Source organism: Chanodichthys erythropterus, chromosome 16, assembly GCF_024489055.1.
Source record: "Chanodichthys erythropterus isolate Z2021 chromosome 16, ASM2448905v1, whole genome shotgun sequence".
In the NCBI taxonomy this organism is placed as follows: domain Eukaryota; kingdom Metazoa; phylum Chordata; class Actinopteri; order Cypriniformes; family Xenocyprididae; genus Chanodichthys; species Chanodichthys erythropterus.
Genome location: NC_090236.1, coordinates 2495314 through 2783671, shown reverse-complemented (window position 1 = coordinate 2783671; position 288358 = coordinate 2495314). Strand labels below are relative to the sequence as shown.

The 288358-nt window shown below is 36.8% G+C and overlaps 4 protein-coding genes across 11 annotated transcripts in view; 3 read left to right on the top strand and 1 right to left on the bottom strand.

Moving 5' to 3' along the window:
* Positions 1-14876, bottom strand: part of LOC137002690 (guanylate-binding protein 6-like) — a 33623-nt gene extending 18747 nt beyond the window's left edge. For both annotated transcript variants that reach the window (XM_067362511.1, XM_067362514.1), the window contains exon 1: positions 13504-14876. In XM_067362511.1, the coding sequence (XP_067218612.1) occupies positions 13504-13573 (70 nt within the window). In that variant the 5' untranslated portion in view covers positions 13574-14876. The remainder of the gene's footprint in view (positions 1-13503) is intronic.
* Positions 2888-36458, top strand: helz2b (helicase with zinc finger 2b). Of its 4 annotated transcripts, XM_067362501.1 has the most exons (19): positions 2888-3013; positions 6718-7305; positions 14997-15104; positions 15217-15737; positions 19179-19829; positions 20285-21077; positions 21382-21457; positions 21636-25725; positions 25889-25974; positions 27200-27337; positions 28412-28567; positions 28651-28795; positions 28921-29031; positions 29245-29437; positions 34223-34357; positions 34437-34658; positions 34914-35073; positions 35352-35519; positions 35690-36458. In XM_067362501.1, exons 2-19 carry the CDS (start codon positions 6808-6810, stop codon positions 35800-35802), a joined length of 8364 nt encoding a protein of 2787 aa, XP_067218602.1. In that variant the 5' UTR covers positions 2888-3013; positions 6718-6807; the 3' UTR covers positions 35803-36458. The 4 variants fall into 4 exon arrangements, 3 of the variants coding, with proteins under 3 accessions (XP_067218602.1, XP_067218603.1, XP_067218604.1); XM_067362502.1 differs by lacking the exon at positions 34223-34357; XR_010891905.1 differs by lacking the exons at positions 34437-34658; positions 34914-35073; positions 35352-35519; positions 35690-36458 and adding an exon at positions 29850-29925.
* A 40622-nt stretch (positions 36459-77080) lies between these two features.
* On the top strand, positions 77081-200930 carry LOC137002666 (adhesion G protein-coupled receptor L2-like). Of its 4 annotated transcripts, XM_067362469.1 has the most exons (22): positions 77081-77587; positions 99630-99833; positions 117658-117871; positions 120021-120130; positions 124422-125222; positions 139433-139714; positions 144303-144406; positions 146119-146304; positions 151379-151417; positions 158027-158210; positions 167366-167488; positions 167957-168162; positions 169215-169391; positions 172602-172811; positions 174144-174364; positions 175041-175107; positions 183360-183451; positions 185861-186029; positions 186779-186907; positions 189720-189816; positions 193583-193696; positions 199477-200930. In XM_067362469.1, the coding sequence occupies exons 2-22, from the start codon at positions 99758-99760 to the stop codon at positions 200367-200369; spliced, it is 4494 nt and encodes a 1497-aa protein (XP_067218570.1). In that variant the 5' UTR covers positions 77081-77587; positions 99630-99757; the 3' UTR covers positions 200370-200930. The 4 variants fall into 4 exon arrangements, with proteins under 4 accessions (XP_067218570.1, XP_067218567.1, XP_067218568.1 ...); XM_067362466.1 differs by lacking the exon at positions 151379-151417; XM_067362467.1 differs by lacking the exons at positions 151379-151417; positions 193583-193696.
* A 19347-nt stretch (positions 200931-220277) lies between these two features.
* On the top strand, positions 220278-252186 carry prkacbb (protein kinase, cAMP-dependent, catalytic, beta b). Its single transcript, XM_067362722.1, has 10 exons — positions 220278-220688; positions 233554-233615; positions 236812-236940; positions 237260-237358; positions 238704-238786; positions 239605-239731; positions 242943-243038; positions 243126-243248; positions 243324-243488; positions 248924-252186. The coding sequence occupies exons 1-10, from the start codon at positions 220643-220645 to the stop codon at positions 249047-249049; spliced, it is 1056 nt and encodes a 351-aa protein (XP_067218823.1). The 5' UTR covers positions 220278-220642; the 3' UTR covers positions 249050-252186.
* The last annotated feature ends 36172 nt before the right edge of the window (positions 252187-288358 follow it).

The window sequence follows — 288358 nt, the reverse complement described above, 5'->3', positions numbered from 1 at the left end:
TTTAATAAAATATAATCGCTGGGACATATAATTGAGCCAAAAACTGAAGAAACACCCATGTTTAGTTTAGTTGTATGAATGGATTTTATTTGACTTAAAAAAAAAAAAACGTTTAGAAATAATTATCTTTTGAAAGAAGTAGCCAATAACACATCATGGTATTTCAAACTTTAATGAAAACTATATACCTGTTCAAATATGGATCAAACTGTACATGTGTGGAAAACAAAAAGTGCTGTAAATAATACTGGCAGCAGGGAGCAGCACAGGGCTGCTTCCTAGAACTGCACATATTATCCAGTTAGTCCACTGCAGAAGAATGACACTACTGTATATGTAACGTGCTTGAAGGCAGGAGTTACAGGTTCAAAGTCATTTAATCTAATAAATCCAATACAGACAGATAGGCAGGCAGTGTAAACACTAAACTATATGGTGACCAGACAAGGAGCAACGTAAATAGTGACACAGAAGATTAACTCAAATGACGAAGGACATACAGCGTAAGCGTTTTGAAGAATGCAGAAAGCGGAAATACTTTCAAGGTGATATTTTGTGTTTATAAAGCATATAGTTGTATTTTTTCCGAAAATGACCAATCGTTTTGCTAGATAAGACCCTTATTCCTCATCTGGTATCGTTTAAAGCCCTTTGAAGCTGCACTGAAACTGTAATTTTGACCTTCAACCGTCTGGAGGCCACTGAAGTCCATTATAAGGAGAATAATCCTGGAATGTTTTCATCAAAAACCTTAATTTCTTTTTGACTGACAAAAGAAAGACATGAACATCTTGGATGATATGGTGCTCCAAGGCCTGTTTGAAGGTCCAGGGGTGTCCAAAGTTGGTCTTGGAGGGCCACTGTTTTGCAGTGTTTAGCTCCAGCTTGCCTCAACAAACCTGCCTGGAAGTTTTTAGTATGCCTAAGACCTTGATTAGTTGGTTCAGGTGTGTTTAATTGGGGTTGGAGCTAAACTCTGCAGGACTGTGGCCCTCCAGGAGCAGGATTGGACAACCCTGGCTTAGAATATCCCTGCGTTCCATTCAGAAGGGCGCATCCCTATGCCCTAATCCCTTCAAAGGGGTTACCCTCTGGAGTGAGAGCTTCGAATGGATGAAGGGTGTAGGGGTCAACAAAACTCTTCTTTTGGAACGCACTTCAGTGTCCTCTTAACGAGACAATCAAAGAGGAGTAGATTGTGCAAGCTGCGCCCTTTCTTTAATGTTAGTTTATTTATTTATTTATTTTAGGTTTATCGCACCATGTATATTGTGTCTATGTATTTTAAACATTTGAATGGACTAATAAAGGGAGCTGTAAAGTATTTTTGTTTAAGTACAATATCGTTTTGACCATATTACATACCAAATCTAATCATATAAATATTACATAGTATAGAAAAATACTATCTATACATTTATAGGTAAAATCGAACTTCTAACCTCCTGTACCCATTCTGTGTCGTCGAACATGGGGGCCCGAAGTGTCCATTCATTCCGAAGGGCCCTTTGAAGTGGCTAGTTTTGAGCACTTCGGTTTGGAACGACCCTTCAATAATGGCGGCCATGATTATTTTCACTCCAAAGTGCCCTTCAGAGGGCGATATATCCCGTTTGGAATGCACCGTATAAAAGATCATAGAAGAATGTGGCTCAAAGTCATTCATAGGTTGCCACCTACTGGTGTAACTGTTAAATATACAGGTAGGGTCACTGAACTAACTAGTGACAATTTCTTTTGAGATATTTGAGATAGATGAATGGATTTGGATATGTGATGGAATTTTTCAAATTCAAAATTTGAATGTTTATTTTCGATAACAAAAGGAAATGTGTAAAAGGAAGTCTTTTGGAAAAAATGGAACTTGTGATTTCATTAGTTCCTATTTTTTGCTTTGAAAAATGTGCTTATGTTGCAATAAAGAAATATGGCCCACGCATTGTCAAGAAAAGGTCAAAAGGGTATTTTAAAAAGACCAGGCGTTCAGCTGCGAATTGGGATAGTGATAGCTTATGGGACACTGTTTTGTATTATATGTATTGTATTAACAATGGGAAGTTGCCCATTGTATTAGTAACTGGAGGTTGCCCAAGTGAAATAGTCAGATTTAGTTCTGTACCAAGTATTTTTGTATTGTGTATCGAGAATTTCCTCGTCTGAAGAAAAAAAAAAGTCAAGTCTAGTCAAGTCTTCTAGTCCAAATGCAAAAGTAAAAAGAACAATCATAAATTACTTATATCACATTAATAATGTGATTTAGTCTGCAAAACATCCATCATATGTAGCATGGCATTCCAATATTCTACTTTTGCTGTTGCACTTCATAAATGTGTTTTTCATTGGAGCATCTTTGATCTGGTTGTTTTCATTGTACAATGGTTATGTAACTTTCTGAGTTTTTTTCTTTTTTTCCACTTCTATTACATTCAAATTCATCTTTAAAATCATCTTTGACTTATCTGATATGGTACATTTTAATTAGAAATACAGTATATGAGCAGAATTAAGAAACTAAGCTGTTTTGTTTCATTAATCAGCATTGTTTGGGGATATCACGTCTGAATATATTCTTCAACCTGTATTTTCTATCAGAAACCTTTTAATTTGTAATGTTATAAAGTGAAATGTTATAAGAATATATTTTAAAAATAAATTAATTGCGCATGCGCCACCATTAAAAAGAAAGCAAGAAGATATAGTAAAACAATTGTGGCAAGAGTCTGGGGATGCGCCAAAAAGAAAAGAAAAAAAGAAAGAAAAGGAGGAGAACACCTGTGAATGAGGTCATTGGTGTATATAAAAATGGAAGTCTGTAGTTATGCCAAAAAAAAAAAGAAAAAAAAAGAAGGACGTGACCAAGAACATCGTCACCCCTTACTGCCTCCCAGGAAAACGAAACTTAAGCGGCTGAGGGTTAGCCCACTATAGAGGATCATTAAGTTTGGTTTGTGTGCACTTGATTGAGATGGTTTCGAGTGCAGGTGACCGCACGTTTCCCTCTGAAATGTAAAAGGTGGGTTCAAAAGTTAATTAAACTGCTTTATTGTGTGGAAAATGTGTTGTTCCGCATCACGCTTTCCGCTTCTACAATAGACTCCGTCAGGCGTCTAATTACAGAGCGCGCTGTTCTTGTTTTTATTTTTCATTAGCGCATTATAAATCAATATTTTAGTGTTCGCAAATATATCGCTGTCTTTAATTAGGCTACTTCGTTAGAAATACGTATAGGTTTAAGTGCTTTTTCATTTACTCTGGTGTATTTCAAAGCCAATTTTCATTATAGTGCAATATTGTCGTATTCTTGCATCGGCCGTTGGGTGCGACGCGGCAACTGTAAGTGTAACCTATAGCCTAATTTACAACAGAAATTTACAACAAGGCCCTTTACAATATTCATAATAATACAAAGTTACTCTCGTTGCCATTTTGTCGTAATGGTCATACAAGCATTTTCCACCTGACGTTTGACAGCAGGGGGAGGATCATTAGCCTATACTATAGTAGGCTAAATGAAAATAAATCTGCTGTCTACTTGTAAGATTAACATTTAAAATATCACAATTAAATAACAAAGAATGTTTCAGACAGAACATTTCAAAATGTACCTGTACATTTTTCTTTGTGCAAACCTGGGTAAACACACATAGGAAATAATGAATATTCACCCATAAACTCTAAATGGTATGAATGTGTGGAATGTGATGTGGGGGAAGATATGGGGCCATTCTTTGGCTTTAAAGTGATAAACTGTTTATTTAAATGGCATATGAGAGTTCAAAAGCTGTTAAACTGGTAACATTTCCTGCCACCCCAAAACCTGCATACTTATGACATGAGGGCATATGACAGTACTACAGCTGTTGGGCACTGTTAAAACAACAACTCATTTATTCTAGGCAACTAGTCTGAAGCAACCTCATAAAAAAAGGCTTCCAGGAACAGCCGCTGTGCTTTGATACCTGAACTCTGTGTACCACAAGATAAATATGCAATTAAATGAATCCTTATGTATATATGCACATTTTATGTAATGCATTTGTGTAATATTTACCAAGGCACTTTACATAGTTTTCATTATATTGACATTACATATTGACCTAAAATAATAATTTCATGATCTGAAGCCAGGCTTCAGGTTAAAAAGGTTTGTCGTTGACTAACATTAATCTGAAAGCCACTTAACCCAAAACCTGTTCTGTGGCAGTTCACATGGAGTTAATATCCCTTTCACACATTTAAATCTGGTTGCTAGGTGTTTTGAGCAATTGTCAAATAGGAAAATAAGTCTTTTGTTTTGTCTTCTGTTTATGATAAGCTCGACCTTGTATTGTACACCCCAGCTTTTCTTTCTCACATAATCTCAATAACAACAGCTCTGGCCAGCAATTACATAATGCTTGTCTTTCTACAATTTAATCTTTGCTTAGTACCAGTAAATTAAAAGTATAAATATATAAAATGTGCAGTATTTAAAAAAATGTTGGTATGTGACCAGACCACAGTTTTATGCACACATTTGCATACAGTATATCAAATGTGAGATCACAACTTTAGTTTTTGTTTTAATGTGATACTGTAAAACATTTTCAGCTAGTTAAACTTGAAAGTTCACCTGCTGCCTTAAAAATGTGAGTTAACTCAACTTGAAGATAATCTTTGTTTCAACTCACGAATAGTCAAGACAATGCATTATTTTAAGTTAAAAATTAAACTTAAAGGAATACATTGTCTTGACTATTTGTGAGTTGAAACAAAGATTATCCTCAAGTTGAGTTAACTTCTGTTTAGTTGAGTTAACTCACATTTTTAAGGCAGCAGGTGAACTTTCAAGTTTAACTAGCTGAAATGTTTTACAGACTGTTTTATCAAAATGTTATTTAACAAAATTTTCAAAAAAGCACAATTTATTTAAATTTGTATTTTTTTTGGTCAGGGGCAGATCTACCGGGGTGGCAACTGCCACCCTAAGAAAAAGCTTTGCCACCCCATCTGCCACCCCAAAATAATCACAGAATAAAATATGTAGTAAGCAGTGTAGTCAAAACTTCAATGTGATGACCTAAAAAAGACAGCATAACACAAAATAATGTCAAGAAAACGCATCTTTTTCCATTTGTTTGTGAATCAGGAAATTACTGCTTCTTGGCTAACTCAGAAGTCCTGTGAGAAATAGCCTAATCCCCATCCCATCCGAATATGTCTGAGATTCATTTTCGTAACTGTTTGGTGAGCTGATTCCTCGCCCGCTCCACTTTCATCATGGATAAAGGTCTATTTGTGATAGTCAACTTTCTTTGTAGCCATTTGTTATGTGTACTGTATTTTTGCAGAACTGAGAAATGACTGCTTAGGGATATAGTCTTGTTTCAGAAGACCAGTACACTGCTATAGTACTGTATATACTGTAATGAAATTTGGCCAAATGTGCAGAGGATGCTGAATTTGCTTTTACTGCAATTGACAGTATACTGTATTGTGGTGCATACCAAGTTCACACTTATTTTTCTCATGCTCAATTTATAATAGTAAAATGAAAGAAAAAAAAAATCCTTTAAAAGTTAATTGCTGTATTTTACTGTATCTGCATCTGTAAATGTATTTTAGTATAGTGGAGTAGCTGCAAAATAATTCCTGAATTACAATAAGATAAGATTTTTGTTACAGTATGATCTCTCTAGTTTTCACTGGGCAGTGCAGTAGTCTGTGTATTTGTTACGTTTGTGTGTCATCCGATGCCAAAAATTTGATTTTGTCAGACAAGAATATGTCTTTGACTAGAACATTTTATTTTGACCTGGAAGTTTGAGGTTTGTATAGTTTTGAGATTGTGTTTATAGTTGTGAGAAAATGTTGAATTGTTTCATGAATTGTGCATTAGCAATTAAGAAAAACAATAACTAGACTGAAAGGTTTGAAAACAAATTTATGCTGGCTTGTCATAAAGCCAACTTAAAGACTTGTTTAAAAAAAGTAAAAACTTTGGTCAGTTAGGACAGAATATAGATGTTCTGGGTGATTGCTAAAGTGTTGCTAGGTGGTTGCTAGGAGATTCTGGGTGGTTGCTAGGTCAGACTCATTTAGAATCTGTTGATGTTTTTCATATAGTGCCTTTACTTGGTGTCATGATGGATATTGAAATCTTGTTATTTATTTTTAATTTTACACAGTATATAGATGACTACTTTGTGGTAATGCAATATTTGTGAACACAATTGTGTATGTCAGGACATAAATCTCCAAAAACTATGCATGGGCGCTTGCTTGGGTGTGGCCAACCCTCATAGACCTCATGCCACCCCTTTGCCACCCTATAAATAATTTTCTAGATCCGCCCCTGTTTTTGGTCCTTTTTGAGATAAAATGAATACATTTAAAAATTAAAATGAAAAATTACCCATAAAATAGTTCAAAAGCTTGTTATCAGCAGAATCATTTTAAGAAGCAACATCTGAAATAAAGGATATATACCTTTTATAAATCGTGAGACACGGAAAGTTTGTTATCCCATCAAGCAAAGTCACAGTTCATAATTCATTTTTTATACTTCCCTGTAGCTGTTCAAAGGTCTAAATATAGTAATTGTTTTCAGTGAGTGTTTTATGCTCTTTTGAATGGTATTTGCATACTCTCTCTCTCTCTCTCTCTCTCTCTCTCTCTCTCTCTCTCTCTCATGTGAATACAAGTCATCTGATGAGTTCTTCTCTTTCCTCATCTTAGGTTGAATTTCCAGCAGTATTTGAAGCTATGGGTGCCAGCTGAAGGTGTTCATGTCAGACTTTACATGTGTTATGGCTTGAATCTGTAGATATGTCTAAGGTACAGTCTAGAGATGCTCAGCTGCAGGGGTTCATGCAGATGTATGAGCTGAGAACTGCTTGTAATGCCTGCACTCATAAACACTCTCGCATTTCCTACGTCATCATTGAAACGCCTCACCATTGCTCTCACAATTTGCTGCTTGTCAGAGCAAAGGTCAGAGGTCGCAAATGGAGCCCTGTGTTCTCTCGTCCCTCTAACCCACAACCTAGTCGATATGAAGTTTGTTGGCATTTCAAGGAGGATGTCGGGTGCTCTGTGCATCGTGACCGTTGCACCTTTGCCAGTAGTCAAGAAGAAGCTGCGGTGTGGAACTTGCAAAAACACACAAACCTTGACCACAGGAGTTTCATTCATCTGATCACTCAAAGAGAACGAAAGGCTGAACAGAGCAGGCAAAGAGATGGTCAGTCGAGCTCTCATGAGCTTTCCTCATACCAGGAGAAACTACTGGAAGAGTACAGACACAGCAGCAATGAGATTCTTATCGTGAGTACAGTGAAATCCTGCACAAGATTGCAAATCTGCACTACTCTGTTCATGTAACTTTAATGATATCTTCAAAAGTATTTGAAACTATGTAAATTAAAGGGAAAGTTAACACACACACACACATACATACACACACACACACAAAAGTTAAACCAATATTATCCTCAGCTGACTGACTGTTTCGGTAACCCCAGACGTTTAAAGGGTTTGTTCACCCAAAAATGAAAATAATGTCATTTATTACTCACCCTCATGCCGTTCCACACCCGTAAGACCTTCGTTCATCTTCAGAACACAAATTAAGATATTTTTGTTGAAATCCGATGGCTTAGTGAGGCCTACATAGCCAGCAATGACATTTCCTCTCTCAAGATCCATAAAGGTACTAAAAACATTTTTAAAGCAGTTCATGTGAGTACAGTGGTTCAATATTAATATTATAAAGCGACGAGAATATTGTGGGTGTGCCATAACAATAATGACTATAATGATGGCCGATTTCAAAGCACTGCTTCGTTATGAATCAGCGGTTCGGAGCGCCAAAGTCACGTGATTTCAGCAGTTTGGCGGTTTAACACGTGATCTGAATCATGATTTGACACAAAATATTCATAACGCTCTGCATTTTTGAGGGCCTATACATGCTCGTAAACTCACAAAACTTTGCACACGTGTCAGAAGTGGTGAAAATTTACATCTTATTTGGGTTCCTGAATTAGGGGTGGCAAACTCGATAGCTCCACCAACAAAATTTTAAATAAGAGCCCTTTGCGCTATGATTCACGTACAGGTATGAAATTCCGCAGACACATGTAACAGCCCAATACCTACATAGTCTCTTGGAACAAAATCTGAAAACCAACAGAAAGTGGGATATTTTTAATTATCTTCAAAAATTTTGCCATTTCCAGACATTTTTCTAAAAAAGATCAACATCATGTTTGGTCAGTCTAATCTTAAGGCCTTAGTGATATTAAATTGCGAAGATCTTGAGTTTTCGTTGAATGCCTGACAAAATCTGATGTTTTGCCATGAAAGAGGAAGCTGTTTTAAGTCAGGCATACAATGTCTAACCTGCCCCAAACTTCACATGTTTGATAAGAGTCCTGGCCTGAAGACATCTACATGCAAATATTCAATTAGTCATGGCGCCACCTAATGGCAACAGGAAATGGCATGCTTTAAGGCACCAAGCCGACGTTGACGAACTAGTGGCGACGAAAGCAGACTGGGGGGTTGGCTCATGTTGGCAGCGCTTGGGTCCAAAGTTGCCCAGACACACTAAACCGGTGCTCAACAGCCGACGGGCAAGTAGCACATCCGTTCTGTGCCTGCGCAAGATGAAATGCCTTTCTGTACCAGCAGGTGGCAGTAGCTGAACAGCCAATCAGAATGATCAGATGGCAAACATGTTAGAAAACATATTTGCCATCTAACATACAAAACATGTTAGAAAAACGTTAAATCATGCAACACTTGGCTAAGTGCTAATGTATGCAATTTATGCCACAAAACAGGAAGTTGTTGTAACTCAGGCATACAAATGTCCAATCTGCCCCAAACTTCACATGTTTGATAATAGTCCTGGCCTGTTTGATAATAGTCCTGACCTGAAGACATCAACATGGCAACATTGAGTTATAGTCAAAGTGCCACCTGCTGGCAGCAGGAACTGTGGTGCATCCAAATGACTTTGCCATATTTCTCTTCTATTTATCCACTTAAATAAATATTGCCCACTGTTCACCGTTATCCTAAAGCCAACGGGTGGCCATGAGCCTAGGTGCGAGAGCCTAGGTGCCCTTTAATCGCTGTTTGCAGTTTTAATTATCATTAAAACTGAATTCAGTTATTGCAGTAATGCATGTTGTAATTCATACTTGAAGCCTGAGGGTGCCCTCGTGCAGAAAGTACAATGTAGACTTATAAAATCAATAAAAAAGTTTAAAATCAACTCTAACTTTGGCCAAAGTGTTCGGAACATTTAGTATTCAAAAGCATATAAATGTTTCATTATAAATATGTTTAATTAGAAATTTTCGGTAACCCTTTTTTTTTTTTTTTTTTTTTTTTTTTTTATTTATTTTTTTTTTCTTCAGTCATTCAAACATAACAACATACACAAACGAAATTATTATCATACAACAATGACTAAAGGGGTTTAAGCTGAAGTGAAAACACTTATTAATGCCTAACCCTATTTACACCAAGATTTAAATGCCCAACATTTGGCAACAATAATCAGAAAACAGCAAAATGGAAAAGAAAAAATAAATAAATAATTCAAGAATATTACCAGCTCTATATGAACAGCTCATACGGATAACACATTAATAAGATGTTTTTCAAATGTAAGCCATTTCTAATAACATGACACAAAACACCTTATTAATTTCCCTCTAAACATTCCCTTACCCTTATACTGCCATGAATCATTGTTATACACTTGCCTCCTTCTTGTTTAAAAATATTTAAACTAAACTAAACAATATCATTCCAATGCAATTTAACTACCAATCACATTCGATTTGTAAATTTTTTTGAACACCATTATTGATGTAGATTGTTTTAATGTATCATCCAGGCTATTCCATAAATTTACTCCTCGAACTGAGAAACACCTCCCTCTGATATTGGTCCTGACCTTATTTTTTTGATAGACCCCAGTTCCTCTCAAATTATATCGAGTCTCTCTAGGCTTGAACCTCTCCTGAATACAGACTGGGAGCTTGAGATTGTGAACCTTATACATCATTGTGGCTGTGCTGAGATCAACTAAATCCTGTAATTTCAAAGCATTTAATTGAATAAACAATGGATTAGTTGGGGCGTAATAATCAACTCTATTAATAATTCTAATAGCTTTCTTCTGCAATATGAAGATAGGTTTAATAATAGATTTATAATTATTCCCCCATATCTCCACACAATAATTTAGGTACGGAAGAATGAGCGAATTATATAATAAATTTAGTGAATTTTGATTAATACATGACTTAATTTTACACATTATACCAATAATTTTAGATATTTTTGTCTTTAGATAATTTATATGAAATTTCCAGTTGAGTTTGTCATCAATATAAATACCCAAAAATTTTGTGTTCCACACTCTCTCAATGTCAATATGATTAATTTTAATTTTTATTGATTCCTCAATTTTTCTATTACCAAAAATAATATATTTAGTTTTATTCAAATTCATTGATAATTTATTGTAATCAAACCAAGTTTTTAATTTGGAAAGCTCTTTTTCCACGGTCTCCAAAAGAAACTCCAAATTTTGTCCAGAGCCGTAGAGACTAGTATCATCAGCGAACAAGATACAATGTAAGTTTGTCAGGACCTTTGGAAGGTCATTTATGTACATTATAAACAGCTTTGGCCCCAGTATAGAGCCCTGTGGAACTCCATGCGTTATGTTTGTTCTTTCAGAGTCATAATTGTTGATATGTACATATTGATCTCTACCACTGAGATAGTCTCTCAACCAATCATGGGCAATACCTCTGATACCATATCGTTCTAATTTAGCCAACAGCAAATTATGATCAATGGTATCAAATGCCTTGCTCAAGTCGATAAAAACACCGACAGTGTACTCTCCATTATCAATCGCTGTGGATATTTCCTCAACCAGTTCAATGACTGCCATTGAGGTTGCTCTGTTTGACCTGAAACCAAATTGATAATCTGAAATAAGGTTGAATTTATTAAGAAAATCATCAAGTCTTATAACATATAACTTTTCTAAAATTTTTGAAAATTGTGAAAGTAGTGAAATTGGCCTATAGTTTGTAAATTGATGTTTATCTCCACATTTAAAAATGGGTACTACCTTGGCCGTTTTCATTTAGACGGGAAAATGCCCGTAAGAAAAGACTGATTACAAATATATGTGAGTGGAGTTGCAATGCTATGTATAACTTCTTTTACTAAAATCGTATCAAATTCAAAACAATCTGTTGACCTCTTATTCTTAAGTTTACTCACAATTTGAATAATTTCATTTTCATCCACACTCCTCAAGAACAAAGAGTTCACATTTCCTTTAATAATGTTTTTGTCTATTTCCTTTACATCTGATGGTTGAGAGATTTCATTGGCTAGAGTGGGTCCAACATTTACAAAAAAATTATTGAACGCCATTGATATTTCCTTATTACCGTTTAAAATGTGGCCGTCTTTCACAAAGTGATTTGGATAATCATTTTTGTTGGTTCGCTTCTTGATAATACTATTTAGTACTTTCCAAGTAGTGTGGATGTTATTTTTGTACTGATCCAAAATATTATGATAATAGAATCGTCTGTTTGATCTTATTATATTAATTAACTTATTTTTATACAATTTATATTTATCCTCTGCTTCTTTGGTTCTATGTTTTATAAATAATTTGTAAAGGTATTTTTTCTTTTTGCAAGCATTAGCTATGCCCTTTGTTATCCATGGTTTCTCTAGGTTAGTTCTGTCTTTTATAGAGTATTCCTTTAGTGGGCAATGTTTATCATAAAGACTTAATAATGTAGTCAAAAAGGTGTCATAAGCCTTATCAGGGTCAAAGGTGGCATAGACTTTGTCCCATGTCTGATTTAACAAATCAGTTTTAAGGCAGTCATGGTTTCAGGGTTCTATGATGTATAATTTTAATTTGATCTACTTTAAAAACAGTAGCCTTATGAAGGAGTTTGTGAAAAATACTGAACACAGGAAGATGATCAGTAATATCGTTTATGAGCAATCCAGCAGTTATTTGGGTTTCAAGTCTGTTCGTAAATATATTATCTATTAATGTAGCTGTATTGGCTGTAATTCTTGTGGGTTTAGTGATAAGTGGAAATAGATTATTACTATACATTGTTGTGATGAAATCACTAGTTTTCATATTATTATGGGGATTTAAAAGATTTATATTAAAATCACCACACACAATATGCATCTTATTAAGGTTACCAAACAAATTGTCAACATTTTTATTAAATAAATCTAAACATGATCCTGGTGTTCTATAGAGACAGCTAACAATAATATTTTTAGATTTTAGAAACTGCGATTTCAACAGATAAACACTCTAGAACTCCCTCAATGGTGATTGACAGACTATCAACAATTTTACAGCTCAGATCATTATCCACATATAATGCGGCCACCCCTTTTTTATTAATCCTATTCTTAGTAAAGAGCTCATATCCCTCCAATTCCACTTCACAAGCCTTGTCCACATCCAACCAAGTTTCCGAAACAGCAATAACACTAAATTTATTAATTTTACTAAGGTATTCTTTGATATCTTCAAAGTTTTTGTACAGGCTTCTGCTATTGAAATGAATTAAGCTAAAAGCTCCTCCCATATTAATATTATTGCATTGCTCTTCAGTATAATACTCACATTCATTTATTATATTATTATAGAAATTATTATCTGGATCTATATCTTCCCCAAATTCATTTGTTTTATAATTTGAAAAATCATGCACAATTAAGTTACTATGTTCAATCAGTTCACTTTTATAAGAACTATCAATATTTTCTAACTCATGTTCATCTATGTCTCTATTAACTACTGACAAATCATAATCAAACTCAGTCATATTATTTTAGAATTGTTCTAACTCTTTTAGGCATTACCTTGTGTACAACCACACACAAACATACAGTCACCTCACAAAAACTCCCTAGACCCCCTGTACTCCCAAATCTCCACAATGCAGTCCACATTTGATATAACATTTTAAACCTAATATTTAATCTTTTCCCAATTGTCAAATTATAATTGATCCCAATGTCCAACATAAGGCGGGTCTCCATCCACAGTGAAGATAATTTTATAACAATCATCCTCCATCCAACGTAGAGTGAGCCCATCATCCAGTTCATCCGCGCATAATCATCATAAAATAAGCCTATAATCCACAGTCCAGCACACGGAAAGTTTATACAACAAAAGGTCAACATAAAATGGGCCTATAATAATCCATTCTCCAGCTCGCTGAAAGTTTGTCTGCGCGTTTTCATAGTCCACATAGCTCCAACAGAAAGCAAAGAGACCCATCTGAAACCGGACTAAATGAAACGAACGTAATCTTCTCATCCATAGCGTAAAGTAATAATCATCAAAACATGCGTCAGGAATGTCCTTTTTTTTATGTTCAGTCAACATTATCTAAACTGATCAAGGTCTTTAAGTTGTCTTACCAGTATTACCCTGGCTTGTTCCGGAGTAGAGCCCTTTAGCTGAATGAAGATCTTGCAATTTCTCGTCCATGTCGCTTTTATCTTGTCATTTCTTCTCAGCATGCGGGCTTCTCGGGCGATCTCAGCATTTCTTTTTGTGAGGTGCTCGTTTAAATAAACATTTGTTCCTTTCAACTTCCTTCCTTGACGCAGTAAATCAATTTTGTATTTCCGATTTACAAAACTCAAGATAATTGCTGGCTGTTTTGTATCTTTCCTTGGCAGGGTGTGACACACAGCGATGTTGTTCGCGTCTAGATGTATATCTTTTCCCATCAGAAATGTAACAACTTGTCTCTCCAGTGACTGTACATCCTCGATGTCAGCAACCACACTTACATTTCTCCCCACTGCGGCCGCTTTGGCATATGAGCGGGGTTTGACGCTCAAACCTGTGATGATAACGTCTTCCATCCGCGTGTACTGTTCAAGCTGATCTATCCTCATTTCAAGCTCATTAATGGTTTGGTCTTTTTCTTTTATCAAGTCTCTCAATTGTTTCACCTCATCGAAAAGTCCCATCAGCTTCGTCAGCTGGTGGGTCACTTTGAACAACTCCTCAGTCAAATGATTGAGCGACTTACGAATATCCTGCATCTCGTTCTCCATCTCTGCTTTACTGGTTGTTTTCTTTGGTGGCATAGCCACGTTTTCCCGTACTGTTTCAATTTCCTTACGTATGCGTTGTATAAATAAAATTAGTTTTTATCAAGTAAAAATACAGCACTTTCACAGGGCGCCGCCATGTTGGTGTCACATGATCCGTCAATCTCCAACCCTTCAGTATGGGGAACAAATATTCACTATTAATTACAACTTTTGCTTCAATCAACTCTTAATTAACTGCTCATTATTAGTTACTAAGGTAGTTTTTGTAGCATTTAAGTAATATGCATGCTAATAATCAACTAGTTAAATGAGAAGTGAACTCTAAAATAAAGTGTTAGCAAATTTTCTTTCACAGAAACATTTACAAAGACTGCAAGTGTACGATGCCTATATTTTTTAAAGGCTTAGTTCACCCAAAAATGTGTCATTACATACCCTCATGCCATCCCAAACCCGTAAGACCTTTTTTCATCTTTGGAACACAAATTAAGATATTTTTGATGTAATCCGAGGGTTTCTGATCTACCCATAGGCAGCAACGTCATTGCACCGTTTGAGTTTAGACATGAGGGTGAGTACTTGTTGACAGAAAATTATAAAAGTTGTGTAGTGCATTCCTCCATTAGTCACTAAATATGCTGACATTGATGATGTTTGTTCTCAAAATGATTTTGAAGAAAATCATAATATACCAAGAATCAAACATATAAGAGCCATATAATCGAGAAATTAAACATTTTTTTGTGTATTTATGTTAACTTTTATGTTAGCAGTTAATTATTTTAATTAACTACTAACTTGAAATGTAACAAAATGCACATCTACGAAACGTGTGTATTTTGCAGATCTCTGAGCAGGTGGACGATGTGTGTGTTACACACGATAAGGATCTCTGTTTAGACTGTTTACAAAAAGACAGTGACATCAGATGGAAATTCACAATCACTACTGAGGTCAGAAAAAACAAACTAACCTGTATCATCTTACATCCAATTAATAGCCTTATTGCACATTAGCTACTGATAACCTTCTTTGTCTTGTGTGTGTGCATGTGTGTTTGTGTAGAGGTCCTTGGCTCATGTGGCTCTACTGAAAGTGGAAAATGATGCTGTTTTCTCATTGAGTGACAGTTTACAGAACACCGTCCCCCCAATTACACACACTGCAGGCCATCATCTTCGCTCCTCTGACTCCACCTACCAGCTGAGTGTGTCTTTCCTGTCGTTCCGCCCTGGTGTGTACGAGCAATGGTTGGTGTTTGACTTCGACATGCGACCAGTTCTGCTCAGGAAACTGAAGGTGAGAGTCGGTCAGCAGTTCCATGTCCAGTCAGAGGAGGCAGAAGAGAATGAATGTGCCGAGAATCTTTCGGATGAGCGCTGGAACAGAGGAAACAGGGTTATTGTGCCCTTCTTTGCCAGAAAGGAGGATGACCAGTTGCTTAGTACATACAAACCACCACAGATGAACCTACAGTTCAATCTCCATGCAGATCACAGTTCCCCACTTCACCGAGACAACTACAGAGAGAGAGCTCACCATTTTCTGTTCAGAGAGGAAATTGCAGAGGAGAAGCTCATTAGCAGGTACAAATAGCTTAGAGAAATAGTATATGCTATTTATATATACCATGGCATATAATACCATATATGGTGTAAATTTTCATTTTTACTGTGCTTATATGAATGTGTGAATTCCCCCCCAAAACAGTTAAGTGCAAACCATACCCCACTGCTGATTTCATTGGTCAACCATCACATAATAGTCATCTGTCACATAGTTTTTCATAGATTCAGTTAGAGTTCATGTAAGTCAAAGTCAAAGTATCTTTATGTAATACATAGATAAAATAAATGGAAAAGTGGATAAACAGGTTTGGGTTGGAGTTCACACTGAACAGGTGGATTCTATTATAATGATTGGTTCTTTAATTTAAGGAAAGTGCCACTAATATGGTTATAGAGATCCAACATGTAATTGTAAACAGTATTAAGTGCTGATCTAAGTCCAGGTCCAACCTTTTTTTTTAAAGTCTACAGGCCACACCATCATTAAGGGAGTATAATTTTTCTAATGTCATTTTATTAGCCACACCTATCAGACATAGGTTCTTATGGTTTGCAAACAGATGAGTCACAGACTTTGGCTTAGTGTGGGTCACATGGCAACAGTGTTTTACCACAAATAAATGAATCAGCGATTTTACTCGAATAGAATTTCTACTACTAAAATAGTGTATTTTATTTATCACATGCCCCTAACTATGAAATTTAAACTCATACTGGAATCAGAGGCATTCCATGTTATCATAGTCTGATAGGCAGGTATAATCACTGAATATAAATGTCACTGAAAGCAAACTGAATGCAAAGATTAAAGGCATTCCTTTCTAACAAGTTAATTGTGGTTTCAATGAATGGATGAAACTTGGGCAGGACAGTTTCAAAAATTAACAAGTGCTGTTGTTATGCATAACTAAGACAGTGTAGTAGTAAAAGATGAACATATTGGATGAATGGGTTGGTGTTAAGGTACAAACTGAATAGGTGGACTGTATTATGAATACTCTCATTCATTTGATTTGTCTCAGTGTCAGTACTAGTGTCACTCTTTTGAACAGCCAAAACACTACACCACAAAACAGGACACTAACTACTGTTTGTTAAATAATTAAGAGATTAAAGCAGACATATTGTTTAGCCACTATTACATTACACCAGTGGTCAGCAATAAGCGGCCTGCGGGCCAAAACTGGCCCGCCAGCAATAATATCTGGCCCACGCCCGCACACACACACACACACACACAGACACACACAAAACTTAAACCAACATTATCCACCGGTGACTCTGACCGTTTTGGTAACCTCAGAACACAAATTAAGATATTTTTGTTGAAATCCGATGGCTCAGTGAGGCCTGCATAGCCAGCAATGACATTTCCTCTCTCAAGATCCATAAAGGTACTAAAAGCATATTTACATCGGTTCATGTGAGTACAGTGGTTCAATATTAATATTATAAAGCGACGAGAATATTTCAGGTGAGCCAAAAAAATAGTGACTATAATGATGGCCGATTTCAAAGCACTGCTTCAGGAAGCTTCGGAGCGTTATGAATCAGCGTGTCGAATCAGCGGTTCGGAGCGCCAAAGTCACGTGATTTCAGCAGTTTGGTGGTTTGACACGCGATCTGAATCATGATTCGACACAAAAGATTCATAACGCTCTGCATTTTTGAGGGCCTAAACATGCACGAAAACTCAAGAAAGTCTACAAGTCAGAAGTGCACACGCGTCTTTGACTCAATAGCGCAACCTACAAAATTTCAATTAAGTGCCCTTCACACTACAGCAATAAGCGGCCTGCGGGCCAAAACTGGCCCGCCAGCAATAATATCTGGCCCACGCCCGCAGCCAGATTATTTTGATAGGGGCTGGTTCTTCGTTGCAGATAAGACACACCGGCTTTGCATTTACAAAACCAGGTAGGATGAATGCACATATGCCCTATTTTCGCTGTCAACTTTCCTTTGATAGTGCCATTTTCTCTCACCAGCTAGCTTAAAGGTGCTAAAGAGGATGTTTTGTTTTATACATTTTTGCAATATTACTTGAAACTGTCTTTAGTAACTGATAAAAGACTATTCATTAGGTGCACTGAAAGTAATAATATTAATATACATCATCTGTGCACGAGGTAGGGCCTTAAAAACATCAGCCAATTGGCCCTCTGGCTTGTCAATCACTGCCGTGACGTTCCTTGTGAGAGACGTGCGCGGCTGTGCGCTCCAGTAACTTTCCACACTCCACAGGCGCTGCATGCAATGTTTTTGTCAGGAGACAGGAGTAACAACTGCAGATTATGAGTTACCTGCGGTGAGTCCGACATAATGAATCCAAAAAATACGACACAGCGAATGTGTTCCAATACTCGTGCACGAGTTTTGGGAGGCGTTCCATTGAAATTTCAAAAACTCAGTAACAGTCTTTGGATCCTCAGTCGACGAAAAAATCTTCTCTATCACCTTTAAATGTTAACATCACACTGTACATGACGTAATAGCGTACCTCCAGCACGCAAACAATAAAAAAAAAATGCAGTTTAGTACGTGAGAATGCCAAGGAATAATTGTGTAAAAGCAGGCTACATCAAATAATTTTTTACAATAAGTTAGGCTCCACTGTGTAACAACAAGCAAGTTAAAATGATAGACATTTATTATTCACAATATGAATTGAGGAAATAAAACATAGTTCGTTAAGAGCATGACTCAAACATGCCATTAATGGGCTTATTCAAGTCCTCTTATTTTTGAGGTATTTTTATCCATTCCGAATCTCCGTGTGTTTTAGCAAGGCGGTCTGTGTTGCAAGTTGGTGAATGAAGACACTTGCCAGGTCACTACTCTGCTTTATTAATTTATTTAGTGTAAAACCCGGACACCACCACACAAGCGTGGCTTTTTGTTAATGACTGTCCTACTACAGGATTTAATACAGAGTAACTGTGCTCACTACTAATTACAAAAGACACTGAAACAGTCCGTCACAGGCAATTCGAGTTGGATTATTATTTTTTTTTCATCAATTATCCTTTGACTATGATCTGGCCCGCGAACTAGTGGCGAAACATTTTTTTGGCCCGATGCCAAACTTATTTGCCAACCCCTGCATTACACTATAATTGTAATTCTTTTCTGACATTTTTTTTACATAGATGTCTATGGCTTGCCAGATTACTACATGGTAAAAGGTAGTAAAATTTGGCATACTAGTCAGTCTGAAAAGACATCTGAACAAATAATCCTTTCATAAACTGTTCAATATTCACCCAAATTTCAAACCACATGAAAGTATAAATAGTTTAATGATAGGATACACCATATTTCTGTAGCATACTGTGTTTTGGTCAATATTAGTTTTTTTTTTAATTTATCATTATTGAGAATGCTGCTTATATATATATATATATATACACACACAGTTGATCACGTTTTCTCCCCCCCCCCTTCCCTCCAAACTTGCAGATTAAATGTTTGTAGCAGTGTGTCTCTCACTGACCAGCTGGGTGATGGCATATTACGGATTTTCGCTGCACCAGGGAAACTCTTTGCCACTCTGAAGGTGTTTTGCTCGCTCACACCAGACTCTCCTGAAGGGGTGATGCTTAAACGAGGGGTGCAGATGGCTTTGGTGGATTGCATACAAGCAAAAGCCAGTGTGTCAGTAGAGCATAGAAACCAAGTGTATGAGGCATTGGTGCTCAAACAGGCTGCCGGCGAGGGTCACATCGGTCTTCAGCTGTCTGCAAAGTGTGTGTCTGAGCTACAGCTGAGGAAAGAAACCAGGTGTGAAATGGAGGTTCAGTTTCAGCTGAACAGACTGTCGTTCTGTCAGATGCACCAGGCTATTGATTACCTACCAGACTTGCACAACGTTTTACCTGACCTCAGTAACTGTTGTGTCCCTGTGAACATAACCAAACAGCCTGAATTGAACAACAAACAGCAAATCGCTTTGAACTTCATCCTTGGCAAGTGCGAGGAAAACAAAGTGGCTCCACCCTTGCTGATATACGGGCCATTTGGCACCGGGAAGACACTCTGTCTCGCCTCAGCAGCCAAAACGCTGGCCTTTCGTTCTCAAAACAAAGTGCTCATCTGTACATATACTAATAGGTAAGTTATAAATAAAGGATAATGCCATTTCAGTCAGTCATTAGCACAAAATAAACCCTACAGAGGGATCAGGATCATGCATCAACCAAAGTTTTTTTTTTTTTTTAGTATTTGAGACATTAAATTTTGAGTTATATATTTGTTTTAAAATAAAATGTTAATTTTACTTTAATTTTTATTATGTGAGAATAAAGAAACTGAAAAGTAATACTAGACATACAAAAATTATTTAGTGGTCATTATACAAAAATATTTGACCACAAAGCTCATCAATCAGAACTCATTATTCAGAAGAATGGTGTAATAAAGTTACTTTCATGTCCATAAAATGCAATATTATCAATACCAGTTATTTAAAACAAGAAAAAGAACAGATAGGAAGTAAATCTGCATTCAGTGAATATATAAGCTCCTGTCCATTTAAGAAGTCTAATTTTAAGTTTTGTTCCTTATAGCTCTGCAGATTTATATGTCAGAGAACACTTCCACCCATACATTACAAATGGACACCCAAACCTCAAACTACTCAGGATAAAGGCAAACAAGGGTGGTGCCTCCATCAAGGCAACTGATGACATTACCCTGAAATACTGTCTCTGCTCTCCAGATAGACAGTCCTTTATCCTCCCAGCACGTTCTGATCTAGAGTCACACCGCATCATTATAACCACCACATCGATGGCACGGCATCTCCGTGAGTTAAAGCTTCCTGAAGGTTTCTTTAGTCATATCCTGATTGATGAAGCATCTCAGATGCTGGAGGCTGAAGCACTCATGGCTCTGGGATTAGCAGACAAACACACTCGAGTGGTTTTAGCAGGGGACCACATGCAGATGGCTCCAAAACTTTTCTCTGTAACCGATGACAAACGATCAGAACACACCCTGCTCAATCGTCTCTTCCACTACTACCAGGACGAGAGCAGCAATATTGCCAAGAAAAGCAGAGTCATCTTTAATGAGAACTACCGTTCCACCACAGAAATAGTGGACTTTGTATCCACTTACTTCTATGGGAGTGATGGCATCAAGGCCAAAGGGGATGTCCCACCCCACCCGAGGCTACACCCCCTGATCTTTCAGCATGTCAGAGGAGAATGCCGTCTGAATTCCACCTCCATGTCCTGGTTCAATCTTGCTGAGGCCAACAGTGTGGTAAACATGGTGCTAAGGCTTCTGACTGACTGGCCAATGGAATGGGGTGTTAGAGAGCCAACGCAGATCTGTGTTCTTAGTGAAGGCCGACAGGTACTTTAGTGATACAAAGCATTTATCACTCTGACATATGATAAAAAAATTTGTAATGCTATACCATACAAGTATTGCATGGTGACTTGCTCTATGAATGATAAATATAACTTTTAATATTATTCAAGCATTTGAAAAAAGTTACATTTCCAAATAATGATAATGTAGTTTTTAGTATAGTGCTCAAATTACATTACCATCACAAATGTGATATTCACATATCAGAAATGATACTAAAGTCACAAAAATACAAACCACACTTCTGTTCCAGAATTTTTACCTGCTTTACCTTTTGATTTTTCAGGTTGAGCTAATCAGAATTCATCTCCGTCAGAAAGGGGTTTATGGAGTGTCTGTTCAGAATTTAGCAAACATTCAAGGTACTGGGGGGTCATCATTGTCTACTGGAGCTCAGGGAACTTGTTTGATTAATCAAGAAAAAAAACTCACATTTTATTTTATTTACAATTTGTGTCAATATGTATATCCATTTTAAAAATATTTATTATTACTATATTTAAATTACAACCTATACCCATTAAAATTCTGTGTCCGTAGGGAAGCAGTTCAGGGTCATCATCATAACAACAGTTCAGACAAGAGACAGACTTCTTCAATCAGAGTCAAGCTGCCCAGAGTTTTTTGATGACATTCGAGCACTAAACACTGCTTTGACCAGAGCCCAATCAATGGTGGTTGTAGTTGGAGATGCTGGTGCTCTTTGTTGTTTTGGAAAGTGTTCAAAAATCTGGAGGTTCTACATAGAACGTTGCATCAGGAAGGGCAGCACCATACCAGATCATTTCACCACCGATGTTCTACAACAGGAAGTATTGGAAATTTCAAAATTTCAGAAGACAGAAAAGGTAGAAATGGCTGAGAGTGATGTACCTTCCCAGGCTGAAACTGATACTATACTGAAAGAGATGGAAGACTATGAAAGTGATGAACAGGACTCAGATGAAGAGAATGAACAAAGGAGGCCTTTATTCTCTACCTCTGAAATGGAAAACCTCTTGGAGTTGGTCAGGAAACATCCTGCTATCTATAAGCATGGGGAATTGGTGATGAAAGGATACCAATCAGCTTATGTAATACCTTACGACAACCCATCTGTACAAATTCATATTGAAGGGAGGAAAAACATTGGCATGTCTTTCCCTGGTGATGAAGTTGTGGTTGAGACCAGACAACATGATGCTGACCATCTTACTGGGAGGGTTTTAGGTTGTACAAACAGACTACAAACATCCTCTGAATTTGTGTGTATATTAGAGGCTGAAAATTACTACAGACGAACACAAGACACTGACAAATATTTGGTGCCAAAAATGATGATACCCCTCAACCACAACACTACCAAAATACGTATCTTGGTAAAGAAAGAGACTCGCAATTGTATTCCAATATACAAGTTTGTCAATGGCAATTGGACAATAACAAGAAATTTTCGTGTGGATGAACAAACAAAACTGAACTATGTATTTGTTGTTCAGATTTTGGACTGGAAAGCACACTGTTCCTTTCCGCTAGGCAAAGTTACAGACATTCTACCAGTTGGGACATCTTTAGAGGAGGGACTTCATATTTTAAAATCAGAGTTCAAACTAATGTCTCCTCCTCTGATGCAAAAGGATGCATTTTCAGAGATGAAGACCGATGGAATTGATGACAAAAAAAGAAGAGACTTCAGAGGTTTACAAACCTTCACTGTTGATCCACCCATGGCTGGAGATTTGGATGATGCCATTAGTGTTAAAGATCTAGGAAGCTGCTTTGAAATAGGGGTTCATGTTGCAGATGTGGCTAGTTTCGTGTCTAAGGACAGCTCACTTGATAGCTTTGCAAAAGAGATGGGAGCAACTTTTTATGGCCCAGGAAAAGAACCTTCATTCATGTTCCCAAAACATCTGGCCACCACCTTTTGGAGTCTTCTCCCAGGCGAAGATCGTAAAGCCATTTCATTAATTGTTAAAGTGGAAAAGCAATCAGGGATTATCACAAGAAAGACCTTTGATCTCTCTCTGGTCAATTCTAAAAAGAAGCTAACCTACAAGAAGGCTGAGGATATAATAAGTCAGTGCAATGATGAGCTGAGATTTGATACTTTGGAGGACTGTGTCAGGGTGGCTTACCGTTTTGCCAGAAGCCAACGCAAAGCACGACTTAAAGAAGACTGGAACTATGCCCAACCTGATAAACAACGGATGCCAGGGGAGAGAGAAGCAAATCTAATGATTGAAGAGTTAAACATAATGTTTAACCACGAAGTGTCAAAATTTCTGACAGAGCACACAAACACTAAACTCTGCACTCCTCTGAGGTGTCAGGCTCGTCCTGATGCAGATCGATTACAAATGATCAGTGATCAACATATGGAACTCATTCCTTTATCGTCACACCTGACATTTCATATCAACAAAAATCGAGAGGACCTGAATAACACAATCACCTTCACTGTTTATTCTCCAGGTTCTAGTGATGTCCACTCTGACAATAATCCTAACCCTGATGATAACCTCAGCACTTTATCAAGCCATTTACAAGATGCCATTTCTGTCAGTCACTCTGAATATCATTTTGAAATTGGAGTACACAAAGCAGATTTTTTTAGCTATGTGTCTGGGGACAATATTCAGAACTTGGGTGCACAATCAGACACGTGGAGTCTTATTCCAGGCAAAAAGCGTCGTGCCATCTCTTTAATTTTGAAAGTGGAAAAGACAAATGGCAAACTAGTAGGGCAAACGTTGGTGCTTTCCTGCATAAAGTCAAACAGGGCATTGTCCTACAGTGAGACTGACAACATCATCAACCAGCCAGGTAAAAAAGAGATGAAGACTGATACAATAGAAGGCTGCATCCTTGTGGCTTGTTGTTTTGCACTTAATCACAGGAAACAAAGACTCTCTGGACAAGTGGACTCTTCCAATCCTGCTGATCTTGGATCATCAGAAGACAGCAAGTGCAGTTTAATGATGGAGGAGCTGAAGTTGATGTTTAAAAGAGCTTGTGAACAGCTGATTGATCAAGAAACCCTGCTTCCGAACACCTTAGTGACAGCTTCGCCTGAACTGGTGAGGAAACTGAAGAAAGACAAGGAGGAATGTGAGCCCCTACAAGCACTGGATAATCATCTGGATTCAAAAAGTGTGCAGAACAATGGCAGTTTCACCATTCTGACATCTGTGTGGAAAAAGATTGAATCAGCAGCTTTGAAAGGTGACTTTTACAAAATGGCTGACCTCATTTCTACAGATGACATTCATCCACAGTTGGTTCCAGCAGTTGTTCAGTTAAAGGCCAGTATCCAAAAAGCTTTTTTCATTCGTTCTCGGTCATGCAAAGACGCTTTACTTGGGCACTATTCGTTGAATCTGGACTCATACACACATTCATCCTCACCCATTCGCCGGTACATAGATGTGGTTCTTCAGAGGCTCATGCATTCAGTTCTCAATGATCGTCCTGTTGAGTATTCGCAGACAGACATTGATCTGTTGTGTGACAAGTGTAAACAAGGAGAAATGAGGGCACAGCAGTATGAGAGTAAAGCAGAGTCACTTAATCTGGCAGTCAGTCTACAAAAACAAAGCACATACAAAATGGCTTTTGTCACCGTTGTTCGACATGACAGCGAAAGTTTCAAATTATCATTTCCGTTTGATAAAGGAACTTTCCCGGACAGGCTTCCTGTTAAGTACAGAAATTTACAGCTTGAGGATCAACCGTTATTTTGCAAAAAACAAGTGAAACTGACTTGGAAAAAACGGATATATTCACTGAGCATGACGCAGAGCCCACTGCAGAACTTGAGATTCTGTTCAGAGATACAGCAAAGCACCTGGCACGCCATTGTTGAGGCAGTGAGAGACGAACAATGGGAAGAGGCAAAGTCCCTCATACTGGCAGCAGATGTGAACGATCACAGTGAGATCAATGAAGTGCATACATCTCGATTTGATCCTGATAACACTTTTATGTCAGAAGATGATCATTACACTGACTTCAAACTCTATTTGCAAGTTGGAGACACTGTCCAGGTCCAGCTGACCTCAGAACAGGAGAGGGGCTACTGGGCGCCATCTGTACAATTATTGAGTCTGAGTTCAAGCTTTGAGATCTGTGTGGAACACACTGATAAACCTATAAAGTGCTTTTCCAAACTTGCAAACCACCGATCCAAAGGTCACTATAAGGATGTAGAGGAGTATGTGCAGATATGGAAGCCCCTCTGCGAAATGGAGTCTGCTGCGACTGCTGTGGATGACAGTGATTGTGTAGTGATAGAGAATGTGCAGATAGCTTGGATGAAATCCTTTGATGATTCCAAACTCTCTGGAAATTTCTCACTGCCTGTAGAATATGTCAAAAAATGGGCAATTGAATTTGACCTGGCCAAGTGTTTCCTCTGTATCCGAAAGAGAGTTTTGAAGGAGACCCAAGCAAATAAGACAGAGCTGGATCCAGACTACTTTACTTGGGTGGCCCATGGTGTGACAACTCAGTGTTTAGATCCTCCAGAGATCAGTGTGAATAAGTCCAAAATTATTCACTTTAGCATAAAAAATACATCCATGATCATTCCAAAATTCAAGCGGGATGCCACATTCACAGTGGAGGTGATCCCAAAACTCATTCCAGACATGTAAGCATGTACACATCACATCACAACCATATTATATTTCAGTACACTACAACTAAGACCATCATAAATCAGTTCATAAATATATTTTGTTCAGTGCATACAGGCAAAGTCATGACAATGAGTTGCAATGATGTTTGATTTTTTTTCTGCTTGATTTATCCAGACGGAAGGAAAGTGCAGTGAATAATTTAACAGCAGCTAATGGGCTCGTTAAGAACATTGCGCTAAGACACCGAATTGGGAAAGAAAGTATGCATTACATTCATAACATGTCATATGTTGAGAGAATGTTTTTTAAATACACAAAATGTGGTTCTGTGATTTCGAAAGGTATTACAAAAGTAAAAAACATTGGAAAAAAATAACTTTTGGCAGCATTTTTTAAACACTTTTTTGTTCTTTGCACATGAAATGCAAAGTGTGATTTCTATTGTGAATTGAAACACAGCTTAATAAAAGCAAAAGAAGCATCACAAAGAAAAGGAAAAAAAATAGCCAAAATTAAGCTCAAAGGGCCCTATCATACACCCGGCACAATGCGACACCAGGCACAACTCAAGTGTTTCACCCCGACACATTCATTTCTATGTTCAGCACCATTTGCTTAAATAGCAAATGCACTCATGCACATCTGTTCGCCCATGGGTGTGCTGGTCTGAAGACAGACAGGCGCATTGTTGGCGTGTTGCTATTTTGAGGCAACTGAAAACGACTGCACGATTGACCAAGAAAAACCTGGTCTAAAGTCAATGGCGCAGTTTTTTTTTAAATTTTTTGTTATTTAAAGGGCGCGTTAGTAATATGCACCTATAGGTGGGTGCACAACATGCGTACACTCTGCTTGTTACACACGGACACGCAGCACCACACAAACATTTTTTAATTTTAAAAATAAAAAGATTCCTTTCTGGAGAAGCATTCAGTCTTTGGTGCAAGCACAACAGGCTTTTAAAGGGAATGGGAGATGAGACTGATTGGTTTATTGCACGCAATGCCCAAAACACACCCATGACTCATTAAGTGACAAGGTATAACCCCTTTGGACCATGCTCCTGGTGTGCTGACCGTTTTTTTCCATCGTTAAACTGCCAAAAGTGGATTCGGACACACCTTAAGTGCACATGCACCATGCGCTTCAGACCATGTCCTTAGATCGTTAAAATAGGGCCTAAAGTGTTGCAAAAGAATTGCTGCCAAAAATCAGTTGCAGAGAAAACTACAGCATATTCATTTTCATTTCAGAAGAAATATTTAAATTTTATACTTGTTTTGTTTTATTTACTTATATAATATACCTACACAGGGTGTTGGTGTCTTGTTTAATTTTCTGATTTCTTTTTAATTCTTCATTGAACACCACATTGAACCCAAGTCATTATGTGAGCTTAAAATGATATATTTGCACTTTATATGTTAAACATGTACTGTACATGTACTTTAGTTCATTGGTTGTTTTGGCTCTATCAATCCACAGGCTCTGAGCCAGCTGTATTACCATTTGTGCTTATGAGAGAGGAACCACCAGCAGGTCTGCCTCGACTGAATGAAAGCCAGTTTAAAGCTTTGGCGCGAGCTCTAAACGGCAAATTCACTCTCATTCAAGGGCCTCCAGGTTAAACATTCTGAGCATATACAGTTTTTTGTTTAGCCTTCAAGGCTAATTTACACTGCAACAGAAACATTTGTCAGGTTTTGTTTGATAAGTGTGTTTCCTCGTATGCTGGTGTTGGTCAGAATGTTTTGTTTTGTTTTTGTTTTTTTTGTAGATTGAATGTTCAATCCCCATTTGTTGGGTTGCGGAATGTCTGAGAAGTGATGTACTGTAATATGTTGATTGTCAGTGTCGATTGGCATCTGTGTGTGTGTGTAGTGTTAATTGCCCTTAAATGACAGACAAACTCAGTTAAAGGGTTAGTTCACCAAAAAATGAAAATTATGTAATTTATTACTCACCCTCATGTAGTTCTACACCTGTAAGACCTTCGTTCATCTTCAAAACACAAGATATTTTTTTTATAAAATCCGATGGCTCAGTGAGGCCTCTATTGCCAGCAAGACAATTAACACTTTCAGACAGAAAGGTACTAAAACATATTTAAAACAGTTAATGCGAGTACAGTGGTTCAACCTTAATATTATAAAGCGACGAGAATACTTTTTGTGCGCCAAAATAACAAAATAAAGATTTTTTTTAAACAATATCTAGTGATGGCTGATTTCAAAACACTGCATCATCGAAGCGTTACGAACCTTTTTTTCCGAATTGGTGGTTCGTCACGTGAACTATGTCGAAATGTCGAAACACTTATGATGTAACGGAGCCTCGTTTACTGAAGTCATGGGACTTTGGTGCTCCAAACCACTGATTCGAAACAAAAGATTCGAAGCTCCATGAAGCAGTGTTTTGAAATCAATATTGTTGAAAAGTCATTAATTTTTTTTTAGTATTCTCATTGCTTTCCAAGCAATCAGATTTTATCAAAAATATCTTAATTTGTGTTCCGAAGACAAATGAAGGTCTTACGGTTGTAGAACTACATGAGGTAATTAATGACAAAATTTTCATTTTTTGGGTGAACTAACCCTTTAAGTTTATCACAGTCACAGGGATTTTATCCTATTTTTTCTCAATGCTTCTTAATGGGACTTTTTCTTAATGGTTTTTCTGTATGTTTGCCCTTTATAGGAACAGGAAAAACAGTTGTAGGAGCATATATAGTGTACTGGTTGTCTCATCTGAACTCTAAAAATCTTTGGAAGCTAAAGGACCCAAAAGACAAAGAAAAGAGAGAGGTTATTCTTTACTGTGGACCCTCAAACAAGTCTGTGGATGTAGTTGCAGGTACGCCGATGTTTGTGTTCTAAGTAACTAGTATTCCTGTGAAGAAGAAACTTTTGTATTATGTGCTTGTGTTGTGTGTACAGAATACCTGCTCAAGTTTGGAGAGCAGCTGAAGCCATTACGTGTGTACAGCAGACAGATGGAGATGCAGGAGTATCCTTATCCCGGCAGCAACATCCAGTTATCTCACAAATCACTGCGCCAAGAGCAGTCTAAATCTGAGCTCAGGTACTGCCAATGAACCAAAAATTGCCTTAACATATTGTCACTCATCATCATGCTATTGCTTAAAAAAAATTAAAAAATAAACATTTTACCTTTACATAACTCAAACTTCACATTGCTGTTTCTAGGAAAATAACACTTCATCATAGAATTCGAGACAACTCTCACAACCCTCATTCTCAAGCAATAAAGGACTTTGATAAAAGAATTGATTCACTGACAGATGAAGAAGTAGAAGAGTACGTAGATGTTTTTGTTGTATTAATGCTGTTTGCTTCCACTTGAAAATGCTAAATGGTCATAAACAACTTGAAATACCAGTGGCTTAATTTCAATCGCCATCATCATCTAAATCCATCTAAAACACATCTCTGTATCTAAGAGTGTGTCTACAAGTTTGTAACTGTGTGTGAACGCATGTCTGCATGACAATAAATTGTGTGTATTCTCAGATATAAGAAGCTCCTAAATTCTGCACGTTTGTATGAACTGGAAAGGCATGATATTATTCTATGCACCTGCACGGCCGCCGCCTCCCCCAACCTCACCAAGACACTCAGTGCTCGTCAGATCCTCATCGATGAGTGCGCCATGGCAACAGAACCCCAGACGCTTGTCCCATTGGTCAGCTTCAAACCTGAGAAGGTCAGAGTGACTCTTGACCCATGTAACAAACAAGTCAAAACAATATAAAATGGAAATAAATTGAACAGAAATGTTAAGGAACTTGCTGTAAAGCACTAACCCAGCCTAATTCTTCAAAGCACTGAAACTTTGGAAGAAAGTTAAACTTAAGACACACTCTTTATAGCATACTAAAAGAATCCACAGGAAGCTGGACACAAAGAACTCCTTTTAGGTTTAATAATATTCCTGAGTAAATGATAGCAGAACCAGATGTTGAAAAATAATAAGCATTTTGTTCTACTGTTCTGATGCTCCCTGCCATGCTTGCTTAGCTTGTCACTTTGTTCCTGAATTGCTCTGCCCCAAAAACTACTGCTTGCATCTATATTTATGAATACTTTCTGTTTGCCAACATAAATGACGTTATCAGGATGGGTATTTTGGGTGAAGAATCCCCTCAATCCCTTCTATTGAACAGTGAGGGGGGACTCTGTTCAGAAATATTGGTAAGCTATTATATTAACAATTACATTCCTCAATATCTTTCTTGTTTTCTTTGCTAAAGGTCCAATGACACCAAGTACAAAAACTATAACAATAATGATAAAGATATAGTTTTAAAAATTGTTCTAAATATAAAAGAATAGCAGAGTCACAATTATAATGATAATGTCACACTGGCATCGTTGAAATCACTTTCAGAAAGATTTTTTCCAGCTGATGAACAATAAAAACATTGACAGCCAATCATAATCCCTCCTCCATTTTAAGAGCTAGAACATTTAAAGTGGCAGACAACAAACCTGCACCACATGCTTGGAATACAACGATCATTATTGTTCACTGGATGCTAATATAGTTATCATTGTGGTTATCTTGATAGTTATCGTTCTTGGTGTGATCGAGCCTTAAAGAGTTAATTCACCCAAAAAAGATATTATAAGAAAGTAATTAATTGCTCACCCTCATGTCGTTCCAAACCTGTAAGACCTTCATTCATCTTCGGAACCCATAAGGTACTTTTCCATTGCGTGGTACTACTCAGTTCGGTTTGGCTTGGCTCGCTTTACTCTACGGTTTGCTTTCCCATTGCAGTTAGTACTGCTTCAAAGTGGGTGGGATTATAGACTGATCATTAAAGGTGCCCTCTTTACTGCCATAGATCCACTCCTCATCTACCAACAAGTCTGTACCTCATCTACTGACCACGATACAGCCATTTCATTTTTCAAGTTGCGTACGATAGTCGCTTAAAGCAAGTCATTTTGCGAACAAATTATACTGCGGTGGCTGTTACTGACTATTTAAATCTAGCGGGTTTGGTGTCTCATGATCAAATCCAATGACACTGGTAGTGATGATTCTCTGATCAATCAGTGATCTGCAGTGTTTAAACTTCACATTTATCAAAGCCACTGGAAGGCAAGCCTGCAACCAGTGTTGCCAAGTCTGTGGTTGTCCCACGGAAATGGGCTACTATTACACTGTTGCCGCAAGTTGTTTTTCATGTCCGCGGGTTGAATCGACCCAAAATAACTCAATATTTAGTCCCTGGAATGCGTATTTTTCCAGGGGACCCCCCTGAAATGCGATTGGGCTAGTTTTGAGGAGCAATTTGGCGGATTTTGTTGTGAAAACCTGGCAACCCTGCCTGCAACCTTTAGCCAAAAATGCGTAATGGCTCCTCCAGGCGGTACGCAGGGAAGGAGACAAGAGGCTGTTTTTTGAATGGATGTCAATGGATGAGAGGCTTCATTATGCTGATTAAACAGCTTTTGTGGGGAAATGGCTAATCATTTAATTAATCAACAGTCTGTTCGCTAATCTTCAGCATGTTTTACACTAAACAATACTTTCGTTGAGAACTATATGTAGATTTTAGCTTGATAAAAATGAATTTTTTTAGAGAAGGCAGACTAGGCAATGTTGTGACAGGTAGGACTCATTTATGGCATTACCAACAGCAAATGTGCCGCATTACTGTTGAACAGATAGAACAATAGATGTTGTGTAAAAGCCACTGGAAGGCAACCTTTAGCCAAAAAAGCATAACGGCTAATGCTTAGGCTCCGGCTGTGGCTGTACACAGGGAAGGAGTGTTGAACAGCTGAGAGGTGCCACACGTGATTAAGTTAGCTGTTACGCTTTCTCCAATGGTAAGAGATAAAGACACTCTCATCTCTCTATAATATACAATCTCTGCATTTAGTATCTGTACGGCTTGTCTGGAACCTCAACCGAGGTGGTACTATTTAAGCGAGCCGTAACAAACCGTACCATGCAGTGGAAAAGTGCCAAAATGAAGATAATTTTAATGAAATCCGTGAGCCTTCTGGCCTCCAATTGCCTGCAACACAATTACCACTTTCAAGGCTCAGATCAAAGATAGATCAAAGACATCCTTAAAATAGTCTATGTGACTACAGTGGTTCAACCTTAATGTTATGAAGCAACCAGAATATATTTTGTGTTGCAAATAACAAACAAAAATAATTACTTTATTCAACAATTTCTTCTGCTCCATGTCAGTCGCCTATGCTGATCACATAGTAAACACAGTACAGCACTTCCAGATTCTTACCCAGAACACCAGCTCATCACACTTATGCGTCATGGTGCTCACGCAAACAGTGTCAGCAATACTGAGCCGGCTTTCGGACGTAGAACCCGGAAGCGCTGCACTGTGTTTACTACGTAATCAGCATAGGTAAAAAATATCTTAATTTGTGTTCTGAAGATGAACGAAGGTCTTACGGGTTTGGAAAGACAATTTTCATTTTGGGGTGAACTAACCCTTTAAGAGTGCCGCTTGAGCTGTTTGCATTTACTTTTCAGCTTTTTGGCTTTTTACAGTGCCTAGCAACTCTCTCTGTTCATGGGCATCTAAAATAAATCAATAACACAAATCAAACGATACAAAAATACATTAAAATAGTAATATTTATTGTTGAACACATTTGTCAGTGCTAAATATCCTCATTTATCTGTAATATAAATAAGATGCTAAAATTGCAGTGCAGTGATACTGTCATGCAGTGTAATAAATGACACTATGGTGTGACAGAATTTGCATTACATTGAATGACAAACACAGACTAGATTCATTTGAAAACACAGATTCATTCATAAATGAAACAGCCGTGTTTGCTCTGAGATGAAATAAAGCAATCTGACATTACATATCCTAAAACGATTGAATTGTTGTATAAAATCGATATTACATTTGCAAACTCTCTTTATAATAAAAAGCTGTCACTAATCTCAGTTCATCGCGATCTCACAAACTTCCCTTACAACTAATGAAGTTGTCTACACTGCACAATGTAACTCTTATTTACATTGTGTCTGTACTTTGTTAAAATTAGAGGATTCGCGAGCTTGCCTAACTCAGCACTGAACAAAATCAAGAGTTTTGAGCGGTGAGTGGATTTTAACTTAAACGACTGGCCATTGTGTCTCAAAAGTCTCCTTTTTTTTTCAGTACTTTAAAAATCAGTTAAACAGTCCCTTTAATATAATGCAGCCAACACTTATTTGAAAATGCCAAGAAAACAAATATATTTTTTAACTTGGTATTTTATGTTTAGATATAATGGTAAAATCAAAGACAGTTTTACACTCTGAAAAAGGTGATGTCTCAAAAAGGTGATGTCTCATCTTTGACACTTAAAGGTGCCGTAGTACGTCTTTTTACAAGATGTAATATAAGTCTAAGGTGTCCCCTGAATGTGTCTGTGAAGTTTCAGCTCAAAATACCCCATAGATGTTTTTTTATACATTTTTTTTAACTGCCTATTTCGGGGCATCATTAAATATGAGCCGATTCAGGCTGTGGCCCCTTTAGCGCCCACAGAGCTTGTGCTTGCCTGAAACAGTGCATAAACAAAGTTCACACAGCTAATATAACCCTCAAAATGGATCTTTACAAAGTGTTCATGAGGGTGTTCATGCAACATGTCTTATCGCGCAAGTATGGTATTTATTTGGATGTTTACATTTGATACTGAATGAATTTGATGGTGCTCCGTGGCTAAAGCTAACATTACACACTGGTGGAGAGATTTATAAAGAATGAAGTTGTGTTTATGAATTATACAGACTGCAAGTGTTTAAAAAATGAAAATAACGACAGTCTTGTCTCCGTGAATACAGTAAGAAACTATGGTAACTTTAACCACATTTAACAGTACATTAGCAACATGCTATCGAAACATTTAGAAAGACAATTTACAAATATCACTAAAAATATCATGATATCATGGATCATGTCAGTTATTATTACTCCATCTGCCATTTTTCGCTATTGTCGTTGCTTGCTTACCTAGTCTGATGATTCAGCTGTGCACAGATCCAGACGTTAATACTGGCTGCCCTTGCCTAATGCTTGAACATTAATTAATGCTGGCATATGCAAATATTGGGGTCATACATATTAATGATCCCGACTGTTACGTAACTGAACTCTTATTATTTAACTATGTCAAGATAAATTCAATTTTTAATTCTAGGGCACCTTTAAGCATTAGATTTTTCCTTTAAGATTTGTATTTATTGAGTACTTTTAATTTAATATAATATAGTAATGGATGAAATGTGACAGCAGATAGTGACTCAAGCCTGTTTTCTCCATGCAACAAACTTTTTCAGCTATGAATGGTTAACTAGCATAAGCAAAACTAGATAAGGCATCTACTTCTTTCTCCAATACTCTGGCCTTATTTGTCCATCAAACATTTTCATTCACAGCCTTCTGTGAAAGTTTTCTGATCCTTGTCACATAGTCTCATATACTCAATCTTGCAGGTTGTGCTGTTGGGGGATCACAAGCAGTTGCGTCCGATAGTGAAGAATGAGCATGCGCGGAGACTGGGCATGACACACTCTCTGTTTGAACGTTACATGGATAGAGCACTACTGCTTGACACCCAGTACAGAATGGTACACATATGTGCTTCACACACTTTATACGCTTACACACATTTATCACTGTTTATTACATTTATTACTCTTTCTTTAGCATGAAGAAATCTGCAAATTTCCATCAGAAGCATACTACCTTGGTAAGCTGAAAACTAAGGTGCCTGAACGAATCAGCATGCTACATGCTGAGATTGAGACAACAAGACAAAGCAAACACATTCTGTTTGGAGATATACGTGGAAAAGAGATCAGTTTGGTTGTTTCAACTGCACGGGGAAATGAAAACTCAAAAGCCAACTTTGAAGAGGTCGAGAAAGCTGTAAGTAAAATATAGCATGCAAACGAATAAACAAACATTTACACCTAATTATATGTAAATTCTACAAAGAATCCACTGCATGGTTGCAATTAACAAACTCACCTCACTACATACAATTTTTAAATTTACCAAACTTTAGCACTTTGGTAACACCTTAGTATGGGGAACAATTCTCACTTTTAACTAGTTAATGCCAGGTTCTGGTGCTAATGAGCTTGCACCCACACTAATCAAACTAAATTTGTTTTTACGCAGGTTGAGATTTGTGGTCAGCTGGTATCAGTGGGCCGTGTGAAGCAGGAGGAAATTGCCATTCTGTCACCATATAACGCACAGGTGTTCCAAATCAAAAAAAGACTGTCCAATGGCTCCCAAATGAAGAGAATCACTGTCACCACCATTACAAAGAGCCAAGGTGAAACTCTAAAATCATTTTCTCTCTTTAGATCTATGTTTCTTACTTTACTGTATAAACAGAAATGGAAGATAAAAATAAACTATTTCTTTCTCATAACAATGAGTTCTGATTTCTAAATAGATTAGCTAAATAGCTAGATTAATTATTTCATGTTGACTAAAGTAGTTAACTAATGAAACTTTATTGTAAAATGTTACCGTTTTTTCCCCCCTAAAAGAATCTCATGTTCTTATGTATACAAAAATCTGATGAGCATTATAATGATGTGACTGCAGGTAGTGAGTGGCGGTACGTGATTCTGTCGATGGTTCGCTCCTGTCCCAGCGACGAGATTGAATCTCTGCCTTCAAGGGAATGGCTCTCCAAACACATTGGCTTTGTGGGTGATGAAAACCAAATCAATGTTGGCATCACAAGAGCACAGGATGGGCTATGCATTTTGGGTAATCCCTACATTACATTCATCTAAGAATTATTTTAAATGATATATTCTTAACAAATTATTAAATGCATATCCCAGTATCTTAAATCACTATGATTTATACAAAAGAATTTAATTTTTTATATTGACTATTATAAGATACTAATATATTTTTTTAATTCTGTGCTGTAGGCAATCAGGAGGTACTGAACTGCAGCCCAGCGTGGAAGAAACTACTGAAACATTATTCAGGTCATGGCTGTGTGGTCTCTGCAGACCAGATAACAGTACACAGTGTCCGTTAAATCAGATTTTAAATTAAGTTGGATTGAGCTTGAATCTTTTTTACAATCAGTGTAAATACATATTTTTTAAGATTATATTTTTAATTATACATTCCAAATTTCTTGTATCATTCCACACCATTTTAAAATGGTTATATTAATGAACTAATGAACTATTCCTGATATTTTATATTAATTTAAAACAACAGCAGTTTAAGAGAAGACATTACACATATTTTACTACATCTAACTATACAATGTTACTATTAAATGATTGTATAAAAAAAAGGGGGAGCTGGGCAGGGGGGTATTTGCTTTGAATACATTTCCACAAAGACTTGCAGTGCTATGCTTAATCTACTGAGCTGTAATTTTGTTTGATTTTTTTTATGATAGTGGTGGCAATAAAAAGTCAGTTTACCACAGTCCAATTGTAGTAACTATTGTTGTAACAATAAGCGTAGCAACTATTTTTGTAACTCTTTTTCACATTTACTTTGACTTATATACAGAATTTGGCTTATATATTAATTAAAAGCTTTTATTTTGTACATGTATGTGAAATGGAGTTATTAAACGTTTACCTGCAAAATATATTAACCACTTGTACTAACATTGTCTGGTGTCAGATTCCAATGGGAAAAGGCACTTTTTTTGCCCCAAGTTTGCATGCCTGTAACCCAATAAGTATTAAAGATATCTTAATATCCTTTTAGATTCATTAGGTTCTTAACAAACTTTCCTGGACATGTTAATGTGGCTTCATAAGAAAAAAAAAAAAAAGAAAAAAAAAGGTAAGTTGTACACATTTTCAGTGGTCAAAAACCAAATGTGGGTCACTTTTTTTCTAAATTTCTAAAGAACAAATCATGTAAAATTTCTATCAGCTTAATTGCATAGAACATACAGTACCTATCTGAGTGCCATAAATATTCTTTTTCTAAAGCTATCATGCCTGCAACTCTAAAAGTATTCAAGATATCTTAATATCCTTCTAGATTCTTATAAACTTTTTTTTTTTATAAACTTCATTTTTAGTGCCCTATATTGTTCAGTCCCATAGATATTGAAACCCCAATGTGACTCCATGTTCAAATTATTGAATTTTATCCATTTTCAATGGTCAAAAACCAAATAACTTTTTAAACAGTGGATAGTTATTGTGTCTAAAGAAGAATGTCTGAAGAACAAATAACACTGAAATTAGAAATGTATCTAATTTCCCTCTATTTAAAAAACTGAATACAACACACCTCTCTGCCAAAAACATTTTTCTGAAGTTTTAATTCAAGAAGTGTTAAAGATATCTTAATGTCATTTTAGATTCTTGTTCTTATGAAACTTTTCTTTTGGAGTCTTTATTTCTAAGGCCTTATATGGTTCAATCTCATATATAGGGATGTCAATGCGTTAATGTATAGTTACAATGCTGCTTAACACTTGGTAGCTGTTAAAATGAACAAAATCCCATGTTTCAAATATCCCTAAAACTGATTCAAATATAGATTCTAATAATACATGTTTGAGAGCATGTTAAAGGTGCTAAAGAGGATGTTTTGTTTTATACATTTTTGCAATATTACTTGAAACTGTCTTTACTAACTGATAAAATGGTGCGTTCAAGTCTTCCTGGGAAGTTCGTATTTACGAGGTGGGAAATCGTGTGTACGACGGTAGGTGCGTTCAAGTCACTTTCGTCGGAGTATGATGGCGGTGTGCCTTCTCTAAATTAATTACACAAAATTACAACACTTCTGCTTCTAGAAAATGTAGAGCAAATAATGTACATTAGTTGTATGTTGCTTTTTTATGTTTTTTAATTAATTTATGAAGCTGTTGTAAACTTTATTGTTGCATATTACATTTTTATACTGTGATGCTATTGTATTTTTTGCTGGGAATCAGCTTACTTTGTTGTAAATAGAAAAGCCTGACAATTCACTGCTAAATACCTGTAATATTGTGGTATTTCGCCATGTTTCTGACTGACACGCCCCCAACTCGTACAGATCGGAGCTTAAAGAAAATTACGAGCTTCCCACTGGTATTTACGACATTGTGGTGGCATTCATGTCAGTTCTGCTCGTAAATACGATCTTTCCGACATGACTTGAACGCACCAAAAGACTATGAGAGAAAGAAGATAATATAACAATTATTATGCAAGTCAATTTTCTGATATTTTTTTTTTTCAGGCACATTTTACCAATTCCAAACCACATCAATCTTAACTACTATTAATTTTGTATTTAATCATTTATAAGTGATATATAATTGTTCATGAAGGCAAGTGTGCATAATTATTAGGCAGGTGTTTTTTTACAGGCAAAAGGAGCCAAAAAAGAGATTTCACTCAGACTGAAAAGTCAAAAATTATTAAATACCCATGGGAAGGATGCAGTACTAATGCAATACTAGACACTGCAGTTAAGGCATGACCATTGGACAGCAAAACACTCATTGGGTCAGCAGGGTCAGACCAAAACAGGTGCTCAAACTTTTTAGCTTGGAGCACCCCCTGAAGGGATTATCATCCTTCTGCGTACCCCCTCTCTTCCACTTTGACTGCAGTCACACCTTTACCATTAAGGGACAATATTTGCCCCTAAACTTATTTTCCAGTGCATATTTTTTACCTTTATGAATAACTTCATAAAATAAATAATGTTTTAAAGCTGCAGTCTGTAACTTTTTTTGGTTACAAATTATCCAAAATCAATTTTTGAGCAAGTACATAACCAGCCAGTGTTCAAAACGATCTCATTATCTTAGCTCGATTCACAACGGTAAGCTTGTAATAATGTTTTATAATAAGAGCGACATGGTGGATTTCCGCGGGAAATTTGAGCATGCAGCAGTTCCTCTGTGCATCATTACTTCACGTCCGTAAACAGAAAGGAAGGAGTCCAGGGGCATGTTCAAGCTCAAACCGGTGCGCAACGTTTTGCTACGTTTTCCGGGTTGAACAACATGTTTCCTGGAAACGGTGTGCAAAGGTGTGCAACAGGTTTGAGATACGTTTTCTCTTGTTTGGTGGGTGTGTCAGAAATGTCAGCCTAATCTGCGGCAAGATGTATATAAACCACGTGGTATTAAAGAGACAGCTCGCACAATGGGTATTAATGTAACAAAAATACTATACTTATATATTTTGCTATTGTATTGTGAAGTGACACTTTAAGAAACTTTTCTATACTCCTCTGATTATATAATAGTAAATATTACAATATCATAGCACAACAACAGTGATCAGTGATAATGATACTCACAATAAAAATAATATAGCCTAGATCATAACAGTCTCGGAGGTAAGAAGTGGATTATCCTTCACCTGAAATGTTTGTCTTTTCATGCTGAAATGTGCGACAAATGTTGGATCACAATAAGAATAAGTTTCCACAAATCTCTTCACTCGATTGGGATGTTCTCTTTTATTCTGGACGGCAAGGGCAGTGACTGTAACATTGAGCATATTATGTAGTATTAAACACGTATTTATACCGATTTAATCAGGCTCCGAAAATTCTTCAAAAAGAACACAAATAATGGCCTTCTTAGCTGCCATAGTTGCAACTCTTGCGTCATCAGAACAGGCTAATCGATTTTATCACATTAGGACGCAGCTGGTAGTAGATCATTTATAGCCTGTTCTCACAGCAGTTGAAGTAATGGACTACATGCACGGGTTACTTCCTGGTTTTCGTCAAGCCAGCTCGAGCACTTCCGGTGAACTGTTAGCTGTTCATTCTGTAGTCGTTAGAACAAAAGTGGCAGACATGTTACTTATTTGTTCAGATGATATTTTCCAGTGAAAATTCTTATATTGGTCATACTTTCAAGACGTAGAATCTGTGATTCTGAAATACAGTATCCACACCGGTGCGGTGACTGACAGCAAACATTAGATTCATCCGCGCTGACGAGCTGTGCCGATGCACAACGCACGCACAGATAATTGTTCCGCATATGACTGCAATCGCAGGTTTCAAAGATGGCGACAAAGAGGAAAAATCGCAGACTGCAGCTTTAAATAAAAAAAGTTCAATAGAGAAATATGCAATGATGGTAAATCGAAGTAAAACTTTTAAATATTAAACTACAACCGCCAGCAGGTGGCAGCAAGTCATTGTTTTTATGAGTGAGTCATCGAGTCATTCATTCAGTAACGAAACAAGTGGCTGTGAATGAATCATTGAATCATTGACTCTCACGATTCGAACTTGTAGTTCTGCTGTGGTTTTCATTAGAACTATCATTTCATTGCAAAATATAGTAAATACTGACAGTACTGTGTTTAAAATGCACGTTTTATTTGTTGACCTGTTGTATAATAATGTCACGTTTGCAGTCATGTTGATATTTGGGAACAATTACATTCTTGCTCGTTCGTTGTCATCATTAAATACAAGAACTCAATCGAAATTAATCCATTAGTGTCTATATTTGTTCTTCATGCGAGTAAGTGCTAAATCCCCGCTTTTACAAAGGTGCATTGTCGAGAACGACAGTAATTGAGCGCGAAGGCAGCAGACTGTACGCAATCTATCTGTATCTTGTGTGGATACAATCATTTTTGACTGCAAATGATGAGGTAATTTGATTAAATGTACTGGATTTGCGACATTTTGGCAGTTAGAAATAAGCACATGCTGGATTTTAATATTTTTTTAAGGTAGAATTAAATGAACTAACGTTACTCGGCATTTTGTCCGCGTACCCCCTATTGTCACCTCACGTACCCCCAGGTAATGTATCTTTTATCATACCTTGAGAAGTTCATTCATGTTTATTTCGTGCTGTAACTGGTATTAAAGCGGAGGAGTTGATCAGTTCATGTGCGCGTCAGGCTGCCGCTTCTCTTGAACTGTGTAGTGGGAACCAGAACCACTGCTCTATCTGTTGCTTTGGTCTTTGTCAACACCCGCTTGCACCACCTGCTGGTGAGCCGTAGCCTACTCTACTGCTATTCCTGCAGTTTCAAAGATGTGCAGTGTTGACTAATCTTCTGGATTTGAACCACTGAATTACTGGAAGCGAAATTGTAAAGTGAAATAAAATGAACCGAAAATTGCCTGTCAAATATTTATAGGTTGTATTTGTAAACAGACTGAATATTTTTGAAGTGAAGTCTGAAAGGCAAATGTGGATTATTGCATTTTTAATAATGAAAATGTTTTTGAAATGTTTTGAATAGAAATTGTAATGTTGTAGGCTGTAAAATGAAGCAAATGATGGATCGGATCCTATCATCTGTCTCTAGTGTCAGGAAGCATCAACGAACAGATTATCAGCAACTCAACTCAACTCAACTTTATCTCATAGCTTTCCTTAAGTTTTACTGCCACCTAGTGATAATACTCAGAATCACAATGATTCACCAAAAACAACAATTTGGGAAATATCATACTGAGTGAATAAGGTAGATTGGGACATAATGTGGATTACCGACTTCTTACCTGATTCACTTAAGTTGTCTCCTGTGTATTCCCAACACCTGAGATCTCCTCATATACCTCCAGCTTTAGTATGACTCTCCAATTGGCTTCCTATGTTTCCCTTATCTTTTCCCCACTCTACTGCTCACCTGTTCCAACTATCCATGGAGCGTGTACTCTCCAGTCTCCTCCACTCATCGTCTCATCCCAAGCTACCTGGTAAAAGTAAAGAATTTTGTTCTTCACTATTCATCAGTCATCAATAACTCTGAATTCGCTTTTACCTGCTTCACCTGTGCATTGAGATTTGTTACCTGCAGCATACAAGAAAATGACAAACGAAAGCCAGAGTTCAAGGATCTCCTCGCATTGAGAAACAAGCACGTTCTTGATCCAGTTTTTTGGAGAAATTCAAAGTCCAGCAGATAACCCAGGTGAAAAAAAGTACATTTCTATAATATAGGCTACTTAAAGTGCTCTGTTTTCGTGCACTAATTTTGTACTTAATATACTAAAAATTATTTTTTAGTACTACTTAAGATCATCTTAAGAACATCTAAGTGTACTCCACTTAGATGTTCTTAAGATGATCTTAAGTAGTAGTAAAGAAGAATTTTTAGTATATTAAGTACAAAATTAGTGCACGAAAATACTATGCTATTTTGAGACAGCATGAAATATGAACAAAAATGTGCTTTTAATATACTATCTCTGTATTTAGAAAATGTATTTAGATACTACTTATAGTACATTTGAAACCATAGTGTACTACAAGTGGTAGATAAATATATTTTCTAAATACAGAGATGTACTCAGTCTTTATTCTAAATACAGAGTGTACTTTTTTCCACCTGGGAATAGAAGAATTCCTATAACAAAACAACTTAAAAACTCAACATTAAAATGGCCAGCAGGGGGAGCAGTTTTGCCACAGCAGTCACTACAGAGACTGAACAATTCAGTAATTAAACTAAATTGAACTCCAAAGAAAGACCAATCAACGCTTTCTCAGTTGCTGTTAGGAAATGTCATGCATTTTGTGGTATAGACCACACAATGGAGATCTGTGACCCGTTCAAAAGGAAATCCAACAAAGAAATGGTGGAGTTCATGAAAGCCAATTGAATGTGCTTTGGGCTCTTGAGCAGCAATTGTCAAAGATGTTTGATAGGTCAGATTTCTAATACTACCAATCATCTTACAGTACTTCATATTGTTAGAAAGGAAAATAAAAAAAAATCTAATGAATCAAAAGTTTGCAAGTTTGAATCAAAAAAATCATCAAGTGTTTTAATTTTCCATGGATGCTGGAAGCCATGGCTAGTCTCACATAGCCAGACCTTCAGACTGATGGCAGAAGGTCTGGACTCAAGAGTGTCTGGACTCACCCAAGAGGACATCTGACTGACATGTAAGGCAACAAATCAGAGTTCACTTTGTTCCACGTCATGATTAGGGGCGTGAAAATGTGAAGTCGTTAACTGATAACAGACCGGTGTGCATCTAATAAATGATTCATTTAAGAACGCTGTGCAAGTTTACTGCAACAAATAAGCTGTGAACTTCACATACTTTTGAAAATCCAGCATTTAGCTGATCAAGCGCTCATTGTCCCAGTTGTAAACATGATGGTGTTTTTCTTCCACGAGGGGGTTTGGCGTCACAACATTTGTTACAAGGCAGGCCATTAAAGAACGCGACACACACGTCTCCCGGACATCCTGTAGAATTCAACCAACCAGATGACGACTTAGAAAATCCTTGTGTTTCCAAACATTTCAGGAGATATGGAGTGGTGTCAGGATGCAGGTTGAGGGATGAGGCAAGGGCTCAAGGACTGGCAACTGGACAAGACAGAACTAGGCAAGGTAAACAGGGAATAATAAATACGGTGCAAACAAGTCAAGTCAAGTCATGTCACCTTTATATAGCGCTTTTTACAATGCAGATTGTGTCAAAGCAGCTTTACAGTAATAACAGGTAAATAATATTGGCTACACAGTAGCTCTTAAAGAAAATGGTGACACCATCTCTTTTGACCAGCTTAAATAAATTCAGTATTGATTCATTCAGTTGTAAAAATCAATAGTTATTAATTTAGTTAAGTTGTCTATCAGCAATGGAGAAAACAGTGATGTCATCGTCCAGTTCAGTTCAGTTCGCATACAATGGTGTCAATGAAGGCAGATCAAAAACATTGTTGAATATAAAGTGTCCCCAACTAAGCAAGCCAAAGGCGACGGTGGCAAGGAACCCAAACTCCAACAGGTGACATCAGATGACAAACAGGTGATAAAAATGGAGAAAAAAACCTTGGAACAAACCAGTCAGGGGGCCAGTTCTCCTCTGACCAACAGCGAACAGTGCTTGATTATTCAGGCAGCTTTACAGGTCATAAATCCGATTGGAATTGCAACAGTCAAAATATTTAATCCAGTTCCATCTAGTTGAAGATCGTATTCATCACGCCGGTATGGGATGCTTTGTTGGGAATCTGTGTCACTGGCTGTCGTGTCGATGAGGCCTTCACAGGGAATGATCTAGTTGGCACAATCAGGCTGACACTTCAGGGCTGTGTTGTCATCGTGTCTAGGCGCGGGTCCTCCATCTGATCTGGATACGACCCAGATCCAGCTGACTACAGTAAACCTCGGGATAAATAGAGAGACTAATAAGCGTAGATGCCATTCTTCTTCTGATGCAACAAGTACATCTGGTGTTATAAGAAGTGTTCCCGGTTCCAGCTGACCTAATTAATGCAGTCTAACAATCCTTTAATAGATATGAAAACATAAATTGATAATGTGTTATGTGTATGTCAGGTTAAAGATGTGCGTTTTTAGTCTAGATTTAAACTGACAGAATGTTTCTGCTTCCCGAACAATGCTAGGAAGATTCCAGAGTTTAGGTGCCAAATAGGAGAAGGATCTACCACCTGCGGTTGATTTTGATATTCTAGGTATTATCAATTGGCCAGAATTCTAAGATCGCAATACAAACCCGATTCGAAATAAGTTGGGACACTGTACAAATTGTGAATAAAAACAGAATGCAATGATGTGGAACTTTCATATTTTATTCAGAATACAACATAGATGACATATTAAATGTTTAAACTGAGAAAATGTATAATTTTAAGGGAAAAATAAGTTGATTTTAAATTTCATGGTATCAAAAAACAAAAAAAAATGAATCCCGCACACTATCAACTTGCAAAACAATAAAAAAGACACTTTATTAGCAACGTTTCGATCGTAAGATCTTCATCAGGCATAAACATTGTATTCAAACTCCATTGTATTTAAAACATCATGAATCACAATGAATCATCAATATCCAATCAAGATCAGTGATTAAATAATCATTACCACCACATCACATTATTAACTCAACAATTATATAATAAAATAATATATATATAATAAATATAAAAGGAGTATTATTAATGATATATATCTAATGATCATATTTCATAACATCACATTAAACAATGCTTCATCATTCATACCCATAGGTGATAAAGTCTGAAGAGTAAAAATCCAGAACAATTCACGTCTCTGTAAGAGCAATTCAATATCGCCCCCTCTAGGTGGCACACTCACTTTTTCAATCCCACAGAAGCGTAAGGAAGAAATATCATGATTAAAGGATAGAAAATGGGCAGCGACTGGATAGTTAACATCTTTTCTTCTGATAGAACTTTTATGTTCACTGGTTCAAATTTCATGGTATCAACACATCTCAAAAAAGTTGGGACAAGGCCATGTTTACCACTGTGTGGCATCCCCTCTTCTTTTTATAACAGTCTGCAAACGTTTGGAGACTGAGGAGACAAGTTGCTCAAGTTTAGGAATAGGAATATTGTCCCATTCTTGTCTAATACAGGCTTCTAGTTGCTCAACTGTCTTAGGTCTTCTTTGTCGCATCTTCCTCTTTATGATGCGCCATATGTTTTCTATGGGTGAAAGATCTGGACTGCAGGCTGGCAATTTCAGTACCTGGATCCTTCGTCTACGCATCCATTATGTTGTAATTGATGCAGTATGTGGTCTGGCATTGTCATGTTGGAAAATGCAAGGTCTTCCCTGAAAGAGACGACGTCTGGATGGGAGCATATGTTGTTCTAGAACTTGGATATACCTTTCAGCATTGATGGTGCCTTTCCAGATGTGTAAGCTGCCCATGCCACACACACGCACAGGCACATGCAACCCCATAACATCAGAGATGCAGGCTTCTGAACTGAGCGCTGATAACAACTTGGGTTGTCCTTGTCCTCTTTAGTCCGGATGACATGGCGTCCCAGTTTTCCAAAAAGAACTTCAAATTTTGATTCGTCTGACCACAGAACAGTTTTCCACTTTGCCACAGTCCATTTTAAATGAGCTTTTGGCCAAGAGAAAACGCCTGTGCTTCTGGATCATGTTTAGATATGGCTTCTTTTTTGACCTATAGAGTTTTAGCCGGCAACGGCGAATGGCATGGTGGATTGTGTTCACCGACAATGTTTTCTGGAAGTATTCCTGAGCCCATGTTGTGATTTCCATTACAGTAGCATTCCTGTATGTTATGCAGTGCCGTCTAAGATCACGGGCATCCAGTATGGTTTTCCGGCCTTGACCCTTACGCACAGAGATTGTTCCAGATTCTCTGAATCTTTGGATGATATTATGCACTGTAGATGATGATAACTTCTAACTCTTTGCAATTTTTCTCTGAGAAACTCCTTTCTGATATTGCTCCACTATTTTTCGCCGCAGCATTGGGGGAATTGGTGATCCTCTGCCCATCTTGACTTCTGAGAGACACTGCCACTCTGAGAGGCTCTTTTTATACCCAATCATGTTGCCAATTGACCTAATAAGTTGCAAATTGGTCCTCCAGCTGTTCCTTATATGTACATTTAACTTTTCCAGCTTCTTATTGCTACCTGTCCCAACTTTTTTGGAATGTGTAGCTCTCATGAAATCCAAAATGAGCCAATATTTGGCATGACATTTCAAAATGTCTCACTTTCAACATTTGATATGTAATCTATATTCTATTGTGAATAAAATATAAGTTTATGAGATTTGTAAATTATTGCATTCCTTTTTTATTCACAATTTGTACAGTGTCCCAACTTTTTTGGAATCGGGTTTGTAGATGTGGAGGACTATAATGCGTTAAGAGCTCGCTCAGGTACTGGGGAGCTAAACCATTTAGTGCTTTGTAAGTAATTATCAAGATTTTAAAATCTATACAATGTTTAACAGGAAGCTAATGCAGTGTTGACAGAACTGGGCTAATATGGTCATATTTCCTGGTTCTAGTAAGAACTCTAGCTGCTGCATTTTGTACAAGTGTAGTTTACTTATCAAGCGAGCAGAACAACCACCCAGGAGAGCATTACAGTAATCTAGCCTTGAGGTCATGAAGGCATTAACTAACTGTTCCAAATTTGTCATACATGTCGTAATTTAGATATATTTTTAAGATGGAAGATTGTGGTTTTACAGATGCTAGAAATGTAGCTTTCAAATGAAAGATTGATATCAAAGAGCAAACCCAGGTTCTTAACTGACGACAAAGACTTAACAGAACAGCCATCAAGTGTTAGGCAGTATTCTAGGTTGTTACATAGAGAAGCATGGTTGTTACAAACACGGCATGTCGCAATCTGTGACGAAGCAGGAGGGAAATGAGCGCTCGATATCAGTGCTGTAAACCATGTCATAAAGCTTCTCGACATGAATCATTACGAGCACTGGCTTTGACTGTGATGGTCGCTGTTGCTGAGAATGAAGATAAAGATTTCCGGATAAAGGGCTGAATTTGGATCTGTTCCTTACAAACATATGGATTCTAAAGATATGGAGTACAGCAAACAAATAAAATGGATGTGATTTGTGAATTTATTTGGTGCTTTGGTGTATCTTATGGTTGTATTGTCAGTCGCTGCATAGGAGAAATTCACACAGCAAACAAACTATTACAAAATGGTTAAACAATTACAGAAATTTTTATTCATTTTAAGGTTTCAAAGTGTAGTCTCGTTTAACATTATGTAATCCCCCGAAACGAGTTTGCAGCATGAACAGAAATGTTATTTCATATTAAGTAGGCTAGATGAGTAAACTGCTTTGAATAAATTCAACTAAAAACATGTATTGAAATGACAATTGAATACAACAGATTTAAATCATTAAAGCCACGATTTTAATATCAATAAATGGGAATTCATATACATTCACACTTTACGTTAGATGATTTATGTTTTTTTTTTTTTGCTGTTAATACGTAAGTAGTTGTACGTTTTAGTGCTATAAATATGTCAGTGTTGTACGTTTTTGTGTGTATGAAAACTTAAGTAAATGTACGTGTGGTAGAACCACACTTAACATAAAAATACACATGTATTCTCATGTAATCACGTTGCATCAGCGTAACAGTGAAAACTAATGGCATGCTTCCTAATGATATCTCCCAAAGGTAGCATGTACAGAGTGAAAAGCACAATCCTAGTACTGAGCCTTGCGGTACTCCATATTGAACTTGTGATCACACGTGATATGACATCTCTTTGTTTACTACTACAAACTGATAACGGTCAGATAAGTATGATTTGAACCATGCTAATGCAATTCCACTAATAGCAACATCATTTTTTTAGTCAATTTAAAAGAATGTTGTGATCGATAGTGTCAAATGCAGCACTAAGATCCAGTAACACTAATAGAGAGATACAACCACGATCTGATGATAAGCAAATCATTTGTAGCCTAACTCTAATGAGAACAGTCTCAGTACTGTGGTACGGTGCAAATCCTGACTGGAAATCCTCACAGATACCATTTCTTTCTGAAAAGGAACATAGTTGTGATGATACTGCCTCCCTCGTTACAAGGCAGGTAACGAAGGAGGAAAGTGGGGCAAATTAACCAATAATTAGATGACAAGAATCAAGGGGTTACACAATAGACATGCGAGCACATGGCACAAAGAAACAGACATGATAAGCCATGTGCTCACACAAAACAAAACAAAAACACAAGTACATGGCCAGCGAAAACAATCACAAGCCATGTGCTCAAACAAACTAGACACGAACACACCGCTAATGAGAACACTCACAAGCTGCATTCACACAAAGCATAACATGTGGCTGAAAATGTGAAACAAGCATGAAAACATATGGCTGATGTAAACATGAACCCGACCTGTGCGCTCTTAACAGAACACATGGAGCATGATTGCCCGAACCCTGACACGGAACTGAAACCAAACTAGACCGAAGTGCCGGTATCTGAACATCACATTCCACACACAAAACAACTCGGTGGATGGGAGAGCGTACAGCCCGAGCGAACTCGGAACCACAAATTATATATTATAAGACATGAATAATGCCTTATAATTATTATGTTGTTGGTTGTTTATAAGGCATTATGCATGTATTATAATGCATTAAGAATACCTTTATAATGCATTATAAATACAGGCTTCATAGAAAGTGTTACCCTAAATTTTCCATGCATTATAATCATTCACAACTCATAATAATTACTTGAACAAACTCATTGTTTCTGCTTTAAACTAATACATTGTTAGCTAACTGCATGATTTCTATATGTACAATACATTACCTGGACAAAGTCACCTCTGATAACAGATCACTCTAAATTGTAATGCAGACACATGCATTTTCTGTACAGCTGCTTTGAAACGATGTATCGTGAAAAGCGCTATAGAAATAAATATAAACTAATTGAAAACTCAGATATAGAAGTAAAACATTAATTTAAAATCATTTGAGCAGCATTAAAAGGTTGTTTATTATAGAAATGTGTTTTTTTTTTAAATGTACAATCTTATTTTAAGTTGTTTATTCTTAAACTATACAATTTACAGAAATATAGGTATGTTAAGAAAGTTTTAAATTAAATTACTATGTGTAAAAGAATGGGTTTTTCTAAGCTAATAAGATATTAGCAAACTAAAATGACACGTTTAAAAGCTGAAGTGTCAGTTTTTAAAATTGGCCCTCAAAACATTTGCATATACACAATAAAATTGCTCCTTGCAATGGGATATGGGGAACAGCTGCAGGCCATGGAGATGGTGACCAAAACACAATAATTGTGAGTCAAATTTTTCTTGACACTGATCCTGTCTTGTATGGGGACTGTCCCAGAATGTGAGGCGTCCTTGGCAGCTTCTTCCTGTCGTTTTGTATCGTTACATGTCAGTGTGCTGTATAATTTTTTGGCACCCTCACGCCAAACCAGCACTCCCTGTATTGTTCGCGGTGACATAATCTATTTGTCAGCAGCCACCCCTCAGCCTTTTTGCAACATTTCATCCTGACATTGCTTACTAGGTAAATCCACAGAACATTCAGTTTTCATGTAAATACATCTGTCAATTGCGCAATTGTTGCAGGCAGTAAATACAAATACACAAAACACAACACGCCCAGCTAGCACTACTTAGACAAGTAAAAACAAAAACAAAATATGTAGCATAATGTAAGCAAGTTACTAAACCAAATAACCACAGCAAGGATGTCAAAAAAATACTATATCCAATTTACTGAGATTAGTGTCAAATCTTCTGTCAAGCTTGTTTGAAAGATAACAATGGTGAACTCTCACTATACTGAAAGAAACAATCCTCTTTTTAAGGTGCAATTTTGTGAAAGCAACAAACTTTGTCTTCCAAAATTGTTGGCATGATATATATATATATATATATATATATATATATATATATATATATATATATATATATATATATATATATATATATATAAACATCAATGTAGAAGAAACAGACATGCATAAAGAAAAATACTAAAGAAAAGGTGAGTTTAAAGTAAATATGAATGGGTTTGAACGAAGAATTTTATTAAAAATAGTTTTCAACAAAAAAAAAACAAAGTTAAATGTGAAGAACAACAACAACAACAAAACAATGTATATTTAGGTAATAGGGGCCTACATTTCTTTTAATGGTATCTATATTATAAGTAATTAAAAAAAAAAAAGCATGAAATTAAAAAGGCAAGTAATACCTTATTTTAATTTTAAGGTATAATTTATTGACTTTTATTGACCTATTGAATAGACCTTTCTTTTTCTTTCTTTCTTTCTTTCTTTCTTTCTTTCTTTCTTTCTTTCTTTCTTTGATTTGGTGTCACCCATATCCGTTTCCCCTACTTAATTTTTTCTTTTCTTTTCCTCTTTAGTTTTTATCAGTTCCAGGCTATTTATGAAATGGAATAAAAGCATTGTCAGTAAACACTGTAACAGCGGGCATAGTAGCCAGGATTAGGATGTATTTTATACATAGGCCCAGTGGTCAAAAGGTTGTTTTAGCTATTATAAATTATATAGCTACCCTTACACAAAGATTACATAATCTGTCTAATTATTATACAATTTTTTGTAAGTTTTATAAATTTAATTTTTAGCTATATATAATATATATTATATATGTTGGTTCCTGGTTCCTCTCCCATTTCCTGATCATAGCTTTATCTGCGGAGGTTAAATGAGGAGAATAAATAAAAAGGATACATAGGAATTATTCTTCTGATAATGTAGTCTTAATGAGAAACAGATTCACACTTTATGTTCACTCTCACTCTATCAAGGGTTTATAATGTACTCATTAACACCAAGCTCATTTTAAACAGAGTTTTTAATAGAAATAACTCTAAAGGTGAGACTTTTCAGTGCTACAAAGCTCTCACAGTGAAAGGTAAATACTTTACCATATAATGGTAAAGATATGGTGTAAATTTCTGAAAGGAACAATCTTCTTTCTCCCTCAGAATTGTCGTCTCTCAGTCCCTCAGTAGCTCAAGTTAAACTAAAATCTGTTTTTTTAAAAATAAAATAAATAAACACACTTAGCCTACATTTACCTAGCATAATTTAATGTAACCTTGACATTGATCTATCAATGAATCAATGTACTTTATGTCTGTTCCCTTTCGATATCACTCGTACTGCGTATGGGGAAAAGCTCCTTTTTTCCTTTGTGCTGAAGCCTTTTTCAATAGCGCAGTGTAACTGCACGTCCATTGGTTCAATCATGAAAACTTTTTGAACCAATGACGGCGCGGCGAAGCTGCGTGTCAAAAAGCCTGCCAAAACAGGTGGCTTATATAAGCAGGCATTTCGCCATAGGATTTCAGATCTCTCTCCTTCAGCGATGACTTCTCTTCGCTGGATTCCTGCTGAACACCTTTGCCGCTTGGAACGAGCTCTCTCTGCCGTCGAAGAGGCACTGCAGAGGACCAGCTGAGACCGCCGGCTGCAGCAGCGCCAGCGCCCTCGCAGACTGCCGCTCTCGAGCCGCCTGCTTCCCGCTTCTGGCCACCTCTCAGCATATTTCCGCAGTTTTCACGCCGCTGCTGAAAGAGCGTTTCCAGTGGTTCTCGCCGCTCTAAAAGAGCCCCACAAACGCCGTTTTCATGGCGGCGTTGTTACAAATGCCGCGCCACAGTTGTGGCACCTGCAGAGCCCCTCTGCAGCATGATGACGGCCACGGTGAGTGCGGCGGGTGCCTGGGTAAGCCCCACGCAGAGGCAGCGCTCACCGAAACTTCATGCCCGCACTGCGAGTGCATGAGTCTCGCCTCTCTGCGCTCATGGACCGCTTTCACTGAAGAAAGCGATCCACGATAAAATGGTCCCTACCCTCTCGCCCTCCCGTCTTCTTCCTCCCGCGAGCTGGCTAGGAAGAGACAGCGGGGTAGAGGGGTCCAGCGCCCGGACTTGGGAGAGCTCACGCCGGCCCAGCGCCAGCGTGCCTCTCCCTCTCCAATGAGAGAGCCATCCCTCGTCCTGTTTTCCTGCCCAGATCAGCATCCCTCGGATCAGAGGACAAGCCGATTGATGACTCCATGTCTCTTATGGCATCTGAAACAGAGAAATGGGCCGGCGACTCTGAACAAACCTGGGAGCAGATATGCTATCTCGGAGCAATGTCCCCTCAGACGAGTGGATGCTCCACCCCCAGACGGTTCACAGGATCTGGGAGATCTTCGGGAAGGCAGAAGTCGACCACTTCGCCTCAGAAGACAACTCTCACTGCCCAACTTATTTTTCAAAGGACTTGGATGCGCTGGCCTCCTCCTTTACCCCCAGGTCATCAGGCAAACCAGGGGAGAGAGACACAGAGTCCTCCTGGTGGCCCCAGTGTGGAGGAGCCAAGTCTGGTCCTCAGAGCTGTTCAGGCTTTCCACGGAAGCCCCATGGCCGATCCCCCTGAGACGGGACCTCCTCTCTCAGGCGAACAGGACAATCTGGCATCCTCAGCCAGAATTGTGGGCTCTGCACCTGTGGTCCCTCGATGAGAGCTTTTGAGCCTCCCCATATGTTTGCACACCATTTCTCAGACTAGAGCTCTGTCTATGAGACACCTGTATGCCCAGAAGTGGTCGGTCTTCGTTGACTGGTGCTCAGCACGCAACGTTGACCCTGTGGAGAGTGATGTATCTCAGATACTGTCTTTCCTCCAAGAGCTGTTGGACAAGGGCCTCACGCCCTCCACGCTGGTGTATGTAGCAGCTATTGCAGCGTTTCACACTCCCATTGCTGGCAAATCAGTGGGTCGAAACAGCCTCGTTTTGCGTTTCTTGAGAGGTTCTAGGTGGTTGAACCCCCCTCATCCTCTCACTGTTCCCACATGGTACCTCTCCACAGTCCTCGCAGCTCTCAAAGGACCTCCCTTCGAGCCGCTGCAGTCAGCTGACCTTCGGCTCCTGACACTTAAAACCGCTCTGCTACTAGCACTAGTATTGGTAAAGCGCGTTGGCGACCTGCAGGCCCTCTCCGTGAGAACTGCATGCCTTGAATTCGGGCCCAACGACTCTAAGGTCATTCTGAAACCTAGGCATGGCTACGTCCCTAAGGTGCTCTTGACTCCATTCAGAGCACACGTCATTTCCCTCTCAGCACTACCTCCTTCTTTGGATGAGTGAGAGGTGGAATTACTCTGCCCTGTCAGGTCATTGAGGACCTACATTGAGCGTGCCGTTCCGGCAATCTGACCAACTCTTTGTCTGCTTTGGCCGCCGCACCAAAAGGTCTCCGGTCTCAAAGCAACCGGATAAATCGCGTTGGATAGTCGACGCAATAGCTCTATGTTACTCCTCTATGGGCCTTAACTGCCCCATAAAAGTAAGAGCACATTCCACTAGAGGGATGGCCTCTTCGTGGGCCTGGTCTAGTGGTGTCTCTCTCAAAGACATCTGTGAGGTGGCCGGCTGGTCCTCGCCGTCCACTTTTTTTAGATTTTATAATTTGGACATCCCGACCTTGCATGCTCAGGTCCTCTCAGTATGATACGATGGCCTCTGTCGAGCTCTGTCATCATGCCACTGTTAGGGAGTGTCTCCCTCTACCAGTGTAACTAGGGTTTGATGGCCCTTGGCCCTCTCACTTATCCACTGGGCCCCTAGGCACCCAAGATACGTACAGTCGTTCCCTGCCGTGGCACGGCTCGGTTGAATTCGTTCCCCATACATAGTATGAGTGAAGTATTGAAAGGGAACGTACGAACGTAACCTCGGTTCCCTGAGATACGGAACGAGTACTGCATTCTATCCTGTGCCACGAGGCTGCGGCTTCAGTGTCGTCGCTTCAGTCAAATTACCTGAAATCCTATGGCGAAATGCCCGCTTATATAGCTATAAGCCCCGCCCGTTTTGGCTGGCTTTTTTGGCACGCTGCATCACCATAGTTTTACACAGCTTCACCGTGCCGTCATTGGTTCAAAAAGTTTTCATGATTGAACCAATCACAGTTATACTGCGCTATGGAAAAAGGCTACAACACAAAGGAAAAAATTAGCTTTTCCCCATATGCAGTACTAATTCCGTATCTCAGGGACCGGAGGTTACGTTCATAACCGAGTACGTTATTCTTTCTAATGTTACATCAGAAGAATGTCCTGAAACACAAAATTTACCTTCTGTTCTCTTCTGTCTACTATTCATTTTACTGATTGTCAAAATATGTGCACCTTTATTATGGCCGTTTTTGAAGAGCGCAAATCTCTGTGACTTGTGTGACCTGGTAGACAGCTTGTTGTAATACTGATATCCAACTGGACAATCACTTTATTTATACTTTATTAAACGTAAAGAATTTTAATTTTTCATTTGCATGGTAAGTTTTACATAATGTACATGACACTATATGAATCTAAAGAAGATGGTCAGGGGTGCTTTTATAGAGAGAGGATGCTTTTTTTTCAACAAAAGTGGATGCTATATCTCCTCGAATTCCCCTTAATTTGTGCACTGGTCTATTCAATATCAACCCCCTAGAGTCAGCTGTGGTGCTAGTGTGATCACTTACATTTTTTCCTGATGATGGTGAAAATAATTTAAAATATTCCGTCAATTTTTGTCATACAAAAACGAGTAATACATCACTTGAAACGGTAAATGTTTATTTTTATTTGTGTAAACTCACAATCATGACAAAACTTTTTGTAAATACAGAAAACAAAACGGGTGTGCTTTCTGCCATCTCAGTCTCTGTGAACTTCTTTCTGTCACAAATGAACCAAAACTCAGCAAATACTTACCACACAGGCAGTAACATATTAAGCAGGGAAAAGGAGAGGTTGGGTCCAAATGCAAGGAGAAATTTAATAAAACAAGAGATAATCCAAACATGAACAAGAAATCCAGAAACACAGGGAAAAACACATGCTACATCCTCACGAAGACAACAACTGACAAAACTGACTGAAAGACACACGGCTTATATAGACCGGGTTAACAAGATAATGATGCACAGGTGGATGTAATCACAATACTGAGTCCAGGCAAAGGTTTATGGGAAATGTAGTTTGTGATGCAATAGTAAAGGACTTGGGAGGAGTGCCCTCTGGTGGAGTTTAAGGACACTTCAGCTGGTGAATGTGACATAGCCCCCTACTTAAGAAGTGGATTCTAGACACTCCTAAAAACAAGAGGACCAGGAGGGTGGTGGAGTGGAGGCAGAACCAAGGGGTGGGATAAAGATCCAGGTTCATGTAATGGAAGAGGGCTTGGAGACTAATGCAGAGCAGGCAGTCAGGGTGGAGCAGGCTGAGCAGGTGGCCAGGGCGGCACAGGCATTGTAGATGGGCTTCAAGACCCCCATGTCGGAGCAGACAACCACCACAGCAGAGCAGATAGGATTGAAGACACCCACGGCGGAGAAGACGACCATGACAGCAGTGCAGATGGGCTTGAAGGCATCCTTTCCTTCGTCTCTGCTGGTCCCGCCCAGCTCCATCTCTCCTGCGTTTCTGCTGGTCCCACCCAACTCCATGTCTCCTGCATCTCCAGTGATTCCACCCAGGCTCCCTCTCCCACCTCCTCTTCCTAAGACATCCAGTTCTTCATCCCCATCTTCACTGGCTCCCTTCAGTCACTTGACTCCTCCTCTGACTCCACTCTGTTGCGGGGATCTGCCACCTTGGCAAGAGGATCCCCACGGTCTACTACCACCAGTGCTGTATCCTTAGCAGAGGGGTGCTGGACTGCCTTGGAAAAATTATCCACCACAGTCAAGATAACCAAATTGCCACTAGATGGGAATATGGGACCAACGATGGGAGGGAATAGGGAGGGGTTGGAGCAGATCAACAGGAAGCTTATTGGAAGATTTGCTCTGGGTACAGACCTCCCCAGCAGCCACAAACTGACAGACCTCCCCAGCCATAGAAGGACAAAAAAGGTTTCAAATAGATGCCGTTAATAGGTGGCAAGCAAGCTTAGATGAGTGGCCTGACTGAAGGACAAAGGAATGGATTATTTTAGGTTAAAACAAAGGTTCTCTGGGTATTCCTCAGGCACCCCAGCCACCTGAAGGGCCTCTCAGACCTGTGTCTCCATGTCCCAAATGACAGCCGCCATCACATGTTAAGGATGTATAATAGGTTCAGGAGTGAGGCTGTTGTCTTCGCCAACAAACTGGCAGGTCAGGGCATCTGGCTTGACATTTTTGAATCCTGCATGATAAGATAAAATAAATCTGAAGCACCCAAAGAACAATGCCCAGTGAGCCTGTCGAGAATTTAATCTCTTGGCTGAATGGATATACTCAAGATTTTTGTGAAATGTCCAGATCAAGAAGGGTTCTGCAGCCCCCTCTAACCAGTGGTGTCACTCCTCCAAAGACAACTTAGCGGCTGACCACAGGCAGGTAATGGGATCCTGGAAAACTGTCAGGAATGCTATTGGATGCTCTGGGTTTATGGATAATCTCAAAATCAAACTTCAGCAACTGAAGTGACCACTGAGCCAACCTTCCAGTGGGGTTTGGTCATGACATCAACCACTTCAGACTGTTGTGGTCAGAAAAAACTGTGACGTGAAGTCCCTCAGTGTATGGTCTAATACTCAAGTGCAAAAATTACCGCTAGGCACTCCTTCTTGGGGATAGAGTATGGCCATTCAGACTTGTGCAAAGCATGGCTGGCATAGGCCATCTACCTTCTCCATCCCTCTGCTTCCCTCTGCATTAGGCAGTTGTGGCCTAATGGAGTATGGGTTACCATATGGGTTACCATATTTGGCCTTCACATGTCACTATCAAAACACCACCCAGACCAACATCACACACATCTGTTTGAATGAAGAATAGAAGTGAAAACTGCGGAAACCTCACGATAGGCGCAGCTGTCAGTTTACTTTTGAGGAAATACATAGCATTTTGACAGTCTTGGAAAGTTGGTTCTTGTAAGTGCGAAAAGAGGTTCAGCATGTTGTGCATATTCGTGAATTAATCGTTGGTAGTAACTCCTCAGGCCCAAGAACTGTCTCACCTGCCTTGCATCATTAGGATACCATCTTTGGTGACTCAATAACCCAAGAAGGTAAGTTCCCTCCTTTAGAACTGACACATCTCCAACTTGATCGACAGACCAGAAGACTTGAGCCTTGCTCAAACATGGTGAGGTGACTACAATATTGTCCAGATACACTGTGCATGACTCGTATATAAGGCCCATCAGCACAGTATTCATGAGCCTCTGAAAAGCGTCTGGGGCATTGCACAGGCCGAAAGGTAGAACATGGAACTGGTACAACCTACGGTGAGAAATGAAAGCTGTCTTTGGCCTTGATGATTCCTTCATGGCCTCCTGCCAATAACCCCTGTCTAGATCAATTGTAGTGCAAAATTTCCTCTAGCTAAAAAAATGGGTATATTCTGAGAGTGGTTAAGAGTCTTTCACTTTTCACTGGAATTCTTTGGAACGATGAAAATTGGCATGGCCCATGGCCACAATGCTGGTTCAGTAATGGCCTCCACCAATGTCGATTTGCCGCTGAATCAACGTTATGGTAGGAAGCAAGTACGGTATGAAGCAAGAGGATAGGTCTGGCCAGTCCTGTGTCAATTTTGAGCTCAGCCAAGGATGTATGGCCTAGATGTCCGTCGAATAAATCAGCTAAAGATCTCAACAACTTAGCAAGTTTAATTTTTTGCCATCACTTAGAACTCACATCACAACTGTTGTGGCCAAACTAAAAGAACTGGACTTTAAGCCAAGCACACTGTGACTTGGCATCATTAAGTCACCTACTGGCACATTACCCAGAACAACTGTTCTGGAAGGAACCCAAATCATGACAGAAGATCTTATCATAAAACCCATGCCTAAGACGAGCAGCGTTGAAAGATTTTGCATGACTGCAAAATGATGGTAAGAGAGTTGGCCCATGAAACCAAACTGTTATCTAGGTAAAGGACACGCAGGCCAAGCTGTTGTTTTGAAAGCCCCTGCCGAAACAATTTTGAAATATCCGCTCGCATGGCCAAAACAGAAGCACCCGTATCCAGGGTAGCTTCAAATACCTGGCTGTGAAAATTGACCTAAACATGGAAAGGTGTGTTCCAGTAAGATGAGGATGTGAGGTTTTCCATATGACCAAGAGCAGGTAAGTGAGGCACAATTACTGTCTTGTGGGAGGATTGCCCTTCGAAAACATCTTCCGCCCTCTGATATTTCCTGACGTGGGCCTAACTGAGGTACCCGGGCCCGCAACCACTGTACGCGACGCTACTTGAGTGTTCCAAACTCAGCATCTCTATTGTCTGTTTAACCTGCCGACTGAGCACACATTTAGACTATTCTGGAGTCTACAGGATGGACAGTTGGGGGAAGTATACCCTGGTGACAAACACTTGAAACAATGAACTTCCTTTGCCACAGGAACTGACTGTGGGACTTGAGGTGCATAATGAACACACAGACCCAAGACTGCATGCAGCTCATGCGCATACAAGAGAAGGTCCATCACAGACATTACTGCAGTACCATAAAGTGCTACTCGGTATTTCTCCACAGCATGCTTAAATATTAGCTCGATTTGATCCAGCTGAGGAGGCATTCTCAATTTTTAAAATTCACTCAGCATGTGGGTGACAAATTTAGGCAAAGGTTTGCTGGCATCTGAACCCAGTCCAGGATACCTCTCATAATGCAATCCTGATTAGAGAATGGCAAAAAAAAAAAACCTAAACAGATCACAAGGGAGCTCAGGATATTAAACAACTTCTTCAGCTCCTTGGACAGAAAACAGGGGAGCTCATGTAACATCTGGGAATCAGTAAGGTCTAGTAAAGTCCTTTATATGTTGACAGACTGAAGCCAATCATCCAGACTCATCTTTCCTTCACCGACAAATATCAGAAGTTCAAGATGCAATTGATGGAGGACAGAGGCCAAAAACCTGGAAGTAACCCACAAATAAGCCCAATGCTGGTTGAGCCACCACAGGCACACATGATAAAAACTGACCTTGAATCTCCCACTGGAGCATGTCCTCGAGCATATGGGGTAGAAGCGGCTAAAAGGATAAGATGTTGGTCGTGACTCAAACAAGAACGATACCTTCATCTGGACTTGCAGTCAGTCATACTCTTTTGCAGGTTCAGCGAGTCACAGAGACACCGCTGCAGTACAGCGACCTCGTTCTGCAGGAGCTGAACCTAAGATCATAAGTCTCCATCCTCACACCGAGATGCGCTCTGTCTTGGCAAATAGTCAGAACATGTCAGTAAATCAAGTAGTTCACGATTTTCAGCCATCTTGTACATGTGTGGTATAACAGCAAATTGCAAAGATATCAACAGAAAAGCAAAACAAATAAATGCGAATGCAAAAAAATTACAATGAATCAATCAAGAAATAAGCAGAAAAAACAGTACATCAACCAGTATGTTTCCCTGAATAAATATGCATGTGCTCATGTATAGTCTCTGTGATAAAGAACTATTCACAATTTAACTCAGAGAAGATGCACAAAATACAGTACAAACTGAAATAAAGCCCAACAGATGGCGCATTTTCCCCGGGTTTAATAGAATGACTTAAGCGCCATCACACCTCCTAAATAATACTTACAAAAGTTTGGGATCAGTATGATTTTTGTTTATTTGTTTTATGAAAAAAAGATTCTATACTGTCCAATGCTGTACAACTGTACTCTATTAGTATATTTTAAACTTTTTCTTTTCTTTTCTGATGGCAAATCTCTATTTTCGGTAATTACTTCAATCTTCACTTTATCAGCAATGTTCAATTTGTGACATATAAAGAGGACAGGAAATAAGCAGTGTAGATTTACGGGTAAGGGTCGACTGTAATTACCATGGTTTATGAGAAAGTTTTTAAAAGAAAAAAAATGAAATTGAAAAAGAGAATTTGGTCCCTTTTTATATCATATGTACTTACATTTAAATTAATAATTTGATACAATGCACTTATTGTGTACATATCTTTTTATCTGTAATTATTTTCTGTAATTACATTTATAATTACATTGTTGACACATTCCTTACACCTTCACCCACCCTTAAAACTACCCATACCACCAAATCTGTCCCTAACCTTATCCGTATCCCACCTCAATAGCAGCAAAAGTGTTTTGCAATATAATATGAACACAATTAGTACTTATTTATGCAAGTAAATAGTAGTTAAAGCCACCTAATATAAAGTGGGACCGAGAATTTTTCTTGAACATTTCATAGCCACAGATCTTTATTCTGTTGCACAAATGTGACTAATGTGTAGTCCCTCTGCCCAATCCATGCATTCATTTTCAATCACTTTTCCTATGTAGGGTCTCAGATCTCACCTGTCTTGGGCCACGGCCAGTCCAACGCAGGGCTAACACACAGACACACACATTCACACTCTCACTCACACCTACAGACACACCTGAAGGAAACTAAAACTTCCAGGAAACAAAAAATTAGCATTAGAGTCTTTTTAGGCATATATTTATTCCTTTGACAACCTAAGTCCCCCAACTTTCTTTATGCCCCTCAAACCAAAACACAGTGCTGCAACATTTTGTATTTGGCAAATCAGACTAATCCTGTTGGTTGCATTCTAAATAAGGACAAAGAAAAAACATTAAAGTAAGGATTGGCTGGGCAACAATCAAGCTTTTGTTCCAACAGTTAGGAGCACAGCGATGAGTCCCGGGGTGGCAGCTACAACACAAGGAACGAATAGTGAACTTACAGATTCCAATGTCCTGAGCATTTTCCTTGGTGTAGGCCTACAGGTTTTCCAGTCCTCAGTCTCTGTCTGGCATCTTACCCTCAGCACATCCTGTGGGAGAAGAAGCCTGGTTTGAAGCTGAGGCTCTGCGGCCACATCAAACAATGGTTTTTTGTTGTAAACAAAGACAGGGCAGGCTGCCTGGGGCCTCCATCTCTCTCCCTTTCTGTCGGTCTCTTTTACTCCACACACCAGTCATTCCCCTTTTGCTCTCTTTTTCTCTGTATAGCTTCTAGCCCTCTGGATTGTGTCCAGCCTGCTTCCCCATATGCCACAAGTCTCAACTGTCTGTCTAACAAATTCACACTGGCTTTAACTTTTATTTGTATGCATAACCCCACAAACTTGTCAAACAAAGAGAAGTGTGTGGAGGTGGGGGAAATCAGGAGAGAGTGTAGCAAATGCATCAAAGGACTAAAACAAAATAAATCATATTTATTACATATTAAAGGGATACAGAGGCCAGTTGTATAATCTTTTAATATATAAATATATATAAAAGACTTCAGATGCAAAAGCCTCTAAATGACGTCTGAAATTTTCTTCTAAAATGAGCATTTTTATCAAGCTCTTATGTTTAGGTTCAGTAATTCCACTTTAATGGCAATTAATAGATAATTTTCATTGCCATTAAAGTGAAATAACTGAACATACTATCTTTTTGAATGGGTCATTGAATCATTGACTTGCAATTCAATAAAAAAATCATTCAAGAACAAAACACTACTGTGTTCAGCAGAGACACAAAAGTTCTGCTGTGACTCTGTTTGGAACTATTTTGGAGTAAAAACACAATATTGTGTCTATATTGTGGGCTTCATCACTTAATATTAGCTTAACCTCTTGACGTCCACTGACCTGACCTCATGTTTGATGTCACTTTGTTTACCATGGTAAATATTTTACTCTATAGAATACGGTTTAATAATATTAAGAATGATAACAACTTATTTTTACAGTATATTAATTCTGAAATTTGGAAAAACAAAGCTCCATTTGTCTTCTTCTGACCACAACTATGCTCAATCTCTAAAGGGTTTAAGAAAGACAACCATTTCAGTTCAAGCATGTCATGTTCCTGTTTTGGGCTCAAAAGGGGGATGTACATCAAGAGGTTAAACTTAGCCTATGTTTTAATTTATTATCTATTTATGAATTAATTATTTACTATTGGATAAAGTATAAAATAATGATGATCTTAAGGAGGACAAATGAGCATCCAGCTCAAGGCTGTGCCGGTAGATGGAAATGGTATTTTAAAACCGGACTGCCTGACCTAAAACCAGGCAGATGGCCACCGTATTTTACATTTTTATCTTAAACAGTTAGCAAATATTCCTGTAATGCGGCATTACTGCCTGGGGTCGACTTCTGTGAACAGTAAACCCTGCCTTCTTTTAATTAATTGACCATCTCGAAACGTTTAGACATTGACGATCGCTGTTAGACCACTGCACTGAGCCAGAGCATGCTAAATAGGTTAATGATTTTGAGTCATGTGGGCCATGTGGGCATTCGCCTGGGCCAGCGGAATTATATGTAAATGTACTATTATTCCTTCTTTATATATTTAAGTAGCAACGGGCCAACCCACATTGTCTAGCACAGTGGTTCTCAAACCTGTCCTGGAGTACCACCAGCCCTGCACACTTTGTATGTTTCCTTATATCTGAAGCCCCGGGTATACTTCAGCCGTCCACATTCGTGCACCGTCCGCATGACGCAATTTTCATCATGCGGATGCACGCAGCCCAAATTTCGAGACAGCAACAGTGCATGCGCAAGCAGGACAGAAGAGTCCACTAGGTGGCAATATGCACACAGTACCGCATTCTTCCATCTTAAAAATATATCTAAACTACGAAATATGCTCTCAATGAAAAATGCAGAACAGTTAGTTCATGCGTTCATGGCCTCAAGGCTAGATTACTGTAACGCTCTACTGGGTGGTTGTTCCTCCCGCTTGATAAATAAACTACAGCTCGTATAAAATGCAGCAGCTAGAGTTCTTACTAGAACTAGGAAGTATGACCATATTAGCCCAGTTCTGTCATCACTGCATTGGCTTCCTTTTAAACATCATATAGATTTTAAAATCTTGCTAATTACTTACAAAGCACTAAATGGTTTAGCTCCCCAGTACCTGAGCGAGCTCTTAATGCATTATAGTCCTTCACGTTTATTGTGATCTCAGAATTCAGGCCAGCTGATAATACCTAGAATATCAAAATCAACCGCAGGCAGTAGATCCTTCTCCTATTTGGCACCTAAACTCTGGAACAATCTTCCTAGCATTGTTCGGGATGCAGACACACTCTGTCAGTTTAAATCTAGACTAAAAACGCATCTCTTTAACCTGGCAAACACATAACACATTATCAATTTATATTTTCAAATCCGTTAAAGGATTATTAGGCTGCATAAATTAGGTCAGCCGGAACCAGGAACACTTCCTATAACACCAGATGTACTCATTACATCAGAAAAAGAATGGCATCTACGTTAATATTAGTTTTTCTGTTTATCCCGAGGTTTGCCGTAGTCAAACGGATCCGGGCCGTATCCAGCTGAGACCAAGGACCGGCACCATGACACGACCACAACGCAGCCCTGAAGTATCAGCAGAGATCGAGTCGACTAGATCATCCACTGTGAAGACATCATCAACACGACAGCCAGTGCCACAATTCCTCAACAAACCGTCCATATCGCGTGAATGAATACGATCCTCAACTGGATGGAACTCAAATAAATACTTTGATTGTTGCGATCCTATCAGACTTATGATAGCAACCTGAATCGTAACAAAGCACTGTTCGCCAGAGGAGAACTGGCCCCCCCCGACTAAGCCTGGTTTCTCCCAAGGTTTTTTTTCTCCATTTTAATACCTATTTGCCACTTGTTTGCCACCTGATGTCACCTGATGGAGTTTGGGTTCCTTGCTGCTGTCGCCTTTGGCTTGCTTCGTTGGGGACACCTGACATTTGACTTGACATTTGATATTCAACAGTATTCTTGACATTTATTCAACAGTGCTTCTGATCTGCCTACATTGACACTATTCTTTAAGAGCTGCTGTGCAGCCATAATTTATGTACAAGTTATCAATGTAAAGCTGCTTTGACACAATCTGCATTGTAAAAAGCGCTATATAAATAAAGGTGACTTGACAGTACTGAGCACAATGTGCAGTCGTCGAAGAAGAGTGTGTAAAGAACGATTCAAAAATAAGATGAGTAAACTCTAAAGCATGCCTTCTCAATCGTTTTTGATTCCTGAATTCTCTTGGTGTATCTTCTGAACAATGTTGCAATGGTGGCTGCACTATTTTTCTTCTCCGATCCCGCCCAGCGAATGTCCGGTTGTCTGGTAATAGTATAGAAAAATTGCACTGCACATGTGTCGAACTCTGTGATCTGGGCACATCCTTGGTTTAGTATACTTTGAAAGTATACTAAACATGTCCTGACACGTCCGGGCACAGAAAGTGAAGTATACCCGGGGCTTGACACACCCATTTCAGGTCTTGCGGTCTCTACTAATGAGCTCATTAGTTGAATCAGGTGTGATGGATGAGGGAGACATACAAAATGTCCAGGGCTGGTGGTACTCCAGGGCAGGTTTGACAACCACTGGTCTAGCGGCCCACCGGGAAAACTCCCGGTGCTCCAGATGGCCAGTTTGTCCCTGGTCATGTCATATGACCTGGCCAATGGTCTCTCCATATTTTAGGTCTTTATGAAAAAAGTTTTCCAGGATTATTTCCACTGCTTCATCCTACATCCTAGTATACATATAGATACAACAAAATGAAATCTGTTCATCATATAAAATGATCATATGTCTCTTCTAGTGATGTTCGGTTCTTGAACGAATCATTCTTTTGAGCCAGTTGAAACTGGTTCATAGGAAGTAACAGGTCAAGCTGGTTCACTAATCGAACTTTAGTTTCAGGTTGATGACACAAGACGCACAAGCCGAATTAACACGTCCAACTCAAAAAGAACCAGATGAGCCAGTTCATCCAACTATCGAAGTTTGCCGAGGATCATTGAGGAGTCTGATGAGTGAGTTGATGATACCATGCAAGCCTGAGGCACATACTGGAAATATGCTTATTATGACTACTGTTATTAAATACCATTTTATTAAAACCTGCAAAAACTTTTTTGTCGAGAGATAAATTTTACTATGGTTTATTATAAATGCAGATTATATATTAAGTTTTTAAGTGAAATCAATAAGTTTATTCTTTAGACATGTAGTTGTGAATCTTATCCAAGATGTAGGCTAATCAATATTTGTCAGTTGTATCCGACATAAAGGATCCGTGATACAAAGAAACTGTGACCACAAACTTATGTGAATGAAAGTGAATGAAAGGCAATATGCGTTCACATAAATAACTTTTTATTTGAATGTTTCAATATGTGTTGACACAAGTGAATTTGTTTGAACTGGAAAGTAAATAAACGCCTAGCAGGAATGACGCAGGTCGAAGCTTTACTCATGCGCAGTAGGGGGATGTAAGCGTTTTCATACGTTTCAGTGTGGATGAGCAACTTTTGGAAAACGTTTGAAAATGATAGTGTGGACGCGGAGCGTATTTAGACAAAACTCTGTTTTCAAATATATCCGGATTAGTGTAGACGTAGCCTCAGACTTTGCATCTATAGTCTCTTCAGAAGACTTGGATTGAACCACTAAAATTATGAGATGAGGCAAAGTGGATCTATTTGCAGCAATTTTACTTTATTACTACACCAGACAAAAAACAGAGCAAACTGTGGGAAAAAGTTACAAGGAGCAGGTGAATGAAATCAATCTAACAAAGGGTAACTATGACAATGAATTATAACATTCTTAGAAACCATGACAACAAGGAAGGAAACACAGGAAACAATACAAGTCCCTGAAAACTAAACAACTGCTCGCCACTCGGAGGCAGGAAACTGTTCATAGTGAGAGTGAGTGTGACTTGAAAGTGGAAAAAATCTCTGATGTCGAGGTGTATTGTGCATTTTTTCAACTATATTACACAGTGGAACAGCTGGAACACTATAACACTTTTGTGCCCTCATTGCCCACAACAGGCAGTGGGATGTGCTGTCGTACCATATTCAGTGCCATACATCAGTTTCCTCTTCTGAGCAGCATTGTCAGGAACAATGGTGTTTTCCTCAAGATGGTTTGTCACTTGGGTGAGGATCTTCACACTCTGGAAAGGGGTTGTACTATGGGCTTGGGCTTTACTTTGGGCTTTACAGCTGGCTCAGGCTCTCTACAAGGGGCTGAGGGAGAGCTGGCTGGTGTTCTGGCAGAGTGTCGCACAGATAAGGAGTGATAGAGAGTGGGATGGGGTGCTCCGGCATGCTTTAGCATGAAATGTTGACTTATGCCTTTTATCTGCTTCTGAGTCTCTAGGAAGCACTCTGTTTCAACGGCATCCCCAAAAAGGCTAACAGGGTTCACCAGGACATCCAAGATGTCCTTTTTCTCGGAGTCGTTCATGTTCATGAGATTTACGTTCAGCATGTCAAACCCCCCATACTAAAGATTGTGCTGTCACTTTGGTCACTCAGAGCCAAATCCATGGCACTGCAAAGCTACTTAATCAGCACTGGGTTCGGGCCAGGAAATAAGTGTCTGGTTTCTGAGGCCCAACTAGAGAAACCATGTATCCAATCAGCTGCGTGAAGGCTTGACAGAGGAAGACCACTCTAGGCCAAGTTTCTCTACCAGAACTCAAAGCAAGCAAAATCCATGGGGACAGGAGTATTGCCTGCTTTGCCGAGTATTGCTGCTCCACTGGGCCCACGCAGGAATTGTACTTCTTGAATAACATGATGAGTTGTCCTTGCCAGAGTGCTTCAGAGGAGCAGTGAAATGTTTGTCATACTCTGAAGTAGTTCAGATCAATGAAAAGGAAGTTGTAAAGGATTTTTTTTCTTCAGACAAAACACTGTCTTAAGGAGAAAGTTTCTAAAGCAATGTATCCTTATATTCAGGAGGTGCCACATTACATACTGGGTAGGCTCACCTCTTTTTTGTACTCTGAATGTCATTGGTCAGTGTACTTATGTATGGTTCAGTAAGGCTTCAGTATTTTCGGAGAAAGCCTATTGTGTCAGCTACTGACGCAAATGTTGAGTAAACCAAAGTCAAAAGAAAACCAAGAGTCAAGAATGTTATTAAAGAATTGGCTAATACAAAGAATCAATGATGGAAAGAACAGGTGATGGATTATCAATCAAAATAAACTAACATAGATTCCAGGTGTCTGTGATTAAAAATTACTCCAGAAAGAGTAAGCAGAGTGTGCTGGAAGAGGGGCTGTGACACCAACATAGTTGATGGTCAGTTAATTTACTCTGTGGACAGTAAACATGAAACACACCTTAAATTGTAGTGTGACACACATGCACAAAGTACTTAGCACATTAGGCACTAATAAAAAAAAATCCTTAGGAAAAAAAAATCCACTGGAGGCGAGTGTAGTTGGAACCCAAGTGCAGTTTATTAACAATATCCCAAAACAAGAACAAAAACAAAGACTTGACTTGAGGGCTATTTATACAAAGAGACTAATGACAAACAAGGAACACCTGTGAACAATCAAGACAAAGGACCAATGACAGGACAGAACTGAAATCACATGACAATGACAACCAATGAGAACATGACACATGAGACAGGGGAAGCACATGACATGATCACAAGAGGGCAATGGGAAATCACATGACAAAAGCACATGGCAAAAACAAGGAAAACAAACATAGCATAACAATAAAATTAACCAAAAAATGTGAACATGAAACAACATCAAAACAAGACATGACACAGTGCACAGGGCCCTAATTCACTTGTTATGTATCGATTAATGTTTCGAGTTTAAGCCTCTTCTCTGTTTGAGAATACCATCTCAACAGTCTTTGTGCATAATTCAAACTTTTAAGGGGATAGTTCACCCAAAAATGAAAATTATCCCATGATTTACTCACACTCAAGCCATCCTAGGTGAATATCTTCTTTCAGACTAACATGATCGGAGATATATTTAAATTATATCATGGATCTTCCAAGCTTTATAATGGTAGTGAATGGGGGGCGCAATTTTGAATCCCCCAAAAATTCATCCATCCATCTTGGAAATAATCCATATGGCTTCAGGGATTTAATAAAGGCCTTCTGAAGTGAAGATATAAAAATATCATATTTAAAATTTTATTAACTAAAGTAACTAGCTTCTGGCAGACAGTCGTACACATCAATTTGTGGCAGAAGAGTAATCCCTGACCCAAAAAGGAGTTTGAGTTTGTTACACAGCCCTTTTTGTTTGAACCGCGAGAGGCGTTAGGATTGAGGAGTTTACGATACTCTTACATCCTACGTCATACATTGCGTCAGTTGTTACTCTTGTGGCGCAAGTCGACTTGGGCAGTATGTGTACGATCGTCTGCCATAAGCTAGTTATTTTAGTTTATAAGGTTTATATTATATGGATAACCCATCTCTCCCTGGAGCTGTATAGACACATTTTTTGGGGGCTTCAAAATCGCGCCTCCCATTCACTACCATTATAAAACATGGAAGCCAGGATATTAAAATATATCTCTGAATTTACATTTTTGGGTGAACCAAAAATGTAACCCTTTTAAGCTAAGTGTAGCAAGGTTAGTTGTTCAGGGAATAATTAGACAGGAACCAGCGACTGTTCAACAACATTAATAATCAAATAAACAAACACAAAACAAAAGTAAAAGCGGCAGCCCCTCACAGATAACATACATATAAACAGAACATAATGTAAAGTCCAGGCCTGGTCCTCACTCGTCCTTCATTGTCTTCACTCCTCCTTTTATGCCTCTGAGCTCCTCCGTGAGATACGAGACTGGTGCGGTGCACAGGTGGCACTCATTATCAATCACACCACTTGCCATTCTCTCGGCCTCGTCCTTCTTACCACCTACTTCCATCGCCCCTCGCAGGCTGGTGGTACTCACCAGACTGCGCTCTACTCACACCACCACCCTGGCTGCAGCATCTGGGGTTAAGGACAGATGAGGCGAGAGAAAAGAAGACGGAAGCATCAGGAGCGACAAAGACGAGAAAGGGGAGAGAGGGAAAAAAATCTTGGTCTGGTTCCCCGACACACTGGCACATGGTCGTCAGCCAGCCGAAAGGCTCTCACTTGTGGTGCCATGCGACGGTACTGGACACTCAGCGGACGGCTCGATACTCCTCCGGCTCCTCTGCTATGGCGGCCCGGCAGCAAGCTCCCCGTTCCCTAGGTCTGCCTGCTCCCCCCTATCATGGTGGACGACAGCAGGCCTGGCATCTGGAGAATGGTAGCAACTTCTCCGTCCCCTTACGGATGGCAGCCACCCCACCTCGACCCAGGAACATGGCAGCAAGCTCTCTGTCCCACCTGGTCATCCATCACTCAAGCGATCTCTGCTCCTTCATGCTGCCCGACCTCCTCAGCACCACGATTCCCCTCAGCAGCGAGGGCACTCTGACAGCATGTCCCTCCTTCCTCTCGGGTTTCGCCACCAATGTACTAAGGTTAGTTGTTCAGGGAAGAAGGAGGCGGGAACCAGCGAACATTCAACATATTTAATAATCAAATAAACAAACACTAAGTGAAAGTTAATGCAGCAGCCCCTTACGGATGATTTTTTTGGTAGTAATACACCACACGGGTGTACGTTAACACATTTTGTGACATCACACTTAACGCCAGCATTAACCAGATGTTGCGATAGTCTTTTCTTCCCTATTGTGATGTATATCCAAGTGAAATGGCTTCTGGAACAAAAATAAATGCATGATTGGATGGTTGTGGTTTGCTATTGGTGGATCTCACGTGAGTAACAGGTAAACACATCATCAAAGAGAAGAGATGTCACTGCAAGATGGAGGGGAAGTTATTTTGAAAAAGATTGTGAATTATTCATAATAAAGTAATGTTCCATAAAAAATGGTCAATTTTGATTTCATATTGACTTTGAAAACAAGATAAAATCAGTAGAAATAAAAGAGGGTTCCAGTAGACACTAACTCAGAAGTCTTTTACACTGAACAGTAGAAGATATCTGGCTCATCAGATTTTGTTTAATTAGTGTTGAAATCAGCATAGCTGTTTTCAGTCTCTCATAGATTAATGAGCAGGCGGGTGAAGGAATGAGTCGACTTCAGCAGCAAAGAATGTGATTTAAAAAGTGGGTCATGAAAGATAGTTTGTGGGTGGAGTACATGGCATGTGCTTTGTGTTCCATTAAAAAGCACAGAAATGTGTTTCATCACAAAGTTTTGATGGAGAGTCATCTGCACAACATTGTTTTTTTAAACCCAACTAACCAATGAATGACTCATTTACAACAGATATATTTTGCCGCAGTTCTCCAGTGCTCTCTTATTAGTGGTGAAACACTTTCTGAAAAGTTCTCAGTTCTTTGTGATGTTTTCCCAACATAGAGAACAATGTCTAAAAGGGAAACACATGTGCAAAATATGGAGAGAGTACAAAGCAGAGGCTGGTGAGAAAATGAAACCCTGTGCATGTGAATGGAAAAATTTAAATATTTTCCTGCTGAAATTCTTCTTTAGATGTCATCAAAAGAGTTTTTTTTAGGCTACGCCTACTGACTTTTTATATGTACACCAGAAAGATAAAACAAATTAACTTTAATAATTTAAAATGTGCAATTTTTCTTTTCCAGAGAAGTGAACAAAAAACATATGGAACAATGATCATCAAGTGCAACACATATTTAGTTGTTGAATGCTATATGAAAACGTCCCTAACTACAGTAGTAAATGGCAATTCTAATTGCTATTTTTTAAATTGATATTCAATTTAGCTGTTTATAGACACCACAGGTGAAAACTACATATTAAAATATGTTTCATGCATGACAAAAATATGTGCAGTATAATCACAACAAAACATTTGAATCCTTTTTCTTATGTACATGAACTCGTCTCCCACGTCTCACCAGATTTGGCTTTTAAAAATGTGGATGGATGTAACCAATTGGCGAGATTTGCCACTTGCAGTCGAAAAAAAACTGAGAAAAACTGAGGCAAATCAGACATTTTCTGCTTCCTGCAGTGACGTTCATCACAGATTAAGTGGATTTGATTATATTTGTCAAATACACAGACATTTCAGAGGTTTTCATGTGCCATCATTAACACTTTTCATTGCATTATGTACAGATTAATTCAGCACCCATATGTACAAGAATGAAGTTAAACATATTAGCTTATACTATTTACAAATAAAGTGGGGTCTATATTTATTATCAGTTTTATATTGTTAAATATGACACAATATAACATTGATTACATGAAAAGAGTTTTTACTTTTATAAAAACATGGATTTGTGAGCATAAACTGAACCGAAAGAGTCAGAATTCGTCATCATTATCATTGTGAATCTGGCAAATTGCGAAACAGCTTTGTTTTCATCAGAGCTCGAACAGCAGCCCTGGAAAAGCTGCGCAGAATGAGCTGGCTGACTGCTCTTGAATCACTCTCGAGGTACTTTGACGGCATACGTCACAGTAGCTATGATTCAAGCACCTATTTTTATGCGCATTTTGGGATATCACATTAAAAACTGCTGGACGGAAATGCCAAGATGTGCATAGATTCTAAAAATGCGCATAAAAAAATGAGTCGGATACATTTTTTATGTGATAAGGAAACGCGCATAAACTACAATGGAAACACTTTTACCGATTAAATTCCTTGATGCACTTCAAAAAAGACGTGACTTTGTGGTGGGACGGCATATCTGGACCAACCAGTGGACAGATCTCTTTGCACAGCACCTGAAATGCTGTTTTGAAATGGCATAATTGCCATCTGAAGTTGGACAAAATTTCTAACCAACATGCACTGCTTCAAGTCAGATGTTGATTGGTCTGTGCAGCTCTGCATGAAGTCAAACACACCTAAGGACTTGTTGTCACACTGGGAACTCAGAAGAAAAAGGAAAACAGAACTGAGCTCACCAACAAAGTCATTCAAGGACAAGACCAGAAAGATCAACAAAGACAACACAAGGCATTAAATAGACATGGGTTAATGAGGGGAAACAGGAACAGAACAGCTACAAACTAAAAGTCCCCCAGAAAAGAGGATGAAGACATTAAAAACATTAAACATAAATAAACATTGCCGCTCCTGGCAGTCCAAAAGGCACAAAAGCATAGAACATATGTTCTTTCGAGAGGTGGCGGTGGAGAGCACTAGGGGGAGGGATGGAGGGCCAGGACCATGAGGTGTAAGTGGCCTTGGAGACCACAGTGGCAGCAACAGAGATGGAGACCACCATAGAGGAACTGGAGGGGAAGAGAGGGTGAAGGCTTGGGAGAGCAACTTTGTGCCTGCCTCCAAAAGGCGCTACTCATTCACTGACCATAGCTGGCAGGATTGAGGACCAGCATTCTGGATCATCTGCAGAGGGTTAGTTGCACTGGCTGGAAGGCCTTCCACTAAAGCATTACAGTAGTCCGGTCTTGAAATGACAAGAGCTTGGACAATGAGCTGCACTGCATACTCTAACACAGGGGGTCCCAAACCTGTTCCTGGAGATCTACCAGCCTGCAGAGTTCAGATACAACCTTAATCCAACACACTGTAATTATTAAGTGCTCCTGAAAATCTTAATTAGCTGGTCCAGGTGCGTTTGATAAGAGTTGGAGCTGAACTTTGCAGGATGGTTGATCTCCAGGGCCCGGTTTTTCAAAAGGTTTAATCCGGATAAAATTGATCCGGATTTAGTAATCCTTTTTTTTCCGATCTGTGATCACGTAATCCAGTTTACTTTTGGAGCAAGTTTTTTAAAGCAACATCGGATTGGATCAATCTGATCCGGATAGGAACTTTTCAGGATCACCAAATAAAAGGGACATGATGATAGAAAGAATATGGGTTTTGAATTAAATATATTTTTTGTTGGATATTTACAGCTGTTTCGGGATTGTTTTATGGCACCAAAATTTCTTTTTACTTTAGAGTAGGTTACCGAAAGGCTAAATATGTAGACTAATGTCTGTATTTAATTAATTGCTTTAACAGTTAAACAAATCAAGAGCAAGATAAAAATGTGTATGTATATTACATGGTAAAAATGTTGTATTTTTTGACTAGTTTTAAAGTTTTACTACATTTTCCTCCTGGAATCCACCTTGTAATCCTACCCCCTGTTGGGATCAGGGTAATCCTGTTTGTTTGGATCAAAGTGATCCAAATCCTACAAAAAAGTTCTGAAAAACCCAAACTAAAGGTTTGATCCGGATCAAAAGATTGGATTACGTGATCTAATCCGATTATGTAATCCATTTTTTTCTTTTGAAAAACACATTTTCAAGATTTGATCCAATCCGTTATCCAAAATCCTAGTGGATTACTTTTGAAAAACCGGGCCCTGGAAATAATAACAGGAAGTGTATAATTTTCCTGATGTTATAAAGCACGATTCCACATGATCGGGCCATATTGAAATGTGGGAGGAAAGTCATTTAGTCATCAAATACTACCTCCAGGTTCTTTACTCTCCAGGTTGTAGATCCCAGTGATGTAGGTCCCAGATGAACAGTGATGTTACGTTTGACTGACAGGTTTGCAGAGATTACAGGAGCTCTATCTGTGCAAGGTTGAGCTGTAGATGATGCTTTATTCAAGCTGAGATGTCTGGAAGACATGAGCTGACAGTCAGGTTGAAATGACACAAAGCTGCATATCATCTGCAGCGATGGTAGGAGAAGTCATGTGCCTTTATGATTAATCCCAGTGTAATTTGAGAAAAAAGAGGTCCAAGCACTGAACCTTGAAGTACCCCAGTGATTAGCTAATTTGACTCAGACACCTATACACATGAAACCTTGAAAGATTTAAATTTGAGGTAAGACTGAAGCCACTGTGATGACTGTCATGAAGGTTGGACAGAAGGATCTGTTGGTTTACAGTGTCAAAGGCAGAAGAAAGTAAGAACAAATGATCGGAAGTTCGCTCTTGCCAGCCAAACAGTTTTAGCAACAGACATCAGGGCGGTCTCTGTTGAGTGTCTGGTTTTAAAGCCTGACTGGTTGTTTTCAAATGGGCCATTCTCTGAGAGAAAGCAGAGTTGATTTGAACAAAACTCTTTCAAGAGTTTTTGACAGAGAAGGATGAAGAGAGACTGGTCTATAGTTTTCAACTGCTATATCAAAGAAGGCGAGTTTTACTGTTTACTTTTCATTGCAGAAACTGCGTTCAAGTAATTGTATGAAATGCATTTTTAATTTAAATCTGAACACAATGAAGAGCATTCTGTCTTAGTCCAAAAAGCACTGATAAATTCTATTTTTGATTGAAACATTCAGATTCAAACCTGATCAATTTTCCAGTTTTCCAGATGTTCTCACTGTAGGTAAACTGTAGTTGGATTCTTCTTTTTTTTCTTTCTTTTTTTTTGATACATTTATACATTTATTGTATATTCAATTATTTGATCTCTAAAAAAAGTACATGCATTTCATAGTTTGTTGCTGATTTATTAGCTGATTGAGTATTTTGCATTTTACGCTATTTCCAACGCATATAGTAAAAATTGAAAAAAAATGGAAACACTTTACAGTACAGTTCCATTTGTTAACATTAGTTAACTACATTACTTATCATTCTTATCAATACTTAAAAATACTTTGTATATTAATTAAAGGGGCGTATAAATCTTCGTTAATGTTAATTTCAACATTTACTTATAGATTGTCAAAATAAGTTATTTTATAATTATCTCTTAAAGTTGTATCTGTTCATATTATAATACAGCAGAGCAAACATAAACTAACAATGAACAGTTGTATTTTTCATAAATATTGTTAACAAATATTAATACTTTTTAGGGCTGCAACGATTAATTGCGATTAATCGTTTGCAAAATAAAAGTCTGTGTTTACATAATATATATGTTCTGTGTATAATAATTATGTATATATAAATACACACACATTCATGTATATATTTAAGAAAAATGTTATATTTATATATAAAATATTTATGTTTATATGTAATATAAAAAATATATAAATATATATATTTATAATACATGCATATATTTCTAAACTTTATACCTGTATGTGTGTGTATTTATATATACATCATTATTATACACAGAACACACACATATATATTATGTAAACACAGACTTTTATTTTGCAGCCCTAATACTTTTAAATGTAAACTACAACCATTGTATTATTCAGTGTTAGTTAAGGTTAGTTAATGCATAAACTAAAGTTAACTAATGTGAAAAAGTATTACAAAAGTTTTTTCAAACGTTCTAATTTTGCAACTTTGCATTACATTATAATGGATGCAACATTTTTTTTTTTAGATAATAAATAGTTTATAATACATAGATCAATTCATATATCATATATTTCTTCTTGTTTGTTCGACCTGCTTAAACTTTTTTTTTTTTTGCTCAAAAAACAATATGTGGCTGGTGGTAGAAACCTGTGGTATATTCAGCTATTTTTTATTATGTAAAATTATGCCTATTAATACATGAGAGTACACCACTAATCCACCCTTGTGAATCTGACCCAAATTCATAGCTTCCCTTGTGTGCTTCCTTTTCTTTTTTGAAATATTATTAATATTGACACCACATGAGATCCTATGACCTATGTTCTTATTCTTGGAATAAAAAAGAAAAAGATGGAAATTAATTTTTCTGAAGCAACGTGAAACTTGTTTTTGTATTTGTGTAAGCACATTGGCAGAGTGAGTTCTGGTTCAAATGAGAAAATCTGTCATTCTTTCAGATATATACTGGTGAGACAATGAAGAGTGTGTTTGAAACCAACCAGAAAGCTTAGTGGTGTGATAGGCTATAGGACAATTCTTTGCGCTGAAATACAGATCAAAATTGAAAGTTGTTCTTTTCACAATCACAATGAATCACAATGACAAAACACAGTCTGATATGTTTCAAAGAACCGACTATTGTTGCAGCACATATCATTTGTTCCCTTGGCTATCTTAGTTCCTCCTGGAAGCGGGCTGGGGCCCCCAGAGGTATTACTCAGGGGAGACACTACTGACACCACTGGGAACAAATGGCTGGACAAACATTTTTTGTTGGTTGAAGTGTTGAGATGACTGCATGGGGCTCAAGTTACCACTGAGTCTGCCTAATTCATTCATCCCTCCTGTTCCACTCTCCACTTCCTGCTGATCTGACTCTTCTCTAAACCTCATTCATCAGCCGAAAAGATCTTTCCTCAATGTCCTCCTTCATCTAAGAGAAATGATTCAGCTTGTTTTCCTGCTTGAATCGAAGGGTGAGTGGGATCAAAATGGCCAAACATGACCCAATAATTGGAGGTCAAACCAGATGTCACCTTATTTCACTGTAAAATGTTAAAATGTGCAGTTATTTTTTATAAAGAACTTTTGTAAATAATTTAACTGTAAAATAAGATACTTTGCCTTAATTAAAAATAAGTTTAACAACTATTTCTTCAAAAAGTTTTTTTTTATTAAATGTTTTAAAAACTTTTTTCCTTGGCAATAAGAACATTAAGGGAACATTCCATATTAAAATTCTTCAAACATTATGGAAATGTTACATTTGAATGTTCTCTGAACATTCTGAAACAAGTAACATTTCAAAACAAAAAAAAAGAAGAAAAAATCTCAATGAACAATTTATTTATGAACATTCATTAAAGTTACTGGAAGAATGTTTGTTTATAACTTTGCGAGAACCTTGCCAGAACGTTAGCTAATGTTCACTGTTAGCTGGGAAGACATGTTTTACTGTAGCTATGGTATGAAAAACAGCCCACAAAACTGTAATAGTTGTAATGAAAATAAATGAAAATAAAAAGTTCTCATTCTCATATGATTCATGAATCAACAAGTGTAGTTATGTGGTAAAATAATTGTAAAGTGATTACACAATTGTGATGTGTTTAATATTAGTTTGTGATGTAATAATCACACAATATCTATACAGATGTTCCAAAAGTATGTAATAATGTGCTCACACAGAATTTAGACAATAATATTAAACAAAAGTGTAGAATAGTGTGTGAGAGGAAGTCAGATTTTATATCACTATCACAAAGCAAAGTTTTGGCAGTGTTTGAACAGTTGTTGAGAAGAGAGACTTCCGTGAGGTTTATGGCCCCTTGAATGGGCATGACTCGCCAGGTGCTGCTCCGCTCCGTCTTCAGGTCTGTGTGAACTCCAGGTCGGGTTTTCCAGTGCGCCTCTGCAGTGAGACACTCAGCCGGCTCGACGCTCTAGCCGTCTTTCTGATCCTGGATCGAGACTCACTTTCCGCAGTACGAAACGAGTGGAATTTCCTTAAGTTGTTGTTGTTGTTTAAAAAAAAAATACATTCTTCCAATTAAGTGTGCGGCAAGTACCGTCTCGGTACTGCAAAACGGGGGTTTAGAAGTAAACCCGTCGGGCCACCACGACGACAGAAAGGCGCGTGGCTTTGATTTAAACGGACATTCATCGCGCTCTCCCCTAAACCGAGTGTTGCATGGAGCAGCACAACTCCAGCTGCTGAAAACGACGAAATGCTCATTTTAAATGAACACTCGGGGTTGGTTTTCCTCAGCATTCCATATTCGTAGGCCTAATGGGGTTATCTGGACTGCACGGATCTGCGATCTACCTGCGCGAATGCACTGGACGCGATGAAAGTCTTTGTGCGCTGATTTAGAGGTGACTTATAAACCCTCGTTTTATCTTGCGCCAATAGATCCGCTGGGACTATTCCTCAATCTGTGAGTATTATTCACCTTGCATATTTCCATTGTACGGTCACAGTGTGACTGAATGTCGTGTTTTTTATATCATGTCTACACATTTAGCGACTCCATTTGAGTCTTAAGATACTGGGACAACGAGCATCAAAACTGCAGTGTTTTTTTTTTTTAAACAAAACATCAGCAGGATGAAGATCTTGCTCAATACTTTTTAAAGATTTAATGTCTAAAGGGGTGAAAGCATGCAGGGTCGACTAATGGCGCGCGCATTGTTTTAGTAATATTGATAACACGGCAGTTTATCTTAGAAAGAAATGTTTTTTTTTTTTCTTTAAAAAGAAAAGGATGAGGGCCAGATGTGATTTTCATAGGAGACTATACATCATGCTTATCTGTCCTAGAATTATCTCTATAGGAGAAATATAGAGACCTGTGCAATAAAACAAAAAAATAAAGGGGCAAAACACTATGAGAGACTATGATGACTATAGTTTCTCAAACTATAGCTACAACAAACAAAAGCCCACTTTCATTCTGCATTGTGGTGTATATATATATTTATATATTCTATGCATTACACACACACACACACACACAATATATATATATATATATATATATATATATATATATATATATATATATTTATATATATATATATATATAATGCATATAATACATAGAATGTAGAAGCTTTAGTAAAATAAAATGAATACAGTAGTGAACTTTTTATTTAACAGAATGGCTTATTATGAGTAGTTTAGAGTGGGATATTTTGGGGTGAGCCCTTACTTGATAAAATGGGAATAGGAGTTTTTTTCAGTTGACTTTTGAAGGTCCGTGTGCTGCAGCTACATTAAGATCATTTTACTGCACATGCATTATTCACCATGTTATGAGCCACACGTCACAATAGCTCACGAGAGACAAACTCATGGATGAGCCTATAATTTGTCATTTGAATAAGAAGTCATAAAAATGGCATTAAAATTGTCAAATTTGGATTAGAAGGTGTTCACACTGGATGTGTTTTGTGTTCAAAAACAGTAAGAAGGAGCGCAGCAAGATAAACCTGAAAGCAGACTCTCGTGTCTGAACGTGACATGAGCAAAACGGTTAAAAAAAGAACGTTGGCTGAATGAACCCCATCCTCTTTAACCAACCGCATTTTACTTGAAATAATTCTGTAAGTATGTGGATAACATAAAACCTGCTGGTGTAGAAAAAGGACAAATGAAGGACTCATCCATGTGGAAACCCCATAGTTTACATTTTAAATGTATGTACAGTTTAAATGTATTTCAGATCTGTATTATGAGTCATTGTTTAGTGCTCATTCATTTGAATTCAGAGAGTGAACTCACATGAACAAATGCGCAGTTGTGGAGCGCTCCGTTTGTTGAGGAAGTGCCATCTCAGCTCACATCAACTGCCTCTGATTTCTGCCGCTTCATTTCCAAGCTTGCATTTACATAACAAAGTGGTTGAATCTCAATTGCGAAAAACTTGAGTCGCCACCATCCCCCTCCCAAAGTATGGCTGAACTGAGGCACACAGTTGTTCAGAGATCCTACTGATTTGCCATTTATACTAAAGTAGTACTTTCAGTCTGATCTTCTTTTTCATTGAGCCTTTTGTTTTCAGATACTAAAAGATTCAATTAAGTTAGTTATTTTTCAATTTTCCAAAAATCCCTAGATCCAGATCTCGATTGTCAAAAGATTTAGGATTTGTTTGACTTTGCAGTGATCTTAGAATGGTTTTAATTTAAGTTAAATAACTTTAAGAAATGTAATTTTATTGCGAATTTGTTGTTTTTGTTTTACAGCTGTTGTGATTTGCTCTTCTGTGCATATTAAATCTGATGGTTTGCAGTATGCCCATGGCTGATTGTACACATTGTTTCAAAGCAGCTTTACAAAAAAATGACGTCAGTATCTTCATACCTTAAATCGCCTTTAGCTAATTAGAGCTGGGCAATAATATAGTTTAAATTTTGCAACGATACAAGCAATCCAGCCGTATATCATAGTTTGTACAATAAAACAGTAAAGCCATCCATTACTGTTGTCCAAAAAGAAACTAAATGATAGATTTTTGAAGACTGCTAAATCCTTTATTAATTTTAGATAGTAATAGTAGTTGGTGGAAACTTTGGTGAGTTTTTTTCTAAGTGTAATTCTAAGGAGATAACAGTGATCTGATCAATTTTAACATTTTTAGACAATTTCAATAGCACCTAATTGATTCCCTATCACTTCACCATAATGATTAGGCTGTTGGTTTGATGATTTAATCATGGTCATGCACTGTAACACACATAATAAGTTGTGGCTAGGGTTGCAAAATTCGGTGAATTTTCAAAGCTGGAAACTTTCCATGGGAATTAAAGGGAATATATGGGAATTAATTGGAATATATGGGAATTAATGGGAATAAACAGGGAATTTGCAAAATTACAGGTTAGCCTATAACAGGGTACTTAAATGTAGTTTAAAAGAACATCTTGCAGCATAATTTTGGTTAAAACAACCATATTTTAATGCAATTTCAGTTGAATTTTTACCCTGCACATTCCTCAATCACAGTCACACAGCACACTACTTACTGCAGGGCTATTGAGGCCACACCCCCTGCATACACTGTGCATTCTCCCAGTCCATAACATGCACATTTGATCAAAAATACAGAAAAAAAAATATTGTGAAACATAACTACAATTTAAAATAATGGTTTTTCTATTTTGATATACATAAAAATATAATTTATTTCTGTGATCAAAGCTGAATTTTCAGCATAATTTCTTCAGTCTTCAGTGTCACACGATCCTTCAGAAATCATTCTAACATGCTAATTTGATACTGTTGTGCTGCTTAATGTTTTTTATAACCTGTGATACTTCTTTTTTTTTTAGGATTCTTTGATGAATAAAAATTTAAAGAAGAGCATTTATTTAAAATGGAAATCTTTTGTAACAATATACACTACCGTTCAAAATTTGGGGGTATTTTGAAAGATATTAATACTTTTATTCAGCAAGGATGTGTGAAATTTTTTAAAAAAAAAAAAAAAAAAAAAAAAAAAGAAAGAAAAGTGATACTAAAGTGATATTGTTAGAAAAGATTTCTATTTTGAATAAATTATTTTCTTTTTAACTTTTTATTAATCAGTGAATCTTGAATTGCACCATCCAATAATCCAGTATTACTGGTTCCAAGAAATATTCAACTGTGATAATAACTATCAAATCAGCATATTAGAATGATTTCTGAAGGATCATGTGACACTGAAATAAATAACACATAACAATTGCTGCAATAAAAATATATTTATTTTACATATGTACTAAATTAGAATTAATTGAATGCGAAAAATAACTTATTTTATATTATGACCAAACAAAATGTTTATATTTATTTTATATTTTATTTTTATATTTTATGTGATACTTTTTATGTAAATATTATACATTTATATACATTTCCCAAAATTTCCAATTAATTCCCATAAATTCCTGTTAAGTTTCCAAATTGGAATATTTCCATGGAAATAATGTTAAATATTTCCCATGGAAAGTTTCCGGAAATTACATTACACTGATGGTGTGAAACCAGTTACTTCCTGTATCTTTGAAACAATGCTGCTGTCAGAATCTTATCATGTGGGCTGTTCTTCAACACATTGCGCTTTGCCTTTGAGTGTCCCAAGTTTGAGTCCCGGTGGCTTGGGGTCCTTTTTCTGATCCCGACCACTTTCTCTCTCCCATTTCCTGTCAAATTCTTCTCCCTGTCCTGTTGAAGAATGCATATACATGCATACATTATTCTTTATTTGCTATATATATATATATATATATATATATTTATATTTATATTTATATTTATATTTATGTTGTGAATATGGCTGCACAGAAGAAAACGTCATTGAAGACAGCATTCCGCTATATCATATTACACCACTGGTTTCTTTTACCACTATTTACTGACTCCATCCACCAAAAGACTTTGTCTGTCGAAAGCAATAATGGCTCAAGAACTTGGGGCGAAAGGCAGAACGAGGTTAGTACTTGGAGTCGATGGAAAAAATGGTATGGAGCTGTGTGCAATGAGGAATGAAGCATCTGGAAAAGTTCAGTGATGTTTTGTACAGTGGGAGAATTCAGTTGTTGCGCCGACTACCTCATGCATAAGGAATGATGATAATTGTTTAATGTTTCTCATATTACACAGCACAATGGATGGATGTCATAATCTTTAGTATTATGAATTGAAAAAAGTGTGATTTCCTGACCTAACATGCCACTTGCCCATACCTTTAAGTAATTATCAGCTTCCTGAATTTGTCTTTGAATGTGTTTCACTCTTTAAAGTCAATGAATGGAGATTGATCTCCTGTAGTTTCCTAATATTCCCACAGAAATGATCTGGATTACTCAAGTGCTTGACATATCTTATTTCTGCTGTCCTAGAAAGTCTTGTGTTTTTCTTGCGTTACTTAGACTTCATGATGCATGTAAGCAAGCTGCCACTATCATGTGTTGTCATCCAAAAATCGTTTTAAAATGTGTTTTTATGGTTGGGTTACTATATAACACTACACATGGCTTACTGCACACACACAATTGCACTAAACCCCAGTATTACACAGTTTCTACATCAGTAACACATTATCTACGTTTTTTTTCTCTTTACTAAAATGTTGTAAATCATGCGACAAATTCCATATCCTGGAAGTATATGATAGAGCAAATGGCAGCCATGCAGAAGAAAGCCAGAACTTTATGCATTTGTCTTGCAGTACAGATATATGTTATGTCAGTGACAAAACAAATAGAAATGTGGACATAACCTAAAGCTTACAAGTTCAGATTGTCTTGACATGAGACATTTCCCTGTATTGGATTTATATTGCAATTTAATGCTCTTCTAAATGTAGATAAATATGACCATACTTTCCTATTACATTTAAGAGTTTTAATCTATAATTGGAATGTTGTACTTTCTCAAGTACATAAATAACAATGTAAATCTTTCCATATTAAAATACCTTTTATTTTCTTTTTTTCTTTTATTTCAGGACACAGCACACATTATAGAGAATATCAATAGCAAAAACACAAAAAACAAACAAACAAAAACAAAACAGATGGAGGTCAAGCATGGCCAATTTGTAAGTCTGTAAGTCATAGAAATAGCTAAATAACCAAAGACAGCATGAAAAGTTACCAGTAAGGACTGCCCGATGGCCCGGGGCCAGTGTGAACGATGCTCTGGACAGTAGACGGAACGGACACTTGCCCGATCGAGCCAGTGCTGTAGGTTGTGCATTATATATCGTCTATGATATCGGAATTATTTAACGATCTGATATTATCGAGAATGTCCCTCAATTTACAAAAAAACAAACAAAAACACACTCATTCAGTGCACACATGCATTACGTGACGTAGTCTAGTAGTTTAGACTAGTGCGTGTGCATATTTAGAGTCTAACGTACGCATTTTATGAACAATAACTTAATATCATCTGTTTCGCTGTATTTTGCCAACGAAAATAGTTCCAAAGTCCACAGAATTGTTTTGCGTCTCTGAGCAACACTTCCTGAATGAATCAGCCGCTTGAATGAATCGTTGATTCTCAATGATTTATAGGCCCATTTTCTTGTCTTTTACTTTTATAAATTTTTTGTTGTGGGGCCAGTGAAAATTTTGGCGGGGCAAGTAAAAATTTGAACCACTGGCCCAACCGGGCCAGTAGAAAAAATCCTTAGCGTTGAGCCCTGATTTGTGTAAACTCACAATAACAATAAAACGTTGTGCTTGTGTAAAAGAAAACAAACAGGATGCACTTTTTGCCATTTTGGTCTCCGTGAACTGGAGCGTGTCAAAAAAATGGCTTAAATGGAGGACTACTATTTGACTTGAAATATCTTTATTCGGGGACAGCCCTTATATAAAGTATATAATGCTTTACATGTGTATAGTATAAGTTGTGCTTAAAACACTTTACATTAGATGCTGTCAGTATGTTAACATCATACACTTCACTGGTGCTAAAACTGCACTTCATACAAATGTATGAATGATAATAAATCATTTTGGTGAAAAGAGTTTGGGGAATTACATAGAAACGTAAGTGTATATCCAAGCTTTCAGTTTGTTGGGTAATGTATTCTAACCTCACCTTTGTTCTCTTCTCTAATCTTGACATTTTAAGTAATGCACAAAGACGTGTGTTAGAACCTGTATTGCACACCTAGCATGAGTTGTAACTGCTGTGTTGGTGAACGGGATACATTAGTTCTCCATACAGCTTTTTAGAGAAGAGTCTTTTAATCACACCCTGTTGGAGCTGCCAAGATTGACGGATGGATATTTGTGAGACCCTTTGGGTTATGTATTAAGCGCTCTGTATTGGGGCAGCACATCCAGTTGGAGCTGTGGATAAGAGGGTTGATGAATGGTTAAAGGTCTTGTAGCTCCATCTATCAGGGGATTAGCATTGACCTGTGAGACCTCTCCATCGGCCCCTGGGCTCTACCACACAACAAATGGCTACATTAACATAGATGGAGACCACAGGCTCATCAGAGACTAGCGTGATAATGTATTTGTATACCTCTGTGGGAATTTCTAATTATTATTATTATTTTTATTATTTATTTATTTATTTTTGTAGCTGATAGGATGCACACGGTAGCTGGGAATGTTTCATCTGTTGTTTTTAAGTTAGGGCTGCCCCCAACTAGTAGTTCATTTAAGCCATTAGTTGACTAGCTGCACTTTTATGATCTTAATTGCTATAATGTTTGCTTAATAGTTTGTTTCAGGGCTTATATTATATGTAATATTGCTAACGTTGTTCTACATTGGAGAAATGAACTGAACTAGAGCTGCACGATTCTGGATAAATTGAGAATCGCAATATTTTTTGTTTTTTATTCATTTAAAATCGAGATCATGATTCTCCCACGATTCTGAATGGACATCTAAACAAAATAATGTAATTTACTACAGGTTATGACAAAATGTTAATTGCTGCAGTTTATTTAAAAAATAATTCATTTGAATTAATTATTTAAAAATAAATGGATTGAATAAATGATTCAATGACTCATTCATAAAGACTTCACTTGTTTCATTACTGGAGTTTTTATTTTAAATAATCTCTTGAAAGAATAATTTAATGACTTACATTTTTTAATAGTCACTTGTTGCCACCTACTGGTGAAAGAATGTAATTAATACAATCTTTATTTGAAGCATCAAATTACTTTCTAAAGGTAATTTATTCTCTTTTGATCACTACTGTAGACATCAGTGTTTATATCAGAACTATAAACTTTCATTCCAGTCCTTCTGTGTTTATAGACCTTTTTCAAACTTCCGTGTTTTTGGCTTCCGGAATGATCCACGCTGGGTAAAGTTTTTTCCGGTTACAGTGATAGATAGCCTCGATCAGAACCAGCTCGGGAATCAAAGTCATTTTACGAATTAAATGTCATGAAAATGTTTGAACTTTCTTGGTGAATTATTGGTGAGACTACAGAGCTCTCATTAAGAGCTAAATTTAATAAATAATTAGAAGTGATGGCCTTTAAACTGGTTATATTCTTTGTGTCTGTTTGGCTCGGCTGTGCATTATCGCACTTTATGTACTATAAAGACAGTGCCTGCGTCTAAACGTGCATACTAGCCATCCTGAATAGTAGTCTGTGACATTAGTAATATTTAATACTATTTAGGGTGGATAGTATGCACATTGGGATGTATAGAGTTTTTTTAGTGACGTGCTGGGGAAATGATTGGCAGCTCCCTTATCACGCAAGCCTGATCCTCTGATTCATAAAGCAGGACCGCTTGCACCCTGATATTTCTGTGTAATATATATATATATATATGTCATCTCTTACTCATATTTTCCTGTTGTCATCATCATAAAGTGTGTATTATGCACAGTATTATTGTGCTGTTGCAACATTAATGCAAAGACTGATAGTTGTGTACAGTGTGGTGTTGGAAATTAATTGTGTCTTACTAGTTTAATCATTTTAATCGATCAGGATATAACATATGCTTGAATGTGAATGTAAAATGTAAAACATTAAACTCACGTCAATATTGTGTATTTCACGACTTTATATCCCCCATTGAAGTATATATTGTGAGTTATTTTTTTTTATGAATAAATTATATAAATAATGTGCATCATACGTGATATGATCGGGGGAATTACTAAATGAGTAGCTGCGTAGCCTATACTGACTATAAATCCACCTGCCGTAAATTTGAGCAACGGTTTGAGTGGCCGTATAAGCTACAAACAAGTAGAAAATAATGTCTTTGTAGATTATACAACAGCAACTTGGAAAACAGACAAAACAGAAAAGGTAAGAAGCGATATTTGAGAAAAGAGCAATCTAATAGCCATAGACGCATAGCGGAACTAACTTTACCCCACATCACGTGATTTCCGATTCTTTTGAAAAAAGTCTATAGAGAGAAATGCATGTTAAGTTAAATATGCCATGCCATAAGCATAGTACTAATTTAGCTTCCACACTCTGCACGAACACTTGAATATGTGCCTAAAAAAGGCTACAACTGGTGTTTCAAATGATAAGGCTCTTTTATTGATATGCAAACATTTGGATTTCCTGCCTGACATAATTGGTACATGAACCAGCTGTTTTAAGGCAGGAACACACCAAGCCGACGGTCAGCCGTCGGGCAGTTTTTGTTCGTCGGCCGACTAAGTTTTCTCAGTGTGTTCCGCACCATCGGCTGAAGTTGGTCTTTGTTGGCTCTTTTTCGGCCGATTTGTCATGTTGAATCTGCGTCGGAACACGTCGGGCCATCTGATCATTCTGATTGGCTGTTCAGCTACTGCTACCTGCTGGTACGGAAAGGCATTTCATCTTACGCAGGCGCAGAACGGATGTGCTACTTGGTTGTCGGCTGTCGAGCGTTGGTTTGGTGTGTCAGGGCAACTTTGGACCCAGACGCTGCCGACGTGAGCCAACCCCGCAGTCTGCTTTCGTCGCCACTCGTTCGTCGGCTTGGTGTGTTCCTGCCTTAAACGATCTGTCCGTCACAGACTGCATGACTTTGCCAATTCCAGTGGAGTTTTTTGGTGGCTGACTAATTAAAATTTGGTCAACTAAGCCTCTTGTTGGCTAATGTTTGGTTCACTATTAGGGGGCAGCCCTAGTGTCAGTCAAGATGAAACTAGAGTCTGTTGTCTTCGCCATTTTCGCGACATTTTCTTGAAGAGGAAGGCAGCACATGTGGAATCAATTGATTTGTTAATGCATGGAGCACTATTTTATGACACTCTCTTGATGAACCTGTCTGGGGAAAAAAGGAAAAAAAAAAACCGTTTAAGCCCTTCTAAAAATATATTTTTTGCAGCATTTGTGCCTGGTATTTATTTTTCTCTGATAAAATACAGCCAACGGTGTTCTGTGTTTTATTGTGCCTTGATTTCTTTTTTTAAATCAAATATTTTCTTGACAGATGCAGAAAGCCACATAGCTGTGGTGTTTAATTCGTTCCCTCCCTCTTGATTGGCTCTGAATTGTTCCATTTTAAACAGGCTTGTGGAAAAAGAGGCATGACTGTCTTACTATAGATGCGTTGCTAAAGCGAGTCTGTGTTGATCAGCCAGGCGAGCAGTAGCATGATTGCTGATTGCTCAGGGTTTTAATTATGGAAATCATGAGCTCTTAAAAATGCTCAAAGCTATTTGCTAATGGTGCAAGTCATAAAAATGGTGTCGAATATTGTTGCACTACATTTACAGATGTTTAACGCTTGAGTTTGCTTGTGGTTGGAACCTTTAACATACTTGGAATTTTATAGGATTTTTATTGGATTTGGAATTTTTTTTTTAACACATTTATATTTTTACCAACATGTAAGACTGCTTCAAACATCTCTCAGGAAGGCTTTTTGTTGTCATTGTTGCAAGTATGGTACATTTTCTTAAAAATGTAGGCTGTGCACTTTATCACTGCCAACTATTTATCATTGTCACATTTTGTTAATGAAATTTTGAGGTTTGATTTTTATGTAGATTTTTTTTTTCTCCTCAGCTTGCATTGCTCAAGCTAAAAAAACTTGAATCAGCATACAGTTGTGAAAGGGGCACACACAAAAAAAGTTAAGCCTTTTTTCAAGATTTACACATTTCAATTAATAGTAAAATTCCATCAAATTGAATTGAATAATCCTTACATATAATTGAATTAAGAAATTTAAATAAAGAGCTTAAAAAATGTAGTATAAATCCTAAACTTAAATTTAAACATTTTCATGCTTTTGAATTTATGAATGTGAATCACATAAACTGGTCCATTTCCATTAAGATTTATACAAAATGTTTTATTAAGCTCTAGTTTTGTTTTACTCATTTAAAATTCTTAATTCATAGTATGCAAATTCAATTTGATGGAATTTTACTATTAATCGAAATGTGTAAATCTTGAAAAAAAGGCTTGGTTTTTTTGAGTGCAGGTGCTTGGGTTGATTTCACTTTGCAACTCTTCAGTTTTCATTAAGTTATTTGAATTAAGTCAAATTAATAAGTCTTGGTCACATTGATGTTCCTCTAGTTAGAAGGTGTGGTTTTAAACACTAAAAGAATGGACTACTACACTAAATATATGGATCTCTAGATTCAATTAGTCTGAATTCCATCTTGTCATCATGATCTTTTCCTGACCTGTCACAGACTATGCTAAGAACTAAATAGTTTTTTAGATAATGCAACTAATTATTGTGAATCATTGAACGATTTGTTTTAGAGTGGGACCTGGCATTTTTTTGTATCACTGTGTTGCCTTGTTCTCTATGCGGTAACTAAGGGATGGTACACAGACACAAGCAGGAATTATGTTCTGGGGGACAGAAGAGGGAAAAGGCTGGAGTGGAGGATTGGGGCAGAAAATGGATCCAGCGTCCAGCAGTCCCTTTTCTTTTGTTGTATTATCAAAAAAGTTGCTTTCATTCTTTCTATACAAAATACATGGATACAAAGCCAATGAAGCTAAAGCGACTGCAGATTTATTATGATTTTCCTTGCATTAATGAACAGAACATTGATAAAAGGTACAGTTGAAAGACTGGTGTCTTCATTATTCATGTGAAATGTCATGATTTAGTGCTTATTCATTCTTAGATGTTGAAAGTTTTTCACATCTTCATTCCATACCATGATTTGGTATTTAAGTTTAAATGTAAACATTTTTAGAGAAAACATCCACATAGATCCCCATGGCATTTTTGACAAAAATAATGTTTTAATAAATGCATGTGAGCGCAATGCCAAATTTATCAATAGAAGACTGAATTTTCTTCGGGAACTAGGGCCGTGCCCGACAACCGCAGCATCTTTGTGGCTGACTATCATTGGCAGCGATGTGATTATTTTGATAATCAATTAGTTGGCCGATTATTATTTTTCCCCCGATTTAATCAGATAAAAATCTTAATTCTATTTTTTAAAATGCCCAATATACTTCAAACAAATATGCCAATTGAATGTTATGAAAACATACAGTGCTTAGTTTATCAGACTACATGTCATAATAAAGAGATCACAAATATTTTAGAAACCAAAAATTTGTTTAAAACTAAAAATGTTATTGTCATTTATTAGTCAAATAACAAACTGAAACCGCTAAATAGTCATTAATAGTCAATAGTCAATAATAGTCAATAGTCAAATAGTCATTCGCACATATTATCCAAAAAATACTTAACAGTCTCTGTTGTTATTGACTGTAATTGGACATCTGAAAAAAAAAAAAACAACAACTATAAAGTGCTTTACATTTTTTTTCTTGTCTTTTTTGTAAAACAGTAAAAGTGAAAATTCATGGATAACAATAATTATATTTTAGCATTAGAAAACACTGCTGTGATTAAAGAGTTTACACATACTGGTGGATTAACCATTACAGAAACATGAAAAATGATTTTGGTAATGACTAATAGCCTCCTGATAGTTTAGGGCAGCTGTGGCACAAACCTTACATTGGGTGGCAGAGGTCTAAAAAAAAATTAAGCACTGTATATAGTGAATATATTAAAAATATATATTAAATCTCTGCATTAAAAATTAAGACAGTAATAAAGATGATAAAGAAAAACAAACTCTGTTAACCAACAGGCAAGATAAATGTTTTGCAGGAGCAGGGCCCCCCTTGCCCCTTTGATCGCGAAAGTGAAAAGTGAAAGTGCCCTTTGCCGTCACATCTCGCTGCCGCTGCGTTCCCATTTCTCTTCCCCCGGAACGCGATTTCTACCTAGGGAGACCTACAAGCAACCAAGCTTAAAATAAAGAATTATCATGTTTTGGGCAGCTTGGATCACATACCTTTCCTGCAGCAGCACTTTTGCCCATATAAATGTGTTATTCAGTGCTGTAATTTGACATGACTTGCAGACACAACTTAGACAAAATCAATAATAATCGATAATGAAAATCATCAACAACGATTTTCATTATCGATTATTATTGATTTTGTCCAATAGCTGTTGCAGCCCTAATTTTTATGTTATAGTTATTTATTTCCAATTAATAATTTGTCACCTTGGAGTTATAAAAATAAAAATATATAAAAATTTGACATTATTATTCACATATTCTTATTCTGTGACAACGTATTTACATTATGTGATGTTTATTGTTTAGGTGTGTATATTTTTGGACTTTTCATTTAGGAAAAAAAGGTTCTAGCTACAAAGTCAAACTCTTAATTTGATTCTATAAGGTTCTATCTGTGAGCCAATCAGCACTTTTTACACAAGAAGACCAATTAGCCAAGACTGTTCAAACTGTTCAAACTCAAATTTACACACCCAGAAGCCCTTATAGACTCATTTCAGCTTCCATTCTACCTACCTACACCTACAGTTCTAGCTTTTAAAACTACTAAGCTAAAACTTAAAACTATTTTAAACTTTCCAATCCATACTGATCTCTAGAGAAAAAGCAATTTTACCTGTCCCACTTTCTGTGGAATATTATTATTACAGTAGCTGCTTTGTCTAACTCTAAACCAAAATAAATTTAAACTGTTTCCTGCAATAATGTTTAATTACCCACCATATTTCTACCTAAAATGAACATCTGCACTGGACAAAATATTTATCACTGGCTTTTATGCTTAAGTTGAACAAGAAAATAATTATTTGTTCTAAAAAATATGAAGAAAAAAAAAAAAAGTCATAGAAAGCATTACATTTAACTTCCTCATACATGACACATTGTTACAACACTAATTTTATGTTTTAAAACAAATAGGTAAACCGTACAATGAATGTTTTGCAAGACAGAAAAGCAAATGCAAAAACTTGGAAGCTCAATATCTCAACTGCTCAGAATGCAGAATGCACAATTCCAAGGTGGTGAATTTTAGTGCTTCTACTGAAACTTATTTCAGTTTCTTGCCAAGAAAACATTTCTAATATTTCTTTTTTAACTAATATTTATAAATAATTTAAGCTTTATCAGTTAACATCCAGCCATTCCTGGAGGAGAGCAAATATTTTTATACTCCCCTGAACAGAACAGATACAATACAGATTCGATAGTTGTGCAAAAATGTAAATAACATAGCTTAATACAGTTGAAAAGATTACAGTGCCATAGCCAAAAATCAGTGACATCCATCAGCTAAAGTGGAGATGGTTATGGAGGTGTCAGTTTGTTTATGTAAGAATGATGAATGAATGTGATTGCATTTAAAGGGCCACTGCAACAATTGTCTAAACCGGATTGTTACACGTCAGATCAGGGTTGACTAATGTGGAATGTTAGAACTAATGTGATGCTTAATGTTTAAAACCAAATGTTTGTAGAGGTAGTCAACCCTGCACCCAGTACTCCTTCATTCCCAATCAGACCAGTTAATCAAGGTTTTACTTGACAGACAGTGTTGGCGCAGAGTTGGAAATTAAGTGTGCTGCTCTAAAGGAGCCATAAATAAACACTTAACACTCAAAGTAAACATGTAGCATAATTAGTTTAGTTATCAGTATATGATAATAATATAGCACAACTCTGAGAATAATTAAACAGAGCACCTGTTGTGAAACTTCATACACTCCAGATAACCATTTTTTTTTGTAGTTTGTGATTATAACATGACGGTAATTGGAAAAGCATGTCAAAAAACAATTAAGCAAAATGTTTGTGTAAATTAACCAATGGCATTAGTCAAATAAATTAAGGTGGGTTAATCGTTGGTTATCTACATCCATTGATCATAATCAGTGACAGCATGTGTTGGACACATTGATCAAAATCACATTAATATTTTGGATTCGTTAAGTGCTAATTTTAGAAATGCACAATTGACAAAGTGATCACAACAATGTTTCTCACATTTTTACATCTTAAATAGTCTGTTCTCTCGATGTGAGTCATTATTATACATGGCTTAACGTTTACTTTTTTCCAAAGGAGCATATGTGCTCCCAAGTTTAAATTTAAGAGTGCTTTAAAAACAAAACTTAAGTGGTGCAATGACCAAATGTGGGTGAATTTATCAAATGTGTGTTTTGTTAATAAAGGGAAATAGGAAGACATTTACAAGCAGAAGTACAGTAGTTTTTTCAATATTTCTGCTTCAAACTGTATTATGTAATTATATATTTATACACACACATACTGTAATAAACATGTTATTGTGCCAGCACTAGTCAAATTTATATATTGAATAATGTGTTAATATTCCTTCCTTCTTATGACAGGGCAGCACAGACATGAGATACAAGAGTTTACATTAAATTGAGTGTTAAATACAACCATCTACAACATATTACAAAATAAACATTAAGTAAACATCGTCATAATTCATCAACAGTGAGTCATAAGCAATCTAGTGTCATAAATGCACGGTATTCATTGATTACGGACTGCTTTGAATCCATGGCCCTGTAAAACGCACAACATTGCCACCTTTTTTCCTTAATGTGCAGCGCTTATTTATTTAATGAAATCATAGCCTTAATCACATTAATAATCACATGAGTTTGTATTGCTATTCCTGTTTTTTCATCCCAAAATTGAAGACATCTTAAAATAACTTGTTATACCTTTTTTATGACTTTAATTTTTTTAGACTTAAGAAACCATGTTAAATACATATATTAAATACACTTTATATTTACATTTTATAGCTACACACATCTTATATTTTTAGATGTGAGTGAAGCGCTTGCACTGTTGAGCCCTGTTATGACAGATGGATTAGTTTATTAAAATTGTACAGTCCATGATTGAAAGAGTAAGTATTCTCCAAAAATTAAAAATAAATCTGGTCTGGTCTTTTTATTTAGCTGCGTTTGAGCTTAATTTTGAATGCAGTTTTACGTCTCATTTGTGCCTGCTTCACTTGCTATGCATGTATGTATGCATTCTTTATTTTCTCCCATCTTGGGCCTGGCAATTGAAAATAAATTAACATTCCAGCTCTTTTATGTTCTCCTCCTTTAAGCCTGTCAAGAATACTTGGAGGTGAACCCTGAGAGGTCAAGCGACACTCACTAGTTGTCAATCTTCCTGGTTGACCCGCCCACCCTTTTCTCTTTCTTTTTCATTCTTTTCTTCCCCGTTCATTCAGTTCCTCCCTGTCTTAGAAACCGGGACTCTTGGGCATTCTTTCTGTGTTCGCCTTTCCAGCCTGAGACAGGAAGCTCTGGGATGAATGTCACATTCACAAACAGAGCCATATTTGAAGTCCTCCTGGCTACCATCTCTTCCCTACCTTTTCATTTTGAGAGTATTTCTTTAATAAAAAAAAAAAAAAAAATGTAAGTGGTCAAAAATCAAAAGGAAGTCCCACGCACAATCAGAGCATACAAAAGTATTACATTTTTTTATCACAACGTTTCGGTCCAATGACCTTCATTTGGCATATCCAGATAAACTATTCAAAGCAAAAAAATATAAAATCAATCAATTTAAAATGGACAATGAATCTAATTGCCGATCAGACTGAACCCCAGTTCAGCCCCTTAGAATTTAAGATTCCAAGAAATGTTGTATTATCAAGGGTTGGTGTCTTTATGAAGTTCTCAAATGGTTCATTTTATCCGAAATTTCCAGCATAGTTGAATACAGGGGCAAAATATGATTCGTGACATTGAATCAAACTGCTATTGTTGGTTTGTCTCATTTCATGTGCCGAAGTGAATTGCAGATCTCTCCTTCATGCACAGAAAAATCCTCAACAGCTCAGTCAGGAATGGCGCAAATCTGTCTAATGCTAATCACTTAATCCTTTTATTTCAAGTCAGAACAAATCCAGTCCAAAATCTGCCAAACAAAGTGGTGTTTATGGGGATGATAACAGTTGGCTCCTGCGATTAAGCCTCCAGACATAAAGCGAGCATGTTTCTCAGCGGTGTGAGGGTTTGCACACAATGATGACGGGAAGTAAAGCATGTTGAGCAGACAGTGCAAACCTTCACTCCACGCCTCTTGTCTGCCGGGATCAGCATCTCTGCAGTCTCTACAGGGTGTGGGATTTTTTTTTTTCAGCGGGTTATGGCTGTGGTTGCAGGTTATTCAAGAACTTGTAGATTCACTCTTTCTTTGGGATATTTGGAATCCCAATCTCATAATGTAGTGCACCGAATGATTTTCCTACCTGAATGTGTAGTCAGAGATAAGGCTGATTAACTTTATATGATTAAGCTTTGATTAGCCTAATTTAGTGAATTAACGACAAGTACAAATATTCAGCCTTAACCCCCTAGTAGGGCTCTTCTATGTCAGAAATCATAATCCGATTTTGGCTGTTATTGAAATTCTGATGATTTTAACACTATTAGTGGTGGGCGATATGATCAAACTCCTATTTCACAAGTAATTTTAGACATCAGTAAAATTTCACAATTATCAAGAGCATCTTTGATACTTCAACAAAAACAAATACTAGGTTTACTAGTGTAAATAAACTGTCCTCAAACAATTAACATTTAGCATGGAACAAAAGCTCACAGTTGGAAGGTGCAGTAGATGGAATGCAGCACAATAATTGTTTTACATTGATTGTTTTCATAATTAGTGGAAGCTGAAATCGAAAATAAATGTATTATTAACAGCCCTATGTTCTAGGTGTTTCAAAGTTTGCTGTGTTGTTATTTGGTGTTCAGTGTGCCCCTGCCAATTATTTAAAGGTGCCCTAGAATTGAAAATTAAATTTACCTCGGCTTAGTTAAATAATTAGAGTTCTGTACATGGAAATGACATACAGTGAGTGTCAAACACCATTGTTTCCTCCTCCTTATGTAAATTTGATTTGTGCAAAAAACCTCTGAAAAACAGGCAAATCTCAACATAAAACGGACTGTTATGCAACAGTTGGGATCATTAATATGTACGCCCCCAACTTTTGCATATACCAGCCCATGTTCAAGGCATTAGACAAGGGCAGGACATCTGGATGTGCACAGCTGAATGGACTTTATGCAGGTAAGCAAGTAGGGCTGCAACGATTAATCGCGATTAATCGTTTGCAAAATAAAAGTCTGTGTTTACGTAATATATATGTATGTGTTCTGTGTATAATAATTATATATATATAAATACACACGCATACAGGTATAAAGTTTAGAAATATATGCATGTATTATAAATATATATATTTATATATATTTTATATTACATATAAACATAAATATTTTATATATAAATATAACATTTTTCTTAAATATATACATGAATGTGTGTGTATTTATATATAAATGATTATTATACACAGAACACACACATATATATTACGTAAACACAGACTTTTATTTTGCAAACGATTAATCACGATTAATCGTTGCAGCCCTATAAGCAAGCAAGGGCAATAGCGAAAAATGGCAGATGGAGCAATAATAGCTGACATGATCTATGATATATTTTTAGTGACATTTGTAAATTGTCTTTCTAAATGTTTAGTTAGCATGCTGCTAATTTACTGTTAAATGTGGTTAAAGTTACCATTGTTTCTTACTGTATTCACGGAGACCAGAGCCATGTTGTTATTTTCATTTTTAAACGCTTGCAGTCTGTATAATTCATAAACAAAACTTCATTCTTTATAAATCTCTCCAACAGTGTGTAATGTTAGCTTTAGCCCCATTAGCCGCAGCATAGGCTACTATCAAACTCATTCAGAATCAAATGTAAACATCCAAACAAATACTATACTCGCATGATCTGATATGCTGCATGACGAACACTTTGTAAAGATCCATTTTGAGGGTTATATTAGCTGTGTGAACTTTGTTTATGCAATGTATTATAGAGTTATGAGCTTGGGGGCGGGAAGCGTGAGCATTTAAAGGGGAAACGTGCTGAATCGGTGCATTTTTAATTATGCCCCAAAATAGGCAGTTAAAAAATTAAATGATAAAAAAATCTATGGGGTATTTTGAGCTGAAACTTCAGACGTATTCAGGGGACACTTTAGACTTATATTACACCTTGTGAAAAAGGGTTCTAGGACACCTTTAACAATAAATGTGCTCGGACTGCATTGTGTTTGAGTGTTTGATTTTTAATACCACACACAAAAACATTTTTGCCATGTTAAAATGTCTGATCTTCAGTGCATCTTCAAAGGATTTCGTATAGCTGGATTCGTGATGATACATAAATTATATTTTGTCTGCTGTATGGAACGTTTTGTTCCAACTCTTTATTTCTCTTTTCACCAATGTTCGTAGATGCAAATGTTTTATATTTAGGTTCATTATAAAATCATTGCACTTGATGGCGGGGAAGGCTTTGATGAAGCACACTTCAAAGTGCAACATTCCACAGGATTCCTTACCTGCGATATAAATGCTGAGCCTGTGCATTATGGAAATTTTCTGAGAAAGATGAAAGTATTGTTTAGTTTGTGGGTGGGTGTTTGTGTGTGTGCACAGGCGCATATCAGTGGGAATGAATTTGTGGTCAAAGTGAGCGTGACATGTCATCTGTCTTCAACATTTGACATTGTGTCTTATAAGAATCTTGGGCTCCCCAAGGTCTGAGATATTACCTTTTGCCAATGCAGGAAAAGACCCTGAATGTGTTTTGTGACCATGAGATTTGCTGGAAAAAGCAAACGCATAACAAAGAGAGGTGATTTTAATAGTTTATCAACTGAACTTGTTGCCATAGTAATTATCTACCTCATGCAGGGTTAGTGGAGGGAATATGAGAAATTGGTCTGTAATCTTTATAAACCATGAAATTTAAATGTAGACTAGGTATGTGATGCAAATTTGTATCCTGTTTTAGTTGCAAATGTAGTCCAAGGGTGCTTTCACATTAGCACTTTTAGTGCGCACCCGGGTTTGATTGACGTCAGAGTTCGGTACTTTTGGTTGATGTGAACACTGTCTTCTGAACTCTGGTGCGCACCCACAAACCGTACCCTTAAAAAGGGTAGTCTGGGGTACAGTTCAAGTGAACTCCGGTATGGTGCCCTGCTGATATGAACACAAACGTACCAAACCACGGAAGTGAATCGCTATTAATGCCGTATTATTTCATAAAAAATGTGTTTGTGTGCTTTTCACTCACTTTCCCGATGAGCGTAATTGACGTGCTGCAAGCAGAGAGCTGTATGGCCGTGTGTCCACCGCTCTGCTGAAAACGCCTATCTGTGAGCGCTTGAGAGCGCTTCTGCAGCGCAGCATTTTTTTCCGTTGCGACGCTTTGTTGCTATGATACAGAATATCTGCGTCACTGTTACTTATAACTGATTTTGCAGGTAATTTGTTTCAGACTACAAATGTTCACACAATGTGGAATTACTTGCTATTACTTGTTCGGAGACCAGAAATAATAATTTCTCATCCATTTTGTTTCTGTTTGTTAATGTTGTGGTACAGCAAGAATGTGACAGTTGGTCGGAGTTGTATTTGTCCCGCCTCTCCTCCACTCTGATTGGACGGCTGGCTAATAAGTGACAGTGATGAGCGCAGCGTTTTACTTAAAGTTGAACATTCTTCAACTCGAGGCGACCAGTAAAAAACGCCGAGCTCGCAGCGCTTGAGCGCAAAAAGACGGTGATATATGGCTCAAAAACAAGCAAACAAACAAAAAAAATCAAATTAAGGAGAGAAACGTTATGCATTTTGCCGCCTTCTCCTGCGCCGTTGTTACTAAGCAACGGAGTAAACAACTGCTGGTTTGATGACGCAAACGAACCGCGGGTCGGAACCAAATAATATAATATGAACACAGTCCAGTGGGGGCAGGGGGAGGAGGGAGCAGTGGAACTTGGGTTTGGTCCAGGCAATTGAACCAAGTGTGAAAGCACCGTATTAGATGCCCTCTTTCGAGTTAATTTAAAACTTTCTACAATGTTACGACAGTTACAGACTGATACTTTTTTAGTAATAATTATGAACTGTAGTTCATAAACAGCACTGACTATGCTTTTCAATGTCGAGGCTGATATTTTTTTTTCATTTCTCTCTTGAAAATGTTCTGATTTATTTATTTTTTTGTCATTGTTCAGTAAAACTTAGAGACATACGGCTTCATTAGTTAATGTTAATTCATTATTACCAAACTGACAATAAAAAATATTTTTATTAAAACAATTAATAATCTTAATGTTAATGTTAATTTCTTAGTTAATGTTTAATAACATTAATAAAATCAAAAGAACTTTATTCAATGGACCTAAATTAAAACTTTATTAGAAAAAGAGTTCTTAAACCTTTTTATGCTATGACAACACTTTTTTTGCAACTTATTTCAATATCGTGATAATACCGTATATCGTGAGAAAAACTTCAGCAATTATCGCGACATGAAAATTTGATACTGTTCAGTGCTGCAGCATATTTAAACTGGTTGAATCATTCACTATCCTCCTTTTATAATGCACTTTATAGAAAATAGTAGATGTAAACAAGGAGGCTGGGTGCTTCACAGAGTACTTTATTGGACTGAAAAGCTGAAGTGCAGAATATCATCAAATTTGATTAGTAGTATCATATTGGTGGTATAGAATGAATGTAAATTTTGAATGCGTAAAAGAATTTTGTCATTGTTTAAGGTGTAGTTAAAAACAATTTTTAAATGTTGTGTAGAATTTTAATATTGACCATTTATTGTTTATTACCATTAACATGAAAATAATTATCAGCTTATCTCTATTGTCAAGAATTTTAAAGAGGATCCAGGATTCATCTTTCTTTAGTGTGTAATGTTACTTTTTCAGCATGAAAAAGGTCTGCAAAGTTCCAAAGCACAAAGTCCCTCCAAAGGGAGTTATTCTCTATATCAGTGCACACTGTTTCTGAACTCCCTCCATTTTAGTCTTTAGTTTTCTTTGGGGAATGAACACATCACAGTATTCCTCATTTAAATAATTCCCAGCCTAGGCATACGCAAATTAAGGGACGGGGCCTGGTTCAGCTAGTAGTGTGTTGAAAGTCACTGTTATGGCAAGGACACGCTCGAAGCACTTGACCAATCACAACATACTGGTCCAGCTGACCCATCGGAGCACATTGTGCTTTTCAGAAGGAGGGGCTTCATAGAGACTGGAACTAGACAGAGAGTTACTGACAGACTGGGAAGAGAGGAGCTGCAAAAATGTCAAATACGGGAAAAATTATTATTTTTTTTTTTTTATTCAAGCCCATATTACAAAAAAAAACAAAATACAAAACTTTACAAGACTTTGTAAAAGTGCATGGTATGTCCTCTTTAATAACACTGTTAAAGGTGCTAAAGAGGATGTTTTGTTTTATACATTTTTGCAATATTACTTGAAACTGTCTTTACTAACTGATAAAAGACTATTTATTAGGTGCACTGAAAGGAATAATATTAATATACATCATCTGTGCACGAGGTAGGGCCTTAAAAAATCAGCCAATCGTTTACGCGATCATCGCATAAACGATTGGCCCTCTGGCTCGTCAATCACTTCTGTGACATTCCTTGTGAGAGACGTGTGTGGATTGGCCCTCTGGCTTGTCAATCACTGCCGTGACGTTCCCCATTATCAAAAACTAATGTTTCTTTCTTTCATGTGCTTTTAGATGGAGAATGAATGGTGAAAGGAGGAGAACAACAGATTGCTGATGTCCACGTGACCTGCATACTGTCTAGATCTTCTTTACAATCTAAACTATTGTCCAGCATCTGGAGACGGACTTGAATAACCAAAATGGCTATGTCACTGTGGAAATGTCCCCTCGTGCATGGACTTCTGTTTACTGTGATTTGTTTACAATGTTCAGAAGGTAAGAGCATCTCTTTTGTGCAATGGTTTAAGGTTGTGAGTGTAGACCCTTAAAGGGTTAGTTCACCCAAAAATGAAAATTCTGTCATTAATGTCGTTCCACACCCGTAAGACTTTCGATCATCTTCGGAACACAAATGAAAATGTTTTTGATTCTCCATTGACTGCTTTTGTAACTTCCAATTTGACACTTCAAAAACTTTATAAAGAGATTGGAAAACTAATCCATATGAACTGAGCGGTTTAGTCCAAATTTTCTGAAGAGTATCGATCGATTTTTATGATGAAAAGATTTCATTTAGTCTTTTACTCGCATGTAAACATTGATCAGCTAACATAAGCAGAAACTCAACCAATGCTACACATGCTACACAATTTGAGCTTCCTCTTCCAGAATTTTCATTTTGGGGTAAACCAACCCTTTAATCATAAAGTGATTTTTTTTTTTTTTAAAGACGTCAGTGACTTTGGAACACTTTTCAAGCGCACTGTGTTGGTGTATTTGGGGTTAGTTTGAACATTTAAATTGTTCTGCTTTGATTCTGTGTATTTCATAGTGCAGCACAGTGTTGTCAAAAAGTTGATAGTGAAAATGTATAAATGTAATGCTACAAGTCTTATGGTAGTACAGAGTACAAACTCAATTCAGTACCTGCTTTCAAACTGGACTGATTGACTAGTCAACTAAATGAAACTGCTGCTGTTAGTCGACATTGGAAATACTAGTCAATTACATTAAATCTTTGCATATAACAACGGCAATGTGTGAATTACTGTCATGTTAGTGTTACAGTTTTATCTGATTACATTTTTTTACTGTAATGGGGGAAAAAGTACATTTGTAAAGTATGGTTGTATTAATGCATCAGGTTTGTATTTGCTTTACAGAAGAAAAAAGAAAGACCAGACAGGATGATACTCATTGCATAGTTGTCAAAGTCATAATGTTCCTAAAATAGACATCATTTATTTGTGCAAAACAATGTCTTGTTTTTCTTTTGATTTTGAGGTGACATTAATTATTTTTCTGATTTTGGCTTGTTACATTTCGCCTAGTTGATCCTCTTTCTCTCCATCATTTCCTGACTTATCTCTACCATACAGTACCATGAATAAAACTGGCAAAGCCAATAATGAAAAGCTGCAAAATCTAGTGTTTGTAGCTGAAAATTGACTGGATTTGTAGATTGGACAAACTTGAGTCAGAGAGAGTCTGTATGTAATAAAAACAGTTAACTGCACTGTTTGGCATATTGTCCAATGTTCTGAAACTTCTCATTCTCATAGTCCATTGTTTTGGTCTGTTTTGGATGAGTCTGATTAGGTTGAGGGCTGTTCGTTCCTCAACTATATAAACACCCATCTGTGAAATGCTTTCATGCTGGGCTTGTCTTTTGTTGAGTTTTAGCTTTTGGTAGCTCATGTCTGTCGGGTATATGAGACATGGCTTTCATGAATTAGCTCTGCTTTGCCATGGGGAAAGTGTCCACAAGCACACAGAAGATATGAGTTATCAATCTTACACCAGTCTTCCATGAACAAGAAAATCTGTATCTTGAGCCACAAAAGCTGGCCAGAAAGAATGCTCCTCAAAATATGTCTTTGCTTTTATGATCTGAATTTTGTCATAGTAAATAGTGCATTGATTCTCTACAAATGTCTGGCTTGTCACAGGGCTTCTAGTGAAGGCTTCACTGACTACTAACTACTACTCCTCTTGGCAATTGGATGATTTTTTTTCCTTCCTGAAGTTGATTTTTTTTTTTTTTTTTTTTTTCTTCCTTAAAATGCACCACTAAGATCAGCCAACACAATTTATTATGTTTTGATTTTAGTTTATCTTTTATAACTTTGAGAATTGCAAGATTTGGATCTGGAATTGGGAGTTTTTGTTTGTTTTTGTCTGTCGTGCATCATCTCCTAGCAACGAGGTGCATGTTTCTGCGTGAGTTTGTTTTGATCTGAATGACTTAAGAAAAACAAAAAGCTAAAAAAAACGGCTAACTTTTACAACATTTTCACACCATTAACCCCCAGCTGAGTGCTTGCTTGATTTGTCTGTTGAGTACTTGAGTAGACAAAATGGTGCAATTAAGATCTGTGTTTTTGCTACAGTAAAGAATATCCTTAAATGGGTCATAACATGAAAAATCATGTTTGCCTTGATGTTTTGACATATAAGAGGTCTTAGTACCATTAAAGCAGCCTTCAAGTGTCATGGCTTAAAACATCCTCGGTACAAAAAAAATCTATGTAACTAAGCTCCAAAAATGAGTAGGGTATTCCCTATTATTATTATTATTATTATTATTATTATTATTATTATTATTATTATTATTATTATTATTTGTATGTAACAGTTTATAATAGCATTCAATTGATAATTAAATTTAATTGATATGTTGTCCCAACCAACCCCTAACCCTAAACATAACTCTTGGTATCCCTCTTGAAATATTTAACCTAACGTATGAGTTTTAAATTCAGTTTCCTGGAAAGAAAGGTCTTATTTTTCAACATGGAAGTGACACCGAATCTACACCAGACGTGAGCAGCGTTACAAAAGACAATAGAACCCATTATAATCAGTGATGTTTTCCACACTGGATGCGACGTGACACGACAAATCTGTGACAGACTTAATGGGCAGTAAACAGTAAAACCGTTTGTGAGTATATTATTACGCAAATTAAAATAGAGATACTAGTTTGCAGTGTCGCCATAATTAACTGTTTGCACAACTAAAATAACTGTAGATGCCTGACTGGAAGCCTTACACATTCACGTTTCAAATGGTTGCACCCGCTCTAATGTTAAAAATAAGGTGGAAAGATAATAAAAAGGTAATTTCTGGGTCTGTTTTTCTCATCTGCTTGTTTTAGGTTTAATTCAGGTCTCCTCTGTCTGAGAAGAATTGTCTAGGTGGCACTGTCACAAAAAACTAAGTTCCTAGAACTGGAGCCTCCGGTATTGCAGGAATATTGTATTGCCAAAAATGACTCATTTGGTGTTCTTTTTTTATTTTTTAAAGGGATAGTTCACCCAAAAATGAGAATTTGATGTTTATCTGCTTACCCCCAGCGCATCCAAGATGTAGGTGACTTTGTTTCTTCAGTAGAACACAAAAGATGATTTTTTTAACTGCAACCGTTGCCATCTGTCAGTCAAATAATGCAAGTGAATGGGAACTCTATAAATAAAAGTCGAAAAAACATGCACAGACAGATCCAAATTAAACCCTGCGACTCATGACGACACATTGATGTCCTAAGACACAAAACAATCGGTTTGTGCGAGAAACCAAACAGTATTTATATCATTTTTTACCTCGAATACACCACAATGTCTTAGTGAGGTCTGATCGCGCTCTGACAACGGCAGTGATGTCTCGTGCATAGACTTCAATGAGTGCTAGACATCACTTCCGCTGTCAGAGCGCGATCAGATCTCACCAAGCGAGTGCTGAACGCATTTGGACATTGTGGTGTATTAGAGGTAAAAATGATATAAATACTGTTCGGTTTCTCGCACAAACAGATCGTTTGGTGTCTTAGGACATCAATGTGTCGTCACAAGCCGCAGGGTTTAATTTGGATTTGTCTATGCACATTTTTTCGACTCTTATTGTTCGAGTTCCCATTCATTCCCATTATTTGACTGACAGACGGCAACATTTGGAGTTAAAAATCATCATTTGTGTTCTACTGAAGAAACAAAGTCACCTACATCTTGTATGCGCTGGGGGTAAGCAGATAAACATCAAATTTTCATTTTTGGGTGAACTATACCTTTAAGTAAAGTAATATTAGCAACCAAAGACTCGTTATATTTTTTATGAAGGTTTAACTTGGTATTAATCAAATAAAATTGGTGAAATAATGGTCACTTAACAGTTTACTAGTTAATTATATGCATCACTATTATGCTTTTTTTAATATAATACTGTAGAAAGGGAAGGAGTTCATTTTGTTTAATAATGGTTTGTTCCAGTTAGTGATGGTGGGAAAATGTGTATTTAAGCCAGTTGTCATTAGAAGGGAAAGAGTAGCCTACTAGTGAATGGATTGTGTTTTGAGTGAAAAGAAACAAGGTTACTGCCAGTAGGGGCTAAAATAGTCACTTTTAAGTACACTTGCTACAGTGTCAGACAGTGTTTCATATCATTTTGAATGATTAGGGATCATTTTAAAAGTTTGTGCATAATTTGGGGTACTTATCGAACTGACTCAGTCTAACTACAGTAAGCCTGAACAATTAGTTTTAAAGCCTTCTCATTTCCTGGAACATGTCCAGTAATTGTAAATTCTACCTCTGTGTTATGAAGAGCCTTATTATAGATTACTTCTGTAATCCTTTGAGGATTATGAGTATATGCTTCATTATGATTCAGCTCTCTGCTGGGAAAACCCGCTTTACCTGTGATTGCCTGTGATGCAAGGTCAGTTGGTCTATTAATATAGATTTGAGCAATACATTAATCAGGATTACTTGTGATTAATTACACCTAACAATTAAATTTATAATTATAAAATTCAATACACATTGAATATCCAAGTATTCATCAATAGATTTTTTTTTTTTTTCAATTTCTGAGGTGAAAACCATCATTTTTAACATAAAGGTATAAACTGCTAATTATTAGACTGTTTTTGTTGACCATTTATTACCTTTTTTTAGAACATGAGCAATCTAATGGGCTTTTAATTTAAATAAACTTCACCATTGTCATACAAACCAATTACGAAAATATTTAGCATTGCCTTTATTTAGAGCAAAATAACTCCAAATGACATTTCTCTTTCTCTCCAAACAAAGTCTGTTTGAAGCATTCATTTTAATGCTAAATAAGTAGTAATGTCACTAGTTAAAACCACTTAGTAATATTTTCATGAGAGGATTGACTCAATACAACATAATTAAAGATATCAATACTTCTACATCTGCATCAGTCAGTATTTCTGAGCAGTAAATCTTTGTCCATGGAAGAAAATATTTGTTTCGAATGATTTTGTGGCTGAATGAACCTCCGTTTGAGATTGAGGCTGGCGTTGGTGTGGTTTTTATCTGTGCGCATATCTGCTGGAGAGAAAGATCAAGAGTTCCAGCAAACCAAGGTTGGACCTTAAACCCTGCAAGCACTCCTTTCTGCACAATGTATTATATCACTGTAAGTTTGAGCAAAATCCTTCCCTTATTTCTGAGGCCTGAATCATTACACACAATCAGTCATTCTCTGACAGTCCTGAGGAGAAAAAAGGCCTGCCATACTTTTATATTCCAATATGACAGACCACACAAAAAATGACTAAGGAGACACTGTCTTCTAAAATGACAAACTAGACAATTGCAAAAATTACAGAATTGCTCTAAGAAGTGCTTCAGGTTATTTAGCGCTTAGCTTCAGTTGAAATCAGTTTTCAGTCTAAAACGAACTAATTTTAAACCAGCCAATGTCACAAAACATCAGGTATATTTATAAAGAGTGGTTATTTGTAGGCGAGTACATTTGTCATTTCGATTTTGAGAGTTTCTTCACATTCATGAGAGGAAATGCTTTCCATCTAATCACTGCACTGCATTATGCATGGAATCCAGGGACCCAATAGGTTGGGGGATAACAGTTATTTAAAAATTATAATACAGCTGTGTATACAGCCAAAACGCCTTCTAGGCAAAAGTAGACCACATTTTTTCTGACAAAGAAAAAAAGTCCCACAATCAAATCTTATTAGATTTTCTTTTTCATAATAGTTGTTAGTATTATGATTAAAAAAGATGCTTGACAGTTTGTTGTCAAAAGGTCATAATTCAAAAAATAGAGCAAATGGTTTCTCTGGTCTCATTGTAATGTTTATTCATCCCTATAGTGAGTGTGTAACAGGTCTGTTGTGGATTAGATACAGTCTGGAACCCTGTTTTGTCTGTCAGGGTTTAGTTTTGCCCTTCAGTTCCTTTAGAAGGTCTACTACTGCACACATTGTTCATATTACTGTCATTTCCAGTGGTGGACCATATCTTTACTTTGTTACTGTACTTGACTGCAGATTTCAAGTATTATTCAGAGTATTTTGGAAAACTTTTAGTTAACTACATTCTAAAGTATGATACTTTTTACTTACTTTTAAAACATTATTACTCATTAGCTACGTTTACATGGGCACCTTTTGTTTCAATCGGAATTAATTCATTCTGATTGAATCAGAACGTAGTGTTTACATGATCGCTAAATAATGATGATCGGGTTGATGTGCGTTTGTCACAAGCTTCAAATTGGAATAGATTTTTTGACATGCACTCACTGGAGGAATATACAGAGCTGCCTGCTGTTTGTGCGTAGCCTACTAACCATTCTCCTACATTGCAGTGTTTTTTGTTTTTAAAGAGCCGACTTAATATTCGTGTCCTAATTAGGAGACAACGAGCACATGAACCTCTGTCCTATCTGTGTAGCTGGCATGTTAAACCCCCCCTCCTCTAATAAATATTTTGCAAAAGACTTGGTGAAATTGCAAAAATAATGAATAATACATTTTTAAAAAGTATCACTCCCCCATATGCGGCTGGTCAACCTCTAACTAGGGCTGCCCCCTAATAGTTGACTAACCGCTAGTCGACTAGAAGAGACTTGGTTGACCAAAATTTTATTAGACTTAGTCGCAGAAAAAAAAAAAAAATCCACAGGAAGTAGCAAAATCAGTCTGTGACGGACAAATCGTTAATGGAAGGAAATCCAAACATTTGCCTTTTATTCATCGACCTCAAATGTGGCTTATCACTTGAAACATGTAAGTATTAGCAACTCGGACTCAAGTCCGCTCGCTCTAATGTTAACCTAGATCAGCACTTCTCAAAGTCCGGATCCGGACCCGGAGGGAATTCAATCCGGACCCGCCTCCATTTTGTATTTCAACAGCAGTAACTGTGTGTAAGGGATTAAAAATCTGGATTTCTTACTTTGAAAAACGCATGTCAAAATCATTTGTTTAGTGTTTTATGTCTTTTTGGAGATGGTCCGAAATTAAAGCGAAGGCGAGATATTTAAAGTTTTCCTCCGTGATTCGGTTGCCATGACATCCAGTGAGCATATACTTTTGATGTAATTGGATGAGTCGCGCGACGCAGCGAGCGTTTGAATGGGTGTGGAGCAGTGGTTCTCAGCCTGCGCCCCGTAAATGCTGCCCACGATATGCCGACCACAATTAAAATTTAAATGAAAGTGAATTAAATAAATATAAATGAGCTATAATGCTTTATTTGTCATATAAAATAATTTTGGTGAGCATTTATTATTTTCAGACATCAGGCAACGTAGGCTAATGACGCAATCACTCAGTTAACGAAACAAACACAAGTGCGCGCTTTGGAAGAATTCAAACAGTAGTTAGGCTAATTTTGTAAATTTAAGCCTCAAAATGGTCAAATTTGTTATTAAAGGAGAAAAGATAAATGTGGAAGATAAAATGACACGACACAAGAAGAGTCGCAGCATCAGCAGCAAAGGTAAGAAGAATGGAAGAATCAGTTTGCTGTTAGGCCTAATGAGCGAGATGGGCAGCCTTCCTGTTTGCTCTGTAGTAAAGTACTTGACAAGCAAAACCTACAATTTCAGAAGACTGAACTGTGAATTCGATGTGTTTGTTTGATGTATTTTAAATCAATAAAATAACCGCATCAGCGCACCCGCGGCTGGATGAGCCCAACTCTGCGCGTGCTCGCGGATTCGATGCTGCGCGAGGGATTGCGACGTGACAGAATGCTTGATATCGTCAGAGATTGTAATTAGCCTACAGTGCGCTCAATGTTGTTTGTAAAAAGAGCTGAGTAACATTTGCTTAAGGCGTTTATGTGATTTGGTTTTTGGTTTGGTGACTATTGCGATGCTGTTGAAAAGAGTCATAAAGTCATACAGAATTAAATAGCAACTTAAAGTGATTGTATTATACAGTTTGTGTGTTCTTTGAGCATTACTGATTATTATTGTAAAGCTAATGTCAGTAAGTTAGTTTTTATTTGTTATTTATTGTGTGCAACATCTTAGTATAATAATAGTATTATCTGCTAATACCATAACATTAAATCTGATTGGTTTGCATTGGTGACGTCATATGCAAATTATATGCGGACCGTGAGACCTGCACTTGGACCATTGTGCGGACCACTGGGAAAAAAGTTTGAGAACCACTGACCTAGATAAATGTGCGATAGTTTCTCAACAAACTGTCCATACCGGCGTGATGAATACGATCCTCAACTGGACACGACCACAACGCAGCCCTGAAGTATCAGCAGAGATCGAGTCAACTAGATCATCCATTGTGAAGGCCTCATCGACATGACAGCCAGTTGCACAGTTCCTCAACAAACCGGCGTGATGAATACGATCCTCAACTGGATGGAAATGAAATAAATACTTTGATTGCTGCGATCCTATCAGACTTATGATAGCAACCTGAATCGTAACAAAGCACTGTTCGCCAGAGGAGAACTGGCCCCCCGACTAAGCCTGGTTTCTCCCAAGGTTTTTTTCTCCATTTTAACACCTATTTGCCACTTGTTTGCCACCTGATGTCACCTGATGGAGTTTGGGTTCCTTGCCGTTGTCGCCTTTGGCTTGCTAAGTTGGGGACACTTGACATTGGACTTGACATTTGATATTCAACAGTATTCAACATTCAACAGTGCTTCTGATCTCCCTGCATTGACACCATTCTTTAAGAGCTGTTGTGCAGCCAAAATTTGTACAAGTTATCAATGTAAAGCTGCTTTGACATAATCTAAATTGTAAAGAGCGCTATATAAATAATGGTGACTTGACTTGCGCTATTATTAGGCGCATATTCTAGTGTTTGTGTGGAAAGCGCGCTTACTGCATGACATGCAGGTGCTGATGCAGTCACTTGCATTTAACTTAAAATACACTGTCATTTTGGTCATACAGATAAGAGTACTGCAAACTGTAAAGGGTCCACTTTTATTTCTGTAAACTCAAAATAACAACAAAACGTGCTTTTAAAATAATGAAAACAATCAGGATGTGCATTCTGCCATCTTGGTCTGTGAACTTGAGCACGTCAAAAAAAATGAACCGAAAATCAGCGTATACTTGCCTCACAGAAATTAGAAATATATCTATAGAAAGCTTGAAATGTCTACTTTTAAATAAACCAATTCAAATGGAAAATAAATATCCTCAGATTATGTAATCCGTATGAAATGTGCATATAGGTGGGTCCACTACTATGGCGAGTCAGCATCGTTGACTTAATCTCTGCAGCCGAAAAGACTATTAGACAATAATTTATTAAAATGTTTAGACAGTCTCGTTCTGTTTTTTTTTTTTTTTTTTTTTTTTCACGACATACATAATCATTTCTTTTGCTGTTGCTCTGTGGCAAGCTTTATGTGCTGCGCTTGAGCGTTGATTAGTATTAGGCTATATATAGGCTATTAAAGGCTCATTATTATGATTTATGGCTTAATATACGCGCGATTAGTTGACTAATCGCTTAAATGAATGACTACTAGCCGACGAGGGCAGCCCTACCTCCAACATTCCAATTTAAATTTTCTTTATGATGGTTTTATTAATATTTCTAATTAGTTTTATTTTATATTTTTAATTAATTTTAGTTCAATTTTTTGTCATTTTATGTGCTTTTTGACTTTTTTAAAGAAAACATTATTTGTTTTATTTAATTTTTAGTTTTAATTTGAGTTCTATTTTCAAGGCAACATTTAGTTTGTTTTTCAACTAATATTTATATTTTTTCAGCTATATTTAAATTAACAATAATGTTTTTAATAGTTTGAGTTAACTATAATAACCCTGACCTCCAGCACAGATAGTCTCGACCCATATCATGCCACCGATGTGAGTCACTGTGTTGGGAGTTTTTGGATGCTGAAATAAGTAGATCAGTGTTTTTATGATGCCACAAAGTCACTGTGCATAGCGTTTAGTTGACTATAGCTTGTATTTGCCTTGTGGTGTATTTTGGCACAAGTACTTTTTCTAAAGGCAAGGATTCCTTGAACAACAGCAAAATTTAGTGGCCAAGATGCTTAGAAGAAACAAACCCTAAAAAGACAACCCCCCCCTCCCATCCATATGAATTCTTTCAGAAACTACAGTACAATACAGTAAGCCCTGTATATTGGATTATGGGCACTTAAGAACAGTTTGCACATTTTCCTTTTCTTCTGAAGACACTTGGTGGCCAGTAAAAGGGAACAAAATCACAAATAAGACAAGCAGGCTCAAGAAGTCCCTGCTGGGTCTACTGTGGGACCTCTCAAACTTTTCTAAAGATGACACCATCCTTTTTTCCTCTCCACCCATTTTTTTCTCTGAGAAATCCCCTGTGGAGACTGGAGTCTGGGACACAATGGAGGCTGGTCGAGGGGGAGTGTGTTGGATTTGCATGCAGCTGTTTGCTGTTCCTAAAGCTACAAAGGCCAATAAAATTTGCATTAATAGAGGGTGACAGGCATCACCCAATGCCCAGGAATCCTGCTGGAACCAGCCCTCGCACTCACTCGCTTGGTAGCTGCATTGGTTTTCTGCCCATATGGTAACTGAGCTGGGATCTTTCCTTGAGGAAAGCTGGAAAGGATTAAAAATGTTAACAAACGGCAAGCCAAGACATTTGGATGACTTAAACAGGTCAATGTTAGTTTGTTACTGGTTAGTCTAGATAACTGGAATGACGTGTTTGACATGTACAGTAGTAGTCTACTACCTTGAAATCTCAAAACAAAATGACTTGCCTTGTATAAAAGTTTTTTTTTTTTTTTTTTTATTGAGATAGTCTGAGGTGTATTGTAACATTATTTTTCAAGGATGTTGATAGTAGTGATTCAACCAAAAATATTAGTCCAAAATGGTTTTGGAGGACCAAAATGGCGACGTTTAATTTAAGCTCTTCTCCAATGCTGTGTTTTGACTGTCAATGTATATTTCATGCACACATGGATCAACTACAACAGGTAAATGTCAACTTTGTGGACATTTTTTTTAAAATCAGTCTTCATTATGATAAACAGATATCGATTCTTTAATCAAAAGGTCAGTCTTTTATTCTATGAGATTTTTAGTTGGTGTGTGAACAAAACTTCTAAACATTATTTGTACTGCCTACTGCCCAATAAGCTTTGTGCTTTGTTACTTTTGATATGAAACAGAAGTCTAAGCTTTCAAATTCTATCCACTTTATGATGAAATATGTGGTTTTTGCACTCTTTAATGTGGCATGACAGATCACTGTAGCATGTGAACCAATCATTTATTTCTCTTTACTTCTAGATATTATAACACAATATAAACATGAATGAACATCAGAAGGAATGCTGAAAGATACAGTACTTGTTGGTTAGCTAGAAAAAACACTAGAGAGGGGCATTTTTTTGGCTATTTGTTTGTGTACAACTTTTGAGTGTTTTGATGTATTAAACGGTTTTGATTAATTGATTATTAAAGTATATATATATATTTTTATTTTTTATTTTGGTGCATCATGTGTTGATAGATTTTTTTCTTTTTAAATAATTGAGATTGGTCCAACAGAAAATGGGGTTGTGCAAAAGCGCTACATTGTGTGACAAAATTGGCTACCACTGACTTGAGCCCCACAGCAAACTCCAGGAGGATGCATAAGAAAATGACTTTTCCAGCCACTGACCAGAATTCCTGATAAAATTCCATGTCAGCAAGAAGAATGAGATCACACCCAATTGCAATCCAGATAGAACTGTTGCCATGGGAGCATTCCATATAATATATCATTTATGACTTGGGATACCCACTTATAACATGGTTTAATTTAAAAGAAAGGGTGAGATAAAGAAGCACAAGCTTTGACAGGCTTGTTTAGGGCGACTGTTTCCGCTTTCCTCTCTGCCTACCCAGCTTAGATGTAAATCTTGACTGCTGCTGGCAGTTCTTTGCTGAGACAAAGGTGAGTTTGAAAAACTAGGCTGATTCTTGGAAATATATATTTACTCCAGAGAGCCGGTACAACATAAAGCAGACTTGTCTTACGGAAATTGAAACCATGCTTACTTTGCACTATTCTTCTGTACATGTTTTTCCAAAGAACATCAAAAGCTCATTATCAAAATGAAATAACTTTCTCTTTATTTGAAATGACGCATGTAGTCAAGGTCATGTGGGCTAACATTCAAATTCCGAAGGACAAAGTTATTGCCCTATGCTGTGTTAGTGACCCTAATGTTTGGAGTTCTTGATGGTTTTGTAAAGGGTTCAGTTCCAGTCTATTACTATTTTTAAGGAATATCACACAATTTCATTCATGTTTTAATCTAAACAGGTAATCTCTGTTGTGCAGCACTTTTTTGATCGCAAACAAAAACAAAAATGAAAGGAGTTCATTTGATTATATTTATTAAAAGCTTAATGAAATTGTTAAACTTTTTAATGCATTTGATTACCTGTTTTTTATAACAAATTTGTATTAAATCATAGAACACACTATCCAGAAAAATTGAAACAGACAGAACAGAATTTCTGAAAAAATAAAACTCATCTCATAAGGAACAGTTATTGTTCAAATAATAATAAATTGTTAACATTATATGAAGTGAAATGAATTAAAACAGAAGGAAAAAATTTTTTTTTGGCAAAGTCACAAGGGCCTAACTAACGCATTTTTGTGGCTGACTTTAATGCATATGCATTTGTAGGAGTTTCTCTTTCAGATGCAAAATTTATGGGAGGAGAGTATTTAAAGGAATCATGCAAGGTGATTTAATAAGGTTTGCGCTAGTCAATTTACTGGTATTTGCACCATTATTTAACGGCAAAAAAGCATGTCTTAAACCAGATGTTTATTTGCGCTGCTCTTTGTAGATTGAGTTGGTCATTATGGAAATGATCGGGCTGCGTCTGTGTTCATCAGTATTTCAAGTGCAGACATTTCCACTCCCATCTGTGCTTTTTTGGAATTGCTCACTTGCTAGCAAATGCAATGTAAAGAATGTATTGGGGTAATTAGTGTTTAGCTGCTAAGTGAGTTTTGCTAGTGCATGACTGAGCCATGAGCACACAGCATTATGAGAGAGTGTCATGTTTTTTTTTCCCCCTTCATGAAAGCAACAGTCTGAACGAGACTGAGGAACAGAGAGCAGAAAACAACTGACAGCTGGAGCTCTTGAGATGAAGTGTTACTGTGATCATTAAATTTCAATGTTGTAACATCTCTCTCACTTTGATCACAGCTCATGTGGTCCAGGTATATTTTTTTAAAAATGGTTAGTGTTTAAATTTGACTTTTTTTTTTAAATAGACATACACATGGACAACAGGATATTCTGGGGATGCACACAAAATTGTTCAATTCTGCCTATAGCCTCCTGGGTCCCACTGTCCACATATGAGGATATTATATTATAGTGAATTTCTCTGACACCATACATGTTACAGTTTTAAGTCTGGATGTCCTGAGAGCTTTTGAGAGATACCAAATGTTTGGAGGTTTCACCAGGGCAAATAATCAAATTTAGCTCACTTATTACATGACACTCTCTCATAATGCAGTGTGGAAATACTATTTTGTAAATATCATTTAAATCTTAATAAAGTTCAAATAGTTTATTATAAATCAATATCTCAGGAAAATGTTGTGGGGTTTCTAATCAAAATATGACCTTGTTACAAAACAGAAAAAAAATTAAATCAAAAGGGCATTGATTTCATGTCCACTGTAGAGGACATCAGGACTTAAATCATGTTTATCAGGCATTTTAGGTGAATAGGGAAAAAAATTACATATCAATACATACCATATTCCTAATAGATATTACTCTCATTGTTGCACTTATTTTTTCCATTACATATTGCTCCAGGAACACATTAATATGCAAATTAGATACAGTGTATAGATACATTGCATTTAATGGGAAAACCTATGTATGGCCATTTTACCCACATACTGCATAAAGTAAAATGGTATATCAATTATTTCCATATATATATTTTATAATATAGTTGACAATCATCTTTGAACAAAGTTTGCTTAAAAAAAAAATCCTGAAACCTAAAAAATGATTGGTGAATGGAAGAAAAAAAAATCTCATTGTTCTTGCCTTGTCGTTTCAAGTCATTTTATTTTTTAAACTGAATCCTGGTATCCATTTAAGGAAAGATAAGGGCAACATACAAAATGTGCAGTGCTGGGGGTCCTTCAGGACAGGTTTGGGAACCACTGTTCTAAACAATGTAATGGCATGAAATAAAAAAAAAAAAAAAAAAAAATCCTGAGTTTTAGGAGGATAGAGAGATACAGCTAAAAACCAGTCATAACTACTACAGTTTACTCAAGAAATATTTAATTTGTTAATTATATATATTTTAGGGCAAAAGTCCCTATCAAGTTATAAAAAAAAATGAGTTTGACAAATCACAGAAAATGGATGCCAACAGCCAATGAAGTTTTAGCAGCTAATAATTATTGGCCCAATCACCCATTTAGAACACAGTGAATTTACATTTGTCCACTTGTCCATGTTGTTCTGGTATCCACACCGGTTTTCCCCACACAATATTTAAATTACGGCTGCACAATTCACAAAAAAAAAAGAAAAAGGTTTTTGGATTGACTAGTCTTGCAATATGTCCATTACATAGCATTCTGTTTAGATCTCCTCTTGGTGTGTAAAAGTTTTCTATTTACAGTGTTTGTGCAGCATTGTAGCCAATGAATATCCACATGCAGAGAACTCTGAGCAAGATTTCACTAACTGCCTGGTGAGTGTGGATGGGATGTGAGTGAGAAATGGAAACCCTGGAGTGGATTAGGAACAGCACATGCAGTACTCTGCCTGCTAGAGTGGCATCTCAGCCTGTGAGGGCAAAGGGACAGTGGTTCCTGTGCAAAATACAATTCATGTGCCAGAATTTATGTTCTCTCATACCCTATTTTCCATTTCGCTTTCGTTTACTCACAAATATTTGAGTAGTATCACGAGTATTTGAGAAGATATGCAGTGAAAGCTTTGAACACTTTTATTTAAATGAACGTGCTGTGTGTTTTTTGTGTTTCTGGTTTCTTTGTTTTAGATTGAAGTATATAAGCAGAGTGTGTAATGGGATGAATATTGCATGTGGCACATTGACAAACAAATGACATTACTTGTATGCGACATAATTCACTTGGGACATCAGTACTTGCATTAGAAAAGAACACAAATCATGTATAATCTACAGACCTTCATGGAAAAAAACAAATCGTTCCTAAAAGACAAACCAATAAAATTTTGGTAGATGCTTTTTAAAAAGCATCTTTTTTTTGCACTGTGTAAATAGTTGTTAGATGCTATTTATACTTAGTAACAGATGCTATTTGCACCTCAGTTTATTGTAGTATATTATAATAAACAGGTATCAATAATAATAACACATTCAGAGTATATGTGTATATTAAAATCATAAATTTATACTTTCTTATTGGGACATTACTTCTCTCTGTTCCTACACCAACCCCTAACCCTACCTGATAAACACAATTCCCGCTACTAAATACCCGTTAAAATATTTCATTTTTATTTCAAATAAACACTTCTCTGAGTTGATATGCGATCGTAAAGAAGAGTTCTGAAAAAAGCTGGATTATCAGTTAATGTAAATAGCCTCTGCAAACAAGGTGTGCCAACCTATGATGGACCAGTTGACTCATATAATCCATTCGCAAGGTCCACACTGTACAAAACTTGATACGCAATGACGATGTGACATTCTGACTGTTTTGGGTGTGCCATTGGTGCTTGGCCCCATATGTTATTGCTTGCACCTGTGTGTAGGCACGTACAGTCTGTTCTCTCAAAGCGGGAGTCTATGGCAGTCCATTGAATTATATGCTAACAAGTTATGAAATTTGGCATGAACTCAGAGGACATTCTCACTGTAAAGCACAGCTAATTTGGAGTTTCTTTTTCAAACCCTATAGCAACAGTTTAAATTGCACAAAGTTTCTGCGTGCATTTTATAAACCCATGTGGTCTAGAAACAATATTGTACAGCATTAGAATTGCATGATTAAATTTTACTTTTTTTTTTTTTTTTTTTTTTTTTTTTTAAAGATCGCGATCTTGATTCAAACACCCGCATGATCTCATTCCTAAATTATGATTAGGTTATGTCTATTAACTTTTTTTTTTTTTTTTTTTTGCAAGTTTTTGCATGCATATTTTTTTTTTTAAGTAAATTTCATATATCAAATTAAGTAAACTAAGTTAAGTAAAATTAACAAAGAAAATAAGTCATTTTAACTTGGCCAGTAGCTAAAAGTTTAAGGTTCAAGGTTTCTGTGTGATACAAACGATATAACACTCAATTAAACCATAATTTAAAGTGTTTACTTAGAAACATCTAAGTAAATAATACTATAGATATTGTGTAGACACCATATCTACATATTAGAAGTAACATGGAACCTGAACACAGAGACCTCAATACTTGGTTCACAATACACAATGACGGTAACATTTGATTGATCTTTTTTGAATATGAATGTGACATTTTGAGTAGAAAATGAATCCAAATATCACAAAATGGCAAGTTACTAAACCTAACAACAAAAGAAATGATAAAACAGTGTATATACAGCTGGAAAACAGCGAAAAATCAACCTCATTAATTATTCAAGGACCAGTGTATGATGGGTATGATGTAGTTCACATATAAACACTGATGTCTACGGCAGCAATCAAAATAAAGTAAATCACTTTTTGAAGGGAACTTAATTCAATTGAAGACTTTATATTACATCGTTACACCAGTAAGTGGTATTTGTCATTGAAGATTCAAGAGATTCGTTCAGGAACACTGGTTCATCTAGTAATTTTGAATTGAAGTATTTATGAGTCAGTCATTGAATTATAAATTCAAACTGATCTTTTTTTTTTTTAAAAAAAAAAGAAAAAAAAAGAATTCTGATTAATTAAATTTTAAATTTACTGCAGCAATTATCCTAACATTTTGTCAGAACCTCTAGTACATGACATGTTATTTTGTTTAGTTGTCTGTTTAGAATCGTGGGAGAAATGTGTGATTCTCAAATTATCCTGAATCGTGCAGTTTTACGCAGCATTATGTAAATATCTCAAATATAGGATGCCAACAGAAAACACCTCTTTATATTTTGGTCAGTAATATCTACTCTTCCTCCCACACTTAACAAAGTTTCCTGCATCTTAGAGAAGTATGACTAACCATATGGACCATAACTCCTACATGCACTCAATATAATTATATCTTGTAGTATGATGGCCTTTTGAGAGGATTCAAAACAAACTTGTCATTTTTATACTGGGTAAATGCAAGGATGTTTTTATGCATTGATAACAATTAGAAAACATTTCTCTATTTTTGTTGACATTTTGTTGTCAGTTGGACCAAAAGACATATGCTGACCCATCTATTTCATATGGTACTCAGGGCATCATGCTGATGCAGTTTAAGAATATTGTTGGGACATTAACGCATGATACATGCTAAAAGTGCAGTGTGTATTTAGAAATGACACCAAGCCTAGTTATTACTTCATGCTAGTAAACGGCTGGCGGATCAGATATCAAAATAAGTGGACTTGTGGTTAAAATGAAAGCTATTTGCTATTTATATGACAACTGATAAATATCTAGTAGCTACTTAAGAATATCTAGTACTTAACACAATTCTTTGTGGTTAAGTGAAAGAAAAAATAATTTCATAGCATAAGTAAAAACAGTGTGTTCAGAGTGGCTTGGGCATTAAACCCAAAATCCTTTTTTTAACCAGCTCTAATCTCTAATATTCCTCTCTTTCTTTTTAGCTTTCAGTCGTGCAGCACTGCCGTTTGGTCTGGTGCGCAGAGAGCTGTCCTGTGAGGGCTACCCCATTGATCTCCGCTGCCCTGGAAGTGATGTCATCATGATTGAAACTGCCAACTACGGCCGCACAGACAACAAAATATGCGACGCTGACCCGTTCCAGATGGACAACATTAATTGCTACCTCCCGGATGCCTATAAAATCGTATCTCAAAGGTAAAGGTTTGTGTGCCAAGCATTGCCTGTAGTCCAAATGTGGATTCTATTTCCTTGTTTCCTATGCGGTTGTAGATACTGAAGTTTGCTGAGCGAATGTTTTTGTCATTGTTTCTTTTAGTGTTCTGTTGCTAGGTGATTACAGAAAGGCTCTACACTCTAAAAACACTGTAAAAAGATTTGGAAATAAAACAAGATTATTGGAGTGTTTTACAAGAAAATACCATTGCTGGTCTTTTTTACTTCAGAATTAAATTTTTAATTTTTATTTGTAATTATTCGCATTTCTGAGTGAAAATTGTTTCAAAGTAAATCCTACATATTTTTTATTCATTGACGTTACAGCATGTAAACTCAAGTTCAAGTTCCTTTGTTTTAACTGATTGTTCTACACAGTGTGTCCTAATCAGGCTTTTTGGACCTGTTATAAAGTAGACAAAGATAGTCAAAGGTCTGCCTTCATATTATATTATTTATAAATTATATTATATTACGTTATCATATTATATTTATATTATATTGTAAATAATTTTAGAAATATTAATATTTATTACATACAAATGTATATTATTATTTTTCACAGCGATTAAATTAGCATATGGGCTTATTTTATTTTAATGTTTATAATTATTTTAGTTTTTAATACAATAATAATATATTATATACCATTCGATTCAAAGTAAAAATAAAAAATAATGTATTAGGCTAACACTATCTGCGCATTGTTGTGCACTGTATAGTTTTGTCACCGCAATGAGGGATTCATCCCGCAAAGATTTTGCCAGCTCTGCTATTGGGATATCAGGGTTTAGAGAGAGAATAAAATGTTTTGTTTTTGAGATTGAAAATGCAGTATCCACCAAGTTAAAGTCAACATGAAACTGAAATTGTGATGGTCTATTCTTCCCTAAATGGCTTCTAGAACAAGAACAAATATAGGGCGGGGCTTGATTTTGTCCATGGGGAATTGATTAGATAGTTGGATGGTTGTAGTTTGCCATTGGTGGATTTCATGTGAGTGACAGGTTGCCCCGCCCTCGTCATCAGAGAAGAGATGTTGCTGCAAGAGGGAGGGGAAGTTATTTTCATTCAAGATTATGAGGCACATGCATTTAAAAGAATATTCATGTACACAGATGAATCATTTTTCTTTTTTTTTTTTGGGTGAACTGTCCATTTAATGCTATGTTGTTCTGCTGGTTAACTCAATGACTGAATGAGTAACATTGCCATGGTCAAAGTTAAACCTCTGACAGCCAAATCTTCAGTTTTCTGCAGCAATCATATAGACATGTTCATCTGATTTGATTGGTTAATGCAATCTTACCATTACCTATGAACCGCATCACAGAAAAGGAAATTCGTAGATTGTATTTATATTCAGTGCTGCTGGAGTCCTTTAGGGTTTTCTTCATTTTTTTATATTCCCTGTCAGAATAGCTTGCAGTTGGCCCGGAGTTAGAATTAATGAAATTTCTTATTTTCTTAATTTATTTTTTATTTTTTTCCTGCCCTTAGCCGAGCTGTCTGCTGGTTAACATCTAGGATGTGTAATCATGGCATGAATACAGCCCGCCTCAGTGTTGTAGAATGTGATGCAAAGAAGGTGCAATTAACATAAATAATAAAAGATGTCTTTATGCCGAGGCGAATATTCATAAGCTTGATGGACACACAACAGATACAAGGGTTTGGGATAAGGTCATGTAGGACCATGATGTGAAGTCGTATCTTCAAATCTCAGGAAAGGTGTGTTGTTTAATAAACCCTTGAGGCAGTTCATAACTATTTCAATATTTTGGTGAATTTGCGGTTAATTTGTATGAATTTGTACCATTTTGAATATTTTTATACAATCTGTTTATGCCCAACTCCAACTCAAACTGAATCTATTTACATCAAACTAAACAGAATGACTGAAACCTGACTTTTAATTAATCACCACAAAAATGCCATGGAGTTACGCACTCAAATGAGAAGTAATCATTCACACTTTATATTATTGTTACATTTTCTTTTAAAATAAATGGAGTAATCATAATTTTATTTACTGATAACATAATATACAGTAAACAGTGAGAATGGTAAACACCTCTCCGGGAAGTTTTGTCCATTAATTCTTCTCATTAATGCTTGTTTTTTTTTTTAGGTGTAACAATCGGACTCAATGTGTTGTCGTCACTGGCTCGGATGTCTTTCCTGATCCGTGTCCTGGGACATACAAGTATCTTGAGGTCCAGTATGAATGTGTGCCATACAGTAAGTTATCTTCTTACAAATATTCTGTAATACTCCACATGATATAATAATGAGTTTATCTTGTTTATTTTGAACTAATCCTTTAAGCCACATAGGTATGTTTTGATGGTGATTAAGTATAAGTAAGAATAGCACTTCACAAAATACTTCATGTAAATGTATTTATCAGGTATCAGGTTGAGTGCAGTTCTGTGTTGAATCCTAACATCATAGCTCTGTTCCAAAACATAGTGAGCTGCCCTGCTGTCTGCTACCTACATAGGTAGCATCCTAATTGAAAAGGATCTTTGTAAGTGATTTCACACTTTCTTCATTAATGGGCAGCAGCTCTATTAATAGTCACTGTTGATATCACCATGTTACCAAGCAAACAACATAATGATCTAATAATAAGTACATTAATAAAACCACAAACCAATTATAGGTGAAATACTGCATTTCTTTACTGTGTAGAATACAGGTGAATACATTATGTAGTCTTTATAAATGTAAATTTCCTGGATCTTGAATGAAATTTTTTGGTATAGCACATAGATTTAGACCAAATTTGGGCATTTTAGCTATAGTTGCACTCCTATGTTTCCATCAAAAATGATATTACAAATATTCAAATACATCAAATATTACAAATGCTCATAACAAATGTATGTGCTCAGTTGAGGCGGATTAATTTGTGACTTTGCCTCAACAGTGACATTGGATGTGACTGGATAATTGGACTAACCAGAATCTCAAATGTTGGTTTGGTGGTTCTGAAACGACCAAAGTCTGTCCTCAGAATGATTTGGTTTAATTCCCTCCCAGAAGTGTGTCACACAATTGCGTTCACACACAGCAGCATCCAAACACAAGATAACATGACAATGTTAATTGCGTTTCGTCTGCCGCTCTGAGACGCAAGTCATTTATAACGGAGAAAAAAAGAGCCACAGTTTCTTCCCTGATTGCAGCAACCTCCATTTTTATTACAGATATTTTGCTCCAATATCCCAGGAAGTGACTGTTTTATTTCTCTTTATTTTAATTTGCGCATAAGTTAAATTCACAACATTAGATGGAAACGTAGCTTATGAAGCCTTTAAATGCTGTGTATATACACTAGGAAGCTCATTAGGATTTGGAACAGAGCCACTGTCTGTTTCAGCATTTAACTTCGTGCCATTGTTTCTCTATCAGTGATTAAATGGAAATGTGTTTACTCTGTGTTTAATATTTTCAGCTTACCTTTTGGATTTCTACTTCTCTGTCCAGTTCTGCAGCTGTTAGCCCTGATGGCCATTGCATCTTTGGGGAATAACAAAATTCTCTTCTTTGTTGTCTCTTCTACAGATGCTTTGTTTCTTGTATTTGTCTCTCTATTGAAAGTCTTTACATTTGCAGATGGTTGTTTCAGGACCATATCCATTTCCTGTTTTGGCTCTGATTTTCTCAAAGAGCATATGTCTTCTGATGGAAGTTATGGAAGTTATATTTTACTTTTTCAACTTATTGGTTCAAGCCTTCCCCATGTTGATGGGCTTAATTTTACTTTTATTCATCAAAGATGCATTAAATTGATCCAAAGTGTCAGTAAATACATTTAGAATGTTAAAAAAGAATAACATAAAATAAACGCTGTATTTGAACTTTCTTTTAATCAAAGTATCCTGAAAAAAATGTTTCACTGTTTCCGCAGAAATATGAAACCGCACAACTTTGTTTTCAAAATTGATAATAATAAGAATAAATGTTTCTTGAGCAGCAAATCATTATATTAGAATGATTTCTGAAGGATCATGTGACACTAAAGACTGGAGTAATGATGCTGAAAATTCAACTGTGGATCACAGGAATACATTACATTTTAATATATATTCACATAGAAAACAGCTATTTGAAATTAATTTAAATATTAATGTTTTACTGCATTTTTGATCAAATAAATACAGACATGGTGAGCACAAGAGACTTCTTTCAACTGCATTAAAAATGTTACTGACCCCAAACTTTAGTTCACTTTTCTTGCCTGAGGTGCAAAGAAAACTTTTTTTTTTTTTACATTATACATTAAAAACCAAGCAGAAGACTGCTTACAATCCGAACTGTTTCTTTGGCAGTGGATTGAATGGATGAACTTTGCAGTAAGCAGTAATTGTGCAATGTCTAGCACACTCTTACTTCTCTTTCAAATAATTAGTTAAGACTTCTGCACTTACACTGTCACTTAAGTAATATTCATGATCCAAGCCTTCAAATTGTTCCTACGCCCCTGATTTTAAAATGTTGTAGTATCCGTTTCTTTTTCAGCATTCTTAGTCACTTTTTTGTAGTACTTAAATTGTCCAAAAATTCATTTTAATTTATATATTCATATTGAATTAATATAAGCTCATGTATATCAATTTATCTAGCATGTTTTTTTTTGTTTTTTTGTGGCAGTGTATGATTCATGTCAAAAAAAATTATGGAGTTGTTCAGTTGTAATATTATCTATTCTTAGATAATATCCATAACTTCTAATTTTACATCTTTTTTTAGTGTTTGAAAGAAAAGTTTGTGCGCTTTTCAAAATGCCCATTATTTGTCTGCCTCTTTATCTTGCAGTTTTTTTTTTCCTGCTCTCTTTACCACTCTAATAGCTTCTTTCTTTGTTGCTAGGTGTCCACTGATAGCAACATGATTAATTAAACCCTATTCTCGGTAACACAGGTGCAACACTAAAAGCGTTTTTCCCTAAACAGTTTTTTTTTCTGCATGTGCTGTATACATTTCCCCATTGGATGGTTTCTAATTTGACGTAAATGTATTGGCCTGTATATATAAATGTACTTTTTTATTTATTTATTTTTTTAAATTTTTTTAGGAGGGGGTGGGGTGGGGGGGTCCTCTTCTAATCTTTTCTCTCCCTTGACGCTCTTTTCATTCTCTTGTTTTTCCACGGCTCAAATAGAAGTGGAGCAAAAAGGTAAATGACTGCTCTGGCTCTCAGTCCTCAGCTCCTTGTTTTGTGTTGTATGGTTTCGAACCCTCCACACTGCTCCCCCCACCCCACCCCATCACCTACATGATATCAGGATGGACAAGATCTATCTAACCGAAGCCCAGAAAATGTTTTGTCGGAGGTTAAAATGCAATCAACTTTTTTATACACTGACATGGATATCTTCTATGGTCTAGATTCTATATTATCATCCATTTTCCAATTTGATGTCTGTAAGTTTTTAGACAATAAAATACTTTCCCATGTTTCGAGCCAACTATAAGTAAACTATAAGTGTTTGTCTATTGATTCCCTGCAAAGTGTAAACACTTTTGGGCTATCAACACATCTCTCTCTTTGTTTGAGTGTCCCGACCAACCCGCTTTGACTCAACCAGTGGTGAGATTAAGGTGGAACTGTTTTGTTTTTAAGACAGGGAAAACCAGTTTTGAAAACCTGTTTGGAAACACATTTTTTTGCCATTCTAGTGCCTCTAAAAGCACAAAAATCACACACTTCACTTCAAGGTAATATAGGCTCTTTGACATAATTGGTTTAATGTACAATGAACTCTGGCTTAATTTTATTTGGCTTTTTCCTTCGATGCCACGTGATATTGATGGAAGAGAGAGGCTAGTTACCTGTAGCCATCTGCATGTGATATGCTGTTCACCACAGACTTTGCATTTCTAACTGGTTCAACGCCCAGAGACGGGTGCGTTTGGCCTCACTCTCCTATTCGTTCCTCAGTGACGAGTGAAGACACTTCTGTTTGGCTGTCATCCTATCTGTCCTGAACAGCATTATCATCCAGTTCCCTTGACCTTTGTGTCCTTTCCTCTCGCCTCTCATGTGTCGTCGGTTCTTTCCTCAGACATAATCCATGTATGTGTGCTTACTTTCAAGGTGTGGCATTTGCAACAAATACGACAAACCCGCCCCATACTGTTGACGTAAAAGAATCATTGCTATTAACGTAGATATTCCAAAATGAATTTTATCTGTCCATTAGTGTGGTTTCTCTCATCTTTTTTCATTTACAGGGCTTTTTCCCTTTTGTCTGTTCTTCTCAGTTATACTTGTTTGCCAACAATCTCAGGGAGCAAGGCCACCTCAAACAGTCCATGCAGTTTCTCCCACTTAACCTCTCGTTTTCTTTTGACAATGCACACGCCACCAGATATGACACTGCTAAAATTATATTGTGGTACATTAGCCTCAAAAATCCTTACACATACACTGGACCCAAAGAATGCATAGAAGATCATTACATAGTGCATTACTAGTTCATTTTCTAACTGTAGTTCTTGCCTCTTGACCTTTTCCCCCCAGTTTTTATTTGCCCTGGGACTCTGAAAGCAGTAGGAGATCCAACCTTTGTCTTTGAGGCTGAACAGCAGTCTGGAGCTTGGTGCAAAGACCCCCTGCAGGCAGGGGACAAGATCTACTTCATGCCATGGACTCCGTACCGCACTGACACTCTCATAGAGTATGCCTCACTCGACGACTTGAGAAGTGGTCGACAGACAACTACCTACAAGCTTCCACACCGCGTTGACGGAACCGGGTTTGTGGCCTATGATGGGGCCATCTTCTTCAACAAGGAACGCACTCGAAATATTGTCAAGTTTGACTTGCGCACACGGATAAAGAGTGGGGAGGCCATAGTTGCCAATGCCAACTACCACGACACTTCACCGTATCGCTGGGGTGGGAAAACGGACATCGACTTGGCGGTTGACGAACGAGGACTGTGGGTTATCTACGCTACCGAGCAGAATAATGGACGTATCGTTCTCAGCCAACTCAATCCATATACTTTGCGCTTTGAGGCCACATGGGAGACCGTCTATGACAAACGCTCGGCCTCCAATGCCTTCATGGTGTGCGGCGTACTGCACGTGGTGCGTTCCACCTATGAGGAGAATGAAAGCGAGGCCAGTAAGAGCCAAATTGACTATGTGTATAACACCAAACTGGGGCAAGGGGAGTATATCAATATCCTCTTTCCTAACCAGTATCAGTACATCGCAGCTGTGGATTACAACCCCAGGGATAACCAGCTATATGTGTGGAATAATTTTTACATTCTACGATACGATCTTGAGTTTGGGCCGCCCGATCCAGGTGAAGGTAAGACTCATTATTGTCTCTGTTTTGTTTTGTTTTGTTTTGTTTTGTTTTGTGTGGTGGTCCAATTTTTATGTCTGCAGAGCATAGGCTGCTACGGATGATTTACTTTTGATTTTGAGTACTGTAATGATACAAGTGTGTGATGGTGGAGAGACCCCTGGAGAGAGTCCTCTAAACCAAAATGGCTCAAGTGCAGGGGATTATTTAATCATCGTCATGTGTGATTGTTGCAGTGACTGCTTGTAAAGGCCAATTATCATAGTGAGGCAAGCAGGACACTCAGTGACTTGAATCAAGTGGCTGATGAGACTTTGCAGGCCTATTCCCCTCTATTATGGCGTAACCCTGTAAACCTCACCCATAATTGCCATGTTTCGCCAAAATACGTCATATCTGAAGAGATTAACCCTACTTAACTAAGTTGAAAATTGTCTCAAATTGTTCCCATAGAATCTGATTAAGTTCTTAGAGAATAGGATTTTCAGTTCATTTAAACAGTCTCAATATCATGTGGTGTGTGGTAAAGGAAAATGCATAGTTTGTGCATGAATAGATGCATTTATCATTGGCTGCATAAAGGTTCAAGGAATGACGGCCATAACCATATTAACCTCACTGCCAGGCTTAGACCTGCACCTGCAGCATTTTTACAAATGTACACAGTATGCGATAAGCTTATGACCCTACTTAGGAAAATCTATAGTCTCAACTAGTTGCCATTGCTACAGGACTGGTTTCTCCAAAAGTGTTAAAGGGATAGCAATTGCATGGCCAAATACATGCATCTTGCTTACGACCAGGCTTGAGGAATGACTTGCCAGGGAAGAAATGATCAGTCATCAAGAGCCATTAAATGTGTTTGTGCGCCATTAAACAACACAGCAGTACCCATTCTCACTAGGCCTGTTTCTGTCTGCTCTTGTAGTCTGCTACCCCCCTCCTTAAATACTGCTTTAGTTACTAGATCATGTTTGTGACTGAGCCATCTGACCAATCAGAGCAGAGGAAGCTCTCAGAAAGGAGGAGTTTGGAGAGAAAAACACTTTCATTTTCTCATAATATCCATTGCAGCATAACCTCTTTTCTCACAGTGTCTGAAAAAATTTTGATCAAGGGTCCGGCTTGATCAAAACTTTTTCAGACACTGTGAGAAAATAGGTTATGCTGCAATGGATATTATGAGAAAATGAAAGTGTTTTTTGACCCTGGCTACATGTAAACCTATTATAGGAGACCCCCAAAACAAAATTAACGACCTTTAATATAGCATAAAAGGGACACTTTATCACAGTTTCAAACAGCAGCTTATGTTGACCTTTTGAAAATCACCCGTTATTAAAACAAAGACACCTTGAACTGCTGAGAGTCTGAAATCTAAAAGTGACAGAGACCATGCCAAAACAAGATCTGAACCACACCATCAGTTATGATATTTGCAGGCGCTGCCAAAAGTTTTTTTTATTTAATAATCCAAAATTTCTTCTGGAAAACTTGAGATTAAAACATGTCTACATATGTATGTCTTCGGTGTACAGTTGAAAAAGAAAATCTACTTAAATTACTACATTTAAGGTAATTAAGCAACCTTCTATGCACACCTTGGCAATAGAATCATTGGCAAGTACATTTTTTTTAGTTTACTCACCAGACTAATACATATATCCAAAAAATCAGCTTATCTTTGTAAAATTGCACAGCTTTTTACATTGAAGTTACTTTCATGTGATGGATTAATTAAGATGCATTCACGATCTAAAAACAAAATTACTACACTTTTAACATCAGTCATTCAAGCATTTTTTTTTACGATAGAACTTAATTCGAACTAATACGTGGTAACCATGTATGAATGAAAATGTATGAATGCACATTTTTTGACATTTTACAACAAAGAATATCATTTACATGTAGTGTCAATGTAGCGGCACTCTCAGCTGAGTGACTGCGAGCTGGGAGCCTTCACGCTACAGTTTACAGTGGGTCACATGCACTGTGCATCCTTTGAGATGAATTACAATAGTGGGCTTTAAAGACGAAGAGCAAAACACTGAAGCACTCAAGTGTTCAAAATGGGTGAAAAAACATCTGTGCCAAACTTATACTGTGACAAACTCATACTGTGACAAACTCAAACATTGGTGAGTGAAATCAATTTATTAACAATTTATTAGTCAATGTAGGGATGCACGATTGACAAAAATCATAATTGTTGATTATTCCCTTGAAATTGTAATTGCGATTATTAATTACAATTATCACGATTTACATAGAATGATGTATTGAATAGCTTTATACCATTGTTTGAAGCAACTGCATGCCATATTTTTGTATAAAAACAATCTGAAAACACAATTTTTATTATTTTTCTATAGCATTAAACCTCAAATGTCAACTATATATTGGTTTGGTTTCTTTTTTAAATAATAATGAAATAGTCAACATATGAATAGTATAATAGGGGCTTTCACGACCAGTGTTGTTCCCTGAAAACTAATGTTCCCCTAGGGCCTGAAGAGACGTAAACTCTGCTTGTTGTTGTGACTTTTATTTTGATGGCTTGGCAGATTTTTATTTTGACGCCGCTGAGAACAGTTCAGACAGAGCCTGAGCACACAATGCTTGCATTCTCCATCTTCAGTAGTTTACAATCTGTTTAACAGTCCTGTCTAATATGTTAATAGATAGAACTGTTATACAAAGAAAGTAGACCGTATATGAAACAGTATTAGCTTTTGCCGTGCTAATACATAATCATGTTTCGCTTGGAATGCTCAAAGTCAACCTGGATTGTCTTCTTAGCGTACGGTTCAGAGGTCCATCTATCACTGTTTTCCATGTTTGTAGAGTTAGTTTGTGGTCTAAATACATAGGCTGTGTACACAGCTTTTTAAAAATGGCAGGTGCTGGTGTTTCGTTGGTGTTCCACATATCAGCGTACACCTACGTCACCGGTAGCTGCTTTTGTGCTAGGTTAGACCTTATACATTCTGAAGTAGTCGTGATTCACCTCTCACAACGTGACATGCTCATAACACACCTCTTAAACATGCAGAATAATGGAAGTGGATATTTTTCCTTGTAATCGTGCTTTTGAACGATTACGAAATAGTGGCATCCTTAATCGTAATCGCGATTAGAAATTCAATTAGGAATTGTGCAGCCCTAAGCCAGTGGCTAAATAGACATTTAGTCGCCTAGCATGAAATTTTAGTCACACATGCGAGTGGTTTACTTGCATTGTAGAGCGTTAAGGTAGATTTTAAACAGGCTAGATTTGACCTGTCATGATTTAAATGTGCATGCATTATAAAAACCATGTATTCAGCATGAAATTTGAATTTGAAAATGAATCTGCTTTTGAACAAAGCAGGTGAATGAATGATTCAATGACTCACATTGACATGAATTGCATTTTTATTATTTTAGAATATCACCTGAGGTACACGTATAATGTTCATTAGTAAATACACCTAAATTACACTTCAAATGCAGCTTCTGATCTACCCTTGCAGTGCAAAGATGGCTTTTATTGATACTAATTTACTTTGATTGGTAACAGCCCTAAAGTGTCTTATTATTCTAATTGGATTAAATGTAAGAATTGATATAAAAGATGACTGATACATTTAATAAAGTTACAAACAGCCATAATAAAAGTAAAAAATGCCCCTGGTAATCATTTTAAGGGGTCAGAAATTGCCTTAATGGAAATGGAAATGTTAATTTCTGCCACCACTGTTGCTGTAAAACCAGAGCTTAAGCTAGAACATATGCTCTGTTGATGAAAATATGACAAAATCCTATTCACAATAGCAGCTTTACATCAGTGAGCTTGTGCTGAACATATACAAAACACTTGTTTATTACTTTTAAGATTTTAATTAAATACTTAATGTTAAATACACAGTATTTCAGTATTGATTGCACTAAAATATTTTTCAAAGAAAATGTAATGGTACATGTAGTGTCTCTAGCTAGAATGGAATCTGTGAGCGCAGAGATAAAATTAGTTGCTTGCATTAAAATTCACTGGGAAAGTGGTAAAACCCCATGGCATTACCTGCCGGCAAAGCATCTGTAGAATTTACACCATCCAGAACTGATGACGTGAGATGCATCTATGGGAGCGATTAAATCTCATTACCAGACTTTATGAGCTATGTATTACACCTCAACTGTGAGTTGGGTAATTACACGTTAGCTCAATTTCCATCCTTTGAAAGTGTACCAGGGACACTGTTATGCTCTTAAATCACTGTAACAACACCCTGAAATGCTACTGCAAGTCTTGGAGCAGAGTGTAAAATGGGTGGTGTTGTAATCCTCCTTTACAATTCTTATAATTCCATGAGAGGCGCAGACAGACATAAAACATATCTGATTTGTAAGGGAAAAGGGACCTTATATTAAGACGATTTCTGTTTCTCTTCCATTGTAGATAGATAGAAATCATCTTGCCATTTCACACAAATTAGTCAAATTATCTCTTGAAATATACTCTTTAGCTTTTCTATAGTTTTAAGGTGTCTTAACAAATGTGAATTTGAAATGCATCTGCATCTGTTCACACCAGGACTGATAAAAAAAAAATTGTTGGGTTTAATGAAGAACAAATGGACCTTATGGTATAACTAATTTGACATAACTTTTAATCTTCTCTGTCTTTTCTAAACCTGTGCTTCCCGTGTATTTTTTATTCATTTGGAAGGGGAATGTGGTGTTTTGGTTCAAGTGAGATGATTGAATCTACCTCTAGCCTATGTCTACGTCTGATATCATACGTTTTACCATGATAATGAGGTGCCCTGTGTGGTTTTACCTGTGGTTATCATGATTTACAAAGTATGATACTATGGAAGACAAATGTTTAATTTTAATGAGTCAGACTCAGTCAGAATATTTAAATTTTACCCTATAAAAAGGTCACAATTTTTTACAGATGTTACTCTTTTGTTAATAAAAATAAATTTACGTCTGCATGCCAACTCAAGCACCATTAATAGACCAAAAAAGACTCATACCACCAAGCATTAAAGAGAAAAAAATGAGCAAGTCAAAGCTTAGAACTGCAATTTTTCAAGTGTAAAAGATTAAAAACGTATTGGTATGAAGAATCAGCCACCATTGAATTGACATATATATATAAGTCATAAAATATAATTATCAAACCAGATTTGGAGCCAATAAGAGACTAAAATGTGGCTTTCAATGCCCAGTGTCCTCTGAGAGTATCCCATAAGAGTGCCTCTGTGTCTTTTGAGTTTCAACACAACACGCATTTTGTGCTTAATCGAGGCATTCGCAGCAAACAGAACTGAGAAGAAAAAAGAGAGTATTGTTCTATGCTTTTCTCCGCCTCCTCACTATTTGCCTCTGTTATTCATTCTCTTGCTTCACATACGGAGTTATATTCCTAGAGGCAGTGTCAGTCCCAAAGTTAATAAGCCACATTTTCACTCTCTTTGGTCTTTAGCACACATACATCAGAGTTTCTAAACAGAGTCTCTGACTCTGGCACCAATTTGTCTGTTGTTGTTTTTTTTAATGTGCCTGTAGCTATTCACAGGAACACACAAGTCAACCTGGTAATGTTGTTTGGTAATGGAGCGTTTGACACCTGTTAGTCTGTGGTGATTAGTGGAAATGTAATGCCCATGTGGGGTCTAAGACTTTAAACCTTTAAAGATTCTGTAAAACAGGTGTTTCTCTTTACAGGTTCACAGAAACAAAATGGCTTTAGGAAGTACTGCATGCTTTACTGCATTCTTTTGCAATTATTTTAATTTGTTTAATTGTATTGCACCTCTGAGAATACGCATGGTTTTTAAGCAGCTTTACAGAAATCCATGATGTAAATGTGTTTAACACCTTAAATGCCTAAATTTATGTGATTATTGGAGTAAATTGTGCTCTGTAGTTGTATGTGAAATTTATTAGCAATTTAGCTGAGAATTTTTTTAACATCAAATTGATTTTTCTTGCGTAGTGCATAATAAGATATACTTCAAGATAAAATCGAAGAACAAACTGGTTTGATGTCATTTATTGAGATGGATCTGACAGGCTCTACTACCCTTAGTATCCCAAGGGTTGGAGGTAATGTAGTTACACTATGAGATTGCTAGTGCTTTAGATGGTGTGTGCTGCTCTAGGTTAGTTACTAACTCTATTTTTTTTCCTAATTCTGTCAGAAACATTAGTTTAATGAAGTTTAATTGATGATCTTTCGTATCGCTTCAGTATTGCTGTTGCTCAAAACCAGGTTTAGGGATTTAAACCAAAAACTTTGGTTGCAACTTCTTTTTAACTGAAAACTAATGTACAGTGTTATAAAATATGCAAAGAGATTGGATGTATGACTTATGATTTAATTCTTATTCCTATGATTGTTAATGGTTATAGAACTTTGTTTGGCCCCACTTTATATTAGGTGTCTTTTACTACTATGTACTAACTTTTAAATTAATAATTTGATACAGTGCACTCATTGTGTACATGCACATTTTTACATTGTACTTTATTTGAAAAAAATACCTGCATGTAATTACATCTGTTATTCATTTCTGTAATTACATTTTTAATTGCACTATTGACACTTCCCTTACATCTTAACCCACACTTAAACCTACCCATTCCACCAAACTTGTCCCTCATTTTATTAGGGTATTCCACCTTTTATAGCAACAGTAGTATATGAACACAATTAGTACATTGTACTTATTTTTGGCGCAAGTACATAATAGTTAAGGGCACCTAATATAAAGTGGGACCCTTTGTTCCAATATGGACTAGACCCTGATAGTCAGATGTGAAGAGCCTTTTCCCTTAGATGACCTGATAAAGCCCCCATCTGTCTCAGTCACACATTACTGCTAGAGATGTCACGGAAGTTGACTCTCAGTCAACAATGGAAATAGTTATTTAGTCATTTAATCAATAGTAGAGCTGAAACCCTGCTGATGAATTTTCCCTTGATGATTCGTAGGAATGACATAGACTACAAAATGGCAGTCTAACTTACAACTGATGAAACCGTATAAATGCGAAATGTCTGAAATGGGACAAACCAATTCGGATATTTCAAACTAGGAGTGTTACGATATACGATAATCGATATTACGATAATCATGTTATTTAGAGTTAATAGCACACGTATGATAATATGACATGTAAATCCAGCATCAGTTATCCACCTTAACACTGGTTGCCACCTGTCATAAAACACAAGCAGACACATTGCGCAGCTGCTACAGTCATGTAAAAGCACAAGAACCCGCCGTTAACAATCGGTCCCTCGTGGACTGCGTGACTTTGCTACAAGTTTTGTTGATACAACAAACGCTTGCCACTTTTAAAAGCACTTCTGCGTTATTATCTTTTGTCAACTTAGTTTTGTTGGTCTTTTTGTTTTATTTTGATGCCACATAATTTTGTTAGACCTTGAGATAGAAATCTTGGAAGCACCAAGATCTGGCATTTACAATTTAGTGCTCCTAGACTGCACAAACACATGCTGATCTTAAGTCATGTTTTTGTGATGCAGTCAGCGTGTAATAAACCCACCTCCAAATGACAGCCACCAGAAAACTCCAGCTGGAGGAAACTTTGGACAAAGACTACAATTGCATTTGGCAACTCCTACTTGTTGCTTGAATAAAAAAAGAAAGAAAAGAAATTGAGACCATTTTGCCAGTTATATTTCTTAATGTTTTAGTCTGTAAAAGCTCCAGAGCAGTAATAAGCACAAGTCAACGTCAATTATGTGACAGATTTGTTTAGCAGTCTCGCCACTTTTCCTCTTGAAATCCCAATTTCTCAGCAGACCATTCAGGATTGCTCTTCACTCTGGGACTCATGTTATTCTTAATCGTTGTGAGCTGCTGAGTGGTCTCGCCTTTGATAGGCTATACGTCCTTGCGTTCTGCAGAGGGTGATTTCAGTGACACTGACTGAAATGACAGCTAATTGATGCTACTTTTCCTGAAAGCTCTGACGGACAATGCCTTGCGATTCCTTCTCCTGCCAGGCGGTGAAATTGCCTGGCATAATAAAAAGAAAATTGTAGAGGCACGATCCAGGAGATGTCAAAATGAAGCAACGAGGCGGACTCAGCCATTGACAAGCAGTTTACCTCTATTTATTTCTCACTCGTTCACTCTCTTTGTTTTCCACTTTGCCAAAGAAGAACATTTAAGGGGACACAAGGTGAATGCAGTTGCCACGAGGTTTAAGAATTGAATGGTTTTCATCTAGAAAGCATAGTGTCGATGTAGGGCTGGGCGTTATGACGGTATATATCGTGACCATTGTATGAAGTGTCTGTAGAGTATTTACATTACATTAGGGCTGTCAAGGATTACAATTTTTAATCTAATTAATTTCATGATGTGGTGATTAGTCATCTAATTAATCACAAATTTATCAGACATCAAATTTGGCTGAGAAATTACCACCAAAAGATAAAGTCATTGTTGTGTTAAATGAGAAAAGCATCAAATAGACATTACAAAAAGTAGCTTTAGAAAGAGATAGATATGTTTTTTTTTGATTCAACATAAAATGTATTACACATACATTTTTAGGCTTCACTGGCTATGAAGGTGAGTAAATGATGACAGAATTTTCATTTTTGGATGATCTATACCTTTAATGGGTTTTTTATTAATATGGAAATATAAAAAAATCGTAATGAAATGATGCTCTAAATAAGAAACGAAAACTGCCAGTGGGTGTATACGTGTATACGTGTGTGTGTGTGTGTGTATGTATGTTTGTATATATGATTGTGTATATATGGTAACTATATATATGTATGTATGTATGTATATATGTGTGTGTGAGCAAAGCTGATCGGATCAGTTTGATTAAAGATAAACCATTCAGATATAGCAAGCTTTTTGTCTGATGTAATTTATAATAATCAAACTTTTATTTATTTTTGCTTTTGGTATCAAAATTGGTATTGAACACTGGTAAATGTCACTGGTATTGTTATTGAGTGCTGAAATGTTGGTATTGTGACAACACTGCCTCTAAGTCAATGGTTACACAAACACACACTGAGTTGGCTTCCAAACTACCAATCTGGAACAATTCTGCATTTGTTTCTGCTATTTGCATTTGTTTCTGGTAACAAAATCAATTCATTGTGATCCAGATCTTCCCTGAACAGCCCAGTGTGCTAAAATAACCAAGATGAGGACTCAAGACTGCTACAACAAAGGGAAAATGTGTCCTGCTTGTGGCAGCATGAGACACTATTTGCTGTTTTTTAAGTAGTAGACGGCTTAATTAAATGGGTTCACAGTCAGTTAATTTGTTTAATGTGTTGACCATTCACTCACAATCAGCCACTTTTCATTTTCTAAAAAGAACCCACTCTTCAAGGGCTGAATTGCAATGTGCATAATATTCATTTTATATAGCACAGCAGATTAGGAAAAAAAGTATCCTGAATCTCATAGTACAGTGAAAACGTCAAAGGTACATAACAAAGACAGCATACTGTTTCAGGTGGAAATGAAAGCATTCGTTTCTAGTTTTATCTTTAAAGCTCAAAAATGTGTTTTGGCGTACCACCACTGGTGGGGTGGTTGTCACGCTGACCGGCACAGCCCTAAAAAAATAAAAATAATAATAATAATAATAATAATGTTGAACATTAATTACACTAACACTGAACATTTAATTTACATGTATTTAACTGAGCATTTAATTTACAAATTCATGTGTCTCACTTACTGTATGTGATCTCACTCTTTGACAAAAACACTAATCTTGGTTAAGGTATTTATCTTGAAAAAAGCATACATTAAATCAAACATAATAAGTAATTAATATTTCATTGGTTCTTACTTGTTTTTGCATGCGTTCATAATTTCTTTGTAAGAGCCTGGACAAAAATTATGTCTGTACAATTTGGCGTTGGGTTATCACATCTAAAATAATTGACTCCAAATACAAATACACAATATGCTTACAAAAATCTTTAACAAGTTTTTAATATTATTTGAATACAGAAGGTGAAGATGTCAACTTTCCTTGGCCGGACATCACTTAGGCCACTACTGTACCTCTGTTAAAAGGAAATATAGTTTAGTGATTCATGACCTTTAATGCTGTAGTGCGTTGATCTGTGCTGCCGCTTGAATTGAGGAGCTACAGCCATCTGTCATGCCATATTAAAGAGTGCCAAAACAACATTTGTTGTTTGAATTTGGTAATAAAATTGACAGAATTCAAAGTTGAGACTTCATATTAAAAGTAACAAAGCACAAAGTTTTTTGCCATTATTGGATGGCAGGCGCTAAGGGTGTGCCGATCGATAATAGCTTTATATACTAGCTTTATAGGAGGTCTTTATAAAGGCTGATCAGAAGAGCCGGTCAGATGGCACAAAACTTGAGATATTTTTCTAAGCGACATGCTAAAATGCTTAATGATAAAAAAAGAGTTAAATAAAACTGCTTTAAGCTGCGAAAGATTTACTGTTCCCTAAGCGGCTTTCTGTGCACTCTCTCCGAGACAGAGTGGACCACACAGACAGCTTAACCTAAATGGATAAATACACACAGAAATGTCAAAATGATGGTGAATATTTGCTTAAACTCCATTGGTTATGTCTTAAGTGAACATAAACAGTTGGGAAATAAGTATATGTCTCAGTTTATGTATATGTATGTATCATGAATGCATGGATCCAATATGTATATTGGATCCATGCATTCGGTCTTAAAGTGACAGCAGCCTAATATTCCTGCTGTCATCTGTATCATTAAAGGGTTAGTTCACCCAAAAATGAAAATTATTTCATTAATTACTCACCCTCATGTCCTTCCACACTCGTAAGACCTTCATCTTTGGAGCACAAATTAAGGTATTTTTGATAAAATTCGATGGCTCAGTGTGGCCTCCATTGACAGCAAGTTAATTTGCACTTTCAAACACCCTGAAAGGTACTAAAGACGTATTGAAAACAGTTCATGTGACTACAGTGGTTCAACCTTAATGTTATGAAGCGATGAGAATACTTTTTGTGTGCCAAAAAACTAAACAAAATGATGACTTTATTCAATAATATCTAGTGATGGGCGATCTCAAAACACTGCTTCATGAAGCTTCAAAGCTTTACAAATATTTTGTTTCGAATCAGTGGTTCGGAGCGTGTATCGAACTGCCAAAGTCACGTGACCCATTGAAATTTCGAAACACTTGTGATGTAACAAAGCCTCGTTTACTGTAATCACGTGAATTTGGTAGTTTGATACACACTCCGAACCACTGATTCGATACAAAAGATTTGAAGCTTCATAAAGCAGTGTTTTAAAATCGCTCATTAAAATCGAGAAATTAATATTGTGCCCACTCAGCTGACGTTTAACTGTTGTAGCTTATCCACATTGTGTCCTAGAAATAGACGCTGAACAAAGTCAAAACCTGTCATCAGAAGAACGCTAATTAAACGTCTGTTTCGGTCACTGATTTTGGCCCATTTCCGATAATAGCTATTTCGGCTGAATATTTTCTGTAGCCGATATTTTGATGCGTGCCTACTACTAAATGCCTGATTAGGCATCATTTATGCCATTTGGAATACAGAATATACTCTATACAAGAAACCTGCTGTCTTGACAGGTGGCCACTTTCAAATGAGTGTTCTCAGAACAGCATCGACGGTATGCGGCTGTGTGCGACTGCCTGTGAGCTGGAAAATGCACTTGCAAGTGTCTGTTTGATGCGAAACTAATGTAAACACAATCAGTTATGTCTTAAGGGATTGTAAACGAACACGACAAAACTAATGATGTGTCAGAATACATCATTAGTGCATTAGTGTGAATGCAGCCTATTAGAGTTGCCGCTGTCGACAATGTCATTAATAATAATCAAATGGCAATAATGCTGAGAAAAAAAAGTCACTGCTTTTGTGTGGAAAACACTTTGGTAACTTCTCCCTGTAGAATAAGTTTCTGAAAGCACTCTTCAAAACTCTCTTCTGTTTTGAAACTATTTTGTTAGTTGGAAATGTTAGAAATGGATTAAGTCTCAATATTTTTATTCTTATGTTTTTTTTTTTTTTTTACTCTACTGATGGTTAAAATATAGCATGACAGGCCGTGATAACCCAATCTGTCAAAGTGACAAATAATGATTATAGCCTAACCTTTGAGTGTTTTTATCAGAGCGATGTGAGTTTTGTCAAGTTTTTAATCATTTTGTTACTTTGAATGGAAGGGAAAGTGTGTGTGTGCAGAGGTTGCGTTACACATATTCATTATCCACAGTTTGACAAGCTGGGGTGTACATTTTCCATTTTGTTCATTTTTTTTTTTATCTGTCAGTAAATATTCTAAAGTTTCTTAGTTTTATTGTGACATGCACATCACAAGAGCTTTTGTTGCAAGAGCGCTTTTATTTTTATCAGTCCTGGCATTGTTTCAGGTTCTTGGTTTTGTGTTTTAGTGTCCCTTTTTGCGTTTTTTTACTGTGGGAGTATTGCTAAGTTTGAAAACACAAAAGACCAGAATTCAACTTTATTTGTTTCATCTGTCACAGTGATGGAAAGCACTTTAAATGATCTACCAATGCTCTTAATTCAGTAAAAAATAACCTTTTCTTTTAATGCTGACTGTGTCCTCACCCTTCTAAAATCCATTCAGTACAAAGCGATAAAGCTTTTGGATGTTTGGGATGACACACACACATAAGCACACAAGCAAAAAACTGAAACCTTGGTCTTAGAGGCCCGTGGGCAGTTTTGTTATTGTGACTGCATTAGAATGCTGCAAATAGAACGATGGCCACAAAAAGCGATTCGACTTCATTAACATTCCTCCTGGATCACAGTACAGCACACGGCTCTGAATCTACTGAATATCACAACATCCTGCAGAATTTCAGTTCCCGTGATGAAGGGTCATGAAACCCTAAAGCATATTTTTTGAAATCTTAATGGATATATATGTGTTGCACATTATCAAAAACAATATCACTTTCCTTTGCAAGTTATTCATTTTTTTTTGTCATGGCTTCACTAAAAAGCCCCTTCTAAGACAACTCGGCATCCAAAAATGTTTGTCCTTGTATCACAGAGAGAACAAGATGGTGCTGAGCTTCTTTATATGTGTGACGTGACATACACATGTGAAGGGGCGGGAATTAAGCGCCATCTGCCAATGAATTGGTGTGATTTTTCTGCAGTTGTCTCCCCTGGGTGACTAACATGAAAGGGAATATTTTGATCTGAGCACATTCGTATCTTGAGATATTGATGTTTACGACTTTCTTGCTGTAATTAGAAACCAATAGCCCGAAAATGTTAAACCAGTCATTGACTTTTGTTCATCAAAGCTTATATGGTGTGTTTATAATGGTTGGTAGTATTTTGTATCTTATGATAAAGGCGGCACTTGGGAATTTGCTTTCCTGCTGCAGTCATTTTTCTGGGGACAGAGATTAAAAGAGAAACAAGTTGAGCTTTGAAAGATAAAAAAAAAAAAAAAGTTATGTCTACACCTGGCAAGATACATTTTGGTCGATTCGATAACAAGTGGTCAGCTGATGCTTATTGCCATTTACATGTGGCAGTAACCAGTGTTGTTTTACTATCATTATTGAGTTTTTATTGTTGTTTTTTTTACTTTCATTTTAATTTAAGTTAAAGTTGTAGTAATTTTGTTGTGTGTTTGTCACTTTTATTATTTTTTTTTATTTGTCTATATAGTTTTTATTAGTTATTTCATTTAAATTTGTTTTGTTATTTTAGCAAAAGTAAACAACAATGAATGTTAAGCTAAATGAAAGTGAGAAATGTTGCTTAGGCAATTAGCTGAATTAAAATAGGTTTAACATATAAATATATCCCTGTACACAAAACTTATAAACACTACTTTAATAGGCATTATACAGAGATGGAAAAAAAAAAGTTTCATTTCATGATAAGGATAGATATCTCAAAATAGCTATGTTTTTTATTTATTTTATTTTTCTTATTAAAAGTATGTATTTTATTTATTTTTATATGTTTTTGTTTAACTATAAAAACCCTGGCAGTAACATGTATCAAATTTGTAGTGAGCGAATTGCAACGGAAGGGTCTATTCACTGCATACATCACAAACCATGTCAGTGTGTTAAAAATAAAATGAAAGAAAGAAAATAAAAGTCTTTCCTCTCTGCTCATACAAACGGACTCTCCCCTGTTCCCACAGTACCGACTGTCTCTGATGTCACGTCAACACTGCAGCCTGGAAGATCTACACCTCCTGTCATGATCACCACTACCACCATTGCCCACAGACCTGCGGCACACATGACCGTCACTCCCAACCCTGTTGCGGTGGAGCACCCTGATCCGCCGGCGGACCCCACCGCCGTCAGCCTCCCGCCCTCCAGCAAGCGCTTCTGTGACCGTACAGAGAGAAGAGGAATATCCTGGCCACAAGCACACAGAGGAGTGACAGTGGAACGTCCTTGTCCTAAAGGAACTCGAGGTATGTCTGCCATGAAACAGGCATTTGAATTATTTTTACAGTTAGTGTCAGGCATCTTGTTGTCAATTGTGTAGAAGTCGACACCTTTTTCCACTTGTGCTGGTATCAGACGTGGCGTTTCTTATTTGAATATTATCCAAGTCATGATGTCAGAATTATTGGCAAGATTTGCATTCCATATCTGAGTTAATAAGTAAATGTTGTACAATGACGTTTGTAATAGAAACGGTTTTCATAGCATAACTATTTTATACAAATTCCACCAGATATAGTCCTAACATTTTAAAATGTTGGAATCTTGGAATTAATACATTTTTCATGTGATACTGTTCGACTATTTGGCCAGGAGTAAAAACTGCAGTTATTAAATTCATAATTGTTAAAGATGACACTTAATCAGTTATTTTATGGATATCAAATAGGACAATGAACAAGATTTGTTTTAAAACTTTTCTATTCAAGCTCAGTTCAGATCTTGATATCACATCTCAGTTCAGTACAACATATCCAAAAAAAGGAAAAAGAGAGAGACAGAGAGAGAGAGAGAGAGAGAGAGAAACTTAAATCACAAAAAATTTAAGCCCCAGGAACATTTACCATTTACAACAATAGAAATGAGTGACACTTAAATAAATCGGCAAACAATTAGATTCAATATTGCCACAAAAAAATAAAATAAATAAATAAATATATATATATTTACTAATTTACTATTTAAAAAAAAAGGGGGGTGTGACAAGATCTCGTGAGATTAAATTGTGATGAGATACCCTGCATTTTGCATTTTGTAGTTGTAACCATCTCTCAGCTCTGTATCATGCTTTATCTTATTTGCACTTGCCTTATTTGCAGTTGAATATTAATTTTCATGGTAACACTTTACAATAAGGTTTTATTAGTTAACATTAGTTAACTGTAGTTACAAGAACCAAGGAAGAACAATACTTCTACGTCATTTATTAATCTTAGTTAATGTTAATTCAACATTTACTAATACATTATTAAAATCAAAAGTTGTATTTGTTAACACTAGTTAATGCACTGTGAACTATCATGAACTAACAATGAATGTCGATTTTTAATAATTAACATTAACAAAGATTAAATAAATAAATACTGTTGCAGACATTTATATGTATATGTATGTATATATATATATATATATATATATATATATATATATATGTATATGTGTGTGTGTGTAAAATGTTTATTGACATTAGTTAATGTATTAACCAACATCAACTAACAACGAGCAAAATATCTGCAACAGTACTTTTTTTATTTAATTTAATGTTAATATATATGTAAATAAATATTGCTAATGTTATATATATATATATATATATATATATATATATATATATATATATATATATATATATATATATATATATATATATATATATATATATATATATATATATATATATATTTATTAGGGGTGTAACGGTACACGTATTTGTACCGAACCGTTTCGGTACAGGGCTTTCGGTACGGTGCACGTGTGTACCGAAGCATTACATTGCAACCAATATTCACCACCAATAACCGCAATAAGCTCTGCGTTTTGTTACTTTCGATAAGAAACAAAGTATCATCCTTCAAATTCTGTCCACGAAATCATGAAGTTTAAACAGAAAATGCCATTTTGACGTGCTATGATGTGGGGTGACAGATCACTGTACAGGCGCCTCAGTTCAACCGGCAGCGCGGGCGCGGAGCGCAAGTGAATGTGTTCATCTCTTCCTCCTTAATACTAGTTACAGAATAAACATGAAAGAACATCTGAAGGTATGTTGCAAGATTCAGTACAACTTACTGAAACGGTCATATCTCTTGTAATCGCTCATTCAGTGTTTCAACGGTGGAAAGACATCAATGAAAGCGTCCGTATTCAACAATATGTCATGATGCATTTACCTCAGAAAAGCCATTCAGTGTTCACAGCTTGTTAGTTCGCTAGAGAAATGAACTCTTTCGCTTAATATATGCACTGTATTAGCCAATATAATAATTATTTTACTTATTAGGCTATTTAATGTATGTTTAAATAAATCTGATGTTAAAATAACAGCCACTGTGTAGAAATGATTATATTTCAACAACGAATTGGAGTAAAAACATTTAGAAGTAAAACTTCCTTAGGTGCAGCTTACAGGTTTGCATACAATTTGTTATTTGAGTGTTGATTATTTTATCTAAAAATAAAAAGCAATTGAATTTAGGCTAATAGTTTGGGCTTCTTTCAAGGTAGGGCTCCCTACATAGTTTATAGCATTAGCAGAGATAATTTTTTTTATCCTTAAGAAACTTTTAGTTTTAATTTAATTTAATATATTTAAAGACAAAAACACAATTTGTTCAGTAAACCTCTGTTTAATAATAAAAAAAAGCAATTTTATGTTTAGTTTTCTCTCCACCTGCTGTACCAAAAACTGTACCGAACCGTGACTTCAAAACCGAGGTACGTACCGAACCGTGAGTTTTGTGTACCGTTACACCCCTAATATATATATATATATATATATATATATATATATATATATATATATATATATATATATATATATATATATATATATATATATATATATATATATATATATATATATATATATATATATTCATGTACAGTTCTTACAGTGCTTGGGTATTGTCGTCTTTTTCTGCATATGCATATTCATACTCAGAAAGTAGAGCTGAAATGACATTCATTACAAGATGATTAGTTAAAACATTTCAAATACACTGCAGATTATTTTTCTAGTCATGTATTTCATCTTTGAGGATTTCTTAAAAATAGTGTGTGTAAAAATCTCGTCTCGTTCTCGTGAACTCAATCTTGTGTCTCGTCTCGTGAGCTACCTGTCTCGTCACACCCCTAACAAGCAATATTAAAATTTAAAGAACAGACATTAATTTGCTTACCGTGTCACTCGTTGAACTACTGGGCCCAGAAAAATAATTCAAAATATCAAAAAATATTATGCATGCAGCAGTGAAAACACAACATTTACAAAATAAATCTGCAACTCGAGTGCCTAAATAAATAAATAAATAACTCCCTGCACCAAAATCCTCCTCAAACTCAAACTCTACATATAATGCACTGAATTAACTATTAAACCCCAAGATTACCTCACTCCACCGAATTGGAAAAAGTTCCCTCGCAATACGCTCCATATACACGTGAACCACTCTCTCAAACACAACTTTCTTGATACTTTGCGAAATTCATGTTCCTCAAAATAAGAATTGCAAGCATCAAAAGTACAGAAAACCCCAGCTTTAAATGTAGCATTTTCAGTGCCGAGCGGGACTACAACAACCATCCAAAAGCACTCTCAACAAGTGTCTTTAAGAGAGAGAGAGTGACAAACACAATCACACTTCCGTAAAGGCGGGTATCACACACAGTTTCTGCGTGTACACCTATAGAATAGTATAGCATCCTTCATATTGCTGAAAAGTCTTTAGTTTTATCATATTTATAAAAGATAGATACGCTCTATCTATCTTTCCGAAAACAGCCGAGTGCCTGGAGGCGTGTCTTGTGCGCAGAGCTAAAGAGTGACGAGCACGTGCAACTTTTGTGTAGTGATCGCCTGCAAGCTATCAATGGTCAGCTAAACAAATGTATTTAAACACACACAATACACCGTCGCATTATCCCTGGATAACTTTTGAATCACTATAATGAATATAGCGTATAGTGAATGATGAATAATGAATTTATGAATTCACTAAATTCGTGTTGTTTACATTAAATGCACTTAGGCACCTATTGCCAACAAAACAGACATTTGAAGCAGTTTTACTCACCACCTGCGGTTCCGACTCATTTTCAAACAATTTGTATATCCAGCGTAGAACTGGGCCTTTTTTATGACACCATAAGAGCCGATCCTGAGGGCTCAAGCAGCCACGGAAAAACACAAGATATTCTCCATTCATTGTAACCAATAAAAAAGTGATTGCAACTATCAGTTTGCAACTGTCGTGAGCGCATCAATGTAATGCGTGAGCACAAATCTCTCAGCTCCACTGAACACTGGGTTCTTTCGGAAGCAAGGTTATCTTTCCTTCACAACCAAAAACACACTTCTTTGGTGACATTGTTGATTTCATGGTCTAAAAACAGTGACAAATCTTTCTTGCGCAAGTCCTGTGCAGGGCTGCCGATGACTTCTGTAAACCTGAACGAAGCATGTTGATGGGCGTGCTCTTGCTCACTCGCTCTGGTCGGCGTGCACGCGTGCTCTGTTCCGGGATAAGTGCCCGTACAAGTAACTCCGACATTTCTGATGTCACACAGGCACATACTCGGAAAAAAAGATCCAGAAATTTAAGAGGATTTGGAAGAGTATTTTTAGCACAGAAATACTTTGTGTTTTGAAACTTTGGCCATGTTTAGCATGAGAATCTAACTCTTTAACAGTGTAAATAAGTCAGAATGCATGAAATAGCCCCCCCCCAAGTACTAAATAGGAAAGAACTGACAACTGTCACAAAGATGGAGACCTCCAAACTAGTGCTGACCTTAAAATCACTGTTGAACTGATTTGCCCTTTCTGTGGTTCACCAGGAATCGCGTTGTTCCTCTGCACGGCTGTCGACGGCATCTGGAGTCCAAAAGGTCCTGATCTCAGCAACTGTACTTCACACTGGGTGACCCAGGTGGCACAGAAGGTGAGTCTAAAATAGCTGACTCAAACTTATTTGTATACCACTTTTTACATCACACATTATTTCATAATATCTCCATGCTTTATAGTTGTATTTAGTATATTATTGATAATATTTTGCGATGATACAAGCAATAAAGTAGTTAAGATTGCTATATTTTATTTATCACCTTAAGGCAGTATATTGTATGTACTGTAATGTTGGTTTGATAATGTTGGACATCCAACTTTATATAATATAGAGCTGTGTGATAATATAGTTACATTTATGCAACGATATAAACAATCAAGCAGTATATATATATATATATATATATATATATATATATATATATATATATATATATAAAATAGAGAAATGTAACATTTCTAAAATCAAATACATACTTTTTTTTTTATTTCCTCATACTTGCAAAAGTATGAATTGTTTATTATCCATTGACAAGGCTGTCAGAGGTGAAACAACACTTCTGTTTTTTGGGCAACAACGGGTTAAAGGTGCCCTAGAGTTGAAAATTGAATTTACCTTGGCATAGTTGAATAACAAGAGTTTAGTACATGGAAATTACATACAGTGAGTCTCAAACACCATTGTCTCCTCCTTCTTATGTAAATCTCATTTGTTTAAATGACCTCAGAAGAACAGGCAAATCTCAACATAACACTGACTGTTACGTAACAGTCGGGATCATAAATATGTACACCCCCAATATTTGTATATGCCAGCCCATGTTCAAGGCATTAGACAAGGCAGGCAGTATTAACGTCTGGAAGTACACAGCTGAATCATCAGACTAGGTAAGCAAGCAAGGACAACAGCAAAAAATGGCAGATGGATATCATGATATTTTTAGTGATATTTGTAAATTGTCTAAATGTTTCGCTAGCATGTTTCTAATGTACTGTTAAATCTGGTTAAAGCTATCGTTTATTACTATATTCACAGAGCCGTCACTATTTTCAAGTGTCATAAACACTTGCAGTCTGTATAATGCACAAACACATCTTCATTTTTTATAAATCTCTCCAGCAGTGTGTAATGTTAGCTTTAGCCATGGAGCACAATCAAACTCATAAAAACTCAAAAAAAAAAACATTCTAGGGCACCTTTAATATAACCAATTGTACATTGAAATGTTTGTGGTGAGGATCAGGTGTTCTACAGCAGTACAATACAGGAAAAATATCAGTGGATAGAGGGGAAGATAAGATAAATTTACAAAATATAATATGTTATAGGTAGATGCCATTAACAAGCCCAAGTATTCACTGAGCTGATGTACCAGAAAATTAGTATTAGGACTGGGTTGAAAATAATGTTTTCTCGATTTTAATTCTCATTTTGATGAACTGATATTGATTCTTAAATCCTAAGAATGGATGGATTTTTAGTCTGTGCTGTTTTCAGTTGATGTGGGAACATCTAACCTCTAACATAATAATGCAATGATAGTAATGCACTCACTGACAGGGTTACCTGTACAGTTTACAGCTTTAGGTCAAAAAGATTTTTTCCTTGAGAAAATTGATGTACTGTACCTGATATACAGTATATCTAAATTAATCAATATTGAATTGCAAGCTTGTGAATCAAAATTGTCAAATCATGAAATTTGTGCCAGTGCCTAGCCATAATTATTAATAGGATAACTGTCCATTCAGTTACATGGCTTTTTAACTCAATCGTTTTTTTTTCTGAACTTCTTACTACTCCAGATCCGCAGTGGTGAAAATGCTGCAAGTCTGGCCAATGAGTTGGCACGTCACACTCAGGGCCCTGTGTTTGCCGGGGACATTAGCTCATCTGTTCGGCTCATGGAGCAGCTTGTGGATATACTGGATGCACAACTGCAAGAGCTTAAACATGACGATAAAGATACGGCGGGACGTAGCTTCAACAAGGTACAGTACACTTCATGTCTGGCAAGAGAGTTTGTGCTTTCTGGTTGTGTGTGTTTTTTTTATGGGGTCACATGATTGAATTGAAAGTTTGAATAAGTCCTAAAAACCTCAACAGTTCTGGTTTGACAGTCTCTGTGGGAGATGCTTTTAACATGACAAATTCAGTTGCCAGGAAAAGTATGTTTACGTGAGGGGATGCCAGTCCCTATTGTTAGCTAAAGTGTCATTTCTTATCTTGAGTCAAGCTTTTATGGCATTACTACCATGGCTTATATTGCCACAAAAATTCCCAAGGCTGATTTATCCATCATTCACCGAGTCAACACAGAGAAGTTGCTTCTCTGTCATGAGGCTTGTGTCCCACCCAGACAATTTAATGACACAAAAATTTGTTTACGATTGACATCCATCCATCCAGAAAATAGAGCTCTATGAAATTTTATAGAGTATAAATATAAATAGAGCTCTATATAGATTTACAGAGTATAAATATAGAATATAGATTTTCTGAAACTCTGAAACTTTCACTCAGTTAAGACATCTCAGTATGAACCAGAGATGTTCACGAGTCTTTTATCTGGAGTCCGAGTCAAGTCTGGAGTCTTTTGTCATAATCAAATTCTATTTTTTATACTAGTTGTGTTATATAGACAAATTTATATGATCTTTCTATAATCTGTTTTATTTGACATTAAGGTCCTATGATGTAAGGGATAATGTACATCCAGTTTGTTACTTTATAATCATTACAATGTACAAAACAGTCATCCTGGTGACACGAGTAGTCGTTTTCAATATAGTCGCTAAACGGACACAAGATGGCGCCAGTGAGTCACGGTTTGTTATACAGCACTTTGTTATACAGCTTCGTTGTAATTGACGACAGTCATTATCAGAAAATATTAAACTTCGGAATGTTTAAGAATGTCAATATAAAACTCTACTCATGCTGATCGTGATATGTTAAAATATGAGCTTTAAGTAATAAATGGATTACCATCTCTTTCTATCTCTCTCTCTTATGGACACACATTAAGAAATAGAAAAGCTGCAAATAATGTGAAAAGATTGATAAAACGTAGTGCTAGGTTTAAAGTCTAGATTTGTTTGTTCATATTTTAACAGGCTGGCAATTCAAAAGAGCCATGCAGCTACACCACAGTATAATAGCTAGCTGTGTGAGTTAATGTGACTAACCTTTGTGGGTGCGATGTCTCATAAAATTTGATGATGTTGTTCCGGTGTCTTTAATTGTTTTCCCACATTCTGTGCATCTAGCTGATCTGACGTGATAATAAACCCAAACGAAAGTACATATGGCACGGTGGCTCCCGTCATGTTGCATGGGACTCTAATTATGACATTTCGGAGTTTACGCGCACGGACATACGTAATCAAATTCTATGACAAGAGTCCAATCTACCACGACACGTAAGAAAATATATGTGACGCAGATATTATAAAACCATTTAAACACAACACAAATTCTTTATTTATAATATCAGTAGGTAAGGGTAAAAGACTTTTTCGTTTTTAAAATATTCTGAGTCTTTTGTGCCGAATCGAGTCCGAGTCTGAAGTCTGTTAAAGTGCGACTCGAGTCCGAGTCTCTAACTCGAGTGCCCATCTCTGGTATGAACCTAAATATACAAACATAATATTGTCTGCAGAATTTGACAAGATCACATTATCAGAACTGTATGTTATCCACATTCATTGAATAGCTCTGTACTCTGTATGTCATGTAATTTGATACTTAAATGTGCTGTTTGTAATTTGTTTGACTGTACTAAAGCATAAAAATACCATATATTTGCAGAGATTTTAGAAACATGTACATGCAAACGAAGTTCAAATACTAATTTCTCTGAAAAACAATGCTACAGCTAGTTAGTCTACTTTGAAATGTGCATTCCGTGTCAAAATGTTTGTTTTTGTTATGGTTTGTTTGATTCTCGCACACTGCGAATTTACCCAATAGTATTTTGATACCCCGAAAACACAGCGTATTGAAGCCAGCAAACAAACTGGGTCTGAGATTGCGGATTCTACCCGATGTAAAAAGCCTCACTGTCCATCTAAAAAGCTTGATGACGTGGATACTTTGGCTGATCAACTTAGTGTAAGGCTTGTCACCTTCCATTGTCAGTAGCGCTTGTTCCTGTTGCATGGCCTCAATCTGGCAACCAGCGTAAGCGTGGAGTCCTAGTAGGAGGGAGCAGGAGAAACAACCCTCTCCAATATTTTGAATTTGGACTGCAGTACCCATTTCAACTCCTAGCTGTCAATATTACATTCTGAAACTTTCATTGAAGTGACATATGAAAGATCAGACTCTGAGCAAAACATTTTCCCCCTTGGGTTCTCACATGTGGAAATGTTGGGCAGCAGAGAGAAACAGAGGTGACAGTTAATTCAGCATCATTGCATCATCCTGGCCTGCAAAAACATCTTGGCCCAAGATTGCCACAAAAAAAACAAACAAAAAAGAAATACTACAACCACCAAAAAAAAAAAAAAAAAAAAAACTTCAAATTTGAAAATATATATTGTACACATTATATTCACTTTAATATATGAAGACTTCAGATGCAAAAGCTGCTAAACGCCACCTCTGTCAGAAATGCGAGAATGATATTGAGAACACATAGTTATGCGTTCAATCAAATACTTTTGCTTCAAATCTGCTAAATCCCAGAGTCAGCTCATTCAGAAATACCAGTTTGTTGGCAGAAACTGCTAAACGCGACTTTCTTTTGTCAGCAAAAGCCTCTAAGTCAACAGAAGAATCCAATCAGAAGACGCAAATCGAATCGTATGATTTTTAAAATGAATGATGTTGTGCGAATGAGTCGACTTTCAATTGCCAAGCTGCAAGTTTTTATCATGTTTTGTCCATAGTTATAGTGGCAATGACAGGATTAACATGAGTAGCAAGTACACACAACAGTGTTCCTTTTGCTGCTTTAAAACTGACAGATGTTTTCATATGTCTTGTTCCAAAGAGAGGTGGACTTAGAGGTTTTTGCAAAAGGTTTGTTAAAGGGGATCTATTATGCCCCTTTTCACAAGATGTAATATAAGTCTCTGGTGTCACCAGAATGTGTCTGTGAAATTTCAGCTAAAAATACCCCAGAGATCATTTATGATAGCTTGTCAAATTTGCCCCTATTTGGATGTGAGCAACATGCCATTTTTGTGTGTCCCTTTAAATTTATATGAGCTTCTTTCCAAAAGAACGTGGCGCTTTAACAGTTTGGTTGGTTGCTTAACAACAACAAAGCTGGAGAATCTCACACACAACCAAAATGACAATTGTCGGTTGTTCAGACTTACATTGTTCAAACTGGAGTCAGACACTGATGGAGAGATTCAGGAAGAAGTTACAACGTTTAGAATGCAACTGGACGTTTCTGAATGGTTAGTGGATAAATTTATGTAGTTGCTGTGGAGTTGATTCAGTTCATCGACTAGCATGTGCCGTCATGTTAATCTTTTGTGAAAAACCCATATGGGTGCCCACTATACATAGCATACCTGTTAGCCAAACAGAGTCATACACACCAGGCTAACGTTTATGATTGCTATCAAATGCTGTGAATGGTCTAATATTTTTTCCAAAATATCGCTTGAACAGAAGTGCTACTTTTTTAGCAATCGAGCTTGCCAGGGTCAACTTGCAGGCCATCCAAGCTAACGAGTGCTCTGTGCAGCCAACGACAAAGCAGTTAATATGCTTTTGTCTTGGCTTTAAGAACTGGTGCAAAAATGAGGCGCTGTGGGTGGAAACATGCAGATTAAGGGGTGGTAACATTATAATAAGATCCCCTTCCTATGTCACAAGAGGAGCTTATTTTTTCACATGCTTGCAGAGAAAAGCCTTGCCAAAACAAAGTTACTGGATTGTCATTTTTCATGTTTTCTGGTTTGGTAGATGCACCAGGGACGTAGCACTTAAACAAGTCAGATTTTCATGATATGCCCCTTTTAAATACCAGTGAATTGACTAAAGTGACATTCTTGAAAATAAGGCATTTCAATAACTGACTAATAACACTTTCATTGCCATTAAAGTGAAATTACAGAACCTAAACATTGAAGCCTGATAAAAACTGCTTATTTAAAAGAAAACATTTTAGACAGACTTAAAGATTTTTGCATTTGAACTCTATATTAGGGCTGTCAAACGATTAATCGCGATTAATCGCATACAAAATAAAAGTTTGAGTTTGCCTAATATATGTGGGTGTACTGTGTGTAATTACTAGGTATATATAAATACACATTCATGTATATATTTGAGAAATATTTAAGTATTTATTTATTTATATATTTTTATATAATTTATATTATTTATATATATATATATATATATATATATATATATATATATATATATATATATATATATATATATATATATTTTTTTTTTTTTTATTTTATTTATTTTTTTTTACATAACACATTTTTCTTAATTATATACATAAATTTTATTTATATATAAATTTTATATATATAATTTTATTTTGTATGTTATTAATCACGATTAATCGTTTGACAGCCCTTATTTATATATATATATATATATATATATATATATATATATATATATATATATATATATATATATATATATATATATATATATATATATATATATATATAAAATTATTTATTTATTTTTTTCTGTCATCCTTTGGCTAGCATTACTTTATATGATCACACTATTAATTCAAGTGCTATTAAACCATTCCAGCGTGATAATATGCAATAAAAGAATTCAAATCTGTACTGGCGCATTGTCTGTGAAGCGGCTCTCTGTGAACAAACACCCGAAATGCTTAGGAATGTGCATGTAAATATGCTTCATATTTTTAAATGGAAAAACAGTGGTCTTCATCTAAGAAAAAAAAAAAAAATTCACTGAAAACCAAGCTCATAGTTGAAGCAGTACCCATACATGAAATGGCTGGCTCTTATTTGTTCTGTTTCTGTTTCTCTTTTCCTCTCTCTCTTTCCCTCTCTCTCTCTGTATTGTTCCTAATCTCTCGTCTTTGTGTTTGGGGGAAAAAAGCGTCAAAAAAGAGAGAGGACTTGCAGGGCCTATACAAAGGTATATACAGACACACTCCCAGTATTCCTTTCACCTTCTCAGCTGCATGCAGCTTGTTTGTCTGTGTGTCTGGCTGGAAATCCATGTGTCTGTTGTCCTGCTGGCCCGTGTGAGTCTGTCTGATTACACGCAGCTCTCTTTTAAGGCAGTCTCGTCTTTTGTGTTGTTTTGTGTTGCTTTCCCTTCCTCCTCCTCACCGCTTTTCTTCCTTAACTTCACACTCTGTGCTTTTCTGTTCATACCTGAATGATTGGATTTCTTGCTGGTTTATACTCTTGTTCTTTGCCTGAGTAATTGACATCCCACAGTCATAATCGCTCTGGTCTGTCAGCTGATAGTGTGATCAAAGTGCAAATGTGGCCACTTCCTCACCCACACCTGAGTGCTTCACACACCACCGTTTCTTCCCTCTGCATTTCCTTGTAATCTTTTATGCATATCTCTCCTGTAGTTTCGTCATCCTGAATTACTTGTTTCAGTCAGTTATTCAAAGCTGCACTGTAAAAGAATAATGGCATATCACACACAATACATATATAGATATTCAAAACCCTTTTTTATTATTATTTTCTTTCTTTCCTGTGTTGATCTATTTCCTTTTGAAACAAGGTTGGACTGGGACATATTAGAAAAAGAAAACAAACAATAGGCTTTAGTTTATTTCATCCATTTACTCATTTGAGCTGATGTAGCCGATTGAGATATAGTCGGTTCACAGAATTGAACTGAATCAAATACTTACAGAGCTGCTGCAAACATCCACATTGCTATGATCACATGCTTTATTAAAGGGCACCTATTTTGCCCATTTTACAAGATGTAATTTAGGTCTCAGGTGTCCCCAGAATGTGTCTGAAGTTTCAGCTTAAAATGCCTCACAGATCATTTATAAATCCATGTTGTAAATACCCATTTCTGACCACAGTCAAAAAAGAGCTGTTTTCGTGCATGTGCCTTTAAATGCAAATGAGCTGCTGCGTGCCGCCCCCTCTCCATGATCACAGTTTCTGCCTCAATCTGATTCTCTGCCAAATACTAACAAGACATCTGCTTGGTTTTGATTATCATCTATATCGCGATCACTCTCACAGATAGCATAATTCTTTCATCGTTATTTAAATTTTATTATTTCTACACGTTTTAAATCAGTTTAAACTGCTAATGGATCGTTTTCTGAGCACACTTATCTGAAGCACGCACACACAGACAGCTGGCTGTCAGATGTCAAGTCTTGTGAGTAACTTCTTTCACATTTTTTGTCGTTTAAACTGTCAAATAAACACAAGGCTGTGTCAAAAACACACACAGTTCACATAAACACAGCCAGTTATATCTGTGAACACAAACAGCAGGTAATGTAACAGAAATCATATGTGTATATTAGATCTGTGGCACATTCCTTTCAAAAATAAAACTAATCCACTGCGTTCAGTGGCTTAGATGTCAGGAGTAAAAGAAGAATGTTATATTCACTCTTACATCCAGCAACAAAGCATTTCAATTACCAGACATTGTTGTCGCTACAGCTGCTCAAACGCGGAGAAAATGAAGGACGGTGTACAACTCGCTGAGGATAGAAACTACGGTAATGCAGGACTGTCAGTCAGTGGCCGTGGGCGTGGCCTGAGCAGTTTGACGTCACACTGCCCAGAGAATCAAAACGGCTTGCCTAAAGCCCTATTCGGACGGGATTAGTTTTACATGGGGAGGTGGGGGTAAAGTAATTATTACCAGAGCTTCTCTGTGATTTTAGTCCCGTCCGAATGTGCCATCTCGGTAATCATTACGGACAATGTCAGTAAAGATTTCGGCGACTTTTACCTTCTGTAAAAAGGTCCGGAAAAATTACCTCAGGTAATACTAAGCCCGTTCGAATAGACCCGCTGTAAATATGTACGGTAAAATTCTGTCATTTCCTGTTTAAAAGTAGTTTTCTGCGCATTTTTCAAGCATGGAAGCACTTGAAGAAACATTAATTTGTGTTGTAGGTGGTGGAACAAGTCTGTTGCAAGTATTTTCTACATACCATTCAGAGCAAAAAGAAGATCGAAAGCAATTGTCAGAGGCACAAAACTAATTTTATCTTTAGCTAAGTGCCTATTACCATCATAATCCAATCAGAATTTAATAAGTCATTTAACTGGATCTAACTGTTATATATAGTTTATATATTTAGATTATATGTGTTTGCGCACATGGTATGAGAAAGCAACATATACCCACATGATGACAGGGAGATGACGGCGGGGCGTAAATCGAGTTACCCCTCCCACTTCTGCTAGTTTTACTGAGATGTCTTGTCCCGTGCGAATTGGCCAATTAATATTACAGACGTCCTGAGGTAAAATTGCATTACTCCACATCCCCATGTAAAACTAATCCCGTCCGAATAGGGCTTAATAAAACCGCTTTGGTTTAATGGGGATTAAAAAAAAAGAAGTGGGTGGATTTTTATCATTGTAGGGGTAGTTGTTCACTCACTGCCAACACATATTTATTTACAAACACCATCTAAAAGTTGATTTTGCATAATAGGTTCCCTTTAACTGATCATTGTAGTTGCTTATTTTGCTATTGAGAGGAAAGCACAGAGAACATATTAACATATTCCTCTAAATGCTGCTTTCAGCAGTGTGAACAGCGTCACGATATTTGCAGTATAATGGAACAGTATACCGCTGCTCACGTATTTAGAATTTCTCTTTACCCCTAAGCGAAGAACGAAGAAGAACTTTGCTGTGAGTCAGGACCTTTACTGTGTTCTACTCTGCTCTTGATTGTCTTATAAAAACACCCAGCTACCGGATAGTGAGCTGGGTTTTGTGTGACATTGATCTGTAAATGCAGAAACGATGGTTAGATTGTGTTTACATTCCACTGAGATCCGATCACAATATGTCTTCGATTACCTGTACTAGGACACACAGATTGGATAACATTCTGATCACAAATGCTTTTACGCTTGTCTTTTCAATGTGTATGTGGACAACATCCGGATACTGGTCGCATGTTAATGCCAAGTTTAAACGAGCCCAGTGATTTTAGAGATTGAAAATCCTTCACAAACTTAACTGCAAAGTTACTTCTCGCTGTTATTTTTGTCTTTTGGTAATGCCGGATATCATCATAATTGGTAGCAGCGCATATGGCTATATGCCTTCTGCAGTGCGTCAACTCTGATATAAATGTTACAGCCCACAAGGCCACTCACACTTCAGACAGCCCACACAGTACTCCATCAATTGCTGTACATAATAACTTGCCAACCAGCAAGAAAAGGGCTGTGAATACTACTTGTGGCTTAGCAGATGCTTTTGACTTACTGTAGACTAATTGCAGGGGGAGTCTCGCTGGAGTGATTAGTGTTTAGTGTCCTACAATTACTCCATGTCATTCAAGGGCTCTGTGGTAATGAGATCCTCTCACAATCTCAACAGGTCACCCCGTCTGGGACCCAGTGCATGGGCTTTTGCAAGTCCTTTAGAAGTTCAGAGTGAAGTTAAAGGTGAAGTATGTAGTTATGCGACACTAGTGGCACCAAGTGGAATTACAAGAAGAAAACATATTTTGCAAAAGCTCCTTTCGTGCGTTGCGCCTCCCCCAACTCAAACATCACAAATACAGCTCTTGCGGGTGCTTGTGAAGGCATGTCTCAACAGGTAAAAGTAGGCTACTTTCAATAACAGGCCCAACATTTTAGGAATACTTTTAGCTGTGTAGCTACATGTCATGAGTATGCAGGCGAGTAGACTAACACTGTCTAAAGCGAACACAAGCAAGGCTGAGTAAACATTTGAACTTGTACATTTGTCTTTCTGGGGTGTGTTTCCTGAAAGCATCGTTAGCCAACTATCGTAGTCATAAGTCCCATTGAACTCTATTGGTAATGACGGAACTTGCGACCATAGTTCGGTTTGGGAAAATGCACCCCTGAATGGGTGCATGATGGTACTGTTATACAGTATTGAAGTTTCCATTGTAGTGCATAGCATTGCATTGCCATGTTCGCTTTGATGTGTTCATGATCTATTTAACCTTTGAAGGTCTACATGCAGCAGCTTGCACTTCTGTAACCGAAACTGTATGTCTTTTCCAATGTAACGTGTTAGTCATGGTCCTACAGTGACTAACACCCTCTGGCTCTGCCTGCTACTGTAGCCATGCCTCCAAACTCATGCTATTGGCTGAGCAGACATACTAAACCCAAAAATGGCATACTAGTAGTAGTCAATGAACAATAAACTGGGTTAAGAGAATGTATTTTAACATAAAATATCTTACATACATACTTCTCTTTATAATTGTAATAAAATTGTTTACACTTTCAATTTATATTTTGTAGATAATATTATACCATTTACGTTTAGCAACATAACATTTTCAAAATGTATAATGAAATTTAAAAAAATATATATTTTAAAAGATAAATAATAATTTTAACCCCCTTAAACATACATTTAGAATATTTCCTTGCAAATCGAAGTGAATAAAAGCTTAAGAGGAGAAATGGACAATGATTTCTAAAAACTACAGAGCTTTGATCATAAAACTAAGCATCAAATGTCACCTTACTAAGGCACATTATTGGCAGATACAGAGTAAGGACTGGTATTTATATAATTTTATGTAAATATCTGCTATAATGTTAGAAAGATCTCACTGATTTACATTACAAGTGTCAGAATTTCAACTTTTTTTTGTAAGTTTTAAATTGCATACTTTTTCTCCATTTGGGCCTCAATAAAATAGTTTTTTTTTTTTTTTTTACTCCTTCATATTCTAACTATATAGCCATGTGAAAACAAAAGTACACCCTCTTTGAATTCTATGGTTTTATGCATCAGGACATAATAAAAAAACAAAACAATCATTGTTTTTTGAACGTCTTAAAATTAAGTAAATACAACCCAGATGAACAACAACAAATGACATATTACACTGTCAATATTTAACAAAAAGTAGGCCAAAATGGAGATGTATGAAAATCTAAGTACTCCCTTCCTGCTTCCAAAGGAATTAAGAGGGTAAAGCCTCATTTCCACCAAAATTACCTTCTAACAATTTGGACATGGAACTTTTTCCCCAAGACCTGTTGCTGTCTGTGTTTCCATTGTGGTCTAATGTACAGTGAAGATTAGTCCGGTGACGTTCTGTATGACTGCGCATGACTTTCCAGTTCCCGCTGGATTTCGTCCTCCGCATATAAGCTTAATAAAGCCTGAACCTCGTCGGTCCAGTAGTAATTTTTAAACTCCATTGTTGATTCGAATAGCAAACAACTCGACTGCATGCAGAGCAACAGGCTTTTATAAAAGGTGGTTGAAATAAAATGCTGCATGGAGTCAATCAATCAAAATGATGCGTGAACTCAACCAATCAGCATGTTCAGTGCCCAAGTCCCACCCCCGAAAGTTCCTGAACTTTGAAAAAGTACTACCTAGAGAGCAGAGACTTTCTGAAGGGGAAATTTTTACCCGTAATTTCATTTAGACCCTGGTCCCTGCGGTTGAAACACACCGAGTACCACCCCAAAGCCCCTAGTTCCTGGGGAAAAGCGGCTTGGGTACTTCTAATCAAATGCCATTGATTAATTGATCATCAGCAAGTATTTAGTATTTCATACTATTGTCACACATGGCTTCTATATATTGTCTTTATTTTTGTTAAATAAATAATGAACATGATGAAGTGTTATGTCACATACCTAAAATTTAAGACCTGTTAACGGCCAGATGATTTTTTTATTATATACTGATACATCTTTTTCATATGACTGTATCATACTAAATGGAGCATAAAAGTCTGATGTTTCAAATATGATACATAACATAAAACATAATTTCTCTATTATTTCATACGTCAGAGTTTACAGGGCTAAAATCCTCCTTTAATCCCAGAAGCACTGCAGTATTGTTAGTCGCCTTGAGATTCGTTTATTGAATTGCATACTAATGATTTTTCTTGGATACAAATGAGAACATCCCATTTTCTGGAGCCTTTTCTATAATCTGCAAGCCACTTCCAGTCTGATCATGTTTTTACTTGACAGAAAGATTTTTGTGACAGCATTGCAGTTAGATCCTGTTACAGATAGGAAGAAATGCATTATTGATCCCCAACAGGGAATTTAATATCACAATCAAGCAGATCGTGTAGCAGTGAGTTGTTGCTGGGAGCAGAAGGGCTCCAGTTTGTGTGGGATACCCAAATGGACCCCTATGTCCAGTATGGATTCAGAGAAAAAAAGAGACCATGCAGAAACTGTTTGGAAATGACAAAAAATAGGTAATTTAATTGGATAAGAATGTTATTTTGGAACCTCAAATTATTTTTACAGTCCCAGTGATCTCTAATGAATGGTGGCATGAACACACACAACACATTAAATGTTGAGCCATGAAGTCAAACGGCATATTTTTGCACAAATTACACTACTTGTACAGTTTCAGAAAGTGTTTCATTTGCCATTATAGTTGTTTTTGCATGTCACAAGTCTCATTTGCTTCTGCTGTCCCCAGCGTATTCCATGTGCTGGATCCTTTTTTTTCCCAGGGAAAGTGTTGGAAAAATATCAACTGCCTGTCATTTCCCTTGTTTCCATGGTTACAGGCTATTGTGGACACGGTTGATAACCTCCTGAGGCCAGAAGCCCTTAAATCCTGGGAGGACATGAATTCCACAGAGCAAACACATGCCGCCACTATGTTACTAGATACCCTGGAGGAAGGAGCCTTTGTCCTTGCAGACAACCTGATAGAGCCCGCTGTCGTCAGAGTGCCCGCCGAGAACATCAGTAAGTCATTTCATCTGAGCCGGAATCTTTTGATTATAACTGATGAAGTTTCGATTTGAGCCACCTGTCACAACTGCCACTTAATGACTAATGGAGTCTTCCATGCGTAAGGGCTAATTATGAAAACCAAAGCAGAAGGAAATAGAATTGGCAAGAATGCTTGGAAGAGGTAGTAAGGTCAGTTCACACTAGTCCAACCAGTGCCAAAAAACTCCAAAAACTGAAACCAACTGCCAACACTGTACACATTTTTGGACAGGGCACTAGTGCTGTCAAAGATTTCATATGCCATTAAGCTCACATAAGAGAACACAGCATCATACTTAAGACAGTCTGAAGTTTAAAGAGGATTTATTAGAGGATTTATTATGTATTTTAAAGGTGCCATCGAATGTAAAATTGAATTTACCTTGGCGTAGTTGAATAACAAGAGTTCAGTACATGGAAATGACATTCAGTGATTTTCAAACTCCATTGTTTCCTCCTCCTTATGTAAATTTAATTTGTTTAAAAGACCTCCGAAGAACAGGTGTAACATAACACCAACTGTTACGTAACAGTCAGGGTGTACGCCCCCAATATTTGCATATGCCAGCCCATGTTCAAGGCAATACACAAGGGCAAAATGTCTGGATGAGCACAGCAGAATCATCAGACTAGGTAAGCAAGCAAGGACAATAGCGAAAAATGGCAGATGGAGCAATAATAACTGACATGATTCATGATAACATGATATTTTTAGTGATATTTGTAAATTGTCTTTCTAAATGTTTCGTTACCATGTTGCTAATGTACTGTTAAATGTGGTTAAAGTTACCATCGTTTCTTACTGTATTCACGGAGACAAGAGCCGTTGCTATTTTCATTTTTTAAACACTTGCAGTCTGTATAATGCATAAACACAACTTAATTCTTTATAAATCTCTCCAACAGTGTAGCATTAGCCGTTAGCCATGGAGCATAGCCTTAAACTCATTCAGAATCAATGTAAACATCAAAATAAACCCTGTACTTACGTGATTAGACATGCTGCATGATGAACACTTTGTAAAGATCCATTTTGAGGGTTATATTAGCTGTGTGAACTGTTTATGCTGTTCAAGGCAAGCGCGAGCTCCGTGGGCGGAGAGCACGAGAATTTAAAGGGGCCGCAGCATAAATCGCCTCATATGATGCCTCAAAATAGGCAGTTAAAGAAATTAATTTAAAAAAATCTATGTGGTATTTTGAGCTGAAACTTCACAGACACATTCAGGGGACACCTTAGACTTATATTACATCTTGTAAAAAAATGTTCGATGGCACCTTTAAAAACATAATCTCTATATAAGTGTGTACTGTTTCTGAACTCCCTGAAATGCCACCATTGTAGTCTTGAGTTTTCTTCTGGGAGCGAATACGTCACAATATTCCACATTTAAATAATTCCTGCCCAAGATGTGCAAAATAAAGGGGCGTGGCCTGTTGAGTTAGTTAGTAGTGTGTTGAAACTCACCGTTATGGTAAGAGGCGGGACATTTCCCAAACATGCTCAAAGCAGTTGACTAGTCACAACTAGTCAAGCTGACCAATCAGAGCACATTGTGCTTTTCAGAAGGAGGGGCTTCATAGAGACGCAGAGTGTTACTGACAGACTGAGAAGAGAGGAGCTGCAGCAATGTCAAATATGGGGAAAATAATTTTTTTTTTTTTTTTTTTTTTTTTACATTCAAGCATGAAAACCTGTTCTAGTAGAGCCTAAAAACAAAATCAACACTTTGAAAAAGGGCATAATAGATCTAAGTACTGTGTCAGTGTTTGGATGTAGAGATCGGTCTTGCATTGCAATCTGTCTTTTCTTTCAAGTTCTTATTTTACGAAACTTTGAACCCTTAATACTTTTGTGGTATAAATGCTTTGCCAGTCCAGTTGAGTTTAGCTGTTTTTCTATTACTTTGAATTATGACACTCACTACAAATGCTTTCAAATGAAAATTTGTATTTTGAACATTCAACAGATTTAAGTGCACATTCAAATACAAAAGCTGGCATATGGCAAGCAGTTGTTAGCACTGAAGAACAATTTAGAAAAAAAATATTTCTAGTTTCAGGGATCGGTCCACTGTGTAGGGCTAAAGCTGAACAGTGAGTAAACACCGGTACACTAAAGTGCTTTGCTAATGTGTTCATTAACTCATATGTTTTATCAAATTAATCTTATACACATAACGCAAACATACTATTGAACTAGCAAATTCACAAGTGAACTTGAATTAAGTTGTGTGCTAGTCAGAATGTGAACATCATGCTGTGAATTTTCCACATCAACACACTATTACAATAGTGTCCTCTGTGTAACATTTCAATGTTTTGTTAAATGTTTATGGATCAAAGACATTCAGATGTCTGCATCAATAGAAATTGTGATTTTATATACATTGAAAGCACATTAAAATGTCTACTTTTAAGGTTTCAAATAAGTTTTGGAAACATAAAATGTCAAAATGTGGGTTAATGTTCCATTGTCATTCAGTGTAACACTTATATTTATGTAAACATTTAAACAACATACTTATTCTGATATGTATGTATTAAAATATTTAAAAGAATAAGTGAGCATACTAAATTTTATTGCAATTTAAATGAGTAAAAAATTCTTGCTGACAAATGGGCAAAATCTAGGATAGTGGCAAAGTATAAAAATGTAAAATTATAAGTAATTAGCATTTAGGGTAAAAGTAATTAGTCTTTAATATGGCATGGATATATTTTTGGTTGTAAATATCCCTGACAAGATTGTTACACTGACATTTTAGATGGTGTCTTCTGTAAATCATGGTAAAAATGCATATTTAATTTTTGCTCCGGAAAAAAAAAAACTAATAAAACAGGACCCATTCTGATGCACTGGTAACACTTAAGTATAGGTCACACATATAAACTATTAACTACGACTTTTCCCTGAATAACCTCCTAATTTACTGCTTATTAATAGTTAGTAAGGTAGCTGTTAAGGTTAGGTATTGGGTAGGATTAAGAATGTAGAATAAGGCATTTATATGTGCTTAATAAGTACTAATAAATAGCCAATATTCTAGTAATATGCATTGTAATAAGCAACTAGTTAAAAGACCCCAATATTGGGCTGCGCAATATTGGAAAAACAAGTAACGTTGTGAGATTACCTTTTTCTGCAATCTGTATTTCTGTATTTTGCAATTTTCTGCAATTGCAAAGTAAAGAAATACAGAAATGTTCACCTGAGCGTTGTTCTAGGATGAGTGGGATGATTTTGTTGGGTAGTGCAAAAAAAAAAAATATATATATATATATATATATATATATATATATATATATATATATATATATATATATATATATATATATATATATTAAAAAAGCTATAAAAATATATTTTTTTTATATACCTGAAGACATTTTTAGTGCAATATTTGACACTAAAGACTGGAATAATGGCTGGTGAAAATCAGCTTTGATCACAGGAAGAAATTATTAAATTTTACAGTATATTCACAAAGAAAACAGTCATTTTAATTTACAATAATATTTCACAATATTGCTGTTTTTGCTGCATTTTGGATCAAATAAATGCACTCTTGTTGAGCAGAAGAGAATTCTTTAAACAAAATCTTACTGACCCCAAACGTTTGAATGGTACTGCACATTAATATATAAAATGTTTGAATATTTGGTTTAATTTAGCTCTTTCTTGTCAACTTAAATGTTATTTTCATCAACTGAAAAAGTGAAAATTAATATATGTTGAAATATTAACCAAACTAACAAGAGATATTCATCAAAAGTCAATTTAGGACTGAAACAACTTTAACAAATTAGAACAACAAATTAACACTGGAACTGGGAGGTTATGTTAGATTTTTCATTTCATACTTATTTGCACTTTAAAATAAATGCATTTTTCCCCTTTGCAATAAATAATAATATATAATATGGCGTTATTTTTAAAAAAATCTGGTGTTCACTGATCTTTTTCTATAACTGAAATAACGCCTTTGGTGTTTTTGAAATATTTATTTGAAAAAAAAAAAAAAAAAGAACTTTTCAGCCTTGTTGACAGCCCTGCTGCAATAAAAGTGTTGACATTGGTGGTAAAGGAAAACTTGAAAAACGGATAGTCTTTTTGTACATTGCTGCAGTGCGGATAGAACAGTTAAGTATCTGAAACAGGCATATTTAGGACCAGCTCCTCGGAGGTAAAGAAATCATATGGAGAGCAGCTACATGATTAATTATTCAGGCGACTAGCATATTAGACAGTATGCAAATCCAACATACTGCAGCAGCTAAATGTCTTCAGCAGGTCTTGCTGTGGCAGTTTCATGTACCCTGTTCAGCTCTCTGAGCATTTTGGGATAATTAGGTTTGTGTTCATGTATGTATTTAAACTATGCTTATCTGAGCACAAATGTTTTGTTACTGTCTTTATCTGCTTACTGTGGTCCTCTACAGCTGGAGAGCTTTATAACAATTTGTTATTCAGTCATTAAATGTTCTTGGCTCCTAAAATGCATTTTATTAAAGCATTTTGTTTCTTATGAAGCTTTTGATTTTGTACACGCTTGGATTAAGAAGGTAATTGCCGGATTAATGAATATGCTGTTCGTGTTGTATCAGGTGAAATTAAGCAAGGTCACAGTGAAGTGTGTTTCGGGCAGTTACAGGTTACAACTATGCATTTGCAGAGACTTTTAGATGACTGTAACCAACACTGCTTTTGTTACCACACACATCCATCTCTGCATATATCAGCTTTCCTGGCGAGTCTGTGGAATGAGCAGAAGAAACTAAGCAATACTACACGACACTAATGTCGTGCTGCTTAATTTAGCGAACCTTTCCCGGCAGATTCGATCTGGCCTCAAGAAATCATTGTGCTGATTGCTATTTACAGACACAGATATGAGAATCTACTGTGAATAATACAGGAATTTGAGGCTTTGACAGCTGTACAAGAGTTTACAGAGAATCTCATGTTGCTTTTGTCAGTTTGATTTCAGGCTGGATGTTGACCTTTCTTGAATTTGCTCACCAAGGTTTAGCATTCTTCACTAGTTTTAAAAATCTATTTCTAATCAGTTACTATCCTGCTCTGTATACTGTAATCTGGAATACATTATAAAATATGTGTACTTGTAATTAGATTGACATTTTAAAATACTCCCAATCAGAATACTAGCAGCTACTTTTTATTGATTACATATTATTCACACAAATAAAATATTAATAAATGTATTTATTCCCTCAAATTCTTCTTTTATCACTTTTAAATTTACCATTCTAAAAAAAAAAAAACTACCACTTGTATAAACCCAGGCTCATTGGAAAAATGTGCCTTTGTCGAAATTTATACAAAATATTTTGAACTTTTTGCATGTTTCAAAATGACGTCCAGTGAGTGGCACTAAAAGCATGTTAATTTTATCCGAAACAGATGAACATGTTCCTGGAAGTGTTTTTTTTTTTTTTTTTATGTTGGTTCTTGTACATATCCCGGGAGTTCAGAAATGAAATGTCCGTTGAGTTGTGGTCAGGGCAAGTTACCTTTATTTCTATAGCCATATACAGAATCTCACAGAAGTGAGTACACCCCTCACATTTTTGTAAATATTTTATTATATCTTTTCATGTGACAACACTGAAGAAATGACACTTTGCTACAGTGTAAAGTAGTTAGTGTACAGCTTGTATAACAGTGTAAATTTACTGTCCCCTCAAAATAACTCAACACACAGCCGTTAATGTCTAAACCACTGCCCACAAAAGTGAGTACACCCCTAAATGAAAATGTCCAAATCGGACTCCAATTGCATGGAGTTCACCAGAGCTTCACAGGTTGCCACTGTATTCCTCTTCCACTCCATGATGACATCACAGAGCTGGTGGATTTTAGAGACCTTGCGCTCCTCCACCTTCCATTTGAGGATGCCCCACAGATGCTCAATAGGATTTAGGTCTGGAGACATGCTTGGCCAGTCCATCACCTTTACCCTCAGCTTCTTTAGCAAGGCAGTGGTCATCTTGGAGGTGTGTTGGAGTAATAGCCTTTGTGCATTCAGTAATAGCCATCCAGTATTGAACTCGTGTATATTCTAGAAGCTGTCTTCAGCGCCGCATCCAGTGTAGAAAATATCACAGATTATAATGGGTTCTATTATCTTTTGACGCGTCGCCCCGCACCGCGCCGCTCGCGTCCAGTGTACACAACTCTTCATTTCCATATGCTGCACCACATGGCCAAAACGTGCACTTTTTTGCACGTTCCCAGGGGCGTGTTTTGAGGGTTTATGACGTCACCAACCCGTTGTAGTCCAAAACGGGTTGTTTTTGTAGGCAGTAAACTGCCGTAACTTTAAAAGACATTATCTCCGTTTGCATTGAACTTTCAGCACTGTAACTTTGCAGATACTGTTTATGCTCAACCAGCAACATTACACTCTAACTAAAGTTAAAAAAGTGAAATCGCATTTAACCACCCCTCTAACACCAAATTTAACACACCTGCTCCCCATTCACACCTGAGACCTTGTAAAACTAACGAGTCACATGAGACCGGGGAGAGAAAATGGCTAATTGGGCCCAGTTGGGACATTTTCACTTAGGGGTGTACTCACTTTTGTGGCCAGCGGTTTAGACATTAATGGCTGTGTGTTGTTATTTTGAGGGGACAGCAAATTTACACTGTTATACAAGCTGTAATTTCTTCAGTGTTGTCACATGAGAAGATATAATAAAATATTTATAAAAATGTGAGGGGTGTACTCATGTCTGTGAGATAATGTACCAATCACAACACACTGATCCAGCCGACCAATCAGAGAACATTGTACTTTTCAGAAGGAGGGGTTTCACAGAGACAGGAACTAAACCGAGTGTTACTGACAGACTGGGAAGAGAGGAGCTGCCACAATGTAAAATATGGGGAAAATAATGCGCTTTTGAACATTCAAGCATGAAATCCTATTCTAGTAGAGGCCAAAAACAAAATCAAGGGCAAAATAGGTCCTCTTTAAATTTTAGTGCTTAAAGTGCTTATAGGCATCAGGAGTAGAGTCCATAGAAAAATAAAAAAGATTGGGGTTGAGCTATTATCTTGAGTGCCTGTAAAAAGGGTGGATATTGTTCTGTTTGTAATATTCATGTATGCATTCATCACTGAAGTGCTGAAACCAAATTGGTTTAGCTCCGGTCTCAGCATGTGACAGCCTTTAACCATTCACATAGTAAGAATCCAAGCCAGGCCCCTGCAAGTGGAATTTATTAGTAATATGATCTCATTCATATAAGTCAGCTTTGTGCACTCATCTGTCATTTCACTATATAGGCCTTTCGATTATTGAAGACGCACCAACCCCCCAAACCTTGGCTCAAAGCTTTTTCACTCCCTTGATTTTCACCTCAAACTTGCATTTGTGTGCATGTTTTTTGTTGTTGTTTTAATGGGTCATGAATTTTTTGAGATGTGAACAGAGATGTGCACATCACTGAAAACACTAAAAGCACTCGTACATTTTATTAATAAGTGGAAATTGGTTATTTTTGCGGGTGTTTTTTTTTTCTTGCAATTTCATTCTAATGGGTTGAAAAGCAAAGTCGAATGTGAGGTAGAAGCGTGCTTTCGGAGTGTGTGACTGGCTGCAGGCACAAATCTACGTTAGCTGGCCCTGAGCTAATCTCTGCTTTTATTCATGAGAATAAACTCTTTTAACCCAACCACTGCACTGTATTATCGCATTACAGTGGAGAATTCAAACAACATGCGGAGCGTGCATGAGAGCGGTTTCTGTGCGGAACGCCTCAGTGAGTTTAACAACGCTCACCACGTGGATATTATAGATCAGATACAGACCGGAGCGTGCACGTTTCGAGTTTTTTATGGACATATTTCTTACACTCTAGTGCTCTAAACATGAACCAGCACCGTGTATGCACATATTTAATCACGTCTTCTTCAAATGAAATATTTGTGCAAATAAGGGCCGTACAGCCTTACGTCATGAACGTGATAACATGAAGGATTATTCTGATATACAGAAGAAAATGAAGTAGATGGAACATTCAAAGCATTGGCAAAAAAGTAACTGTTAAACTGATGTTTTTTTTGTTGTTGTTGTTTAGAGACTGTAGTGCTCTTAAATGTATTGAAAATATTATCTGACCTTTTAAATCCTCTTCTGCGTTTCTCCCTTGTTTTGGCAGTTTGTTGTTATATAGGGTTAGATTTTTAAAATGCATCAAGGTGCCCTCAACTCTGTTTTTTTTTTTTCTTCCCTCTCCCGTTGACATATTTAAATATTCATGTGTCTGTATAATGAGTGTGTTGCAGGTCTGTGTTTTATCGTTACACACACACACACTCTGCCACTCTTCCACAGCTTTACATGCCCATTCCTTGAGACTTTTTCCAACTCTGAGGTGTGAATGACAGGCTAAAACAGGGGCTTTCATGACACTTTAAATTTGTTCACGATTGTAACGTCTGATATCAGGATATTAGATAGTGTGAAAAGTCTTTCATCGTTTATACATTCCAAAATCATATCTTTGTTTTCTTCTGGTGTCAGAAAAAGAGAATGCCCTGGCTGCTCTTGTATATACTTTTGAAAGTGAATGAAGATGGGGTCTGTCAAGCCGTAGCTCTCAGATCTCTTGCTTTCACATCATAAGGGAAATGAATGTCAGAAATCAAAATACTCAAAGTGGTGGCTGTATAAAAAAAGGATGTGTCATCTTTCAGTTAAAGGTGCCAATTTTAGTAGAAGGTAATGAAGTAGCTTTTTTTTCCTTCTTACATTTAGGCACATGAGAAAATATTCTCTGCTTAATAGAGAATACACGTTTTTATTTTCTGCCTCTCGTTTTGAAAATTATGATGTGGTACAAATGCAGCTTTGCAGAGAATTAGTTGGCCGTGGCCTGAGGAGCATTCGGAAAACTTGAAACAAACACAGTTCTATTGCTTTCTTCTCAATTCAGTCTCTTATGTACACACTGTCTTGTTTTAATTAAATTACCTCACATAGACTTAATGAGTCCTTAATTTCCATCTGACAGAAGAATGTGAGAACTTCCAGAGCAGTTTATGCAACAGCAATTGTTTATCATTTTGTTTCAATCTGATTTATTTCTTCATTCAGTGTTGGACGTGTATGTGTTGAGCACTGACGGCCAAATTCAGGACTTCAGGTTTCCACAGAACAGCAAAAGAGGAGCCACAATTCACCTCTCAGCAAATATGGTCAAGCTAAACAGTAAAAACGGTAAATAAATGCAAGTTTATGGTGTTTTAAATGCTTGAATGAAGCTACTTCAGATGCTTAATGAAGTCAATGATTTTCCTGATCTGTAGGATGTAATATAGGCCATAAACACTCTGCACAAGTATTTAGTGCATTGCAAGTTAATGTTATACACATTTTTCATGCATTCTTGTGTTACCATGTCTGTAATAAACATCAGTACTCAAGGGTACCATTGCGTATCCTTCCACATGTTTTGTTGTTCTGGTTGCTAGCAAAAGATCTTACTTTTTCAACATTCTCTTTGATCTGTTATGACAGTAAAAGAGAAAGTCCAAAATAAGAAAGAAAATGTTATAGATATTTTGAGAAGGAAAATGAAACCCTAAAGCCATTTTACCCAAATTGTTTGAAAGAGAAGTTCTGTTTGTCAATTGCAATCCAACAAGAAATGACATAGTATCTTCTCTCATCGTTTATTTTCTCAAGGTATTGCCAAGTTGGTTTTTGTCCTTTATAAGCACTTGGGGCATTTCCTCAGTACGGAGAACGCCACGGTGAGACTGATGGGTGAGGGCGGAGTCAGAAACCACACCCTGACTGTCAACTCGCACATCCTCTCCGCCTCCATCAATAAAGAATCCAGCCGCGTGTTTGTGGCGGAACCAATCATCTTCACACTGGAGCATTTGGATGTAAGAAATCAAATAAAGACTGTTAGTCTTTTAATGTTATTTTTGTTAGTTTATTTTTTTTTCTTTCCCATAGGTATTGGTGCTTTATTTTGTCTGTTTGTGTGCATCAGAGTGTAAAAAGAAGAAAGATTTTAAAAATCTTTCACGTTTCAACTGCTAAATATTTGGAAACTGGTATTTGGCCTTATTGTTGTCATTTAAAATATGAGGCATGTTATTTTATATTGGCAAGTAATCCGTGCCCTCTGATTCTAAGATTTGAGTTAAGGTTATAGTTAAACCTTGAAAAACATTCTTAACTCTTTCCCCACCACTGACAAGATTTTCCGTCATTTATGACTTCCCCGTCATTGACGGGTTTTTCCGGCATTCCGTGTTTTCACTGTTATACGGAAGAGGGCGCTGTTACAGATCTTCTGAAATAGTACAGCATCTCCAGATCCAAAAACAAATAAAAAGAAGATCTCCGTAAACCAGGAGGAGCAGATAAACATTGCTTGCTTACGTTGTAAGCTAATGTGATCATCAAATTTTAAAACTGCATATAAATCAAAACTTCTTAACATTACTGAAGGAAATGTTGAGTTTATGAGTGTGAAGCTTTGGGGGTGTTGATGGATTCTATCTACTCCATCTATGTTTTTGTCATCATTCTGAATCCCATCCGGATGAAGTCTTTTTTTTTTTTTTTTTTTTTTTTTTTTACCCACATTCCAGTATTGATATAAAAAGAATGAAAAAAGTAGTTTTGTTTAAAAGCAGAGGCTCTGTTTTTTTGTTTTTTTTGATATATTGATTGTTTACATATTCATTCAACAAAATATTCTGGGGTGCATGGAAATTTGTGAATATGATCAAAAAATGCTGGTGCTGACTGGCAACTTAAAAATAAAATGCTGGTCGGGGAAAGTTAATAGAGATTGTTGATCAAGGAAAACATACTGTTTGGGTATAAAACATTGTGCCTTTGTTATTGGGAGGTTTAAATCTCAAAACCTTGCAGATGTCACCCATCACATGCAAATAAAATGACATGTTTCTTCATTTATCAGACTGAGAACTACTTCAACCCAAACTGCTCATTTTGGAACTATTCAGAGCGGAGCATGGTAGGATACTGGTCAACACAAGGCTGCAAACTCCTAGCAACAAACAAGACTCACACCACTTGTTCCTGCAGTCACCTGACTAACTTTGCAATCCTGATGGCCCATCGAGATGCACATGCGGTGAGTATCAATTGGTCCCAGACCTGCCCTGTGGTGGGGCATCTGGTAGAGGAAATCAATATGTAGTTCAGTTATGTACAGTAATTATAAGTCACCAGTGATTCCAGTGGTGCCCATTTTCTGCTTTCTCTATGCTTTTCATATAACCATGAGTCTGTTGAGTTTTCTTATCTCTCTACAACAAAACAAATGCATATAATGGAGCACTTTCTTAATAATAATATAATTCTTAGTTTACTTTGATGAATGAAGCTTTTGTGTCACTAGTAGGTTTCTGGGAACAATGCAGTTATATGTCAGTATGACATGAAAGCAGTAGCAATTGTCTGATAACACCAAACACTATATGATAGCGTAGTTATCATTTAAGCTGTAATGAATGTGGAAATTATGGATGTGGTGCAGCTGCATCTTAAATCACATCTACAGAAGTACATTAATGACAAAAGTCTTGTATACCGTAGTTGAAGTGAATTTATAAGGGAAAATATATTAAGTGAAAAAGATGTTTTGTTTTGTTTTGTTTTTTTAAACAAACTGAATTTAGGCAGCTCAGAATTTGTTGTCGAACTGCCAAAAACAAAATTGTCTGAAATGTTTTCAACTTAAATATTCACTTCTTAAATGCAAGCTGTGAAATAAAATGATAGATTTCAGCTCCCAGAAATGCAAGGAAAGCAGCTACTTGTAAATTGGTTAAGGTTTAGTTGTGTTGAACAAATCCAGCATTGAATTATGTTTCTTTTTATAACCTTTTGCTACCATTGTTCCATAGCACTATCTTTAAGTTCTTAGAAATTGCAGATGCAAAAAAGGTGGATAGATATTCCTTATATACCATATATTGTATTCAGTGCTTCTGAAAAAATCTTTGACAGTACTCACAAGATAGTCAAAGCTGTGCTGTAGGGTTGAGAATTGGAAATCATGCCAAATGAATCACATTATTTCCATAGTTTGAACAAATCCATCCAATAATTCAACCAATACCTATAGTGCTGGAGAAACCAATTAAAAGCTTCAGACAATGGTCTGATGTGAACCTAAACAACATGCATCTGAAACAAATGAGGGGGGATGTAATCCCTGGCCTCAAGCACATCGACATTACTGCTCACCCAGGAAAGACAGGGCAGAAACCCAAATTGGAGGCACCAAAGTTTCACCTTCCCTGTCTTTCTGGCCAATTACCTTCTACAAGGTCACCCTTTCACAGGTCAACAAGCTGGACAGTTTGATTAGCTCACACATGAGGAAGTGGCTTGGATTACCAAGATGTCTCAGCATGATGGGACTTTATGTAAACAGGGTAATTTCACTCCCAATTACTAGACTTACAGAGGAAAACAAATGTGCTAAAGTTAAATTAGACATATTTAGACGGTCCAGTGATATTGTTGTGGGAGAGCCCACTCCAATCCTATAATAACAGAAGGAAATGCAATCTAGCATTAGCAGTCCATGACACAAAATCAGCCCTTTTACACTGGGACATTGTTGGCTAGGTACAACACGAAAGAAGGCAAAAGGCAACACTAGCTGAATGTCAACAACTTGTGTTGGAGGACGTACACCATCAAGAAGTGACTAGGATCACTAAAGCCGTATCTTAAGCCAAGCAAGACTGCTGGATGAGATGGAAGGGCATTGAATTACCTGGAAAGACCTGTGGAATTCCACCTGTGGAGGAATATAGAATGAGTTTAGCAGATGTCCAGCAGACAAACAATAAAGGCATTCTTGGAGGCCACCAAGCGAGGCAGTCATTGGCTATGGCTGAAAAGGAGGAACAACACAAGGTCCAACAATTGAGCACTGTAAGAGACCAAAAAGTGGCTTGGGGACATACATCTGAGCTTGATCAGCCCACTGCTTGTTACTAGATGGCTCCTCTCAGTGTTAAGGCAGGAACACACCAAGCCGATGGTCGGCCGTTGGCCAGTTTTTCTTCGACTAAGTTTTCTCAGTGTGTTCTGCACCATCGGCTGAAGGTGGTCCTCGTCTGCTTTTTTCGGCCGATTCAAAATGTTGAATCGCCGTTGGAGCTTGTCGGTCCGTCGGGCCATCTGATCTTTCTGATTGGCTGTTCAGCTACTGCCACCTGCTGGTTCGGAAAGGCATTTCATCTCACGCAGGTGCAGAACTGATGTGCTATTTGGCCGTCGGCTGTTTAGCGTCGGTTTGGTGTGTCAGGCCAACTTTGAACACAGACACTGCCGACGTGAGCCAACCCCACAGTCTGCTTTCGTCGCCACTAGTTCGTCGGCGTCGGCTTGGTGTGTTCTGGCCTTTAATCTTTGTGTCATGGCAGTCGTGCATTTGGAGCAGTCATTAGCAATGGCTGAAAAGGAAGAACACCACTTGGACCAATAGCTGATTAGAACATTCCTCATTTAAATGAAATGCTGGTCTACAGGGATTGTTGCACCTAATCTTTACTAACTAATCAAAATGTGTCGGTTAAATAGTCAAGCAAAATTGTAATGATCTCGCTTTTTTTATGATCAATTTTCATCCTGATATAAACAGTCATAATTTAATGCAGTGTCATTGAAGAGACAAGCCAACTGAACATTCAAGAAATGACATTAGGTGTTTTCATGCAAACAGCCTTTTCAGTAAATATAACAGAATTGTTTTTTGTTTGGACGACATGTGAACAGAACCTGTTGTTAATATAAAATCATCTAAGACTTTTTTTATTTAAAAAAAAATCAAGCTATGCTATGTGAACAAAGACATAAGATGAATGATTTGAGCTCAATGTAAAAATGTCTTTAGCTTTTTTTAAATAAAGTTGTGTATTGAGCTGTGTATTGAGCTATGTATGAACAAAGATGTAAGATGGATGCTATAAGCACTAGGAGTTTTGAACGGTCTTATTTAAGACGCCTGCTGTCAAACCCTCACTCTATTCCAGATGTGAGCTTCCATTGTAATCAATGTAACTGTCTCCACTGGAACTGAATTTTGTTGCTGATGTGTGAATAGTAGAAATATATATAAAAGATGGAAGGTCATTGCATGGGTGACTAGCAGATGTGATACATTTACTGGAAAAGGTAATTTTTTTTGCATTTGAAACTGGGCCAGTTTTTCTAGTCTCTACACATTCGAAAACAAAAAGCCAATTCTCACTTATTATATTCTAACAAGTGAAGCATTAGAGAACATGGCATAACTGTTAATGCAATTTTTTTATTTTTCAAGGGTGAGGGGAGCATTCATGAGCTCCTGCTGACGGTTATCACACGGATGGGCATCGCTGTCTCGCTTGTCTGCCTTGCCATTAGCATTTTCACCTTCTGCTTCTTCCGTGGCCTGCAGAATGACCGCAACACCATCCACAAGAACCTCTGCATCAATCTCTTTATTGCAGAGCTTCTCTTTCTTGTAGGCATCAACATGACTGAACCTCCAGTGAGTATACTTCCTAAATTATAATACTGAAAATGTTTACTGTAAAGCTGCTTTGAAACAATATATTGTGAAAAGCACTATACAAATAAACTTTAACTGAATTGAATTTAATGTTTTTGTAGTATATCAGTTTCAACCCTAGTAAGCGGCAACATTTTTGACATAGGCACCCCCCCAACCCCCCTCAAGAGCCACCACAACCCACAGCGATATAATGTGGTTAAGTGAAATTCCTACTGGCAACCAACAGAATGGCAACTTGCCAAACTCTAGTCAGTGTGAGGACCTTAAAGGGTTAGTTCACCCAAAAATGAAATTCCTGTCACTCACCCTCATGTCGTTCCAAACCCGCAAGACCTTCGTTCATCTTCAGAACTCAAATTAAGACATTTTTGATGAAAACCAATTTTTATCTCCCATAGAAAGCAACAAAATTACTACATTCAAGGTTCAGAGAATAGTCAATTAAAATAGTCAACGTGACTACAGTGGTTCAACCTTAATGTAATGAAGCGACGAGAATACTTTTTGTGTGCAAAAACAAAACAAAAATAACGACTTTATTCCAAAAATGTTCCTCTTCCCTGCCAGTCTCCTACGCAGTTGGCACAGTGAACGCAGTGCAGAGCTTCCATGTTCTATGCTAGAACGCCAACTCTATATTGGCCGGCCCCTGTGTCAGCATCACACGCATGCGTCATGGTGCTCACGTTAACATCCTCGACCGATACTGACCGGGAAGAGGAACAATTGCTGAATAAAGTTTTTATTTTTGTTTTTGCACACAAAAAGTATTCTCTTTGCTTCATAACATTAAGGTTGAACCACTGTAGTCACGTTGACTACTATTGGAGATGATAAAAAACACTCAGATTTCATCAAAAATATCTTAATTTGTGTTCCGAAGATGAACAAAGGTCTTGCAGGTGTTGAACGGCACGAGGGTGAGTAATTAATGACAGAAATTTCATTTTTGTGTGAACTAACCATTTAAGACAGCATCACTTGAACTTAACAATTTGCTACCATCAAACTAGAATCAACAGTGAATATTATCCAAAGAAGTGAACTTAACATTCCCTTATCATGAGGTGCAGTATTTGACCAAGTAATTTGACCAATGAAGGAGTTTCAATGATGTTATTGACTATGAATAGAGTTTCAAATGGGTTAGGATGCTGACTTAGTAAGGTCGATTTCTCACAAGGGTTTGGAACAAATTTTTTTTTGATACAGATTAAAAAAGAGAGACATTAAAGATGCATTTTTGGTGAATAAAGTTCTTAAAAAACTGCTTTGAAGACTAAACTCCTCTAATTTCTTTCTGCGCAGATTATTTGCTCTGTGATTGCTGGACTTCTGCATTTCTTCTTTCTTGCCGCATTTTCCTGGATGTGTTTGGAGGGCGTTCAGTTGTTCCTCATGCTTGTGGAGGTCTTTGAGAGCGAATTCTCTAGACGAAAATACTATTACGCATCTGGCTACCTGTTCCCCTGTGTGGTGGTTGGCATTTCAGCAGCCATCGACTATAAGAGCTATGGGACGAGGAAAGCGTGAGTAATGTTCTTTGTTGATATAAAAATATTGAACTGTGCTTAAGGTCTTACAGTTTAAATGCAAATACAGACCTACATCGGTCTATTAATTACACAATTAGTCTCATTAGTAGAGACTTTGGTCCCACTTTATATTAGGTGTTTTTAACTACGATATACTTGCATTTAAATTATTTATTTGATACAATGCACTTATTGTGTACATACATGTTTTTACATTGTATTTATATTTTAAAAATGCCTTGCATGTAATTATATTAATAATTACACTGTTGACCCATCCCTTACACCTTGACCTACCCTTAAACCTACCCATACCACCAAACCTGTCGCTAAACTTACCCTTATCCACCTCAATACCAGCAAAAGTGTTTTGCTATACAATATGAACACAATAAGTACATTGTACTTATTTTTTGATGGAAGTACATAGTAGTTAAGGGCACCTAATATAAAGTGGGACCGAGACTTCAAAACCTGAATTGGTGCGGTCAGATAAGGGAGACGTTCAAAATGTTTACTGTTAGTGTGCCTCCAGAAACAGGGTTGGGAAATACTGATTTGGGAAAGTCATTCCATCCAATGAAAGTGGTTGTCACTCTCAAAACTTTGTAGTGTGTTCATGTAAGTAATTGCTTCTGTGGTGGTAATTTCTCTTTTTCCCTCTTTCTAGCTGTTGGTTGAGAGTTGATAATCATTTCATTTGGAGTTTCATCGGCCCTGTTACATTCATCATTATGGTAAGTTTTGCACATTTAACTTGACTACTTTTATTTAGGTGTTTAGAACTTCCACTAGAAAAGGTTACAAAACCATTGAAATTACTTAAGTGATGTTGTACTTCATTTTCACCAGTAAAGAGATATATTGGTGTTTTTTTGCATTGTGTTGAATTGTGAGATATGCATCATAATGTCTGTTTTTTTTTTTTGTTTGTTTTTGAGATATTTGATAATACCCAACCCTGATGTGTATGATGTGTTCCCATGTCTTGGTAACACATGCTGTTTTTCTGTAGTTCAGAAAGATAAGCTTTCTTTACATTGGGCAATAATTTATGCAGTTTTTTGTTGTTTTATTTTGATTGGTCAGTAATGTATACTGTCTTTCCATGGGTCAGTCGTCATTCATAGAGTGTTCTCCTATTTACTTTCCATATTCCTGGAGAATGACTCCAGACCTGAAGGTTAAAATGGAATTTCAGTTCTTGAAATTGGAAGTATAGAGAAATGATTGTATGGAAATACAGCTTTCTTTGAAATAAGTATTCAGACTTAATTCAGTTCCTCCTTTGACAGCGGTTATAGCCTCAAGTCTTTTTGGAAATGATGTGACAAGCATTGCACACCTGAATTTGGGGATTTTCTACCATTTGTTTTGGCAGATCATATTCAGCTTTGTCAGGTTGGCTGTGGACAATCAGTGGGCAGCCATGTTGAGTTCTCTCCAGAGATGTTCAAATGGATTCAAGTCCACTATATTCCCTAAGCCACTCTTGCATTGTCTTAGCTGTGTGATTAGGGTCATTGTCCTGTTAAAAGATATACCTTCAGCCCAGTCAGAGGTCCTGAGCGTTCCTCAGGTTTTCCTTAAGGATATCTCTGTATTTTGCTACATTTAGCTTCTATCCTGCCCCAGTCCCTGCCTCTGAAAGGCACCCCACAGCATGATACAACCAATTTCTTTGGTTTTCTCCAGATATGATGCTTGTAACTGAAATTCATCAGACCAGAGAATTGTTTCACATAGTCTGGTAGTCCTTTGGGTGCTTTTTTGGGGCAAATTTCAAGTGTGTGTATGGCCACTAAGATTGTAGTGATGGTTGTCCTTCTGCAAGTTTCTCCCATCTCCACACATGATCTCTGGAGCTAAACCAGAATAATCACTGAGTTCTTGGTCACTTCTCTTACCAAGGCCCTTCTCCTCTGTTTGTTTTGGCTGGGTGGCCAGCTCTAGGAAGAGTCCTGGTTGTTGCAAACTTCATCAATTTAAGATGGAACATTAATGCATATTTTTTGTAGCCTTCCCCAGATCATGACAGAATCCTGTTTCTCAGTTCTCCAGGCAGTTTCTTTAACCTCATGACTTTGGTATGCATTTTCAGCTGTTCAGCTATTGATAGCTAAAGTTGTTATCATACTGATATGAATTATGGCATCACAATGGGGATAGTTTTTCATAGTGTGAATGTGTTTTTTTTTTCTGCCCAAAGATAGATAAAAATATGACCCAAGCCATTTTCCAAAAAATAGATGCCATTAGATGCTGAGATAATGAAGTTTAAAGTCAGTACTGTTTAGTTTATATTTTACAATACTTTGAATGTGGCTTGTCAGAACAGGAAACTCACTTTGTGTGTGTCCTTAACTATGTACTTGCATTCAAGAATATATAGTGTTCATATTGTATTGCAAAACACTTGTGTTGCTATTAAGAGGTGGATATGGGAAAGGTTAGGGAAAGGTTTGGGTGTATGGGTAGGTTTAAGTTTGGTTTAAGGTGTAAAGTAATGCTCAGTGGTATAATTATAGATGTAATTACATGCAAGTGTTTAAAAAAACATGTATGAACAACATACATGCATTGTATCAAATTATAAATTTAAATGTTAAAAGTTAAATGCATCCCATGTACAGTACCTTCTGTGTCAGAGAGGTCACTTCCTGTAACCAGGAATTTAACACATGGGTGCATCACATATAAAGGTCATGTTTTACCCCAAAACTAGAGGTAGAAAGAAATTCTGGTAGGACCAATTCATAAATTGCATGTGACCTTTTTTTTTTATGTGGCACTTGTTAGTTTGTAATTCTCATTCATGATTTCTTACAAGGATGGTCATATTTCATCTCAAAACCAAAAGAGAAAAAAAATAAGAAATTATATTTTGCATAAAGCCTATTTTAGGACATTTATATTTAATTAAGCAGATCCTCTCTGTACTCTCACAACCCATGAATTACAAATATATATAGTACTTCAACAAACGCAGTTAGAAGAGTAACTTGTCCTCTTCAGGTCTCTGAACACAAGCTGGTTTATATTAAACTTGTGCTTGTTGGTCTATTTTGAGGAGTGGAAGGGTGAGATGGAGGAGGAGGCTGGGAGGCACAGAGGAGGGTTGAGGTGGTTCGGCTAGCCTGGCTTCCTCTTGTGCTGTGCCTGGCCTGCCTGGCTGTCTCGTCAGATCTGTGTCATCACTCCCAGCTGTGTTAAATGCATTCCTAGCCTCTCCACTCAAGCCGGAGCAAAGCAGCTCCTGGTGGCTCAGGAGCAAACACTCAACAGCACCATAATCAGTGATCTAAAGACCCACCCTCAAGCTCTCTCTCCATTAACCCTCACTTGTCTTTTTTTTTGTGTGTGTGTGTTTCTCTTACCGTTAGTAATTTCCTCTTCACCACAACTCTATTCATATTTACTGCTAAATGAAAAAGTCTAACTTACTGAATTACCGGGTTGTGGGAAATAGGGTTGGGTATCATTTGAATTTTAGCTATTCCGATTCTGATTCTGCTTATCGATTCCAAAACTTATTGATTCCCAGTTTCAACTCCAATATGGTAAAAAAAAAATGAAGTCAGACATTTAGATATCAAACATATTTATTCTTTCTTTCTGTAAAACATTCTGTTACAGCTGAATACCATGAACGAAAATCAGCAGCCTAAAGAACAAATAACTAATGAACTAGACTAACTAATATAAATTTCAAACATCATTAACCCTTAAATGCTTTTGTGACCCGGGACGTCATTCACTACCCTCCTCCTCGTTCATTTTTTAAAGTTGGACATCAACCTTCTTGGTATTCCTCAATCAATTCATTATAAAGAATATAACAAGAAAAAAAAATCATAAAATTATAAAAGAATGCCTATTTTTGTATTAATTTTTTGTAAAAAATTGTATAGGGTCGCAAACGACCCCAGGTGTGTATGAGTGTACATATATTTTTCTGCACAACAATAATTGAATCTTAGATGACGGAATAAGTGCGATTCACCTTTATTCCACAAGGTGGCAGTGTCTGATACACAATGCTGAAGTGACAACTCATTCAGACAGAAAACGAAATAATAATAACAACATGAAATGGCTCAGTGATTTACTGCAGAGTAAGTACTGAACGCAATGAAATATGACTGTAACTGTTACTGGATTGATCTGGTGAAGCTGTTAGTGATAGAAATATTGATTTTGAAGATGTTGAAAATGAAATAGTTTTGAGAATACGTTTGAGATCGCGAATGGGCTCATATTCGTGACCAGAAGCATAAAACTAGCCCATTATTTGCTGAATTTAACTGGGAAATGAGCTCTGACGAGGACAGTGATGATGGCATAAAACATCTGCTCAGAATGAGCCCTTTCAAGCTCCAAAAGGTTACAAAATACGATTTATTTTATTCTTCTGTAATTGTTACTCTAATATCAGAGGAGTTTTATATTTTCGCGACAGGTAGAGATCCTTCCATTTTAGATATAGTTCCGGGTCGATAAAGACCCGAATATGTAAGAATGATTGGCGAAACAGTCATGCATTTAAGGGTTAAAGACAACACAGTAATAAAATAAGAACAAATAAGCAAATTAGCAATAGCACAAATACAACTGAAAGTTCAGAAATTGAAATCAAGTGTAAAATAACTGCAGAGTATAGAACAATCCTTATTAAAGTTACAAAAGTTATTCAGTCAAAATCAGTGAGAGTGATTCTCTTTTTCTTTTCTTCTTTGATTAACAGTAATGGCACAGACGGCAGGAGGTTTATTAGGCTTCTGTCACTTTAAGACCAAATGCATGGATCCAATATACTGTTACACATGCATTTTCTTTCTCAACTGTTTATATTCACTTAAAACATACCTAACTGTGTTTACGAGGATATTTTGACATAATTTTGTGTGTATTTGTCCATTCAAGCACAAGATGAAGCCAAAGACAACTCGGTTCAGTATTTGTGCACTATATGAGAAGCAGCTTTTTGTGTGCATGCTCTGGATGTGCCCAGTACAGAATAAAGCGAATTGATTTCTCTTTCGTGTCTTCTTGCACTTGAATGGTTTGAAAACCACATTAAAATGCACACACAGTAAGCGGAATCGAATTTTTAACTTTATATCGAGTATCCGATTCCTGACCTTAAGTATCCGATTCCAGAATTGGAATCGATTTTCGATTCCCAACTCTAATAGGAAATTTGTTATACAACCACAGACTGTGTTGAATGTGAGGAGAGATAAAAACTGAAATGTGAAAAAGTGTTGAAATTTGTTGTTGCGTTGACCAATATTTACCGTTTACCAATCTCAAAAAAAAAAGTTATTTCTGTTATTTTGACAAGTACAAATATATTTGCTCTACAGCCTTTTTTAACCTCATTGGATGTGAATACAGTGGGTACGGAAAGTATTCAGACACCCTTAAATTTTTCACTCTTTGTTATATTGCAGCCATTTGCTAAAATCATTTAAATTCATTTTTTTCCCTCATTAATGTACACACAGCACCCCATATTAACAGAAAAACACAGAATTGTTGACATTTTTGCAGATTTATTAAAAAAGAAAAACTGAAATATCACACGGGCCTAAGTATTCAGACCCTTTGCTGTGACACTCATATATTTAACTCAGGTGCTGTCCATTTCTTCTGATCATCCATGAGATGGTTCTACACTCCACTTCATTTGAGTCCAGCTGTGTTTGATTATACTGATTGGACTTGATTAGGAAAGCCACACACCTGTCTATATAAGACCTTACAGCTCACAGTGCATGTCAGAGTAAATGAGAATTATGAGGTCAAAGGAACTGCCTGAAGAGCTCAGAGACAGAATTGTGGCAAGGCACCTTTTTTCAAGGTTACAAAAAAAATTCTGCTGCACTTAAGGTTCCTAAGTGCACAGTGGCCTCAATAATCCTTAAATGGAAGACATCTGGGATGACCAGAACCCTTCCTAGAGCTGGCCGTCCGGCCAAACTGAGCTATCGGGGGAGAAGAGCCTTGGTGAGAGAGGTAAAGAAGAACCCAAAGATCACTGTGGCTGAGCTCCAGAGATGCAGTCGAGAGATGGGAGAAAGTTGTAGGAAGTCAACCATCATGCTTTATGGCAAAGAGGCCCGACGGAAGCCTCTCCTCAGAGCAAGACACATGAAATCCTGCATGGAGTTTGTTAAAAAACACCTGAAGGACTCCTAGATGGTGAGAAATAAGATTCTCTGGTCTGATGAGACCAAGATAGAACTTTTTGGCCTTAATTCTAAGCGGTATGTGTGGAGAAAACCAGGCACTGCTCATCACCTGTCCAATACAGTCCCAACAGTGAAACATGGTGGTGGCAGCATCATGCTGTGGGGGTGTTTTTCAGCTGCAGGGACAAGACGACTGGTTGCAATCGAGGGAAAGATGAATGCGGCCAAGTACAGGGATATCCTGGACGAAAACCTTCTCAAGAGTGCTCAGGACCTCAGACTGGGCCGAAGGTTTACCTTCCAACAAGACAATGACCCTAAGTACACAGCTAAAACAACGGCTTCACAACAACTCTGTGACTGTTCTTGAATGGCCCAGCCAGAGCCCTGACTTAAACCCAATTGAGCATCTCTAGAGAGACCTAAAAATGTTTACCATCCAACCTGACAGAACTGGAGAGGATCTGCAAGGAGGAATTGCAGAGGATCCCCAAATCCAGGTGTGAAAAACTTGTTGCATCTTTCCCAAAAAGACTCATGGCTGTATTAGATCAAAGGGTGCTTCTACTAAATACTGAGCAAAGGGTCTGAATACTTAGGACCATGTGACATTTCAGTATTTCTTTTTTAATAAATCTGCAAAAATGTCAACAATTCTGTGTTTTTCTGTCAATATGGGGTGCTGTGTGTACATTGAGGAAAAAAAATGAACTTAAATAATTTTAGCAAATGGCTGCAATATAACAAAGAGTGAAAAATTTAAGGGGGTCTGAATACTTTCCGTACTCACTGTATAGGGATTCAAATAAAAGGGGAATAATCTAAATAAATTCCCTGCAAAAAAGACAGAGGGTGAAACGTTAATAAGGATTTGTTATGAGAAATGAAAGAATACATGTAGTTAAGTGAAATAAATCATGCAATATTGCTAAATTCGTGAAAAAGTGAGGTGAGCAGCTCTTAAAACAGAATACAAAGGCGACATATGGCTTAATCCTGTTGGCTCACATACCTCTCATTCCACACAAATGCAAATGTTTTCATATTCACAAAGTAAAATGTCCCAATATCCACATAAAGTAGAAACCTTCACATATGCAAAAAATGTGTTTGCTGTACCACCACTGGCACAGCCCTTCTGTATTTAAATAGAGCCGTGTAACTCTGTTTTGTTTCTGTATTTTATTTTGATGAATAGGTTAAGAAAGTTTCATAAAATATACAGTAAAAATCGAGTTTATTATAGATTGTATTAAATATATGTATATCATTATAGATGGATACATTTTTAGATATAGATGAATAGATTTCTTTTTCTTTCTTTGTTTCTTCTCTTCATTTCATCCAGTAATACTCTTTCTTTCCTTCTTTCTGTTTCTGAGCAGGGGTGATCCGCATTTGAAAGGCTCTGAAAAATTGAGTTGGATTCTTTGGTGTTTACATGTGGTTTGTGTTGATGATCGACAAAGCAAAGAATTTGGTGACTTTCTTTTCAAAGCGCATATTCTGTTTCTGTCTTTCTGTGCCTCCAAAAAAAAAAAAAAAACATAAAAAACAGATGTGTGTTTTTCTCTTGTATATAAAATTGTAATGTGCTCACTTATTTGTAATGTAGTTTTTTTCATTTTGGATTATAGTCAAACACAATATACCAAGTTAACAACATGTGCCTGTTACTAACCTATACAAATAGTCAGTACTTAAATGGAATGTTTCCCCAACTGTCCTTATATTATCGATATGTGACCCACATTTTGAAGTAAAATATGTAGATTTTCAACACTCCAGAAACTAAGGAGTTTTCCCACTAATTAAATGCCATTTTAGAGTCTTGTTTTTTTAAATTTGATGGAAAGGTAATTGTGTAGAGAGGTTCTAAAATCAGGATGATGATATTATATTTTAGGTTAGTTTTTGAAGTTAGGAAAGTCAAAAGATAGACACCACTACCTCTTTTAACAGAGCGTGCTCTCTTCCTGTTCCACATATTTAAAATAGATGATTCTTTTTTTTTTTTTTTTGGGTCTCATTTTTTTATTCCCCGTGTTTCTTTAAGAGGTCTTCTCTGGTCAGCCTGAATTACATTCCCATGTTCAGGGTGGTGAAGAAAAACACAAGCTCTTGCCAGCAAGCAGACATTTTCAGGGCCAGAGTTATGACTTACACTAGTCTGAGAAGGCGCCTACGCGCCGTTTGTCTGCGATAATCTTTAAGATCAAAATTAGGAACAAATGGTAGCACTATATTTTCCTGTTGGTAGTTTATGTCTTAAGAAATATGAACATTCTTACAAGCTTCTGTACTAACTTGAGTCACAGTCTCATTCAAGATCTATTTTAATTATAGTGTTAAGAATTGAACGCCTTTCCAAATGGCCTGTGCGTAATACCGTCTCATTCCAGGTTATAAGATATCTTGGAAACTCCCAGTAGGGTCCATCCATTCTTGCATTGTGACATTTTTGCAGATGCTGTCTACTTTATGAATTATTGAAGGCTATACTTCATAGTTCAGATCATAGTGTACTGCAGCCAACATAAACCACACTTTTATTTTTTAATGCAGTTGTTACATTCGACGAACAGCATAGTGAACACAGGACCCAAGAAAGATGTTCTACTATTCTTGTAGAACATGTAACTGTTACGTGGTGCTCTCCGGAAAAGTGCAGCTGCAAATATGAATATTAAATGTTTGACAAATATGCCATCTGAATGATGAATTGCAAAACGTGAGTTCCAAGAACTGTGGCAAAGCTGTGTGGTCTTCTCAACATGTTTTATCTTTTCCAACAGCTCAATCTCATCTTTCTGGCAGTGACTATGTACAAGATGGTAAAACACTCAATGTCTATGAAACCTGATTCCAGCAGGCTGGAGAGCATACGGTAAGATCAATCTTCAGCACTGTCGAACACATTTAGCAGCTTTGTTTTTAGCCCAGCTGTCTGCACAATTTCACATTTGGACATTTTCTTTCATCTTTAGTACTAAACTATTTTGTTGTCCCGACTTACCATCTTGATTGCTTTATTCAAAGTGGCAAGATCTTAAAATGATAACATTATGGTTGTATCTCCACAATCTTGCTTTGTGGCACTTGTGAGCAGTTTTCTGTGGTAAAGACTGCACATGAGGTAGAGGTTGCATCTGGAGCTGGACTGTAAATGCTCAGATGCAGCTAATTGGGGTTTATGGGAATAATTAGAGAAAGCATTAACTTTTCAAGCACCGTGTTATTAACTTATTCGTTCACTTCCTGCAATGTGATATCACAGTCTGACCTTCTCATAAACATTTTCCTTGGGAGCTACATGCATATTTCCAGATGGGCCTTACAATGGAATGATACGCAAGATGTTTTATTGGACCCAAAGTCATGATTACTTTTAAAAATGCAGCAGGAGACGGAGAGAAATCTCCACTTGTCATGTCCATTTTAAGGGATCATCCTTTCAGGACATTTGAGCCACAGAAATAGTTGTTGGAATCTATTGGGAACAAGTCCAGTGATATACTGCTGTCTTAGACTCTTATATCTGGGTGGTCTAATCGTAGGAGTGGGTTAAATTTATGCATTTATTTTCTATTTGCAAACAAAAGTAGTATTTTTTGTGTGTTCCGAGTAAAACTGAGCAAATAAATGCAATAGCCAATCAAAGGCAATTAAATTTCTCGCTCACAGAGAGGAAATAAGTTCAGTACCACTCAAATCGCAAGAGTTTTGCTCAGCATGAGCTCAATTGAGTTCTTCACTCTTGCAAATGCTCTCGTTAAAATCAACAAGATGTAAAAACAATGTAAATGAGATTAATCAATGCATAAAACAGCTGTAAACTAATTCAGAAACGCACACACAAAAAGCTTGCTGTGTGGCCTACATATGTGACCTGATCCAGCAAAATGAGTCACAGTGACCCAAATTTCAAAACTGAGTATCAATGAAAAGATGAGACAATAAGCTTTAAAATGATATCCTAGTCAAAGTCATACCTTGAATGGTTTTAAAGATATACCCATTTGAATTATGGCAGTCTGCCCTCTTTTTCCAATTGAAAACCTGAGAAAATCGCTTTTAAAGTTTTTTACCCGTTTTTTGTTGATATCTTTCAAAATCCATTACATTTAAAGGGATAAACTACTTATTTTACAGCTTAATTTGACCAAAGACATTTTTATATATATAAATGCTATTAAACCAGGCTGAAGCTCAAATTATTTTAAAGTATTTATTTGAATTAAGATTTTATAAGGTACTTTTACAAAGATTTACTAAAATCAAAAAGATTGAACAGAGGTGCTACATTTTTGCTTGAGAGAGAGGGTGTGTGTGTGTGTGTGTGTGTGCACGCGCGTGTGTGTGAGTGAGAGAGAGAGAGAGAGAGAGAAAGTGAGAGAGGCCATAGACAGACGTATCTCATAAACTAAATTTTCATCAAATGACAGAAAACACGGCTCTCCATCATTGAGTTTACACCGTTTACAGCAAAAGGCATGTATTTTGGCTAACTCGACATCTTGATCACTGCTAACTGATTCACAACTAGACATTGAGGAGATCTGCTAGCTTGTTTACACAGAGCGCGCGCTAGTCTGACAGAAGGATGGCTAGACCGATCGCGTAAAAATCAGCATTTATGTCAGTGTGTTTACATTCGTAAGCTTTTTGATTGGTTCTATATAACGTGTAACGCCATATTTGGAGAGCAGAGACGTTTCAAGGGATACCGAGAAATGCTCATAAGTGACGAGAGGAGTTCAATGTCAAATTTAATAGCCATTTAAATACCATTACTCAATTATCTGGACTACGAAACTTTGGGAGATTATTTTTGAAAGTCTGTTCTTTGAAATTAGCTTAAAAAAAAAAATCTATTTTTTCATTGTTTTTCCACATTATCAGCCCATATCTTAAAATAGAACGTTGCGACTTCCGACTCATTTCGCCAGAGCGGGTCACATACTGTATAAATAGGTACAAACAGAACTATTTGATTGGCTGATGTATCTAACAGTCTGAAATTAGATTGTAATCATTTGTCATGCTTTGCTTGTCAAGGAGGACTCCACTTTGATGGAGTCAGATGTTGTCAGTCTGTACACTGACAACATCTACAATTGTACAGAATCAAGATTAGAAAGAGATTGCAACTGCATAAGCAAACAGAGAAAAAAGAGAACTAAAGGGACAAAAATATGTGTTCTAATTTTTAGACCCGTTACACTGGCAGAGAAGCCTTGATATTGTTCACAAAAGCTACGGAATGTGTTTTAAACCATTATCCTGTCATTTTCAGGTCCTGGGTGTTTGGTGCTTTTGCATTGCTGTGTCTTCTTTGTCTGACGTGGTCGTTTGGCCTGTTTTTCTTGAACGACTCTTCAGTAATTATGGCATACCTCTTCACTATCTTCAACACCTTACAAGGGATGTTCATCTTCATCTTCCACTGTCTTCTGCAGAAGAAGGTAAACCCAAGTCCACCTGTGAAAAGCTACAGGAATTGGTTTTCATACACCACATTCTTCATTATTGAACGCTGCTGATTGTGTTAAATATTGATTCATAAAGCCATTTTCTGGCTGCAATGTTTATTTTGCGATTTTAATTAAACTAAAATCCTTTGAGATTGTTGTACTTTAAGTCAGTAGAAAATATGAAGGTTGTCTTTTTTTAAAGGCTTGTTTTAATAGGTTATATCCTTTATGTATTTACTTAAATAATCAAAAAGTTTATTTATTTCACTAATTTCATTCAAAAAGTGAAACTTGTATATTATATTCATTCATATATATATATATATATTATATTGTGTAATGAATGAATATAATATACAAGTTCACTTTTTGAATAGAATTAGTGAAATCAACTTTTTGATGATATTCTAATCATATGACCAGCACATGTATACTGTATATAATATGTGTGTGTGTGTGTGTGTGTGTGTGTGTGTGTGTGTGTGTGTGTGTGTGTGTGTGTGTGTGTGTGTGTGTGTGTGTGTGTGTGTGTGTGTGTGTGTTTTCCTCATATTTTGATGGTTTAATCAAACATGTGGGGTCGTTAAAAACAAATATACCCTTCCAGACATTACTTTTGGCCACTACTGTGCATTATGTATGTCTCCTACCCTTTACTTTGCTGTAAATAGTGTAATCTTTTTTGCTCGGGTCTTGGGTTTGGTTGTTAACTGACCTGATGTTGGATTCTGTTATCATAGGTGCGTAAGGAGTACAGCAAGTGTTTCCGGCAGTCTCAGTGCTGTAGTGCTCTTCCCTCTGAAGGACCCCACAGCGCTAACAAATCCTCGGCTTCCAGGTCCACAGCTCGATATTCATCTGCTACACAGGTACATCTATAACCTCTCTAGTTGTATCATATGTAAAACCAAACACAGTAAACCAGGCCACTGCCCTGCAGAGTTTAGGTCCAACCCTAATCAAAGACACCTTAGCAAGCTAATCAAGGTCTTCAGAGTTATAGGCAGCTAAGTTTGATCAGGGTTTGAGCTAAACTCTGCAAACATGTTCACTTCTCTGAAAATTATCCAATGATTCAAAGAGGCCATTTTATGCCCTTTGACAAAGTCTTGATTTTGTTTTTGTGCTCTTGTAGAACAGTTTTTCATTCTTTCTTTTTCTTTTTTTTTATTACTAGAACATTAAATTTCAATATACAATTGTACTATTGATATCCAAAATATCAAAGTTACTAATAATTCAACTGTGCAAACAAGTTAAGATCTGTACTATAGAATACAATATAAAACAGATGCAACACGGGGCAAAATGCGTTGACATTTAAGAAGAACGCTGTGCAAATTTACAAGTTTCATACATTTTGAATTTGGTGCGGCAGGGGGGAAGATGCATGAGGCACTAATTTGAATAATTTTAACATTTATTTATAGTATTTAGCTATCCTACCCTCTACAGACAGTGATGTGAAATGTTCACCACATTCAAACATTTCACACACTGGATTTAAACAGCTCGTCCTGTTACAGCAGTCACAAACAACTGACATTACTAATAATTATTATTATAACTTAGTTTTTTCAACGTCTGTCACTTAACATTTCATTTTGTGCTGGACACAAACAATTCAGTGAGTTGTTACCAGAAGGCTTGTCCTGAATGGATCATAAAATCAGTGCCTTGTTGACAGGAGAACAGCTGCAATTGTAATCAGTCCAATTCGTATTTGAGCCAGTTCATGAATCGGACATGGCTATCGTGTCTCAAAGCGGATGTCTATTTTTTCAGTTCCAAATATTGAGTAACTAAGTTTTTAAAGTAAAAAATTATGATATTATGATCTATGAAATAGACTCTGGTAAATTACAGATACTTCAAATTGTACTCAATTATAGTAACAGTGTAAACATACTTGGTTAGCGTCCACCACCGCCAGATACTTCCACAGAGTTCCAGTCTTCTTGAAGACATTGGCAAGATTTTGAAGAAAACTACGCACTGGCATTACATCAGTAATGCATAACTACAGGTTCATCCATCTAGTACTTACAGTTCAAAAAGGATGATTAATACAACTTTAAGCTCAAATAATAAATAGTTACTAAAGACTACATGTAGTGTATACTGTCTTGCCATACTTCCATTGTAAGTTCACTACTGTAACTGCATTTTTCTTAATTCAATTCACTTCAATTCACATGTATAATGCTTTTTACAGTACGGTATTAAAACTGGTTATATTGGGGTTAAAGACAATAACAAAATCCATATATACACAACTTGCTGCTTTGAAAGAAGTATTAGATAGAATGATTCACATTTCTATTTCCATAGCAACAATGCTTGTCATTATACTGTTTGACCCGTGTATTGTTTTTATAGATTTTGATTTATTTTTCTTTATAATGACCTTGTCAGTTGATGTGTAATTTATAGCAAGCCGACATGTTTGTGTAAATGAAATGCTATGACAGAATCAGAGCTGTTGGATTCACAACATGTGAATTCCTTCCTAAAGACATGAACATGAGTGGCTGGTCAACAGGGCGAAGAATAAAGTACACTTTACAGTTACCTACACAATGTGTGCAATTTTTACTACTACTAGCATGTATTCAAATGTCTGAAACCTAAAATAAACATTGTTGTTAAACACAGTTTTGTTTAAAAAAATGAATCGCAGGAATACATGAAGAGGTGGAAATATCATGCAATTACATTTTAATTAAACTGTCTTGCGGGCCACAAGAAATAGGATGGCGGCCCTTATGTTTGACATGGTTTGAAAGCAGTTTTACAGAAAATTCAAACATAATTTTCTCTTATAGTCGACATTATGCCACAAATTTTGTTGATAGAGCTTGACCTGCATTGAAACCACAACATTCCTTTAATAATGACTATTTCTTGATAAGTATTAAACAATAAGCAGAATATTGTTGTTTTCTCTTGCCCTGAATTGCATTGCAATTATTATGGGGGATCTTAAGCTGCAAAAGATGAAAATGTGTTGTTTAGACTTTTTCTTTTGCAGTCTTTATTCCACCTATAGTGTTAATAGCCCCTCGAACACTGAAGATGTGTTTGAAATCGCCTCATATACCCAACTTTACTATTCCCTTCATTACTCCACTAATATAGTCCACTTGAAGGATTGAATGAAAACGAGTGAGCGAATTTGGACACTGAGTGCGCCGGAAGGGCTGCTGGTTTTGCATAGTTTGTGCTTGCTGTTTAATAATCATTTGAAATTTGACAAACTGCCAGCTCCAGTAGTAATGAAAAGATTGTCATGGAAACTATGTATAAACATCAACTAAACAATTTAATAATTAAATGGAATTTACATTGTACCCACATTGAACCAGCAGTTTAGAAAATGGATAAATGGACAACTCAGCTGCAGGCTGGAAATCATTCAGCATGACCCTCACAGTACATTATGGGTATTTTCTAGCCGTCATCAGTTGTACACTCGTTATTGTGGTGCATTATGGGATTGAATGAGTGCATTCCATAACATTCACTGGTTTCGGACACCACTACAAATGTCAGTCCCCTCAAATAGTGCCCTGTTTAAGGCTAATGGGGGATGATTTCGGAGACAGCCTGAGACTGCAAAGCTGTCATTCTACATAAATATTAGCTTCAATAATCAGTGAACGTGTTTTTCTCTCGCCGCAGAGCCGCATCAGGAGGATGTGGAACGATACTGTGAGGAAACAGTCAGAGTCTTCCTTCATCTCCGGAGATATCAACAGCACTTCTACACTAAACCAAGGTGACAAAGACTTTCAAAATTGATTGGATAAAAAAATTAGTAAATTATCATAAGGCATCCTACTTGCTATATTCATATATGTACATTTTGTAGTTCTTCGACATCCTTTAAAAGTCGTGCCCACCTGACGTGCATAAATATCTGACTCCCTAAAACTCTCCCAGCCCAACTGACCTTGACTGCAGAAAGAAATCATTGTTTCCAAGTAGCCTCTCACAGCATTTGTAGATCAGCTTTGAAACATCAAAGTGAGAGAGAGAGAGAGAGAGAGAGAGAAACATAAAATATAATTTAGAGAGATATAATAATAGTTTTTCACCAAGTGTATCACAGAAAGAGTGGGCCAGTGCTCAGTAGTTACAACATCTCCATGCTTATCGGTCAAAATCTAACCCTTACGTGTATATTCTTAAACAGTTAACACTCTTTTGAAACCATTACTTTTGTCCTCCTTCACTAATCCCTCTGTCAGAAACAACATATTTTAATAAACAATAAAGGTAGAAAATCTGTTGTCAGTACATGCAATGGTTACACACATCTACACATGTCTGTATGTCAAAAACAAATGGCATCTTTTCATTATTTAAAAGTTGTCAGGAAATATATGCAACTCATAAAAGATTAACAAAATATCATGTATAAGCTGTAGCATTGATTGAATAAATATAAGAAAATATTTCTCTTGCATTGCAAGTATGCACAATTTATAGTAATTATCATACTAACAACATGTAACATGTAACAAGGATCATTAAGAAACAGTTTATTACAGTGTGATGATTTATATGCTAAAGTGAGAAAGTTAGCTGAATGTAATATAAAAATCGTTAATTATATATGAATGCTGATAAAATTATTTTATATAGGTCCACAGCGAGAACATAGCCATATTTAAAAGAAATAATAATAATAATAATAATAATAATCTTTCTCTAAATTTCTTCTTTATTAATTTAAAATGTAAAACTTTTTTGGTAAAACTTAAAGCCATTATGTATAAAGGTATTCTATTCATAATGTATTTTATAATGCATTATATCTTTTCATAAAAATGCATTATAATATTTGCTGATATTTGCTGACTCCTTGCATTAATCTTTCTAAAGCTGTAACAATGAATATATGAGTATTATAATATATTATACCTGTGGTTACAGGTATTTATAAGATCATACTATGCATTATATGTCATAAGTAACGCATTACTTTTATAATGCATTATACATAAAGACTTTAAGGAAAGTGTTACCACTTTTTTAATAAAATATTAATTTAATTACTATTATTTTATTACTGCTGCTTCAAGACAAAGCAGCAGTGAACAATGCTTGCAATTACCAATAATTTAAAAAGTGAACACTTGTATTAATATAAGTGAACACTTTCACGAGAAGTAATGAAGATATATTTGATTTACCGGTGTCCTTTTCTCTTGCTTTCTGTTTATTACCCATTCAATCTGAATACAAGTGTAGTTTTTCTTGCTGCTAAGTACACTGCAAAGTTTCTGGATTGACAACCATATTTAAATAAGTGATTGATTCAGAAACTGCAATGATTGACAGTGATGCCCAACGGATGAGACTGGTATTGGTACCGACTACTGAAATGTTGGTACTGTGACACCCCTAGTATGCACCATTATTAAGGAATATATTGGATTTGGTCTTTTAATTTCATTGTCTTAATACATTAGTACTAAGTACAAACCTGGTAAAAAAAATCACTGGTGGTCAATGGAGGAAAGCCTTGTTTGGCCTCAAGGTGGGCATTTATTTAAGGGTGTAATATCATGAGAAAACTATGAATAGTAGAATGTGGCTTAATTGGATATTTTATTGTTTCATTTTTGTTAAGTTTCTATCTACAGTGGGATCAGACAACACTATCAGTTACGTCTAGCTTGACCTGAATATTGAGTCCCAAGCTGAGCTGTGTGCAAATAGTTGCTGCTTTCTGAAATTCTCAGAATCGATCCAGAATCATTGGAGAGAGTTTTTTTTTTTTCTTTTTCTTTTTTTTCCTCCCACCCCTAGTATTTAGTGTCATCCACTTGATCCGATTGACGACAATACACCTGGTGTAAACAGGGCCTTAGATTTGCATGAAAGTTCATCTAGCCCCAGTGGTTTTCAAATGTTTTAGAGTGAAGTACCCCCTGAAGGAACTACCATCCTTCTGCGTACCCCCTCTCTTCCACTTAGACTGCAGTCACACCTTTTCCATTAAAGGTGCCCTAGATTCAAAAATTGAATTTACCTTGGCATAGTTGAATAAAAAGAGTTCAGTACATGGAAATGACATACAGTGAGTCTCAAACTCCATTGTTTCCTCCTCCTTATATAAATCTCATTTGTTTAAACGACCTCTGAAGAACAGGCGAATCTCAACATAACACAGACTGTTACGTAACGGTCGCGGTGTACGCCCCAATATTTGCATAATGCCAGCCCGTGATGTTCCCAACATTATAAAAGGCATTAGACAAGGGCAGAACGTCTGGAACTGCACACAGCCGAATCATCAGACTAGGTAAGCAAGCAAGTACAACAGCGAAAAATGGCAGATGGAGCAATAATAACTGACATAATACATGATAGCATGATATTTTTACTGATATTTGTAAATTGTCTTTCTAAAAGTTTCGTTAGCATGTTGCTAATGTACTGTTAAATGTGGTTAAAGTTACCATCGTTTCTTACTGTATTCACGGAGACAAGACTGTCATTATTTTCATTTTTTACACACTTGCAGTCTGTATAATTCATAAACACAACTTCATTCTTTATAAATCTCTCCACCAGTGTAGCAATAGCCGTTAGCCACGGAGGACAGCCTCAAATTCACTCAGAATAAAACTTTTAACATCCAAATAAATACTTTACTCACATAATTCGAAGCATGCATGCGGCATGCATGACGAACATCTTGTAAAGATCCATTTGAGGGTTATATTAGCTGTGTGAACTTTGTAAATGCGCTGTAATATAGTCGACAGCTCGTGTGGCAGGAGGCATGCGTCTTAAAGGGGCGGCGCCAAGTGTAAATCAGTGCATTGTTAATGGTGCCCCAAAATAGGCAGTTAAAAAAATTAATTTAAAAAAATCCATGGGTATTTTGAGCTGAAACTTCAGAGACACATTCAGGGGACACCTTAGACTTATATTACATCTTGTGAAATAACGTTCTTGGGCACCTTTAAGGGACAATATTTGCCCCCTAAATTGATTTTCCAGTGCGTATTTTTACCTTTATGAAAACATTTTTTATTTTATACTTCTGTGGATGCAGTCATTTTTGACTGCAAAAGATGAGGTAATTTGATTAAATGTAATGGATTTACAGCATTTTGCCAGTTAGAAATACATTTTAAGGTATGGTAGAATTAAACTAACTACTCAGTATTTTGTTTGCGTACCCCCTTTTGTCACCTCAAGTACCCCCAGGGGTACGCATACCCCAGTTTGAGAACCACTGATCTAGCCTAATACTTTTCAGATCAAGTGTTTTTGTAGCACTCCTAATTATAATCTAAAAATATTTTGCTGTAATTTGGCATGGTGAAAGTTGTTCACTTCTGTTCAAGTACAGCATTTGGTTGGTGGGCCGTTCACATATCTGAAATATGTGATTCTGAAATTCTCGGAACAACTTATCACTCTGTGGTTGTTATCTTACGTAATCCTGTTTTCTTCTGTTCTGCTTTCCTAATCCTCTCTGGTTCACAGTCATCCCTCTTATTGCTCCTCTCTTTATTCAACAGGAATGACGGGCAACTATCTTCTAACTAACCCTCTCCTCAGGCCTCACGACACTAACAACCGCTATAACAACCTTCTTGCCGAAACCATCGTCTGCAGCACACCTTCACCTCCAGGTGCTCTACAGGGCTGTTCTCATTCTGCCGTTTGGGAATATTGAGGTGGTGTGGGTTGGAGAAATACAGCGCTATTAACACACAACTGTCATTTGCAGAGGCTGTAACGAAATCACTGCGGCCGTTCTTCTTTAAAAACAATTGTTTTTCAGCTGCATGAATCCTTCGCTTTTTTATTACCATTACCTCCAATTTATTAGTTCACCCTTTTTGTTAATGATTTTGTTAACCGGGCAGTTCCTTGGGAAACAAGTCATCGTACCAAACTACACATAAAATATTATTTATTATAAAACTTTTTACTGTGATCATTTTTACAATGCCTTTTTTAACGCTAATAAGATTGCACTTCCAATTCCTTCTGAAGTCCTGCATGGCGTTGCATGTAATCTGTAACTTATACAGAGTGACAATTGGATTTGAACCATCTTTGTTCTACAAAGCGGGATATCTTTGGAAGCATGATATGTGAATCAGAGCCTGTTCTCTGTAGTGCTACTGTTAGTGAACATTATGAGAAGGATGTGCTGTCAAAGTATTCAGTGCAGACACACTTCAGATGCAGCTTTGATCGCTTCGGATCTAAACACAGTCAAAGAAAGCAATGCCATGCCTCTTTATGTAGTAGACTAATGGATGTGGTAAAAGGCTTCCTACATGTGTTAAACTATTGAACCACAGGTCACTTTGTTTTAGTAATCTTTCCTATTTAATATTGTATTATCAAAAAAAATGCATTTAATCATCATTTTAAGCCACTTTAAGTACAAAAACAAAGTGATGATCTACTGTAGCTTCAAAAGTCTAAGTAGACAGTATTGATTAAACTACACAAATATTGTAGATTTTTTACAAAACCAGATATTCTGTACTTTATGGTACAATATGCAAAATTCACAGCATATGATGAAATTGATCAACACTGCGAATGAATCTTTGGCAGACGAGTGCTGTTTATGGACATGTGGATAAATGTATTCACTCTGCTAATTAAATATACTAGTTTTATTTCTTTTTGTGAGTCTTTGTAGCCACGTCTCGGGGCTGACTGCAGCATGAACGCATTCCGCGATGCCTGAAACGGGAGGAGTGAACAAAAGAAACTCTTTAGTAATTGCATCTGAACAGCTCGCTCAGACCAGAGAAAGAACAATTTCCCAGAGACCTTCGCTCTTTACATTCCACTTAGGCAAACACCAGCAGCAGAAGAAAAGAATATCTGTGCCCATTGTAAACACTGAGTGCATGCAATATATTTCCGACACCGAACAATCAAAGATCTGGCCTGGCTTTTCTCCCAGAATTCCTGCTTTCCAGCTTGTCCAAATGCATTCTGTCTGCATCTGTTGGCCAGGCTCTCCAGACAGTACCAGTCTGGATTATACCCATCGCGAATGCATAAACAAATGCAAATAACCTTGGCTCAGATAATGTTTTATGCTTGTTTGCTTTATTTTTGTCCATCCTTTCTCCCCCTCGGTCCCGCTCTCCTCCCGTTCAACCCTTTGATGCCTGTTTCACACTCTAAAAAGAGACTCCTTATTTTGCAGCAGAACACAGATATATTTTTCACATCCCTGCTATCTTATATTATTTAAATTCATCCCGTGCTCTGCATGAAACCGAGCAGCAGTTTCTAAAATGTATGATTTTCTCCACTTTCTGTTCTATCACCACTTTATTTTTATTACTTAAGTGATACTGTTGATATTTTGTACTTCTCTGTAATTATGACTCGAGATGTTTATGCATTCATATAGGCCTAAACAAATTTTTTTTTTTATTAATTTTGTTTTAAAGATTGTTTGGCTAAAACTTACACCTGCCACATTCTGCATTCAGCCTTCTGATAGATTTACTTACTACTGAAGTCATCTCACAAATCATAAAAAAAAAAAATTAAGTTTTAAAAAATGCTCTTTTGTTTTACACATTCATATTTTATTAATGGCAATTCTATCATGGACATTTACTAGAATAATTTGAGCTGAATTAAAATATTGATCATATTTTGTTGATTATTTATGAGCTTGTTGGGTGCCATTAAAAATTCAATTATGACATATATTTTAAATTTCAATTCCTGTATTTGAATGTAATTCGAATTAGGAAGTAGGGAAAAAAACAAAACAACCTATTTCTCTGGATCATCTTTGAGATGTTTGTACACTTTGATTGGAGTAAATCTGTGGCAAATTCATTAAAGATTGGACAATTTATTAAAGTAAACACCTGTCTATATAAAGTTTAACAGCTGAAAATGCATATTAGAACAAAAACCAAGTCATGAGTTTGAAAGGACAGCCTGCAGAGTGGAGAAACAGGATTGTGTCGAGGCACAGGTCTAAGGAAATCTACAAATCTGTTTGGTGCATTGAAGGTTAACAAGAGCACAGCGGCCTCCATTATTCTTAAATGAAAGAAGTCTGGAACTGCCAGGATTCTTCTAAAAAAAAAAAGAGTAGGAAACAGGATGGAGAATTGTAATTCAGTTTTGAAGTGAATTCAAATGGAATGAAATTTAAAGAAATTCATCTCATTGCTCTGAGTTTTACTACTTTTTTCTTTATACATTTCAGTATAATTACCCCATAAACTAATATTAAGAAGTGTTTGAAATGCTTCAAATTAGAATATACGGTCCCACTTTATATTAAGTGACCTTAACTACTATGTACTTACATCAAAAAATACGTACAATGTACTTATTGGGTTCATATTGAATTGCAAAACACTTTTTCTGCTACTGAATTGGGATACGGGTAAGGTTAGGGACAGGTTTGGTGGTATGGGTAGGTTTAAGGGTAGAGGTAAGGTGTAAGGGATGGGTCAACAGTGTAATTATAAATGTAATTACAGAAATTAATTACAGATGTAATTACAGGTGTTTTTCAAATATACGTACAATGTAAAAACATGTATGTACACAATAAATGCATTGTATCAAATTATTAATTTAAATGTAAGTACATAGTATTAAGGCCACTTAATATAAAGTGGGACCGAATATACTTTATATACATTTCTTTAATAATAAATTAACTTTTTTTTTTTTATGGGCAAGGTTGTATTATTAGCACACTTGTGTGGTTATAATCACTAAAATGATAATCACTTTTTATAGCTGTTAATAGTTTTTAATCATGTTTAAACTTGATTTATGTCAGGAAACAGCAGGCTGTCATTGCAAAATTGCAAACTTTTTCCTAATTAACTTTTTTTATTATTTATATGAAAATAATAAATGATATTAATTTTATATGAATTTAAATGAATTTTTATTATTTATAAGAAAATAATATGGGCACAATCACAAATTACGTTATTAAATTACAATTCAACATCTTGTGGCGTCTGGCCAATAAAATTCAAATTCAAACTTGTGAATTAAAAAAGAGCCAATTCCTATTTGTTTATCAATTTTATTTCAAATCGTGAGTGAAATAAAATGTGTGGTAAATCTTGATGGGCTGAATTCAGACGTTTGTAATTTGCAAGCTTTTCTGCTTGATGATTTCTCACTTTCTGTCTTCGCTGCAATTTTCTAAAGAAGGCGTTATTTGACTCTTTCTTTTCGCACATGGGCAGTTCTCAGGTCAGCTAGCCTGAGCAGACACACATGATGTGAGTGTTTTCACCCTGCCTGCTGTTTGTAATCGGTGTGCTCTACAAACATGCTTCCATTCTGTTGTGTTCTATACAGACATTTACAGCATGTTTTGTGTCTATGCTTTTCGCTGTTGCATCTGGCATTCATTTACAATAATGACTCTTTTTGTGTTTTTGCAAGAGGTTCTTTGGCTGCCTTTTAACATTCTTTTTCTCTGTGCTGTACTGTTAAGGACATCAGTTTATGGAACATTGAACATTTTGTTTGAACAGTTTCCGTTTAGTGACATGCATCTATATTTGTTAAAAGAGGACCTATTATGCCCAAGTCTTGAATTGAGCATTTCCCAAAAGTATCGTAAGCCTAAGTTCGTAGGCTCCACGATCAACTTAAGGTGGTGATACACGGCAACTTTTTGAGCAACGTTGTCTGTCAGTGAGCGATGGTGCTTGGGCACTTTCCCATTGAGAATGGGCAACAAATTTCTATCTGGAAACTTTAGATCAAAATTTGTTTCCCATTCTCAATGGGAAAGTGTCCAAGCAACATCGCTCGGCGACATGGCCTGGCAACATTGTTAAAAAAGTTGCCCCGTGTATCATCACCTTTAGACTTACGATGCTTTTGGGAAATGCAGTCCTGTTTGATTCCTGTCTCTATGAAGCCCCTCCTTCTGAAAAGCACAGTGTGCTCTGATTGGTTGGCTGGACCAGTGTGTTGTGATTGGTCAAGCACTACAAGCGTGCTTGGGTAATGCCCTGCCCCTTACCATAACCATGAGTTTCAACACTACTAATTAACTCAACCAGGCCCCCGCCCCATTACTTTGCGCATACTTTGGGTGGGAATTATTTAAAGTTGCCATCGAATTGAAAATTGAATTTACCTTGGCATAGTTGAATAACAAGAGTTTAGTACATGGAAATGACATACAGTGAGTCTCAAACTCCATTGTTTCCTCCTCCTTATATAAATCTCATTTGTTTAAAAGACCTCAGAAGAACAGGCGAATCTCAACATAACACCGACTGTTACGTAACAGTCGGGGTGTACGCCCCCAATATTTGCATATGCCAGCCCATGTTCAAGGCATTACACAAGGTCAGCCAGTATTAATGTCTGGATGTGCACAGCTGAATCATCAGACTAGGTAAACAAGCAAGAACAATAGCAAAAAATGGCAGATGGAGCAATAATAACTGACCAGATTCATGATAACATGATATTTTTAGTGATATTTGTAAATTGTCTTTCTAAATGTTTCGTTAGCATGTTGCTAATGTACTGTTAAATGTGGTTAAAGTTACCATCGTTTCTTACTGTATTCATGGAGACAAGAGCCGTGACATTTTTATTTTTAAACACTTGCAGTCTGTATAATGCATAAACACAACTTCATTCTTTATAAATCTCTCCAACAGTGTAGGATTAGCCGTTAGCTACGGATCACTATCAAACTCATTCAGAATCAATGTAAACATCAAAATAAACACTGTACTTACGCGATTAGACATGCTGCATGACGAACACTTTGTAAAGATCCATTTTGAGGGTTGTATTAGCTGTTTGAACTTTGTTTATGCAGTGATAGAGTCGAGAGCTCAGGAGGGGGCGGAGAGCGCATGATTTAAAGGGGCCGCAGCATGAATCGGCGCATTTCTAATTATGCCTCAAAATAGGCAGTTAAAAAAATTTATTAAAAAAAAAGTATGGGGTATTTTGAGCTGCAACTTCACAGACACATTCAGGGGACACCTTAGACTTATATTACATCTTGTAAAAAAACGATCGATGGCACCTTTAAATGAGGAAAATTGTGACGTGTTCAATCCCAGAAGAAAGAATCAAGACTACAATGGAGGCGTTTCAGGAAGTTCAGAAACAGTGCGCACTGATATAGAGAATAACTCCCTTTGGAGTGACTTTGTGCTTTGGAACTTTGCAGACCTTTTCATGCTCAAACTGCAATGAAACATGGAACATGGAAAAAAGCATAATAGGTCCTCTTTAATTTATTATTTTAGTTTTTAATGTTATTTTTAGTTGGCATTTGGCATGTAATGAGTGGGATGAGAAATATCATGTCTTTAAATAGTGCAAATACCCAGTATTGTCTGTCATGCTACTTACTATTTGTTCATTTCACGGAATTTTTCGTTTTTCATTTCAGGCCAGCACTCCCTGACCAACAGCCGTGATGTCAGCACCATGGACACACTCCCTCTCAACGACAACTTCAACAACAGTTACTCCCTCCGAGAGGACGACTACGAAGACCCTGCATTGAGCTGCCCGACTACTGTGCACCTGGACGACGCTGCCTTTGAAAAGATGATCATCTCCGAGCTGGTTCACAACAACCTGAGACCTCGCAGGTTGCCGCAAAACCAAACCAGCTCAAAATGCCAACCGGGGTCCGACAGCCACAGGGACAGAGACCTGACTCCACAGGAAGCCTGCGTCGACGGAGGTGTCGGGAACAGAAGCGGGAATGAAGTCGACGTCATAGTTGCTGATGCCGACACCTCCGCTTTGCCGCCATCCGGCAGCCACCAGGCACTGGAGCTTCTTCTCCTTCACCCGAACGACCGGGTGACCCTCGAGGCTCCGCTTTTGCCCCAACGAACTCATTCGCTCCTTTACTCCACTCAAAAGGCATCTCAGCAGGCCATCAGGCTGCAGAAAGACAGCAGAGAGCCAGAAGAAGATGAGCAAAATGCAAGAGAGGAAGACAACGCGCCCTCGCCAAATAACAGAGACTCATTGTACACAAGCATGCCCAATCTCAGAGACTCTCAGTCCTCCTTACCTTCTGAATCCCCCGACCTGGTCAGTGGACAGGATGATGGTTCCCCTTGCTCATCAGCTCAAAGTGAAATTGAGGAACACTGCTACAAGAGCTTGCCCGACTTGGGAGATGGGACTCAAGCGCTTTCCTACTATCAGATTAGCCGTGGAGGCACTAGCGTGGGCTGCATTGGCCCCAGGCTCCCTGAGGGCTGCCTTCCACTAGAGAGCGAACCCACTAGCGATGGACAGATGCAGCTAATCACCAGCCTCTGAGCCAAGAATGTCAACTTTCGTCCGTTTTTTTCTTTTGCCTCACATTCTGTCTATTCAGCCACAAACGACAGGAAGAGAGGGACTAGTCAACGGCACAATGACTCTTTCTCACTTGTTTTTTAGTAACAGAACTGACGGTCTGGTCAAACTCGAGCAGAAAGTGTCAAGACTGGCATCATCTACATCTGCCAAAAGCTTTGTACAGTATACTGTAAAAAAGAAAAGAAAAAAGAAACATGCCAATGTCTGACTTTTTGTAGAACTTTGAAAACTCTCCCAGCCAGTTTGCAGGTGAATCTTCCCTTCTTGGAAATACAGAATGAATGGAGAGAGACTGTGATACAGAAAATTAAAAGAATATCCCAGACTCAGGCCTTATATTTTCTCTATTGCACAAATAACTGTTGTACGAATGACAACTAAAAATATATTTTGCAGTACCAAGTGTAAAGAAAGACAGTTCAACCCATAATCACCACATCTCCACTTGTGAATGATGTGTTCAGTTATGGATTTTACCATGAAAATTGTATTTTGCCAACGTATATGTACAAAAAAAAAAAAAAAAAGCTTCCTTATATTAATTTTTTTTTTTTTTTTTTTTTTTTTTTTTTAGCTTAATGGAAGCTGTGTCTTGCACAGATTTGGTATGAATTGGACTAATATGTAATTTCTTTTACTTAAAAAAAAAATGCTTTGACTTTGACAGGGATCAGTATTCATATGTGTCAGCGCAATGTCTTAAGAACATATCTCATTATTTGGCACTAAATAATTTATTGTATGAAGTATGGAAATAAAAAGGGTTGGAATGAAAGTGGGTATGATGTAACACTGTTGATATTCATTTCAGTCTTTTCTAAGACCCCATTACAAATGTACATTCAACTCTTGTTTGATATTGAATAAATGTGACAATTTTTTCTCGTTTGCAGATATATCAATTATTCAGTGTGGCATTAAACTAGCAAAATTATTATTTTTTTTTTTTATTTTTTTTTTTTTTATATAAGAAGTATGACAAATGAAAAAACTGCAGAGATTGCCTGATTACTTATTTGCAATATAAAAAATAATTTTGCTAGTTGTTTTTTGTTGTTGTTGTTGTTTTGTTTTTTAATCTATTAGCAAAACATCAAGTCAGCTTGAAACTCCATTCATAACCCATTTTACTACACAAATGTGATGTATTTCACAGGGGAAATACTTTTATTATACTTCTAGATCTGATTTGGAATAATTAGCTGGTGGCTGATTTGATGGCTGATTTTGCAGTCGCACTAGTAAAATTTTACTGTTTAAAAAAAAAAAAAAAAAAAAAAACGCCTTCCGTATTCAGCGTATGAAGAAAGTGTAAAACTGTTGAAGTTTAAAATGCTTGACACAAAAGTCTTTACTTCAAAGACCATTGTTATAAATATGAACATTGGCGGGGATTTCATTTCATAAATGAGGCCCAGATCTCTTGCATTTTCTATATTATAAAGACATTAACAAAAAAAAAAAAAAAAAAGACCTTCAGAAGACTAATAGACTAATAACTATAATAGTCTAATATATTATAATAATATATACATTATTATAATTATTAATTATTATAAATTATTTTAAATTCATATAATTTTGTTACATTGTGGACATAATTAACTAATTAACTCTTTCCTCTTAAGCATTTTATTTTTAAGTTGCCAGCCAGCGCCAACATTTTTGATCATATTCACAAAACTTTTATGGCTCTTAGAATATTTTGTTGTATGAATCCGTAAACAGTCAATATATCGAAAGGAAGGGGGAAAAAAATTCTAGCTTCATTCCTTCTTTTTTGAATGTTTGTAAGTTTATAAAAAGAATTAAAAATTCAAACAAAAAGCTTTAAAAAATCCTGTTTTTGTCAAAGACTTCATCCGGATGGGATTCAGAAAGATGATGATCAAAACAGATGGAGTAAAATGAAATGAGTGTTACAAGTCTGACTCTCTAATCATTAGACCACAACTGCCCTAATTGAGTCTATTAACTGGTATTATTTTGTCTTCATGGGTTTGACATTTCCTTCAGTAATGTTAAGCAGTTTTGATTTATATGCCGTTGAATGTTTAATGATCACGTTAGCTTACTTGTGCATAAGCAATGCTTGTGTCCACTCCTTATGGTTTATGCCATAGACTGTAAAAAAAAAAAAAAAAAGTCCGTAGTGTTCAAGACGTCACCCGTAGGTTTTTGAAGAGCATTTTTGAAACCTAAAGCCGGCTGTTGCCATCTTGGCAGCGTGTCATTACCGGATAACAGAAAATGGGCAAAGTGGTGGGACGTGGGTGGAGCTGAGGTGACATGACGGCAGCAGATAAATGGCTAGTGGTACTACAATCCATCTGTCACTCAAGTGACCACGCCCTTAATTATGCAGAACTTTAAGGCTTAATATAATTTAAACGGATGAGTTATAAAAAAGAACCCCATCAGAGTTGTCATGAAGGACAAAATTAGCTGTATAGACCTAAACCACAATTTGTACCAGGCTGTAAACATGTTTTTTTTTTTTTTTTTGCTGTTAAGTTGGGCATTTTAATATGGGACTCATTGAGATTCTGCTCTCTTTTGGAGCCAGTCGATGAACTGCAGTTTAAGTCACTTCCGTATTGGCTCCAAGAGAAAGGGGAGGAGGTTGCGGCTTGGTTTATGCAGATTTTCTTCTTCACTTGTTTTTGGATCTGGAGATGCTGTAGTATTTCAGAAGTTTCGTAACAGCGCCCCCTACTGTATAACTGAAAACGCAGATTACTGCAACAACTCGCCAATGGCGGAAAAACGTTTTGTCACAAATGAGGGAAAATGAGCACAAATGAGCGTCAGTGATGGGGAAAGACTTGAATCTTTGAAATTAATTCTTAATTTGTGGCTAAGATATCTTGTTTTCCGACATGTCATGTGCGAATTAAATTATTAATAACCCTTAGACCACAAAACTTTTCCATGGAAATATGTGAAAGCTTGACCAGTATATTGCAAGTGTACAGTCCTGTTGAACATGTGCATCACTGTGGCAGTAAAAAGGAATGAGTCTACGGTAACGATTGATTTCCCCTGAATTCCAAATAGAATTGTGCCAATTTACTGAGGCCCCATTTACACGAGTGCGTTTTCTTTTTTAAACGCATACGTTTTGCTATGGTTACTCCTGTTGTTTACACTACGCCTGCGTTGGGGCCTGAGTTTGTAAATGGGGCCTGAGAGGGATTAGTATAGCAACTCTTCACAGCACCTGGGATGCTAAGGGTAAAATTCTGAGAAAACGTATGACAAGCCATTTTGGATGGAGCTTCATCCCGGCTGTGGGAAGCTTGGAATATCAAATATCGAATACCAAAGCAGACAATAGCTTCCATCCATCTATTTTTATGTGCATTTTGGGATATCGAATAAAAAAAAACCTGGATGGAAATGCCAAGATGCGCATAAATTAAAAAAATGCACATAAAAACATAATGCACTTAAATGAGTCATATACTTTTTTATGCAATACGAAAATATGCGCATGAACTATAATGGAAAAACTTTTACCGAATAAATTCCTTGATGCGCATTAAAAAAGATTCGACTTTGCGATGGGATGGCATAACTGGACCAACCAGCAGACCGTTCTCCTTGCACAGCATATGAAATGCTGTTTTGGTCAGTCTGTAATCCCTGAGCAAAGTCTGTCATTAAAGTGGTTCGGTGTAATTACCTTCCAGAAGTGCCTCACATGATTGTGTTCACAAACACCAGGCATCTGAATGCAAGATAACATGACAGCGTTTATTGCGTTTCGCCTGCATGCTCTAAGGCACAAGTAATTTATTATATACGAAAATTATTATATACAGTCTACTTCAGCAACTTCCATTTTTTTAGTGGTATTTAGCGCCAGTTTATCAGGACTCACTGGAAGGAAACCGTGCTTTATTCGCAAATGTTTTATGTGATATTCCAAATTTGCACACAAGTTAAATTCGCAACTTTGGATGGAAACATAGCTAATATGTTGGCCTGGCATTTTGTTTGCGTGACATAATGACTTGTGCATGGATAACATTGCATTTATGAATGATTTGAGATCTTGTAAAGACAAGTGAGTGCTCAGTTGAGTGCTCACCTGTCTCCCATTTTGCTTTTCTCAAACTCTTACCAAATCCTCAACACCTGAAAATGCAGCCTTCATTCTTTAATCATGACTTCCTGATGCAAGAGCAAGTCTGCACCACAATTCAGATGACCTGAGACCTGCACTGCACAAATGGACAGCAGGTGATGGCTGCTCCAGAGAGCATGCAGTGCCAAATCTACTGGATGTGACTGGGTTTCCCTGATGATTTATGCAGACTGTCTCAGTACTGTCAGACTCTATCAGTATGTGAAATCACAACTGAGCAAAAACCTTAGAAAGCCAAGAACACAAACTGGATTATGTTCCACAGTACCCGTGTCAGGTACTGCAGACCAGATAACAACACACAAGCTTCTCCAGCATTTTAAGAACAAATCTGCCATGACAACTTTGACCCAAAGCAACCTCCTCTTAAGGCCGAGGTACACCAAGTTGACGGTCGGCTGTCGGGCAGTAACAGGCCGTTTTTGAGCGTCGTTAACAGGGCCGGATTATCATTATCATTACGGGCCCAGGGGCCTGTGCGCACTTGGGGCCCAAGCGAGGGGAAGAAAAAAAAATGTTGGTACACTCATTAAATGCAAATAGCAGGCTTGTTGGCAAACGCTATATACATTATCTTCCACCACCAATGTCTGGTTGGGTAGACTGTCCTCCTCCAAAAAATGATCAAATGGGTGTTTTTTTCAAGCACCTTATTACGACCTATATTTACGTTTTAAAGTCATGTGCCCTCTAGCTGGCGTAAAAGTAATGACAGTGTCGTGTTACGTCTGTCGTCATGAAATTACGTATGACCATCGTTACCAATCAAAATGCGTGTTCATTTAAATTCAGTGTATGGACTTTTTACACGGCCCCTTACCTGCCATTTCTCCTATTTCCTTTTAGAAAAATTCATCTTTTATTAACAACCACACCTACCCCAACCCTAAACCTACCCTTGGTGATTTATAGTGCATTTTCACTTTATGAGCACATGCGTTCCCTAGGATCGAACCCATGATTGCATGATTACATGATTACGTGGTCACATGATTGCATATTGTTGTATATTGCAATGCTCTACCAATTGAGCCACACAAAACCCAAAATATGACGCAGATAAAAGGGTACAATGCATTAAAATGAAAGAGTCCTGTTGTCAGTAGAGTACCTCAGGGATGATGTGTTTTTGTAGGCAAAACCCAGAAACGAGTTAGCATTTTAGGACTTCCGGATCCATTGCCCTAAAATCTACGAATAAAAATGTTTTTTGAATGGGTTTTTGCCAAATCGCCTGAAGTAAGGTCTGTGGTTAACAAAGCCTCTAAATATTTTCTCGTTTTGATCCATGACATAAAACACACCAGTTATAACAAGCTTGTGATTTTTTAAACCTATATAGAGGGTATGCATCGACGTCACTTTCCCGCAAAACCGCGCTCCCTCAGCTGGACTGAGTGGCAAAAGATACAGCTGCGTAACTGGATTAATAGGAGAAACGGCGATAACGTGAGTAAAGCTAACGAATTACTCTAAAGGTTGGACTCGAAAGTGTTTCTTACAACTTGTCAAATAAACCTAATCCATGGATATTGACATGCAGCCAGGAGTCGTGTTTCCTGACATTTATATGTGCCTGATTTGATGCCGCGGGGAAATACATAAAGCAAATTTGGCTGTGAATATATTATATAACTACAATATCGGTAGGTTTAAGTCTGCTTAATCCCTTATATCAATGTTATATCGTCATATTGTCCAGCCCTAAAACATATAACGTTAGTTTTATAGTATAGTTTTTGACAGTGTTGTTTATTTAAAATCACCCAATTATGCAGAATATAAGATGGAAAATATTTAACGGATGAGTCATCAACATAATATATAACAATACAATATATAAGGTATGATTTTACCTCAAAATCCAACAATTCGACACAAAATGATAACTGCAAATCCATGTTTCTCTGCTGGAGTCCAGCTGTTTCTGTGAATTGCAGTGATCCACTTGCTTCTTTTTCTGTTGCTTTCTCTAGTTTTTAAATATATACCTCAGGGTTTGTGTCAAATCTATTTGTACAGTCAGCTGCAAAGCTCTTTCCCGTTTTGAATGTGTTTTGTGTTTTTCGCGACATTCACGCTGAAAACCAATGCTGCTGCTCAGTCTTTTGCCACTCAGCGTGCGTGACCGCAGTCCTAACGGTCGACGGTGACGTCACGTGCATACCCTCTATTGTGTCTTAAAAAACGGCGTTTGCTAACAAATTGCTAAAAGGGACTACTTCCTTTGGCGGGGACTTTAGACACCATCGTGACAAACAGAACATTTGGACAACATGTTTTTTTAAAAAAGTTGTTTTTTAAATAAAGTTTGAGGAAGCTTGGTGCTGGTGACATTGATCCACGATCATGATGTGCTGTAGCGTACTGTTAGGTTTTTATATCTGACGACTTTATTTAGGCTTCAAAATGTATAAATGTTTGTGTTAACTTGTAAAGATTATCTTGATAGACAAAATGTGTAAGTGTCATAACCCTTTGTTATTTTTTGCGATTTTCCAAAAGTCTATGGGAAAAATGCATAGGCTTTCAATTGAGGGAACCTGTGCACCGCTAACTTCCGGGTTGGCCTACAAAAACACGTCATCCCTGAGGTACTCTATCCGCTTGTTAAGTCGTGACGTAAAGATCGAACGCCGTTTCCGGGTCCAAGCCTCGACTCGTTTCACTTGAAAATGCCATCGACGGCCGTTTATGAGCTCTATTTATTCATATTAAACATCAATCATTTAAAAAAGATAAACATTTTAAATACTTACAGTCTACACAACAGTCTCCGTGCTCACAGCGTCACAGACATTAATATTTTAATGATTTATAAAAGATGAATCATTGTCTGGCCATCTGGAATTTTGATGTGGAGATAAAGGTTGTAATTATATATTTCTTGTAGTATTACACCACATCGTGTATGTATATTAGCACCATTTGTTGTTTTCTTGTGCTAGAGCTCAGATAGAGCGTTAGGACCCGGAAGCGCTGCTGCGTGATTTCAGACTTAACAACCGGATAGGGGCGCAACTTTAGTAAACGCTCCTATGGGTCGTATTTCAAGGGAAGTGACAAACGACCTATATGGGCGTATTGGTTGGAAGACATGTTGGCTCGCACACCTGGCTTTGGATGCGATTGATACGAGTTCGAAACTGCTTTTTCTTAGGTGCAGGTCACTGTGCCCAGGGGGGCAATAGACTTGGAAATAGAATAGACTATATAATAGAATAGAAAATAGACTATTGATACCTGCTGATATAGACAGATTTTTACTTAGACACAGGCGCAGAACACACATACTTGTTGACAGTCGCCTTTAATCCTTTTGGTGTGTTCAAGCACAGCTTTTTGGCCGAGACACAGTCGATGAGATGCAACAACACAGTTGGCTTTCGTCACCTCTAGTTCTTATGTCGACTTGGTGGGTCCCAGGCTTTAGATAGTCCCTGCCCCTAAACTCAACATCCAATCAGAGTTTCCACTCTCACCGACAGCCCCGGGCAAAATGCCAACGACGTGAGCCCAACAAGAGCTGATGTGTGGAACACACCACAAAAACTAGCCCGACAGATGCTCACCTACAGCCTGACTTTGGCCAACGACCGACTTTTGGCTTGGTGTGTCATAGCCTAAAGGCCTGGTGAGGTCCTAAGAGGGTGACATGAAGTGGGAGCTAAGGTGTCTCTCTATCACCTACTTTAAAAGAAAGTACAAGACTTGTATCAGGACCTGGTTCCTAGAATATGTATCATGTAACTCAATGTCTTTCACGCCTTTGAGCGTCCTCAAAAAATAGTGTTACCTGCTGAACATCTATTGAAATGTGTTCAATTTTAATGTTACTTGGAAAAAATATCAGAATACTGCTGAATGGTGGCATACTATTTTTTAAACTACAAAGTGCAATTTTATGGAGTTGCTAATGATTCAATTAATGGAAACATCCATAAAACTTTTGTCTCAAGTGCGCAAAATACAACAACAATCCACCTGCATACACACTAACCAGATGAAACGCATAAAAGAGAGCCATAAACAAGCAGACAGCACCAGCACTCTTTTATCAGCATGTTTTTAAGACACAACACCAGGCTTAATGAAAGTCTTAAACACCTTCAAAAAGCTTTGCAGGGTTTCTATGCATATATATTGCCTCATTCTTACTCTGAAAAACAGCCCGTCTCATCCTATTTCTATGTAATTATCACCCTTCAGGTGGAGCAGATGGCAAATTAACCGCTGGATGCAAACTGCTGACAATGTTGTCGTCTTATCCATTTTGCATGATGACAGTGTTAGTGTTTTATGCACATCCTGATTACAAGAATTTTGACGGTGGGTGTTTTTTTTTTTCAGGGACTTAAAGTATGGAATGATTTCTGCAGAAGTTCTAAGGCTTCTGTTTGTTTGTTTGTTTGTTTGTTTGTGTGTGTGTGTGTGTGTGTGTGTGTGTGTGTGTGTGTGTGTGTGTGTGTGTGTGTGTGTGTGTGTGTGTGTGTGCGCGATATAATCAAGCTCCATCTTGAAATTTGCTGTTTGCATAAAGAAGGTTCATTAGTAGCACTTGTTATGCAGTACAAACTCATTGGTTATCATTTGGAGAGAGAGCTTTTCTTTTAAAAAAGTTCTTTTATTTTTGGGAAAGGGTATTTTCTTTTTTTCGTAAGGATTGCAATGTGTGTGTCTAAGTAAATTTATTCATTTTGTGAATGAGTGCACTGGGGGTTAAATTGGGCCGCATCGATCTGAGTGCTGTAACAGGCACAAACCTGTTGCAAGGCTTTATAGACAGTGTCCAGTTTTCTTCCTTACCCCTGGGGAGTATTATCGTGTCCAATTCACTTCATAAGTAGTTAGGGTAGAGTATTGAGCCAGTGAGAACTAGCATGGTGTTCCAGGTTCTCAGCCAGCTCTAAATCAAATCATTGTGTGGAGAATATGGTTTTGGAGTAAGGAGTTGTTTTATTTATCCATTTTGGGAAAAATGTGTGCATTTGTTGAGTGATATTTTTTAATGGTGAATATTATGTAATTAGAGTAGAGCGTTTTTTTTTCTATTAGAGATCATCAGAACTTGGTCAATGAAAAGTAGATAAAAATGATTTTAAACTTTTAAATTTTAACACATTTACACTATACAGTTTCAGCTACATATCAATCTGCTGTATCTTTTACAGTGTTGGGTATAATGTGTTGCAAAGTAAAGTCAAAAGTCGTTGCTAATGAGGATTCCTGTGCCCAAAACAAAAAGTCCTGTGCCCAGGTCAAAAAAGGTGTTCTCAACTGTGCTATTTTGAGACACCATGAATATAAACTAAAATGTTAGGATTAAAAAAAAAAAGTATTTAGTTACCACTTGTACCCTTTCATACACTTTTAAATATACTCATCAGACATAGAAAATAGATGTTACAATAGATACAAAATGTATTTATAATGTATTGCTCTCATGTACATTAAATAATTCATTTAAAATGTATTGTAACTATGTTAATATTCCCTTTATATGATGTAGTTAAGTATGTTAATGGTGTTTAAATTGTAATTAATACATTTCTCTAAAAAATGCTGGGTTAAAAACAACCCAAGTTGGGTAGAAAATGGACAAACCCAGCGATTGGGTTGTTTTAACCCAGCAGTTGGGTTAAATGTTTGCCCAACCTGCTGGGTAGTTTTACTTAACTCAACTATTGTTTAAAAATTACAATATTGCTTACTTAAAATGAACCCAAAATATCTTGAAAATTAACATTTATTAATATGTTTAATAAATGAACATTTTAATTTCATTTTAGATTCATTTTAAGTCAGCCATATAGTCATTTTCAAACAATAGTTGGGTTAAATAAAACTACCCAACAGTTGGGTTAAAACAACCCAATCGCTGGGTTTGTCCATTTTCAACCCAACTTGGGTTGTTTTTAACCCAGCATTTTTTAGAGTGTACTGTATTTTTCATGAAAATCCATTAAAATAGAACTTAGTGATAGTATATAAAAATCCACTAAAATTGTATTCAAAGCGTTCATAGCACACTTTTAAGCAATGCACTTTGTATATTTGGTTTACTTTATCTGACTTAAAATCACTCAAGTTTTAGTGTTAATTAGTGCATTTATATTAAGTGTACTTAAGCACCACAGCTGGGAAAATGTTAATTTAATTTAAATTTAGGATTACTATATAAAAGTCTACTAAGATTGAACTCATTTTTAAAACATTCAAAGTACATTTTTAAGAAATACACTAATAAAACTACAAATGTAAGTATTTTTTTAGTGCATTCGAGTATACTTTATTTTTACCTGGGTGGTTTAACCTCACCCAAACAAGCAAGAATAGATTTTTGTTCAGGATCAGGAGGGAGAGTAACTCCAGAACAGAAGAGAAAGTTTTATCAGTGTGGTGGAGGAGATGCCATACTTTTTGACTGTGGAGTCTCAGTCATTTTAGAAACATGATAATGAAGAAATCTTTGACAGACAAATGCATAGGAGTGATAAACACTGGCATTGGAATATTGGAACTTAGGACATTTGAGTGTTTAGAATCTCCACAACCATAGATGTGTGGATTAATACTGCCGTATAGGTTTGGAACAACAGTAAATAAAAGATTTTTTTGTTTTCGTGTTAACTATTTATTTAAGGTCTACAGTACATCTATCCGTCAGTCTGTCGAAAGATATTTAACTCTTCCAGCACCACTGTGCTATAAAGATGGAGTGTGTTATTTTAATGTAGGAGAGCAGCTGCAGCACTACCTGAGGGAGATAACATGAAGAATAACAACACTAGAGGTATCATTTAATATAGATGAACTGCTGATTTTCAAAAGCAGCAGGGCACATCTATTGCCATTCTCTATACCATTCATCTGACACCCATCAGAGACTTGTCACTGACACTTGATCCTTGGATTTTGTTAAGCCTTATGGATACATTGAGAAATGGATTTGTAGGGAAACTAATCAAAATTGTGATGTGTTGTCTGTGACACATTTGAAAGGGCAATGGTAAAACAAGATAAAGCAGCACTCAGGATATTATGGGTACAATAAATTTACCCTTATACAGAGACAATAATCTCAGTTCCCAAAAAAAAGATACACACCATGCTGAAATGGCAAGACATTGGCATTTCAATATTCTTATTTTTGAGGCTTCCATTGAGCATGATTAACCAATTTCCAGTAGACAACATGTAACAAGCCTGTGTGTGGGTTACAAAAAAAATAAAAAAGATCACAGAGTCAATAAGAAGAGACAGCAATGTGGGAATGTCTGCAAGACTGTATTCTAAAGGTCATTCTGGCCGATAAGTTGTTTGACCATTTCATGACATTCAGTATCGCCTTGGCCCTTCTTCTTTCACCCATCTTGGCACTTGGCAGTGGCAGTACTGAGTACTGAACTGATGACTTGCTTCATTGCAAAAACAGAGCTAAATGGAGATCACATTATTTGAGCTTGTCTCCAAAAGAGAGGACAGTTGGAGTCTTTCTCTGGTGAGAAAAAGCCGGAATTAAAGGGAGAGATATCCAAATCCAGTATAGATAAAGTGCTAAAAACAATCTCTCACTTTTACAGAAATACTGGGAAGGATTTTTGGGAAAAAAAAAAATCTCCTTCTGCAACTATCATAAATAGGATAGCTTCTGCTCTCTGGCATAGGCTGGTATGCATAACCCCCCCTGCTGGGCATTTTTGAAAATTGCAATCTGTTATTGTTAAAGGGATAGTTCACCCAAAAATGAAAATTTGATGTTTATCTGCTTATCCCCAGGGCATCCAAGATGTAGATGACTTTTTTTCTTCAGTCGAACGCAAATTATGATTTTTAACTGCAACCGCTGCCGTCTGTCAGTCAAATAATAGCAGTGATTGGGAACTTGAACAATAAGAGTCGAAAAAACTTCCATAGACAAATCCAAATTAAACCCTGCGGCTCGTGACGGCACATTGATGTCCTAAGACACGAAACGATCGGTTTGTGCGAGAAACCGAACAGTATTTATATAATTTTTTACCTCTAATACACCACTATGTCCAACTTCGTTCAGCTTCCGGCTAGTGAGGTCTGATCGCGCTCTGACAACGGAAGTGATGTCTCGCGCTCATTGAAATATATGGGCGAGACATCACTTCCGTCAACAGAACGCGTTTTTTGACCTCACTAACAGGAAGTTGAACGAAGTTGGACATAGTGGTGTATTAGAGGTAAAAATTATATAAATAATGTTTGGTTTCTCGCAACCGATCGTTTCGTGTCTTAGGACATCAATGTGTCGTCACGAGCCGCAGGTTTTTTTTGATTTGTCTAAGCAAGTTTTATTTACTGTTATAGTTGAAGTTCCCATCCACTGCTATTATTTGACTGACAGACGGCAGCGGTTGCAGTTAAAAATCATAATTTGCGTTCGAGAAAAAAAGTAACCTACATCTTGGATGCACTGGGGGTAAGCAGATAAACATCAAATTTTCATTTTTGGGTGAACTATCCCTTTAACTTCATTTGGGATTACTACATTGGGTGCCTCAAGGTGTGCTCTTTAGGAGGAAGCAAGGGGAGCAACCTTTCATCTTCAGTACATCCAAAGATACTTAACTGGAAAAGAAAATCAAAGCCCTTATGTATAATGCATTATAAAGCTATTCATAATGCACGTTATAATGCATTATATCTTTCCATAGATAATTGTAACCAAAGTTATAAAACATTATAATATTTACAGATTCGGAAATTGGTTGTTTGTCGTGTGTTTTAATGCATTGTACTTTCTAAAGATGTGTTCACTGAATAGATAAGTATTATAATGTATTATAACCATTTTTACAATTATTCATGAGACCATACAATGCATTTCGAACTGACATGAACAAACAACAAACAACTTTATTTTTATTAACTAATATTAAAATAGATTAATATTTTGCTGCAACAAATGCTTTGCTAATTGTTAGTTCATGTTAGTTGAATGAGAGCTTATTGTAAAGTGTTGCCGATTTTCCATATGCCTGTAAATACTAGTGTTTCTATATCCTAAATTAGAGACTGAATCCTCTCGCTCATTGCTGTGGCATTTGGAAGTGTGGAGAAATGTGTCTTCAGCACCTGTGATCAACCAGCAAATAAGGCTAGAGGGTGCCCTTGCACTCCTGAGCTCAGCAGCACCCCCAAATTTTCCAATATAAATCTGTGGTGAAATCTGAAAATACAGGGAAAAACACACTAAAGAAGTGGGTTTTGTACAGTGAGGTACTAATCTGACACACTCAGTTCATGATTCTTTAACCTAACAAGCTGTTGATCTGAATCAGGTGTGTTAAATAAGGGAGACATACAAAATGTGCAGATTGGTGGGTTCCCAGGACCAGGACTGGAGAAGACCATTCTCCAGGGCTTCTCAACCTTGATCAAACCCATCTTTCTATAACTTTCTAGTAATCCTGAAGAGCTTGATTCATTGACTTCACCTTGACTTGTGTTTGATTATGGTTGGAGCTAAACTCTGCAGGAAAGTGACGCTCAAGGGCCAGAGTTGAGAACCCCTGCCATAGTCAGATGTAGCCAGGAAGGTCAAACACCAGACTGAGCAGTGCGTGAATGAGAATACGTTGGCAGATGGATAAGACTCACACTGGGCAGAGCACTGGAGCTTAGTGAAGCAGACAGAAGAAGACTCTTCCTGAAGCAAAGTGCTAGAGAGAAGGCGAGTATCAGAAAAACGCTAGGAAAGGAAGCAGAGAATGAAAGAGAGAGTAATATTTCTAGTACCATTGATGAAAGTAATTTAATTTTCATGTCTATTTATTCCATCTTAGGTGGCACATGGAAACTAACAACAAGGAGCTAATGACATCTAGTGGTTAGACTGGACATATACTCTTTAATGAAATCCCCTTTTCTTTAGATGTGTACAAGTTAAAGGGTTAGTTCACCCAAAAATGTAATTCTGTCATTAATTACTTACCCACATGTCGAGCTTCGTTCATCTTCGGAACACAAATTAAGATATTTTTGATCAAATCCGATGGCTCAGTGAGGCCTCCATTGCCTGCAAGATAATTAACACTTTTAAGCACCCAGAAAGGTACTAAAAAACATATTTAAAACAGTTCATGTGAGTACAGTGGTTCAACCTTAATATTATAAAGCGACGAGATACTTTTTGTGCGCCAAAATAGTATATTGTATATTCAACAATATCTAGTGATGACCGATTTCAAAACACTGCTTAATGAAGCTTCGAAGCTTTACGAATCTTTTGTTTCGAATCGGTGGTTCGGAGTGCGTATCAAACTGCCAAAGTCACATGAACTATTGATATTTCGAAACACTTATGATGTAATGAAACCTCGTTTACTGAAATCACATGACTTTAGCGCTCCACATTCCAATACAATCTGTTTTATTCACAATTAAAAATTATTTTTACAGTGCAAATACCTTGCAAACATTGTAAAGATGATACAGAACCTTATGCATGTAACTGAATCTTTAGAAACATTTACATTCGCAGTCAGTCCCAGAAATTACTAATGTAACGCTGAGTGGAAGGTCCAAGAAAGATGAAGATGAATATAATATAATAAAAGGTTTATTAGATAAATACAAAGATAATAGCCAACATGGGAGACAGCATGTAAACGTGACACGAACAACCGTACATCGAATTGAACACAAGCAGGAACTTAAATACAAAGTGATGACGAACTAAATGATGATCAGTTGTAAAGATGAGTTGGTGTCCATGGCGACTGATGAGCAGTGCTGCCAATTTAGCGATTTTGTCGCTAGGTTTAGTGACTTCCCTGCCCCTTTTGATACTTTCTTTTAAAAGCCTAGCGACAAATCTAGCAACTTCTTGGACAAACCGTATCTAGATTCTGTGACTCGCCCACTGGTCTATATTACTATAGATCAGTGGACTCGCCAGTATGATGTCATCTAGCAACATTTAGTGACCAGTTTTAGCTACTTTCAACTGAAGGCAATTGGCAACACTGCTGATGAGTGGCGGGAAACTAGAACAAAGAAACGCGTGATGAATGAAAACAAACTGAAAGTCCATGATAACTAAAACAAACTGATAGTGACTGTGACATCTTGTTTTTATTTTTATTTTCATTGTGAATGCTCAAATATCTAAGTTCAGTTTAAATTACTATCCACAGGTTACGCCTATCAGGAAGATCTACTGTGCGTTTGGATCTTCTCAACACAGGTGAATGCATTTCTTCAGCTAGTTCCTTGTTTTGTGGGGCTGGTGATGTTTCAGATGTTTATGGTGATGCACCCAAGTCTGTGTTATTTGCAGATATATTCTCTGGCAATATCTCTTGTATTTTAAAAAGACTCCTTTGATTTCTCCTCAGGATTTGACCATCTTCAGTCCTGACCATGTAAGATCTCAGGTTAACTTCCTCCAGGACCCTGATCAAACACATCTTGACAAGCGAATCAAGGTCTTCAGGATTACTGGAAAGCTACAGGCAGGCGAGTTTGATCAGGGTTGGAGCTAAACTCTGCAGGAAAGTGGATCTCAAGGGCCAGAGTTGGCCAGCCTTACATTAAGATCTCAGCAGGTGTTCAGGATTACTACATGATACACTTGCACATTTTGCTAATAGCTCCCCTGGAAGCTTCCATACTCCACGTTGCTTGCCTCCTTGCAGTGCAATTCGAAAATTGAGATGTTCATCAAGATGGCTAACTTTGATCGGTTTCCAGGTCACAGGCTGGAGGACGGGGGAGCAAGGATCTCATTCTGTTGTTTAATGCTGAGGAGGACTCTACAAGCCTCTACAAGGACTGGAATAGGAAGGACAAACAGGGTGCTTCTCAATACTCTGAGTACTAAGGAGTCATGAGCAAGGATACACAGGTGTATCCTTCCCTCAAGGAAAGGAAACAATAATGCACAAATAAGAAATGAGAAGCACCCACAGCCTCACTAGGTTGCAGCATTCCACTTGAGAAGCACCCTAGCGGTGCATTCCAAACGGGATATATCGCCCTCCGAAGGGCACTTCGGAGTGAAAATAATCATGGCCGCCATATTGAAGGGTCGTTCCAAACCGAAGTGCTCAAAACTGGCCACTTCAAAGGGCCCTTCGGAATGAAGGATTTCGAAGGGAACAACTGATCGACACTTCGGGCCCCCATGATCCTTTGCACAGGGAAGTCTGACGTCACAGAATGGGTACAGGAGGCTCAGATCGATTCTAACTATAAAGGTATGTATAATATTTTTATGTACTACTGTAATATTTATACGAGTTAGATTTGGTACAAAATCATTATGGTCAAAACGACATTGTACTTCAACAAAAAAACTTTACAGCTCCCTTTATCAGTCCATTCAAATGTTTAAAATACATATATACAATATAGCCTACATGCCATAAACCTAAAATAAATAAATAAATAAACTAACGTTAAATAAAGGGTGCAGCTTGCACAATCTACTCCTCCTTGATTGTCTCGTTAAGATGACGCAGAAGTGTGTTCCAAAAAAAGAGTTTTTTTGACCCCTACACCCTTCATCCCTTCGAAGCTCTCACTCCGGAGGGTAAACCCTTTGAAGGGATTAGGGCATAGGGATGAGCCCTTCCGAATGGAACGCAGGGTAGGTCTTCACATGGAAACTGACAACAACACTTCTTCAGACGTATGGAGTATTTATAGCTTACAGATGAGTATGCTGCTATTGACATCTAGTGGTTAGACTACAAATATACTCTGTAATAAATCCTAAACTTTAGTACAAGAGCATGTAATGAAAATAAGTAAAAATAACAATAGCAAAAACAAGTCAAAACAATTAGAAGGCATGTAAGAGTTTTGGAAAAGCAAAAAGCTGTTTCTAGTGTGCAGCATTAATGATGTGCACAATCATGTGCTGAATTTGAGTTTAAAGTTGTTTCCTTCAGCACTCACAAATTCAACAGTTTCCTACATGTCATTAATCTTCTTAAGGCCCCCACACACTACAAAGTAATGGGGTTGATTTTGGGCCCAATTCTCCCCTTCTGACAATATAAAGTCCAGGTTATCTTGATGGCTCTGCAGATTATCTGATCAGATATTCCTGTGGTATGAGGTGTGTTAACAGTGATTGAATCTGCTTGGAACAACTCAAACCGTAAATTTATTTATTTATACAACAGTTCATTCTGTTTATCGAATCTGATCATAGGTCAAGGACTTCTGAAAGTAATGCATCCCTTATGGGTTTCATATTTGAAATATATGGGTTTAGTGTATTTAGATCACTCTGCTGTGGTTGTTTGTCATCTACAAACCACAAAGAGAGTCAAACTAGCTTGATCGGAGGCCTACTGCTATCAGTGTTGTTCAATTTTCTAAATAATTGGAAATGCTTATATAAACTGAAACTTTAAAAATGGGAAAAGGGCCATGAAAACTCTTTTGCAGTTGTGGCCTAATGGTTAAAGAGTCGGATTTGTAACCTGAAGGTCATAGGTTTGAGTCTCAGTACAGGCAGGAAATGTAGGTGGAAGGGGGGAAGAAACCGCGCTCTCTTCCACTCTCATTACCCACAACTAAGGTGTCCTGGAGCAAGGCACCTAACCCCCAATCACTCCCCAGGTGCCGCAGCAAAAATGGCTGCCCACTGCTTTGAGTGTGTGTTCACGGTGTGTGCACTTGGATGGGTGAAATGCAGAGCACAAATTCCAAATATAGGACACCATACTTGGTCACATGTCACGTCACTATTCACTATTTATATATACACTGAACAAAATTATAAATGCAACACTTTTGTTTTTGCCCCCATTTTTCATGAGCTGAACTCAAAGATCTAAGATAATTTTCAGAGAATTTGGCAGTACATCCAGCTGGCCTCATAACCGCAAACCACGTGTAACCACACCAGCCCAGGACCTCCACATCCATCATCTTCACCTCCAAGATGGTCTGAGACCAGCCACCCAGACAGCTGCTGCAACAATCAGTTTGCATTAGCAAAGAATTTCTGCACAAACTGTCAGAAACCGTCTCAGGTAAGCTCATCTGCATGCTCGTCGTTCTCATCGGGGTCTCGACCTGACTGCAGTTTGACGTTGTAACTGACTTGAGCAGGCAAATGCTCACATTCAATGGCGCCTGGCACTTTGGAGAGGTGTTCTCTTCACGGATGAATCCCGGTTTTCCCTGTACAGGGCAGACAGTGTGTATGGCGTTGTGTGGGTGAGCGGTGAACGGTGGGGTTATGGTATAGGCAGGCGTATGTTATGGACAACGGACACAGGTGCATTTTATTGATGGCATTTTGAATGCACAGGGATACCGTGACGAGATCCTGAGGCCCATTGTTGTGCAATTCATCCACGACCATCACCTCATGTTGCAGCCTGATAATGCACGGCCCCATGTTGTACACAATTCCTGGAAGCTGAAAACATCCCAGTTCTTGAGCATATTTGGGATGCTCTGGATCATCGTATACGACAGCGTGTTCCAGGTCCTGCCAATATCCAGCAACTTCGCACAGCCATTGAAGAGGAGTGGACCAACATTCCACAGGTCACAATCAACAACCTGATCAACCCTATGCGAAGGAGATGTGTTGCACTGCATGAGGCAAATGGTGGTCGGACCCTCCACCATTCGGACCCCCCAAATACAGTAAATCTTTGAGTTCAGCTCATGAAAAATGGGGGCAAAAACAAAAGCGTTGCGTTTATGTATCAGTACACTGGGATTAGTTACAGCACTCGGCCAGCAGCCTTTTTTTTTTTTTTTTCCTCCAGTCTGTGGCTTATACAGCCAACACCACATGGCTACACGTCTGATATTGCTCATATATTTAAAATATGAAACCCAGCATCCTAATTTATTTTTACGTACTACGGAAGAGGATTAGGGCCAAGCAATATTAAAAAAATAAAACCATCTCGAGAATAAAGTTGTTAAATTTCGAGAAAAAACTCGTTAAATTTTGAGAAAAGTCGAGATAAAATGTTGAGAATAAACTCATTAAATTATGAGGATAAAGTTATTAAATTACGAGAAAAAAGTCGTTAAATTATGAGAACAAATTCGTAATTTAACGAATTTGTTCTCGTAATTTAACGACTTTTTTTCCTCATAATTTAATGACTTTATTCTCAACATTTTATCTCGACTTTTTTCTCGAAATTTAACGACATTTTTCTCATCATGTAACGAATTTGTTCTCGTAATTTAACGATTTTTTTCTCGTAATTTAATGACTTTATTCTCAACATTTTATCTCGACTTTTTTCTCGAAATTGAACACGTTTTTTCTCGTAATTTAATGAGTTTATTCTCAACATTTTATCTCGACTTTTTTCTCGAAATTTAACAACTTTAATCTTGAGATGGTTTTTATTTTTTTATTATTGCTTGGCCCTAACCTCTTCCGTAATTTTTCAATACAGTCTAATAACTTTTATTTACTATTGCTATTATTATTGTAATTGAAGTAAAAACAAATGTTCACGAAGAATCAGTTGCAGAACCAGATGTGAAAACTGTGACTGTAACAATTCAGGCAGATTGCCACAACAAGCTTCTTCTTTTTTTTTTTTTTTTTAGATAAAACAACACCTCTGTGATTATTTTAGCAGTAGCTACTTGCAGCCATACTGTATCATTGTTTCTTTTCAACATTTTATTTTTAAGTTTTACCTGTTATTCATTTTTATTACATTTAGCCTTTTCACTGCCTAACTGTTATCACTTAATTTGACCCTCCAGCAGGTGGCAGTATCAATCCTCTTTCTGGTCGCAATCGCCATGTCTCTCCTACAGCAGAGGAAGATTTGGCTTAGTGGGTGAAGAACGCTGTGAGAAAGTCAAGAGACTCCGCGATCACCGTGGCGGAGACGAGAGGCTGCCATCTGCGGCAAGGAAGGAGAACCGCTGCCGAGGGATCTGTCCTGCAACCGATTTCTCTGTCTGTAGTTCGTCGTCCGTGTAAAGTGTTGGTCCATAAGATACGGCCCGAGGTGTCGAGTTCAGGGAAGCTTCCTCCAAGGACTCGCTGTCGTCTCGTCCGCGCTCACAGCTGAGAATCGCCCGTGTCTCCCGCACTATGGGAAACGCAGCAACTGCCAAGAAAGGCAATGAACTGGAGAGCGGTAAGAGGAGGAGCGTTTGATTCACCTGATATTAAGGGGTGCATTACTTTCAAAAGTCCTTGCGGTTCTTAGAATGTCAGTATTTATTTAACTTTGTAGCCAGGGCTAATGTTAGTTAGCTGCTTAGTGAGTGCAAATGTTAAGCAGGTCTGGAGAGGTGTGTGCGTTTCCAAACTGTTAATTTGTGATCATTCTGTGTTTACCGTAGCCAGCAAAAAGGGTTTTGTATTTAGATCGAGCTGCTATGCTTGTTTGTCATCTAGAAACCACAAAGTGAGTCAAACTAGCTTGATCGGAGGCCTAAGGCTATCAGTGGCGTTTATTTTTCTACGTGAATGGAAATGCTTGTATAAACTGAAACTTTAAAACTGGAAAGAGGGCCGTGCGAACGCTTTTGTTTTAATAACTTCTACTTTACGTATGCAATGGAGCAAAAAGGTTGGAGGCTAATAAGCTATTTGCTAGGTTAGAGAGAGGCCCAGACCTGCTGCTGCGCCTGTATCAGGAGAAACACTCGCTCAAACGCGATTTCTTATCGTTCACACATGTTTTCTGGATCTTTAGTTGCCATTAGATAATGTACATAAAAATGAACAGTTTGTCTAGTTGTGATGAACTGTGGAATCCGGGCTGCAGGATAAATATAATGTACACTGAGTGTCAGGTTGGGCCTATTAACAGCAGTCTACTGCCTCTAGTAAACAACATGAAGCCATTAAGTTAATTAAACGTCTGTTGTAGCTGGTGAGCATATAATAAACTCTAGGAAAACTAACTTAAACGAGTGGTTTCTTGCGGTGTTCGTTAATACATGTGAAGCTAATTGGCAATGGCTAGACTTTTACTGCATGGTTGCTACTTTTGAGTTTAGCTTGGAGTGAGAATTATGGAAGGGTAAATAATAATACAGTGTATTATTTCTCAAAACATTTGGTAACGAAACAATTTAATTAAGTGTAGTGACAACATGTTACAATGTTTACATGGTGCAATACCCTACTGCTTTTATTAGTGCTTGACACAAATTTCACAATTTCAATTTATAAGTTTGCGATACAATTCTGATCTTGATTCAATATCGATTCATTTGAATAAATATCAAGTACAATTACATGTTAATTTTTCTCAGGGAAACAATCTCTCAACTAATGCTGTAAACGTACAGGGAGCCTGTCAGCCGGTAGTATTATTAAAGATTAAAAGATCATTATAGGGATCATCATAGGGCTAAGCCCCCCTTCACACCGGGCCTGCTGGTTCAGACTGGTTCAATCAAGAGGTTGCAAGTCTTCATTCATTTAACCTATACCTTGTCAATGTGTGTGTTCGATTTCATGCGGTACTGCGCAGACCGAATAGCATATGACATCAAAATACTGCGAGAGCACCTCGAAAGAACAGCTTTTAATGGTTAATCGTGCAGCTCTAACACATAGGAACATCAAGCTGGATGTTAACAACAGTTAAAGACAAAATGTCTACGATTTTTGGATTAAAATATCCAAAAACCACTAATGTTTCCAGAGAAGCCAGCTGTTTTAACTAGTGTCACGGCCCCTGTCATTGTGTTACCTGTCAGTGTTTTTTTTACTTCAGTAGAAACCATGGAAACACCAAAGATGCTTTAATATATTACGTTTTATTAGGCAGGTGAGCAACTGTTTGGATACCTTTTAAAACAGACTAATCATTGTTATATAGCTGAACACTGTTAGTTGTACTCTTTTCTTTATTTACTGCGACTAACATCGAGGCATTATCAGCAGACTTCAAAATGTGCAAAGTACCTCCTATGGATCTAAAACCAATAATTAATTTCTATATTAATAACAAATGGCAAACAGAATGAGATTTATATTCCATGAACAAACTTCATGAAATCAGCCCCCATGTTGGAAGAAGTTTATATCAAATCTCAAACTGATTGTACAAGATTGTTTATACCCATTGCAGAATAGGCCATTCCAAGATGACACACAAGTTTTTAATACTAGGAAAAGATCCACCAAAATGTTCTTTCTGTCAAAAGTCTTCATCATTGAAGCATGTTTTATTAGATTGTGCTGGTTTTAACCCTGTGAGAAACCTTTTTTATTCAGTTAACTCTTTTAAAGAAGTTTTTAACAAAGTTAAACCAAATATAGTTTTAGAGTTTTTAGCAAAAATAAATTGAAAACACCTGATATAGTTTTACCATAATTTTTTCCCGCCATGAAAATAGCCACTGAAGCTGGTGTGGTGTTAAAAACAAACGAACTGTGACTATCATGTTTGTATCAGGAGTTCTATCGGATTGCTTTTCATCGGCTGTGGATTACATCAGATGACAACTCCCATGATTCCACACTCATTCATGGAATCACCAAGCTACACCTTTGTTATTGTTTTGAATAAACAACCTCTAAACCTCTACATGCTGTGCTTTTAAGGCAGGTTGCCTTAAAATATTACATAATATTACATGATTTACTTTGAAAACTTTACAATTTTCATAATTGTAAGTCATTAAATATATCTTAGAATTCAAAGATCTGTCTCTGTTCCTTCTGAAAAAAATAAATTAGGGCCCAGTTTCATAGACAGGGCTTTGACTAAGCCAGGATTAGGCCTTAGTTCAATTAGGATATTTAAGTAGCTTTTATATAAACTTACCCTAGAAAAAACATTGCTGGTGTGCATCTTGAAACAAAACACTTATGTCACTGATGTATTTTAAAATATGTCAGTGCAAGTTGCTTTCAGTTAAAAAAGCTCAAACATGCATTTTAGTTTAGGACTAGCCTAAGCCTTGTCTGTGAAATGGGGAAAATGCTTAAACTAGCCTCTAGCTGGTCTCCCTGCCTGGCTAGCCATCTGGTCTCTAAGCCTGACCAGCTGAAAAGTGCTTAAAAACCTCAACAGAGTATCTTATTTCATGTGTAAAATGATGAATAGGAGCAAAAATTACAGATTGCTTCTTTAAATCATTAAACATGTTGGTACAAACTGGTACGATCAGTATAAAAATTAAACCGGTTAAATATTTTATACCAGTTTTTAAGGGTGCTCTGATCAGGATTTATCAGGATCATGTTCTTGACGACAATGTATTGTAAGTAAAAAAATCAAGAGATGAGAAAGTATCATGACAACTCTTTATTTATTGGCAAGCAACATATTCCATTCCCTCTCTTAGAGGTGGTTAGGAACAGTTTAGAGCTTAACAAATATAGCATTCCTGTGAGATGAATAATAAAAACAACAAAGTAAACAACACTGCATAAAATTGAATCACTGTAAAAATGTAATATAGATTAATCCTACTAAAGAGCAATGAGTGATTTTTCTCTTTATCTTTTCTTGTTTGATTAACGTTAATGACACAGACGACAGCAGGAATATTAGGCTGCTGTCACTTTAAGACCGAATGCACGGATCCACTATACTGTTGCACGTGACTTGTTTCCCAACTGTTAATGTTCACTTAAGACATAACCAACTGTTTTTATGTGAATACTCACCAAGTTGGGCATTTCTGTGTGTATTTAACCATTTAGGCATGAACCAGAAGCTCGAAAGTTCACTTTGCTTCTCTGTGTTCCACTCCGTTTCGGAGCACGCACACAGAACGCTGCTTGGAGAACAGTATTTCTTTTGTGGCATGATGCAGTTTAATAACTGTTTTTTTTTTTGTTTGTTTGTTTGTTATCGAGCACATCCTACAGTTTAGCAAAAGTAGCCTGTATTTTACAACATGTATGTAGAACTTTCGCCTCTAGAGGTCGCCTATTCAAAACAAAGGCGTAGCTTGATTACGCTGAGTTTGAGCGTGGAATCTTGGGAGATGTTGTCTTCGCCTCACAGGTGGTGGAAAAGAATCTGGATGGGACTTGGGCAAAAATCATGTTAATGGATGAGATTATTATGTATTATGAAGCAGAGCGGGGCTAATAAAACATGTAATATTTTAAAGTGTCTTTAGTGTTTCCATGGTTTCTACAAAATAAAATCGGAAATCGAGGGTAACGCGGGTATGACGTCACTGATAGGTGACGCGCGGACAGTCGGACACATCCATGTCCTGGTTAAAAATTGCTTATTTCTCTGGATTTAAACATTCTTGGAAACATTTAGGATAACGTACACAAGTCAACAAAATATAACACTGTTCTAGTGGTTTTTGGATATTTTAATCCAATAATTCTACATATTGTGCCTTTTTTAAGTTTGGGCTTTTAGGGAGGAATGAAAGTGCACCGAAAAGAAAAGAAATGCACTAAAATATCACAGCCCTAGTTTCTTGCTGTCATTTATGTAGGGTTGCTGTCGTTGCAATGTCTCTGCAATCTTCAAAGAAGTTGCAAATATATTGTCCTTTTCAGACACCTGGTAGAACGGCCAGACCGGTAAATGTAGTGAAGCAATTTTAGCTGTGCATAGAAAAATTGTCTCATGAGTTTTGCGTCATCTGATCGTCTCTTCTGATTGGCCTTTATAGGGTCCACCTATAAAGCTATTATCAGCCGATAACGATCTGTATACGGTCAATCGAAGCACCTCTACAGTTTATCCTTTTAATCTGGTATACTTCCCCCTTTACTGGTATTATATGTGACCCTCTAGAAACATTAGAATAATAAAAAGACATTTCATGACCTCTTTAGAAAGTAGCAAAATGGGGCACACAAACATGTTTTGTGTGAATCGGCCCTCACTGTTTGGAGTGACATGAAGATGAGTAATGATAGCATTTTTATTTTTCATTCAGGTATTCTTTTAAAGGGATAGTTCACCCAAAAAATGAAAATTCACTGCCTTTCACTTTTATGTTGTTCCAAACCGACTTTTGTTCACCTTCGAAATTAAACCTGAGATTTCTATCCCATGCAGTCAAAGCTTTCACACATTTAAAAAGTAAAAAGAGACATAATCCATATGAATCTAACTGTTTAATCCAAGGCTTCTGAAGAGACATGATCACTTTCATGATGAACCCATGTATTTTTTTTACTTCACATATAAACAATGATCATGCACCTACATAGAGCACATCGAATATGGTAAACGGAAGCTCAACCAACCATACTTGATGTGTGAGAACAAAACTCATCGGTTCATGCAGAAGATCAAATGTTCTTGTGTGATTAAAAATCGGATATTAAAAACTTATTGTTGGAAAAAGTAGCTTGTAGCTAGAAAAGTTACATTGTTTTGAAAGCAATTGAGTTACTCTCAAAGCTACTCATGTAAGCGTTCAGTGCATCACCCTTCAGAGTCTTACGCTGGTATTGATTTAATTGTCAGTTTATTCTGTTTAAACTGTGCCCAGTGTTATCGTGAAATGAAAACCACTAAAAAGTGAGAGAAAACGGCACAGTATTAAAATTATATACACTTAACAGATATTCTATGATTATTTTACAGTTTTTGGTTTATTTCCAGACTATTAGTATATTTTGACAACTTTTAGGTGGACCAGTGCCTTCCTGGTCTTTATGTAGCTCCACCCCTGCAATACAACAAATTTTAGGACTGTGCTGCTGTGACCTTCCTAAATTAAGCAAGTTTGTAGATGTTTGTTTTTGGCCTAAACAGTGAAAAAAAACAGTCACTAAAGACAAATGAGTAGTGGTTTTTGTTTTGGGTCGCCGCCACAACAACATACCAGTGACCTGTAATCTTAGTACTATGAGAGCCTTCCAAGCCTTAGTACACTTAGCTGTGGTCACTGACGTGAACATCTTGTCATCTTCAGAGGATAAGAATAATTAGTAGATTTGAAAGGCTTGATACAATCAACTGCAATCAACACTGTTAGTTTAAGTGGCACACATCCTTAGCCTGAATGCACTGCTCAGTGTGATGGACCTGCATCTCCAAATGCAATGTGGTCTTCAGATTTGAAGGGCTAAAACCAGCATTTTTCACACTTTACATTAGGTGGCTTTAACTACTATGTGCTTGACTATTTGATACTATATAGGCTACTTATATCTGTTCTCCATTGTATCGAATTTAAAGTACTTGTGTTTAATTAACATTTGTAGATACACTGTTAACTTTACCCTTAACCATAAACCAAACCCTTACCCCACTTCTGACTCCTAACTGTAACATGGTTAGTTGTTCAGGGAAGGCGGCAGGAACACTTTAATAATCATTAAAACAAAATCATAAAATAAACAAACACAAAATGAAAGTAAAAGCGGCAGACCCTCTCGAACGACTGCTGCACACACATAAACAAAACATAACATAAATAGTCCAGGGGCCCGTTTCAATAAGGAGGTTCAACAAACTCTGAGTTAACTTGAACTCTGAGTTGTCTTGGATGCGAGATGGGAAACTCTGAGTTTTCTGTTTCAGAACAGCTGAATTGAGTTAGTTCAGTCAACTCTGAGTAAGTTGACTCTGAGTTAAGTGCATGCACCACGGCTATGAAAAGCCATTATCAATGGAGCGTCGATATTATGTTTCACCATGGCAACAGCTCCCAACAAAGAGACGTCCGCATAATTCCGAGTCAATGCAAGTTTAATTGTCACTGTTATAATATCAGAGGTGAAAACTGGCAGAATGGTAAGGTATTGAACTACTATTTATTTTCATGGTAACCAACATGCAAAAAAATGCATTTTGCATTTACTAAGTAGGCTAAAAGAAGCAGTTCTTTGAAATTAGTATGTGTAAATACTAATTATATGCCATTTATATTTTATAATAGCAGATACATACCCTACTATTTGCACCTCAGTATTGATGTACATTAACAGGATGCAATAATAACAGAGTGTAAATGATTTTATCATTATTAAACACTCGTTAGGCAATTTACTTCCACTTTTAGAACATTTCCTTCATTTTTATTGAAATAAATGCTTTTCTTATGTGATATGTGATGGGAAAAAGGAGAAGAGCGAGCTCGGCAAAAAGCTGATTCGAACCCAATCAATTGCGTCTCAAGTTAGTTCTCTGAACCCAACGGGAGTCATTCATCATGCGTGTTGTTTTTAACCTTGTGTGACATTGTGGGCGGACCTACTGTAAATTCACACTTAGTAATACTTCAAATAATCTTGTTTTCCGTTTGCATTAAGATTATTTTTATTACCACACTGGCAGATAATTTTAAGTAAAATGCACTTAATTTAGATCCCTCCCAGGAAACAAGACTAAATATCTTATATAATTTTCTTAAATAGAAAATCCATCTTGATTTAAGAATTTTTAAATATTTGTACTTGAAATAAGACTCAGCAAGAAAAGCATTTTTGCAGCATAAATGAATGAATGAGGTATTTAAACATCACTTGCGCTTTAAAAAGGGGAAGGAGACCAAAAGAAACTCTGTGTTTACCGAAAACCTGCTCGCGACCAGGTTAGGTTCACAGAGTAAGTTACCATGGTATCTGACTCTGAGTACAAGTTACCTCTTTTTCAGAAATGGGCTTGACTTACCCTGCTTTCTCGGGTTTGAGATTCCTCCCATTCTGAAACGGAAAACCCAGAGTTTCCCTGGGCCTTGTCCTTCATCGTCATCTCTCCCCCTTTTATGCTCCCAAAGCTCCTCCATGAGAAACTTGAGACCGGTGCGCAGGTGATGCTCATTACCACTTGAGCCACCGGCCTTGCCCCATTCTCACATCCCTTGGCTTCGTTCTGCTTGCCATACTCAGTAAGCGTGGGAATATTCTTGAACATGTAGTTACACAGTAAATCCATAGACTTGTAGTTATTTGATGTTAGTACATAGTAGTTAAGGCAACCTAATATAAAATGTAACTGGTAATTTTAATTTTAAAGGTTATAACACATTTTATACAACAGTTTGTTTCGGTCTTAACATCTGATTGGTCGAACAGTGTTCTGGAGTGTTGAGACTTTTCACTGTTTTTATCAATCTGCTTGTCCATGTTTGTGCTCTCCTGACAAGCTGTCAGTCTATGTAGTAGTATTGAGGATTTTCAGTGACTCTTTCTGCACGTTACATTGCTATGCTAGTTTGAAGGGGTCTTTATGAGGGAGTCATTGAATCATTTACTAAACTGAGCTGCATTTCCCAGAAGTATCGTAAGCCTAGTGTTGTAGTACTCGAGACCAGCCTTAAGACCATTTTTTGAAGGTACTAGTCTTGTCTTGGTCTCAGACTAACAGGACTTATTTCAAGACCACAACTCCAGGGATAACATTAACATTAATCTCAACATTATTTATGCATTTGTATTTGCCCCAATACAGATACAACTTCTGTTCCACATCTGCAGTTTAAAGATGAATTTTGTTAGTGATTTAAATTGATTGATAACAGCTCTATAAAGTGTCTTATTATTCTAAAAATAAGACATTTCTCAGGCAGTAAATGTGGATCTTTCAGATGAATTTGAGGAGTGCTAGTCTGGTCTTGGTCTTGATTTGGTCTCGACTTGCCTTGGTCTTGGTCTCAACCCCTCAAAGTCTTAGTCTTGTCTTGGTCTCGACACAAACACTGGTCTTGGTCTTGACTTGGTCTTTGTTTAGGTGGTCTTGACTACAACAATACAGTAAGCCTAAGTTGATCGTAGAGACCATTGGTGGCAATTGTTCTACGATCAACTTAGATTTACGATGCTTTTGGGAAATGCAGTCCTGATTTGTCCAAAACACTTGATTAATTTAGGAACAAAATAACAAATACCACTATAACAAAATACCACCGTACCAACTATTTTCATTTTCAACGCACAGCCTTGGAAAGTATACTTCATTTGACTGGTATGCATAGACAGGCATTTGACACATGTACAGTTTGGAGCAATGTCTCGCCACTAGTTACAACCCATGAAACAACTTTGTATTCTTTCATCCTAGAGTTGTACAATTGAGGGTACTTAATGACCTCTTCACACAATCTCTCGTCTATGTAGGTCTCCATTGTCGATGTAGCTTGCATGCATTCCAGTCTGTTCTGTTATGAAAAATGCAGTTTTTCTTTTACTACCTTGTGAATCGATGCCCCCAGGGCACAGTTGCCACCTTGTGGTTAAACTAATTAATGCAACAACAAACAAATAATAATAACTAAATGCGCATTTGCGACCTGCATGTACAAGTACGCACGGTTACAAAATTCCGGCAGATACCCTCGAATATTCACAAAAAGTAAACTATACTTTGGGCTTAAGTGGAAAAAGTCTAAAATGTAACTTTAGGTTGGTAACACTTTATTTTACAGTGTCCTTGTTAGACGTTCCATGTACATGGCAATAACTGTAAATGATCCATAATTACATGCAACTAACCCCAAAGCAAACCCTAATCCTAACCCTATAGAAAGAACATGTAGTTAATATTACTCAGTATTTAAGTCTATAATTACACTGCAACAAGGAGACCTTAAAATAAAGTGTACTCCTTTTTGTCTCTTGAATGTTGTATAAACCAATAAACTATTCCTTTAAGGAAGCAGTGTTATATGCCTGCATACATACAAAAAATAATCAGTATAAATAACTTTAACTTTTATATACCAAAACTGGGTTTCCACTCGTCCTGGAAAACCTTGAAAACCTGGAAAATTGATGACAAATTTTCCAGTCCTGGAAAACACATGGAAAATTATAGAAAATGTAAAATGTCCTGGAAAATCTTGTAGTTGTCCTGGAAAATTATTTTTTAAAAAGTTCTTGGGTTTTTCTTTAGTCGAGACCAAAAAGTTTATCACTGACCTAAAACAATCACCATTAGTTGCAGAAAGTGCAATGTTCATAAATGCTGTGTTTTGACACGTGAGAGTAGTATTTTTTTCAATGATGATATTTAGTCTTGTGTTGCCACTTGCAGCAGTTATTATTTTGTTATAGTATGTTATTAACTGCTTAAATGCATACTTTTTTGCTTAATTATTATGCAGGTTGATTTTCTAATCATATTTTTCCCAAGCACATTTTACCAATTCCAAACCAATCAATCTTAATAACTACTATTCATTTTGTATTTAGTCATGAAGGCTTGTTTTCTTTAACAGATAAAATGAGCCAAAAAGAGATTTATCTCAGACTGAAAAGTCAAAAATTATCAAATTCCCACAAGAAGGATGCAATACTAATGCAATACTAGAAATTGCTGTTAAGGCATGACCATTGGACAGCAAAATGCTCATTGGGTTAGCAGGGTCAGACAAAAACAGGTGGATAAGAAAAGACACGTTAACTGCAAAAGAATTAAGAATTAAGGTGAAGAATTAAGTGTGAAACCATCAGAAACCCTTTAGTCTTCAGCGCCACCATTTTCCAGAACTTCAACCTACCTGCGTTCTCCAGGAGTGCGAGGTATCAGGATCTCAGAGACTTAGATTAGGTAAAGAATCCTAAAAAATGTCCCCCATTTAAGAATCACATACTGAATAGTAGTAAAATACAAGACAGATTTTTTTATAGGCTTTATAGACAGACAGATTGAGAGTGACTCTTGAAGGACCAGCACCACATCCTCTTGTACCACTGTTTGAAGAATTTATCTTCCGGAATCTAGCTGTAAGGTGTTGGAGTTTATTTTTAGTCCATCTCTTACCTTGAAAAGTCCACCTTGCAAAGATAATGATCTTCCAAAACTTACTGCCAAAAAAATAGAAGTGTTCATCAGTAGTTAAGTAAAGACAATAAACGATGGAATCTTGTTTTTGCCACTGAATAATAAATTAATAATGTTAGCCTAATTGCAACTTTTTATCTCACAAGTCTAAATATTTTTCCTACAGTTGCGAGTTTACATAATTGTGATATAAGCTTGCAATTGCCAGGAAAAAAGTCAGAATTGCAAGTTTATATCACGCTATTTTGACCTTTTTTTTCTCGCAATTATTATTTTTTCTGGCATTTAACAGTTTATATCTTGCGATTCTTAATTTGTTTCTTAGAATTGTGAGACATAAACGTGCAATTGCCAGGAAAAAAAATCAGAATAGCAAGATGAAAAGTAAAAGTAAGTCGCAATTAAAAAAGTTAAAACTTCCCTAGTCATAATGTATGATTTAAGAGCTAATTAAAAACTGATTTTATAGTTAAGTCATGGCAATAAACCTTTCAAAGCGCAATGTATTACTTTAGGGCGTAATCCCAGTATTTTATTTCCATTGTTGTAAAATTGAAAATGTCCTGGAAAATGATCGCTGAAAAAGAGTGGGAACCCTGCAATATAATCAAAACGTTTAAAGTCCTCATAAGAAAGACAGTCATATTAATAGGTGCAAAACTGCCGATGTGCATACAGAATAATACATTTCAATAATCAGGGCACTCACGTTGATAAAAATTCTGTTCGTAATGAGTGGTGGTGGTGTTGTTATTTTAATCAGGGATTTTCAAGATATATTTATGTGAGAAGCTACACTGATTAGACACTTAAGATATTTTTTTATTTTTATTTTTTTTTTCAGAGAAGGTATATCTTATACGAGTGTTTTTGTCTTGCTGCACTGGCATTTTTTTTTTTTATTATTATTATTATTATTTTTATACATATTTTAAGTGTAAGCAAGTTAAAAAGTAAAAATCTGCCAGTGCAACAAGACAAAATGCATTTATGTTCAAGATAGTCTATGAAAAAAATTGTTGATGCTCAGCTAAATTTATGATTTTTAGATATATCTACTGGAACGTACAAAACTAAACAGGCACAGACTCTCCTTGCTCCATGTTCATTGTCAATATAAATCAAGCACTTCATTTAATTGTTTTAAAATTCATTACAGTTCAGTAGTTTGCAATTAAATTGTCCTTTTATAGTAGGTTGTTGGACCATCCTGGCACATCTCTGATTCTGTCGCAGACAAATTTGTCAAATATCAGTTCAAAAGTTTTTCTGCACAACATTTCCTTAAATTCTGTAAATCCTGAACTGTTCTAGTCTTTGTCTATAACTGTCTGTACCCATAAGCAGTCATACTTTACAAAATGGTTTGTTCCAGGCCATCACATACTTGCGAAGCAAGAACATACCATAAAAGGATGTGACAGTGAGAAGAATCCTCCTGCAGGCATCTGCGGTTGTAAAAAGTCTTCAAACAAAAACTATCTGTTAGAAAATAAGCACGCGTATGGTACAGTGCCCAAAACCGTTAACCGTTTTGTACACATTGCTCTTGAATGTTACGCTAAATTCTTGTGAACTATGATTAGCATCCTCAGATTGTCTCTAGTAGTCGTCTTATTCAGCAGAAGTGATAAACTTTTGACTGGACTTTTGTATCTACATTTGCTTTGTCTAGTTTCTTTAGACCTGTACTTTTGTCACGTCTAATCCATGTCTTGCACCGTCTAACTGATGTGATTGTTTGACAGAAATCTTTCTTTTGTATCTCTCTTTGTCTTTCTCTCCTTTTCTCTGTCTGATTCTTCATCATCCCATCCATGTGGGTGAATGTTCCTGAAAATCCTTGGTGATCTGTAGAGACTTTTGGTATGATCACGATTACATTAGGTTACCGCAGTGACGGAAAACATTTGCGTAAATTCTCTTGGCCAGTCTAAGAAAAGCCACAGTAAATGTAATGATTAGCTTTCTGATCATTTTTCTGTCACTGCGGTCAACTGAAGTCTGCTGTGTTGTTTTTGTTTTATGTGGGATTGTCTTAACTTACACTGTTGATGTCCTGTTCCTGTGTTAGTCAGTAACAAAATATATGCATGCTTCACAAGAACACCTTTTCACCATTGATGTCCATGGTTGCCATGCCTTGTGAGATTGCCTGATTTTGTTATAACTAGCTAGAAAAAATATTCCCTTGTTTTACTAATTGGTTGTCGACTTGAATATGAAGCATTTTTAAATGCCAATTAGTTAGTTGAATTAAGTTCCAGAAACAGTTTGCCTGATTGTACTGATTTTTTTTTTTTTCCCCTCCTTGCAGTCAAAGAGTTTCTAGCCAAAGCCAAAGAAGATTTCTTGAGAAAATGGGAATCACCACCACAGGTGAGTGTTTTTTTTAAGCCCCATTCACACAGCCAGCCACTAAAGCCTATTTATACTTTCACCTGGCACCGCACCATAACCCTCCACTGACTGTGTGTGCTCCTCCCCAAACGGATGAGGCATTTATGCTTGACATTGTAGTACTCTTTGAAATGACAGGGGGCGACTTGGAGTAATTTTTCTCTAAACCATCAAGAAGCAGGGGTGAGAAGTAAGGTACACATGTGACAATGTTTGTTTATTACACTTCACCAAACCAATGCTACAAAAGAACCAAAGAATCATGTAAAATACAGTAAACCTTGAGATTATTATTTGTGACATTAGAACAAAATGTATGGATATAAGAACACATGTATAAAACTAAATTAATTTAATTATTTAATTTCATGAACATTTTTATTAAACATGACCCTTTATTTTCATTAAAAAGGTTTATTTCTGCTATTGTAGGCTCATTTTGTAAATGTAAGAAATTAATTCGGACAAGTGCAAACTGGGTGCCTGTGAGATGCTGGTACAGATGTACCTGTTTGGCCAGAATTTGTGCAAAGTCGTGCATCTTCGGAATTGGAGCTGTGCGCAAAGTTACAAAAAATGCTGTGCACACCACCTCGCGAAATGGAGCATGACCCCACACACTGCGATGGCGTCATTTTTGCCATTCACACCTGAATGAGATCATGTTGCTTAAAGGTGCCATCGAATTGAAAATTGAATTTACCTCGGCATAGTTGAATAACAAGAGTTAAGTACATGGAAATGACATAAAGTGAGTCTCAAACTCCATTGTTTCCTCCTTATATAAATCTCATTTGTTTAAAAGACTTCCGAAGAACAGGCGAATCTCAACATAACACCAACTGTTACGTAACAGTCGGGGGGTACGCCCCAAATATTTGCATATGCCAGCCCATGATCGAGGCATTACACAAGGGCAGCCAGTATTAACGTCTGGATGTGCACAGCTGAATCATCAGACTAGGTAAGCAAGCAAGGACAACAGTGAAAAATGGCAGATGGAGCAGTAAAAACTGACATGATCCATGATAACATGATATTTTTAGTGATATTTGTAAATTGTCTTTCTAAATGTTTCGTTAGCATGTTGCTAATGTACTGTTAAATGTGGTTAAAGTTACCATCGTTTATTACTCCGTATTCACGGAGACAAGAGCCGTCGCTATTTTCATTATTAAACACTTGCAGTCTGTATAATTCATAAACGCAACTTCATTCTTTATAAATCTCTCCAACAGTGTAGCATTAGCCGTTAGCCATGCAGCACTATCAAACTCATTCAGAATCAAATGTAAACATCCAAATAAATACTATACTTCTGCAATTAGACATGCTGCATGACGAACAGTTTGTAAAGATCCATTTGAGGGTTATATTAGCTGTGTGAACTTTGTTTATGCAATGATAGAGTCGAGAGCTCGGGAGGGGGCAGAGAGCGCACGATTTAAAGGGGCCGCAGCATGAATCGGCACATTTCTAATTATGCCTCAAAATAGGTGGTTAAAAAATTTAAAAAAAAATCTATGGGGTATTTTGAGCTGGAACTTCACAGACACATTCAGGGGACACCTTAGACTTATATTACATCTTGTAAAAGAACATTCGATGGCACCTTTTAAAGGGGTGGTTAAGTGTTTTTTTTCTAGGCTTTATTGTGTTCTTGGGGCACAGTTTAACATGTCTTAATGCTTCATTTATTTGAAAACGCTGTATTTTTCATATATTTTACCTTTATTCTACATCTGTTTCCACTGTCATATGAACGGCTTGTTTGACTTCCTGCTTCTATGAAGCCACTCCTTCCGAAATACGCAATGTGCTTAGATTGGTTAGCAGGTTGGTAGCTGGCTCAGTGTATCGTGATTCGCTGAAGCGTCCGGAAACGACATGCCCCTTAGCATCCGTTGCTTCAGTCAAAATGTAAATAATAGCGTCTCTATTGCTGTATCAAATTGAGCCCGAATTAGACCCTGATGAAGAGGGTCAATTGCAATTGTGGCTTTTAAAGGACGTTTCTGAATGGTATTTAATTTTGTATTTGTGTGAAAGTGTTTAGATATGCTGTCACTGCTGTTTGTTAGCTTTCAATATACAGTTTTGTCCTGATTAAAGCTTTACTGTAGTCGAATAAATGACTGAGTAGTTGCATTTTTGTAAAGGTAGCTTTTAATTTATAGAATGAACAACTGTTTGTCTATGAACATAGAAGTTTGTTGGTGTTTGTAGAATTTAGCTAACTGGCTAGCGAAGCAAAAACGAGTTGCTCTTTGTATATGTCCTTGATGCAACCAAAAATAGCAACAGGACTATAAGTTTAAAAGACATGTACAATCAATAAAATGTACTTACAGTTTGAAGCCAATAAACAGCAGCTTCTGCTTTTAAAGTGGGAACTGCTCCATCTTTCAGTAATAGCCTTTGTGCATTCAGTAATAGCCATCCATCATTGAACTAGTGTAGATTCTGGAAGCTGTCTTCAGCGCCGCATCAGGTGTAGAAAATATCACAGATTATAATGGGTTCTATTATCTTTTGACGTGTCGCGCCGTGCCACGCCGCTCGCGTCGGGTGTACACAACTCTTCCGCTTCCACAAGCTGCGCCACATGGCCTCGCCCACTTTGTTGCGCATTCCCAGGGGCTTGTTTTGCAGGGTTTATGATGTAACCAACCCGTTGTAGTCCAAAACCGGTCGTGTTTGTAGGCATTTAACTTTAAAAAACATCTCCATTTGCATTGAACTTTCAGTGCTGTAACTTTGCAGATACTGTTTATGCTCAAGCAGCAACATCACACACTAACTAAAGTTTAAAAAAGTGAAATCGCATTTAACCACCCCTTTAAGCTTGGTTTATACTCGCTGCATCAAATAAGTGCTGTCCTGAACATAAGAGACTTCATTTAAAAACATTAAAAAAAACATTAAAAATCTTACCGATCCCAAACTATATATATATATTCATATTCAAGTATATGTGTATTAATGATGTGTTTTTATGTACATTTTTACTGGACAGCAAGACTAAATTTGCATTTTTTGGGGGGGCTGTGTGTCTACCTTTTATGAATATATTTTCTTCAATATTGTATTTACATATCAGAAGTTAATTTCTAATTATCTAATATGGCACTATTGAAGGACAGATTCTTTTAACTATTTGTTTTTGTCCCTATAGAGCACAACTGGCTTAGATGACTTTGACAGACTAAAGACATTGGGCACAGGATCCTTTGGGAGAGTTATGTTGGTTAAACACAAGGCTACAGATCAGTTCTATGCCATGAAAATTCTGGACAAACAAAAGGTTGGTTGTAGTACGCTGGTAACCAAAATCAATGTGTTTGATTTCTCTGTCAGTATTTGCACACCATAAAAATGTAATTTATTTAACAGTTCTTCAAAAACAAAAGTATCAATAATGCTTTTACAGTCTAATTATTTGTATCAATATGTAAGGGATAATAAAAAACTAGTTGTGCATTATGACATGATATATTTGATTGAAATTCAGTTAATCAGAATCGATGCTTCAGACAGACCATGCTCTAAATAAATACAGTACGAATGATGGTGTATGATTATCTGCTCAAGAATTCTTGTTTGTTTATATGTTTTTTTGCTAGGTGGTGAAGTTGAAACAAGTGGAGCATACACTAAATGAGAAGAAAATATTACAAGCAGTATCCTTCCCGTTCCTTGTCAGATTGGAATATGCCTTTAAGGTAGTTTACAGCACCTTCCTATAGCCATTTCATTAGCTTTGTGTAGTGATCAACTGATGTATCACCCCGAGCAGTTAAGCAGACAGTATTTGGCCAGTTCATCTGAATTTATTGTATTCTATTTGACCAAGAAAGTGGGTAACACTTAACAAGGTTTCATTAGTTAACTACTTTTAGTTAACATGAACTAAGAATGAGCAAGACTTCTACAGTATTTATTCATCTTTAAGATAATTTCAACATTTACTCATTTATTATTAAAATCAAAAGATGTATTTGTTAAGATTAGTTAATGCACAGTGAACTAACATGAACAAACCATGAACAACTGTTTTTTATTAACTAACATTAAAGGGTTAGTTCACCCAAAAATGAAATTTCTGTCATTAATTACTCACCCTCATGTCATTCCACATCCGCAAGACCTTTGATCATCTTCAGTACACAAATTAAGATATTTTTTGTTTTTTTTGGTTTTTTTTTAACTCTCATAGAAAACAACAAAATTACCACGTTCAAGGTCCAGAAAGGTAGTAAAGACATTGTAATTAATGACAGGTTATTAACAATTTATTTTTTGGGCGAACTAACCCTTTAACTAATGTTGACATGTTAACAAATGAGATCTTTTTGTGAAGTGTTACTATCCCCTGGTGCATTTTTCTAAAACTACACAATATTAAAAATAAATAAATATATAAAAATAAAATATTCTATAGAAGTGTTTATGTAATTCCAGCTATGGTGTACATACATTTAAAAAAAAAAATCTGTAATTTTCTTTATTTTTAAGTTAAAAAACAAATGTAAGCAACACTGTTCACATATATAAATTAGAGATTGTACTGTCTTGTAAGAAAAACATCAACAACAATCAGAATATAGCTTCAAAACAAGTAACAGATGGTAATGAGGAATAAAAATACAAGCAATTACTTATTACTATTATTGACAGCATAAACAGCAGCAGGTCTGATAGGCTGCATTCACTAATGCACAGATCTGTTCAGACATCAGATATTTTGTCCAATCCATATACAATCCCTTGTAACTGGCTGTTTACATCATAAAGGAATTTTGAAATGCAAGTGTATTTAAGCATCAGAGAATTGGCTTTTTGTCCCACTGCTAAATTTTAAACAGAATAACAAGAGTTAGCCAACATAGAATTATTATTATTTTTTAATTACTTTATTATCACAGTAATTTGAACATGGCCTTTGTTTAAAAAAAATAAATAAATAAATCAAATGCCAGCTAGAAATGGGTATTGTTTACTACCTCTACGCATCTCTAGTCTAGACTTGTGTGTCTCTCAATTTTAATTTCAGCTTTATTCTCATAGGACAACTCTAATTTGTATATGGTGATGGAGTATGTACCAGGAGGGGAGATGTTCTCACATCTTAGAAGAATCGGAAGGTTTAGGTGAGTGAAGACATGTTTAAGCTAACAAAGCCTTTTATTCATTTCTGCCAGATCAATTGAAGTTAAACTCCAGCTCAGGTTTATGAAGACAATGCCCATGTGTGATTAAATGATTGAATATTATTGTTATCAAAAGTATTACTCGGCTAATGTTGCAAAAGAATTACTAGTTTGTCAAGTTATTATTGTTTCAGGTGTTAGTGCTGGTTAATGTGCTTGCATTTTTTTTTTTTTAAATGTCAGAAATTCCCAAGAGTTGATCCTTTTTACAAAATGACTCATCCTGACAACATTCAAGTCACCAATAAACTCAACAAGTGTGTGCATGCTTTTCAAACAAAATGCTTAATGTTTGATCTTATAGGTTTAAATGTGTTTTTCATTGAAAACCTAAATGAAATGCAAGTAATTCTATGCCATTTGGGCTTGTTAATGTTATGTATATCATATGTCAGAAAGTGTTCACAATAATGATAATAAAAAAAAATCAGTGGTCGTTCCCAGGACCAATAATGATTCTATTCTATACGGAGCCCCTAGGGACATTATGGAGAGAAAAAAATAAATAAATTGGAGGAAAAATTGTCAATGCTTTTGCCTTCTCTCGCAAATGTTTTTCATTTCCCCAAGAAATTTTGCATTTGCAATTTTGCTATTGAACACTCTATTTACCAGTGTAACTGTTTGAGCTGATGTCATCTACACTTGCCAAGATCCAGGAATACCTTGCTTCAATGATTTGTATGTCTTATGTCTTACTGTCACTTAGATCTCCTTTTTTGTCTCTAATTCTTGGATGTGATTTCTCTGATCGATAGTGAACCACATGCACGGTTTTATGCTGCACAGATTGTCCTGACCTTTGAGTACCTCCACTCACTAGACCTCATCTACAGAGACCTGAAACCTGAAAACCTACTCATTGACCAGCATGGATATATACAGGTAACCCTTTGAAAATAAATGGATTTCGGCATTGATTCCTAATAAAATGTGTTCTGATTCTAATTTAACTCATAGTTATAGACAAACACATTCTAACTACGCACAGACTGTTGTACTTTTCACAATACATCGAGTCATTCACAGTGCTGGGTGGAAAAAGTAAGTGAACCCTTGAATAGTAACTTGTAAATCCTCCTTTAGCAGCAAAACTTTCATCAATGGTTTCCAGTAGCTGCTTATGAGACTTTTGACCAATTTTGGACATCCCTCCCCACAAATCTGTTTGAGTTTATCAATATTTCTGTTTATTAATATGTCAGCCTTCTTTAATTCATTCCACAACATCTGAAATGTAAGGACTCAAACATGCATTTTCTTCTCTTTTGGACATTCTTTAATGCTTTGGGTCATTGTCTTGTTGCACCCAACCTCTCTACAGTCACGAACTGTCGTCTTGTCATTCTCCTGTAAAGTGTCTTGATACTCTTTTTGAATTCATGACTCAGTGATTGCAATGTAACTAGACCTTGAGGCAGCAAAGCAGCACTAAATCATGAGGCTCCTCCTCCATGTTTCACAGTTTTGGTGTTGGTGTGCAGTGCCCTATTTCTTCTAAATTAAGAATTTTGTAAAACTTTTGTCTCAACTGTCTACTGAAAAATTTTCCCAGAAGCATTGTGGAACATCCATGGTTCACACAGTCTTTCTTAAAAGAACAGATTTGTCAGTAACTAGACTTTGTGCCTTTATTTAAAGGACCAGGAACATGGCAACCCACACTTCCAATCTCACCTCCTTAATTGACTCTGATTCGCTTTTGGAGCAGTCATAAAACAGAAGTCCACTTACTTTGTCCAGCCTACCCTGTTAATGATCACTCGGTGTCTTGAATAAAATGTTGAACTGTTGTGTGTTGTTAGTTAAGACTGATTGTGTTGGTCTTCAATTATGACTTGGATGAAGATTTTATGAGTAATCAGTGCAGAAATCCAAATATTTTTGATTCACAAACTTACTCTTACCACTGTAAAAGTGCAGACATTTTTAAAGTGAATGGTTACTTATAGGGCTCATGAGTCGTGACATGACTTTTCTTAGTGATGCTCCAATCTATTGGCTGATAATCACATTCTATGACGTGATCAGGAGTCATTAAATAGGCGTTCAGCACTTTCGTGTTCTACATCAGAACGCCGCCTCAGTATTGGCCGGCTCCTGCATCAGCATCAGCATCGCACGCATATGTTGTGCTTGCTCATGTGAACAGCCAATAATGCACACCGAGTTTTCTAATAATTCACTGGCCCGTCATCAATAATTCCTTATTTAATCCTCTGACACATTCTGGGACATCATTAATAATAAGCCATCCACTTATTACTAACACTGGGGTCGTCTGAAAGGTTTTCACATTGAAAATATAATTGTGCATCTGTCTGTTGTCCAGTGCAGACAGCGTAATTTATTGCACTGGGTCATAACCTCTTTAAATGTGCCAAGAATTGAAAATTAAATTTACTCTGGCATAGTTGAATAACAAGAGTTCAGTACATGGAAATGACACACAGTCTCAAACTCCATTGTTTCCTTCTTTTTGTGTAAATCTCATTTGTTTAAAAGACCTCTGAAGAACAGGTGAATCTCAACATAACACCTACTGTGGCGCATTAATATTACGCCCCCATCATTAATATGTACGCCCCCAAATTTTGCATATGCAAGCCCATGTTCAAGGCATTAGACAAGCCAGTATTAACGTCTGGATCTGTGCACAGCTGAATCATCAGACTTTATGCAGGTAAGCAAGCAGGGACAATAGCAAAAAATGGCAGATGGGGCAATAATAACTCACATGATAACATGATATTTTTAGTGATATTTGTAAATTGTATTTCTAAATGTTTCGTTAGCATGTTGCTAATGTACTGTTAAATGTGGTTAAAGTTACCATTGTTTCTTACTGTATTCACGGAGATCAGGGTCATGTCGTTATTTTCATTTTTAAACACTTGCAGTCTGTATAATTCATAAACACAACTTCATTCTTTATAAATCTTTCCAACAGTTTGTAATGTTAGCTTTAGCCCGTTAGCCACGGAGCACTACTAAACTCATTCAGAATCAAATGTAAACATCCAAATAAATACCATACTTACATAATCGGGTATGCTGCATGACGAACACTTTGTAAAGATCGATTTTGAGCTGTGTGAACTTTATGGAATGTATTATAGAGTCGCGAGCTTGGGGGCGGGGAGCATGAGCATTTAAAGGGGACAGGCGCTGGATCAGCGCATTTATGATTATGCCCCAAAATAGGCAGTTAAAAAAATGAATTAAAAAAATCGATCTTGTATTTTGAGCTGAAACTTCAGACACATTCAGGGGACACCTTAGACTTATATTACATATTGTGAAAAGGTGTTCTATGGCACCTTTAAAGTCCACTTTATTAGGTCCACTATTAAATGGGTCATTGACCCTGGTCTTCAGAACACCCTGTCAGGCATGGTGTATTATCCTGATTTAGGCATCATTTGAATTAAATTGGCCATTAATAATGCCCATGCTCAGCAATAATATTTAGGCAACTTGCGGCTTTCCAGTAATGCTCAAATCATAGTAATCAGGCCCCCTGAGTATATTGCCTGGCATGTTCCCCACCCCAGCTAAAAACAATATCCCCTGCCTGAGATGTCTGATGCAGACATATAGTTCATCTTCATAGACTCTCAAAACTTCTCCCACACCTGAGATTTTGCTTTCTCATCTGTAATGGTTGCAGTCAGTCATTCTTGATTGCCAGTGCCTCTCCATTGAATCAGGAGTACCATGATCTGACCATATCCTTCAGCCTTATGGCTTCCTTCACCACCAGTGCCCATCAATGCTTTAAATTCCTTAAATTTGATTTGAAAAACCCTGCAGATGGCCTGAATGTGTAATCAGAATTTGAAGAGCACAAGAATCACCATAATGGTGACAGCTATAGTAGTTCCTTTGCCTCGGCATCAGGTAAAGTGCTGACCCTGAATTGTGCTGCAAAACACACTGGAGGCGGTCATATTTAATCCTAACGGAAACTCATAAAACGGTGTCTGCTGAAAAAATGCTGTATAATTAAAAAAAAAAGCCATTCTGAGTTTGCTGTATTTGCCTGTTTTGTTATAAAATATTACTGAAATGTACTAAACTGTGGTTTCCCACACAGGTAACAGATTTTGGATTTGCAAAAAGAGTAAAAGGCAGAACTTGGACATTATGTGGAACTCCAGAATACCTGGCGCCAGAAATCATCCTCAGCAAGGTCTTCATCTGCAGTTTTTTTTTTTTTACATTCAGTTGAATCCAAATTTCCCACAGGTTATATCACTTATTTGTTGTTCAAATTTAGGGATACAACAAGGCTGTGGACTGGTGGGCACTTGGCGTTCTCATATATGAAATGGCTGCTGGATATCCCCCCTTTTTTGCAGACCAGCCCATTCAGATCTATGAGAAAATCGTGTCTGGAAAGGTATTGGCAGGAAATACATTTAAGCAATTAGATTTGTTTGAATATGCACTGAATCAAAATGAACATGTTTTGTAGGTACGATTCCCCTCACACTTCAGTTCCGATTTGAAAGATCTGTTGAGGAATCTGCTGCAGGTGGACCTGACTAAGCGCTATGGAAACCTAAGGAATGGTGTCAATGATATCAAAAACCACAAATGGTTTGCCACAACGGATTGGATAGCCATCTATGAGAGGAAGGTAAGATCCTCAGTCTTCAGTTACCTAGTTTGAGCCTTAGTTTACACACTCCATATTGAGTGTAGTGAGGTTTATTACAATATAAAATATCTGTATTCCATGTGAATATATTTTTAAAATATTAATTATTCCCGTGATGCAAAGCTGAATTTCTTGCATCATTAGTCCAGTCTTCAGTGTCACATGATGAATTATTGGTGATCAGTTATTATTAATGGTTTAATGTAGAAACCAGTTGTTCTGCTTCATGTTTTTGTGGAAACTGATACTTTTTTTTTTTCAGGTTTCTATAATGAATAAAAAATTAAAAAGAACAGCATTTATTCAAAATAAATATCCATATATTGACTACGACTTTTGCCTCAAACTCCTAATTTACTGCTTATTAAAGGGTTAGTTCACCCAAAAATGAAAATTTGGTAACACTTTACAATAAGGTTCCTTAGTTAAACATTAGTTAATGTATTAACTAACATGAACTAACCATGAGCAATACATTTGTTACTGTATTTACTAATCTTCGTTAGCATTGGTTAATGATAATACAGTTGTTCATTGTTTGTTCATGTTAGTTCACAGTGCATTAACTAATGTTAACAAGATTTTAATAATGTATTAGTAAATGTTGAAATTAACATTAACAAAGATTAATAAATGCTGTATAAGTGCCATTCATTATTACTTCATGTTAACTAATGTTGTTAATTAACGAACCTTATTGTACAGTGTTACCGAAAATGTTGTCTTATTACTTGCCCTCATGTCGTTCCACACCCGTATGACCTTCGTTCATTTTTGACAAAATCCAATGGCTCATGAGGATGCATTGAGAGCAAGTTATCATAGACTTTCAAATGCCCAGAAAGGAACTAAAAATATATTTAAAACAGTTCATCTGACTACAATGGTGCAACCTTAATGTTATGAAGCGACAAGAATACTTTTTGTGCACCAAAAAAAAAAAAAACGACTTTACTCAGCAATATCTAGCACTTGTCAATGAACTAAACACTACTTCATTAAGCTTCGAAGCTTTACGAATCTTTTGTTTCGAATCAGTGGTTTGGAGCACTGCCAAAGTCATATGAACCATTGAAATTTCAAAACACTCATGACGCAACGAAGCCTCATTTACTGAAATCACATGAGATTGTTTGATACACGCTCCAAACCACTGATTCAAAACAAAAGCTTTGTGAAGCTTCATGAAGCAGTGTTTAGTTCAGTGACGAGTGCTAGATATTGTTGAATAAAGTCGTTATTTAGTTTTTTTGGTGCACAAAAAGTATTCTCGTCACTTCATAACATTAAGGTTGAACCACTATAGTCACATGAACTGTTTTAAATATGTCTTTAGTACCTTTCTGGGTGTTTGAAAGTCTAAGTTAACTTGCTCTCAATGCAGCCTCACAAGCCATTGGATTTTATCAAAAATATCTTACAAATTGTGTTCCAAAGATGAACGAAGGTCTTTTGGGTGTGGAACGGCATGAGGGTGAGTAATTAATGACAGAATTTTCCTTTTTTGGGTGAACTAACCCTTTAATAGTTTGTAGAGTAGTTGTTAAAGGGTTAGTCCACCCAAAAATGAAAATAATGTCATTTATTACTTACCCTCATGCCATTCCACACGTGTAAGACATTCGTTCATCTTCGGAATGCAAATTAAGATATTTTAGTTGAAATCCGATGGCTCCATGAGGCCTGCATAGCCAGCAATGACATTTCCTCTCTCAAGACCCATAAAGGTACTAAAACCACATCTAAATCAGTTAATGTGGGTACAGTGGTTCAATATTAATTATTATAAAATGATGAGAATACTTTTGGTGCGCCAAAAAAACAAAACAAAATATAGCTGCGAGCAGCGATGGCGGGCCCAAGCCCGGTGGCACCGCCACCCCGGTGGCTTCAGGGCAACTGTGCACAGCGGGCAATAGGCACTTAAAACGGTTAAACATCAAAGGACTATGTCAAATTCACTCCACATTTACTGCACTACAAGGTGCCGTTATAGAGCCCCTCCTCCCTGCCCATTTTCAAAGGATTACATGTGCCAAGTTTTAACATTATTCTGATGAATTTTGAAGCAAATCAGGTAAAAATAAGAGGATGATCTCAATGTATGCTGAAAGTGACACATTTTCTGCTTCCAGTTGGTGGCGCTATGACTTTGAATCACAATAGTCAAATCCATGTGATCAGCCTTGTACAACGAAGACTAAGCCAAAGTTTCATCAAAATCAATTAATGTATGCAGAAGTTATAACACTTTGTTTCCCTTTTCTTGCCATAAATTCGTTGCCTCGCCACGGCCAAACCGTTTGAGATATCCAAAATCCGTTTGCAATTAAACAACTTCAATGTGTTAGCAACAAGTTAAAAAAAGCTTGGTGTAAATTGGATAAACCCTGTAGGAGTAGTAGTATAAAATTCATAGCCTGTTTTTTCAAAAAATTAACATTCAAACCAAAATAGCTGACTTCCTGTTGGTCGGAGCTAATGAATGTAAATTAGAAAATTGTCCGGCTTGATGAGAATAATATGTGTACCGAGTTTGGTGACTGTAGGAAAAACTAACCCCCCACTTTTGTCAAAAGGTGGCGCTACTGAGCCCCTCCACCACGCCCATTTCTATGGCTTTGTCCATGTCTACTGGTTGACAATATTGATGTGTGTGTCGAGTTTCATGCAATTTGAAGCATGTTAAGAGCCTCAAAAACACTCAAGAATATTATTACAGTTTGACCTGTTGCCATGGCAACAATATTTCAAATATCAAAAATCCTGTCATAGGTCTACATCTGCTGTGTATTGACATTACACTGATGAAGTTTGAAGCAAATCAGGTAAAAATAAGAGGGTGATCTCAAAGCATTTTAAAAGTGATACACTTCTTGCTGCCATTTGGTGGCGCTATAACTTTGACTCACAATAGTTACATCCATGTGATCAGACTACTACAACCAACACACTCCTGAAGTTTCATAAACATCAATCAATGTATGCAGAAGTTATAACACATTTCCTGTTTCCCTTTTCTCGCCATAAATTCGTTGCCTCGCCACGGCCAAACCGTTTGAGATATCCAAAATCCGTTTGCAATTAAACAACTTCAATGTGTTCGCAACAAGTTAAAAAAAGCTTGGTGTAAATTGGATAAACCCTGTAGGAGTAGTAGTATAAAATTCATAGCCTGTTTTTTCAAAAAATTAACATTCAAACCAAAATAGCTGACTTCCTGTTGGTCGGAGCTAATGAATGTAAATTAGAAAATTGTCCGGCTTGATGAGAATAATATGTGTACCGAGTTTGGTGACTGTAGGAAAAACTAACCCCCCCACTTTTGTCAAAAGGTGGCGCTACTGAGCCCCTCCACCACGCCCATTTCTATGGCTTTGTCCATGTCTACTGGTTGACAATATTGATGTGTGTGTCGAGTTTCATGCAATTTGAAGCATGTTAAGAGCCTCAAAAACACTCAAGAATATTATTACAGTTTGACCTGTTGCCATGGCAGCAATATTTCAAATATCAAAAATCCTGTCATAGGTCTACATCTGCTGTGTATTGACATTACACTGATGAAGTTTGAAGCAAATCAGGTAAAAATAAGAGGGTGATCTCAAAACATTTCAAAAAGTGATACACTTCCTGCTGCCAGTTGGTGGCGCTATAACTTTGACTCACAATAGTCACATCCATGTGATCAGACTCCTATAACGAACACACTCGTGAAGTTTCATAAAGATCAATATATGTATTAAGACGTTATAACACATTTCCTGTTTCCTTTTTCTCGCCATAAATTCGTTGCCTCGCCACGGCCAAACCGTTCAAGATATCAAAAATCCCCTGGCAATTTTTAATCATCAGTGTCTTGACTTCATGCTGACCGAGTTTGGTGGCGATCGGATTAATCGTCTAGGAGGAGTATATCAAATTCCAGAGCATGCGTTTTTCAAACAACCCTTAATAGCTGACTTCCTGTTGGCGTGGCGATTAACTTAGAGCGCGAAAGTTGTTCGGCCCGATGAGGTCTATATGTGTACCGAGTTTCATACTAATACGTGCAAGCATGTTTAATATATGGACCAAATTTTCAGACTTTTTTCAAGGGGGCGCTGTCGAGCCCCCCTGCCACGAACGGGTACCAGCCTCTCCGGCGTCCTAATGGCCGCGGATTCCAATGTGTGTGCCAATTTTCAAGAGTTTTTGAGCATGTTAAGGCCCCCAAAAAGCCCCGGAAGACGGAAAAAAAAAAAAAAATAATAATAATAATAATAATCCTTAGAAGAACAAGAGGGCCCTGCGCGAATTTTCGCTTGGGCCCTAATTACGACTTATATAGTGATGGCCGATTTCAAAACACTGCTTCATGAAGCTTCGGAGCGTTATGAATCAGCGTGTCGAATCAGCCGTTCAGAGCGCCGAAGTCACGTGATTTCAGCAGTTTGGCCGAATCATGATTCGACACGCTGATTCATAACGCCCCGAAGCTTCATGAAGCAGTGTTTTGAAATCAGTCATCACTATATAAGTCATTATTTTTTATTTATTTTTTTGGCGCACCAAAAGTATTCTCATCGCTTTATAATATTAATATTGAACCACTGTACTCACATGAACTGATTTAGATGTGTTTTTAGTACATTTATGGATCTTGAGAGAGGAAATGTCATTGCTGGCTATGGAGGCCTCATTGAGTCATCGGATTTCAACAAAAATATCTTAATTTGAGTTCTCAAGATGAACAAAGGTTTTATGGGTGTGGAACGGCATGAGGGTGAGTAATAAATGACATTATTTTCATTTTTGGGTGGACTAACCCTTTAAGTTTAGGTATTGGGTAGGATTAAAGGATGTGGAATGTGGTCATGCAGAATAAGGCATTAATATGTGCTTTATAAGAATGTATAAGAATGATTTCTGAAGGATCATGTAACACTTAAGACTGGACGAATGATGCTGAAAATTCAGCTTTGACATCACAGGTATAAATTACATTTTACAATATATATTGACATTGAAAACAGCTGTTTTAAATTATAATAATATTTCACAATATTACTGATTTTACTGTATTGAATGGCTTCAGAAGACTTGGAATATAGTGCAAGAACTTTTATGGTGCTTATTATGTGTTTTTGCCTTCTGTGGAGCTTAACAGTAACAACCAATGAGTACTCACGATATCGGATCTGACCGATACCTGATCTGGCAAAATTGCGTCTTTGAAAAACATTAAAGAAACGTAACTATTCCAAATTTTTGACCGGTAGTGTATAGTAAGAGAACTAAAATTGTTGCTTTATTATATTGAGAAAATTATTCAGTTATGCATATACAAAGGAGATTAGTGAACAGTTAATAGAGAAGTGCACAGGCATTATGGTAGACTTCTGATCACAACAATTTCTCCAATCATCCACCAGGTGGAGGCGCCATTCATACCAAAGTGCAGAGGTCCTGGAGACACGAGCAACTTTGACGACTATGAAGAGGAAGACATTCGTGTATCTCTTACAGAAAAATGCGCAAAGGAATTCTCAGAGTTTTAGTTATGGACACATCTAAGCTAGGCATATGCATATATACATATATTTACTTCTCTATATATGTGTATATATGCGTGTGCATTTGTGTGCGCGCATCACACGACACGTCAAATAAGGGTATCTTTGCACTCTAAAGACATGGGATGAGCAGAGAGCACATCACCCTTCAACTTCTTGTGTACTTCCTTCATTCCATCCGGCTTTAGAGAGGTCACCAGGTCACCAGGGTTCTCATGCTCTTAACCATATACACTGGCACATCTCTTACTCCTGTAATTCACTCTTTTCCTACTCCTTTTTTTTTTTTTTTTTTGCTTTGTTAAACAACCTCAGTTGTTTGACATTGTGTTCCCCGTTTGAAAGTTTTTTTGTTTTGTTTTTTGAAAGATGTGAAGATTTTAGAATGACATTTAAAATAGACGTGGGGGAGGAAAAAAACACAAAAAAGGCCAATTCAGCATTGTTACTTTTTTCATGGCAACGTCACACAGTGTTGTGATTGGAAAGGTAGGCGTTGCCTGAACATATTGGCATTTTTGGTGTTACACCTCGCTTTTATTTTCTTTTTACCTTAGACCAAAACAACTGACAACTTTTTGTTTTTTTTTTTGTTACTTGTGCATATCTGTTGAATTCAGAGTGGTTTTTCTTTTATTCGAACCACCTTGTGTGTTGAAAGCATGACCAAAACCATCATGTTGTGAATGGCAGAGGAGGAGGTCTTAACTCTTCAGATTTGCCTTAGAAAACTCGATATTACAGAGCCCACAGAATGATTGCATTACAAATGTTACAGTGATCTTTATCACAATGTTACAGTAAAGGTCCAGTCTCATGCATATACTGACAGATGTTGTTAGCAATATAAAATATATCTTATTTTACCACTTCTGTGCATTTTTATTCATTATGCAAAGGTTTTATTCTAAAATGTAAGAAAAACCTTAAAGATTGGTTCACTTTGATCATTTTAACTGCTGTTTATTATCTGATATTTAAAACTAAGAAAAACAGCAAATGCATTGGTCCAATCGCTGTAAGATGAATTAGATCAGGGATGGGTAGCTTCGATCCTGGAGTGCCGCTGTCCTGCAGAGTTTAGTTCAAACCCTGATTTAAAAACTCGCCAGCATGTAGCTTTCTAGTAATCCTGAAGACATTGATTCGCTTGTTCAGGTGTGTTTGATTGGTTTCGGAGCCGAACTCTGTAGAACAGTGTTCCTCCAAGAACGAAGCTGCCCATCCCTGAATTGGATCATCACAGTGAGGCACTTATCAGTTACACATCAGTTACTTGTTCACTTTTTGTCACTGTTTTTAATTTAATGTTGAAGCTGTTTTGCAAAGTTCTCTCTTAACTGAAAATTGTAAAACTGCCAAAACTCCATGTTCTCTCTTCCATTGTTGCTGTTGAACTTCTGTCGTATTTTTTCTTTTTCTTTTCTTATGACCGAATGTAGTGTTGAAACTTCTAGGTATGCATATTGTTTGAAAAGTTTGAATTTTGAGGTACATTCTCACAGACATATACTAAGAAACTGAATATGTTACAAAGAAAGAGAGAAAAAATAATCAGAGGCTAGTAAGCCTCTTCTCCTTTGTATCACATATAATCCAGTTATTGTTCAGCTCATACTGCGTATATGCATTATTTCTTATAAATGTTTTTATTTATACACATATTAGAGAGATGCTAATAAATTTTATTTTTAAGATTGGTTGTTCTTTTGAATGTGTACAAATGATCTTTATACTTGGACTAAATGCCTTTTAAAAATCACCTTTTCAACCTGCAAGAATTTAAACATTCTTTCAGACAGGCTGTTGTTAGTAAATAGCATTGTACTGTCGCAAAAGGTAGCAGCATTGTCGCTTAAATTGCAGTTCATTTAGCCACTACTAGCCTAAAGCCTGTTAGTGCTCATGCAAATACAGCTAGAGATTTCTGTCCCTCTATTGAAAGTCCATTCCCCTGAAACTACTCCATTTGAATCGACAAGTCTTCTGAAGAGATACGATTGTTTTTATTCACATATATATAAAGCACATAAAATATGGTAAACAGAAGGTCAAATATGCTTGCTTGATGGTTTTTGAGTTTAATCATTCCTTAATTTTAGTATTAAACAACATAATCCTTGTTTGCATTCATCAAAAATGTCCGATACTGAATGGCACAGAGAAAAGTGATTTCACAACAGCCCAGTAGGTGGCGATGTGGAATAATGTCTTTCTGGATGCACAAACCCTGGGTTTCTAACTCTGTTGACTGAACTAACTCCAGAATACATTTCTGGAGCAGATAACCATGAGTTAGCAATGTTTGTTTTATTATACCTAGAGTTCGTGCGACAGGAAGTTAACTATCTTTTATGGAACAATTACTGGTCAAACGTAATTCTACTTAAACTTTAATTGCTGCTGGCAATTGTTTTATACTGATGCTTTTTGATATTTGTTAACCCTGCAAAGCCTAATATATGAAATAATAGTCAGAAAAATCGAATGTGCTTTGTTTTATATTTGATGCTATGAGCCGTATAAAAACCTGATGTATGAAATATGAATATGGTGCTCATACTAGAGCAGGGAACAAAATTATTCAGAGGCCTACACTGAGCAAAAAATAAACAATTTGGTTCAGTTGCTGATATTTATATGGCCAAAAACATTTGATTAAAGTCTGAGAGCTTTTAATGTAAATCAATTTGATTTTTATAACTGTAAAAATAAAAGAATTAAGAAATAGAATAGTGAATAGAACAGGAAATTAACATCAGCGCAATTATTTCATTACATAATAGTAAATTTTTTTGGTGTTTTTTTTTTTTTTTTGTAGTTGTTTGACTATTTAATAAGTTGGGTGTTTGTATTTTTCTGATGTTGTATATTTTCTTTTGATTAAAAAATTAAAGGTATTTGAGAAATGGGGAAAGCATAAAAGAATTACAAAGCGACTTGCATATAGAGCACATGGTAACACTTTAGAATACTGATCCTTCATTAGTGAATAACTACACAGGAACAAATGATTAACGCATTATTAACACTCTAGTAACTACTATTAACTAACAAGAAACTCTGATTAATGAATTAATAAGTAATAGTGCTCCGTTGAAGGTGGTAGTTCACTATTAGCAATCAATAACTACAGTTTTTTTTTTTTTTTTTTTTTTTTTTCATACCTTCCAGAGAACTACTAAGAACTATGCATTATTCACATTAATTATGAACTTGTATAATGTATAATTAATACTAAAGTGAAGGTCATGGTAGACCACTAGGAATGACTGAAGTATTACCAAATCCTTCAGAAGGAATTACTAATTATTTGAATCAGTATTCTAAGTGAAAAACATGATAACTCTCTAGTAACTACTGTAGTCATTGTAAACTTGAGGTTTTTGTAAAGTATTGGATAGTAATAACTCGAGTTATTACATAATTCTAAAGGAGCTACTAATTATTTGGAACAGTATTCTAAAGTGTAGATCATGGTAACCCACTAGTAATTACCAAATATATCAGAAGGAATTACTGTACAAAACTGTACAAAAAGCCTTGGCGTCATTGAATTTCGTTCGAGTTGTGTGACAGTCAATCACTGTTTGTGGACACCATAGAAATGAATGAAAAGTGCTGTAAGCTGAACCCTAATGACTTAACCTGACTTATCTTATAAAACAGCATTTTTTTTTGGTGCAAAAAATAGATCAATCCAAAATTAATGTTTAAGAGCAAACATGTTGAAGATTAGCCAATTGGCTGTCAATTCATTGAATATACTGCTTTTGTTGGAAAATGCATTATTTATTCAGTGTAATGAAGCCTCTCCTCCATTGACATCCATTAAAAAAAAAAAAAAAAAACAGCCTCTTGTCTCCTTCCCTGCATGCAGAGTTAGCTGGCATTACACTTTTTTGCCAACCTCGAGAGCTTTGTTCAAAGTTTTGAAAAGATTAGTTTCCTCCATCACTACTAATTTCACCTTACAAGCACATGAATAGGCAAAGTGGGAAATCGATGAATTCTAGATGATACACAAGTCTGAAACATAACATAGAAGTAGCCTAAATGAATTATATTGCAAACAATAAACCAAAGTAACTACATCAGAATTCATAATGTTGAGAAATATTCATTTCTATCACTTATAAATTGCTTCACAATTGGTTGTGATACTAGCTGTAACCATTAAGACTTGCTGCTTGCTCACTGATCTCTATATAGAGATTTATATAAACAGTGTTTCATTTACCTCAGATAAGGGGTGTACTATTTTTTACACTATTTTAACGATGTCTTTACTACTTCTCTGGACCTTGAATGTGGTAATTTCATTGCTTTTTATGGGAGATAAAAACCTTGGATTTCATCAAAAATATCTTAATTTGTGTTCTGAAGATAAACGAAGGTCTTACAGTTTTGGAATGACATGAAGGTGAGTACTTAATTACAGAAATTTCATTTTTGGGTGAACTAACCCTTTAATGCTTTTGTGTTCCCCCAATAAACTTTGCATTCACTCTGACAACTTGAGTTCTTTGTGAATGAATGCAAAGTTTCTTGGGGGAATGCAAAATGAGAATGCTCAAGCATTACAATATATAATTGTTCTCCCTTTTCATTTTTTTTTTTTTTTTTTCTAACACCATGTCCCTTTAGTGCCTCCAGGGGTCTGTTTAAAGGAAACTGAAAATGAAAGGAGATGTTTGATTGTTTATGTTCTTTTCTTTCTCTTCAAATAAAACGTGACCACACTGACACTTCTACCTGTTGTTCATGTCTTAGCTAGCAGCCTATACACTTGGAAATTTAACCCTATCCAGGGCACTGGTAATCCAGATTTGGTAATTGTTTTGTTTTGAAAAACCGGCACAAAAGAAAGACAGATTACCTGATCTTGGATAGCAAAATTAAGATTTCCAAATTTAGATCATTCTGATCCAGATTAAAATTTTTTAACAGCTGGACCCTGGATTTAAAATCATGATCAAAAGAGTGAATAAAACATCCAATCTTTCTTTAAAAATATATATTTTATATATAAAATAAATAAGACAAGTTTATTTTATCAAAATAAGATTCTTGCATTTGTTAACATTTTATTTTGTCAGCTAAATTTGTCATTAATAAGCAGAAATCTGTACACTTGTCCCAACTGTCTGGACTTTTCTTGTAGACTTCTTGAAGTCTCCAAAGCTCCAAAAGGTGTCACGTTTGTAAAAGGCTCATTATGAAAATTTGACAAATTATTATTTTATTAAATTTGTCATATAGGTCTTTTTTTTCTCTCTCAAATTTGCATGAAATTTGGAGATAGATAGAGATAGATGTGAAATAAAGGTAACAAGAATTTTGATAATGTTATCATGCAGCAGATATGGGCCAACATATTTTTGAATATTGGCCAAATTGCCTTTTGTGAGTGCAATTTTTTTCTGTGTTTACATGACCAAAATGACAGCCTCTGAATGAAATGTGCAAGTTGCAACACAGTTTCACAACAATTTGTTTTGTTGCAGTCTCTTATGAATTCGTACCGTCATCATGATCTTCTCTCGCCCCACTGAGGTAGATTTAGATATGAGTTTAGGAATGATGGAGCTTTTCATGCAGTTGTACAATCAAATTGTACAAATTCTAATTCTGCTATAGACCCAAAAACCCCACAAACACACATCTGTCTGGACTGGAGGCGCTACACAACGTATACAACAAGAAATGACAAGACCCTCCTGACTAAAAGTTGATCAAAAATTGTTTGTTGTTTGGAAGATCAGCTGATATGGTTTTGGTTGTGTCCCAAAATGAATTCGGCCTGTATCTTGTTTTTCCAAACCTTGTCCATATGCACATTGGGACAGTTTGAGGACATCTGCCAAATTGCATCATCAGGTCATCTAAATGATCAGGGCTGCATTTCTCAAATCATTGTGAGCGACCATTGGTGCCAATGGTGCTACTTACTGTAGGCTTAATTGGTTCCAACTGTTCTATTATCTACTTACTGTAGGCTTCATCAGTACCAATGGTTCTCTACTTAGGCTAACGAATCATGATGCTTTTGAGAAACGCAGCCCAGCAATTATTTAAAACGATAGCCTATGTACTACCAAGTATACACTAGAGGGAGCCACATGATTAAAAATTCTGCAAACATAATGAAGGACTGCCTTTTTGTTGCCTGTAACATGGTACTATTTGCATATTTCCTTGGGTGCTGAATCTTTTCTTCATAAATGCACTAAATATTTTGTTTAATAAATTTTAATCTGCGGTGACATAACATAAAGGTTCATTTATGTACAAGTAAAATGCACCGAATGATGGAGAATAAAACATTGCGGTCAAAATAATGTCATACCGTCTGCGCCAATAGCCTTGTGGGCAGCTCGGGTGACTGGCGTCTGCCTTGCCAGGACTGAAGGGCGTCTGGAAGAAGGACATTGGTCAAACCATTGAAGAGAACGACTGGGCTGATGTATGTGATAATGTGTACCTTAAATGTACCTCCCTTGGGATCCTCAAGCTCAATTTCAAATTCTTTAATAGGAATTTGAACTACACTGAATAAATAAAATAAATAAATATTAAGATGATGTTTATCAATGCTACAGGCCTGTGTTGGCCTGAAATGTAATAAAGATAAAGGTACATTCATTCATTGTTTTTGATACTGTGACAATTTTTTTGCCATACTGAAAGAAAATACATAGTGTAATGGAAGATCTTCTTGGACTACTTTGACTCCAGTTTTGTATTTATTGAATCTTAATGTGAGCAGTCTTTTTAAAAAAAAGGCACAATACAGTTATTTGTTGTCCTGGTATATTTGGCTAAAAATGCATTTTGAAACTTTGTTCTGTATCACGGGCCCCATTTCTTAAAATGTGGACATCACAGATCGATATGTGGTTACCATTTGAAAAGTTAGCTACAACAAACATAAAAAATCAGACAAATTCTGGCTGATACGGTCTCCCCTTTGAGAATATATAAAGAAACTCCTTTAACATGCATACTAGACCATTTTTAATTTCTTTTCATTTCCTTGGATCTCCTATTTAAAGTCAATGTAACCTTTTTCTATCTGTGGTTGTTGTTTTATTTTATTTCAGTGAATTATGTGTTCATTTATTTATTTATTTTCCACTTCTTTCTGTCTTTAAACTTTCGTAAACCCTGTAACATGAATAGAACTTTGTTTAGTTGTGATACTGTTAATGTTGAGTACAAAAAATTACAAAAAACAAAATAGTTATAACAACAGCACAAAAAGTAAGAGAACAAAAAATGTATAACAACAATTGTACTGGGAAGGAAAGGAAAACAGCAGTAGAACTCCAGCAGTCACCCAACTTTTGTATTTGAACAAGAAGTTCAATTCTTCATCAAAAAGCAATGTAGTAAGTTCCAGCTAGTTAGTTTTCTTAGTTACTTTAGTTAGTTTAGTGATCCTGAAGAGCATGAACTAGTTCAGATGTGTTTGATTATGGTTGGAGCTAAACTCTGCTGGTTCATTTGTTAAAATTAATGTATTAACTAACATGAACTAACCATGAGCAATACAGTTGTTACTGTATTTGTTTATCTTTGTTAACATTAGTTAATAAAAATACAGCAGTTCATTGTTTGTTCACGTTACTTCACAGTGCATTAACTAACAAATACAACTCTTGATTTTAATAATGTATTAGTAAATATTGAAATTAACAAAAATTAATAAATGCTGTAGACGTGCAGTTAATTATTAGTTCATGTTAACTAACGTAGTTAACTAATGAACCTTACTGTAAAGTGTTACCAACAACATCAGTATTGCAAACCCATGTGACAGTTGTTGTTGTTTTTGCCTTATGCCTACCAACTCAGCATCATTGCCATATAATCGGATCTGAACAGCTGCGATACAGAGTGTGGACGTCAATAATTTTAGATCAGATTCCAAACAAATACACAAATATTCTGACTTGGACTTACAGTGTAAATGTAGCCTTTGAGACTCTTTTGAATTACAGTAGCAAAACAATCACCTACCAACCACCAGAACACCCTACACTGTAAAAAATGACCGTGATTTTAACAGTAAAAAACTGTAAAAATGCTGCGGTACTGTTAATTGGTTTACAGAAAGTTCCCATACTATATACAGTGAATAACTGTAATAGATCTAACGGTACATTTAATGTAATTTTACGGTAAAATACCGTTAAATTCACAATTTTCGGAAGTGAAAATAACAATTCATTGTAAAATTTACAGTGAAAAACCGTAAATTGACATTCCCACAATTCCCTACGTGACACTTCACATTTGATATATTTTCGTTGAAATAACTTTGTTTCTTCTTAGTTTTTCTCATTTTTTTCTAATCAGTTATGTACAATAGGGTTTTATGTTACACCTAATGTTGTTAAATTAATGTTTATTGCATTTTTAAAATGTTGTGTGTTACCATGATGGTGTTTAGTGTGTGTGTGAATGACACTGTGTTCACCTTCTATATATTAGTATTGTCCTTCTCAGCTTGTGGAAAAGCTGCTTGTGATGAACTTTGATTAATCATGTGACTCTCATCACCACTGTGTTTGTTGACTGTCAGTGTATTATAAACATATAATAGTACTTCATTAGGTTGGTAAATTAACATTAATATCAGTTAATGAAATATGTTATTCTTTTTCTTTTTTACGTTGCTACCATATTTTCTACGGTAAAATTCTGGCAACCACAGTTGCCATTTTTTACCGTAAATTTTACTGGGATTTTTTTTACAGTGTAGCACCTGTAAGATCTGGCAGGCGGATAAAAATCTAGTTTTAATTATTACCTCCACTCTTAAAATTACTAGAACACTGTGATTTAATAAATAATATTGTCAGATGTCAATCTTTCTTCATTTTTTTTTTTTTTTTTAAGACAAGATGGATTTCAAATGCAAGTCACAGTTGTCCATTTTTGTGGGCCCCTTAACAATTCTTCATTCCTTTCAAAAATACATTTGAAGGTTAGAGTAAAGAGGGTATTGGTGTGGCAGTGAAAAAAAAATACTGCTAGCACTATTTGCAATGCTAATGAGCATTCCCAAACTGAATGGACATTAAAAAAACGAAGCTGTCTGAGCTATTTTAACCCTCTGTTATTCAGCTTGCAGCTACAGCAGATCAAAGGATTTGCTCTGCTCAACACTCTCTCTCTTGCAAATGCCTCTTTTCTCTGTGCTCCAATTTCAAGAGTGGAATTCCCACATCCTGAAACAGTACATGTGTCTGCACATCTGTCTCTGGAAGACTCTGTTTGGAGTGTCTAGTTCAGGCAGAGGATGAACATCTAAACTAATTACTTTAAAATAAATGGAGCATGACTGTGATTCTGCCAAGAGTCAGTCAGGCATATAACATGACTAAAAGTGTATGTTTGTTCCAAAGCTGTGCAGCTCAACCCTGTTCCTGGAGTCTCACACTCCCAATTTTTGGTCTTGGAGTCTCTACTAATGAGCTACTGACCTGAATCAGTTGTGTTTGATTAGGTTTGAGAACCACTGTGTTAAAGCATTGCGTATGATATTCCTGTTTTTTTCCCTCCAGATTATTTTTTCTCATAGTAAATAAGGTAATGCTTTAGATTACAGCCTGCAACAAACTGCGTGAGGAAAACAAATTTACAGTGTACTTTTTGGTAATTATAGTGTACCTATGAAGTACATAGGTGTAGGTATTAGGGAACAATATGTTTAGTTTGGGGAATGAAAAGGGAACAACCAGAAAATTAACAAGTTATTTTACTGGAACTATTTTAGAAGGGGTACTTATTATTATGATAGGCAAAAATGTTACGTTTGGGAGCAATTTAGCGAGAACATACACTGCATACCTTTCTTGTTATAAAGGTGTACCAATACATATAGGCTTTTTTTTTTAAATTACGGGGCACATATCAGTGCATTTATGGGGGGAAGTTTGAAAGTGTGATTTTCTGTTTGAATTGATTAGCTGTTTTTAATTTAGGCTATGGCCTACTTTATTGTAATATGTTGGGTATTATTAGGGCCCGAGCACCGATGGTGTGAGGATCCAATTGTAATTGCTCAGTCAATTCTTCTTCTTCTTCTTCTCCAAAATGAATCACATTTTTGAGGGCCTAAACATGCTCGAAAACTCATTAAACTTTGCACACGCATCATATTGCACAACTGAGATATTTTGAGTTTTTTCTGCAAAATTTTTGCAGTTTTTGCTATTTCCAGACGTTGTACTTTAAAGGATTAGTCCACTTTCAAATAAAATTTTCCTGATAATTTACTCACTCCCATGTCATCCAAGATGTCCATGTCTTTCTTTCTTCAGTCGAAAAGAAATTAAGGTTTTTGATGAAAACATTCAAGGATTATTCTCCTTGTAGTGGACTTCAATGATCTCCAAATGGTTGAAGGTCAAATTACAGTTTCAATGCAGCTTCAAAGGGCTTTAAACAATACCAGAAGAGGAATAAGGGTCTTATCTAGTGAAACGATTGGTAATTTTCTAAAAAATACAAATGTATATGCTTTATAAACACAAATGATTGCCTTGCAAGTGCTTCCACCATTCTGCTTTCTGTATTCTTCAAAAAGCTTACGCTGTATGTCCTATGCCTTCCCTATTATACTTACGTAAAAAACAGAACAAGGCAGAGCCACAAGCTTGCGGGACTGATGTGGAGCAAGGGGCTCTACTGACCAAGGCAAAGCCAGTGGAATTGAGGGCAAAAGAGGAGCCAGAAGGAAGGAGGAGCCCAGTGGAGACAGAGGGAGGTGGAGTCATGGGCTGAGGTGGAGTCATGGGCTCGGAGGCCTGAAGCGCAGCCAGGGAAACCATGCCACAAGTTGCAGCCTAAGAGGATGGAACCCACAGGGAAGGGTGAGCCAAGAAGCTGGTTCTATTCATCTCCCTCAAAGATGAGGGAGATGAATAGAACCAGTGTAGGAGGTGGAGCCAGAGAACTGGACAGAGCCATCAGAGGGGACCAGGGAGCTGGATAGAACCAGCCGAGATGGAGTTAGGAGTATGGGCAGGACGAGCAGAGAAGGAAGGCCTCCGGATGGAACCGGATTATTGATACAGTCAGATGGAACTGGCAGAGGAGGAGAAACCTTGAGGGTGGAGACATGGGTGGGAACTGGATTCGTGGTCCACAAGTCAATAAGCCATTTCTTCTCTTCTGGCTCTGGGAAGTACTCTGCAGTGGGTGAAAACTCCTTGATGGCCCTAGGGGCAGGCTCTGGGATGGACATGGTGGCTGGCCCTGGCTCTGAGTGGGCTCTTTCTCGGGGTCTGTGGCAGGTGTGAGCTCTGTCTTTGGTCGCAGGGCTGATGGGATCTTCCTCCTCTGCCTCACAGGGGGATCCACACTGTAGTAGTACCCACTCAACATTCTCCATCTAAGACAGCTCATTGAGACCCGTATTAAAACTGTAAAAGACCTGTGTTTTCACTGTTATATGGTAACGAGCGCTATTACACACCTGAAGAAACAGTAGAGAATCTCCGGATAAAAAAAAAAAGAAAAAGAAAAGTTGAGCAAGTCAGTAAACATCAATGTTCAAAACTGTCTTCCAACATTACCCCGACTCGCAATGGTAAGCAGTGTTGGGGAAAGTTATTTTTAAAATTAATGCATTACAATATTGTGTTACTCCCTAAAAAAAGTAATTGTGTTACTTTTTATGAAAAGTAATGTGTTACATTACTTTTGCATTACTTTTTCTCACCTGTCCTGAGTTTTTTAATAATAAAAAAATTCTATTTTTTTGGCAAATATTTAGGCCCTTCTATACCAAATGTGAAATGAATAAGCCTCAGGCTGAAGGAAATGCATATTTAAACAAACCTTTCAGCTGTGCTGCCATTCTGGATTAAAGAAGAATACAGGAGAAGGAAGCTCAACACTCTTATTTCTAAATCTAATATTAAGTAATTTTTGCTTTTGTTGAATTGGATCATTGAAGGTCAGCAGCAAAGACATTGGTTAATAAAGTGAGATTAAAGAGATATAGTATATCCGTGTAACTTAATATAGTTGATTATTATAGGTCTGCGTAAAATTATATTGCATTTCAATGTTTTTATTCATTTTGAGGAATACTCAAAATGTTTTCGTGCAAATGAGATGATTAAATGCATGCTCACATTTAGTCTAGAATTACAATAACCATCATGTTTACACAGCGCACACAACACCTCTGCACTTTTCCCATTTTTCTCAACATGGGGACAGGAAAGCTGTCAGTCAATATATGTGAAAAATAAGTAACTTGCATTACTTATTTGAAAAAGTAACTTAGATATTTTATTGTAAATTGAAAAATAATGCATTACTTTAATAGTTATTTGAAAAAGTAATCTGATTACATCACTCAAGTTACTTGTAATGTATTACCACCAACACTGACAGTAAGGTTGTTATAAAAGTAGTTTATAAATTGAGATGTCCGGGGTTCCAATTTTGCGAGAAATGTCAGTTTGACATCATTTGTCTTTGCATGGTTACATGTCCATAAACAGAAAGAAGTGAGAAGAAAGAAGACCTAATATAGTGTTAAAACAAGAGTAAATATTGGCTTGAGATGTGGTGGCAGCTCCACTGTAGGGATTAAAGACTGACACAGAGATTACTTTTTTTCTGCTCATAAGACATTTTAGTGGCTTAATAGGTAGCTAGCTAATTTGCAATGTGTAATCTGTTCTGACTGAGCAATCGTTTTATCTAAACATCAGTAACATGATTTATTTTAAAACGTTTGTGTTTTTATTTGGTCAGAACAAAAGTGGCAGATATGTTACTTATTCAGATTCTGATTATATTTAGTGTCACTGTGTTTCTTGTGTTTCCTTTTAGTTTAGCCTTGGTTGTTTCCTAGGTAGTATATGTGGATCAATGAATATGCATATCAGTCCCGTCTCCACCCACTCAAACTAAGAGATGAACTTACATCAGTATCCTTACAAACGCTTTGAACAACTCAGAACGTCAGTGAAGAAAGGCATATAGTTCATCATAACATCAAAATATACATCATATACCCGCCATATTGCTAAATCTACACAATTTTTCTTATCAGCACAAAAATATACCAGGATAACTTCTCTTGAGACTCCCCTGCTAAGTCACTACTAATGATATGTTAAAACCCGTCGGCACATTGACGTGATTGGTTACAAGGTATTTTGTGATGTTACAGACACCAGCAATTTCAAACCGCGGGTTTGAGACTGTCTTGTTTTCACTGCAGTTTTAATGAGAAAATACTCAGTAATGGTGTTGACATGAATTTGGACATGGTTTGTCTTAAAGCATATTAAAAACACAACATATAAACAACATAAAAAACTTGTTTTGCACCACAGGGGGTCTTTAAAATATGTTAATGCCATTGTTTTGTCTCAAGAGGCACACCAGTAATGTTTTTTTCTAAGGCACGTTAAAGGTGCCCTAGAACCTGTTTTTACAAGATGTAATATAAGTCTAAGGTGTCCCCTGAATGTGTCTGTGAAATTTTAGCTCAAAATACCCCATAGATTTTTTTAATTAATTTTTTTAACAGCCTATTTTGGGGCATCATTAACTATGCACCGATTCAGGCTGTGGCCCCTTTAAATCGCGCGCTCCCTGCCCCCCGAGCTCTCGACTATAATACAGTGCATTTACAAAGTTCACACAGCTAATATAACCCTCAAATGAGTCTTTACAAGATGTTCGTCATGCATACTGCAAACATGCGTCAGATCATGTGAGTATGGTATTTATTTGGATGTTTACATTTGATTCTGAATGAGTTTGAGGCTGTGCTTCATGGCTAAAGCTAACATTACACACTGTTGGAGAGATTTATAAAGAATGAAGTTGTATTTATGCATTATACAGACTGCAAGTGTTTAAAAATGAAAATAGCAATGGCTCTCTTGTCTCCGTGAATACAGTCAGAAACGATGGTAACTTTAACCACATTTAACAGTACATTAGCAACATGCTAACAAAAGATTTATAAAAACAATTTACAAATATCACTAAAAATATCATGTTATCATGGATCATGTCAGTTATTGTTGCTCCATCTGCCATTTTTCGCTATTGTTCTTGCTTGCTTACCTCTAATGATTCAGCTGTGCACAGCAGCCCTTGTGTAATGCCTTGAACATGAGCTGGCATATGCAAATATTGGGGCCATACATATTAATGATCCTGACTGTTACGTAACAGTCGGTGTTATGTTGAGATTCGCCTGTTCTTCGGAGGTCTTTTAAACAAATGAGATTTACACAAGAAGGAGGAAACAATGGTGTTTGAGACTCACTGTATGTCATTTCCATGTACTGAACTCTTGTTATTCAACTGTGCCAAGGTAAATTCAATTTTTGATTCTAGGGCTTTAATAAAAGCTAACTCTCAGGGGTTGGTAGTCATGCTGGCGATACCACTTCGTTTTTTTTTCTTTCCAGTGCAACAGATACTCAAAATATGCCATAAATTTTGGACATACAAATAAGAGTTATATATCATTCAAATCTGTGCCGTAATTGAACTAAGGGCTAATCATGTCTTAATCTAAGCCATGTCCATGAAACCAGGCCTTAATTCATTTTCTGTTGGCAAATAGCTTGGTGGCTCAGTGATTTCTCTTTAGCCTCAGAGAGAAAGCTAATACCTTTTCAAAAAGAAGAAGAAGACGGAGAAGAAACTTACAAAAAGCAGCATCTCTGGTCTTCCCACTAATTGCTGTAATTGGCATAATATTCACAACTGGCTTGACTGTGAATTTCTACTCACATACTACATTATGGATGCACAGAATAAGACTACACTTGTTAAGTCCACTCTGTTTCAAGTGAGAATACCATCTTAATGGCTGTTTATGAGCACTATTCATTTATTGCACACCTTAAAAGTACTTTTTTAAAACTCACAATGTCCTTGTCCAATATTTTAATGATTCAAATATTTCATTAAAGAGATAAAGGTTATGATCATAAAAGTTTTTGGTAGTTCTAGTGTTTGGTAGTGTTTGCTTTTGTCATCTGACAGATTGTTTGGACTCTGTGAAACATTGCATGACATCAGACTTAACAAATGGAAATATGCTGCATGTGTCCCAGTTCAGAGGCTGCATCCTTCGAATGCTGTCCTTTGTTTCCTGGGCAATGAAAGATACAACAGATGGATGCTTCGTGACCTACCCTACCCCAGAATTCAATGCGCGCAAGTGACGACAATATTTTTTTTTTTGAGAGAGAGAGAGAGAGAGAGAAATTACCCAATGACACTTTTAAATGTAAGTATTGTTTTTCAATTTAGACTACTAGAATATCTAATGATACAAATTTAATAATAATAATAATATAAAATAAAAGCATTAAAGCAGTTCAAATCTTACCAAGATGCAATTTTAGTTTATAGTCTTTCCCTCAGTTTCACAGACAAGGCTTACGCTAGTCCTAGACTTAAATTCATGTTTAAACTGTTTTAACTGAAAGCAACTTGTTCTGACATATCTTAAAATATGTCACTGACATTGTTTTGTCTCAAGATGCACACCATATTTTTTTCTAGTGTACATTTATAAAAGCTCCTTAAATATCCTTATTGAACTACGGCCTACAGGGCTCGAAATTAACTTTTTTACTTGGTAGCAATGGTGCTCCCAACTTCAAAAAGTTAGGAGCACCAGTAAAAAGTTAGGAGCACCACAACTAAAAAGCCTTGTCATTCGCTTGTCCAAATAAAAAAAGTTGCTTGTCTGGAAAAAAATAGGATTTTTGTGTTGTAAATATAATTTATTCTGAAGCAATATTCTCATCAGTGTTCACTTAGCTTTGATATTTAAATCTGCATATTTGTGGTATTTACCCTGAGGGATTTTTTTTTTTTCTTCATTAAGGGGCTTTTCCCCCTAATCTTATTAAATGTTTCATCTTTCAATTTAAATTCTTAAATTTGATCAATAAATTAAATTAGAATAATAAAATACTATAGTTGTGCTGTTACCAGTCAAATTAAATAATTTATGCTGGAAAATTACAACTGCATTAAATAATGTTAAATAATATATATTTTTTCAAATATACAAATAAGAAATGTTGGAAAGAATGAAACTTTTAAACATGAAACTAAACCGCCAGTAGGTGGCAGCAGGTGACTGTCTTAATGAATGAGTCATTCAGTCATTCATTCAAACGATTCATTCAAAAGGATGATTCATTCATTAATGACAGTGTTGTTTATGAATGGGTCATTGATTCTTTGACTCAACCTATTCATTCAAAATGCTGAATCATTCAGTAATGAAAGAAAACATGATTGTGTTGTCATGAAATCCACGATGGTTCTGCTGTGATCTTTGTTTGGAACTATTTTCACTGCTGAAACATAACAAAAACAGTCACTATTGAGTCTAAAATGTAAGTGATTTAATTGTAACTACTTTTTACAGTTCATTGAACTGTTGTATGAAACTAGTTACATTTTCACTCGTGATGGTTTTATTCAATTTTATTGAGGAAAACTCTACTCTTGGTCATGTTATGTTGCTTAACTGTATGATATGTTTTAAAATATTAAAACTCAAGTGTTAATGTCGGGCCGTGTGTAACTGTTCTTTTCATCATCTCTCTTCAGGTCTTTATATTTTGCGCGCTAGCTCCCTTTCACGTGACAACAAAGCACAGTGAAAGGGATTGATTGATGGCAAATATTAACCAACCTAAAATCTGCTTTAAACTTAAGAATGTAAAGATGAAGTTTAATTTGTTGTGTGATAGAACAAGATCGGTTACTGTATCAGCTCACAACAGGCACATAGGCCACGTTCACACAGCAGCAGAATACGGCAGGGGCGTTTCCTCTGAGTAGGCAAGGGAGGCAGTGCCTCCTCAAAAAAATAGGATGAGAAAATAATCCATATTACATATAAAACAACACAAATATTACAAATTATGACATTAAAAAGAGCGCAAGTCACGCGTATTTCTTAAGGAACACTGCCCAACAGCGACACCCGTAGGTAAAGTAACACAGAGGAGTCGTGCCTCCCTTTCCTCTCATAGGAATCTATAGAAAATCATCAGAACCCCGGCGTGCGGTGGGTTTTGTGGGGGGTAATTGAGAATGAATGGGGGAAAATCACGTGAGAGGAGGCAATGTCTCCATCGCGCTATGATTGGATGTAATTGATTATGATTGGATATGATTGGTTTGTGCGATAAATCCCGCCTCTCGTTGACTTGTGCGTTCCGCGCGTAGGTTTGACTGAACAAATGATGGCGTCAATCGGAAGACTAATCGAAAAGTAAGTAAACAGATCACCCAGTTAGATATATCACTACTTTATGTTACGTCAAAATCAAACTTGAAATGGACTGAAAGCATGATTACTGCTGGGTTTTTTTTTAGTGCAATCAGCTTGGTGAAATTAAAAATGCAATTCGTGTCTGTGACAGACGGTGTTAATGGAGCATGACTGATGATCCAAAATATTCTAGGTTGACAATTCAAAAGAAAAACCGCAATAAACAAATAAAATATATTGTTTAAATTACTATTTCCTTTAGTTATTATTTTGAAATGAATTTAGAAATGCTTAAAACACTTGAAGCTTGATGAGATTGACTTGGTTTTGATAAACATTGTTAATGTAAAATTACAAAATAGAGTTGTATTTGGTTTCTTTTCTTTTTTTCTTTTTTTTTTTGATGTACTGTAAAGTAATGTTCATTTAACAAGGAAGATTTGTCAACTTTAAGAGTAATGCACATGAATTTACAATGATTCATAAAAAAAAAAATAAAAAAAAAAATGTGCCTCCTCATTTCAGAGCACCACTGCATGCCACTGGAATACGGTTGTCAGTCCTGTATTTGAGTCCTTAATACGATTGTGTTCACACACAGTACGGTTATTTACAAGAGTGACAACCGCATTCTATAACCGAACTCACACCAGTAAATTTTCAGTACTCACAACCGCATTCTCGGAATATTCGGAACCACATATGTGAACGGACAACTGGACACTGGACAACTAGTTGTCTGTCACTGCTAAGGTGTTTTGTGTGTGGTTTCGCTTTCAGTAACTTACAGCGACAGAGATATGAGCAGTGCGCCATCTTAAGGTGTTAGATCCAGTCACTGTTCTCGACCGGAGTGGCTCCCGTCAGTTTTGTGTTTCTTTTCCAAATTCAAATGCCGTGTCATGTGCGAGACATCTCAAAGAACATGACACGCGTGTGCAACACTTAAAGTTCAGAAATGGACCAAGGTGAACAAATTTAGACAGTTTGTGGACCCTGTTTTGTTTTCAGACAGAAAAAACGGCAGCTGTCACAGTTGCTAGGCTACAAGAACAATCCTTGGCTAGAACATGCCATTTAACAACGTTCGGTCTGACCTTCGCGGCCTTCGAAGGCTTCGCCTTGAAGGATGCAGCCTCTGAATGGGAACACAGCTGTCACAGTCTGTTTAGTTTCAGTTTCAGTTTATGGACTTTGTTTTCGTTCTGTGATCACATGTTCTGTTTCCCGCCTTAATCACTAGTTAATCTGTATCACCTATGTCTAGTTAATAATCCGTGTTATGTTTGCTATTTAGTTTGCCCCTGTTCACTCAGTCCTTGTCCGTTCACCGTTGTTGTAAGTTGTGTTGCTTTCCTATGCCTGTTAACCTGTGGATTACGTCATTAAAACTAGTATTTGGATTTATACTCCTCGTCTGTGCTCCTTCCTGCAGCAAACCGTAACGGCTAAAGTTCAGCAGCATTATTACACTCTGTCACGTGACATCCACGTCGCTTGGAGATGCCCTGAATATCAAGGCTGTGGAATGTAGGTCAGGCGGCATACAGTAAGTGCATGATTATGGCAGCATTGTGTGTGCTGATTTTACTTTTCTCTTTGTCTTTGTCTCTTTTTCTCATCTTCCATGCAGCAAATAGATTACATAAATTACTGCATCCATTAATTGCATTATTAAAATGTATATAGAGTTCTTGCAACCAAACACATGTGCAAGTTCATTATTTCTTATCAATTTACCCAGGTCACTTGCCCTGTCCCCTAAGCCACTTAATAGCATTACATGAGGTTTATAGTGCAGTATAGGTGTTCAGTAAACCCCCTTTATCCATGGTAAAATCTCAGTAAAGCACTATTGTGGCATAAGCCCTCTCTATCTTATTGGCAGCAACAGCAATATTGTAGAGTTTCAAAGAATCCACCAATAAATATAGTTAATTACTCTTACTGTAGACAGATTGTGTTCCACTCAATTTATCTTACCACCTTGGCTACCTTCAGTTCTCATTTTAGTTTCTAAATATTCAAATTTTGCACAATGGTGATACAAATGAGGGCCAGTGAAGTTAATGCCCCATTTCTACGTCTTTTTATGTAAATCAAGTTTGCGGATGTAACGTCATCTGAACAAAATCATTTTCTTCAGTTATCACTGTAATCACTTAAATTTGGATCAGTTCCTTGAAGATATTTTGTAACTTCTGAAGAATTGCAATTCAAAGTGCAAATATTACAAACTAATTTAATAGTACTACATTTTTTGGAATTCGAAAGCAGTGGTATAACTAATGGCAATGTGGGAAGGGAGGTCACGGTGAGGCTTAAAGGGTAGTTCACCCAAAAATGAAAATAATGTAATTTATTACTCACCCTCATGCCGTTCCACACCTGTAAGTCCTTTGTTAATCTTCAGAACACAAATTAAGATATTTTTGTTGAAATCCGATGGCACAGTGAGGCCTCCATAGCCAGAAATGATATTTCCTCTCTCAAGATCCATTAATGTACTAAAAACATATTTAAATCAGTTCATGTGAGTACAGTAGTTCAATATTAATATTATAAAGCGACGAGAATATTTTTGGTGCGCCAAAAAACAAAACAAAATAATGATGGCCGATTTCAAAACACTGCTTCAGAAAGCTTTGGAGTGTTATGATTCTTCTGTGTCGAATTATGATTCAGATCGCGCGTCAAACCGCCAAACTGCTGAAATCACGTGACTTTGACATGCTTATTCATAATGCTCCAAAGCTTCCTGAAGTAGTGTTTTGAAATCGGCTATCACTATATAGTCGTTTTTTTTGGTGCACCAAAAATATTCTCATCGCTTTATAATTTTAATATTGAACCACTGTACTCACATGAACTGATTTAAATATGTTTTTAGCACCTTTATGGATCTTGAGAGAGGAGATGTCATTGCTCACGGAGCCCTCGGATTTCAACAAAAATATCTTAATTTCCGAAGATTAACGAAGGTCTTACGGGTGTGAAACGGCATGAGGGTGAGTAATAAATGACAGAATTTTCATTTTTGGGTGAACTAACCCTTTAAGCCCGGAACACACCAAGCCGACGGTTGGCTGTCGGGCAGTTTTTGTTCATCGGCCGACTAAGTTTTCTCAGTGTGTTCCGCACCATCAGCTGAAGTTGGTCCTTGTTGGCTTTTTTCGGCTGATTCGACATGTTGAATCGGCGTCGGAGCTCGTCGGTCAGTCGAGCTATCTGATCATTCTGATTGGGTGTTCAGGTACTGCCAGGTACGGAAAGGCATTTCTTGTTACGCAGGCGCAGAACGGACGTGCTACTTGGCTATCGGGTGTTGAGCGTCAGTTTGGTGTTTCAGGGCAACTTTGGACCCAGACGCTGCCGACGTGAGCCAACCCCACAGTCTGCTTTCGTTACCACTAGTTCCTCAGCGTCAGCTTGGTGTGTTCCAGGCTTTATGGGTCTCTCACAATATCTTTAGAAACAGTACTTGAAGTTGGCATGAATTGAAAGTTGTGATCATCCTTTCGTCTCTATTTTGACATATATTGGAGTTCAATGGCTTCTTGAACAAGAAAAAAAATGTAGTGCAGGACTTGATTTTGTCCTTGGGGAATTGATTAGACTGTTGGATCATTGACATTTGCTATAGCATTTGGTCAGATTCAATGCCATTTTGAATTTAACACAGATGAAAATGAGGCTGTGATAGACTTACAGTCTTTACAGTGGCACACTCTGTATAAAGGTCCTACTTAATTTTCAAAACTCTCAACTTGAAAACATTTTTATGGAGGATTTGTCAACTGAAAGTTTTTTTCATTCCTGTCAAAAATTAAACATCACAGGTGCACCGGGCTCTTGAGATGCAGTTGAGATGCATTTCAGCATTAAGTGGTACTTTAATCTGCCATTGAAATGGGCAGGCATTAAGCTTACTGGTGTTTCTCTCCGAAATTCCATAAATTTTATGCTATTTCACAAGTGACAATTAAAAACTGACATAAAATATAGCCAACAAAGGACATGTATATCTGATGGCAGATATTTATTTTTATTGATCCCACTGCTGTAACAACTATGCATTTTGTGGATTGATGAATTTAGAAGCATTTACAATATGTTTATACAAAAAGAATATTGTATCATATGTTTTATGTAAGTAATATAATTTAAGTAATTATATTATAAGCAATACAAGTATAATTTAATATAAGTAAAATAACAGTAATACAGCATTTTCTCCATCATACAACACATTTTAAAATTAATGAATTAACTGCTCATCAGGGATGTTGACTTCATCCTTGGTAATGATCTTGTTAGGGGTTAAGTGCAAAGTTATGCCCTATTCACAGGATGACCCGTTTTCTAAGCCCCGTGCTGTTAGTTTGGCTTCTTTGCTTGTTTTGGTGTTCCCTGCTTGTGCAATTACACAGACGCAGTCTTGCAAGTTTAATGAAGTAGTTGACTAAGGTTCTGAATCAGTTAAAGCAGTTTTGTGTAGGACTCTCCCATCTTATCTTCTACTGATTTTTCTATGCCCTTCAACTGGATGTATGTGCAAGCTATACCGGGGAGGGTGCGTGCTATCCTGCAGAAAGAAATGTATTGATGACCCGGTTTGCCATTTCTCAATGAAGTTTCTGACACACCAACTAAATTATAGCAGTATCAAAAAAGATGGTGATCAAGATCAGAGGCATGAATGAGCAGAAGGAGTTGGCCGGAGTGTAGTGACCGGCCCGTAAGTCCGTGTCGTAGGCGTAGCGATGCCCAACCCAGGCGGAGCCGACGTACTGAGGGAGTCCTGCAAGGCTGAAAGTCCGACGGTCTCTGCCGGCATCGAGGGAGGAAGGAGCATAGGCGCAGGAGTTGGGACGTCAGATCGAGGAGCACTGGAGCATGCAGAGGCAGAGGGCGGAGCCAAGGGCTTCTCACAGCCGTGACGAGATGACTCCCAGAGGGTCCGAGGTGTAGCCTCACCACTGAGAGGAGGCGCAGAGGGACTGATGGGAGGCATCAATGAAGGGACGACAGGAATAGCTGGGGACTGGGGCAAAAACTGTGGAGCAGAGGAAAGTCCAAAACAAAAAGCAGAGTCTAAGGTGTGCTGGAGAGGTAGTGGATGAGAGAGGTTAGGAGGGAACACAGGGCTGGGCGAAAACAGAGGGGAGACAGACAGTTTAGGGCTGGACGAAACCAGCGGGGAGACGGACAAATAGACTCAGGGGATAACAGAGGGGGAAACAAAACAACCTCTCCAACATCAAAAATTTGATGGCCGAACACTCACTCTCAGTGGTAGGGGGGGCGGGCGGGGCTCGCTTCCATCCCGTCGAACTCCACCAGGACTCCCTCAGCGATGGATGAGGTAGCCAGCTCACACACCCGGTCAGGCACGCGTTGCTTAGGCTCCAGTGCGATGTTCAGCTCGTCGCTCTTGTTTGCGCTGGTGTGTACGTCACGACGGAGTGGCTCTTGTTGCCTGCGGTGGGCTCGGGCTGTCGATCCTTGCAGTTGGGGTGTTGTTGGCTGGGCACTGGGTAGCTGGTGGGGCTGGTGTCGTCGTCGATTTAGTTAACTGTGAGCGGCAAATCACAGGACACCAGCACCAACTCAATGTTTTCCATGAAGCTCCCTCGAGGCTCCTCCCCGGACAGCAGCGCCTTGGTGGTGTTGAGGCCGGCATACAAGAAGTTGCACAGGCTGCTGTCCGGGAAATGTGTATATGGTGCTAGGAACAAAAAGTCCTCCAAATGTGCTTCGAGGGAGCGGTCCTTCTGCTCAAAGCAGAGCAACAGAAATGCATGTGTGTACATGATGGTGGAAACCCAAAAAGGTGAAACACGAAAAAACTCTGACACGGAAAAAACAAAAACAAAACAAAAAACTGATGACAAAATAAGGCCTCAACTGTTTTGGTCGGGTCTTCTTTTACAGGATGCTGCAAACACACAATGAGGAAGAGTAACGTATAATAAGTCTTTGACTTGATAATCCACAAGGAGCAACACAGAATCCAGAACAGAGCATATACCAACACATACAAATACAAACAAGACCCGATAAAGAACTGAACACAGACAGGAACTTAAATACACTGATACAAACAAGCTTAACAGGTTAACAAGGGGGCGTGGTTCAATGAGTGCCCATGGTGACTGAATGTGGCGGGAAACAGAACAAAGGAACACATGACAAAATGCAACCAAAACAAACAGAACATGACTGTGACCGTAACAACAATCAAGATATAGTTGAACCCAAAATTAAAATTCAGTCATCATTTACTCAACCTTGTGGTCCAAAAGTTTGTAATAAATTCTATGTTGAATCAAATAAAATATTTCTTTCTGAATCTACTTTTTTAATGTCTACTTGATGCTTTACAAAGTAATGACTTAAAAAGAAAGAATCTTTTGGGAATCATTTCTCAGCCAAATTTGATGTACGATACATTTGCAATTAATTAGATTAAACATTTTAATCGCTTCCCAGCCCTAGTATTTAGTTACCACTTATAGTACACTATGGATTATAGTAAACTATAAGTGGAAACTACATAATTTTTTTTTAATACAGAGATAGTATATTAAAAGCACATTTTAGCTCATATTTCATAGTGTCTCAAAATAGCACAGTTGACACTTAGATGTTCTTAAGATTATCTTAAGAAGTACTAAAGAAGAATTTTTAGTGTATTAAGTACAAAATTAGTGCGTAAAAATAGAAAACTTTAAGTACATTATAGAAATGTCCTTTTTTTCACCTGGGTATCCTGAGCTTAGAGAAAGCTCTGTTAGACTCATAGCCTCTTGGGCAGCACATCAACATTGAGGCACAGCAACATCTCTCTTTCTCTTTCTCTCTCCTGTCCTCTTCTTGTCTCTCCCATTGTTTCCTGTATGCTGAGCCACTCAGCCACAGCATATAGTCAATATATTGTGCTAGGGTGCAAGATGTTTCTCCCGCTGGCATAAGGCAGAACAGATGGACATCCAGCCCACTCCAAAAGCATCCCTTTAGATTGCCATCATTCCAGGACACCAGGTGTAAAAACTCCAGGAAATCCTCCATGTAGTCTTCCAGGGGGTGGCTGGCTTGTGTAATGATAAGCAGTGAGCAGTGTGTCTTCTGGAAAACCCCACTGAGTACATGTTGAGAGGTCTGCTATTCTGTGACAGATTTACAAAACAAAAACTGATCTATAAACAAAACCAAAAGAAACATGAGGAAAATGAAAAGAACACACGTCAAGGAAGCACAAGTAAATCCAGGTATCAATGAGGCCCGTAGTCCATAAGACATGGACGATAGCAGACAAACTGTGTGTTTGAGCAGTGTTTTTATAGTGTCCTTAATGAGTGATGCAGTCCAGATTGCCAGAGTAACAATAGTGAGGATGAGCAGGGTGAATCCATGACAGTGACACTATTTCTTCACCTTCAGTTTAGCCAAGCCAAGCTTGCAACCAAACATACCCACCGCCTATCCTTGACGAGTCTATTTTTTCCCTCATTGCTGTATGTGCTGCGCATTTCCTGTATGTAGTTTTTCTCTAACTGTTCCAAGCAGTCCTCGAACATTGTCTGTCATTGCCTACATTGATTGCCTCTTCCATATATAATCTTAAATTTATTGCCAACTTACTAGTACAGTCATCGTATATACATGCGCAGCATAAATGAGTACACCTCCCCTGAAACTTCTGGAAGTCAGCAATTACTCAATTACTTAGAAGAGATATCTCTTTAGAGATATAATATTCCAGCAAGTCTGCTTTATCAATTACCAAAGAAGCATGTCAATGTACATTGATGTCCTAACACACAAAACGATTGGTTTGTGCGAGAAACTGAACAGTATTTATATATATTTTTTTACCTCTAAAACACCACTATGTACAACTGAATCAGGATTGAAACTATCTTTTGTAATAACACAAATCCTCATCTGAATGGCATACTATTATGCTATCATGTGACATTAAACTTGCTTGATCATGTCCAAAGGCTTCAGGGCACATCAGAAAATGATTATCTTCTTTTCCTTTTAATTAGATGAGCAATTTCCATAGTTGCTCACTTCTCTCAGCAATGCCATCTATGATCTGATCACTATCCAAGGCCATTAAAACATCTTTCTGAAGCCATGAGTATGATCTTGATGCTGTTTTGTGAGAGAGCTCCTGAGCCTACACTTTATGAATTTAAGAGTGGAGAAGCAAGCTACCTGGGTGACTGAAAGTGTAAGTAAGAACTTGTAAGAAAGTCCCAAAATGTGGTATGCATTGGTCAACAGGTTGTATTGACTAAGAATACAGTAACAACACATTGGACAGTTCTTGCAAGATAACCAGCTCTCCACCCCATTGTCTCCTTCAGGCATGTCCTCTGTTATCCTGATAGTGTATTTATGAAATGTTGATCTTTTCAATCTAGGCCACTCTTCAGCCAGATTTGAGAGCTTGCTTTGTAAATTGTTCACTCTTGCTGTACTGTCAAACTTAACCAAGCATTTACTTAGTTCTTGAAATGAGGTCTGCAGAAGATCACTGGTGTTGGCCATAATCTGGTCAAAGTGTTTAGCGTCCAGAAGAGCCAAGTCAGCATAAAGTGCCATTACTGAGAAACTGTTGATGAAATTTCTCAATAACTGCATCCATAATCAAAGTATGGACCTCGATTCTGTAAGCACTGTCTGCACCAGTAAAAGTTTCATGTTCAGCCATTTCTCCAGGCATAGTTTTCTTCCTCTGTATCCTTTTTGATGGCAGAGTGCCCTGCAGCTCCAGGTCTGTTTCTGCATCCCGCTTCAGTGTCTTCCTGTTGGCACAATGACACATTCAAAGAGAGCAACATATATTGCACTGTCTGGCTTACCAAAATCTCCAAATACCTTCTTCAACATGCCACCTTTTGACCACCACCTTATTTCTCCAAAGAGGGTGAGGCGTTTGTGTTTGTGCTCATCCTCTGGCATGATTCTCAAAGGAAAATAGCAGTGTTATTCAAAAAGGAAAAAAGTGATCCACTTGCCAACACACTCTCTGTAGTGTCTGCCAAAACCAGGTTCAACACATGAGCATAGCACCATACGTGCACCTAATTAGGAGATTTTGTAGAAAGATAGGCATTGAAGCCCTTATACTTCCCCTGCATATGAGCGGCACCATCCGTAGAGTTGCAGATGCAACTGCTCAAGTCTAACATCATCCTTTCCATTAGTCAACACCTGGACACCACTGCAACAAGCCTCTCATGGATGTTCAGTGACATAACAGAACACTGGTCTTGTGTTGTAATGTCCTGTGTTGAGTCAGTCTGCACAGAAAACATACCTACTTTCTCAATTTGTCTGGTCATGCTGGCCTCTGTCCTCCTCACTGGGCTCAGGTAGGGAGGGGCAGAGGTGTTGGTCATCATCAGCAGGGGCTGGTTCATCATAACTGACCTTTCTGCTGGATCCAGCCTTGCTGTCTTTGGCTGAAATGCTAGAGCTGTCAGAACCTGCGAAACTGCAACTTCCCTTCACGCCAAAGGCATAATATTAATCTGAAGCATTTCACAGCATCTACCTCCCAGTGCTCCAGATGGCCAGTCCGCCAATCATCACAAAACCGGATGCCAGGCAAAAGGTTTGTCACAATAATATTGAACACTTTAATTAAATTAATTTATATAATACTTTACAAACACAAAACATTGTGACATTCCTCCTGCTGCAATATAATCCATGATTATGCAACTTAGACTCAACACGCCAACAAAAGACTAAAGAATTAATAATCTTGATTTGACCCTTGGCAATTTCTTAGTATTCCACAGAAGTTAATCAAATGAGTTTGGAACGACATGAGGTTAAATGAACGAAACTAAATTGACTAAACTTTCTGACTTACCTAAGTATATGGTAATACATTTTGATCTTTTTACCCTGGTACAAATAGTAGAAGACAACATTCTGTGACATTGGAGAGCCTTGTCTTCTGTAATTCCTAGGCTCCATGTCATGGATGCAGGAAACTCTCCAACCTCAGCGGCAAACCTCCAGTCCTGAAGGCAGCTCCTGCAGGAGCTTGAAACTGCCACTGCAGTGCCCCACCACGGCTCCCACAGGGGCTGCGCTAACAAGTATTCGTTCCAATTTAACTTTCTCACCCAGTGTTTTGGGCTGCCTTCCAGACAGCTGAGCCAATTACACATACCAATTTCATTTCGATCCAGTAAATCCTGATTACTGTCTAAATTTTCCTTTGCAATTTTGGGGAGCAAATAAGAACTTGAGTAGAATTATCCTCTCCAAGTCCCTTCATAGCGGACAGCAAGCCAAAACTGTTTACCATGTATGCTAAGATTATATGGGCACACGTACTCATGAAGTGAAGTTCTTAAAAGTAATTTCGGGAGGAGTATCTTCTAATCTTCTAAATTAATCGGAGCTCAAGTAGAATATCCTCTCCAAGCCCAAGCCAAAACTGTTTACCACTTACGCTAAGATTAACTGGCCATTAGATGCCCCCCATAGTAATGGAGTTTCCCGATGTGGACTCTTCAAGCATTCAAATCAATCGGACTCAAGCGGACTGGCATGCAGGGCATATTAAATTATTATTATTATTAGGCTACTTTTATTTTTTAAATTAATATTACAATTAATTTTACCTACAATAATTTCATATCATTTTCTTTATCACCAGTTGCTCGCAAAATGATGGACAATGATTCATATTTTGTGCGTGTCATTTCCTGTGATAATAAAATTAAGTAAATTATTAGATAAACTAGTAAATAAACAAGTAGATAAATAACCAAGTAACAAACAAGTAGCAAACTTTAAGTAGCAAACTTAAACTCAAGAAACTAAAAAAAATACTTGATTTTCTCTCAGCACTCAAATGTCGCCCATGAATCATGATCACATGTAACTGAATCTATATCCAAAGGGAGGCTAGACGCTGAGTGATTGGTGGTATGCGCTTTCATAGGGAATGGTGATTGCAGTGGTGATGAGGGCCAGGTTACTATTCGGGTGATTGAGATGGGCCCTATCCCAAATGGCACACTTCATAGCACTTTCGGTCTGGTGAACCTACAATGGCTGCCGCATGCGCGTGTCTGTTAAGTCCATGAGACCGTAGGGTGTCCTATTTGTGAAGTTTAGGTCTCAGAAGGATGCTCGCGAACGCCCCCCTTTGCGGTCGATATGCGCCCACGATGCGCACTTTTGCCGAGCCCGCACAGTCTTAACAGTCAAAGCAGCATTATCTCAAGAAAGTGCGGACTCGTAGGAAGACCGCAGGTGTTTAGGGTTCCATTTGGGACAGGGCCATGGTTGCGTGTGCATGGAGGGAAAGCCTGGTGTGAGCATGACATCTACCTCTGTATCTACCTTGCACAGCCATCTTTTTGTTTTGTTTCTTTTTCGATCCAAAGCTATTGCACCAACAATGAAAGTTCCAATCTCCTCATCTGACTCCATGTTTAGCCCAAAAAACTCATGTGATTGCCATCAGCGGTTTTGTATTTATTCCTTATTTACCACACCTGATTCAGATCATCAGATTGGTGGAGAGCTCTCTGTAAACTGAACTGAGTGTGTTAGATAAGTGTGTTACAAAATATGCAGAGCTTGTGGGTCCCCAGGACCAGGACTGTAAGGATCTGATTTGGTTGTGCATGACTTGGGAAAAGATGAGAGAATACATTGGACAAATTCAAACATGTTTAAAAATGATCAGTAGATCGTAATGTTTTCAGCTCATAATTCCTCTCACACAATTAAAGCTGAGATCATACGAGTAGATTTTCAAGTAATTTATTCCAATGGGGAAAATAATATTTTAATATAATTTTTTTGTTCTGTTTGTTGGAACAGTCAGGTCAAATTCTCTCTCTCCCAACAGCATTGAGTGAGTTTGTCTAAATAGAACATGAGGAGTGTTTGGGAACCCTGTGTTGTCATAAGCAGTCATAATTTAATGGAGGCTGGCGGGGGAAATTACATACAATACAGTAGCCTAAAAAAAAGCAGTATTTTAAGTAGACAGTATTTATCACTGTTATCCTTATAGTATGGTGATAGCTTTGTGCACATACTGTATTGATTATAAATTTGAGGTGCTTTAGGTTCTATTTATCTGATATGTTAATGTAGTATGGCTAGCTGAAAATGTGCCATATCCATAACACTAACACTTTGAATTGGATAAATAGAGCAGCACAATTTGCAAAGAGGCAGAGTCAAAGGTCAGTTCCTTTCCCTCAATGACCATTTCACAGTGGAGCTGAATTTGAATAGGCTCTGATTATTCACATGGGTGTCACAACAGCCAAAGAGAGAAAATAGCTCATTTATTTGTTATAAGATGTAATTAAGTTGCCTGAAACAGTCTACAATGGGCTTAAATAAGTTTATGGAACAATGTAGTATTTTTCAAGTCATGTAAATATGGCAGCTTTTTAATAATTAAAAAAAAAATCTTGCTTTATTCGAAATTAAATCATTAATTCTTAGCATGGTTTGTTATTTTGTTATTTTGGTCAGGCTGGTATTATTTTATGGTATGTTTATATGCTGTAAGAAGTTTGTATAAAACCAAAAGGAACAAGACTTAAAAAATGAAGTAATTTAGGAATCATTTGCTTATTTATTTTATTTTATTTTTTTTAAATGTTCATGTGTTCACTCACTGAGTAAATTTGATATGTTTTTTTACAAAATGACCATATCAAAGTTTTAGACATCAGACAGATTTTAGATTAGATGATATTTATAATAAGAACAAATTCAAATGATAGATCCAGCAGGATTAAAACACTCAATAAAAACAACAAGCATGACAACGGGATTGCAACCATCTGTTACATTTCTGGATTAGTGTTTATATGTTTATATGAAGCCACAAGTCAGCCATGTCACAGCGCTGCTTTGAAAACAGGGTTTCAGAAATACGCTACATTGTAAAAGCCATTGTAAATCTTACAACAGAGGTGACTAATCATTGTGAATAATCATTGTGAACTCAGTGAACCTAGTCTTTTAATTAGAAAAAAAAAAAAAAAAAAAAAAATATATATATATATATATATATATATATATATATATATATATATATATATATATATATATATATATATATATATATATATATATATATATATATATATATATATAACAAACACACACACACACACACACACACACACACACACACCTACACACACACACACACACACACACACAGGTTTGTTTCTGTGAATTTACATAATGGTTTTTATACTGTACAAACTGTATTTTCTATCACCCTACACTACCCCATCACAGAAAACTGTGCACATTCTTACTTTCTCAAAAAAAACAAAACTCATTCTGTATGATTTATAAGCCTTTTGAAAAATGGGGACATGGGGTAATGTCATCATAAGTCACCCTCTAATACCTATGTCATACCCATGTCATTATACAACGTGTGTCCTGATATGTCACAAACACACACACACACACACACACACACACACACACACACACACACACACACACACACACACACACACACACACACACACAGGTTTGTTTTAATATGCGTAATGGTTTTTATACTGTACAAACTGTACATTCTACCCTACCCCTAAACCTATCCATCACAGAAAACATTCTGCATTTTTACATTTTTAATAAAACATTGTTGAATATGCTTTTAAAGCTATTTTAAACATGAGGACTCATGAAATGTCCTCATATTTCATGTTTATGTCATAGTCATAATACCAGTGAAACATAACCAAGAAACACATTTAAAAAGCATTTAAGATGTTTAGATATTTACTAATATGTTAATACTTAAATGCTTTTTAAATGCATGTGTACACACATATGTATGCATATACGATTAGGCATCTGCTCCAGACTTTAATGGTGGACTTATTAACTAGGCTACTGCCAACTACAGCCAGCCAGAGAGTGAATGATGCATCACTCCAGCCAATTTTAGGTTGGCAAACAAACTAAACACTGGCCTTACAGTTCATATGTAGGCTACATTTTGCTAATACATTACACCACATTACATAGGTGTTTTGAAAAAAAAAAAAAAAAACATGGACTGTGAAAAGCATATACAAATAAAAAGAGGGGGCATCTGTTATATGCATTTAAGGGTGGGCTTCTGATTCCCCATTTCCACTTAATCCTCTCCCATCCCCCTTTACTCATCTCCGCATTATCCTCTGTGCATTTGAATTATTTTGTCGGGGGTCTCTCTCCTCCCTCCCATTCGCCTCATTTCTCTTCATAGCTGATTATTCTGGTTGAGAAGAAACATTTAATTTCTGTCTAGCGCCATTGTGATGATTGGTATCGAGTAGTTGTGGGGTAACGTTTGATCGAAGAGGCTGAAACTGAGCGACTTGATATGCTGCTACTTGTTCAGTCTGCATTTCGCATGCAGATGTGCTGAACGGCAAAACTGGATTTAATTCACAATTTGACCATGGGAGCTGCTAGACACCGATAATGGTTGGAATAAATGCGGTACATTGGAAGTAATCACGACGTTTGGCAATAGGTGAGTAGATGCAACGATGTTTGCTGTTACAGGTGCGCAGCGTTTACATAAATAAAAATACATCGGCGCCAAATTTACCGGCCTGAACTTTTAAAAATTTAACTCTTTGTTTGGGTAAAGTGCACTTAATTTTGCTTCATTCTGTCGTTCTCTTGACAGATACATTCAAAGCGATTAAGCGTTTTGTTCATGGTTTAAATTCTGTGAATTGTTTTTTTCGACGACGACTGAAATAACGTAGGGATGAAATAAAAAAAAACGTCTCCTTTAGTATCTGCTATGTTGTGAATAAATTGCTAATTTAATTTGTAGTTCAAATACATATGTATCTTTTCTGTGAATTGCTTGAAATGTTTCGTGAGAAAATTTGACTAACTTTTGATTTTAGTATGCAAATTATTAAGAATGTACATAGCTAGTAGGCTATGTGCTGTTATTTTGTTACACAGCGAAAAATAATTTTCCCTGTACATTATTTTATAGATATGAAAACAAAACCTGAATACAACTATCAGAACGTTTAACTTGTGTTAACGTTGTTACATTGTGTACTTGTTGGGTGAAAATAAGCCTACAAAGCATTGTAGTATGGTGAATATCTGGGGAAATTGATTAAAAAGACTGTAGGCTAAATTTCAGATGATGTGTGATATTTGTTCTGATGTCATATTATAAATCAGTCAATATACACAGTATTGGTGATTCAGTGTGTAAAGCCAGGTGCTACCAAAAATTTCCATAAATAATCAAACTGTTGTGGGAAGTCTTGCTGTCCAACTTGATGAAGAAGAAGTATCTATAAATATATACATTTTACACAAAAATCACAGTCAATGCTTTTTTTAAGGTCTGAAAAAGAGGACATGTTAGGGAGAAAAGATGACATGTGTTCACCCTACCTTTACAGTACATGCCAGATGTTGTTGACCAAGTGTTCATAATTCCCAGTGAGGAGGAAAGCATTAATATATAAAGGCTCTGGACAAAACAGCAGTATCAATGTCACCATATGCTTTACAAAATTAAGCACTTTTGAGAAGTTTGAGAAGCATGCCAATTGAACATGGCTCTTAACATCAGCTTGCTTCAGGGGGATTGTCCCTGTAATATATGTAATATAATTTTATATTAATATATAATATGTAATATATTTACACTTAATACGATAATTCCTGCATTTAATATGAACTGTTTAACACATTCAATATATTTAAGGCAATTATTGCAGTATTTTTCCTCACTTTTTGTGGTAGCATTAGTATCACTATGGAATATTAAGTACTTTAATACTACTGAGAGGATTGACCCTCACATAATATTGATACCAGGTGTTTTAACATGTAATAAAATCACACATTTAATTGGGCATGGGTTTCCATGGACCAAAATAAGGTTCTGAGGTTGTCTATAGGAAATCAAGGTGTGTGCGTGTTTGGTGTGTGTCCCTACTTAACCGTAATTTGGGGACAAACAAAGCTTTTGTCACAGTCGGGATCCTCAGACACTGTGGGAACAACTCAAAAAGATAATGGCAGGGTATTTCACAGCTTGAAGGGTTAGTTTACCCTTCGACATGAAAATTATGTCATTAATTACTCACCCTCATGTTTTTCCACACTCATAAGACCTTCATTCCTCTTCGGAACACAAATTAAGATATTTTTGATAAAATCTGATAGCTCATTAAGGCCTTCATTGACAGCAAGTTAATTTACACTTTCAGTGTCCAGAAAGGTACTAAAGACATATTTAAAACAGTCCATGTGACTACATTGGTTCAACCTTAATGTTATGAAGTGATGAGAATACTTTTTGTGCGCCAAAAAAACAAAAATAATGACTTAATTCAACAATTTCCTCTTGTCCGTATCAGTCTCTGACGCGCGTTAAGGAGAGCACCACGACGCATTCATTTTTGTTGTTAATATTTGACAGAATCATTGTTTTGTGGCTTATCAAATACAACTGTAACAAGATCGGCAGTTTAAGACATTAACTTGTAGGCACAAAACAAAAGACACTTCTCTTTAAATACAAACAAGACTTTATTGAGCTTTTTTTTTTTTTTTTTTTTTTTTTTTACTAAACTAACACATTCACATACACACACGAGTTGCAGAAATAAAGAGAAAGAAAGAGTGGAAAGAATGACTTTTATAACAGTGAAGGGATGAAATCCCCAATTTCTAGCAATATATTCCATTTCTGAGACCTGACCTGAACAAACATTCAATCAAATTAAAGGGGTTCTGACCAATTAGTCATTGTCTTTAGTTTGGAACATAACTATGTTTTGCCACCCTGCCTCAAAGTCTAGACAGATAGAGAATACGGGAGATAGTTTTAACACGTAGGGAGCAACCAGTACTTGCCAGAAAGAGCTGCAACTCTTTTAATGATGCTGTTGGCCTCTTGACAGCCTCCCTAACCAGTTTTCTCTTTGTCTTCTCATCAGTTTTGGAGGGATGCCCTGTTCTTGATAATGTCACTGTCCTACATTCTACACTTGTTGTCTTTACTGTGTTCCAATATCTAATGCCTTAAAAATGTTTTTGTTACTGAGCGATACCTTTCAACAAGGAGATCCCGTTGATGCTTTGTAAGCTTTTTGTGGCCAATGGCTCTTGTAGTAGCAGCAACCAAAAAGATGTCAGAAAAAATCTTTCTGACATCAGCTGAGATTTTAAGTCTAATAGTATACTATATCATATGAGCTTCATTAATTAATTCTGAACATTAATTCTTTTTTCTCTGAAATGTGAAACTTTGGTTTTCAGTAGAATTGCATAAGTTTTCATTTTTAAAGGTGCAAAAGTTCTAACTTGATTTATCTTAATTACATTTTTTTGTCTGGAGGGACAAGAAACTCATGTTTCAGCAAAAAGATCTTCATTTGCATTCTAAATATATAAACAAAGGTCTTACTGGTTTGGAACAACACGAGGGTTAGGAGGAGAGTAATTAAAGACATAATTTTTATTTTTGGGTGAACTAACCCTTTAATGCAACTTAAAGTGACTCGTACTGTTCAACTCAAAAATACTGTATCTCCAGTTTATTGTTAAACAGGGTGGCAGTGGCAAGTGGTGACTTTTATAACCGGGTATGCTGGGTGGCGCTTTGTCAAAAATGTACCTTGTGCAGATACGTTTGATGGAAAGAGTGTTATAGCTGCTCAGTTACTTACTCACATGACACATACTGTAGCAACACAGATGAAAGTATTCCTTGTTTGAACTTTTATTGAAAGTAGCCCACATTTAACTGTTGATGCCTTCACAAGCACCCGCAAAAGCTGTTGTTTTGGGTTTAAGATGAGTCAAGTGAGACACGTGAAATGGCTGTTTGCAAAATATTCTGTATTTTTGTAATTCTGCTAAGTGGCACTAATATTGCAGAAACTATGCTTCACCTACAGTACGACGCATCGGCTGAAGACGCATCAAAATTAGAGATGACAAATAAACACCATGGCATATGTCAATTTAAATGTATGCCAGAAGAATTAAGAATTAAAAATAAGTAGGCCTATAATATAATAAATATTAGTAGCCTATTATAAATAAAATAAAATAAAATAAAAGTCAATTATAATTAGAATAAATGTATTGTGATAAAAATATAAGTATTCTTTAAAAATAAGTTGAAATAAAACAAATTGATCACTTTATCAAACGCATAGCCATAGACCATCAATTAACAGCCTCGGATAGTTACAGTAGGTCTGCTTACTGTAGGTCTATCTTTAATAGTTTATACGTTTTTGCTAAAAACAGCTTTAGAGGTATAAAAAAAAGTTTGCTAATCCTTTGAGGTTCATAAAATGTTGAATTCATGAATCTGAAACTTTTATATTTTACTTTAAATATTTCAGAATCATATATTTCATAGATAGTTTATACTATAGTTACTATAGTTATTGCCCTGTTTACAGCACACTTGGAATTAACATGTGATCCCGTAATCTGATCAACAGGTATCACCCAACATCAAAACACAGTATGTTTACATTTATCCAGATCAAGTAGCTCCTGTATCCAGATAACTGATCGGGATCTATTAAAAAAAGGGCTGCATAATTAATCATGAATATGATTAGAGCTACTGCAAATAATCTTGAAAGATGTTGATTACACAGCATTCCATTTAGATAATCTCATGCGAGGCCTGTTGCATGAAGCTATTTGAACAAACTCTGAGTTTTAAAGAAAGTTTAGAGTTGACAACACCAAAGAAATCCAACCTGGTTTAGATCAGGGGCCTGTTTAAATTAGGAGGTTCAACCAACTCTGAGTTAAAACTTGAACTCATAACTAAAACACATAATATTTGTGCAAATTAGTTTAAAGTAAGCTTTAGGTAACCTGAGTACCACTCTATAAAAATATCTATTGTGAAGGAAGTAGAAAAGTAGTTGTTTTGGGAGATTGATTTTAATTAATACTGTTTTTAATAGGAGTTTTTGATATCTGAACCTCAAAGAAAAGTCATGATCCCTTTAATGAAATGGCTACTACTTAATAAAATATTAAAGACACAAAATTTCCTCAAACTGTTGGATGGGTTGGCACTAGCGTAGCTAGGAATTGCAATGTAGGTGGGCCCAGAGAAAATCAAGTGGGCCTAGCCTAAAATGCATCTGTTATCAAAATAGGCCAACACAACTACACCTGCTTGAATACACCATTGTTTAATCAAAGCATAAGCCTGTATGTCAACATAAGCAGTGTTAAGAACATAACGGTAAGAACAGCATTAGCACGGTGGCCACACCACACACGCGTACATCTGACAGATGCAACACACCATCATCAAATCAGCAGGACTGTAGCAGATAGTACAGTAGTGACTGGACAGTATGTAAAAACAATGCTTGGTCATAAGGCAGGAACACACCAAGCCGACGCTGACAAACTAGTGGCGTCAAAAGCAGACTGGGGGGTTGGCTCACGTTGGCAGTGTCTGGGTCCAAAGTTGCCCTGACACACTAAACCGACGCTTGACAGCCGACGGCCAAGTAACACGTCCGTTCTGCGTCTGCGTAAGATAAAATGCCTTTCTTTACCAGCAGGTGGCAGTAGCTGACCAGCCAATCAGAATGATCAGATGGCCCAAAGGGCCAATGTGCTCCGACACCGATTCAACATGTCAAATTGGCTGAAAAAGGCAGACGAGGACCAACTTCAGCCGACGGTGCAGAACACACTGAGAAAACTTAGTCGGCCAACAAACAAAAACTGCCCGACAGCCGACCATCAGCTTGAATATAGTCTGGCTCAGCGGCCACATGAAATAAGCAACAGTGACTAGGCAACTACATAGGAAAAGCAGCGGCAGCTCTCATTAACCCGTACGTATCAACCTTAAAACGGGTGTTCAGTTCCATGATCTGCTTGTCTAGTATATCATTCCACAATTGTTTCAGGTCAGAGTTGTCCTTGACAGGTGATGCTTTGCCCACGGTAGACTCGATCAGCATTTGCCCAACTTAGCTGGCAACTTCCTCTTTCAGGCCCCAGTCACGTCCCAATTCACAATGTCATGCCTTTTCATCAAATCGTCCGTCAGTGCCATTACTTTATCAATGTCATTTTTTTCATTCCTGAATGTGGTGTAGCTGTCCATAAGCCCTTTGATTAGATCGATGTAATCTGTTACTGATATAGCGGCAGACTGCAAGCCCTAAGTGGCATAGTGACTTGTTTCAAACAACTTGTTGAATAGTAGAAACAGAAATTTTTTTGTTTGCATTTATTGCAGTAGTGACTTGGCCTCAAGTTTTGTCTGGCTTGAGCTTTCAGAAAATTCAACAAGAGTCTTCAATATAGGACCCAAAAGTGTCAGCACTTTACTCACTGCATTTGACCACAAGCTCCATCGGACATCACAGGACCTCTCTAGCTCCAAAATCGCTTTCCCTGGCCGCAGCTGTTGCTGGATTTCCATAAGTCTAGCATGCCTATGTGACCCCGTCATGAAACTATGCAAGTTGTTAATGACATTAAAAAATGTTTATACGCTAGGGGACTCATTTGATGCTTTGCACAGGACGAAGTTAAGGCAGTGGGAGTCACAATGCACATATACTGCATTAGGAAATGTTTTCTTTAAAATCGCATGTACCCCTCCTTTATTACCGGCCATAACCGATGCCCCTGATGCCCCAAATCCAACGCACAAAGCTGGATCCAGCTGCAATGGCTCCAATACTTTCAGGATCTTTGTTGATATAGCACTTGCGCTTATGTCCCCTGTCTCTACAAACCCAACAGCCCTTTCCTTCAACATGCCTTTATATATGTATCAGATACAGACTGCCACAAACTCTTTTTTATAAGTCTTATAAGTTTTATAAGTCTTTTTTATAAGTTTTTATTACATTTGTCCGCTAAAATTGTATAGTATGTGTCTGTCTCATTGTGCAAATCCCCCTTTATTTTAATGATTCTGCGATTTCCAGTATTTCATTTTGGATATCAGGGATAGTAAGTTTCACGTTTCTAGGCAATTCGTCCAGTCGCCTTTTTTTTTTTTTTTTTTTGGATGATATCTTGAGATCAGTTGAAATTATTCTAAGAAGTTGCCTCTGTACAGTGTCTCTTCATTTTCACCATGTCCACGCAAGAGAATGTCTTATTTTGCACAGAATAAAATGAGGTATATTACAACTTTTATGTGTTCTCTATTCCTTTCCACAAACGAACCGTTGACAGCATTTTTGTGCAGCTGGTTAATTATATTTCCCCATCCTGGTTTTTCTGTATCATTCAGACCTGCCCAGCACTGTAGCATGTGCCCTGCTAGCCTCGTGTTTAACAGAACACTGGGAGAGATGCTTCCGGTCATTAAAGTCAGTTTTTATAAATCGCCTCACAGTGGCTGCTTCAGGGAAATGGCGACATGGCTTACAAAACACAGTGTCTCTCGAAGTACTGTAGTCTAGCCATTGGAACTTTTCATACCACCGGACATTAAAATTCTTCCTTTGTCTGCTACAGTGGTGACTGGAAATTGGAGTTTGGGCTGGGTAGCAGGGTCATCAATGGTGGACAATTCGGATGGGGCTGTTACGTCCTCTGTGCTGGCCCAGGGCTTAAAGGGATAGTTCATCCAAAAATGAAAATGTGATGTTTATCTGCTTACCCCCAGGGCATCCAAGATGTAGGTGACTTTGTTTCTTCAGTAAAACACAAATTATGATTTTTAACTCTAACCGTTACAGTCTGTCAGTCGTATAATACATGGCAATGGTAACATAATCTATGAGAGTAAAAAAAACCTGCACAGACAAATCCAAATTAAACTCTGCGGCTCGGCACATTGATGTCCTAAGACAAGAAATTATTGGTTTGTGCGAGAAACTGAACCGTATTTATATCATTTTTTACCTCTAATACACCACTATGTCCAACTGCCTTGAGTGCGTGCA

Coding starts and splice junctions, on each gene's coding strand:
- helz2b (XM_067362501.1), top strand. CDS start 6,808: ATGTCTAAGGTACAGTCTAGAGATGCTCAGCTGCAGGGGTTCATGCAG. Junction 28,796..28,920: donor CAGTCTAAATCTGAGCTCAG/GTACTGCCAATG, acceptor TGCTGTTTCTAG/GAAAATAACACTTCATCATA. Junction 29,032..29,244: donor ACAGATGAAGAAGTAGAAGA/GTACGTAGATGT, acceptor GTGTATTCTCAG/ATATAAGAAGCTCCTAAATT.
- LOC137002666 (XM_067362469.1), top strand. CDS start 99,758: ATGGCTATGTCACTGTGGAAATGTCCCCTCGTGCATGGACTTCTGTTT. Junction 167,489..167,956: donor CAAGCTAAACAGTAAAAACG/GTAAATAAATGC, acceptor TATTTTCTCAAG/GTATTGCCAAGTTGGTTTTT. Junction 174,365..175,040: donor AGCTATGGGACGAGGAAAGC/GTGAGTAATGTT, acceptor CCCTCTTTCTAG/CTGTTGGTTGAGAGTTGATA.
- prkacbb (XM_067362722.1), top strand. CDS start 220,643: ATGGGAAACGCAGCAACTGCCAAGAAAGGCAATGAACTGGAGAGCG. Junction 233,616..236,811: donor AATGGGAATCACCACCACAG/GTGAGTGTTTTT, acceptor TTGTCCCTATAG/AGCACAACTGGCTTAGATGA. Junction 236,941..237,259: donor AAATTCTGGACAAACAAAAG/GTTGGTTGTAGT, acceptor TTTTTTTGCTAG/GTGGTGAAGTTGAAACAAGT.